Here is a 260428-nt window from a genome sequence, read left to right as displayed (position 1 = left end):
AGGAGAATTCATCCCAGAGCTGTGGCTCCCGTTGTGCTGAGTGACAGCCAACTGAAAGAGGCTGTGACACCTCCCTGGAGAATCCTATCAGTTCAGAGAGCTCTGTAGTTACCTTTCCCTGTGCTAGGGATTGAACTGGCCCCAGAAGCTGCTGAATGCAGGCCGTGCAAGCCACCTCTCCTCTGTCCCTGCTTGGGTGCTAGGGCCTGTCAGGAAAGAATGTGGTCCACAAAAGGATAGCTAGGTATAATAGGAGCCAGAGGCAATAGAGCAAAGGGAGTGTTCAGCTGAATATGAACAAATCCCTAAAGGGAGCTCTGCAAACACATCTTTAACAGAGTGTCCCATCCCCTGGGAGATTTAAAACCAGCCTGGTCTGATGCCGCACTGGTTGAGTTGAGAAGGACTAGATTCATGCTGTATAACTGCTACACCTTAACCCCCATGCTCCTCATTTTGGAGACATCTTGCAGGTTACAGACTTTCCCTTCACCCTCATGTGAATTGCAGTTAGGTTTGATACGTGTAGGTCACAAGCACTGAAATCTGACTGACAAGGGGAAGGATGCTGCGGGAAGCCAAGTAATTTCCAGTTTTCTCTTTATTCTGCTCATGTTCCTCTTTCGGGCCCTTGTTGAGCTCCTGTGTCCCCAAGTCAGGCCTGGGCTCTGTGAGAGCCTGAAAAGGGCCAATTCTGCCCTCTAGATTAGCTGGTGGGGCTCCATAGGAGAAACTGTGAAGACAAGATTTGGACCCAGGGAAGATTCTCCCTTTGGAAGGAGCAGGGGAGCACTTGCTTGCTCCCATTGTGCTGGCGTGGGCTGCTCGCCAGATTCTTTAAGAGCAACAGCCCTTCTCCTGGCATGGACTCCCAGCACCAGCAGCAGCTGTGCCCAGACTTGGTTGAAAGTGGCCCTCCACTGGCTGAGACCTGAGAGTATCTATCTTGAGGCAAGCTGGAGGTGTTCCCAATTCACACGTTGCCACAGAATCAGGTGAGGTGACAACGTCCTGGGATTGGTTCTCTTCTCTACAGCCCAGCGGGTAATTAGTCAGTAGCAGCGTTGCTGTCAGAGCTCCCTGTTCCAGATGGATTCCTTAAGATTCCTGCTGCTCCTAATGCACTGCAGAATTGCCACCACCGTGCAAGGTAACAGTCTGCTTGAGCTTTCTGTGGCTGCCTGATTTCTCTAGGACTGGGGGAAAGCGCTTCTTGCAAGGGCAGGTTTGCCATAACTTGATTTCTAAGATAAACGTGGCTTGCTAATGTCTCTAAACAAGTTGCAAGAACAAACCCATGATTTCTGGGGCAGCACATGGCTGGCTTTCCTGGCGTTCATGTGATCTGTTTCCATCTGGCCACTGATAGGAGCTTGTGTCGAGACCCGCCCTGTTTTGAGACGCAGCCAGGATGGCAGAGCGCTCAGCCCTGCCCTAGTTGCTGGAAAAATAACGTACAGAACTTAACGTGAACTTAGAGAAAAGGCACCCTTTGTATCTGCTATAGTCCCAGCAACCTACAAGATCCCCTAAGTGACAGAGCAATTAGAGGGCAAAGGCCTTCTTTGTCCCGTTTGTTCATGTCCATTTGGCAGCACAGTGGGGCTGGGGGATAAGGCAGCTGGTTCCCCCAGTGTGTACGTGTGTCAGTGGGCAACAGGAGGGAGAATGATATTAAAAAACCCAGGAAAATGGGATTGTAAAAAACCATTGGCAGGTTCCTTGGGGCCGGAGAGCCTGGTACCATCTATTAATTAGTCTGCAAGTGGGCAAGCGTTCCTTTAAGTGTGTTGGACTTAAGCACCTAGTGTCAGCATGACTCTGCCCCAGCTGATAACAGCCACGAACTCTGCCCTGAGGAATGTGCAGTGTAAGTGTAGTTCTAGCTCCAGAGAAGGGCTTGGGGCTGGGGAACGGAGGACGAGGAGGTATATATCTGTCTGTGGTCATGTGACTGCTTGAAATTGCCTTGGCCTCACTGAGTGCTTGTTTGGGGCTCGTAATTGTAGAGCTGTAGTACATACACCTGGCTGCTGGAGGTTCGAAGGAGGCAATGCCCCTGGTGCTGAAATCCTGCCCTGCCAAGTGTGAGGCACCCTCAGGGGAGGTGGAAGCTCTGTGGTTGCTGCGAAGCCAAGGGTCCCTGACCCATTCCATCTGCACACTCGGCACTGCAGCTCCAGTGAGGAGCAGTGTGTGCTTCTTCCCAACTTGCATCATGCATGGATGCAGACTCTGGGGCTGTATGCTGGACACGATGCATGGCTTGGTTTCTCAGCCAGGGCCTGCTCCTGGTGCTCAAGAAGCACTCTGCTTGTATCCTGCCCTGCTGCTGCACAAGTTCTCTGATGATCCGCCCTCCCCCCTGCAAATCTGAGCAAGACAGGCCAGAAGTTTGCCCTAAGTACTAGCACCCATGGCAGCCGCTGTGGGCAGCCTCTTTCCAGATGGTGTCAGTGTCCTCTCGCACTGAGGATACCCCTCTGAGGGCGGGGACCCCGGTTATTAGGAAGAGACAGGTATTGAGGATTTAATCATTAGAAATATAGATAATTGGGTTTTTGGTGCCCAGGAGAACTGCATGGTGACTCCCCTGCCAGATGCGAAGCTTGCAGATCTCTTGAGACACCTAGACAGACTCGTGTAGTTCTGGGGAGGAGCTCGTGGTCATGCTGCATGTAGACACCAGTGACATAGGGAAATGTAGGAGAGGGGTCCCAGAGGCCAAATTTAAGCTGCTAGGAAAGAGATTGAAGGTCAGGACCTCCATGGTAGCATTCTCTGAAATGCTTCTAGTTCCACATGCAGGGCCAGTTAGACAGGCAGAACTGCAGGGTCTCAATGTGTGGGTGAGATGAAGGTGTTTAGGTTTATTAGGACTGGGGAAGCTTTTGGGAAAGGAGGAGCCTATACAGGAAGGAGGGGCTCCACCTAAACCCAAACAGAACCAGATCATTGGCATGTAAAATTAAAAAGGTCATAGAAATGTTTTTGTTAGAAATAATCAAACAGGTTGTCCCTAGGGTGGACTGGGAAGACGGAACCATTTATTGCCTGCTCATTCCACCTTGACGCCGTGAGTGAGCAACGAGGGGGTTGCTTTACAATTCTTTTCTCCATAACAGTCTGTAAGTGTATACATTTCCAGCAACTCCCCATAGACCCTTATTTGGTTACACTGACACCTATAAAATGAAAATAAACTACATGATTAATACAATTATACCCGCCCCTGTTTGTTGTTTACAGGATTACCATACAGAGGGCAGACACATCACCTTAAAAACCTATTAATTTTACACTAACATTCTTTGAAGTAAAGGCATGCCGGGCAAAGAAAAAGATAAGGCTTTCTTCCCACCCTGGCCTTGTGCAGGAGTGGCGATAGTTATTTTGTTAGCCTCATCCCCTGCGGCAGATGGCCAGGAAGGGAGGAAAAGAAGAGAGATAACAGACTCTTAACTAGAATTCATACCAATTAGCAGAAACAAGGTTTGCCGTGCCATGACCCCATTCCCTGTAACTTAGGCCTGACCATGTGTCCAGCTTTTAACTCTTTACTTTCCTACATTTTTTAAACTAAGAGCTGGAGGAAAGCTGATGAGTGTGGAGAAGCACATGGTTCGGACAGACACATCCCTTAGGGGAGGGTCTATTAAAGGGGATACACTATATCTTATTAAAGAGAGTATAGAAGTTGATAAAGTACAGGTAGAAAATGAAGAGAAACAGTCAAATGAAAAAAGGTCTCATACAATTACATCACATAAAGGCAGACAATTAAAGATTGACACATTTTAATAAGTGCTTATATACAGATGCAAGAAGTTTAAATACTAAGGGCATGTCTACACTAAAAACTTAAGTCAACCTATGTTAGGTTTGACTTACAGTCACTGCAGTAGTTATTGTGGAAGATTCATGTCCTTCTGTCATTGCAGCTGCACCGCTGTAATGTCTCTAGTGTAGCTGTGCTCTATGACGAGTGCATTTGAGTGCCAGGTATTACATGAGGATATTGATATGTTGCATTACAGAAACTTGGTGGAATGATGATAATCAATGGGACACAGTAATACCAGGATACAATCTACAACAAAGTAGATTGTGGTGGGTGAGTGGCACTGTATGTGTGGGGAAAAAAGCATAAATATAGTTAAATATATAAATATAGTTAAATCTTAAATGCATCAAACTGTACAATAGAATCTTTATGGATAGAAATTCCATGCTTTAATAATAAGAGTACAGCAGTAGAAATATATTACCAACTACCTGACCAAAATGGTGACGACGACTGTGAAATGCTCAGAGACATTAGAGAGACTACAAACAAAGAAAACCCCAATAATAATGGGGGAAGTCAACTATCTCCATATTGACAGGGAGTATGTCTCCTCAGGATGGGAGCCAGAGAGAACATTTCTAGATATCATTAATAACTGTTTCTTGGAACAGCTAGTCCTAGAATCACAGAGGAGAGGCAATTCTTGATTTAGTCCTAAGTGGATCACAGGATCTGGACCAATTGGTGAATATAGCTGAACCACTCAGTAATGGTGAGCATAATGTCATGAAATGTAACATCCTTGTAGGGGCAAAATACCAAAGATACCCACCATGTTTCGAAGCATTTAACTTAAAAAGGGGGAGATACATAAAAATTAGGAGGAGGCTAGTTAAACAAAATAATAAAAGGAACAATCATGAGTGAAATGCCTACAAGCTGCATGGAAACTTTTTGAAAACACCATATCAGAAACTGGAAGCCTGTCGAACAATCAGTTGGGCCACTGGATGATTGAGGTGCTAAAGAAGCACTCAAGGAAGAGTAGGCTGTTGCAAATGAAGCTAAATGAATTCTTTGCATCAGTCTTCACTGCAGAGTGTGGGGGAAATTCCCATATCTGAGCCATTCTTTTTAGGTGACAGATCTGAGGAATTGTTCTAGATTGAGGTGTCAGTAGAGGTGGTTTTGGAACAAATTGATAAACAATAATAAATCACCAAGACAAGATGGTATTCACCCAAGAGTTCTGAAGGATATGAAATTACTACTATCTGTGGTATGTAACCTATTGCTTAAATCAGCCTGTATAGCAGATGACTGGACGATATGAAATTACTACTATCTGTGGTATGTAACCTATTGCTTAAATCAGCCTGTATAGCAGATGACTGGACGATAGCTAATGTAATGCTGATTTTTTAAAAGGATCCAGAGGCGATCCTGGAAATTACAGGCCAGTAAGCTTAACTTCTGACCTGGCAGATTGGTTGAAATTACAGTAAAGAACAGAATGATCAGACACACAGATGAACACAATTTGTTGCTGAAGAGTCAAAATGACTTTTACAAAGGGAAATCACACCTCACCAGTCTATTGGAATTCTTTGAGTTGGTCAGCAAATGGGGTGATCCAGTGGATATCGTGTATTTGGAATTTCAAAAAGCCTTTGATGATGTCCCTCACCAAAGACTCTTAAACAAAGTAAGGAGTCATAGGATAAGAGGGAAGGCCTGTTCATGGATTGTAACTGGTTAAAAGTCAGGGGGAAAACAGTAAGAATAAATAGTCAGTTTTCAAAGCAGAGAGAGGTAAATAGTGGTGTCCCCCAAGGATCTGCACTGGAACTAGTGCTGTTCAACATATTTATAAATGATCTGAGGAAAAAAAGGTAAATAGTGAAATAATGAAGTAGCAAAATTTGCAGATGATACAAAATTAGCTGAGTTTAGTTCTGTTTTGAGCAGGGGGTTGGACTAGATGAGCTCCTGAGGTCCCTTCCAACTCTATGATTCTACTCCAGATAGTTAAGTCCAAAGCAGACTGCAAAGAGCTCCAAAGGGATCTCATAAAACTGGGTGATTGGGCAACAAAATTGCATTTATCAACATTGAATTTCATTTGCCAAGTAGTAATGCAAATTGGAAAACATAATCCCAGTTATACATGCAAAATGATGGGGTTTAAATTAGCTGTTACCAAGAAAGGGATCTTGGAGTCATTGTGGATAGTTCTTTCACTTCGATCCAGTGAAATCGATCTGACAGCAGTGAATTTGCCGCCATCATTGAAGATGTAGCCTGAGACTGGTGTTTGTGTGGGTGCAAAGAGTAGACAAGGGCTCAGTTACTGTGTGAGCTCAGGGAAATGGTTCCCCACAGAGATATCAAGTCAGAATTGGTCACAGAAACTTTATTCTTCCCCTGAAATGCTACTCAGCAGAGAGCCAGGCTGTGCTAACGTTGTGTGAATGGCCAGGACTCCCTTTCACTGCCACAACCTAGAGGAGCAAAAACCAGAAGGGTGGACATGGAAGGGGGATCGCTGGCTCTCTGGCCTGCTTTTCCGTTCTCCCATTCCATTAAACTGCAGCTGCTCCTCTGTGGGAGCCCAGAATTTGGATTCCACTGGGGGAGGTGAGGCCTGGCAGAAGGAGGTGGGTGTGGCCGGGCGGGTCAAAAAGCATTGTGGGGCAAAGAGCCTCAGCCCAGAGATTGCTGGCTTCCCCAGAACCCCCATGTGCGGAGAACAGCCCTGCCTGTGACCACAGAAAAGAATTGCAGGAGTCACTGTCTTCTAACACTGAACAAGGAACTCAATTAGCATAAGTACAACAGTCATCTCCCTACAGCTGCCTGACATCTGTCTGTTCCTGCTTCAGCATGTAACTCCTGCATGAAAACTTCTTACCCCTGTCCTGCTGCAGATTTAAAGAAATAGTTCGCTCATCCTCATGGAACCCAGGCCAGCCCCTCCATGGGAAGGATCCAGCATAAACTCTGCCAGTCTGAGCCCTGTGCAGGAATGGCCACCCTGACTGTGTCTGCGCCAGCATGTTTAGGGATCTCCCACTCTTGTGCTGCCAGTGGGGCCGTGCCACCTGCACAGAGCAGTGGTGACTAACAGCACCTGAGCCCTGTCGGTGGCGGCTCCTCCCAAACACTGGGGCAGATGAGTTTGCCTTGTCTGCACTGCATGAGACGAAAGCGCTAAGGCACTGCACAGGAGTCTGCAGTTCAGCAAACCCAAAATCCTCTCTGCATCTTCCACTCACGGAGAGCTTGTCCCACCCACGCAGCTCAGCTCAGCAAAGCCTCTGCCATGGTCCCCTCCTGCAAACACCAAGTAACAATAGGGAGACGCACACAGGGCAGCTTTTCCGTCCCCAGTGCGCCTGGTGAGCAACCCCCAGCTCCTCCTCCACATTGCTCAGTTCAGGGAGGCTCCTTGCTTTGACTCTGACCCCAGCTGGGGTTGCTCCTTGGTTTGACCCCAGCAGGGCTTTAGCCACCCAGAATCCACATCCTGCTCTCGGCTCAGCAAGGGGTTCCAGGAGGGTAGGGTGGCTGCACGCTGGGGGTTGCTTTGGGAAACAGTCACATTGCTAATAATTCTTTGTCGTTTGCCTGACGCTGGTCTGGGGGCTTCATGTTTAACTGTCTGGTTGGGATTACCTAGGTCAGGGATTGTCCACTGACCCATTGCGGTCACACTGGCTTGTTAGCTCCTAACAGCCCCTCAGTCTCTGCAGCCTGCAGAGATTAAAGGACAACCCAGAGGTGTGTGCACTTTGCCTGAGTTGTTAGTTTGGATTGCGCTGCCCAGCAGTGCTTGTCTGGAGCGTGCTGTGTGGTGTCTTACATGGCCCCTATCACTGCAGTATCAATCTGAACACCTGACACTCTGTGCTGTATTTACCCCCTGCCACACAGGGCAGTATTGTTATTTCCTTGTTACAAATGAGAACTGAGGCTCCCAGAGATGAAGTGACTTGCCCAAGGTCACACAGGAAGCCTGTGGCAGAGGCAGGAATTGCAGCCATGTCTCCCAACTCCCAGGCCAGTGCCCTCATCACTGAGCCATACTCCCTCTCTACTGAGGGCTTAATAGTTATGTCCGTAAACTTGCCATATGGACCCTTTTGTTTTGGAACAACGGTGTCCATACAGGGCATTATTCCAGTAGAACTATAGCTGTATAATGCTCTCTGACCCCATGGCTTCCCAGCTGGCACAGTCACCTCAGGTGTTTGATTTCACTGCACTGCGGTGTTTGTTCTGTCTTTGGCAGGTCACTTTTGGCACATCACAGACCTCCATTTGGACCCAGAATACAAAGTGACAACAGACCCTCTCCAGGTGTGTCCGTCTGCTGGCTCCCAGCCAGTGCCCAGTGCAGGCAAATGGGGAAATTACCTGTGTGATTCTCCTTGGATTCTCATAAACTCCTCCATTTATGCTATGAAGGAGATCCTGCCTGATCCGGACTTCATCCTTTGGACTGGGTAAGGAGTCTGTGCACAGCAGTGAAAGCGAGGGCGTGATCACACGATATGCCCATGCATGTTGTGATTAGATGTCACATGCAGGAACACTTGGCGTTCTACTCAGTGGCATATGCACAACAGCTGCTGCTCTGCAATTAGCAATTGCAAACACAGGACAGGAAGAGACCTCCTGGTCATCAGGTCCAGTCCCCTGCTACCACAGGCAAACCCATCATATCATCCCCTTCATAGACTAATTAAGGTCCATTTTAAAACCAAGGAGGTTTCTTGCCCCCCAGTGCTTCTATTGGGAGGCGATTCCAGAGCCTCACTTCTCTAACCGTTGTTGGGCAGAGTAAAACCAGTACCTTACACATGAATCGTAACTGTCACAGGACTTTGAGACCCACACATCTCAGGCCAGGACTCCCATCCCGCTGCGGGCACTGTGATTGACAGCCCCTCGCGTGCACTCACTCTACTGGCCCTGTGCTGTCGGCATGGCCTGCATCCTCTCCAGCCACTGGAGCACAAAATTGTGCATTGTTAAAGGCACCAGAAGAAGGGTTTGGAAGACAGCTTTGTGTCCCTTTTAAGAGTCTGGAAGGCTTGTTTCTAAAAGGGGCTGTTTTACTTTTGGCATACGAGGAACGTGGAGCCTGCTGTGCGGGTTCTGCTGGAGGCCCTTCTTGGAGCACCCAGAGACGGGTCAGGAGCCCTTCGTGGAAGAGGTGGGAGTTTGCTTCCCTAACAAGTGAGCTTTTCTCCAGCTGCGCAGTCAGGCACTTGAGTTACAGACACACAGAAAGAAGGAGCTTTATTTCTCCTCAGTTAATCCGGCTTCTCTCTGTCGGTCTGTGTGATGTCAGAACCTCACTAGTCCTCCGGTCAGCCAGGGCATCTTCCAAAAACAACGGAGTAGAGCTAGACCCAAATTTCTAATGTAAAAAAGAAAAAGCTGAACAAAATGGAACAGGTTCTTTCCCTGAACAGTTCCCCAAATGTTCACCGAAACCACAGCCCACAGGCTAAGTGCGTAAGTTACCGAAGTGCTGCCTTTTCTTGTGTGTGTGCAGGTTCTTCCCTGAGACAAGTGGGTGAGGTAACATCTTTTATACCTCGCCCCCCCGTCTCTCTAATATCCTGGGACCCACGTGTACTCTGCCTACAAGCTCTTCCCTTTCAGACTGCTAGCTGCATGTGCTGTCTCTGCTGTTTTCCAGTGATGATACCCCTCACGTCCCCAACGAGAAACTCGGAGAAGAAGCGGTGCTGGAAATAATTGCCAATGTGACGGCTCTGATAAAACAGGTGTTTCCAGGTACGAGTCACCTGAGCTGACAAACCAAGAAGGTGGCGGTTTAGAGACTATCTGACCTAGCTCCCAGTGGGAGGAAAGAGCAGCTCAGCCAGAGAGAGCTGGCAAACCTAGAGATGGGGCAGCCATCGAAGAAGTCTAGCACATGGGAGGGTATGAGGGCTTATTTGTCCCCCCTCCTATGGTTTATAAATTCTATGCATGGGAGGCATGAACTGGGGGGTGGGGTCCAGCACCCCTTTATGGTCCCTGGTTAGTATCACTCTTGAATGGGAAGCACACCGCAAGGGGGACGTTTGGAAAAGCAGCAGCCTTTGAACTATTCATGGTGGAAAAAACCATTGGAAAACTCCTCTCCTGCTCGAACATCTCAGCCATGGAGAGAAGGGATTATCCCTACACTGGGGCCTGATCATCAGATCCGTTGGCCTAGCACTGACATGTCCAGCACAGCAAAGCACATCTGGCCCCTCTGTGGCCTGTGTCCCCAGTCGATGGAGAACCAAGCATGGGTCATTCCTCGGAGCAGCGCACGCGTGGCTCGCCACTAGTGCAAAAGGCCCGGTGGCCATCAGCAGCACAGGTGTCTTGTGACTACTGAATGGGCCAGTGCTCCTGCAGGGTCAGGGCCTGACTGCGTGGAGTCACTCAGCATTCCCCACTGCCCCAGACCCATCACTGACTGTCTGTTCGGACACGGTGCCATGCCACAGCTCTGGAAATCGACGGCTTCCGTTTTCCCGCAAGGGCTCACCCCCACCCTAAAGCACTCCCCGTCCCCTTGTGCTCGCTCTGTCACTCACTAGAAATGGCTCCCCAGGTGCTGATTTTAAGCAATTCCGCAAGTGCTCCCCTAAGCAGCTCCTCCCTAGGCCCTGCTTAAAGCCCTCGCACTAGCTCTCCGGGAGGACATGTTGGCTCTGCCCAGTGGGATTCGCTCCCTGTGTTTGCAACAGCTATTTCGGTGGCGCTGCATAAGTTCAGAACACCACGGTTTTCCTCCCGGCGCAAGCAGGAATTCACTCTCCAAAGCTGTCCAGTCCTGGCCTCAGGCTGGCACCAGGGGCCTGTTCGCGTCTCTTGATGGTGTTTGTTCCCCAGCCACTGGGCTGAGAGCACCACAGAGCCACTGGCTGGGAATGTCATCCAGCCGTTCCTGCCCTGCCCGGCCCCTGAGCCATTCTCTCCTCTCCAAAGCTGTAAGCGTCCCTCCACTCTCCAGAGCCCCAGAACAGGCCGTACGTTCCTTCCCGTTTTCTCTTGTTTCCCTACAGACACTAAAGTCTATCCTGCGATGGGCAACCATGACTTCCACCCCAAGAACCAGTTCCCGGCAGAGGCACACAGGATCTACAGCGCAGCCGCGGAAGTGTGGCGCTCATGGCTCAGCAGTGCCTCCATCCAGACGTTCAAAGCAGGCATGCCCAGCACGCCGGCCCGGCTCGCTCCCGCCGCCTGCATTGCTGGGGAGAAGGGAAGGGGGTCGGAGGAATCCCCAGTGTCCGTCCTGTGCAGCTGGCAGTGCCGCCCTCTCCAGACAGAGCAGTTTGGGGCACGGCTGCAGCTAGAGGAAGGGCCCGAACAATGAGCTGCCAACCTGGCACCGGCACCCGGAGAAAAGGAAAGAGGTTTCCTTGTGCTCGGTCGCTCCTGCTTTCTGCCAGCTGCACAGACGGGTGTCCCAGGGTGTCCCAGCCGGCACAGAAGATTTAGGGCTGAGCTGTAAAGAGTAGGAGGATCTTTTACTGAGGCCGCTGGACACAGACAGGCCCGTGGTTCTCTCTTGCACAGACTCAGGCCTCCCTTAATCCTGGGCTGACGTAAGCAGCCATGGGTGGAAGTGCTGGGTACACTCGAGCAGCGTCTCTCTGTTGCAGCCACTGTGGGCCACCAGGGGCTTTTCTGGCAGCCACAACCTCCTGGGCAGTGAGTGGTGGGGACTGAGGGGGCAAAGCAGCGGCCCCTCTCCCATGGCTGCCAGTGCCCCCCCGGAGCCACAAATGCCGGCGGAGCAGGCGGCTGATGTGGGTTCCCCACCTTCCTGGGACGCTGGGACTCAGGCTCCGGCTGTGCAGCATTGGGCTCCATCCCCTGGCCACGGGGCTTCAGGATCTGGCCCCGGGCTCTGCCCACCCTATCCCCCCTGGTCCCCACTGCCTCCTCCGGCCCCTGGCTGCGTGGTGGCAGGCACTGGGCCCTGGGATGGCTCCAGCCCCCAGCCATTCTGTGGTGGGTGCCAGCCTCAGGCTCATCCCCCATCCCCCCAACCCTCACTGTGTCCTCCAGCCCTGGGCTTTGGCTGTGCAGCTGCAGGGCTCCAGCCCCAGAGTCTGGCCCAGGCTCACCACCCCAGCCCCTGCTGCCTCCCTGACCGCCCCACACATTCATTGCCCCAGCCCCTCTGCTTCCCTACCCACCTCCCCATCCAGGGCTTAATTTGTTCCCCGAGGTGCCAGGGTGAGTAAGTCTGCTGTGAAAAGTGACGTGTGTATGTCTGTTAACAGCACTTTGCACTGCAGCAGACTTACTAGCTAGCAAGTCTGGGGGGAAAAAACCAAAAAAGCAAAGAAACAACAACAGAAAGACAAGAATATGCAAAGCCTCTTATTTGTGTTTCTAGTCTGTTTAGCTCCAGTAGAGAATAGAGACAACTGTACATTAGCTTTGTTACTGAATCTGGAAAAACCCCACATAAGTAAATGACAAAGATTTGGACGTGTATACGCGCATATTTCATATTTGTTTTTCCTAAAGTTAATTAAGTATTTGAGGAAAAATGTCAGCGCGACTACCAGCAAGAGTTGGTGGCCACCCTCTGAGCCCACCAAAGCATTTGTTGTGAGAATCCCTGCGCTGGAATCATAGATTCCAAGACCAGAAGGGGCCACTGTGATCCTCTAGTCTGACCGCCTACGTAGGACTGCTCTGAAATAATTCTACTGCCCGATGAGCTTGTCCTTGAACAGGAACCCAGGATGCATTTAGTTAGTGAGCAAAATAAACCCCAGGCATGCTGGAGAGCAGTGAGCTTCTTTACTTTGGCTTCTTTACAAAACATTTCCCATCAGGGCATGACCAGAACTTCAGCTGCATGGAGCTGAACCTGAAGTAGAAACAGGAGGGGAATTTGGGAAACAGAAGCCAGCAAATGTTCTGCCTTCAGGTCTTTCTCCTGCTGTTTGTGTTTTGCAGGTGCTTTCTACAGCGAGAAGCTGCTTGTTCCCAATACAAAAGGACAAATGATTATCCTCAACACCAATCTGTATTATGATAACAATAATCAGACATCTGGCATGGAGGACCCTGCGGGGCAGTTCCAGTGGCTGGAAGATGTACTGACTAGTGCATCAAAAGCAGGAGAAATGGTAAACCGGTTTTCTTCTTGACTTCTCCCACCCTGGAAAGTCCCTCCTGGAAGCACCTTCTGCCACTGAGCTCCTGCTTGGTTTATAAACCCTGGAGACCTTCTCCTCGGCTTGGAAGCATGCACTTGGTCTGTACTCAGCCCGGCTCTTTGCTGTTGTAGGTCTACATTGTGGGACACATCCCGCCTGGTTTCTTTGAGAAGAAGCGAGGCAAACCCTGGTTCCGGAAGCACTTTAACAAACGATACACAGAAATCGTGCAGAAGCACCATGGAGTGATAGCTGCCCAGTTCTTTGGGCACCATCACACGGACAGCTTTCGGATGTTTTACAATGATGGAGGTACCATTCCTTGGCGTGGTCCGATCTGCTCACCCACACTTTGGCTACACTAGGCGAATGTCCTATTACTGAACGTGATTCTCGGTGATGTTCCCCAAATGCTGCTGAAATTGGTTCACGTGCAAGGAAATATTTATTCTGCATCACCCATTCTGGAAGCACGGAAGGTGGTTTGGTGCGGTCTGTTCTAGCACACACTCTTGTCAGCACCAAACCGAGGGGCCCTTGGCTGAAAACCATTGTCACCATGACGTGGCAAGACCCCAGCCATGCCTCAGTCACTGTTGGGGGAGTCCTGCCTCCCAGCGCTGTGCGGTAGGACATCCCAGAGTGCACCGCTCCACGCGATGCTGGCGCCTGGACCCCAGGCACTCTGTCCCTGTGCTGGGACACAAAGGGGTAGTAGCCCAGATCTCTCCAGCCCGTGTCACTGACTGATCAGTGTCTGTCATGTGGCTCGCGGGCTGGGAGCCGCAGAGGGTGTGAGTCTTACAGCCCCCAGCGGCAGAGCCTGGTTTACCAGTTCCAACCTGGTGGCAGCCCAGCTAGTGGGAGATGTTGCTAGGTGTGGGTTCACTGACACACAGTTGAGGTAGGTGGGTCAGGCAGCAGCACCGCAGGCGAGTCTCCAGGCACAAGGGTTGTTGCTGGACTGGCCCTGACACATGCCAGGGTTTTACTCAGCTGTGGCTCATTTTGCCTTTCAGGTTCCCCGATCAACACCATGTTTGTAGCCCCAGGAGTGACTCCGTGGAAGACCACGCTGCCGGGCGTGCACAACGGTGCCAACAACCCTGGGATCCGCGTCTTTGACTATGACCGAGGCACCCTGCAAGTGAAGGTGGGAGATGTCCCCACACTGATTGTCTGTCCCCTTGGGGCATGACTGCCACAGCCCGGGGGCTGCTCACCCAGCACCTCCAAGTTGCTCTAACAAAGCCGAGCCAGAGGTAATCTAAGGCCAAAGGCAGGGGCCTCCTGGGAGAGAGGCAGGCCAACTACTCCCGGGTCGCAGTGCACGGGAGGGTTTGGCTGTACGTGGGAGGGAGATGTGGGCCTTGGCCAGCTGCTGGGATAAGCGCTCCCGGGCGGTGCAGGGTTGCTCCTCACAGTCTAGTCTCTGGTCACTCAGTCTACTTCTAAATATCCCAGGCAATGGGGCTTCCAGCACTTTCATTTGGGGACTGAAATCACAGCTGACTAGAGCTCACATTCAAGACTCTCGCTCCCATACAGAGCATGGTCTAAGTCTTATCTACACTATAAATAGGACCCGTACTGTAACCGGATCAGGGAGTAGCTGTGTTGTATCGATGCTACCTGCAAAGGGGAACACGTGCTTGTCTCCTTTGCTTCTTTACGATGAGGACAGAAGGCCTGAGAGCATCAGTTTTATAAACTCACCGGTTTGTGCCATTAGAAATGCAAGTTTAGCTGCCCTGGAAGACTCTGTGGAAGGCTGGAGAACCAGTGAAGGAGCCAAGAAAGGGAATGCTGGCAGACTCAGAGTAGAAGGGTTTTATAGCCAGACTGTGTAAACCTCGGCTTTCTCTTTGACTTATCACCTGGTAACTTGGCTGAGCCATTAGCACTGTGGAGAAAGGAACCTTTCCTAAAGATCCAGCCCCCTGCTGCTCCAGGAAAGGCTCCTGCTTACAGTAAACACCCCTTAGACCTCCCCGCATCCTCCTGCAAAGCCAGAGGAGGCCGGTTTCAACAATGCTGATATTTCTGTGGTGGAAAACAGCCCAAGTGCCCTGTCAGCCCTTCTCCAGCCAGTATAAGGAACCAAAATGGGGCACAAATCCAGTCCGGTCAAATTCCTTTGTAGGCGACCTTTAAAGCTGGCCCCTGCAGGTTCCTGGTGCCTGCAGTGTTCTCATGTCCAAGAGCCCTTTAACTTGGACCCCCATTAAAGCCCTTGGCACGTGTCCTGTTACTTGAGGGGATCAAGCCCCCAGCATGATGGCCAGGTCCCTAAGCAAGACCAACATCCAGCCAGACTGCCCCGCTGGAGTTGGCCGGCAGCCAGCCAGACACGCCTACGCTCCACTCACTGGGTGGCTGCTGACTCTGCACACCAGGGTTTGGAGGTGCAGGAAGTGCCCCACGCCAGCACTGGGGACAGCCCAGGCCCAGCACAACCCTGGCGGGATTTTTCATTCCAAGTGTTGTTTCTTTGCTCCTTTGCCCTAACACTCCCCTTGATCTCCTCTTTCTCCCTGCAGGACGTAGTGACGTACTATTTAAACCTCACCCAGGCTAACCTGGTGGCCCCACGATGGGAGAGAGAGTATCGGCTGACTGAAGCCTTCCAGGTCCCCGACGGGTCTGCACACTCCATGCACACGGTGCTGGAGAAGATATCGCAGGACAAGCACTACTTACAGCAGTACTACCAGTTTAACTCAGTCAAGTATGACCTTGCCGAGTGCGACGAGGGCTGCCAGGTGGATCACGTCTGTGCTATTAGCGCAGTCGATTTCATAAAATATGACGAGTGCCTTAAAAGCAGGAGCTTTGCATCTGTGTCTGCTCTTCCAGCAACGCCCCTTTTCTTCCTCTGCATCCTCAGCTGCCATGGGAGCCTCTGGCGCCTCTGAGTGGGTGCAGCCCTGAGAATGCTGCACATGACCCGATGGCAGCGAATGCCCTGCTGGGTGCAACTTCCTCAGGCTGACGATGAAATCGATTTTATGGCCAGGGTTTTGTGACCCGGCCTTGACCCTTTCGAATAAAGCTGGTTGGGTTTGGAAGGTTTGGTGTCATTGCTGGTGCTAGGCGCTCCACTCTCTAGCCGGTGACGCAGGCGAGGAAATTGCTGTCCACCCACCCTGGTGTGAGAGGGGCCCTCCCGAGTTGCATAGTCTTCGACTCGGCCTGCCAACGTGTGGGATCAACACCCGGCCCCAGCCCGCGGAGTTCAGCCCCCGGGCGGCAACTTGCATTAAGAACTCGCCTTTCCTTAGCTCAAGTGCCAAGCTGACCGAAGTGGCTGAGGGGGTGGCACGTGGGGCAGCAGGCGAGCCTGCCTTGGAGAAGCCAAGACAGCGGGTTCTGTTCCCTGTTCTGAGGCTCATTTACCGTGTGAACTTGAGCAAGTCTCTTAGGCCAAGATTTTCCAATGTCAGTGTCCAAAAGAAATGGCTGATTCCAAGTGGAGGGCACCCGGCAGTGCCCGCTGAGGTCAGCCCGCCAGTTCGCTCCCTTAGCGTAGACGTAGGGCCTGAATTTAGGCACCTATTCAGGAAAATCTTGTTCTTTCTGACTCAGGGCCCACCTGTAAAAGGCCGCGGCTTGGTGCCCCTACCCCACGGTGCCCGGAGACACATGGATGAGAGGGTGCAGTGGTGTTATCAATATCTACATGGAGCCACAGAGCAGCTTGCCAGGGCAGTAGGCCTGGATCGGATGGTTTCAGCTGCTAGGTTTGCCCTTGGCTGCCTTGTTTCCTCATCCAGGGGCAGGATCCCTGCTCTGTGTCGGAGGAGGAGTGAGGCATGGCTGTGTGACGCTAGAGCAGTTATTGTAATGTGCCCTCCACAGCCGCAAAGAGCAGCGTGCTGCACCTCTCCTAGGGCTTTTGCCGCCCACAAAGGGATGTAGAGCTTGGGATGCAGAAGCTGGGCAAGGGCTGCGGAGGTGGCGGGATGGCGGACACAAACATTTTCTGTGGCAAAGCGTCCCAATGGTATCCATGGCGTCCCCCCACCACCCCCTCCCCCCGGAGCAGATGGCTCCAGGCAGGGATTCTCACCATGGGTGATTCTATGGAGCACACACTAACACAGACATCATTTTGTGGCATCTCCCCTCCCATTCATGAGCATCCAGTCCCAGCACCCATTGCAGTCACCCTTGCAGAGATCACCTCCGCGCCCATTCATAACTGCCAGCCTCTCCGTCACACTCAGTAACTTCCCTGCAGGAGCTGCAGCAATTGCTGCTTTGGGAAGGGAAGATGCATTGAGTGTCTTTAATGCTGTGCATCAGCTGGAAACAAAGAGGCGGAGCCAGCACCATGTGCCCATGGACACCCAGCACTTGCTCCACAGCTCCCAGTTTGGAAACCATTGGCTTAGGGGGAAACAAACATCTATATTTACTGTCTCTGGGGCTCCCAGCTCGCCGCGTAGGCCCTCAGAGTCTGTGCAAAGCACAGCAGTGAGTTTATGATGGGAGCTGGGACAAACCACGGATTGGCTCCCCCCTAGCCTGCTAGCTACCCTGAGTTTAGTTTGTGGGTTTTTCAAACCAGGCTATGGTAATTAACTGTCTTTTGAGTGGGAGTGACCCTTAAAGAGCCCATGATGCAATTTATACAGTATAGGTTTTCCTTGGTGCCAGTGTAGCAAAGTTCATAGATGCCAAGACCGGAAGGGACCATTGTGATCATCCAGCCTGACCCCCTGTATAACACAGGCCAGAGACCGGCCCAAAATAATCCCCAGAGCAGAGCTTTTAGAAAAACACCCATCCTGGTTTAAAAATTGTCACTGATGGAGAATCCACCGTGACCCTTGGTAAATTGGTCCAATGGTTAATTACTCTCACTGTCAGAAATGTACTCCTTATTTTCAGTCTGTCTAGCTTCATCTTCCAGCCCATGGATTGCGTTATACCGCTCTCTGCTAGACGGACGAGCCCATTGTGACAGTCTGGTGGGGTTCAATTCAGATCAGTGAGGGGCTGTGTCACCACCTGCCCCGTAACCCTAGGTGCCTTACACTACGTTGCTGCTGGAACTCCCAGCTTGGGGCACTCACAACCAGCCTGCCGGACACACCCTGAGTGGCTGTGTGCTGAGGCAGCCCTGGCGTAGCAGCTCTTACCTAGTTGCCTGACTACAGCCCCAGTCTGGCTTCCACCAGCCCGGTGAGCCCAACACACGCCTAGGCCCGAATTTCCCCCAAGCCATGTGGTCTGCAATGGCCAGCTCGCGCCGGGACACTTCAGAGAAATGGTGTGGGTCTAAAGACACAAAAACACGTCACAACTTCTTAACCCTCCCATTTAAACACAGCACTGAGCTGGTTTATGGTAAGTATAAAACCAATTTATTAACAGCAGGACAAAGGTTAAATGATGCCAACTAAAGGAATAATGTTAGAAAGGGTTACAAATGCCCGGAAAGTGAAAATACACATCGAAAAGTCTAAAACTCAGTCTAGCAAGATATATCTTCATTCAAGATGGTTTCTCTAACCAGTCATGCCTTTGCCCAGTCCTGGCTGACTTCCCCTCAGTCAGGACCTTCCACAAAAGTACAAGCTGTTGGTTTCGTTTGTCTTTTTAAGCATAAGATCTTTGCCTCAGCAGGTTTCTGACCTATATTCTGTTCCAAAGACTTCAAACCCCCTTCACCTGAAGGACCCATATTGCTCAGCTTCCAAGAGCGCTGTTGCCTTGTGTCTGTCTAGTATATTTTCCAAAAGTTCAGGAAAAACAAGGTTACTTACCAGTAACTGCTGTTCTTCGAGATGAGCTGCTCATGTCCAGTCCATATAGGTGTGTGCACGCCTCCGTGCACGGTTCCCGGAACTTTTTTCCCCTTAGCAGACCCCGTAGGGCTGGCTCCGGTGACCCCTGGAGCCCCGTGCACATGCTGCGGTATATTAGGCGCTGCCGGCCCTAGGCCCCCTCAGTCCCTTCTTTCTGCCAACTCCGGCGGCGGGGACGGGGTGGGTTGTGGAATGGACATGAGCAACACATCTTGAAGAACATCAGTTACTGGTAAGTAACCTTGTTTTCTCCTTCGAGTGCTTGCTCATGTCCATTCCACTGTAGGTGACTAACAAGCAGTACCTTGGAGGTGGGTAGGAGTTACCGGTGAGCTGCCCCTGCACCGCTCTGCCGAATCCTGTGTCCTCTCTCGCCTGCTGGACGATGGCGTAGTGGGACGTGAAGGTAGCACCGACGACCAGGTGGCAGCTTTGCAGATGTCCTGCAGGGGCACTCTCTCCAGGAAGGCTGGAGACGAGGCTTGAGCTCTGGCTGAGTGCGCTGTGATGGTTCCCGGAAGTGGCACCCTCGCCTGCTCGTAGCAGAACTTGATGCACAATATAATCCACGAGGAGACGTGCTGGGTGGAGACAGGTGAGCCCTTCATCCGGTCTGTCACTGCGACAAGGAGCTGCATCGATTTCTGGAACGGTTTTGTACACTCGCTGTAGAAGGCCAGGGCTCATCTCACGTCCAGCGAATGCCATCTCCTCTCCTCCTCTGAACCGTGCGGTTTGGGAAAAAACATGGGGAGAAAAATATCTTGGTTACAATGAAATTGGGAAACCACCTTGGGCAGGAAGGCTGGATGCGGCCTCAACTGCACCTTATCCTTATAGAGCACAGTGTAAGGGGGCTCCGAGGTCAAGGCCCTAATCTCGGAGACCCTCCTGGCTGAGGTAATGGCCACCAGGAAGGCTACCTTCCATGATAGCATGAGCAGGGGGCATGAAGCCATGGGTTCAAAGGGGGGCTTGAGTCTCGAGAGGACCAGGTTGAGATCCCAGGGAGGCACCGGGTCACGGACCTGCGGATAAAGCCTCTCCATACCCTTGAGAAACCTGACCGACATGGGGTGGGAGAACAGGGATCTCCCCTCTAGCGGCTGATGGAAGGCTGAAATGGTGCCAAGTGAACCTTCATCGAGGCCAGCGCCAGACCCTGGAGCTTTAGCTGGAGCAGGTGCTCCAGGATCGCCTGCAGAGGCGAGAGGCTGGGCAGAACGCCCCGGGACTTTGCCCAAGAGGTAAACCGCCTCCACTTAGCCCGATACACGACCTGTGTGGAAGGGTTCCTGCTGCCCTGCAGGACTTGTTGGACCTGCACCGAGCAGGCTCTCTTTCCCTCCGTCAGCCACGGAGCCTCCAGGCCGTGGGGTGCAGGGAGTCCAGGTCCGGGTGCAACAGACGACCCTGGTCCTGGGATAGAAGGTCGTGCCGCCTCAGGAGCTCCAGGGGTGGGCGATCGAGAGGTCCAGCAGCATGCTGAACCAGGCTGGAGCAATGAATATAACGTCTGCCCTGCCCCTCTTTATTTTCAGCAGGACCTTGGGCAGGAGCGGAATGGGCGGGAACGTGTACATGTGGGTCCTTGTCCAGTCGATGAGGAACGCGTTGGAAATCGACCCGGTCTCGCGACCCCGGAGCTAACAGAACCTCGGGCACTTCGCGTTCCAGGCCGACGCAAATAGGTCCAGTCGGGGAACACCCCACTTCTGGAAGATGGTAACCACCACCTCCGGGTGCAACGACCAGTCGTGGCAGGGTAGAAATGACCTGCTGAGTTGATCCGCCTTGTCGTTCCTCACTCCCGGGAGGTGAGAGGCAGTCAGGTGGAAGTCGTGCCTCACGGCAAAGTCCCACAGATGGATGGCTTCCTCGCAGAGGGCTGAGGAGCGTGCCCCTCCCTGCCTGTTTATGTAGAACATGGCTGCGGTGTTGTCCGTCAGCACCTGCACCACTCTGCCTGTCCGGAATCGGAGGAACACCTTGCACGCTAGGCAAATGGCCCTCAGCTCCTTCACATTGATGTGCAGGTGCCTCTCCTCCCCTGACCAGAGCCCCTGGATGCCTAGCTTGGCGCTGATGTGGGCTCCACATCCGAGGGGTCAGAGATTAGAGTGACCGATGGGACCAGTTCCCTGAACGGAACGCCCTTCATCACTGCCCTGGGAGTCCGCCACCAGTCTAGGGAGGCTAAGACGAGCAGGGGAATTGTGACCACCCGGTCCAATGGGTGTCTGCTCGGCACATATACTGAGGCCAACCATGCCTGAAGTGGTCTGAGTCTCAGGCGAGCCTAGTCTCACTACGTACGTGCAGGCCGCCATGTGGCCTAACAGCTGTCGGCAGCGCCTGGCTGTTGTCGTGAGTCAAGCACCTGGGAGATGATGGAGACCATCGCCTCGAACTGTGGCTGAGGCAGGAAGGCTCTGGCCTGGGAAGCGTCCAGGGTGGCCTCAATGAATTCTATGCGTTGCACTGGGGTTAGTGTGGACTTCTGCTCGTTTATGAGCAGTCCCAGCCTGCTGCACGTGGAGCAAGTGGGGATCATGCTCTCCTGCACTTGGGACCTGGACCTGCCCCTGATCAGCCAATCATCCAGGTAAGGAAAGATTTGCACACCCTTTCACCTCAGGTGGGCCACCACTACCGCCATGTATTTGGTGAACACCCTGGGAGCCGAGATAGGCCAAAGGGCCGGGCTGTAAATTGGTAGTGGGAGCCAGCCACCGTGAAACGGAGGAAGCGCCTGTGGCTGGGGAGGATAGACACATGGAAGTATGCGTCCTCAAGATCGAGGGTGGCGTACCAGTCTCCTGGATCCAGGGAAGGGATTATGGAGGCTAGGGAGACCATGCGAAACCTGAGTCGTTTGACATATTTGTTTAGACGATGCAGGTCTAATATGGGTCTCAGCCCCCCTTTGCCTTGGGGATGAGGAAGTACCTCAAATAGAACCCCTGCCCCCTCCTGCCTTGAGGGACCATAACCACCGCTCCCAGGTTGAGGAGGGCGTCCACCTCCTGCAAGAGGAGTTGCTCGTGAGAGGGGTCCCTGAAGAGGGACGGGGGGGTGTTGTTAGGGGGGTAGAAGTAAACTGTATTTTGTAGCCCCCAGACACTATCCCAAGGACCCAACAGTCCGAAGTGATCTTTGCTCATTTGGGGTAGAAGGGTCTTAACCTGTTTAGGAAGGGGCAGATCCAGGAGAGCAGTCGGGGCGCCACCCTCAGGCGCACCATCAAAACTGCCTCCTACGATTGCCCGACCCCCTGGGGGGCCCCTGCTGTGGGGCTGAGGATGAGCTGGGGGACTGATTCCGTCTTCTAAACCCCCTATTTCTGTAGGGTTGAAAGGGCCTAGGCAGAGGCCTTGGTTGCTGCTGCGCCTGGGGCCGTGACTGACGCCTGGAAGCCTGGGGCGTGTGCAGGCCCAGGGAGTGAAGTGTGGCCCTGGAGTCCTTCAGACCGTGCAGCTTCGCATCGGTCTGGTCGGAGAATAGGGCCGATCTATCGAAGGGGAGGTCCTGGATCGATTGCTGCACTTCCTGGGACAGGCCTGAGGATTGCAGTCACGAGCACCTCCTCATGGAGATGGCAGAGGCTATGGCCCTGCCCGCCGAGTCAGCAGTGTCACTGGATGTCTGGAGCGCTGCCCTAGCCACCGTGATTCCTTCCTCCAGGATGGTGGTAAAGTCTGTGGCCTGGTCCTGGGGCAGGGCCTCAGCAAACCGCCTGAGGGAGTCCCACAGGTTAAAATTATATCTGCCCAGGAGGGCCTGATGGTTGGCAATCCTGAACTGCAGGCTGCTGTGGAATAAACCTTTCTCCCAAACAAATCCAGCTTTTTGTTGTCCTTGTTCTTGGGAGTGGAACCAGGCTGACTGTGCCTGTCCTGCTGGCTGGCTGCATCCACCACCAGGGTTCCCGGGGCCAGGTGAGTGAACAGATACTCGAACCCTTCGGCCGGGACATAATACTTTTTCTCAGCCACCTTTGACGTAGGGGCGACCGAGGAAGGGGTTTGCCACGGGGCCTTTACAATTTTGAGGACCCTATCATGGACTGGTACGGTCACTCTCGCTGGGACAGCTGCCACCAGCACATTGAAGAGGGAATCATCAGCCTCCACTAACTCCTTGACCTCCAGCCCCAAGTTAGAGGCCACCCTCTTGAGCAGCTCCTGGTGCGCCTTGAAATCCTCCAGTGGCGCAGAGTGATCTCAGGAGACTGCCTCGTCCAGGCAGGAGGAAGAGGACTGCCGAGGCGCGTCCTGCGGGTGCTCTCCTGCCTACCAAAGGGATGCACCCATAGAGGGTCCCTCCATGGGGTCCGACTCCTCGTCCGAGGAGCGGTGTCTATGGGCCTTCTCCTGTGCCAGGGGCACGGACTGAACCCCCACTGACAGAGTGGATTGGGGCCCCGGTCCCATCTCGATGCCCCATGGGGCCCAATAAGGCCATTGTTGCGGTTTTTGTCCCTGGGTCCAAACCGGGGCTGACTATGCCACCTGCTGTGATGCCGTGTGGGGGGGTCAGCTGTCCCGATGACTGTCCCCCCATGGGACCCCAAGCCATTAGACTGGCGGTGCCGTGGCCATCCTCAGTCCCGGGTGCTGTGTCATGCTGGGGACCATCCTCTCGACGCCTCTGACGTGGAGGACGACGAGGACCACCTCCATCGCCGTGAGTGGTGCCGACGGACGGACGAGCGCTCCGAAGAGCTCTTGGTACCGGAGCGCGTCTCGATACTGAGAACTTGCAGCGCCGCTTGCCCCTTGGTGACCGAGACTGGCGCCGCACCGAACTCTGTGGTGCCGAGCTGGACTCTGGTGACCGGGTTCCGCGTCGGGGACTGCGCAGTGTGGGGACTTCGTATGGCGACCGGGTTCCGTGCTGCCTCGGTGAGGGCAAACCTCCTCCGACGGTGACCGGGTTCTGTGCTGCTTTGGTGCGGGCGAACTCCTCGGTGTCGGGGATCTGGAGCAGGAGCTGTCTGAGCACCACCTGGCGGACCTCGACCGGTGCTGCCTCCTGGCCTGCGCTGCCTCCAGTGCTGGGGATCGAACCACATCCTGAGTTGAAGCAGGCTGGCTCAACGACGCCGACCTGGAGCGACTGCTGGGGGAGCATCCTCGCTCTACCCCTGGTGGCCGTCCGGCAAGAGATCTTCCTCCCTGTACTGGGGATCTCCACCACCCTTCAGGGGGACCCAACACAGGCTTGCCCCAGGACACCGGCCCCTTCTCCCTCAGTGGAGGGGGGGGTGGAGGTGGCCTAGGCAAGGCCAACAAGGCTCTTGTCGCCTGAAAAGCCTCCGGTGTCAATGGCATCGGCAGGGGCACTCTCCCACTCCCAGGAGTCAGGGGAGGCTCCCTGCATGGAGATGCAGGCACCGGAGAAGACTCAACGAGCTGGGTCCGGTGCATGTCTGCACTCGATCCTGCCTGTACCGATGGCGCAGGGGAGTGTCCGCGCTCCATGCGCTGTCTCTTCTTCTTCGGCCCCAGGGATGTTGCTCAGTGCCGAGTCGGGGCCGGTGCCGGCGGTGCACTGTGCACCGAGGTGACGCTTGGTGCCGAGGTGGAGCGGGATGGCTCGGACGCCGGGCGGAGTGCTGCCTCCATGAGCAGGGCTTTTAACCGGATCTCTCAGTCCTTCTGAGGCCGCGGTTTAAAAGCCCTGCAGATCTTACATTTCTCTTTTCTGTGCTCTTCCCCCAGGCACTTAAGGCATCAATCGTGGGGGTTGCTGAGCGTGAAAGCCTTCCTGCAGGAGGCACACGGCTTAAATCCAGGCGACCGGGGCATGGCCCGGCCTCTCTAAGTCCCTCCGGGACTTGCTTATCTAACTACACTTAAAAACTACTTAAAACTAACGGAAGTACTTTTAATAAAGAAGAGTTCAAAGAAGGGGAATAGAACTTGCTGAGAGCAAGGCTAGTTCCAGCATCCGTCATGGGTGGAAAGAAGGGAGCGAAGGGGCGTAGGGTTGGCAGTGCCTCATATACCACGGCATGTGCATGGGATTCCAGGGGACACTAGAGCTGGCCCTACGGGATCTACTAAGGGGAAAAAAGTTCCAGGAACCATGCATGGAGGTGTTCCATGCATGGAATGGATATGAGCAATCACTCGAAGAACTTCTTCTTTCCTTCCTGTGGCCCTCCCATTCCCCTTTATAATTTCTGTCAATGGGGCTTCCATTGTTTCTGATTCCATCACGCTTAATTTACATGAGACAGGTAAACAGGTGTGACATTTTCTCCTGCCTGTGCAGACAGTGCAGCCTAATAGGAGTGAGTATCTGTAATTCCTCCCACCGTGTTACTAGAGACATTTCACAATGATATTGATCAGTGTGTCAGTAGTTTTCAGAAAAGATGTAACTATATCCACTTTTCTAACACAGTGATAGTGTATACAATCACAGTTGATTCAATTGCCTCTCACTTGAGGTTCAGACCCCATCTTTACAGGCCAGTAACCCTTTGCAACAGGTTCTTTGAAAAATGAAACCCACACTAAGCATCTCTCTCCTGCTGGGTGTAGACACCAAATTTGTGTGACATTTGCTTCCACCCTTTCTTAAACCAATGGGTCTGTTTCCGTGCTATGTAAATATATTCTCATTGTCTTTCAAAGTACTTTGGAAGTAACTCCCAGGTGGGGAAAACACAGTCCTTTGTCTGGGGCAGACCTGTTTGCCAACCCCGGCATGCCTGTGGAAACACACTTTACTAATAATTCCAGCATATGTTACAGCTCTTAATACACATTGCACACATCCATTATGCAAGACAATTAATGATCAGTGAGTTGTTAGTTTTCAGATGATGCCTCACAAGGCATATTTTGTACAAAGATGATTACAGGAGGGTGTAGGGTGTGAATACAGGATTGCTTATTGTCACACCCATTATTCAATATTTGTTCCCTATGCAGATACTTATAATCAAGTCACCCCATAACCGTGTCTTTGCTAAGCTAAAGAGTGAGGCCTTTGAGTCTATCGCTGCAAAGCAGCTTTTCTAACCCATTGAACGTTCTCGCAACCCTCTGCACTTTATCAACACCCTTCTTGATTTATGGGCCCCAGAACCGGACACAGGATTCCAGCAGTCATTGCACCTGTGCCAAATATGGAGGTGAAAAAAATCTCTCTACTCTTAGTCGAGCGTCCCGTTTATGCACCCAGGATCACGTTGGCTCTTTTGGCCACAGCATTTAGGGAGCTTATGTGCAGCTGATTAGAAGTGCAATCTTTTTCCAGGTCCCTGCTGCCCACGACACAGACCCCCATCCTGTAAGTATGACCGACATGCTTTGAGCCTAGATACGTACATTTGCATCTAGCCATATTAAAACACAGATTGTTTGCTTGCTCTCAGTTTACCAAACAATTCAGCTCACTCTGAATAAGTGACCTGTCCTCTTCATTATTTACTCCCCCCGATTTTTTCTGTCATCTGCAAACTTTACAAGTGATGATTTTATATTTTCTTCCATGTTATTGATAAAAATGTTAAATAGCGTAGGGCCATGAACTAATCTCTGCAGGACCCCAGTGGAAACACATCCACTCAATACGATTCCGCGTTTACAATTACATTTTTAGACCTATCTGTTAGCCAGTTTTTGATCCATTTAATGTGGGCCATGTTGATTTTATATTGTTCTAGTTTTTTAATGAAAATTTTAATCAGCATTTCACTTTCCTCCCCCTGACGCTGTGCAGTGTTGGGTGCACTACGTGAATGCTGCCCTGCCCCTAGGGGCTGGGGCAGCTGGATGGTGTTCGGTATCTATAAAAGTGAAATATTATTACAGTAGATTCAGCTCTAGTTCTGCTATAATGGGATGTCTCCCACGACTCAGATAAGCTAATGCTAGTTCAAGGTAATAACCACTGTCCAGCTAGGACAGTACTGACATAAATTTAGCTAGTGCCGGGTAATCTAGTAATGATCAGCCAGGTGCTAGATTCTAAAATGAGATCCCTTAATATACAAATTACCAAAGAAAGATTAAGAGGGGTGTTTTCCTTCAAACTCGGGAAGCCTAGGTCAAGGGCATCTGACCTCTCTCCATATGGTTGTAAATTATGAAATGTATGGGCACGAGTCCATGGCAGCAGAGTTGCAAAGCACGGAACCTATCACACTATCTGGTGACTTTCCTTCCTCTTTCCTGGCCCTTTGTTCTTTAATAAGCAAACAAAACTGCTGGAAGGTCCCTACAGAAGTGTTCTAAGAGGATAAGGTTGTGTGTGTATAACTTTCTGCACCTCAAATGGGCGGCATGGTGTGGGCCTGCTCTGTGCACGGCAAGCAGCAATTTAACATACAAGTAATTGCTATGACAGCTACCCCATGCACCAGCCTTAGAAAACACGCTGCAGCGGAAGTATAAAAAAGTGTTCATGGAAAAAGATTAAAACTGAATTAGGACCCTAACTTGTTCCTGGCGACAGCTGGAGCAGTGTTGTTCATTAGGACATCTTAGCGTAATTTACTGTGACCCAGACTGAGAATACAAATGCATTTTGATGGCAGAGTAAGGAAAAATTCAGGTTTCACTTCACTTATCTATTTGGACACAGACACAGACGCGCGGGTGTGCAGACACGGACAGACAGACACAGATGCACACACGTGGGCGTGCAGACACAGACACAGTCGGACACAGACACACACACACGGGTGTGCAGACGGACAGACACACACACGCACTGAGCAGGGAGCCGCGTGTTTGTGGAGGGGCGAGTGTGACACGTGTCACCGCCTCAGGCCGCCCGCACCCCTCGGCCGCAGGGCAGGGCAGGGCAGGGCAGGGCGGGCGGGAGGCGGGCGCTGCCCTGTGCGGGGGCCCAGCCCTGGGAAGCCGAGAGGTGCCCCCGTTACGGCAAACAGGGCAGCGCGGTCACGGGTACCCCTCCCCCCCGGCCTCGGGCCACGCCCGAGCTAAACCCCGCCGCGTCCTGCCCCCCCCCCCCCTGGGCCCTTTGCCCCCTGCCAAAGAGCGGGCGGCGGCGGCGGCGGCTGTCACTGCGCATGCTCAGCGTTGCCTAGGCAGCCGAGTCCGAGCGGCAACGTAAGCCCGCCCCTGCCCCTGCCCGCGGGCCGCGCCTCACCCCAGGGCCCCACCCGCAGGAGGAGCCGCGCGGGCAGGACAGCCGGGACTCGGGCTCGGGCTCGGGCTCAGCGGGGGGTCCCGCGGGGGGCCGGGCCGGGCAGAGCCGAGCCGAGCCGAGCCGAGCCATGGCATGGTCAGGCCCCGGCCCCCCGCGGTACCGCCGCCAGGAGCTGCTCTTCGCCCTGCTGGGCACCGCGGCCTTCGTGGCCGACCTGGGCGCGGACCTGTGGCTGGCCGCCAGCTACGCGCGGGCCGGGCAGCGCCTGTGGGCCGCGCTGGTGCTGCTGCTGCTCGGCCTGTCCTCGCTGGCCGTGCAGGGCTTCAGCTGGGCCTGGTACCGGGCGGACCCCGCCGACCTGGAGCCGGACCTGCCCCGCGGCGGCTGCCTGGCGGCGCTGCACCTGCTGCAGCTGGGCTACCTCTACAGGTGAGGGCGGCCGCGACTCGCCGCGGGGTCCTGCCCCCGGCCCGGCCTGTGCCGTGCTGTGCCGTGCTGTGCTGTGCTGTGCCGGCGAGCAGCCGGCGGGTCCCGCAGACCGGGCGGGGACCGACAGTGACTGCCTCGGGCCCGGGCTGGGACAGGCTCCTGGGCTCCCCGCGCTCCCCAGCCAACGCTGCCGGCCGCGCATCCCGCCAGGCCTCGCCGCCCCCTTCCCTGCAGTGCCCGCCCGGAGCCGGCGGCCGGGTTTGTAGCCTTCCCCCGGGGGCCAGCACCTCTTTGGCCTGGCCTGGCCTAGCCTGGCCGTCGCTGCCACGGCCGGTGCCTTCTCCAGCCCGGCTGGCGGGGATCGCCCCCGCTGCTTCAGGAATAAAAGCGTCGCCGAGCCGGCGCTGAGGGGCGCGCAGAGCAGGAACCAAAGCGGGCAAGGCCCAGCCTGCCATGTGCCCAGCCAGCCCGCACAAACCCGGCACGGCGTGGGTTACCGTTCAACTTCGGAGAGAGCCAGAGAGCTGAGTATGGAAGTGCAGGGCTGGTTCGGACACCGTCTCTCTGCCGAGGCCCTGCAGTCATTCTTCCCGCCTGCAGGTTTGTGCTCCCGGGTGAAGCTGGTTTTGAAAGACAACATCGAGTTTTTTTCCCCGTTTTTCTCTCCTTGGTGTCCCTCCATCATCACAAGAGCACCCTGCTGCTCAGGGACGCGGGCTGGGCACGACTGCTGCAATAGCTGACACGTGAGGAAGTCGGAATTGTGCGACTCCCTGGTGTTAACACGTGCAAAACGTGCATGGCTTTTTCCACACCCAAGAGTGAGAGTTATATTGGCCCACCCCCAGTGAACCGAGCGCTGTGTCGATGGGAGATCATCTGTCGACACAGCTACTCCAGCTCTCGAAGGGGTGTAGGTAGTGTCCTCACTAAGTGCTACAGCTGCACGCTGCGCCAGTGCGGGAAGTGTAGACAAGACCTTACACTTCTGCTGACGTAGGAGTGTCAGTTGCGGGCGGGGATTTGTTTGCAATATTTCTATACTGACAAAAGCCCTCAGGCAGATATGGCTATACAGGCAGGAAAGTGCCTTAGCCAGTCAAGGTAACTTGGCTTGGGGAACTGGGATAAGCAGAAGTTACCCTCCCCATGAGGAGGGTTTGCTGGCATAGCTGCCCTGGCACAGTTATACCAGCAAATCTTTCCTGCTGTAGACTAGGCCTAAGCGTGAAACACACTCAGCCCCCTCAGGCCTTGTCTGCACTGCTGCAGGTATGGGGCGGGCTGCACCCTTACGTTCTGTGGCACCCACAGAGAGCAGTGGTTCAGCTAACCTGCAGGTTGAAACTGGGCTGTTTCTTGGTATGAGACCTAAGCTACCGCAGCTGCCTTGTCCCACCCCGTCAGTCCCAGCTATTTTCCCTAAAAAGTCCCACGTTGCTAGCTGGGGGAGGTAGCATTGGGAGTGCTAGGTTAGCCAGGACTCAGGCCACCATCCCATTGCCCAGACTTGTTTGGAGCAGGGTTACACGAGGCAGGGGTGTCCTGCTGGCAGCCCCCCTACGCTAGTTGTTACCGTCACCGGTGTTGCTGCAAACAGCCTCAATGTTGCACTGGGCTCCCGTGGGCCTGCCCCTCTCCAGGGCCGCCTCTGGCAGTGCCCCATGTTCTCCTCCTGCTGGAGTGTTTGATTCATTCTCCCCTCGGGCACTGAGGGCCTGTTCCCAGAAGCAAAGGGCTGAAGTTCCCAGGGTTTCCTGCACGTTGGGCCAGTGGTTCAGGCTGCCACTGTCAGGTCCAGCGTCGTGTGTTTGAAGCCAGTGCCATTTCCTGCAGTCTAACCTGGGGTTCTTAAACCGGAATGGCCTGGTAAAATCTTGCTTGCGTTTCACCATTTCGGCTGATTGCCAGGGGTGCGCTTGGCCCAGCTGGGGGGATTTCAGGTAGCTCTGTGCAGGAGCTCCATGCTGCAGCATTTGGGTTGCAAACACAGCAGGGGAATGTTTAAACCCAAACCAAAAGTTGTTTTCATTGGAACTGGGGAAGAAATCACCACCATCTCCCTGGATTTGTTTCCTGATAGTGGATTATTAATCTAGCCTAAACTCGGGGCGTGAAGGCACTTGACGAGTGAGTGAGCGCTCTCTTCCTGTCAGACGCGGCACAAAGCCCCCACAATGAGCGGCGTAACCTGCTGTAGGCCCCTGGCATTAGCACATGCTCTGTGGCCTCCGTGCCAGGAACGCTGACGTTCCTGCTGTAGAGATGTCAGTAATAGAAGTCCGGGAGAGGCTGGCACCTGGGCCTAAAATGAGATTTCCCTTGACATGAAGGGCATGCACGAGTGTCCCATTCACTTTGCCAACACAGTGACCTGCACAACTCGCCTGGGCAGGCTCAGGGGAAGGTGTGGCTTTAGATGCCGCCTTGAGGGCGGGCTGGCTCTGGACTCCCGCGCCTTACATGATTGACAGACAGAGACCTGTGCTGGTGCCATGGCAGTGCTGTCCTCTCATGGCAGGGCCGTGATGTCCGCGCAGGTGTTTCAGGGCTCTGAGAGTGGGCTGGCGAGTGTGCAGGGAAGAGAATGCACCGGAGGAAGAGCGAGGCCTCGCTGTCTTCCTGTCCCACGACATCAGCATGCTGCGCCTCTTTGAGACCTTCCTGGAGAGCACCCCCCAGCTCACGCTGGTGCTCACCATCATTCTGCACACAAACAAGGCAGAGCCTTTCCAAGGTGAGTGCGTGGTGGGGGGCAGGGCACTGGGGCATTCCTTGCACAAAGCCCCCTCGTGAGGAGTGGGCAAATGGGAAACGGGAACAATCCCTTGAGCGTCTTCAGCTCGATCTTACAAAGGGGACTTGGGAGCCCATCAGATCGGGGAGGCGCTGGCTCTCGCTGGGAATGGTGCTTGACACTGAGCGCCCACCCGCCTGCCCACAGTGTCATGTGGCCCCAGCCCTGGGGATTTATTGGCACTCAGAGCTGGGGTTGAGCACCGTGCAGGCCTGGGGTCCAGTTAGAGAACTGCCCAGAGCAGCGTAGCTGACTGCACCTGGGACGCCCCTCTGGCCAGACGCTGCAGGGCTGTGGGGAGGCTGGGATGTGCTGTGCTGGAAGGAAGGGGGGGTCTGGCTACGGGGAGACCGGACTGGTTCCTGGATCTGATTGCAGGGTTTCTGCTGGGTGCTGATGGGCCCGTCTCGGACGCAGCAGGAAGGCCAGGCACAGCCTGCAGAGAGGAGAGGGTGTGATTTCGGTGGGGAGCGATCCCCCTTTGGGAGGTGGGAGGGTAAAACACTCTGAACAAATTTTGCTGGAATAAAACGGGGCCAAAGCATGGCCCTATGTTGAGCCCAGACTTTGTTTGGGCAGGGGGGTGTTGGGCCCATGGACTGTGTGCTCAGCCGGCCGTGGATGGGGCATGTGGGTTTGGTGCCATGGCAGTGCCCTCGCAGACCCACTGGCTCTCAGAGCTTCCGTGTGGGACACATCTGGGCAAACTGTTCCCCAGGCCAGATCTGCTGAGGGCTGGATCCTGTTCCCTGCGCTCCAGGATTTTTCCCTTGGTGCTTGGCTGCAGGAGTGGCACAGACCAAGCTCATGGGAGGAGCTTGGCCCAGCCCCTCCCTCCAGGCTGGGCTCCCTCTGTCGGGCAGGGGAAGTGGTGGGGCTGTCTGCCCTTGGCCTCAGAGGCTTGTCCACCATCACCCGGGTCCTGTGGCTACACTCCACTGGGTCCTAACTGGAGACAGCCAAGTCACCCTCCCAGCCCCACGGTGCCCTCCCCCCAGGGCTGTTGGCATCCTGGCCAAGGAGGGCTTCTGTTGCGCCCTGCAGTTCTCTGGTGCTGCCTGGTGGGAGGGGACACTCCCAGTCCAGGCATCTCCCGCGCTGCTCCCTGTGTCTCAGGCAGTGACATGTTTCGGTGCAGGCTGGTGGGGCTGTGGGAACGTGAGAGCAGCTGTGCACACAGAGCCCCCATGCTGGGCGAGTGAGAGCCAGGCTGGCTGCAGTACTGCCTGGCTGGCAGAGGGGGGCTGTCTGGGGCTAAGCCAGCACCTCACTATGCTCCTCACTGGTGCCCAAAGCGTGAGCCACTGCCAGGTGCCTCACGCTGCTGCCCCGACTGCTTTTGCTCCCCTGTGACCCTCTCTCCCGCTGTCACCACAGGGCTCGGGATTTGCACCGCCTCCCTGTGCGTGGCGTGGTCGCTGCTGGATTATCACCAGTCCCTCCGCAGCTTCCTGGTGGACAAGCACACGCTGGGCCCGCTCTCCTCCGCCATCTACTTCCTGTGGAACTTCTTCCTCGTCTGCCCCCGCATCCTGGCCGTCGCGCTCTTCGCCACGATCTTCCCATGCTACGTCGCCCTGCACTTCCTGGCCGTCTGGGCTGCCATGCTGCTGTGGGCCTGGCTGCAGGGCACTACCTTCATGGAGTGCCCCCGCAGGGAATGGCTCTACAGGGCCACGGTGGCCGTGATTCTGTATTTCTGCTGGTTCAACGTGGCCGAGGGACAGACGCTGTACCGCAGCGTGATTTATCATGGCTTCATCCTGGTGGACAGCGTGCTGCTCGCTGGCTCCTCGCTCTGGTACAGTGCCCCTCTACGGGAGCGGTCCTACCTGCTACCTGTGCTTTCCACGGCGCTGCTCTGCTACGTGCTTGGGCTGCTATTGAGACTGGCCTACTACCAATGGTTCCACCCCAGCTTGCAGGCCCAGCGCCGGGAGGCCTGCGATGAAGTGGACGCTGCCGAAGGACTAGCTGAAGATGCTTCTGGTTTCCGAGCTGGCCCAGCGCCAGCCTGTGTGAACAGACGGATGTACCACCTGGCCCAGAAGCATTTCTCGGTCTCTTTGCAGGCCAGGCAAAACTGGGGGAACGGTGTCATGGAGAACACGCCTGTCTGAGTGCAGCCGTCCCTTCTCCTGGCAGAGGATTTACACCTCAGGGATCTGTGCTGCTTTCCAGGTCCAGACCTCGCCCCAGCCATCTCAGTGCCCTGCACTGCGTTCCAGGGGGCCTGGGCCCCACACTACACTTCTGGACGGGGCAGCTGGTGCAGGGAGAGGAGACTGGAGGGAGATGGGTGGGCCGAGAGCACTGGCATTTACAGTCCAACAGCTGGCATCCAGCATCCGGGCTGGCACTCCTCCAGCGGGAACCGCACTGCAGCCACGTATAGGAGAAACCGGCCATAAAAGTGCAGGATGGCGGTAGCATTGAGTGAGCTCAGCAGCGCTCCGTGTCCCTCCCCTGGGAGCGGCTCCCCTCCTGCTAGTCTCACTTCCCTTCCCTTCGATTGCTGTGCCAGCCCCAGCCCCCTTTCCGCATGCTGCCACACTCGCTTTGTTTCAGCAGAGTTAAAGCAGACACCACGGGTTCATCTCTGGGCAGGGCCTGCCAGCTTTTCTATTTGCAGCGGAGATTTTCCTGCACCTTTGTTGCTGATTTCAGAGTTTCTCCGGTCTCAGGGGGTGACCCTGGCACTGCTTTGAGGTCTCTCGGGCTGGCCTGGCTGCGAGGGGAGGCTCAGATTGTTAGTTTGTAAAGGGAAGGGGTGACTTGGTGGGGTTATAATAATGTGCCTTAGACAGAGCCCTGGTCTCTGGCTCGGCGCTTTCAGGAGGAAACTGCAGCATGTTTCTGTTGTAGAGCCTGGGGTAAGCGTGTGGAGAATTTGGGGCGGGGGGTGAATGGCATGGAGAATTGGGGGAGGGGTGGGGTGAATGCTCCAAGCTGAAAAAACCTTGTGCCTTTTTTCAAAACCAGATTAAAAGGTTGAAGTTTTTCAAATGTTGGGTCTGTCACAGAGATAATTGGCGTCCGCCTGCATGGATTCTGGCCCCCCAGCCGGCCCCAGTGCTCCTCTGTGGGGCAGCGAGGAACAGTCACTCTCCCAGCTACTAATGCTGTGGTTAGGAAATTGCTGCTGCATTAATGGCAGGCAAGGACTCGGTGTGGGAGGACGAAGTGGTGACGTCACCCTGGAGTCCTGCAGATCCCGCAGATCAGGGGGTGGGGCACCTGCTTGATGGCAGTTTCCAGTGTTGTGTAGCGAAGTTGCCTAGTTTCCAGTGTGGGAAGTGTCTGGGCCTGGCTCCTGCCTCGGTTTGCCTTTTGGGCACTTTCCAAGCCGATTGCTGGAGAAGTGTTTCCAGGGAACGGACACAAAGTGGCCCCAGCTGGGCCAGAGGAGGGTGAGTATCAGCTGTCTGCGAGGGGCCAGGTCAGCTCAGCAGGTCCTGTGGGCCTCAGTCCACCCACTCCCTTCCCCCCAGCACCAGGGCGAGAGGCTGGATGCACTCAGGCCTTGCCTAGGAGCAGGAGCTGCATTGATTTTAAACCCATTTGATTCGGTTTCCAAGCTGCTCCAGAAACCCTTCACAACTGGCGTCAATCGCTCCCTCCCCACTGATGCTAAACGGCTGTGAGCCAGGTAGGCCCTGGCATCAGAGCTTCCCTGCAGGGGTTGAACGGGGCTGCTGCAGGAAGCCACGGCCGACCTGGCAGAGAGAACAGCTCTTCAGCTGCGCAGGGGTGCGCGCCCAACGCCTGCCACACCGGCCCTTCCCTTCCGTTTCAGTAAGTGCTGAGAGCTCTTTAAGAGGGGAAGTGAGGGATGGGGCCTTGGCATGTCCCAGGGTTGACCAAGATCAAGAAAGCCCTGCCTCCAGCAATGAACCACAGAGCGTGTCTGTCAGCCGCTGGGCAAAGCCAGACTGCAGAGGCTCTGGATTACAAAACCCTGAACCCCGCAAGCAGCACTGCCATCAGCAGCAGAGCGAGAGCTGTGCTGCAACGTTTCCTTCCCTTCAGGCCCAAGCAGGGAGTGAGCCGGGGCTGCTGTTCCTGGGGGCAGAGCTCAAAGGCTAAACCAATGCTGCCGGCTGCCTGGCACGTGTCTCAAGCTCCAGTCGTTAGAATAACAACTCGCCAATACAACAGGCCCTGTCAGACTTGAGCCTGCCTCCACTAATGCTAGGGATCACCTCTTGTTCTGGTTGTACAGCACCAGGCACAACAGTAGCGTGTGATAAACAGGACTGAGCCCATAGCTTTGTGCTGCTCCCGAAGGACCCTGGAACACCAGCCGGGATCCCGTGGGGCAGACCCAGGACAGCTCCGTAACTGCAGACTGAGCTGAGGCGCTGTGGGAACCTGGCTTCCCCTGTGAGGCCATTCGCAAGTGAGCCATTGCACACTCAGGGGGAGGAGCCATTTGTCCATCACATCCCATGTGCTTGTCTCAGCTGGGTGCCAGCTTGGAGGCAGGGCCAGTCTGGGCTGAGCTCCAGCTTGAAACATCCTCCCCAGCGCCAAGGCACCACTGCCGCTCGAACAGGCTGTGTAGAGCAGCTCCCTGGGGGAGTAGATGCCTCAGAGACTTGGGCTCTGGAATGAGGGGTGAGCAGGCCCCTGGCTTCTCTCAGCAAGCAGGGAGGGGCCATGCCCCAAGCCTGGGGGGAAGGAGTGCGACAGCGGTGGAGAAGGCTGCAAATGGGGGATATTCGCACTCAGCAAGCTGGGATGGAGAACGCAGGCCCAGCAGTTTAGGGGCCTGGTGATGGGCCGAAAGGATCCGGCCTTGCGGGTGAGTGCGGACGGGGAGAGATGGCTCGGGAGGTAACAAAGGTGCTGAGGGCCGTGCCTCCCACAGTTGGGAAGCGGGTGAGCTTCGGCAAAGAGGATTTCAGCTGTGCCTGAGGATTAAAGTGGCTGTGGGGGGGGTGGGCCAGCTCTAAGAAAGAGACACCCAACACAGCACGGGTACAAGAGACCCTCCACTACATGCCATCACCCTTGGGCACCAGCCCTGGCAGTTGCCAGGGCAGCTCCAACTGGCCGAAAGGAGTCCCCAGCTCCTGGCCTGGCAGCACTAAAGTCAAACTCCTGCCCACCCGCTTTTCCTCTCAGCCACGCCTGCGCCCGGGCCAGGCCGTGCTAGGGCCTGACACCCAGCTGCAGAAAGGACACACTTGGGTGGTGGGGTCTGAGTGGGGCCCTGGCCCTCAACACCACAGATCACAGACCCTGTAACCCTGCTCTGCCTCATGCACCCCCTTTGGCCCTGGATGTTCTGGAGGACCTTCAGCAGCTATGATGGGCCCTGGGAGGCTCCCCTTTGGCAGGGCCCAGAGCTCATGAACAGCAGGCTCCATTTTGGGCAGAAGGACCCTTGCTTTGGCTCTGCAGCTGCACATTTGACAGGGGTCTGGGGGGGAGAGGGCCACAGCGGAGACAGGACCCTCCATCCTCCGGCAGAGTTTCTAGAGGGTTTTTAAAGCAGGACCAACCCCAACGAAATCATCTAGGCCAGGGCTTTGTCAAGCTGCACCTTAAAAACCTCTAAGGATGGAGATTCCACCATCGCCCCATGTAACCCATCCCAGTGCTTCACCACCCTCCTAGTGAAAAACTTTCCTAATATCCAAACTAGACCTGCCCCACTGCAACTTGAGACCATTGCTCCTTGTTCTGTCATCTGCCACCACTGAGAACAGCCTAGCTCCATCCTCCCTGGAACCCCCTTTCAGGTAATTAAAGGCCGCTATCAAATCCCCCCTCACTCTTCTCTTCTGCAGACTAAACAAGCCCAGTTCCCTCAGCCTCTCCTCATAAGTCTTGTGCTCCAGCCCCCTAATCATTTTTGTTGCCCTCTGCTGGACTCTCTCCAACTTGTCCACATCCTTTTTGTAGTGGGGGGCCCAAAACTGGATACATTACTGCAGCTGTGGCCTCACCCATGCCGAACAGAGGGAATAATCACTTCCCTCGATCTGCTGGCAATGCTCCTTCTAATGCAGCCCAATATGCTATTAGCCTTGGCAACCAGGGCACACTGCTGACTCATATCCAGCTTCTGGTTCACTGTTACCCCCAGCTCCTTTTCTGCAGAACTGCTGCCTAGCCCGTCGGTCCCCAGTCTGTAGCTGTGTATGGGATTCTTCTGTCCTAAGTGCAGGACTCTGCACTTGTCCTTGTTGAACCTCATCAGATTTCTTTTGGCCCAATCCTCCAGTTTGTCTATGTCACTCTCTATCTCCCTGCCCTCCAGCTTAGTGTCATCTGCAAACTTGCTGAGGGTGCAATCCACCCCATCCTCCAGATTATTAATGAAGATGTTGAATCAAACTAGCCCCAGGACCAACCCCTGGGGCACTCCACTTGTTACCAGCGTCCAAGCCATTGATTACCACCCACTGAGCCCAATGATCTAGCCAGCTTTCTATCCACTTTGTAGTCCATTCATCCAACCCATATTTCTTTAACTTGCTGATAAGAATACTGTGGGAGACCGTATCAAAAGCTTTGCTAAAGTCAAGGTATATCACGTCCACCACTTTCCCCACATCCACAGAGCCAGTCACCTCTTCATAGAAAGCAATCAGGTTGGTCAGACAAGACTTGTCCTTGGTGAATCCATGCGGCCTGTCCCTGATCACCTTCCTCTCTTCCAAGTGCCTTAAAATGGATTCTTTGAGGACCTGCTCCATGATTTTTTTCAGGGACTGAGGTCAGGCTGACTGGTCTGTAGATTCTCCTTCTTCCCTCTTTTGAAGAAGGGCGCTATATTTGCCTTTTTATAATCATCCAGGACCTCCTCCAATCGCCATGAGCTTTCAAAGATAATAGCCAGTGGCTCTGAAATCACACCAGCCAACTCCCTCAGCATCCTCGGGTGCATTGCATCTGGCCCCATGGACTTGTGCATGTCCCGCCTTCCTAAATAGTCCTGAACCTCTTCTTTGAGCACTGAGGGATGTTCACCTCCTGCCCATTCTGTGCTGCCCAGTGCAGTAGTCTGGGAGCTGACCTTGTCTGTGAAGACAGACGCAAAAAAGGCATTGAGTACCTCAGCTTTCTCCACATCCTCTGTCACTAGGTTGCCTCCCCCATTCAGTAAGGGGCCCACACTTTCCCTGACCTTGTTGTTGCTAACATACCCATAGAAACCCTTCTTGTTACCCTTCACATCCTTTGCTAGCTCCAGTTGTGCTTTGGCCTTCCTGCCTGCACCACTGCACGTTCGAGCAGTATTTTTATACTCCTCCCTAGTCATCCGATCAAACTTCCACTGCTTGTAAGCTTCCTTTTTGTGTTTAAGCTCACCAAAGATTTCTTGTTAAGCCAAGCTGGGCACCTGCCATATTTGCTATTCTTTCTGCACATCGGGATGGTTTGTTCCTGTGCTCTCAATAAGGTTTCTTTAAAATACAGCCAGCTCTCTTGGGTTCCTTTCCCCCCCATATTCGCCTCCCAGGGGATACTGCCCATCAGCTCCCTGAGGGAGTCAAAGTCCACTTTTCTGAAGTTCAGGGTCCGTATTCGTCCTTTTGTCAGGATCCTGAACTCCCATCTCCTAAAAGGCTGGACAGTGCAGAACACACGACTTGGGGGGGGAAATCTGGGAATGCGTCAGGGTCACCCTGCAAGTAGTAACCGAGGCTGCTGGAGGCCAGAGCGTGGCTGGTGTTTGCTGACAGGCTGCTGGGATCAGAGCTGCTGGAGCAGGCCTGTGGCTCTACCCTGACACTGAGGGGTCGTCACCTGCATGCATTTGTGAGGAGCCCAGGGTGGCAGCTACAGCAGCAAAGCATTGTGAGGCGCACTCTGTTGCAGGTAAGAGGTGACAGCCCCTCACTGGTCTGGACTGCAGCCTGGAATGTCAGTGTCTGATCCAGCAGCTTCTTCCCTGCCTGCAATTTAACTTGGTTGTTGGCTAGTTCTTTCTTCAATGTCTCTTGAAGTTCTTTCCAAATTGCAGCAGCACCAGCCAGACAGCAGGCATCTCTCTGCCGTTTGTCCGAGGCTATGGCAGTATCGTCAGCTGTAGTCTACCTCCTTTAATTCCCAGGTAGACGACTTTGGCTGTGCTAGTTCCTTAGGTTTTGTCATGATTTTCTTCACAAGTTGTAATGAGAATAGGTAAGGTGTTAATTCTAGCTCAGAAGAGTCAGCCACTGAATGCCAAGGACATCTCGGGGGAGACTGAGTTTGGATCCTCCTGCTCCCTTCAGTGAAGTTGAAGCGAAGTGGTAGTTCTAGAGGTATTTGCAATTTAACATTCTCTTTACTCCCGGAGTTGTACTGAAGACTTTGGCTAACAGATGCATCAGATGAGCCCTGCAGCCATATGTGGGAGGTTTCAGGCTCCCGTCATTCTCTTCTAGGTTTCTTCTCACCTTTGTCACATTTGCAGCATTGTCTGTAATGAAGCTACGTTCTTGAATTTTTGTTCACAGTTTCTTATAGCTTTTCCTGCTACTTTTAAGCATTCTGTTCTATGGCCATTTTCTGATGGACTGATTGTTTCGGTAAGACAGACAATCCCATCTTGGGGTGTCACACAAGTACATGTTACTGGATCATTGTAAATATTGCTCCATCCACCAGGATTCCCACTAATGAATTTTCCATCAGTTTTTTTTTTTTTTTTTGCAGACTCTTCCATTTTCTTCTCATATACACTATCCAGCAACCTTTCAGCAACATCTGCTCTGCTGGATGGAATGTAGCTGGTCATAATGATTGAACCATGTCAATTAAATGACAAAAGGGAGAATTTGTTGCATAACAGAACCGAGCAATCTTTTCCTCTGTGGTGTCTTTCTGGAATTTGCTTGTCCTGATTCAAAAACTCAGCCATAGTTTTACTGAATGATGAAGCCTTTTATATATGTGTGTGTGTATGTATGTGTGTATATATATATATATATATATGTATAGAGAGAGCGTGTGTGTGTTTACTTTCTGATGTGCATTTAGTTGCCCCAGTGCTGGTGGTACCAGCAGATGACTCTGAAGTTGTAGACGCCGCAGATGATGGATGTTTATAACCACTTGTGTCCAAGCTGGACTGGGGGGGGGGGGGGGGGGAAGTATATAAAGAGAGTCCCTCTTGCTCCCTGAGTATTGTTCAGTGCACTGCTGGAAAAAATGAGATTGTAAATGAAAGATTCCTCCAACTGCAGCTGTTGTACCACTGTTAAAGTGATTTCATTTATTCTAAACCGAGCAGTATAAGGAAACCACGGCAGTTTTCCCCCTCCAGTTCCGTGTTGAGATCAGCGCTAAGGCTGCCCTCCGAAGAACGTTTTTCCTTCTTCCCAGTGTCCTACTTTGCCTCCAGTGTTACTCCCTTCGGGTGCAGTCTGTGCCCCCTCCCCCGCCGAAAAACAAAAGACCTTACAGCAACCCAAGACTTCTGCTCATGTAACCCAGCTGCCTTTAGCACTGCAGGGTTGTATTTGTTTGGAGACAGAGAGGGAGGCAGTTGAGAAATTAGTGGATTTTGTGTGTGTACCTGTCTGTGTACACGCGCCAGGAACCTGAGCAAGTGCCCAGAACCATCCAGAAACAAGGGCTGGGAGTTACTGGCAGATCAGTGTTTTTGATGAGCTGGAGGGTAGGTTTCCATGGTGGGTGGAGTCATAAATATTCATAATTTGAACACTGAGCCAATCAGGGCTCAGGTAGGGACAAGCTATAAAACAGAAGTATGAGCCACTCCTCCTCCTCCCTCCCCGTGGATGATCCTGATGAGATATAGGACGGTGTCTCCCGGAGTCAGAGGCCGTGGCTGTGACGACTTTGCCAGTCTCCTGCACCCACTAGCACAACCCCTGGGTCCCCGCCCAGGATCAAGCCCTTAATACAGCACAGGACCTATTTATTTATATGTATATTTATAAAGTTTGACCTCAGAAGTTAGATGTTTTCCCCTGCAACCCAAAGGTTTGATAGAGGCTCATGGATTCAGCAGAGTTAGTTTTTATTGAAATGTTTCAGAGATTATAAGAAGTTTTGGCCTTAACATATTTTGTATTAAATTGAGATTTCATTGTAAACTGGTTTATTTTTAAAAAGAAAAACGTATAATTTAAACAACATCAAAGAACTAATCGCTAGTTATCCCCGCGGAGTGGCACAAGCACGCAGGTCTGCAGCCAGTCCACGCACGCAGCACGCACAGACTGCCCCGTGTTGGCAGCCACGGCACAGAGGCCAAAAGCTCAATTGAGCCATGAAAACCAAGCTCCTCATTTGGCCTGGGAGATGGTCCCTCCGGGGCAGGGCTGAGAATTTTCCCCTGCCCATAATGACCCTGTGCTGGGAACAGCAGCATCAGCTCCAGGACTGTCACACTGGGTTTTTAAGTCCGCTGGGTGACTTCAGTGCCATTTACACTCAACAGCCCAGGGCAGAACAAATTCCTTCGGGGCGGGGATGTTACAGCCAGGTTTGCAGAGAACAGACCATTGCAATTATTACAGAAAATAAAGACTTTATTTTTCCAGTTCACAGGACAGTTCCCATCACACAGAACATGAGTGGTCACAGAATGCACAGCCACATACATACACTGCAACCAACACCTACTTCTGTGTGTAAGGCATCTGGCGGGTCCAGGGGAACCACCTGCTTTCTAATATGCTCGAGTACAAAGGGTTAATGCAGCCCTGCCAGGGCATTGGGAAAGTCAGAGGGCTGCAGTGAAGCTGAGGACAGACGTGCTGACTCAGGCTGGAGGCTGCAGGAATGCTCAGAGGGGGCATCTTAAGGCTGTGCAGCTTTCCCAGCTTTTCCGCATTAGAATTTGACAAGTTGCTGGTTAAATTACAACCAAATCAAAAATAATCAGAAAGCAACAAAACCGCGCAGGAGGCAGAAATGGTTTTCTGAAGAGAAACCCACCCCTGCCAGTTCACTAGAGAAAGGACAAGTCTCAAACCAGCCAGCAGAGGAAAGAATAAAACAGCCAGGTTAACCTTTATTAATGTAACACAAACATGTACCATCAACCTCCTGTTAGAAAAGTATTTGACATACATTCGAGGAGACGTCGTATAAATAGCGCTATGAAATGTCACCGGCTGCAATAGTTTCACACACAGCCTAAATTTTGCTGAGGTCTTAAAGGTTCCTTAAAATAATCTGAAGTAAACAAACAAACAAGGCAAAGCCTGCCAGCTATCCGACTGCTCAGTACCTTGGATTCCAGCACTCGCTCGGAGTGTCTGGGGGAGCCCTCCCCCAAACGCAGAGCCCCCTTGCAGTTCTCCCTACAATGACTGAAGTGCCAGATGTAGGCGGTTAAGGCACAGGTTTCAAATCCCACATTCAGCTCACTGAAGTATGAGACCCGTGTTCCAAACAGGCTCAGTTTCACAGGGTGAAGTGTCTCAAGCTTATTTACAAGAGAGCTTCTGACCAGCTAGTGACCCTCACCAGTGAGAGCTGCTTATGGAAACCAGAACGGATTCTCCTTTGAGCATCCGAAGTAGAGGTGCCTCATCTTCAGATGCATAAAGCATCTATGTCTTCGGAAACGATGCATTTTCACGTGGCTAATTTCCTGCTGGCTCATCCCCACTCTCTCTGGTTAATGTAGTAGCTAGCCCTTCTATGGACTTTATTCTACACACTAGTGCTTTAAGGAGTTGAGAACAAGGCAACTCCAGTACTTCCTGCCACCCACGGCCACACCTGCCCAACCCCAGAGCACCTCCACATACAGCGTATGCCCTGCCTGCCCTAAGTCCTCCTCCCCCAGCACACGCCCATAGGGAGAACAGGTGCTTAACCTGCCAAGCAAGGGACAATGGGGTCTCCTCCCAACGCCAGTGTGTAAACCTCACTGGGCTGAATGGCAGCTACCCAAGGAAGAGGTGCCAGTGTGTCCAAAGGCCACAGAGCAGCAGTTACACAGACAGACACGTTTCCAGACATTAGGACAATTCCCATTTAATGAGCCAGAAAGTAACTACTCATGTTGAAATTGGCTCCATGGACTCCCTAACAGGGAAGATGCTGCCTAGACTGATTACATTGGTTTCTATGTACATAGCACGAACCAAAGTGGAAGAGGTTTCCTGGGGAGCCAGCTACAAATGCACCCAGCTCTGGAGTATATCTGCCTACGGTCAGAGTGCAAAGCCAGCACTAGCGAGCAGATAGTACCAGGCAGGCTCCTAGTTCCTGGGCTCCCATTGGCAGTTGGGAGGAGACACATTCCCTATTTGTTGTTTTATCGAGGAGATCACAGATATAAATATACCTGAAATCCAGAGGCCTTGGTGCTTTCCCTGTTTTCACCACTCAGGCTCTGCCTAGGTTAGCAACAGCTGCTAACCCATCCAGCTGTGCCAGGGGTGGGAGCCCTAGTGAAGGGGGCCACCTGCTTGCCACCCGGTTTTCAGTCACTGTTTCATCTGGTCCTGTCCAGAGCAGGCCGACCGGACAGTGCTTAGAGCAGGGGCAGGGGGCAGCCTGCGTGAAGGCTCCAGCACTGCCAACGCCCTGCAGCTGAGCGGGTGCTAGCCAGAATGCGAAGTTCTCGGAATGGGTCTCCAGCAGACTGCGCTCACTGTCAGGGCATCTCCTCAGAAATGAACACGCTTCTTGGGGCAGGGGAGTAGGTCAGACACTTCGGTCGCTATGGCCAGAACATGCAGCAGCTGCTCACTGGCCTCTCAGCGCGGAGCTCTTCGGAGTGAAGTGCTGAGCTTTCCAGATCATTCCTCTGCACGTTCCAGATCAGAGATCCAGGGCTGTCTACGGAGCTCATGATGTCTAAAGACGGGATCCTTTGGGTACTGTCAAACCTTTCGTATCCCAGCTGGGCACGAAGAGCAGAGAGGACATGCTGCTGCTGGGCATGAGAGGATCCCACAGTGTACGCCAGAACCAGAGGAGCTACAAGTTCAGGTGCTGAATGGCACATGCTTAGGGAAGGGGCAGAAGAATTTCACAGGAGACGGGGAGAGCTATGCAGAACAAAGCCCTGCCCTAGCACTGGAACTGGCCTCTGACAGGAAGTCCCTGGCTTGGGATAATGATGCACAAGGTCTAACACATGGCCAGTACTGAGCAGGGCAGTGCTAAGATACAAAGTCGTCTCACTGGGAGCTGCTGTCACTTGCACCCCAGCAGAAAGGTCTGTGTAGCTACAATCCCTGTGTCTGGGTGCAGTGGGGTCTCCTCTCATTGCTGGGGGTCTGGTTTTCCCAGAAAACAGAATCCCACTCACAAAGGGATTTCTGTTGGGCTTATCTAGCTCCGTAGTGTAATGGAAAGAGGAATCCAATCAAACTGAACCTGATTCTGCCAGCAGGAACTTACTGGACATGGATGGAACTGGGAGAAACAGCCCAGAAAGCCTATTGACATTTCCTTTCCTGATATAATCGTGAGGATAACTGTGCTTTAAATTACTGCTGGCCAAGTGAAGAATCTCCCGTCACGTCAGTGGCACTGAATGCAATACCGTACATGATTTCCACATGCAGTTTTGTTCCGATAGTGCCTATCACTCTGCAGTCCGGATCACTGGCCATTGCCTAGGCTAGAATGGGGTAATTGTTGTTTGGGAAACAGGGCCCGGGGAAAAGGGGTGTGTGGTGACTGAATAGACACTGAAAAGCCAACCTTTTACTATATGGGGAACTGCAAGTCCTGGATACATTTCCTTCTCCTTCCTTACTGTTCAGTGAAGCCACCTTGGAATGAAAACAATCTGAAGAAATGGCACTAAATGAACTGCTCTGAACAGACAGGGCGGGGTCGAGGGCTCGTTTTCACAGTGACACACAAGTATTTTTGACATTTTCATTGATATTTCCCATGAAAAATTAACAGCCTTTATGGTCTTGCAGGAAGGGGGAAAGTTCAACCCTGCCCCAGACACAGGACTCTTTTCTATAAAAATAACGTATATACATTCACTCTGGGGTCTCTAACTGGGTGGGTTAGAATGAGGGAGGGATCTTACAAACGTTTGCTGCTGTTATATTAGCACAAGGATGTGCACAGAGAATCTCTCGAGATGACCAGCTGGAGCTCCCTTAGCCCCAGCCATTCCCTTCTTTAGAAGCCAGAGAACAATGAGACACCCTCGCTGTACTGAGCCTGCTGCTTTCAGGGTCGAACCCTTTGTACCTGGCAGTACCCGTGCTCCTCAGGAAGTGGCCGGGTGTCACCTCCGACTGGACAGTTTGCATTAGCTACATTTCTTCAGCAAGGTGAAAAGGAAGCTCCCAAACAGACAAGCTTTCTGCCCCTCCTGTTAAATGGAGAGGGGCTTGAAAGGAGCTACACTTGCTCCTCTGCTCAGCTTCTTACAGGAAGTCTAGTTCGAGGGCCTGGTGAAGGGAAACAAGGTCTGCATGATTCGTGATCCTCCAGAAGGGCATGTTGTGCTGCAACAGACAGTTACAAAAGCATGGTTACAGAACAGCTTTCCATCCCCGCACGCAGAGTCCCAACAAAGCGCACAGGTTGGGTTTGACAACGCTGCCCCAGAGCTGACGGCTCCTAGCACACAACAGTCCCACAGGATCCCGCTGGCCTGCGCACACCCGTGCTTCCTACACTCTGTATTCAGGACACAGAAGGCTGCAGTCAGCTGAGATACAGAAGGTGCTCGCCTCAGCCTTCGGGCAAGCTGCTGCAGCTCTAAGAGGACGGTTTGCTGCGGGGTTTATGGGAGGAGCTGCTCAGGGCATGCATGAGTCAGGCTGCATGACGACTGAATGGACAGTGATTTAGTGCATTGGACAATGTCTCAGCTCCCGCAGGTAGCAGCTCTGGACTGAACAAGCCAGAACAGCTCCCTTAACCAAACTGTCAACACCCACTGTCAGTGTAAATTATAAACCTGACAGGGGTTAACCAGGAGTGACCCAAAGACTGTTAAGAACGGAGCCCTCGCTCTATTCACGGTTCAGAGAACTTGCACCTCACCGATCAGCGCAATACAGCCACATTCTGAGAGACTCTCTTATGAGGATGGTATTGTACTGGCTGGGTGTGAATGCATGGTAAACGCAACCAAAAAAGGAAGCACCCAGTGGAGACATTAGGGCTGAGAACTCAAGTCAGGTAAGCAAAGGGTCCCCACCATGTTAACTCTGCCATGCTGCACATCAGACCACGTGGACACCCACCATTAAACAGCAGCTCACTGTGGGTTTGCATGCAGTTCCGGTGCAAGACTGGGGTCTTTTGAATAGCAGCATCCATCAAGGCAGTGCGTGTGTCCTGTGCCGCCTTATGCTCCAGTACGAGTGCCTAGAGGGCAGGACGGCCATGACCCTCCTCTCTCAGTTCCCTCCCAACTCTATCCCATGTTAGCGGATTACTCCAAGAAGTGGGGATGGGAGGCAGGTCATGGGATCCACGCTGACAACACCTCCAGGAGCCATGGTTACTGCAGGTTCTTCCATGGTGTGTTTCACTGTGGATCCCACTGCAGCTGCCTGGCAAGCAGCATCCTCCCCACATGGTGGGATGAGTCAATCAGGGATTGAACTGAAATACTGCCCTTCCGAACATTTCACAACGGTCGGTGGCGCCATGTGGCTGCCTTGCAGAGATTGGTACAGTTCTGAAGCAGGCCAAAGATGCTGCCTGTGCCCTGCTGAAGCCTGCCTTGACGTTTGGAGGGACAGGCTCTCTAGCCGTCTGCTAGCAAGTGGAAATGCACTGTGTGATCTCCTCGGGGATTTGCTGGGACGAGCTGGCTTAGCCTTTCAACACACCACATATGGCCATGAAGCGGTAGAGCGGAGGTCTGAGGAGTCGGTCCTGTTCACATAACAATGCAGGGTCCTAGGAACATTCAGAGTATGAAGTTTCTTTTTTCCCTGTAGTGAGTGCAGCTTTGGGAAGAAGTCTGGGAACTTACTGGACTGGGTTTCAGGTGGAATTCTGAAAGCTCTTTAGGGATGAACTTCGGGTGGTTTCATCCTCACTTTGTCCCTTTGGAAGGATGGACATGGCAGTCCAACCAGGACAGCTTGTGCTTCACTTATTCTCTGTGCTGACATGGTGGACACGAGAAAGGCTGTCTTGATGGTGAGGTGGCATAATAAGCATTCTGCTAATTGCTGTCGGGGGCTCCATGAGAACCACATTACTCTCCCATGTGGGAGTAGGGTCTCTTTCTGGAGGCCAGGATGGAGAAGGCCCTTGATAAATCTTGTCACTGGATGGTTTGAAGAAACCGAGTGTGTCAGCACTGAAGCGTGGCACATTGATCTTGCTGCCAGATGGAATTTGAGAGCTAAAGCCTAACCCTGCCTGCTTCCAGCAGCAGTCTGTAGTCCAGAATCTCTGGTATCAGGGCTCAGCTCAGTATGTCCTTTGGAGTTGTCTATATGGAGAGTCTTTTCCCCTTCGAGGAGTAGGTAAACAGGAGGGCTTCTGACTGTGCAGAAGGACCCCCTGGGCCTGCAGGGTGCAGTCTCCATCAGTCCTGCTGAACCTGCCAACATCCAGATATCAGATGCAACAACCACAGGTCCTGGTGTAATATCGGTTCCTGGTTCTGCGGTAGCATGTCCAGGCAGGTGGAAAGGCGGATTGGGGGGGAGGGACGACAACGACGAACGGACGTCTGCAGGAGACCTGACCGCCAAACTTGCCTCAGCCAGCAAGGGATTATCATTATGACTGAGCTTGGGCCCATCTGGTCTTGGATATGATCCTGGGGACTGGTGGGGAGGGAATGGTCCTTGAGACCACGGAAGTACAAAGATGTCTGGAAGGGAGCTGGGACTCACCTCCCATGGAGCAGAAGTCCTGGTACTTGGCATTGTTCACCATGCAAACAGGTCTAGGGTGGGAACAGCCCTCCAGCAAAACAGAATCTAGGGTGGATTTCCACAGTGACTACTTGTGGTTGGTTACCACCTTCCTGCTCAGGAAGTCCGGCAGGTCGTTGCTGACCCGTGTTCAGTGTAAAGCTATTGGAGTCACTCTGTGTCAATGGCATCATTCCCAGAACTCAGTCACCTCCAGGCAGAAAGGAGATGATTGAGTTTATGTGGCGCATTACCAGAGCGTTATCCATAAGGATCTGCACCGTGGCAGAGCAGAGGACAAGTAAGAATGCTGGGCAAGCCAGCCTGATGGCTCTTAGTTCCAAGACATTCACATGGAGTTTTAGATCATCCTGAAGTCAGAAACCTTGCATCTGCAGGTGGTTCCGGTGGGCACTCCAGCCCGTGACCAATGTCATCACCAGGGAATGGCCTAGAAAGTACCCCATTTCTTACGTACAGTGGGTCTAGCCACCATTCGAGGTCCCGCAGGACATGGGGTGTGTCCAAGATGTGTTGGGTCGTAAGGTGTCTAAGGTGGGGAAAAGGCTGTCCTCTGCCAGTGTTGCAGGGGGCTCAGATGAAGTTTGGCGAGTGGCGCCACATGTGCGCACACGGACAAAGGGTCCCAGATATGCACACACTGTGGTTGTTGGTCTCGTCTGCGAGTCGCACACTGTCACTGTTGGGAGTGAAACCTGTCCTCTGTCAAGAAAGTTTTAGCCAAACTGGCGTTGAGCAGAGCTACTTTGAATGCTAACATCTATGCAGTACAAGAGATAATGTCTCGTGGTTCCCTTGGAGTCCCGCCTGGGAGAATGGGCTGAGGCTATGAGCTGCTTTGGTCTCCACTCAGGATCTGCCTCTGACCAGCCAGTTGCCTAGATACGGGGATACATGGATTCCTATTTCCTTAGCTCCTCCACCACCACGGATAGACACTTGCTGAACACTCTTCCTTCGTAGTGTCCCCAAAGGGCAGAAACCTGGACCAATAATGGTCAGGTCAGGCCCCAATGTGAACCCTCAATGCCTCCTGTGGCCTGAGTGGATGGCGATGTGGAAGTATGAAAGTCAAGAGCTGCAAACCAGTCGAGCTTGGAGCTGATGGAGGCAACACCATCCTGAACCTGAGATGGCATATGTATTTGTTGAGTCTTTCCAGGTCTAGGATAGGGGGAAGATCCCCCTTCTTCTTTGGGACAGGGAAACATCGGATTTAGAAGCCTCTTCCCTTGCCCTCCTGAGGTACCTCTTCTATGGCTCCCAGACAAAGCAACGAGGCCACTTCTGTGTGTTACAGGCTCTCGTTAGAATGGTCCCTGAAGGGGGCTGAGGTAGGGAACGGAACTAGACAGGTTAGCTGCTGGTGATGATCTCCAGCGCCACCTGTCTGTTGTTAGCACAGACCATGCCCGGTGCCATGGGATGAGGTGGCTTCCAAATGCTGTGCCAGGGGACTGGTTTCTATACGGCTCTTGACTATCCCATCAAAAGTGCTGATGGATCATCATGGGGCTGAGGTGCAGGAGGGTTGACAAGCCTTGCTGTTCCCAGTGCATTTTCTGGCCTGGTACTGGGTATGCTGTGGTAAGACAGAACCCACGATGGGCTCTGCTGGTGCAATGATGGAGGGCAGTATGCATTTCTATGAGGTAGGGGAGTGTAGATTCCCAGAAAGCATAGGTTGCTTTGGAATCAGTGAACGTAAGGGGCTCTCAGTCCAGTCACTGAACTGCTCCGAGGCCTCAAAGGGCAAGTTCTCAATCGTGGTCTGTACTTGTGAGGGACACCTGACCTTGGAGCCACAATGCTCGCCGCATGGTCACTTCACTGGCCATAGACTTGAGTCTGTCAGAGGCACCCATCGCTGCCTTGGCCACACACTGGCCTTCTTGCATGATGTCCTTCAGTTTCCTCTCTGCTCTTGTGAGGGAGCCTGGCCAGGAAGGGTGTCCCTTTGCCCCATCTTAAAAAGCTGAATTTGCCTGGCCATGGGTCCTCACCTGAAGCAAGGTGATGAGTATGTCTGTCTTCCAAGCACCTCTAAGCATCTGTGATCCTTGTCCTCGGTGGATCTCGACTTCCCCTGGACAGCTGAGACCACGGCCAGGGGTGGGCTGGGAATGAGAGTTTGCTCAGACCCCGAGGGGGATCCTGGTAGCATTTTTCTCAACACATCTGGCTGGCAGTGTTACAGTGGGCGACATATGCCACAAGGCTCTTGCTAGGTCCAAGTGGCCTTTATTTATGGAGAAGAAACAGCCTGGGAGATTTCTCAGAGATACTGAGACCGCAATCTCCATGTGATCCACACCGGGAGCTCTGAAAGGTTTGAAATTGTCCGGTGCTGGATCGGGGCCAAGGCCACCTCCTTGTCGGGACCGTAAGATGAGGTTTCTCTAGGCAGAGAGGCATCGTTCAGCCTCCAAATCTCACTCCTCTCTGTTCCAGTGCTCAGTGCAGCCGCAGGAGATGGGATGGACAGTGACCGTGGGGATCAGCTCCAAAAGGCCAGTGAGGGTGGGCCCCGATATGTGTACGTTTGAAGGACTGGTGGGTTGCTGGCCAGACCAGTGCCAATGCAAGTGTGCTGGAGGCTGAGGCCTGTAGAGACACTTTGGTCTATCAGTGGCACTGCACACAGACATCAGTGGTGATGGGTCTCTGCTGGACCCCAATAGAGAGGCATGTCCTGGGGATGGTGAGGAGGACAGCATCTCTTCCATAGGCAGCACTGATAGGTAAAGTGGCCTGGTGCTAGTGTGTATCTCTGTGCCATGTGTGGCTCTGGTGCACTCCCAGTCTGTACAGCCAGCACCAGAATCTACATCAAGATAGGTACTTCTGGTACCAGTACCGGTGGAGTCTGTTGTAGCACAGTCTGCTCCTTTCCACTCATCTTCGATGTCACGTGTGATTCGCTCGGCTTGTCTCCTGACATCTTCCTGGGACCCTTATTATGGTAGGACACCAAGCTCCTTCTGGTGCTCCTGCCTGATGCTCAGGGAGGCCCCTTTTGGAGTCCTGCTTCCAAGTCTGGGCTGTTGATGGCTTGGTGTCCGTGTCGACACTGCTGCCAGTGCCGTTCTGTCTGCAGAGTCTGTGCGTGGCCTATCTGCTGTGCTGGACGGTGCAGGCTTGATCATTAGAGGGGGTCTGAGCTTAGCTCATCTGCATCCAATGCCACTCTCATAGCTTGCTCCAGGAGATGGAGATTCAGCCTCACCCCCATTGACTTGTGGGTTCCTGCAGGGGCGAAGAGGCAGACTGAGGACTTGCTTGGGGTGCAGGCTCCTGCTGTGCCCGTTGTTCAGAGGAATCAGCCTTTTGCAGGAGGAGCAAGGCTAGGAGGCTGCGTGGCCTGAGTCCACCATTCAAAGCTCCTGTCTCTATGGGGGCGATGTACAGGAATCTGCAGGCAGCTTTTCGTTTGCCAAGCGCTAAAAACAAGAGCCGGGCAATCAAAGTCAAGAAGGAAGGTGGTTCTGAAGGATCCCAGAAGCTCTGAAGGAGTTTTTTGATAAGTTTAGCTGGAGCTGAAGACTAGTGGGTCGGACACCATCTAGGCGCCGTCTTGCTGCCATGGGTGTTTAAGAGGGAACTGAGGGCGGGTAGCAGCACCGTCCTTTCTGCCCTTGCATGGGAGCAGGAGGCGGCACCGGGCACATGCTTGGTCCTGCCAGGTGCTGCATTCAAATGAATCCAATCTCATGAGCACAAGGCGCATGCCCAGTGATGTACCGCCGCAGAACTCCCAGCAGTGCGCGAGCAGCGACGCCGGCCGGGGCTGACAGCTACAGAGGGAGCAGGGGACGAGCAGGGCAGTTTGCGTCACAGAAGGAGCTGGGGAGCAGCCAGGGAAGAAGAGCCACGCCCTGAAGCAGGGTCTGTGAAAAGAAGAGCAGTGGCAGCCCTGCCACCCAGGCGGCAGCCTGGACACTCACCTGCTTCGCCGCTACCTCTTCATCGCGCCCATCGCCAATCACCACGTACGTCACTTTCTTCCCAAAGCGTGACACAATCCTCTCGAAGCAGCTCTCTTTACCTGCCAAGACAGACCCCACTAGTGAACGCTTGTGGGAGCAGCACTACCCACCCCGCACGGGCTGGGCCCATCCTCCCCCGGCCAAGGGCAGACTCTGGTTTTGTTCCTTTCACAAGCTCCCATCTCCTGGGGAAGGGGAGAACACCTGGTTTGGACTCTACTGGAACAAGCTGTTCCCATTCACACGAGCTGGAGCAGAGCCATGCAGCAGGACTCCTCCTTTGCACACACTGACTTCCCACCGCAGGACAGAGACACAGCCATCGTCAAAGCACACAAGACAATGCTGGCTCTGACTCTGGCTGGGGAGCCAGTGTACCTGCCTTTTTCAAATCCAGGATCAGGCTGCCGAGGATGAGCTCCCAGCCACTGCCAACTAGGGGGACTGCCCTGCCACGCCCTCTCCAAGGACTGGCTGGAGACTCCAAGCAACTATAGATTTAGCTGTGGTGGCTAGAAGGTCCCATCTGCCATATCCAGCCCATTTAAGGGGTGCAGGCCAAGGGGTTCCCCAACAGGAATGCTAGCTGATTCAGACATCGGACAGCGGCTACGCCAGCCCCGAGAAGGTGCAGCATGCTCCCCCACCTCTTCACCCAGCTGGCTCTGCTGTCTGGTGCTGAGGAGCGTAAAGCCATGGCCCTGCTCTCATCCCTGACAGGCATCTAGCTCCCCTAGGCATGCCAGCAATGGGATCCTGGCCAGCACCAGGGCCCTCCCTTCTCCTTGCACTCCCAACACTGGGCCTGAGCAGATGTGGGCCTTGAAAGGGACAGTGAGACTCTGCTCTTTAAATCCTCTTTAAAGTCCCTATAGCAATGGCTCTCGTGGTCTGCTACAGGGGCTGGGTTCCTGTACTACACGCCAGGTGGCTGCAGACCATTGCTTTAGGAAACAAAGGGATTTTACTGAAGAGGCTTAAATCTCAGCTATCTACTGATAAGAATGCCCTCGACTCAACTCCTGTCACACACACAAGTTGGTTAGGTAAAAAACAGAGATTAAAAGAATGTCACAAAACTCCATTGAGAGAAAAACCTGTAGGATTTAAATTTTACAAAATGATTCCAGGGTTTGGGGGACAGAAGCACCTGCGTGCACACTGGGAACTCAAATGCAACAGCAGATGGGCAGCCTGACTAAACTGGCCAGCCTGGCGTCACTGGTGAGCTCATGGCAACAGACAACTAGAGTATTGGAAGGAAAGCAGCTTTGAAAAGTTCTCCCCGCTGACAGGCTCATCAGTAACCGGTCATATTTCAAATACTTTTAGCTCAGTGCATCCTCTTTAGCATGTGAAGGTTTGTTACTTGGAGTTCAGAATTGAAAGAGCAGTAAAAATACTTTAGCTATGGCCAGACAATTCTCCACCTCTCTCCAGAAGCAGAGAGCTAATACTCTGATAGCAATTCCCAGGAAACGTCGATCTGTGGCTGCTTATTGAGATTGCGGCAAATAAAAAATATCAAAAAATACCCCGGATAAGTATGCTTGATGCTTACTGCGTTACCATATTCTCTTCATTCTCTTTATTAGCTAGATCGATGATTTGACTCTACATTGCATAATAAGCACACACATGGAACCCATGCAGCTATCTGGCAGCGTACTAAATTCACAAGCCATACAATTTGTGTGTGATTTTCACCAAATGATAGAGCTGCATCCACAATTTGGCTTTACAGGTGTCAGGTTTTGTGCATGGTATTAAAACAATCTGAGTATTCCAGGAGCTGGGAAGCTGAACACCAGACTGCCACAACCCTGTGAGCTCAGAGGCCAGGAACACGTCCTCTCATTTTGGCTGGATGCATTCCAAGTTAATCGGTGTGTTACTCTGGAGAAGACTGCAACATGCTAGAACACGTTTCCAGTCCCTAGCAGCGTGCGAGGCATGGAGTCGAAGGGGGAGTGTTCAGTGCTTACGAGGGCACTCAGAGGAGAACTAGCTCACTCATGTAGGCAGGGCTGGGAATGCGATTGGTGCCCTTGGCTTTGCCTGAGCCCAGGCAGACTGACAGACCCACCAGGCCTGGCCAGAAGACAGCCACGTGACACCCGTACTGAAGCCATATTCTGTGCTGTCTGTGCAATGCACGAGAGCAAGGATGAGGGCAGAAGCCCTCAGATGGCAATCTTGGGCAGGGCTGTTCAAACTCAGCTGTATTACTGGGGACTTGTCTACATTAGGGTTTTTTGCACCAGGGCAGCTATCTGAGTGCTCTGTGCCAGAGTAAAGTGGGGCTCATCCCAGTATAAGCTGCGCAGGTACAAGCCCTGTGGGGGAGGAGAGGGTTAGCACCGGTGCTAAAATCTTCGACACAGATGAGGCCTGGCTCTCCCTCTAGAACCAGCACTCCCAAACAGGAACCCCAGCAACAACAAAGAGCTATCTGGAGCAATACCGTACCTATTTTTGTAGCACTATAAATATTTTCAATGGGGAACACTTCTCCCAAGCCGTACAAGAGAACTTTGGCGAGAGCTGGCACCAGCTGAGTCGTTGTGATCAGGACGTTCACACAAGTTTTTCTAAAGGTGAAAAGAAGAAACAATGACAAACCCAGCTGTGGCAGAGGGGCTGGGGTTGGCTCTGGACAGCTGGCTTAGGCACCCTAGCAGGGGCCATGTGCTTTGCTGGACACTGCTGCACTTTTCAGAGCAGACCATGATTTAGCTTCTCTCTCTTTTTGCCTGCTGTCTGCAGGAAAAAGATGCAAAAGTCTCCTCTTCCTTCCCCCCATCACTCTTTTACATGTAGCGGTTTTTGTACATCCTTTCTCTTCTTCAAACTGTCAGTGCCTTTAAGAGCAGCCTGGGCTCTGTCTCTTCCGACTGTTTTCTGTGTCAACTCATTGACCTGAGGACACAAGTCAGTCTGAGTCTGAGCTAAGAACACCGCAGCAGGCAAGACGTTGTTCTGCAGAAGCCCCTCACTCCACCAGGGTGGGGGAGGCAGCACATTTGGCCACTCACAGTTTCAGTTCTGAGCAAGTCGCTCTGACTGATGCTTACACAGTGAAACCAGGCCCAGCCCACTTCGGCCAACTGAGGGCTCTGTGTTACCAGGTCTCTGAGGGTGGAGGAAACAAAGAGTGGGAGGGAATGGAGAGAGCCCAGTGGATCACCTCCAAACCCTGCTGAGGACAGGCAGCGAGCAGAAAGCTGTGCCTGGGTCCTGGAACCACTAGCTCCTTGGAGGGGATGCTGATCACAAAGCCTTTGCTCTGCTTTTCTGACTTAATGCTGGGGGAGCACCCTGCCCCCCACAGTCTGCCGAGTGACACCCTGTTCTGACACAAGCATTGCCACTGCAGCAGGGCCTGGGAAGCTGCTCACGGACAGTTACTGTCTGAGCGACACAAACACAAACCTAGCCCCATCGCCATACCTGGACTGTATGAGAAGCAGGGATTTGAGTGCAGTTCCTAGCCAGGAATCTGTTAACACTTCTATGTCAGCCCGTAGACGCTGCAACGCTTCCCTCTTCTGTGGGCTGAGGAGGCCTATGGGAGGTGCAACAAACGAAAAGCTCATTAGAAAACACATTTCCCCAAGCAGAGTTACTGTCCAGTGCGGAGAACACCACCACTGGGATTTCAAGGCAGCAGCAGTGCTTTCTGGTAGGACTGACTGGGAAAGAAATTTTAGAAGGGTCGTTTCAAAACCTGGCTGAGATTAGGAAAACAACAGCTGGCAAATCTGTTTCCATGCACACAGCTGACGTGGTTTGGAAGGCTGGATTTTAATTGGTGTCTGAATTCTAAGGAGTGTGGGGAGAGGAAATAAGGCAGGTATTTCATGACACTTTCACATGATTGCTTAAAAGTAGCTCTTCGAACACTGACAGTACAATCTGTTTCATTTTGTTCCAAAGTGCACTGAGTAAGGCACGAGGAGCTAGTAACGCCTGGGTTCTATTCCCAGCTCTGACACTGACTTACTGTGTGGCCTTGAGTAAGTCTTTAACCTCTCTGTACCTCAACTTCCCCATCTGTAAGAAAGGACAAATACTGAGCTGCCATTCTGATACTGGGGTGGGGCACACTGAAGCAGTAAAGCACTAGATTTATAGATTCATAGGGCCAGAAGGGACAATTCTGATCATCCAGTCTGACCTCCTACATAAGCACAGGCCAGAGAATTCCACCCAGTAAACCCTATACCAAGCCCAGAACACATGTCTGAGAGCTAGAGTATAGATCTTACAGAAAGAGACTTCTAACCTTAATTAAAAGACTTAAATACAAGTTAGCAGTGCTGTCACCAGTATGTTTGCACGCCTTTGGGTGCGGGTCCTGGTTTGTAATCCCACTCCCACTCCCGGATTAGAGTGGACCATACAGAGTTTTGGAGTTGTTAGGGGAACACTTTTTGTGGGAAAAGGGAAAGAGAAGAAACTGGGTAAGGAATTCAAAGAACTTTGCCACAGATGCGGCCCAGCTGTCTGGACAGTGCATGCAGCACACTTCAAAACCTCACAGCAGCTCAGGATGAATCCAGTGAGCCACGGAGAAAGGGTAAGTTTCACACATTTGAGCCAGTCGCAGGCAGCCTGATGACGAGCAGCATTTCACACCCCTCACCAGCCAACACTGTGCCAATTCACCTAGGTACTGACCTCCAGCAACTCCTGCTAGTCTAGTCCAGCACCATACCAACACAAGCTAAGCCGGGCTAAAGCAAACAAGTGCAAACGTGCAGCAATCTCTGCTACTCCAGTCCTGCGACTCCATCGCACACCACAAACCAGTCTGAGTCTGCATTCTGTACTGCTCAACAACCCTCTGAATGTCTCCCTCTTTCACATGGGAAACTAATGAAGGTTTGTGAAAATACATGTTGTGAAGTGTAGAATGGTTTATTTGGAGCTATTCTAAGGTGAGCAATATACAGATGTTTGTATAAAAGCAGCATCAATGTGACATTTTATATTTAGCAGAAAGATTACAACTTGCTAAAGGCCCTGGAGACTGATCAAGGCGATCTACCAGATAACTAGCAAATTGCAACAGATTGCTTTTCAGGTCTGGAAAATGCATTTTCAAAAGAAGCAACATCTCACCTGGGGACTGGACACACCCCTGAAGCCAGGAAATGGAAACAATGAAGGGCTTGGGTTCTTTCAAAAGGCGGGTCCCTGATGGTGTGGCTTTTCTAATGCCCCAGCACCAGGAAAAGTAAAAGTTACTGTATGTGAAAAAGCTTCCAGTCAGAACCCCACTCTGTGCCTGGGCCCCAAACTCTGGCCTGTGGTGCAAGGTTGCAGGCAGCACCTGTGCACATATGCATGGCCTGCACTCACCTCCAACGTTGCTTTTGTGTTTGTCATAGGTCTCTCTCACTCTGCGGTAGCGGAAAGCCAGTTTTCTCATCCAGTCCACTCCACCCTGCACCCCCACTGCTGAGCTGTGATTTGCGTTGCTTCCTGAGCCACTGAAGCCGTCCGTGGAGAAATTGTAGTTACTAGACCAGAAAAACAAACCTGTTACACAAGCTGCAGCAGCACGCTGGCTGCCACCCTCCTTAGTGTGGGGTTTCTAATTTCACTCTCTGACCATGGATGATCAAGCCTCTGGGACTGCCAGTCCTTCTCCCACTGCAGGCAGAGCCTCCCTCCCCATAACTGACCTGGTCCTCTGCACCACTGAAGATAGGGACTCTGTGCTCACTGGGCTCTGTGAAACTATTGCATTTAAAATGTGAGATTATTCCTCTTTCACCCCTTCAACTGCAGAAACTGTCCTCTCCTCCCTCTGCTAACACCTCCCAGTTCTGTAGATCATCTCTCCTTTAGGCTACAGTAATTACATGTAATCACTCTTTTCATAGGTCTCATCCTTCTCAATCTTCTGTCCAGGGAAACAGGCAGCACCCAGCCCAGTCCCTGCAGCTCAAGAGAATGCAGTGTTATTACCCTCTTTGCTTCACTGGAAATACCTCTCTCTACACACACAAGGGCATTAGTTTCTGCACAAATGTTTCTAAATAAGCTACTTTCCCCTTTTAACTGCTAAGTGAGAACTGCCATGTTTCTTGGCGTTGAGACATTTGATTTTCTTTACAAATTCTAAGGAAGTTGTTTAAATTCCCAGAAATGTATCTAGAATCTAAACTACCTAAAAGCTATGTCTGAGAATTCTTCCCAGTTTCGGGCATCTGCACTCCAGATCATTACTGTACTGAGGCGCACAAGACTGGAGACTGCCTGTAGGATCCTTCCCTCATTTGGTGATTCCCCATTAAGACCTTGCTGCCTCTCCGCCAATGTTTTCAAAGTTTTCTTTGCATACAGCTGCTTTCTGAACTCCCTGCTTTCATGGGTTCTATATAAAAAGGTTTAACTGAAATCTAGTTAAATTACATTTACTGAGCTACCTGTCTCCCTCAAACTGTAGATTAGGCCAGCAGATTTGTCAATTGCAGTCTAGGTTTATTGAGAACATGCTGCTTACTCTACATAATTCTTTCCTTTAGGTATTTATACAATGTTTTCATTATTCGGGCTAAGATTGCCTGGTAGTGCAGTATAGTCAGACTAATGTGTCAGTAGGGTTGCAGGTCTTCTGTTAAATAGACTGGAACCAAATTTGCCTTTTGTATTGTCAGGAGATGGGGTAAACAGAACTAGACACGACATCCAAGATAAGGACATACCATTATAAACACTATCAGTGATATTCTCTAGCCTGTTTAATGACACTTGTTTGCTTTTTTGCACTGAGCCAATGTGGTCATAGACATGACCACAGCCCTAGTCTGGTCTCTTTTTCTGAACAGTTCGTTTGGAACACAAAGTAGTTCAAATGATTCCTTTCAGTGTGCTTTTTCCTGCACATGTCAATAATGCAGTTCATCTGCCAGCATGCTGCTCAGTCATGTATCTTTGTTGGGCTCCTCTGAAGTTCCTTGCAGTCTTCTGGGAGAGTTTTAACTTAATTCTATTGGCATCACTCATTCAATGGTCCAACAGTAGTTCAATCTCAGACCGACTCCTGTGTGTTACTTGAGCCCAGATCAAGAAAAGCCTCTCCTCTTGTGTGCTTAGAGCCAGCTACATCCAGCAGCAACTGTCTAAGGGTTCAAGAGGCTGCTCTGCTAAACTCTGTCCCAGCTGACCAGTGAGTAGCTGAAATCCCTCATTTAGCAGAGTTGTTCCCTTTGGTTTCTCCCACCACTATGCACTTACTCTCACGACCCTAATCTGGGTAAACTGGGAGCAAGGGGGGAAAAAACCACTTTCTGAACCCTCTGTGACTGTTCATCTCTTTGGGGTTCCGTTTCTTTGGTGTAAATTCAACCATGCCAATTTGCAAATAACATCAAATTTGGAGCGGTAGCAGACATACCAAAACCAGATTGCAGAATGGCCTGGTGAGAGCAGAGCTGCAGGCATGGAAGGGGGATTCAGGCCTAGCAAGTGTGAAGGACACACCACCAGGGAGAAGACATGAGATACCAAGGACCATCCCCACAGTGAAGAAACAGACACCATCCAGACAGCTGCACTCATCTTGTCTCTTCAGTACTGTCCTAATATTACTTTACTGTGAAATCAGGGTTTAGAGTTGCCCTAGATAAAGCGGGACGCTAAGATTGGGTGGTGGTTCCTATATGATAAAGTGTGAGAACCACACACAAGGAAGTAAGCCTGTGCTGACCAAGATACTATAGCAGGCCTTTTCTAGCTCCTATCACCAATTCACCCTGGGTCATAGCTGCATGCTACCACGTCAACGAGTCCGGCAGGACTTTCAGAGGGCAAGATTCAACAGTTTGAACCTGTTTGCTGAGCACAACTACAGCATTGGATACAGTACTACTAATGAATGCTAACGGATACCAGTTATCTCCAAAACCTAAACTGCTTTTGGCTTTTCACTCCAAGAGAAAGCAACTGGCAAGTTTATCCAGTTTCAGCCACCAGATATTACAATAGAGCACACAAGTGGTTATGCTGAATTGTTTGACTAAGTAGCTTCCCCTCTCCCCACAGCTTTCCTTGTAGTAAATCTCTCAAACAAACAAGCATTAAACCATTTGCGTGCTCCACACACTTCTTGAATATCCCACCTTAAGTCTTGTCCATTGTCATCTGATGCAACATCTTCTACATGCACCTGGTCACACTCCTGTTTAAGACAAAAGCCCCACAAATTGCTGCACTGAGGAATGCACTGATAGCACAGAAATCGGCAAATACAAAAATGCTGGTGGTATACGTACAAATCTTAGATTACCCAATGGGATCAACAAACTGGTTTAGATGGAAGATGAAATCTTCCATCCTGTCTCCCAAAACAAACCTTTTTGAAATTCAAAGAACTTCAGTTACCTTTGCCTCGCACATTTCATCTCTCAGGACCCTGCGAGGTGGGAGGGTTCCAGAGCTGGGGCTGCAGTCTGTGCCTGGAAATCTACACTGCAGTTAAATAACCCTGCAGCCTGAGTCAGCTGGCATGGACCAGGCACAGGTATCTAAATGCAGTGTAGACAAACCCCCAGAGCTCTCCTTCCGCTCTGGGAAAGGTACGCTGAGCACCACAGCTAAATGCAAGGTGGAACAGACTGTTTAGCGTAAGTAGTTAGTACATATCGGAAGGGACCATTCAAAATAGAGTGGCCCAGTAACACCTCTGCAGTCATAGGACAAAGGAGGGAATCAGTGGGTTATAGATTTTAGTAATAAGCCTTAAATCCGGTGTCTCTGTTCAGTTCCTGATTTTTAGTGTCTAGCAGAGTTATGCATTTAAGCTCCAGAGGTGTTAACAGGCCACTCTACCTTGAATGGTCCCTTAGAATATGTGTTACCTACTTATGCTAAACAATCTGTTCCACCGTGCATTTAGCTAGGACACTCGGAGTACCTTTCCCAAGCCTGCTGAAGAGCTCTGTGTGCCTCGAAAGCTTGTCCCTCTCACCAACAGAAGTTGGTCCAATAAAAGATAATACTTCCCCCAGTTTGTCTCTCTAATATCCTGGGACCGACACAGCTACAACTACACTGCATGAAACTCATTTGTCACTTTCACCTTCGTTACAAACCCAACACTGTATTTTATTGCACCTTGTGCAATGCTTAAATATTATCTGATTAATGATGATCCAAATACACAATTAATTCCATCCCAATAAACCAGCCAGGGAGATGTGCCACCTACCTGTAAAGTAGTGGCGGGACTGGAAACAGTGAACTGCTCAGTATAGCAAAGAGCCAGTGCAGAGTCATATCCCAAAATGCCTTTTGTCTTGAAAATTTCCCCTTGCTGCTACCATTGGAAGCTATGGTAAGACCACAAGTATCAAAAGCTCGCTAGCAGCTCTTGGCATTTTAACCCCATTGTGTAGACCTGCCCTGAGCATGTGAGGTGACGTGGCAGTTAAAACTAGAGCTCAGTGCAATTCTTTGGGCATATAATAAATTTGCCAATACATGTGGTTTTTGGGGCACCAAAACTATTTGCAAATTTGGGTTGATTTTGGTGAACAGTTTCAGCCAACCCACCCTCCCCATATATCCCAAACCTGCAAACAAATTTTGAATATACGTTATCAATACACGTTGATTTGACATTGTTTTAAGTCAACATTCTCAAATGAAATGTTGGTTGGACTCAACATCCAAAACATTTGTTTGACTTAAATTACATTTTTTCATGTTTTAATTTAGCTGAGAAAAAAGGAGAAAATTTAGTTTTGGTTTGGAACTAACTGTTTTTATGATGTTTCTGTTTGGCCACCAAGCTGACAAGCCAAGGATTTGCTCGGTTCTAGTTAAAACACTGGTGGCTGCCTGGAGCCAAGTCTAAGCTATTGATCCCAACAGTGCTTCCACCATTTGGACTGAACCAGTGGTAGCAAACATGAGGAACTGGAGGAAAAAGTCTAGTACAGACACCACCAAGGACTAGGGGAAACTCTGAATATATCGTAGGACACAAACTTTGGTACAGAGCTCTCATTGTTCATGGGAATTGTGACCCAGGGACTCCTGGTTGCCAACCGGCAGAGGGGACAGTGATTTTACAGGGATCCCGTGTCAGAGATTTGCATAATAATTCACCAGAGGGTGGCATGTGAGATCCAGTAGCCACAGGTCCTAATAAGCATAGTGAAATGTGTGTACAGATAATATTTAAGGCATTATGTACCTATGCTAAAAATTATGTTCTTCAGGTCTTGAAGTTAAGGCAGATCACCAGGACGTGACGTTCCTGTCACGCAGGAGGTAACAGACATCTATCTCCCATCTAGCCATTTGGGTACTGTAAGTGAGCTGTTTATTGTTTTTAAGATACGTTTTTTTCTGTAATACTTTTATTCTGAATAAATAATACTTTGTTTTATGAAGGCTGGCTAGTCAAACCTTGTCATTGTTCCTGAGAGACAGCAGAGCTGCAGGTTCTGATCTAAATTCAGAATAAATAATTCTTTGTTTTATGAAGGCTGGCTAGTCAAACCTTGTCATTGTTCCTGAGAGAGAGCAGAGCTGCAGGTGCTGATCTAAATTCAGACCTACTGGGATAACTACAGTGAACTGCAGGAGGAATTGCAGCCTAAATCCCCAGTCTAGAGGATAAGTCTCACAGGACTCTGCCCTAAGAAATGTCTCAGACCTTTAGCCATTACCTAAGTGGGATGTCAGCACAAAGCCTATGAAAGGATCAAAAGTGCAGTTACCTCGGAAACTGTGACAGGTGGCAATAGAGAGATTATAGTCAATTCAAAATCCTCGCTTCAATGCCTTTAATTAGCCAAAAGTGCATTTCCTACAGTACAGTAGTATCACCACAGAACATGTGTTTACACTTGTATCAAATTCATATTAATGCAGCCAAGATTAAGCACTCTCTTATAAATGTCAAGGCAAATCATTACATGGCTCCTTTTACCTTGGAACATGGAGCTGCCAACAAGCGACTGTATTTTGGGCTTTACCATCTCAGATTTTCCAAACTGCACTGTGCCGAGACCTGACAAGCATCAGGTGCTTTCTTTGTAAAGCCCAAAGCCAGAGCCAACAGAAAATTAACAAAAATTACACAATTTTTGAAAATGCTAATGAAAATTGTTTGCAGTTTTTCTAACAACTGCATTTTTAAAAGCAATTGTGGAATACACTATGATGCTTATACATGTAATAGTGCAGGGTTTCTGATCTACACCCAGCAGCTATAGTGTTATCTTTAAAACAAAACTGTATACTCAAGAGGCAATGTGGACTAGTGTTCACAGCAAGGGATTAGAAGTCAGTAGATCTGGTTTCTAGTCCCAACCATTTACCTGCAGCATCTGAAGTACTTCCACACCTCCTTAGGTAAGCTTATATATTATATAAAATATTCTAATTTATAATAAATTATTATGATTGGCTATGAAGTGAGGCCTTAACACAACTGTTTTTGTCAACTACAGCAGGCTGATTGCATTACACTTTGTATGATCTTGGCTCACATGCCATCTTTGTTCCTGTACTTTAGTTCAGGTAGATGCTATTAGATGTTAGTATTAAGTTCTGTTTCACACTCATGTTAGTCATTAGATATAGCACTCTCCACAGGAAGTTTCTGATGTTTAACTTCCTGAACAAACAGCTGGCACATACCTCTAAATCATTGAAAAATAAGTGTGTGTCGGCCACTTCAAAAATCATCTCTTCCATTGTCAGACCTGAGCCAATCACTAGAGTTGGATCCTGGAAAACAAGATCGGGAAAGAAAATGTTATCCTGGTTCTGTACTAAAGTAGAGATAAACCTCTTGCCAATGAAGTTCCACAGGATTCCTACTGGATCCCAAAGCTAGAATGTGCTGGCATGGTCTTTTTCTTTTTCATACCTTTTAATTGTATGGATTGTAATATCCCTAGAATACTGTGAGCAACTGAAGAAAAGTTGGATTCCACTAGAGTATCAAAACAAATCAAATTAAACTTCATGCTGTGTGGTTTGGACAGATATATTTCCAGCAGCGCAACAGAAAAATGATTTGTGATTGTTCAGTATATTTCTGAGAGGCTCTATTTATTTTCACTATATATTAGAAACTCACTGATTCACACTAATGATGGGGACACACTCTGAACTACTGGAGTTTCTAAATTTAGCAAGAAAGTGAACACAATAAAAAAGCAAGCTTAATGTGCTTTGCTCATTTATTTTGATAATTACATAGCAGCTGTAATATTGATGTAATTTTAAAATGTAAAACAAAGCAAATATTGTTATTTTTAGTTTACATTTAAGCACTTAAAATATTTGACAAATGAAACCTCCAAATGATTAAAGTTATGATATAATCTCAGCACTAAGGGGCTGAAATTATTCAGTGCATCTACATTTCAAAAGTATATCAGGTCATAGCCTTGTACTCAGTTAAAATGAACATGTTCGCAATCTTCACAACCTAGCCCTGTACATACTTGATTCAGTATTCTCTTCTTTGAAGTGTTTACCCCTTTAAAAAAGATCTGTGTTCAAATAAAAGGGGAGGTTACTCACCTGTAACTGGTGGTTCTTCAAGACATGTGTCCCTATCTGGATTCCACTGAGGGTAATGTGCATGTGTCTGAAGCTGGAGCTTTTCCAAACAGTAGCGTCCATCAGTCTGCACACGCGCCCATGCACTGCCTTGTGGTTTTGCCAAAGGCAATAAAGGGCCGGGTGGACCAACTGCATCTCTTCAGTTCCTTCTCCACCACAGATCTACCAGATCCGCAGCAGAAGGGAAAGACGGTGGGATTGGAACACAGACAGGGACCACACATCTCGAATAAGCTCCAGTTTTAGGTAAGTAACCTCCCCTTCTTCTTCGAGTGTTGGTCCCTACTGTATTCCACTGGGGGTTATTAACAAGCAGTACCTAGCTAGGAAGAGGGTGCGAGGAAGAGGAGGGAAGGACGCAGAAGCATGCAGGAATGAGAAGAAAAAGTGCGTACTGAACTCCATACGGCTGCCTCACCTCTCTGCAATAGGCACATCGTGGAGCACAGCGGTAGGTGATGCCTACACTCCCGCGGAACAGGCCCATATCCCACCTCGGGGGGACTGTCCTGACGCCACTCCGCCGATGGCAGAACATAGTGCACTCAGATTCTCTGGGTGCAGATGGCCTTTCCTTTAATTTTCTATGATGTGGCCACGAATAGTCTAGAAGACTTCCAGATGGGCTTCAGCCTCTGTAGGTAAAAGGCCAGGACCCTACGGACATCGAGGGAGTGAAGCTGCTGTTCCTCATTTGAAGCGTGTGCTTTGGGAAAGAAGGTTGGAAGATGTATGGGCTGGCTGAGGTGGGAGTGGGAAACCAGTCGTGGTAGAAATTTGGGATGCAAGCGCAGCAAAACTTTATCCTTATCAAAGGTGGTGAAAGGAGGGATTGCCAACCGGGCTCCCAGTTCCCCAACCCTCCTGGCAGGGTGATAACCACCAGGAAAGCAATTTCCATGGAGAGAAGAGAAAGAGAGGAGGAGGCCAGGGGTTCCAAGGGAGAGTTCATCAATGACATAAGGACTAGCTTGAGGTCCCTTGAGAAGCAATAAGATGAATAGGCGGGTATTTACATACAAGTACCTTCCTACCATCCAGAATCGGGCAATCAAAGGGTGGGTGAAAAACGAATGTCCTTCCATTGGAGGGTGGAAAGTGCTAACAGCCACTGCATGCACCCTGATAGAATTGAGAGCAAGTCCTGAGGCCTTCAGATAGAGGAAACAGTCTAACAGACAGTGGTTCTCAACCAGGGGTATCTGTACCTCTGGGGGTACATCGACTCATCTACAGATTTGCCTAGTTTTACAACAAGCTACATAAAAAGCATTAGAAAAGTCAGTACAAACTAAAATTTCATACTGACAATGACTTCTTTATATTGCTCTATATCAGTGTTTCTCAATTGGTGTTCTGTGGAACCCTGGGGTTCCGCGAGCAGCTGTTCTCCGCGCCGCCGAAAAAGGGAAGATGTCCCGGATTTTTCGTCGGAGGGTATTGAGTGTAAATGTAATTTAATTTATATCTAATAGAGAAACGCTGACTTAGTTGTTTGTATATAATTTGCTTATTTCGACATTTTTTTTGGCCCCATATGTAAAATACTGTTAAGAGTTTGGGGGGTTCTGCAATTATTTATCGAGTTCAAAAGGGTTCCGTGGCCAAATTTAATTGAGAAACACTGCTCTATATACTATACATTGAAATGTAAGTATAATATTTATATTCCAATCAATTTATTTTAAAATTATATGGTAAAAACGAAAAAGTAAGTCATTTTTCAGTAACAGGGTGCTGTGATGTTTTGTATTTTATGTCTGATTTTGTAAGCAAGTAGTTTTAAAGAGAGGTGAAAGTTGGGGTATGCAAGACAAATCAAATTCCTGAAAGGGGCACAGTAGTCTGGAAAGGTTGAGAACCACTAGTCTAAGAGCATTGGGATGCCAACAGCCTTGGGGCAAGACCTTTCTGTTGAGCCCAGGAAGTTAAATGTGCCCATTTAGCTTGGTAGGATAGTCTTATGGAGTCCTTCCTGCTGCTAGAGAGGACATCTTGTACTGCCGACAAACATTCTCATGCTAGCCAAGTTGTCTAGTGAAGCGTCCATGGATCGGGTGTCTGAGTCTGCCATTTGGTGTTTGAGCAGTTCTGGAAATGCTGAGAGCAGAAGTGAAGGATGTTTTGACATGTGGAGAAGCAGAGGAAACCAGAACTGGTGAGGCCAGAATAGCGCAATCAGGATATGTGCTCTCGATGAATGCTCTGATGAACTCCAGGGACCGTGGAGTGTGTAAAGTCGATTTTTCAACATTCACACTCACCCCTAGAGAGGAGTGGAATAGAAGGAGCTGGGACATTGATTCCCAAGCTTCTTTCTGGTTCGCATAGTCAGTTGTCTAGGTAAGGGAAGACAAGGACTCCTTGCCACTGGAGGTGAGCTGCTACCATGGAGAAAACTTTTGTGAAAACTCATGGCGCAGTGGTAAGTCCGAATGCTAGGACCCTGTACTGGAAGTGTCGCAGACCCACCGTGAACCTCAGGAGCCGTCTATGGGTCAAGTGGATGTCAACATGGAAGCAGGCATCCTGCATATCAAGAGCCATAAACCACATACCTTTTTCTAGCAAAGGAATGATGGCCTCGAATATGACCATGCAGAACTTTAGTTTGAGAATAGAACAGTTGAGGTGTCAGAGATCCAAGATTGGACTCCATCCCCCTTTTCTTCTTGGGCACCAGGAAATATTTGGAGTAGAGCCCTGTGCCTTGAAAGGCTGCAGGGACTGGTTCCTCTGCTCCTCTCTGCAGGAGGGAGTCCCCCTCTAGGTTAAGAATCCTATCATGAGAGCAATCCCTGAAATGGGATGAGGGCAAGGGATGTGGAGGAGGTAGTGTCAAACTCGATCGTATAGCTTTGTCAAATGACATCCAGGACCCACTTGTTTGTTGTTATTGTGTTCCATGCTGGTAGAGTTTGAGATGGCTCCTGAAGGAGATGGTTGGCAACAGCGGGAGTGCAAAGTGGTTGACAGCTCTCTAGACACACTCAGAAATATTGCTTACATGAAGACCGGGTCACTCGTGGACCAGGTGGACGAGATCTGTGGACCTTCAGGAGCTTCTGTGGAGGTTCGTAGGCTTGTTGGTGGTAGAACTGGGGAGTTCTATAGCATTGTGTAGGCAGCAGCAGTAAAATTTTCATTTTGGTGCTGGTGTATATATGCCTAGTGATGGCAGGGCGGCTCTAGTCTTTCAGTGAGAGTAAGGAATCATTCATTTTCTGGTTGAAGAGGTGTGATTCATCAAAAGGGAGGTCCTCAACTGTGCTCTGTACCTGTCTAGGGAAGCCTGAGTAGTATAACCAGGATTTCCTCCTCATGACAATTTCAGTTGCCATTGTACGCAAGCCTGTGTATGATCCTAGAGACCAACTTGCCCTCCCCCAAATAGCTTGGAAGTGGGCACGATCCTGCTGAGGTAGTTTATCTGCAAAATCCACCATCTGCCCATAGTTCAGAAAGTCATATTTGGCCATAAGGGCTATGTAGTTCGAGATACAGAGCTGGAGGCTGGTCAAGGAAAAGCCCTTTCTATCCATAAGATCTAACCTCTTGCCCTCCTTGTCAGAAGGGGTGGAGCATGGATGCTGTTGCTTGGCTTTTTCCACTGCAGCCTGGATCACCAGGGACTTAGGCGGAGGAATGGAGAATAGAATCTGTGACCTGGGGGGATGGGACATATTACCTCTTTTCTGACCCCTTCGGGGTGGGGACACACATGGTCGGGGTATACCACATAGTGTGTGCCAATTGGAGAATGGCGTTGTTGAACAATAGGGCCACTGTGGCCAGTACCAGTGCATGCAAGATGTCTAGTAGAAGGTGCTGACTTCCTGCACCTCCTCCAATGGGATCTGAAGAGCATTAGCTATTCTCCTGAGAAGCTCTTGAAATTGACTGTAGTCGTCCAGGGGAGAGGAGGGCATCAGTGACACAGTCGCATCTGGGGAAGATAAGGGGAACCTCTCTGGATCCATCAGTACTGTCAGAGCTGGGCTGACCAGTGCATAGGCATGCCTTCAGAACAGAAGCAGCGGACCATGCATAGTATCTGAATATTCAAACTCAGAGATACCTGAGTCCTGTATGAATTGGGTCGCCAACGAGGCCAACAGAACGGGGTGTGCTATAGGAACATGACCAGAGGGCGGCAAATCTGACGTAGCAGAGGGGGTCCTCTTAGCAGGCAACTGGACTGGAACACAAGGAGATCACTTCTATTCTAGGGCAAACAATTCATGAGGCCCCGAAGCACATCCAATTCTCCCCAGTCTCAACAGCACCTGGTCCACGGAAGGAATCAGAGCTGGTAAGGGAAACTGCCTTGGAACTGATGATTCACGTTACACTGGCACAGCCAATGCAGGAGGGGTGCCCAATGCAGGAACCGGGACTGGTGAATCCAGCAAACGATGCAACTTATTGTTCCTGTTGCAGGTCTTGGAACACGCTGCACATTCATGGCCAGAACTCATGGACAGTGCAACATCTTTCTTGGATATGGAGGAAGACTTACGGCCATGCTTATGCGCATACTTCCGTGTTTCATGGCTAGGCCCCGGTGCAGGGTCCATAGTGCTGGTACCGGCGAAACCAGATTGGGACTCTGTGGTAGGAGGCGCATTCCTGGACTGCTCAGGCCAATGTACGGGGGAGTGTGCCCCAGCCAGGATCCAACTGCAACCCCATAGCAAACTCCAGGAGGTGCTTCTTGAGATGTAGGGCTTGGCCTTACCAGATAAGTGCAGGGAAGAAGAGACAGATTCTGCACCTGCTTCCCCAAGCAGTACAGACAACGTTGGTGCTCATCACTGAGCGAAAATGAGCGAGGTCAGGAAGTGCAGACTTTGAATCCTGATGCCTTCGGCATAATCCAGTACTCAGATAGGTGCTGGGGCGGTGAGGCCTGGGGGTGGGGGAGTTGGTGGGAAACTGCCAAAGCAGCATCCTGAAGTCCATAATCCTATAAAAATTATTACCAACACTGAAACTACTATAAAAATCAGTAAAATCCTAACTATGTACAAGAATAAAAACAGTTTTTCTGGAAAGTGTGTCACCAAGGACAAGAGAAAGCAGAAGCTTTGACTCAGACCTTGTGGCGGTGGGAAGGAACTGAAGATGCGGTCAGTCTGCCCGCCCTTCCCTTTATCACCTTGGGCAAAACCACGAGGCAATGCAAGGGTGCATGCATGGACAGATGGACACTACTACTTTGAAAAGATCTGGCTCCAGATGCATCTACATAACCTTCGGTGGAATAAAACAGAGACCATAACTCGAAGTAGTAGTATGCATTTTCTACTTCTTTCACCTACAATTAACATATACTTACTGATAACATTTATGAATTTACCTTTGAGAATGAGGTAAGACAATATTACCTTTCCATATTTCTGGGCGTATGACCCTGTGAGAAGGGAATGAAAGATGATGATGGTCTCATCCAAGTCCCAAAGAAACACTCGCTGGGAAAGGAATTACAAAAGGAGGTTAATCTTGGGATATTCCAACTGCCATGCTGCAGTGAACAGTAGAATCATAGAATCACAGAGATGTAGGGCTCGAATGGACCTTGAGAGGTCATCAAGTTCAGCCCTCAGCACTGAGGCAGCCCCAAGAAAACCAAGATCATCCCTGACAGGTGTTTAGCCAATCTGTTGTTAAAAACCTCCAGTGATGGGGATACCACAACCTCCCCTGGAAATCTGCTAGTTAAGAAGTTTTTTCTAATATCTAACCTAAATCTCCCTTGCTACTGATTAAGCCCATTGCTTCTTGTCCTACCTTCAGTGGACACAGTGAGCAATTGGTCACCTTCCTCTTTATAACAGCTCTTAACAGATTTGAAGACTTATCAGTGCTCCCTCAGTCTTCTTTTCTCAAGACTAAATATGTTCAGATCTTTCCCCACCGTCAGGTTTTTCATCATTTTTGTTGCTCTCCTCTTGGACTCTCTCCAATTTATCCACATCTTCCTTAAAGTGTGGCACTCACAACTGGACACAGTACTCCAGCTGAGGCCTTGCCAGTGCCAAGGAGAGCAGGGCAATTACCTCTTGTGTCCGATGGTGTGTCTACGCTTAAAACACCACACAGCGCAGCTGCAGCTCTTCAGTGTAGATTAACTCCTTCACTGTAGTGAGTGTCTATCTCCCCAAGAGATTAGGTCAGCATAGCCACATCTCTCAGGCACGTGGATTTTTCACTCCCGTTAACACTCCCCAGAATGCTATGCAACTGCATCACATTGTTGACTCATATTCAATTTGTGATCCCCTATTACCCTCAGATCCTTTTCAGCAGTTATTCCCCATTTTGTAGTTGTGCATTTGCTTTGTAGTACTTAGCATTAGTCTTTATTGAATTTCATCTTGTGGATTTCAGACCAGTTCTCTAATTTGTCAATATTGTAATGAATTATAGTCCTTCCTCTAAAACTCTTGCAACCCCCTCCCAACTTGGTGTCATCTGCAAATTTTATAAGCATACTCTCCATTATCCAAGTCATTAATGAAAATATTGAATAGTACCATACCCAGGACTGACCCCTGCGGTACCTCACTAGATATACCCTTCCAGTCTGACAGTGAACCATTGATACCTACTCTTTGAGTAGAGTCTTTCAACCAGTTGTGCACCCACCTTATAGTAATTTCATCTAGATCATATTTTCCTTATTTGCTTATGAGAATGCCATGTGGGACTGTGTCAAAAGCCTTATTAAACTCACAATATATTATGTCTATTGCTTCCCCTCTAATCTTGAGACCTGTAACCCTATCAAAGATGGAAATTAGGTTGGTTTGGCATAATTCAGTTCTTGAAAAATCCATGCCAGCTATTCCTTATAACTTTATTATCCTCTATGTGCTCACAAAAGGATTGTTTAATAATTTGTTCCAATATTTCCCAGATATCAAAGTTAGGCTGACAGATCAGTAATTCCTCATGTCCTCTTTGTTTCCCTTTTTAAAGATACTAAGTTTGCCCTTCTCCAGTCCTTTGGAACCTCACCTTCCTCCAGGAGGTCTCAAAGATAATTGCTAACAGTTCCAAGATTGCTTCAGCTAGTTTTTTAAGTACCCTAGGGGAATTTCAACCAAGCGAAGCCTGCTCTGTCACCCCTTTGTGGTTAGGTAGTGTGTCCCCTATAGGAATGGCCTGCTGCTCTTTTATCGAGCTCCATAGACAGTGTCTTAGCTTTGTGGCCTTTGGTTAGAGGGCTGCTTTTTCTGGACTTCCAATGTTCCTGCTGTTTTTTACCCAATCATCCCAGGCCCCTCCCGCTGCCAGAAAGAGGAAGGAGACATGCTGGCCTGACTGTTCTTCCAAAATGACTGTTCAGGAAACCAGACTGTTCACTTACTTCCAGTTCACTGTCCTGAGGGGAGGAGGCATCTGCTTTCCTCTTGCCCCTGTTTTTCCCAGCCATGTTTTTCCTAGTCTGCTCATCTAACTCTTTACTTGCTGTTGCTCTTGATAAAGATGGACTTGTGGATGGATCTCCTAGAAGAAACACATACAATACTGTTCTCATCCCATGATCATAGAAAATGAGCACCCGGCCCCAGCACAGCTCTCCATATATATATATATATATATATATCAGAGTCAGGAAACCTGGGATGTTATTGTGCCTTGCTGAGGCACCAGAAATTGAACACTACATAGAACAAATGCAAGCTTTCTCCATTGTGTCTTGTCAATACGCACCTATCTCCCCAGTCAATTCAGCAGTAAGCCAGAAACAGGGGCACAGACAGAGGGTATGTCTACACTGCAGAAAAAAAAAAAAAAGAAAAGACTCACAGCATGAGCACAGCTGGCCCAGGTAAGGTGACTCAGGCTTGCGGGGGAAAAAATTGCAATGTCGATGCCTGGGCTCCGAGACCCTATGAGAAAGGAGGGAATGAGAGCCCGAGCTCCAGCAAGAGTCGGTGCTGTGATTTTTAACCCCGCAGCCTGAGTCCCACAAGCCCGAGTCAGATGACCTGGGCTCTGAGACTCGGTGCCGTAGGCTTTTTATTGTAGTGTAGACATATCCAGAAATGACTGCTGCAGGCAGGGTAAGGTACAAGATCAACAGCAGAATTCTTCCAGCCGCCTAAGAGCCATACAATAATACAGCCTCTCCTCTGTGCCACTGCTATTCGAGCCACTGCATTGGAAATTTCATTTAAAAATGGTGACTCTCAAGACTTTTGGAGGGTTCCTGCAACACCATGAACCCTGGGAAAGAGTTCTCCCGGAAAGGAGTCCAACCCATTTTAGAGTACACTTATTATGAAGTTAGTTCATCTAACGTGTCATCCCCCAGAGCCTGGCTGCCACTCAGCGGCAGTTTGTACCTTGTAACACTTACAGTGCAGTGTGATTAGGAAAGACTCAGCAGGGAGAATTAAAGCACCCATGTATAGTTAACTGTTGCTGGAGGGCCAACAGACCATTACCAACAAGGCAGCAGGTATAACAGGTGAGAGGAGTAATGGCAGACATGAATTTCCCTCTTTGACGTGGGAGCCCTACATCTAAAATCAGCCTTTTTAAAGCAGCAGCCAGTTAAACTCAGCCCCACAATTTTCTCAGGCTTTGCCAATCAGCCTCGCCAGGCTCTGGCCTAGCATTCCTCCCACAGCAGCACTTCAAAAGGGAAGCCTTTTGCCCCATAAATCCTACTGCGAGGAGCTCAGGAAGCAATAGATCTCTTCTCTATCAGCATCTGGGGGGGTGTGGGCTTTTTGGTGATGAGGTCCCAGTCGTGTGCTATCGTGAGTTGATGCATGACATGACATCAGCAGAAAAGGTCAGCCAACCAATAGGAAAACAGCTTTGGACCAACAGTTAAATCCTTCTCATTGGTTACATTTGCTGCATCTTTTAACTGAAACACCTGATATAAGCCAGGGAAATTTTTGAAGATGTACGTATTGTGTGGGTGCACACAACACATAGAGAGCTGCATATGCTGCCCACTGTGGTAAATAGGTTGAGACCTACTGCTCTTAACACATGGCAGGGGCTCCAGGTGTCCCCCATTTTCTCCTTTCTGGTTTTCCCAGGGTGCACAATGATACCTAGAACATTTGCTGACATTTGGAAACCACTGGACAGGTGTTCAGAAGTTATTACGTGACAGACAGACAGATGCCATCAAATTGAGCATAAGGCCTCAAGCTTGGCCAATAAACATAAGTGCAAAGCGAGTGTTTCTTTTTTCCTCAGGATCCCTCCTCACAGCCTTCCCAGACCCTAGCTTCCACCAGCTCCTACTGCCGTAGCCAGGTGAGGTGCTCGTCATGATGAAGCTGGGTCTATCAGAGTTAAAGAGAGGCAAAACATCTGCTAATTTAGAAAAGAAAATGTCAGCTCCTCTTCCTCTCCAGAGTCTGGTTTAACTTACATTTCCCTTCAATAAAGAACCATAGAAACAGCTGATATGATGGCTCTGGGTACCACTAAGAGCTAGATGAACTGCCTAGAGACTCAGCTCCCAGTGCATCAAGTTTCACTTTGCACATGTTGTTTTCCCTCACTAGAAGAAAGTTGCTTAAGAAGCACTGTGGATCCAACAGAAACAAAACGGATGTCACCATGGGGGAAATGGCAATGAGCAGAGCAGCTTTTATCAGTGCTGGTTAATATGACAAAGGGGATGGGAGGAAGGGAAGGGAAGAATTTCATGAGGAATGCCGGAAAAGAACTTGCTCTCATGCAAGTGAATTTCAGAGCTAAGGTATCCCAAAGAGCTTTGCGCAACAGTGACTTAGATACCAGCAGTGCAGTGACATGGCAGTACTAGCTTATACATGAGAGCATCACTCCGAAATATCTTTAACGTTTATTTGAAGTGTTCCAAGGGATCTTTACTTCTCATCTGACAGCAGTCACCAGAGACAGGCAGACGGATCTTTAGTTTAACAAAGACAGCACCTATCACCATACCACCCCCTGCCTTTGAACCTTTGCAGGTTGCAGAGTGGGTCTATGTAGCAAAGAAGTGCGACCTCCCTTGGAGATTGACAGAGAGGAAGGGCCAGCGTCCCCAGTGGGTGGAGCCCAGAAAGGCACGCCCACCATGCCAGAAGCAGAGGGGCGGGACAGATACAGGAAGTACAAAAGGCGGGCCCTGCAGCTCAGCTGGTGTGGAGCCATGGAGGAGGACTGACAGATCTCGCTGGCTCTGAGGAGCTTCTGGGGCTGCTGCCTGAGGACTGGCCTGTGCCACCAACTAACAGTGAACCAAAGGGGTTGCTGGGGCTGCCACTTGCAATGTACCCCGGGGAGATGGAGGACAACCCCAAGCTGCAGGCACACTACAAAGGGCTGCAGCCCAGGGGTAGCTGACTGCAGTCTGGCTCTACTCCCGCCCAAGCACTGATCAGTCAGTTTTGGCCAGAGCCCTGCTGATCCAGTGGGGGAGCACTCCACCACCCTTAGGGACCTTGTCTGGGATCTGGTGGGGTAGAGCGGGGTCGGATCCCCCTGCCATCCCAACCCTGGGGTGGCAGACCCCCTCCCCCCCAGGCCAGGAGGTCTGTGGTTGGTGCTCACACCTACCTAGGAGGCCTCAGACTGTGTGGGTGCTCACCCCTGCCTGGGAAGTCCTAGACTGTGTTGGTGCTCACCTCGGCCTGAGCCGCTTTGATTATTTGTTGCCCAGCCCTATCTGGGGGCTTGGGTTTACCAACTCACTACTGCTCTACCCTGCAGCAGGGTTGGAGCGCCTGAGATTGCTAACTTCCCCTGTTGACAGACTGTTGTTTTACCACTGTATAGCAAGAATGCGTGGCCTCCCTTGGAGACTGACAGTGAGGGAGGGCCCTGTACTCCTACACATCTACACACACTGCAGAATGCGGGCAATGCCTGCAGCCCTGCACCCAACGGGGACCGTGCTGTTTCCCAGCCTACCAGCTGCAGAGGCCATCATGGATTGGGACCTGCTGCTGGAACACTGGGTCAGGAACCTGCAGCAACAACAGGCCACTCAGATCCAGGAGCAGCAGCAGCTCCTGCAGCAACTGGGGGCGCAAGGCACATGGTACTATGGCTGATGAAGGACTTCCAGGCCTCAGGAAGCCTTGGTCATGATGACAGCCATGCCCATACCCATCAGCTCCTATGGCCAGGTTTGCACTGGAGAGATCCGTGCCTGTCGGCATAGTGGTCCCAAGATGACTATCCCTGTGGCCATTGGGAAGCTACACCTGCAAGCCCTAGTTGATTTGGGGAGCGAGCAGACATTAGTCCTCCAGCGACTGATCCCAACCAGTGACCAGACCCAAAGGCAAATTAGTCTTTGCTGCATCCATGGCAACGTGAGGACGTAACCCATGACCCACATCATGCTGACAGTGGCCAGTCTGACACAGATAATGCCTGTGGGTGTCACCTTGGGGTTCCTTACCCCATCATTCTTGGCTGACACGAGCCTGGGTTCGCTCAGGCTCTGCACTCAGTTGTCCTCCGAGAGAACCCAACCTGGACTGCCCTTGAGGAAGACAATCCCAACGACAAGGAGGCGGATATGTGGCCCCAGTTCAAATTCACCTGAGACCGGCTGTATCGAGTCGAATGGGACTCCTGTACCCAAGAATCCCAGTTCCAACTACTTGTCCCTTTTTGCCATCAGAAAGCTGTGCTATGCCTAGCTCATGACATCCCTGTCGCCGGTCATCTGGGTCTGGAAAAGACCCTAGCCTGGGTACTAGCCCAGGCGTACACCGGGACGTTAAAGATCACAGTGCCTCCTGCCCAGCGTGCCAGCTGGCAGTGCCTCCAGGGGTCCCACGAGCTCCCCTGGTCTACCTCCCAGTTGTGGAAACACCCTCTGAAAGTAGTGGTGGACTTGGTCGGGCCCCTCGCAAAGAGTGACGCAGGTTTCCGGTATATCCTCATAATGATGGATTATGCTACGCACTTCCCCGAGGCTATCCCCCTGAGAAGTGCTACTGCCCACACTGTAGTGGCAGAACTCCTGAAGATCTTCACCCAGGTGGGCCTGCCTGGAGAGATCCTAACAGATCAAGGAACAAATTTCACCTCCCGACTTCTTCAGTAAGTCTGTCTCCTTCTAGGGATCAAGAGGTTAAGGACCTTTACAGTATACCATCTCCAGATGGATGGTTTGGTTAAGAGATTCAACCAGACTCTCAGAAGTATGCTCTGGAAGTTTCCTCACAGAGAACCGGCTGGGACCAGCTCCTCCCACAACTGTTACCGGCAATTTGGGAGGTACCCCAGGCGTCCATAAAATTTTTCCCATTTGAGTTTATGGCTGCCAACCTCGAGGCTTGCTCGACCTCATGCAGGAGACGTGGGAAAAGACCCAGTCACAGACGACGGGGCTACTCCAATATGTCCTCTAGCAGCAAGAACGCCTAACAAGGCTGGAGTTCTTGCGAAGGAGGATCTTCAAACTCCCGAAGCAACCCAAGCACAAGGATATAACCCAGGGACCCATAACCAGACCTTTGAACTGGAGAATCAGGTCCTCATCCTATTCCCCTCTGCCAAATCCAAGCTGTTGGCCCACTGGCAGGGACCATAGGAGATAATCTGCCAGATAGGCCCTGTCAACTATGAGATCCACCAACCCGACCAATGGAAGCAGTGGCAGATTTATCATGTTAATCTGCTGAAAATCTGGCGCGAACGAGAAGGGATGATGATCTTCCCGTACCCCCCCGAACCAGAGCTGGGACCCCAAATGTCCAGAGGGACCCAAGGGATCCCTGCTCAGGGATACCCTCTCAGAGGAACAATTACATCAGGCAAGGTGTCTTGTTGCAGCCTTCTGCAGAAAGTTTACCGCTACCCCCAGCCAGACTTCCCAGATCCACCACACCATCTCCACCAACCCCGGAGAAGTTGTCCAGGGGACAACCCGGTCACTCCCACTCCACATGTGAGATGCGGTGGAGCAGGAGGTCCGAGCTATGCTGGAACTCAGGGTGACCAAGAGATCCTCAAGTGAATGGCAAAGCCCTATTGTGCTCGTCCCCAAGCCAGATGGGACCCAGTGGTTCTGTATCGATTTCGGCAGGTCAACGCAACATCCCAGTTTCAATCATACCCGATGCCCCAAGTAGTTGAGCTACTCGACTGTTTGGCGGAAGCCCAGTATATTTCCACCCTCGTTTTAACCAAGGGATATTGGCAGATCCTGCTGGACCCCGACTCGAAGGAAAAGACTGCCTTCGCCACCCCCAGTAGGCTCTACCATTTCACCCGAATGCCTTTTCGTCTTCATGGGGCCCTCGTGACCTTTCAGAGGGTGATGGACCGTCTCCTTCTACCCCACTTTGAGTATGCAGCTGTGTACTTGGATGACATGGTAATATATAGTTGACACTGTGAATATCACCTAAACCAGATAGCAGCCGTCTTGAGGACCGTCCGGGCGGCTGGTCTTACCACAAACCCCAGAAAGTGCCAGATCGGCTGGCAGGAAACAACTTATCTGGGGTACACCCTGGGGTAAGGCAGGCTGCGCCCCTTATCAGGAAAGTTCAGGCAATCCAAGACCACCCCGCCCTGCCAACTAAGACACAAGTCTGGAAATTCCTGGTACTGGTGGGCTATTATATGATCGTCGCTCCCGATAGGACTGCTCATGAAGGACCAACCCCTGCAAGTACAATGGACCCCCAACTGCGAGGTCGCCTTTCAGGAATTGAAGCGCCACCTATGCTACAAACCTGTGTTCTACAGCCTGGACTTTACACGTAGTTTCATGGTCCAAACTAATGTGTCCGCAGTGGGACTAGGGGCTGCCCTCTCACAAAGCATCAAGAGCGAAGAACACCCGATCCTGTATATTGGCCGAAAGCTGTGTGCAATTACTCGGTAATCGGAAATGAAGCCCTAGCGGTCAAGTGGGTCCTACAGGCCCTCCATTATTAACTCCTCAGGAAAGTGGCTGCAACAAATGAAGGACATCAACGCCTGGCTGATTCGCTGGTACCTGACTTTGCAACTCTTTGCCTTCACCAGGCAACATCGAACTGGTAAGGAGCATGCCAATGCAGACACGTCCTGACTGGGGGAAGTGGACTTCACCAGCCGCGGAGATCGGGACCCTGGCTTGGCTGGGGGCGAAGAGTGGGGGGTGTAGCAAAGAGACATGGTCTCCCTCAGAGATTGACAGCAAGGGAGAACTAGACACCACCCAGTGGGTGGAGCCCGGAAAGGCACACCCACCATGCCGGAAGCAGAGGGGCAGGACAGATACAGGAAGTACAAAAGGCGAGCCCTGCAGGTCAGTTGGTGTGGAGCCGCCAAGGAGGACTGATGGATCTCACTGGCTCTGAGAGCCAGAGGAGCTGCCGGGGCTGCCGCTTGCAGCGTACCCCGGGGAGACGGAAGACAACCCCAAGCTGCAGGTACACTACAAAGGGGGTGTAGGAAGTAACCCAGGAGCAGCCGACTACAGGCCACCTCTGCTCCTGCCTGAGCACTGATTGGCGTGAAGCCCTGCTGATTCAGTGGGGGAACGCTCCATCACTGTTAGGGCCCTTGGCTGGGAGCCGGTAGAGAGTAGGGTGGGGCCAGGTCCCTCTGCTACCCCAACCCTTGTGGCAGACTGCCTCCACTATGCTGGGAGGCCTGTGGTTGGTGCTCACACCTGCCTCGGAGGCCCTTTGATTGTTTAGTGCCCCACCCTACCTGAGGGCTTGGGTTTACCAGCTCACTACTGCTCTATCCTCCTGGCGGGTTGGAGCCTTGGAAATTGCTAACTTCCCCTGTTGACAAACTGTAGTTCTATGACTGTGTAGCAAAGGAGCCTGGCCTCCCTCGGAGATTGACAGTGACTACAAACCTACAGTCCGGAACCCATACACTTCAGGCCCAAAGGAAAAACAAAATGGCAAACACTCTTCCCTGAAGATGGATAGAATATGCACCGCACATCAGCACACAAGGATGCTCCTCATTCTGCTTCTGAATTGCACGTTCCCCCTGGCCTGCCCAGTGTATTGTAATCACAGAGATGTTTTGAAATCCATCCTATTAAAGCTGCAACACTTACCAGAAAAATGTCTCTGTGCTGTCCGCGTAGGCACCATGGCATTTGCTTTTTCAATTGGATACGTGGTTGTTGCTAACGTGGTACTCTCCATGCTGCTGTCTGCTGGCGCTATGACCCCAAAGCCAGAACTCGGGTAGCATGGCTGGTATTGGCTTTGGCCGAGAATTGTGTACGTAGGATATTCCTTTTAAGAGAAAATCAAATAAGGAAAACGGTGTTCCTCAGAAAACACTGAAAAACAAAAGGGCTACTGGGCAAGAATGCCTTCAGGACAGAGAAGTGCCAGCAAAAGCACAGGCTCCCTTGCTCACTGCCCTTTGCCCTGGCGCAGTGAGAGGGATCTACAGCAGGAAGAGCTGGTCCACAAGCAGGAAGGAGAAGAAAGAAGCATCCTAAGTGGACAGCACAGAATCACCCACCCCAGACTTATGGAGGAAGAAGCAACAGTGCTGTCTGCTAATGAAAGCTTTCTAAATTCCAGCTACATCAGAAAGTTTCTCTCTCTCTGCTCACCTGTTGTCAGACTATTTGAATGCACCCCTTCCCCTCTCCCTACTGAGGGAGGGCGAGAAAGATTTGAAAAGCTGTCTGACTATATTCTGTGCTACACTAGAAAGGTAGGTCAGCATAACTACGTCAATCAGACGTGTAAAAAACCCACACTCCTCAGCAGCATACTTAAGCTGACCCAAGTGCCTGTGTAAACAGAACTGGGTCGACAGAAGAATTCTCCCATGGACCTAGCTATCGCCTCTGGGGAGGTGGATTACTTGCACTGACAGGAGACCCCCTCCCGTCGGCGCAGGCAGTGTCTACGCTGAAGGACTCCAGTGGCACAGCTGTATTGTTGTAGCATTTTAAGTGTAGCTAATCAGAGTTATGCTTCTTATACCTCTGTAGTGCCTGCCACACCAGGATCTCAAATGGTTGTTGAAGCCTCTCTCCTCTCTAAACTGACAGGTAGGGAAACTGAGGTACAGGGAGGTGAAGTGACTTGCTCAAGGTCCCAAAGGAAAACTGTGGCAGTCAGGAGTAGACTAACTTTGGTGACTCCCAGTCCTATGCTTTAACTACAAGACCAATTCTCCACACACAGTGAACTTGCTCTCTCTAAATTCAGGGCCCAAACATTAGAATTTACTTCACACCCCCACCAGGTTTCCCCATTGGCAAGAAAATGCTGCAGTCAGCAAGTTCTGGGGACAGTTGAAAGTGATTACAAATATTTAGCCTTAAAACACTCAGGTACTTTCAAAAAATGAATGAACAGTTGCACTCCAGTTCCAATTACCATGACCTCAGAAAATTCTAAAACAAAAGCTATACGAGATGTGCCTTAGAGAAGAAAAGCTAGCAAGAAATGTTACCTGGTGCGAGATGCTGGCTACTGCTGGTGCTGAAATATTGACAACAGTCGAGGACGTGGAGACTGGGCTGGCATTGGTAGTTGCTGCAGTAAAAATCAAGAAATGACCATATGTTACTATATTAACATAAAAGGGAGAAGACGACCTGTCATAACTCTGAAGTAGTCGCATTTCTAGCCCCAACTATACTCTAAGAGCTTAAGCAGGGTTTGCCAGGATAATGGGGATGGAGTTTAACATTTTCAAACTATGCTTTCAAATTGTGTTGTAAAACACTTTTCAGAAAGCTTTGCCTCCTCCATTCCTGCCATGCAAACAGTAAATTAGTTTAGTGTGAAGTATTTTTATATTCATTTGTATTTCAAGTTTTGGGAAGACAAAGACCAGAACACAAGATGTTTTTGTATATATTTATGTTACAATAGATAAAAACACATAAATCAGTAACAGTAAGATCTGAATAGCATTTAAATCAGTTCTGATAAAAAATTTTATCCAACATTGTGGATGAGGCCTTAAAATATTTGATCCCACTGAATTCAACAACTTCAGGAAGTACTAAAAACCATTTGAATCATTACATAAAAAGCTACTTCATACTGAGAAACTGTGATATTTAACCTTTGAAATCTGTGTGAAATTACAAATTTTTTCTTAACAAGGTCCTGTGAGATAATTGTCAATAGCAGCTCTGTGAGACAGACAATGAACTTACAAAGACAGATTTACTGGCATGGCTGTTTTGAGATGCTTCAGATTCCTAAGGATTCCTCATAGCAACCAGGGTCGATAGAAGTGTTGCATTTTCAGTAAATATTAGTTCACCTGAATCCCTGGAGGCCCTCTTTGTACCTCCCTTTGGGGACAGATGTAAATCAGCCGCCTCTGTGGTTTTCAAGAAGCAAAACAGTCAGATTAGACTGCGTCCCCCTTTGGATCTCAGGGGGCCCCAAAAACTAATGAAGGAAAATGACAAGCCCAGTGAAATCTGAGTGTACATGCTAGGTGCAATCAGAGAATGCCATTATGCTTTCCCACGCTCCATCAAAACAAAGGTTCACTGTAGTATGGTCTGTAAAGAGATCTTTGTGGAAATTACACGGTATCACCCATCTTATTTCCTGCTATAAAAAAATCATTATTTTCTGCAGATACCACCTGTGGAGGAAACTCAGCAAGAGACTGAAAAACAACACAGACTTGTCAAGGGTTTGGTATTTTCCACCCTTGACGGTGGCAGCGGTAGGGGAGAGCTCACACCAGGTCCCTCCTAGTCATTGTGTGCCGCTCCCAGCTGAGTCCAGATGCTGCTCTTTTGAAGCGTCCGGACAGTTCTTTCAACTTAGCAGAAGGTGAAGCTCCCAGAAAGAAAAACTGATCTAAGATGTGCCTCAGAGAAAAATGAAAACCTGGGTGCAAGAGAAAAATACCCAAGAAGGGTAACCTTCCATCTGAGAGGTGAGTGAGAATCCTTCCCGATGGCATCTACAGAAAAGCACAACTACAGTGAAGTAAATTCTCTCTTCTCTAAAGACATCATTGGTGCAGGAGTCCCACCCAGAAGAGGAAACCCCAAAAGAAAAAGGCTTTGGGTACACAGAGGTCTGGTCTACACTGCCACTGGTGGTCAACGGGAGATACGCAAGCTACGTAATGTACCTCCTGTCAACATACTTACGCTGACATGCCATGGTGTCTTCATGCATCGATGGGAGATGCCCCCGTCAACCAGACTCACTCCTTTTGGGGAGGTGGATTACCGGTGTTGACCGGAGGGGGCCACCTGGGATTGACTGAGAGCAGGTCTACATGACTGTATCGATTGCCGCTGAGCATGCAGTGTAGACATACCCTTAGAGGAGGCCTTTCCTAGAACAGCTCACAATGTGCAGCTGTCTGGAAAACTCCTCACCAATCCAGAAGCAGAACTCTGCAGTGAAGCCGGAGGGAACGAATCCTCCAGAAGCCTCAAAGGGATTTCATCACTGTTCTTGGGGTTACTGTGCAGACAGAAGCCTTAACAAGGAAGAGAAGAGATGGGGAGCAACTGCAGACGGTGGCATGTTCTTGAAGAAATAGAACCTACTATTTATAAGTGAAGCCCACTCAGGTCGAATCTCTCAATGGCTGAGGACAATGATGGTTTGTCATGTCAGGGTTTCCTGGCATGACAGAAATGCATTTTGTATTAGTGCTAGCAAACCCGAGAAATAAGTGAGATGGGAAACACCTGTTAGATCACCTAGTGCCCTGCTCCCTCACTGGCAGTGCCAATGGCCCCATGCGGAATCCATTAAGACCTACAGAAACTCCTTCAAAAAGTCTGTGGGGAGGAAAATCAGAGACTGGGAGCAGGAATCCAAGTCTGGAACTGGGAGGAGCACGAGAGCCTGTGGAGTGGGGGAGCTGGTCAGGACGCCAGGCAAGCAGGACAGCTGTAGGATCCTCTGAGGAAACCCACAAAGCTTGAGCTCTGAAGGGCTACAGAAGTCACTAGAGCCGAGGTGAGGTGGAGTCCATTTGCCGGTGCTGGGGCTGCCTCCCCACTGTTCACGGGTACACAGTGTGGCACATGGTAAATCCCAAAGCATTGTCATCACGGTGAACCCTTCGGAACAGATTTGTAACATGGAGAGACCAGGATTCTCCATCTTTATCCTGAGTCCAATAACGTCCCCTTCACTGCCCCTTCTGAGATCAAAGAAGTGTCTCAGACTTGAGCAAGGAATTGTCCAATGGCTACAGGTCACACACATACTTTTTGAAGTTGAAATAAAGATTATTGAGGATTTAGAGGGGAGGCCAAGATCAGGCTTACAATGGACAGCAAATCTGAGCCTTAACCATAGACAGGAGGCTACTGCACCATTAAAATGGATCAAAGAAACTATAGAAAGAATAGCTCCTTGTAATGGCGCCCCTTCTATTTACACAGTACAATGTACCAGGTCCTGAACAGGGCTATACTCAGCTGTGTCAGCAATGCTCTTTCAGCAGCCACGTGCCACAGTAGCCTAATCCCTTACACAGCTTACCCTGAGGGCTAACAACTTTTCTGTGTGAAAGTGCCACAAATACAGCAACATCATTCTGCCACAGTGATGTGCCAAAAGAAACTATCCCAAGGTCCCATTTTAACGGAGTTGCAAACAGAGGTTTGTGTCTTGCTTTTGTCAGTGCCCCTCACCCCCAAACCGTTTTCTTTACTTCTCCTTCCTGTTTCCAGATTGCTTCTTCAGACCTTGTGTCTTCACTTCCCCCTAACTGTTCTGTTCACCCAGACTGCTCTGCTCCCACCATTCTCAAATGCCCTACCCTGCTCTGCTTCACATGCCAGTAACAGGCAGCAGAGCAGGGAAGTGAAATTGACAAATTCTGTTAAGTTGGCTCCTACATGGAGTGGAACAGTGGGGGAGCCAAGGAGCAGCTGTTCCTTCCACACCTGATCAGAGTGGTTCATGCTCCCTCCGGCATGATGATGGGAGCTGCAGGTTCCTAGGTTAGCTCTAAGGGATACACAATAGCAAAATTAGCGCAAAGAAAATCCTCCGCTTTTTAGCTTCAAGGGGAGCTTTTATGTTCATCTGAGTACACTACCCAAGTTTGCAAAGTCAGTTAAGTGCACTTGGGCGTTCAACAAAGTCTCTAGCCATGGTATTACTTGGGTAGAAGTCTGCAGACCTAAACATGCAAAACCTGGACTAAAATACATATCAACTGGGCCAATAATACAGCATATCTGCATATCACTGAATACATGTTTCCTGTGAGTTCAGTCTGGTTTTTAGGGTTTGTTTTAAAGAGCATTTATTTTAAATAATTATGCTTAAGTAACATCTAGACTGTAGCTGCCTCTGGTCTCCCTTAGCCCCTTGACTCTGAAGTCATGAAACAACTGATGTGCTTTCCTAGTCCTCCAACTCTGCCCTTGAGCTTTTCCAGCTTGGATTCTGCTCTTTCCACTACATTAACTGCCTCCCCAAGATCACTATTACCGGCTTTCTTATAGCTACATCTATGGGGATCTCCCTTACCCGTATCCTTGCTTTCTGTCATCTTTGACACAGCCCATCAAGCTGTCCTCCACTCTCATCTCTTCTGTGTGTCTGAGATCTCCCGGCTCTCCTCTTACCTCGCTAACTGCATCTTATTCTGCAGCACATCCTTTAATAGGGGAAAAGAAGCTCTTTCTTGGTGTCCCAGATGGTTCTCTTCTCAGTATCCACCTCTTCTCCTCTCTCAGTGACCGTAACTTCTTGAATACTTTCAACTACCACCTCTACGGTGTAGTTACCAAATCTACCACATTCACTCCAAAAACTAAACTGATCTTTCCTCCTAATCCCACCCCGCTCACCCCCCGTCCTTCTCCATCTACTCTACTTCTTCCTCCCTTTCTTCCAAGCTCATAATCTAAGGGCTCCCTCCTCCTCCCAGCATCCAGTGCCTTGCTAATGTCTATAGTTTTTCTTCCTAATATCCCCCAAACCCACCCTCCCTTCACCGTCCCCAAAGCAAAGACCCTTCTCATTTTTCCCTTTAACCTTCTCCTGCTGCTAAAACTGCACCTCCCCCACTCAGGCCACATCAGCCCTTTCTTTGAAACTGCATCTCATTCAGACTTTCTGTTCTCATCAACAAGTCCTACATAACCTTGTCCCTGGCTACATCTAGAGGGGCCACTCACACACCCCAAGAACACCAGACATTCTAGTACTTCCGGGCACGGTGTGGGCCCACCCCCACCAGCATGACCTTCCACGCACCATGCCACGACAGACGCCATTTTGAAAAGCACACTGCCCCATCCCCATTCGGCGCGACCTTGCATGTACTATTGTGGAAGGTCATGCCAGTGGGCAAGGGGCTCTTCAAAATGGCATCCTCCATCTGATCCTGGACAAAACCTCATCTCAGTTTGGTCTCAGTAACGGACAGGGACAAACCTTAGAAAAGCAAACTGTCTGGCTTAAAACCAAATGGACAGCCTGCCTAGCTACATCCCAACTCACTCCTCACTCCCTTCCGTCCTCTTGCCATCCTGTGTCTCCTTTTCCCCGCTCTGTCTCTGCACTGTTTTATCATGCTGCCCCAAATCCAGAACATTCTCCCTGTCCTCATTAAGCTCCTTCTGTATCTTCAACCTTACCTCTTAGTCTCCTCCTCCTCCCCCAGCTCCCTTCCCTCTCAGTCACCATGGATGACGTCACCATCCTTCCTGTCAGTCAGGCCTGTAGCTAGAGGTTATTTCCAACACAGCACTCTTTCTAGATACTCACAACCAGGATCTGTCTAAAGCCTGCCAATTTTTCCTGCATAATATCCTTTTCTCTCCATCCACCACTCTCCTCCAGATTCTCATCACCTCCTGTCTTGACTATCGGACCCTCCTCCTGGACAAATCCCATCTTGCCCCATTTGTATCCCTTCGAAGCACTGCTGCAGAGATCATTTTCCTAGCCCATGGCTTCGAGCATGTCAGCCCTTTCTTTGCATCCCTCCACTAGTTCCCCCTTCTCCACTGCATCAAAGAAAAAACTACTGTCTTCACTTTCAAGGCTCTTCAAGTCTTATCCCCACCCATCTATTCTCTCTCATGCGATGGTGACTCCCACCTTTGCTCTGCCCACAATGCCACCCTTCAGCGCCCACTTGTTAACCTTTTAAACACGCCTTTGTGTTGCCTCCCTGGCTGCCCCTCACGCTTGGGAGGAGCTCCTGTAACCTCCCACAAAGCCACCTCATTATCCTCCTTCAGATCCCTCCTGAAAACTCACCTTTGCTGTGATGCTGACACCACTGCCCGTCACAGTGAGCCGTACTGTCTGTTTCTTAGTGCTCCCCCATCTGTCTGTTCTATCCTCCCCTCATCTTCTCTGGGACTTCAATTGTAAGGTTTTGGGGGCAGAGACTGTCTTTTTGTTACACATGTACCATGCCTACCACAATGGGGTCATAGTCAGGGACTAAGGTGCCAAGATGCGACTGCAAAACAAATAAATAAATAAATAAATGCTCCTTCCTTCTCCTCACTATTAATCCCCACTTCTCTTCCTCTTGAATTGCTGTCCCATATCTTATCTTGTCTTTCTGTCTCGTGGGATAAGAGAGGGAGAGAGGAAAGGAACAGCTCTTTCTGAGCTTGCTGAACTCTCTCTGTAAAATGTCACTATTTTATGAGAGATAACAGTGACAATGTGAAAAAGCTGGACAATTCAACTAAAGGCTGAGGCATTCCAGAAAGCACAATTATGCTCTGAAAGGTGACTTTATTCACATGAAACATGGGGCTCCAGATTTATATTCTCACTTCAGATCATGTGTGTACAGTTTATAAGTGAAGAGCCTCAAACTCTTCCAAGGAGCTGGGTCAAGCTGGATTCCTTCTACCTCTCACATCACCTCTAGTGTTTCTGTATTTTGCAATTGCAGCTTAGCAGGCAATTCTAGTGATGGTGCATTAGGCAGAGCAGCATCCAGCAAACTCTTCTTATCTTATTTTAGTGGCAATTTCTAAAGGCGTGAAAATGTAATTTTGTCAGCAAAGGTACCCACAGAGCAGCTTCACTGAAAAGGTGCTATTTCTAGACAGCCACTTTGCCAATTTTAAATCACTATTATGGGAAATGAGTGAAGCATAAATGCATCCTTGGGCCTTTCGTGCTCACAATGGAGTGAGCTGCGAAAGCATCAGCCTTAATGATGCACTTCATCAGTTGTACAATTTAAGTCATGTCAAAGCCTAGTTATCACACTTAGTTGCACACGAGAGAAACACTAGCACTTCTTAAAATTCCTTTGTGAAAACACATTTCTGGGAGGTTCTCAAAAATCTGTGCATTTGTCAAAGGATGAATTTTCACCAAAAAAATACCCCAACACATTTTCAACAATAAAATGGCAAAAATCCAGCGTGAAACAAGTAATTTTGCACACATTTGCCGCAGGTGACCATTCATTACTTTTTCAGCTAAGCAGCACTTCTTTGGCCTCCGCAGCTTGCTTTCTGGAGTGGTGCAATGCAGTGAAAAATTCAGGATGAAATGCAGATTTTTACTTCCCAATATTAAAATGTGAGTCCTTGGCAGGCGGCATAGTTGTATCCAGTTCCAGGGTCTACAGCTTCACTTTCCAGCTGACCCACCAAGCCTCGTATAGCGAAGCAAGCCACACACACTGTTCCCCAGTGCAGACATCTCTGTTCCCTAGCTGGCCCACAGAAAAGAATACCCTTTGCCTCAAGAAGCAACACATGTATCTCAGTGTAACTCATGCCCAGCACTGCTGAGAAACAGCTGGAGTTGCGAGAGCATTCTGCGGACTGGCATGCAAGTGGCCAACATTCAGTCTCCCCTTTCCCACCCACCCCCCTTTGCTTGTTATCTTTTTAGGATTCATTAGCACAGCAGAAGCTGGCTGGGTGCAGGCAGAACTCTCTATACAGTGTACACACACACTCCCCCACTACAAGAGGAAAATATGGCTTGCAAGACAGAGAAACATGCACAAACCAAGAGCAAACATGCTGTCCTCTATGTGTGTGTCTGGACCCGATTAGGTGGAGAGAGATGTAGATAAAAACCATGCCAAGTTACCTTGAATAGGATAAGAATAATGTGCTGGGCAGGGCTGGCTTGTGGTTAACCCTGTAGTGCAGGTAAGAACATTGTGCTGACTTGGAGATGGAGTCTGAATTAAACCACTTTCGGGTTTCATACCTGGCCACAGTGCACCTGAATCAGATAAATTGGACCAGTTACAAACGAATATGTTGGGACCAAAGATCACGCTTGCTACGCGAGAGCAGCCTGATTGTCAGTCATTTGCTTCTGTAACAAGCAAAATCACTTATAAAAAACAATATCGCTTTTATTTTGCAACAGCCAATTCCTGATTCTCAGGCTGGATACAGATTTGAGTTGCTGAGCTAAAGCTGGCTGAAAAAAACCCAGAAAGACCAACAATAGAAGCTACCGCAATGCTGGCAGCCAGGAACCGCTCGCAACTCTCCAGGACTTGGGCTGCTACATAGCATTCTTGGTAGCCCAGACTGCTACACAGTGAGATAATGATCCAATGCCCATTTAGTCCATCCATGAGCTTCAATGGACATCGAGTAGCTCTTACAGCACTGAAAGGACATTCAACTTCCTATCTAGTACTTTAAAAAAAATGTTTTTTTTATTAAAAGTTACATCAGATCCTACCCCAGCCCCTGAATCTCCTGCCAATTCTTGTGGCTTTATATTTGACTATTTAAAAAAAAATTCTTTCCCCTGTTTCTGTGCAAAAAAACCACACAACGGGGGGAAATGACTGACTGCCTCCAAGGCAAACAGTGAAATGGCCTGTACAGGCAGGGCTCACAAACGTTCACAGTAAACAAACTGCAGACAGGAAAATAAGCTTTTCCTCAAACCTCTTACAATTCCAATGATCTTAAGCAGTGCCGGTAACAACAGGGGCGCACACACAGCAGTGTGACTTCTCAGTCAATGTGTCCCTTCACGACTGCCCACTGCACTCAGGTTGGAACTGAGTTAGCAAGAACAGCATCTCAACAAGGCAACGTTGTCTGGAGAAGGGTCTGCAGACCTCTTCAAACTCCTGAGTTTAGCTGTTTTCTGAACTAACTCCAGCATCACCAACTCCGGCAATGTCTCCACAATGAACGGGATTTCGCTGGGACTGGCACCCACCTGGCGATGATGGAAGAAGCTCCAACCTGCTAGTGAATTTTAGCCCTGCCTGGGAAGGGGAACTCTTTCTGATTGGCTGCCTTCCCCACCTGCCTGCCTCCTGGGGAAACACAGCCAATCAGAGCTCCTGCAGGAAGCAAGCAGGGCTCTGCCCTCCACCCCTCAGGAACTAACACCATTCTCACAGGAGGAGGGGAGGAGAAAGCAGAAAGAGCCCAGCAGCTCAGGGCAGTGTAGCCAAGGGCTAGCAGTCCAGCCAGAACATCTCCCCACCTGGACGGCAGTAACCAGCCAATTCCCCCTCCCAGGCCAGGGAAAGCAATGAGTACCTGGAGCTAGCAACCCTCCATCCAGGTCAGAAGAAGAACCTCAAGGAGCCACCAGTTAGCTGGACACCAGTCCAGGGAGATGCCAGACCAGCCAGGAGCACAGCAATTCCCAGGTTCCTAAAGCTCATTCCATACCATACCTTGATCAGACATAAGTTTTCTAATCAGGACCTTTGCTATCTTGTATGTAAATAAAGCAATGTATTGCCAAATATGCAAATTAGGCCATTATTCTATTTGCAAAAGATCTCCAGACTTTTGACTCTTCAGCCTTAACTTGTATGGTTCTGTATCACTGTTTATTTATAACCATTCATCCCTTTGTACGCTGGCCAGTGAACCCACACTAGTTTCCTGCTAGCAAGAACTTTGTTTAGACATGGTTTTGCTAACAAGGTACAGCTCAACATAAACAGTCTCTATGCTCAAGGGATGGTTTATATGTGGGTCTTGGAGCCTGGCACTTAACTATGCATCTAGACACTCTTACAAACATCTATTTAATCACTAGTTTGTTCCTTTAGAGCTATTACGGTTGGTTGCAGAACTCTGGATTTAAGTACCTTTCAAAAAGACTGATTAGAATCCTGAAACCACTTCTGAATCAGGTACCAAATATGTGACACCGATGAGCACAACATACACAAAACACACATGGGTTATGGCACACATACTCAAACACTTGCATGTAGCAAATGCATAATGGAAATTCACTTGCAACAGAGAAAGCTTTTGTAAAATTGTTTAAATATCTTGAATATTTTATGTCCTCAGACTATAAGTGACTGGACTAAACTGTGGACTAATTTTTGCTATATTCTTGTACTTATCTCCAAATCCCACAGTAGCCATATTTCAAAGTCAAAATAAAACTGCTGACTGCTGCCAGGTCAGATCTCAATGTACGTGCAAGTCTTACACATTGCTGACATTTATTTCAGTTGCGCCTCCAACTAGCTTGGTATTAGAAATTACAGGATGTGCTGTGACTGGATTTTATTCTTCCACGATGAATGACAATTGTAAAAAAAAGACAAGGTGAAGTCAAGCACAAAAACCACAGCTAAAAGACACGGTCAACCTGAAAAATCACATTCGCAGCTTAAAGCCTTATGCCTACTATTGTTATAATGCCTAGGGATCACTAAAATTGAAAGAGTAAAGAACAGTACATCTATTACTTGTTTGTATGCACTTGGCAGTACTTTGTGTACATAAGGTCAATTTTACTCTTGGTGGTGCATGTCATTCCTTATTCTCTGGAAGAGGGTATTTACCACTAGTAGTGGCAGCAAAGCTGAAACTGAAGAGGTAGCAGGAGTACACAGAGAGAGCAGAATGGGTGAAGGGTGTGACCCTTTCAAACACAGCAGGAGGACAGAAAACTTTTTTAAAGGAATTCTAAAAAAATCAAGATACACTTTTTAAAGGGTGCTCGATTAGATGTTTAACAATGTTATTATTGTAAAGTTAAAATCAGAGTAAGGAAATACAAAACTTCAGGTTCCTTCAGCAAAGTTAACCTAGCCACACTGTACATCCTGTGGCATATTAAATAGCAATATATTAAATTATATGTTAAATAAACACAGAGAACAGTAATACTGCACAAGGGCCAAGTGGCTGAGATAGAACTGCCAAAGAGATTCTTCATTTTCTGACAACCGCTTCCCCATTGTAACTGGGAAATCTTACAAGTGGGATTACTTTTGTTAGTTTGTTTGCCTTTAATTTCCAAGTTTTACTTAGAAGTAAAAGGAGGAGGACAACAGAGGAAAGCAAAAGAATCTCATTTGGCTGGCTCAAAGGCAGCAATCAACCTCTAGGCATTTCCTTTATTTTTTTTAAAACATCCTTCCTGTGTCAAAACTGGTGCACAGAGCAGAAACCAGCCTCTTCCATTCCTCTCTGTCATTTGCTGCTGCTTCCATTTGTTCTGTGGTGTTGAGATCAACTATTCTGTCCTCCCTGCTAAGGGTTCTTCTTGAGGTTTCTCTTTCACACCCTCATTTCCTCACAGCAGTTGACAGCTTCACGTGGCAATTTGTGTATTGGAGTATATGCCCAAAATAGGTCCAGCACTTCCTTCTGTTCTGGTGGAAACGAGCTGCTGGCTGTTGATTTCTCAGGTTTTTTAGCTGGCAATAAAGTCGTTCCAACCAGTGCCTAGAATCTGTCATAGGTATTTATTTTTGAAGGCGCCTAATTTTCTGTCTAATGTTTTAGTAGACCTCCACTTCTCACAGGCACATGTTAACACCAAGATTATGTTTGAATTGAAAACTCTCGGTTTTGTTCTGGAGATGTATATATTTGATTTCCATACGTCGCTGAGTTTAGTAAATGCTGTGGATGCCTTTCCTATCCTTGATGTTATCGCCTTCTTGAGGTCTCCATTGGTTAAAATGGTGCTGCCCAGGTAGATTAACTGATCTACTTTCTTGATATTTTTGCCTTCTAATGTGATATTAATGGATGATGTCTGGATTTCAAGGATGTTTGTTTTAGCAGAACTAATTTTGAGCCCCACTTGGTCTGCTATTCTTGCCAAGTTGTCTGTCTCTATTTGTAATTTTTTAGAGGTATTGTGCACAACATCATTGAAGTCCAGCTCTTCTAGGCATTCACCATCCACCCACGCTATACCGGTATTTGTGTTGCTTATACACTTCTTCATTATCCAGTCTATGGCGATGCCAAACAACAGTGGAGATAAAATGCAGCCCTATTTCACGCCACTGTCCACAATGAACCACTCTGTTGCCTGGTTGTTCACCTGTACAGACCACTTCAAATCTCTATATGTGGCCTCGATGAACTTCCTTAGTGTGGATGGAAATTGCACAGTGATGTGTGCATCCATGACAGAACCTTGACAGTTCATCTGGGTTTGAGTCATTACAGTGAAAGAAATTAGTTTTTAGAAGTAGGAAGTAGTGTATTTTTCCAATTTGATATAATTCGAAGATGACTGAACGCAACTGGCTCAAATTTGCCAAAGAAAAGCCTTCATTTTTGGGCTGAGACCAAACATGAAAAAAGGGATTGAGAAGGAAACTCTTTTTTCAGCCTTAACTACAGTGCTCACTAAGCACTACTGCTGCAAAAATACCTACCTATGTTAATGTGATATAACATATCATCTTACAAAGCCAGCCACATTATTGTTATAGACAGCAGAGCTAATGCCAAACAAACCATTGGGCTATTTTCCATACTGGGCATCTAACCTCAGATGGGATTTGTTTATTTATGAAAGTTTCAGCAAAAATGGTTTAGCTGTCCTTTAGGGGAAAATACATTGTTTTGCTCTCCTTAAAAAATGGTATAATCACTTCATTGAGAAGCTCTAGTGCCACCATGCTTTGGGGGTCAGAAATGCCTCCGAAAGCCTGCTCCAATTTAGCCAAGTTTGCACGTGTTCATTAGAGTTTTGCTAGCGTCTGGCAGTGTCATGCTCCAGTCATCTGCACTGAACATGCTCGGTCCCCTAGTTCCTACCTGTTGGCCAGACTCAGCATGTGCCATTCCCACAGAGTGACTGAGTATGCACTATCCTAGGGCTGCTATTTAATAATATGTTAATATAAAAACATCTTTCAATGCCTACCTCACATTTGGTTAAGAAGATTAAGAAATCAGGAACCTACCACGAGGCTCCTAAACCAACAGTCAGACAACTGGTCAGATTTTAAACGAAGCTGAGAATCCAGCAGCTCCTATTAAAGGCAATGGGGGCTGCAGGACTCTTAATACTTTGGGAAATCAGGCCACTTCTTCAGATGCCTAAATATAGATTTAGATTTAGTGTCTAAGTGCCATTGTTTAAAATCTTGGTCTAAACACTTTCACACAAAAATCCCACACTTTCAGGATAATCAACGAAACATGTGTAGGAAGACAAGAGAACATACAGAGCAATACAACTTCAGCACATATTCTCCATCTTCACAGTACAATGAATTCTCAGTGCACAGGTCATCTATGGTAGCAAGTGAAAGAACCTCTAAGCAAGTGCTCAGATTCACAGAAAACTCTATGTGAAGCTGAACCAACGTACCGAAATCACAGACCAGACACTGAGAGAGGCAGACACACATGCACTCATGACCATAGTATGGGAAGTCTGCAGAGGTAGGCATTCTTGTTTCATTAGTGAACAGCATGTTCATGAATAGCACATGCGAGTGAAGACTTAGCTATAAAGAGAGCAGCAGCACCGTTTCTCTGTGTTAACCCCCCTGCACATGGAAGGAAGCGCCCCTATAGGTGAAATGGGAATTCAGTCTCCAACACCTACACAGATCCCAGGATCTACCAAGATGGACACCAATGGGGCCAAATGCAATGTAAGTTCTTATCCACTAGTAACTATGCTGACATCACCAATTCAGTTGACCTCTTTCCATGAATGTCCCCAAAATGGTAATGAATCTTGGTCATTAATGACACAGACTGGGTTGGAAGGGCTGAAGCAGCAGGTCCTCAAAGTCACTCAATTCTCCCATTCTTCAAAGAGCCAGAATTTCTAACAGATGTCCCCCCACCCAACACACACACACTCTCTCTCAAAGACTCCTACTTCTATAGCTTTCATCCCGCTAGTGTCATGAGTCTGTCACAGGAGGTTTGTAAGAACAAGTTAGACACACACTTGTCAGGGATAGTCTAGGTAATACTTACTCCTGCCTGAGCATAGGGGGCTGGACTAGATGACCTATCTCAGGCCTGGTCTACATTGACAATGGAGGTCGACGGAATGTGGCTTATGTCGATCACCTAAAGTATGCATCTCCACTGGTATGTCAGTTCTGCTGATCTAAATTGCGGTAAAACTTGACTTAATAAAACCACCTCCGCGAGTGGCATAGCACTAAAGTCAAATTTTATGGGTTGAACGAGCATCAATGTAAGCAGAGCGCAACGTAAATCGACGTCATTGGCCTCCAGAAGGTATCCCATAATGCTCTGTTGTGACCACTCTGGATATTTGCACTCTGCTGCACTGTGGCCAAGTAAACAGGAAATAACTCCTCCCTGCAAGCCCCAGGAAATGTCTTTCTTTGGTCAGCGTGAAGAGAGCTTTGGAGCTGAATTGCTCATGGAGACTGCACACCCCAAACGCGCTCCAGCCTGGAGTTGACCTGAGGTCTTGGATCTCATCAGCCCATGGGGTAAAAAATCTGTTCTGGCTCAGCTCCGAGCCAGCAAAAGAAATTTAGATATCTACTAGACGATATCGTGTGGTATGGTGGAGAAGGGTCACAACAGGGACGGGCAGCAGTGCCGTGTTAAAATCAAAGAGCTGAGGCAGGCATTTCAGAAAACTAGGGAGGCGAACAGTTGTTCTGGCTCATCACCAAAGGCGTGCCACTTTTATGAGAAGCTGCAAGCGATTCTCGGCAGTGATACCTCTGAAGAATCACAGTATAAGATGAATGAGGAAGACTCTGTGGATGAGGAGGAGGATTATGAGGAGAACAGGAGGCAGGAGAGTGGGGTATCCATTCTCCCAGACAGCCAGGACCTGTTCATTACCCCAGAGCAGCACAGCTGGTAACAGGACAGTGTTGCAGACTGAGATGCTGGGGAAGGCACATCTGGTGAGCGTGTGTAGCAAATTGCATTTCTGTTGTCATGTCCCTAGTCCAGCTTCTTATTTGTGGGAAAAAAGAAGTTTGTGTTTTTGTGGGGATGAGCTTCCTGGGGGTTCAGCAGAGGGTTACCCCCTAAGCACACTATTTATGTGCATAGGGATGCTCCAAGAATCCTCCGTGGATATCGCCAGGAAACTTTCACATAGGTATTCTGCAATCCTTTACAGAAGGTTTCTGGGGAGGGCAGCCTTATTTTGTCTGCCACAGTAGGGCACTTTTCCCTTCTACTCTGCTATTAAATGAGCAGGCATCGTTGCGGAACACTGCATAGCAGCATATGGTCCAGGTCTGTACCCCAGTGCTTGCAGGAAATCTTCCCTTTCCTCCTGCATTACCCTCCGGAGACTGATATCACACATGGTCACCTAGGGAAGATGGCACAAGTTTACAGGACATAACCAATATAGTCACTGCATGTTATTCCCCTGCCGTGGACAGTGTCCCTGGGCCCCTGCACTGACAATTCCTAGCCATGAGATTGTTGGCATGGGCTTTATGGGTCTGGGAACTGGTGCCTCTTTTTTTTTTCTCCAGCGACACTTCACCCAAGCTCTCCTCCAATCCCTTTTTGACCACCTCCTTTCAAACTGGTCTTTGGGATGGTAAAGGGGAGCCCAATGATCCTTCTCCTTGGTTATGTGTGGATTGGGGAATTTAGTGCTATACAGACTTCCCTGTAATGGATGCAAAGGCCCCTTACTTACCATGTCTGAAATGCCACTCCAACCTGGGCGATAGGTACAAATTGATATGCGGATCTGGCTTTGCCTTGTGAATATGAAAGGGAGTTCTATTTACATTGTAACATTTCTTTTACTCCATGGGGTCAGCTAACAATGGCAACTTTGTGCTTTGCTTGCCTTACAGTGGACATTTCGGCATTCACCCCATTTTCTACTCCCACAGAGCATCTTTCCCAGATTAGGAAGCGGGGGGAAAAAAACTCTGGATGACATGTTCAATGAACTAATGAATGCCTCCACGGCTGCTGACACAGAGCTCAGAGCCTGGAGGATGTCACTGTCAAAAAACTAGACATGGAGCACAGAAAATCAGCACAGGAGCAGGAGTGTGCAATCCAACAGGAGATGTTGCATATTATAAGGAATCAGTCTGACATGAGGAGGAGTCTGGTAGAGCTCCAGGAAGAGCAGCGGCAGGACAGACTCCCTCTGCAGCCCTGCAAAATGCTCAGCCAACAAGCTGCTTCCCTGCCTCCACCCCCAAGCGCTCTAGGAGGAGGTTTAACAGGGTGCAATATGTGTGCACTCCACGCCGATGGAGACGAGCAGAAAGAGACGATGGCCCCTTTGAGAACTAGGAATGTGTGTGATTTGCTGTCTTCACAGTCACACTTTGCACTGGCTGCCCAAGCAGGCTTATGAGAATGTTAAATAATCTTCCTTTCCGCCCCCTCATAACTGATCACCAATAAAACTTTACTCCTTTAAAAAACATTTCTCCTTATTCATGGAGAGCTTAGGGATTGCTGGCAGGGAAAAAAGGGAGCGGGCCAATGATGCAAGGGTGGGGGATGGGAACAGAAGGCACAGCACAGAGATGTATATTACTGTGGTTCATTCCAAAAACGGGTTTTCAATGCATCCCTGAGGCGCAGCGCTCCATGGTTGGCTCTTAGCATAGCACTGGAATCTGGCTGCTCCAAATTAGCGGCCAGCCTATCAGCCTCCATGACCCAACCCTGGGAGAACTTTTCACACTTTGTTTCACAAACATTATGGAGCACACAGCAGGCAGAGATAAGAGTTGGAATGTTGCATTCACTGAGGTCTAACCTAGTGAGCAAGCTGCTCCATCTTGCCTTTAAGCAGCCAAATGCACATTCCACCACCATTCTGCACTTGTTGAGCCTATTATTGAAATCCTTCTTGCTGTCCAGGTGCCCAGTGTATGCTACATTAGTCAGGGCAGCAAGGGGTAGGCAGGATCCCCTAGGATCACTATTGGCATTTCAACATCACCAATATTTATTTTTTGGTCAAGGAAAAATGTGCCTGCCTGCATCTTTTTGAACAGATCTGAGTTCCTAAAGATGTGTGTCTCATGCACCTTTCCAGACCATCCCACACTGATGTCTGTGAAACATCTCCTGTAATCCACAAGGGCCTGCAACACCATTGAGAAGTATCCCTTCCGATTTATGTACTCTGTGGCAAGGTGGTCCGGTGCTAAGATAGGGATATGCGTGCCATCTATCTCTGCCCCACCCCCCCACACACTGTTTGGGAACCCCATTGTGGCAAACCTGTACACTATTTCCTGCACATTTCCCAAGGTCACTACCCTTCTTAGCAGAAGTCTATTAATGGCCAGCACACTTGCATCACAGCAGCTCCTACAATGGATTTACCAACTTCGAATTGATTCCCAACTGACTAGTAGCAGTCTGGGGTTGCTAGCTTCCACAGAGCGATGGCCAGTCACTTCTCCACTGTCAGAGCAGGTCTCAAGCAAGTATTCATACGCTTCAGGGATGGGGACAGCTCTGCGCAAAGTTCAATGAAAGTGGCCTTTCGCATATGAAAGTTCTGCAGCCACTGATCATCATCCCACACCTTCATAACAATACAGTCCCACCAGTCAATGCTTGTTTCCCTAGACCAGAACTGGCACTCAACCGACTGAAGATGTTGCATGACAGACTATGGCTTGTAACAGAGCGGCCTCAGTAACATCACAATTTTTCGCACTGCGATTCGTCTCAGCCTTGAAAGTACTGCAGGATAAGTTGTGAGGTGTTTGTGACACTCACAATGATAACGCAGAGCTGGGTGGGCTCCATCCCTCTCCAGCAATGGCGTCCGCGCGGCACAGACTGAAGGGTTTAGAAAAATGGTGTGAAAAAGTGTTTCTCCGTTTGATTGAGACAAGAAGGGAAGGGGAAGGAGCACATTGCATCATGGGAGGACGACAACCTTCCCAAAAGGCTCTGCGTCTAGTTGCACTGTGGGATAGCTACCCATGGTGCACTGCTTTGATTGTTGACCCAAGCATGGCTAGTGGGGACGCAATACCCTGACGCAATGAGCGTGGTGTGATCATGCCCCTGAAACTTCTAAAATTCAGTGAGTGAAAATTGATTTAAAATAAATCGACTTCACTCCACAGTGTAGACATACCCTCAGTCCCTTCCAGCCCTACACATCTATGATTCTATGAAAGGGCAAATTTCGGAACACTAGTGCAGTAAAGAAGATGGACTGGAGGATTCAGACACTCATCAAATAAGAGATTAGATGAGGAGTCCTTCCTACTAAGATCAGCTTTTTTTCTTTTTAACATGTATATTTTGATCCCAAGAAGAACCATCATTCTCTCATTTCACAAATGAGATAACACAGCTTGCACCATTTCACCAGGCAGAGCTGGTAACAGAACCCAGGACTCTAATAAAACTGAGTCAAGCCTCTTCTACTCTGCCACAGTCTTTCAGAAGTAACATGGCAAATTAGATATTTCTGTAACCCCCATGAAAACATGTGGCTTCATCACCCTTCAGCAACTGAACCATATAGTACTCTGCAGCTGTGTCCATTTGAAGAGATCTTTCTTTAGCTTAGGTGATAATGGCTCATGATTTTATATCCGAAGTCCAGGGATCAGTCCCCACAGATACCCCAAGAGACACATCATTATGTTTGGCTATTTAACCAAAAATCCTGATACCCAGCATCTCACAATGCTTGTGTAGTTCACTGAAATGTGTGTATTGTGTCTCCTTGTAAGGGCTGATCCACAGAGGATAACATGTTCTTTCTCTCACCAGAGCTCCTACAGTAAAGGCCAAAATTGCCCCTCTCACTGTAAATTTGAGAGAGTTGGCAATGCTGTATCTGCCACCCACATTCAGACTCACAGACTTTATGATCAGAAGGAATCATCAGGATCATCTAGTGTGACCTTCTGCACAACACAGGCCACAGAACCTCACCCACACTCTCCTGTAATAGACCCCAAACTTCTGGCTGAGTTTCTGACGTCTACAAATCATGGTTTAAAGACTTCAAATTACAGAGAATCCACCATTTACACTAGTTTAAACATGCAAGTGACCCGTGCCCCATGCTGCAGAGGAAGATGAAAAAACCCCTAGGGTCTCTGCCAATCTGACCTTGGGTGGAAATTCCTTCCCAACCCCAAATATGGTGATCAGTTAGATCGTGAGCACGTGGGCAAGACCCACCAAGCCAATGCCGGAGAAAGAAGGGGGAGTTAAAAAATCAGAGAACAGTGCAAAAGACAGGACTGATTTTGGTGTGTCTCATTATTTTGGGGGCAATCTTACAATTTCTTGTGGTCTGACTCATGATTTTTGATCTTTTGGGATTTGCAATATTAGAATGATAAAATCCAAAGGAAAATTCAGTGGCACAATCACTCGTGACAACCAGAAATGGCTAATACAGAACTTAAATGTCAGTGAAATATAACCATCTGTTTCAGTGACTTAATACATAACATTTAACTCCATGGCTTCTGTTATCATTAGCTGAGTAATCTCAGAGATAGTGTGATAGGCAATCTACATGCAGTGAAACGTGAGGTGAGGCAACAGGTATTTTAATACTGGCCAACAAGCCTGTACTACTGTAGCAGGAAAAAGGAAAAAAATATTATACCTAGTGCAGACATATTAGATAGGGCAACACTGGAGAGGTGCTTTATCCCATTCATCTGGTATATAAATCAGAACTAAAGCTAGAGTGACCAGGCTTCCAGATAAAAATCAGGGCTGTCCTGATATTTAACCCTTTGTCCTGTACAATCAGGACTCCATTTGTCCTGATATTAAGGTAAAAATCCAGTTCCTAGCTGCTGTGGGGAGTCCCAGAGCTCCCTGTAGCCACCAGCAGTGGGGAGCTCCGGGTTCCCCAACCCCTACCATCCATTCTCATGTGTCCCGATATTTTACTGTTGCAATCTGGTCACCCTAACTGAAGCAATCAAGCAATAATTTGAGAAAACTGTGATCCTCAAGTATCAAACATCTCTGCAGCCAGCTTGCCAACCCACCAGAATTAACTGTGAGTACATCAGATTTTTTACAAGACCTATTTAACATGAAATCCCCGCCACAGAGACAATGCACTTTAATCCTGAACAGCTGTCAATTAAACACACTATTCCCCCATTTCCAACTGTTCTATTATCAAAAACCAAGCATGTGCTCTTCTGTAAGTCCTCCCCTCTACCACACTCGGGAAGTTTGCTTAAAAAGCAAAGGGAATGGGAAGAACAATTATACACATTGTTTGAACAGACAATTTAAAACTTGACAGCTTTTCTGTTGACTCCTTCTTACCGAAAGGAGGTAGTCCGTAGGTCTGGGTTGTCTGAGGGTAGATGGCATAAGGCTGAGTCTGCTGTAGTGCTTGGTACTGAGTCTGACCAGGATAAGGGGTCATTGTTTCTGACACAGGTACAGAAAGGATATGTGCATATGGCCTGTAAAAAAGAATTAAAATGTTGACATTATGCAGCTCTCATCCTGAACAAGACAATGCCTGAAAAGGCACTTTAAAAACATGCGCTAATTACACACAGAGGCACGTACTATTCAGGGAATTCAAGTGGATATTACAGCAGTTGATAGAAGCTCCTGGGCCTGATTTTCAGCCATGCCAGCACCCATATCTCCAAATGAAGTCATTGCGGGCAGTGGGTACACAGCACCTCTGGAAATCAGGATGCTTAATCATAGCTTTTAGAATTTACAGAGGAATCTAAGTGAGTTAGGTGCCAAGCACCCATCGGTTTCAGTAGGATTTGGGCACACAACTCCCTTAGAAATCCTAGCCAGCATCATTAATAACAATTAATCAAAGGGATATACAGTTACAAAAGTTTAAGGGTTAAAAAAGTAAATCTAGTTGATGAAAGTCATCCCATCAGCTTGGTGACAAAGCAAGACCTTAGGGCCTGTCCATACTACAATCTGTAAGTGTTTTAACACATTAACACACACAAGTGCAGCTTGGAAGGAAATATGGAGAATTAAGAGATCTAGAAATTATTGTGCAATGGGAGGAAATACTAAAATCTACAAATACAGAAGAAGGCTGGAGATGAAACTCAAGGTGCTGATGCCAATTTGTAAAAAAATAAAAAAGATAAAGAACAAGCAGACAACAAAGGGGCTTTGTGAAGGGCAACTCAGGGAGTTTAAAAAACTGCATGGAAGTGAGAGAAGCAGGAGGTAACTGAACAAAACTGCACAATCAATAAAGACTGCCAGTAGCACACTGAAGGGCACAGAATACACGATAGAGAAAGATAAAGGCAGAATGAGCTAAAGGTGACTATTAAGCCTAACAATATGAGTGAGGTTATTATAAAAAGCATCAGGGAACAAATAAATTAGCATGAAAGTAAGCCCATTAATAAATTAGGAGGATGAAATAGCAGTAATACCCCTTAAATGGCATACTGGATGATTTTTTCAAATCTAGTTTCACCAAGAAAAATAAAGGTGAGGTTTGGACAATTAGGAAGTAATGAAGACCTTATATTGATAAGAAGCAGGCAAGGGAGTATTTAGGACTTCTGAGAAATCCATTTCTCTACTGTTCGGATGACATGCTTCCTATGTTGTTAAGCTTACTAAACCATTATTTATGAAAAGTCATGGAGTACTGGGGAGGTACCAGAGGATCGTTGGCAGGGTGGAGAAGGTAGTATCAATCTTCAAAAAAGACAAATGATCTTAGAGATGATCAACAGGAAACTCTACATTCAACCCCTAATCAATTGGAACATAATATGAAAAGTAAACATAAACATCTAGATTGAGGTTTTCAAAGGAGCCTAAAAGGACCCCTCAGTCCCAGTGACTAGATTTGGAACACCTGGCTCCCTTTTTCAAAAGTGTCATAAACAACAGATGAAGAGAACACAGGAGATGTAACATATTTGACTATTCTCATCTCCTTTACATTTGATGCTGACAGCTCCTCTTCCAGGTATGTGAGTGTTAGATGTCATCAGTGGCTAAATAAAGAGGAGACAGTTGAAGCTAAATATTGGTGAGACAGAAGGCATGATGATGTGAAGAGGGAAATATCTGTAGGAAGTAGCAAACACCATAACTTCTTCCATCAAGGGCATCTGTTCTCCAATCATCAAAATTATATGCAGCTTAACTAGAGCCCCTAAGTGAGTTCAGGGTCCATTGTGCGAGGTGCTGTACATGTATTCAGTAAGAAACAGTTGCTGCCTTGAAGAGCTTCCAATCTTAGACCTCTGTCTTACAAACTTTCATGCAAATAGTTAATTCGACATGTGAAAACCACTGATTTCAGCGAGATTTCTCACATGGCTGAAGTCAAACAAATATGTGTTTACAAGACAGGCATAAATGGACAAGACATATGACAAGTAGCAGAAAGGAAGTAGTATCCCCATTTTACAGATGAGAACTGAGGCAAAGAGAAATTGAGTGACTTGCTCAGGGTCACATAGGAAATCTGCGACAGAGTGAGGAACTGAATCCAGGTCTTCTGAGTCCCACAAGGGCCGTCCTAGACACCTCACTGCTACCAGATATCTAGGTAACCCCAGCTGGCAAAGGTATCTTCTTTCATCTGTGGCAAATTAGATGCTAAAGGACCTGGCACTGAGACCTGTGCACTCACAACCCTCAGGCTAGATACTACAATGTACTGCCACCTGGGAATAAAGGCTTGAGATCAAAATATTCACAATGCAACAGCTTGCCTGCCCATAAACTTAAACTGCCAGGAACATATCAGCCCTGTATTCCAGACACAGCATTGTGTCCCTAAACACCCATTCAAGCTCAGAGCCCCAGTCCTCTTGTTCAAAGCCCTTAACCAAGTGGGCCTCACCTACCTCATAGACTTTTTCTTCCTCCAGAGCCCTACCATGACAATTTCACTCCTGAGGGACAACGGAACTGTCAATAACTATGGGCAAGAATTATTCAGGGTACTAAAAAGAGTAGAACTAGAAGCTACAGAATAAAATGAAGAAAAAGAACAATGACACGGAACATGAGGAGACACAGACAATAACTGTTAGATTGTCAAACAGTCTCCAAAGGGAAGTGGGGGAAGCTCTTTCACTTGGAGTATTTACGACTAGAGCAAAAGAAGCACTGGAGACTAGAGGGAACCCTTCCACACTCATATATGTTAATTAGATCATGGCTAGAATTTTCAAAAGCACCCAAGTAACATGGAGCCTAAATCCCACTGACAGTCAATGGGGCATGGGCTCCTGAGTCAGTTAAACGCTTTTGGAAATGTTATGCCTTTCCTTTCTCTCTCCCCTATATGTCTGATTTTATGCACAAAGAAATTATTTCATTTTTACTCATGTCCAGTTTGTTTATTCACTGAATACCTGGGGAATACGCCTATAACGCCCCATGTTCTCAGTCACTGCCAAGGTGTCATGCCACTTGGTAATCACCAAAAGCCGAATCCATCTCCCCCTAAAGCAGTAGCAGTCTTTCCATTGGCTCCCGAGTGCTGGATTGGGTCCCATGTGCAGCAATACCAATTTGTCATCTATAAAAACCATTCTGCAGCATTCAAAGTTCTGCTAAATGCAGATGGAGATGGTACAAGGGGAAGGTTCACATAAGCCAAAGTGGATCAGACCAATGGTCAATCTAACCTGGTGTCCTGTCTTCTGATAATGGCCAATGCCAGGTGCTTCAGAGGGAATGAACAGAACAGGGCAATTTTTGAGTGATCCATCCCGTCATCCACTCCCAGCTCCTGGCAGTCAGAGGTTAGGGACACCCAGAGCATGGGATTGCATCCCTGACCATCCTGCCTAATAGCCATTGATGAAATATTCCTCCATGAACTCTCTCGTTCTTTTTCAAACCCAGTTATAGTTTTGGCCTTCACAACATTCACTGGCAACAAGTTCCACAGGTTGGCTACGTGTTGTGTGAAGAAATATTTCCTTTTGTTTGTTTTAAATCTGCTGCCTAGTAATTTCATTTGGTGACCCACAGATCTTGTGTTATGAGAAGGAGTAAATAACACTTCCTTATTTATTTTCTCCACACTAGTCATAATTTTATAGACCTCTATCATATCCCCCCTTAGTCATCTCTTTTCCAAGCTGAAAAGTCCCAGTCTTTTTAATCTCTCTTCATATAGAAGCTGTCCTATACCCCTAATCATTTTTGTTGCCCTTCTCTGTATCTTTTTTGAGATGGGACAACCAGAACTGCATGCGGTAGTCAAGGTGTGGGCATATCATGGATTTATATAGTGACATTAGAATATTTACTGTCTTATTATCTCTCTCTTTCCTACTGGTTCCTAATATTCTGTTAGCTTTTTTGACTGCTGCTGCACATTGAGCAGATGTTTCAGAGAACTATCCACAGTGACTCCAAGATTTCTTTCTTGAATGGTAACAGATAATTTAGATCCCATCATTTTGAATGTGTAGTTAGAATTGTTTTCCAATTTGCATTACTTTGTATTTATCCACACTGAATTTCAGCTGCCATTTTGTTGCACCATCACCCACTTTTCTGAGGTCCCTTTGTAACTTTTCACAGTCTGCTTTGGACTTAACTATCTAGAATAATTTCATATCAACAGACTTTGCCACCTCACTGTTTACCCCTTTTTCCAGATCATTTATGAATATATTGGTCCTAATACAGATTCCTGGGGGACACTGCTATTTACCTCTCTCCATGCTGAAAACTGACCATTTATTCCCACCTTTTGTTTCCTGTATTTTAACCAGTTACTGACCCATGAGAGGACCTTCCCTCTTAATCCAGGACTGTTTACTTGGCTTAAGAGCCTCTGGTGAGGGACCTTGTCAAAGGCATTCTATAAGTCCAAGTACACTATATCCACTTGATCACCCTTGTCCACGTTTGTTGACCCCCTCAAAGAATTCTAACAGATTGGTGAGGCATGATTTTCCTTTACAAAAACCATGTTGACTCTTCCTCTTACATGTTCATTTGTGTATCTGATCATTCTGTTCTTTACTATAGTTTCAATTAGTTTGCCTGGTACTGAGGTTAGTACTGGGCTGTGATTGCCTCTGGAGCCTTTGTAAAAACTGGTGTCATATTAGCTATCCTCCCATCATCTGGTACAGAAGCTGATTAAAGTGATAGGTTTCGTACCACAATTGATAGTTCTGTAATTTCATATTTGAATTCTTTCAGAACTAAACCAAAAGATTTAATAGTTTAGCGAAAAAATGCAGTTATAGGATTTGGAACCAATTGCTCAACTTACTTTGCAGAATATAGTTGTGAGGTATAGTCATTTGGTGACCTTGGGATGTAATCAGTGCATGTCAGAACTGAAAGAGAAACATTTATACAACAGAATTGTAAAGACAGGGTTTTTTTTTTAAATTACACAATTTCTAAGAGTAACAAAACGTAATGAATTGCAAGTGAAACATCAGCATGTCCCATGGTGTGTTCTAACCTGACAAACCACGTAGCCTGCGAAGTTTTTGGGGTTCTTTGGATATTTGGCTTAAAAGAGATTTACAAACACGTGCTGTTTAAACAGGATGAAAAATGTAACTTCCAGCCCCTGCAGATAAGTGCATCACTCACTATTACCTCTCTCTCTTCCATGTCGCAAGCTGTCCCTTCACAGGCTGATCACACCAGCCTCTGTGGCTTTCATTGTACACCTGGATTTTGGGAGCATGACAACCCGCCCGAACATTCTAATTTTCTTCACATGCATCTGGATCCGATGCCTCACTTCAGCATGCACTGCACTGAGAATGCCCTGGAACCCAGCTGTTACCGGAGCAACTATCATGGCTAAGGGAGAGAGGGATCGTAAGGCCAAGTTCAGCCAGGCTTTGCCGCCAGACTCTCCGCCCCCAAAGTACATGACCAGCAGCCAATCTTCTCCTTCTGGGGGCACCCTATTAGGCAGGATCCTGCCAACCCATCTCTTGGGACAGGTAGAGAAACAGCCCGGCTGCTGCCAGAACATCTATAGCAGCAAGGGGGAGAGCACCAACCTTTACAATCTGCCCTGGACCCAGCACATGGCTCTGACAGTCCATTTCCCTCTTGGGGACACCACATGAGACAAGAGTTCACCTGTCTTCTAGGGGCAGAGTGATGGGGTCAAACCGAAAACACATTCACTTAGCCACAAAGCCTGTCCAGAAGAGCCTGCCGCATCCTGTCCTTGGCTATCCTGTCTGTAAAAAGGGGGCTGCTCAGTCATTGTTTCTGTGGAGTATCCATCCTCCTCTAGTGGCTTGCTCACGTACAATGACACCTTTTGCTTCCAGCTAATGTAGTTAGTCCTGTAGCTCAAGTGTACATCTGAGCCGCAGGTCAAACACCGATGATGTGACGTTTATTACTGTTGTACATACCAATGTTTTTACTTTTTTCTGTTTAAAAAAAGCAAAAGGAAATTACATACCAAAAACTATGAAAAGAAAGTCATTCAGGTTGCAAAGGCAAGCACTCAAAAGTGCAGAAATGTCCGATTTAATGTCATCCATGCCTTCTGCGTGTAGCTTGTAATACACTCTTTCATTACATGATCACATGTTGTTTTTCTACAAGACCATGGCCTCATTCAGTGCACACGGTAGCTGGTGTTCAGGGAATGAATCTAGACTGCAGTAAATGTGCATTCTACTCTGCGGGCTTGCTGCCTCATTTGCTCTAGGAGTTGGGACGCACAAAGAGAATGAGGAAAGGAACTGCAGCAAGGGAAAGGATGGTCCTGGAGTGAAGGCCATTAAATGCCCTTTAGAACTGGCTTCTATCTTGGCTCTATCACACACTTCCTACGGGTGCGTGGCATGTCTCTTAAACCAATATTGTTGGCAGGTGGCCACTAACTGCATGCTTCTTACTTTCTGGGTGCCCAATGTGAAGACCCAGGGGCCTGATGCACAGACGTGCTGAGTGCGCAGAACTGTAAGTCAAGTCACTTGGAGCTGTGGATGCTCAGCACCTCTGGCAGCAAAGCAGTGAGATGTGGAGTTGTAGTACACAGGCACTGGCAGTCAGGAGGACCTAAGTTCTGATCCTGGCTCTCCCACTGATTCAACATGCATCCACAAGTCTCTTTCTTTGCCTTTGTCTCAGTTTTCACATTTATGAAATGGGGATGAGAAATGTTCTCCTACCTCACAGGGAAGGGGTGAATATAAATTCATTAGCGTCGGTGAGGCTTTCATGCTACATCGATAAGTACCAGAGAGGAGCCCATGAGGATATTACTAGTTTTGTATTCAGTGCAGGGTTTGGATGGTGTACGGTAAATAAGGCAAAGGCCAAACATTGAATGAAGAGCATAAGAACTGCCTCAATCCCTGAGCACTGTTTGCCCTATGCACTGAATGAAGCAGGGGTCTATGGAAACAGGGTGTGATTATATAATTAAAGAAGTGTATGTGCTAGAGGGCCAAACTGAGGTTGCACAGGCAACCTTCAATTGACATTTTGACTTCACAACCAAAATAACTTTCTTTTAACTTAGTGTTTTGGGAGGTAGTTTAGTTATATGACCTAATTCAACTTGATATTACAGTCTGAACCCTATAAAAGTTAATGATATAGCTCCCTCTGCTGTTTAGTATTATTAATAACTACTGAATGTTTATGTTGAAGGCTACTAATAGAGATGACAACAAAGAAAGTCTCAGGGCTTCTCTATACTAGGGATTAGTGTGTGGTAAACTGGGGTGTAAATCCATGGTGCACTGCCTTGCACACTAACAAGTCGTATGTACTCTGCTAAGTTCCCTAGCGTGCTATGATCTACTACCAAACAGCAGTAGGTCAAAGAGCACTAGAGAGTGGAGGTTACTTCCTTGTAACTGGAGGTTCTTTGAAATGTGTGGTCCCTTTTTGTATTCCACTGTAGGTTATTCTTACGCACCATGCTCCTGGAAGCGGATTTGAAAGTAGCATCTGTTGGTACGCACATGTCCTGACTCACCTCGTGCTTCCGTCCGAGGTGATAAAGGGCGGGACAGACTGACTTCATTTCCAGTTTCTTCTCCACTATGAATCAGACAGATCCAAAGCAGAGGGGAAGGAGAGCTGGTAGTGGGGACCCCACATCTCAAAAAACCTGCAGTTACAGGAAAGTAAAGTAATCTCTTTGAGTGATGGTCCCTATTATATTCCACCATGGGTGATTGACATGCAGTACCTAACTTGGAGGAGGGTGTGAGGATGAGGTGGAAGTGTTGTGCCAAAGGATGCATCTGCTGCTGAGTCCTGCACCAAAGCATAATGTGTTGCAAAGATGTGGACAGAACTCCACATGGCTGCTCTACATATGTCCATGACAGGCACGTCCTGAAGGGATGCCGGGGTCATAGCTTCAGCTCTAGTGGAGTGAGCCCATACCCCTGTGGGGTAAGTTTGACAGCTGGTAGCAGAGTTTAATGCAGCTAGAATCCATTTAGAGATTCTCTGGGGTGGAGACAGCCTGTCTCCTGAGTCTCTCTGCTACCACTATAAATAGATTTTCCAATTGGTTTCGTTCTCTGCAGGCAGAAGGCCAGAGCTTATTGGATGTTGAGGAAATGGAAGCAACCTTCTTCTGCAGATGCATGCGGTTTCAGGAAGAATACAGGCAAGTGAACAGATTGTTAATGTGAAATTGGGAGATCACCTTAGGTAAAAATTTCAGTGTAGGTATAAGGAAACCTTATCCTTTTGGAAGATTGTAAATGGTGTATCTGATCATCATAGCTCTGAGTTCTCCATACTCCTCACTGAAGTGATGGCAACAAGAAAGGCAACCTACATAGAGAAGAGAGACATGGAGCAAGATGCTATTGGCTTAAAGAGGGCTTCATTAATATTGACAGTACCAGATTCAGGTCCCAGTGAGGCGCAACGGTGCGAAGGTTCTGAGGAGGCCTTTCAAAAATCTAGCTCTTAGCAGGTGTGTAAAAATAGAGTAATCTTCCACAGGAGGATGGAATGTACTGATCATTGCTAGGTGGACTCTCCAAGTGTTGAGGGCAAGGCGCAATGTCTTTAAGGATAGAATGTAGTCCAGGATTAGAAGAATCTCAGATGCTTCTGGTAAAACTCCTTTATGTTGTACCCCAGACGAAAAATGCCTTTACTTAAGTCGGTAACATGTCTAATGGAATTTTTTCTACTGTTAGAGGGAATGACTTGTATGACCGAGGAACATGCCCATTCTATAGTTGATGCCAATTCAAATACCACACCATGAGGTGGAGTGATTATGAATTGGGGTGCTTGATTTCACAATTGCACTGTGTCAAAAGGTCAGGGAAGCATGGGATGCGGATCTGTGGGCAGCACAACATGAGCAGAAGATTGGGGAACCAGAACTGTCTGGGAAAGAAAGGGGTAATCACAATGACCATTGCCTTGTCTTGATGGTTTTTGTGGAGCACTTGAGGTAGGAACGGTACAGGAGGGAAGGCACAGTTGAACTGGTGTGATCAAGACACAAGAGGGCATTGTCCTGAGAGCGGTAACTGTGGGCTCCTTTAGAGCAGTATGTGGCACACTTCCTGTTTGTCCGAGAAGCTAATAGGTCCCTGGTTGGGATCCCCCATTGTGCAAAGATGTTATGTAGCACTGTGTCATGAAATTCCCATACATGAACGATCACAAATTGTCTGCTGAATGAGTCCACGAGCACATTGTGTCCCCCCTGGAAGACAGGCTACGGATAGGGTGATCTGACTTCGGATGCACCAATTCCAGAGTTTGACCACTTTTATGCATAGATTGGTGGATCTTGCTCCCCCTTGTTTGTTGATGTAAAAGACCGCAGTGGTGTTGTCCAACATGATCAAGACATGATGAGAGTGAATGAATGAAAGAAAGGATTTGCACACCCTTCTTACTTCTCAAAGTCCTAGGACATTGATGTGTATTTTGGATTCTTGAAGTGTCCACGTCCCTTGTGTGGTACGGTCATCCATACGAGCTCTCAAGTCAAATAGTAATGTCCTGGTGATAATAGTTCTGTCCAGGAACACCCACACACATGCGATGTGGGTCTATCCATCATAGGAGGGATGACAGTATCTTGGGTGGGACTGTCACCCTGAGGATCACAAAATGACAGTTTGGTGAGTACATGGACTGAAGCCATGTCTGCAGGCAGTGATGGTGAAGTCTAGCAAAGGGAGTCACGTAGATACATGAAGCCATGTGGTCATAGAGACTAGCACATCTTGGCTGGTACACAAGGGTTATTCATGATGTGAGATATGATGACATTCATCACTTGAAACCTGTCTGCACACAGGTATGCCCGAGCCGTGATAGAGTTTAGGGTAGCTCCAATGAAGTGCAGTGATTGTGTGGGGTTGAGGATTGACTTGATGCTGACTCCCATGAAGAAAGGAGGCTGAGTAACATGGAGGTCGATGAATGGGCTTCTTGGCAGAACCTGGTAGCTAGGAACCAGTCATCGAGGTATGGAAAAAACAAGGAGACCATAATGCCTGATGTGAGCCACTACCACGGAAAATACTTTGGTGAAGGTTCTGGGAGCGTTAGCTATCCCTAAGGTTAGTACTCTGTCTAGGAAATGGTCAGAGCCCTCCATAAATCTGAGAAAACATCTGTGGGGAGGGTGGTTGTCAACATGGAAATAAGCATTGTTCATATCGAGAGATATGAACCATATGCCTTTTTCTAAGGATGGAATTATTGTTGCCAATCTGACCATGCGAAACTTGAGTTTGCAAATGAAGCAACTGATGTGGCAGAGATCGAGGTTTGGTCTCCAACCACCCTTCTTCTCGGGTGTGAGGAACTAAGTCATGTAGAACCCCTGTTCCTTGATATTCTAGAGGAACGCGTTCTATTGCTTCTCATTGTAATGAGTTTATTTCTTGGGTAAGAATACTGTTGTGAGAGTGGTCCCCGAAGGGAGGGACTTGGTGGAGATAGCGTTATAAACTTGATTGTAAAGCCATTGAAGATGACATTCAGGATCCAGGTGTCTGTTGTTATTGCACTCAAAGCATGGAAAAAGAGTTCTAAATGACCCCCAAATGGAGTGGAAGGGTCATGAGGCAGTAGGCTCAGTGGTTGGTGGCTTTAAAGCTTGTCAAAAATACCTCATGGCTGGAGGTTGGGGGTTGAGACGTTGAAGCCTGTGAGAGTGGCCTGGATAATTGGGATCTCTGGACCTTCTGCTGCTTCTGTGGAGGTTCATATGGTCTCTGTGGGTAATACTGAGGAGACCCCGTACCTTTGGGTAGATGACAGGCAGTGAAATTTTTGTTCCAGGGCAGGAGTGTAGATGCTTAATGAATGAAGGGTGGCCCTGGAATCTTTTAGTGTATGCAAAGACTCATCTGTCTTCCAGTTGAAGAGATAGGATTCATGGAAAGGGAGGTCCTTGATGGTATTCAGGATCTCCCTCGGAAAACCAGAAGCATGGAGCCAAGACTTTCTATGAATCACAATAGCTGTAGCCATGGCCCTGGAGGAGGTATCAGCTGTGTCCACTGCATTCTGGAGAGGAGTTCTGGCTATGAGTTTACCTTCTTTGATGAGGATGTGAAAGCAGGTATAATCTTGTTGTGGGAGACTATTGGCGAATTCCTTGAATTTAGCATAATTCAGGAAGTGCCATTCTATAAAATGGGAAATAAGGACAAATGGAAGAATTACAGACCAGTCAGTTTAACTTCAGTACCCGGAAAGATAATGGAGCAAATAATTAAGCAATCAATTTGCAAACACCTAGAAGATAATACGTTGATAAGTAACAGTCAGCATGGATTTGTCAAGAACAAATCATGCCAAAACAACCCGATAGCTTTTTTTGGCAGGGTAACAAGCCTTATGGATGGGGGGAAGTGGTAGATGTGGTATATATTGACTTTACTTTTGATACTGTCTCGCATGACCTTCTCATAAACAAACTAGGCAAATACAATCTAGATGGAACTACTATAAGATGGATGCATAACCAGTTCCAATTCATTGGAAAAGGAAAAGGCAGACTACATTTCCAATGGCAGTACTGTCGGAGCCAATGGAATGGTGTGTAACACATGAGAAGAAGGCAAGAGACCCCGTACTGTAAGCATATCCCGTGGCATGGATATGAGTTCTCTGGAAATGGAGGAAGAGACTCTGGATCCAGCAAAGTGAAGACTTCTTGGGTTGCAGCCACGGATCCAGCTCTGCCTCGTGTAAGGGATATTCTCTCTTTCCTGGTTGCCGGTAATGGTACTGATATCCATCCTGGTGCAGGAGGTTCTCTCATCTTGTGGAGTGCTGGAGATGATGGCGCCAATGGTTCACCACCTGTAATCATTGGATCCCATTGTTTATGGGTCTTCTTCTCATGCCAGTGGGACTTAGAATGTGCTATGGCCCCTTGGGACAAGCTGGTGGAGGGAATGTCCAGTTCCTTAAACCTGGAGGAAGACTTAGTTCCATGTTTATTGGAATGCTTCCTAATCTCCCAACTACGCACTGCCATGGAATCTGTGAGGGTGGTTCTGCCGGCACCAGAGTCAGATGCCACAGCAAGAAGTGCACTCCTCCCTGAATCAGGCCAATGTCTGGGGAGGGTATTCTGGCATGGGTCCGACTGCAGTCTCATGGCCATCTCAATGAAATACTTGTGGAAATGAAGTGCACGGCCTTCTTGGGTACAGCTGGGGAAGGACTGGCAAATACTGCACCAAGCCACGATGTGAGCTTCTCCCATGCAGTAGAGGCAGTGTTGATGGCTGTCACTGACTGAGAAGGATCGCAGGCAAGGTGCACAGAGTTTGAAGCCCAGAGTCCTCGGCATGGTCAGGTACCTGAACAGGAGTATGAATGGGGGCAAAGTCTACACTAAACTAACTTAAAACTTTTAACTATTAAAACTAGAAACGAAATAAAACTAGTAAAAATGTATTAAAAACTAATAAAACTATTTACAGCCGTAATTAGAACCGCATCAGAGATGAGGACACTGAAAGTTCTGACCGGACCATGCCGCAATGAGAAGGAACTGGCGACACGGTAGGTCTGCCCCACCCCTTTATCACCTCGGATGGAAGCACAAGGCAAGTCAGGATACATGCACGGACCCACAGACACTACTTTCAAATTCTCTGATTCTGGGCACATGGTGCATATGCGTAACCACAGTGGAATACAACAGGGATCATCAGTTGAAAAATAATTTTTATTATGTAGTAGTAAGGTCCACAAAGCCACTTAGTGCATGGCAAGCGAGTGCACTGTAGATTTACACTCCACCTTGCCACACACTAATTCTCCATGTAGACAAACCCTCAGTGGATTGTAGACACTATGTCCCATGGAAGTCCCCAAGTGAGGACCCTCAGGGAGTTCTACTCTGTCACCTCCTGTTTAACTGTACTGAAGGCACTAGGGGACATTCTGAACTCCAGTGCTATCAGTATGCTAATGACGCTCCTCATCAAGTACGAAGGATGCATTCCAGTTCTCTCACTATGTGACCTTCTGTGAGTTGTTTATTCTGTGTCTCAGTTTCCCATCTGTAAAATTAAATTACTTAACTTCACAGATGTTTTGAGAAACTTTCTGTAAAGCTCAGAGCATCAAATTAACTGTGCTCTAGCAGTGCAAATTATTATAAGATTCCACTCAGGGTGTTTGTGTTGAGGTAATGACAATTTATGAAGAGACGGTTCCATTCATTTAATATATGTCATTACCAACCAACAGTCCCTGCTTCAAGGAAATTAAAGTCTAAGATTTAGACAATGCACAAAGGGAAATGAACAGGCAAACCACGGGGGGAGGGGGGGACAAGGTAATGACAGAGGCAGGGATGTTTACATTGGTAGTCACAGGTAGTCACCAGCCTAACCAATACCAGGCAGCAGTAATTTGTAGGCATTGCAGGAAAGGTAGGTGAGAGGGATTTAAGAGGCCGTGATAGTGGCTTCGTGAATTCTGACCAGGAGTTCCTCTCAAGCACAAGAGATGTGTGCAAGGAAGGTGTCTGTGAGAGAAACTGCCAGGAGGGAGCTAGAGATGGAGACTGGCATAATTAGTGGTGCAATAACAGGGGATGAGCTTCTGATAAGTAATTAGATTTGAAAGGTAAAACGGGGTAAATGGTGAAGGACCAAGAAGTTTGTGCTTGGTGCAGCGGACTCTGGGGAACCAATGGAGGGACACAAAGAAGTTTGTGCCTGGTGCAGCGGGCTCTGGGGAACCAATGGAGGGACACAAAGAAGGGAGTGAGGGGGGTCAGAACCACAAGCAGGAAGATCCTTACTTTCACTTGACATGGGAAGGTTTGGGCCAAGGCTTGAAGATTCAGGTTTCTGGTCACTGACTTCTGTGGTGCTCACTTGACTGAAAGGATAAAAGAACACATTAGCTACCAACATCACTGTGCACTAAACACCACCGGAAATTTTAAGCAATTGGTTTTGATCTTCCTAGCCAACAAAGACCACAGGGTGCTCAGGGAAACTCCCAGGGAAACACTGTAGAATCTGGAAGATATCCTTGCATCTCTTTGTACAAATATCAAATCCTCATCTCCTTCAGAGTGATAACTCACTAATTTTCTCAAAATAATAAACTTTTAATAAAACACAGAGGTTTCATACAACCTTTGCTGTAACATGTAAATGTGAAATATCCCAAAGGGACAAAAATAATCCATGTCACAACTGGATTGTGGGCAGCCAGATTTAGTAGCCAGAGCAAGAGTCCGCAGTCACAAGACAGGGTTTAGGAATCAGCTGGGTCAGGATACCAGGAGGTCAGGAGACAAACTGGGGATCAGAACCATGAATCAGGAACCAGAGTCAGGATTGATACCGGGAGATCAGAATCACGAATCAGACACCAGGAAATCAAGCAGCAGGACCAGGAAGCACAAGACATACAGTCCAAAACAGGGTGGAGCCCAGTTATTCAGACAGCTTCCTGCTCCTGCTGCAGGCTTAAGTAGGGCCAGCCAGTCAATCAGCTGCTCTGGAACTCCACCAATAGGAATGCAGGGGCAGAGCCTCACACTGGGGCTGGACGTCATTGGTCCTAGATAGGCAAGCATCAGCAGGCTTCAGGCACATGTTCGAGACCCATGTGTCATGACATCACCACCTCCCTTAGGGACACCTCTAAGTGATGTGGGTCCAGGTTTCTCAGGGTGACTCCTATGAAGGCCTGTACCAAGGTGGGAGCATGAACATTTTTCTCTGCTTACCAAATGGGTTCCTCTGGGCCATAACCTTCCCAATCGATCAGATACCATAATGTGCCCTGTTTGATCTTAGAGTTGAGGACGTCATGAATAATGCATTCCTCTTGAGACAGTACCTGTACCGATTCAAGTGCCGACTGGGCTTTATGCAGAATGTGTTCTCAGTTATGGTTTCAGAAGTGAGATGTGGAATACACAATGGACTCTAAGGGATCAAGGGAGCTGAAGCACGAAGGTGACCTGCAGTATGGGCCAAGGACCTGATAGTCTAGTTTCTGGGAGTATCTGTACATTTGGAGAAGTTCTGTTGAAAGCCATACCTTTCGTCCTATGCAGTAGGCGGGTCCCTATTATCTATGTTTGTTCGCATGTCTTTTGTAGTCCTCTGCTGTCTTTTCAAAGTGTCTGTTCACCTCCTCTTGGATGTATTCTACTAGATCTGAGGCAGATGGATCGGGGGAGGATGCGGGTAGTTGTGGGTGAAGTTATGGGTGGTAGCCATAGATGATTAAGAAGGGGCTGTGGCCTGTGGATGTGTGGTCTGCATTATTGTCTGAGAACTCTGCATATAAGTAACAATGAAGACCAGTCAGATGGTTGGTGTAGCACTGTAAGTGTTGTTCAAGGATCTGGTTGATTCTTTCCAGTTGGCCATTTGACTGCAGATGGTAAGTGGAGGACAGGTGCACATGGAGTCCTAATAAAGTAGGGTCTAGTGCCAGAAGCGGGCAGTAAACTATAGTCCCCAGTCAGAGGTGATATGATCTGGGAGGTCGTGAAGGTGAACTACATTGTCTAACCAGAGCTGGGTGGCTTCTTCCACAGAATAAAAGAAAAAAGGAATAAAGTGCAGGGAATAAAGTGAACCATGGTAGAAAGCAATCTACCACTGTTGGGATGGTTGTTCTACCACAAAGTCCAAGGAAATGGCTTCCCAAGGATGAGATGGGGTGTCCAGAGGCTGCAGGAAATCACAGGGTTTCTGATATTGATGCAGACACACAGTGTCAGGAAGCTATAACGGTTTTTATCATGGAGTGCATTCAGGGCCACCAAAAGAAAAAACGTTAATCGTTGCATTTTATATCACCTTAAGTGTCCTGCCGAGGAGGAGTCATGGCACAGTTGGAGAACTGCCAGCTTTGCGGATCTGGGGGGTGGGGAGGGAAGAGACATAGATGCAGTCCTTCACAAACATGACCCTCTCCCAGGTGTCGTGCAGTTCTTGATTGACAACTCATCAGATAGAATTCTGGAGGCAGAGGCAGAGCAGATGACTGCGAGCAGATCCTGGCAGCAGGCTGCATTAAGAAAGTCACAGGATTTGAAAATGTGAGCTAGATCCAGACTGGGGCCTCGTCGTCTGGGCCATATCTTTGGGACAAGGCATTAGCCTTGCTGTTCCTGATTCCAGGGCAGTAGGTCAAGGTAAAGTTGAACTGGAAGAAGAACAGGGCCCTGTTGTTGTTGGTTCAGGGCTTTGGCCTTGCAAAGGTACTCCAGGTTCTTGTGGTCTGTAAGCATTTGGACCAGATGACAAGCCCCTTCCAAGTAGTGCCACCACCTTCAAAGATAGTCTTAATTTCCAGGAGCTCCTTGTCCAGGATCTCATTGTTCTGCTCAGCAGGTGTGGTAGTAATAGGTAATAGGTAATTGGATGCAGTATTTGCTCAGGTCCATGCCTTTGGGATATGGCTGCCCCAATCATGGTGAGCACTGCCTTCCACAACAGAAGCTTGAGCCATGTCAGGGTGGGCCAGTACTGAAGCAGTGGTGAAGGCAAGCTTCAAATGCTCAAATGTGTGCTGGGCCTCATATGGCCACTGAAACATAGTGTTTTTCTCAGACTAGGGCAGTGAGAAGGCTCAGGTTTTTTGAAAAATTCGAAATGAACGTCTGGTAAAAGCTCATGAAACCTAAAAAATGTTGCAGGTCACACACATGGCAGGAGGCTCCCCAGTCTCAAACAGCCTGGACCTTGCATGGATCCATCTTGATGCCCTCTGGGAACAGAATGAAACCCAAGAACTCTGTTGAAGTATGATCAAATATGCACTTCCCTAGTTTAGTGCAGAGGCAGTGTTGTCAGAATCTCTCCAGGACTGTTTGGACGTGACTGTTGTGTTGGTCCACGCTGTCCAACAATATTAATATATCATCTAAATACACTAACATAAAGTAGTCCAGCACGTCTCGTAGCACATTATTAGTGGAATGCTGGAACTTTACTGGAGCATTACTCAGTCCAAATGGCATAACTAAATATTTGAAACGGCCATAGCAGGTCCGAAAGGTGGTCTTCCATTCGTCACCTTCTTGGACATGGATGAGATTGTAAACTCCCTGGAGTGCCAGTTTCGTGAATATGCAGGCAGCACCCACACAGTCCAACAACTCAGCTATCAAGTGTAGTGGGTATCTGATCGTTATGTGACTCAGGGCTCAGTAATACACACAGAGGTGGAGACTGCTATCATTTTTTTATGAAAAGAACCAGGCATGCCTGCTGGTGAAGTTGATTTGTGGATGAACTCCTAAGTTCAGGTTCTCAAGGAGATATTCTCATAGTGCTGTCAGTTCAGGCTCTGACATTGCATGTATCCATCCAAATGGTATCTTCGCCCCTGGCTGAAGTTCTATGGGCCACTGTGACACACTGTACTGCAAAGTAGTATTCTAGAACCCCCATATTCATCAGTGTGTTATGATTATGATATGTTTTGTGCAATATCCGCTTTGTGAGGTATCATTTGAAAAATCTTGATGTGCTGAACTTTAATATCCTCTTCGATTGTGTGTGATGTATGAAGTTTTGCTATGTTGTGATGTTAGGAACACCCACAACCAGCCTTTCAGTTACAACAAAGGAGGAGCCATCAGCACCTAGACCCATTCAAGGGAATCCACTCTCCTCACGGCCATCCCAGAGTCTTCTCAGAGAGAGCACGTAGGCAATGGAGACTGCCAGTCCAATGGGGGCTGCCTGATTCCCACATCACAGCAAGGATCTTTCCAGCAAACTAGAAGAAAGTATAAAAGAGGGGAAGTGACATCATCACTTGGCCTCTCTCCCCCATATCAACAGCTGAAAGATCGCCTGTAAGAAAAAAAGACTTGGAACTAGGGACATTGGTCCTAGGCTGGCAAAAGGACCAGTCCAGCCTGTGTACTGGGGAACTGTAACCTGTTTGTACCATCTGTCAGGGTGAGACACTGCTTGATTCAAATCCTGCTTAGTTTGTAGAATTTAGACTGCAAATTTATTTTTATTTCTTAAGTATCCAAATTTGATCTCTACGCTTGCTACTTATAATAATTAAAATCTATCTTTCTGTAATTAATAAATCTGCTTTGTTTTTACCTAAAATGGTGTTTTGGTTGAAGTGCTTGGGAAATCTCAGCTCAGTTTACAAAGGCTAGTGTGTGTGTGTCCATTGACACTGAGGAAGTGGCGAACTACTTAATGAACGTTCACTGACCAGGGGAGCACTGAGCTGTGTAAGACGGTACAGTCCTGATATGTAGGGCTGGAGCTACGGAGAACTGACTGGAGCCACTCTATTAATGAGTCGAGTATGGCCTTGCATAGCAGGGGGCTCTGTAGAGCCTGAGCTGTCGCTGCATCCATTAAATTGTCTAACATTCCAGAATCAATGAGGGCTTGTTGGAGGGGAATCTGTCAGGGGTCTCCCGGGACGCAGAACTGGAAGGCTGTAGATGGGATTCAGGCGCATTTCAGTAAGGACTAGGGTATGGGGAAGTTCTCTTCTTGCAAGGTCCAGGCCGGTTCTCCCCACCAGGCCTGGGTTGGCTGGTTTCCCCATGCTTTTCAGTGTTCATATTGGGCAGTCCAAGATGGCATGGCGAATTTCACCACAGTAGCAGCATAGGTGTTGCCAATGACAACATTCCTTTTCATCAGGTGTGAGTTGCTGGTGAGCCAGATTGGCATGCCTGGGTTTAGTCAGTGATACAGAAGCTAAGGTTATGAAACGTGATAAAGGAGGCTGCAGGCCTTTCTCCTCCCTTTGTTCTCGCAGATAATTATCTATATGGATGGAGAGATCCACAAAGGCATCTAGGCCTGCTGGCATCTCCGTAGCAGGCCAATTCATCTTTCATTTCTTCCTGCAAGTCCCATTGGAACTGGTACAGCTGCACTGCTTCATTCCACTCTGTATGTGCTGTGAGGCAGTGGAAGTGCGCTGCATAGGCAGCCACGTGCCTTGCCGGAGCCCCCTCGGGTCAGCCTTAGTTGTTCACACTTGGTGCAGGTCATTGAAGATGGTGGACATCAACTGGAGAAAAGCATCCCAGTCTGACAGCACCGGGGTATGGCCTTCCAGCATGGAGGAGGCTCAGTCTAATGCATCTCCTGTCAGCAGGCTGATTACCAGGGCTGCTTTGGCCTGGTCAGAGGCATGGATTTTGGGATGCATCAGAAATAGAAGGCAGCATTGGTTCATGAAGCCCCGGAACCACCGATGGTTCCTGTCAAACCATTAGGCAATGGTACTGCAGGCCCCTGTTCAGGGCAAAACACTGCATGCTGCGTTCATAGCACAGTATTCTCAGTGCTGAGCTGCCTCACTTGCTCCTGCAGCTGTTGGTTGTCTGAGATCAGCTGTGCAACATGGGTCTACAAATGGAGGGCCCATTTGGGTGAGATTGATGTTGCTAGTAGCTGCAGTGGTGCTGCTGGGTGCATCTTTCTCGCACCCTCGTCCCCTCTGGGTAACTGTGGTATGAACAAGCTGTTATGGCTGGGATGTGGGCACCCAAAGCTAGTATTCAGAGTCATAGTCCACGATCACAAGACAGGGTTTAGGAGTCAGCTGAATCAGGGCACCAGGGAGGCAGAAGCAGGAGACAAACTAGGGATCAGAACCACGAGTCAGATGCCAGTAGTCACACCAGGTCAGGATGCCAGGAAATCAAGCTGCAGGAGCAGGAGCACCTATTGAAGCTCAGACAGGGAAAGGGGGGGGATGGGATGGAAGTCCACCCACATTGAAGGGCCCTTCCCGCCAGCCTTAGAAGAGGAGTCACTGGACCAATGCATCAAAAGATTATGGGGAACAACAAATGAAAAACAGGGAGGGAAGTGAGGGTCACCGGTTCAAAATCAGAGACCCAGAGGGAGACACAGAGCAGAGAACCTTGGACAGTGCCCACTGCTCCTCGAAGGCGTCCAGGAAGCCAGCAGATATGGCCCAGATTAATTCTACCAGGAGATGGGACTTCCAAAGATATTGGAAGCGCAGGAGCAGGCAGCACAAGGCATGCAGTCTAGAATGGAGTGGAGCCCAGTTGTTCAGACAGCTTCCTGCTCCTGCTGCTGGCTTAAGTAGGGCTGGCCAGCCAGCCAGTCAGCTACTCTGAGACCGCCAATAGGACTGCAGGGGAGCACCTCACACTGGGGCTGGGCTTCACTGGTCCCAGGTACAGAAGCATCAGCAGACTGAAAGATGGAGGGCTGTAGCGTGGCTGCTCCTAGAAACCCTGCAAACCCAGGTTCAAGACCTATTGGTCATGACAATCCAATTAAAGACAGAAAAATAATCAGAAAAGACATAATGCTGTCCCACTCATTTTCTCACACACTGATTGGATATGCATAGTATGCGTCTCTCTAAATGTAGTAATAGTGATTAATCTTACTCCAAATACAGACATTTAAAAACAGCTACTAGGCAAAAACTACATAACGGTGAATTAAGTCTAAAATAAAAGATCCTATCAATCAGAGAATTCCTTATACAGTGAATGGTTGTCTCACCTGACTGCTCCATGGAATATATTAAATAAAGCATTGCAATGCAATATTAAAAGCAAGGTGTATGTTGATGCTGTTTAAATTCTATGCAGCTATTCACAGAAAATGCTTTTAGCTAGATTTAGCACTCTTCTAAAAGCTCATTATGTCTAAAAGAATAATTTTGTTTAAAACAGAAATTTCTCAGAATGATGTTACTTGGCCAAAGGAAGATAAATGATAAAAGTCCTAGCCTTGTGGAAAAGGCACACAGCAACATACTCCTGCTTTCTCAATTGAAGCGTACAATGAAAACAAGTAACTGACAATTGGTCAACACTAAAATCAAAATCAGTACTACACACCTTAAGCTTTGTTCTCCAGGTTCCTGCATCTTGGCCTTTTTCACCTGCAAAGATGAAAATGTTCAAAGGCACCATAACAGAGATCTGTCCTTGACAATCTCAGTACACAAGTGACAGCTGCAATTAGAAACTAATCATAGTTTGCAATACAGTTACTATGAGTATTTTTTTAAATTCAAGTAACCTTGTGTTTCAGTTCTGGAGTTAAATAGTGGAACTTGTATGCTTTCTGATGTAAACAGCTGCTGATACTGCAGAATTTGTTTGGATGGTTGCTTTTTTTCCTGTCTCTCTCCCCCTCCGCCCCCTCAATCCTTTTTTTAAAAAAAACAAAACAACACAAACTGGGATACTCAACTCCCAAGGTTTGATAGGGACCTATCTTTGTAATCCAAGGAACTCTAATTAATTCTAAAATAATCCTACTCTGAACACATCTAGCACTCAGACTGCACACAATGCTCAGCTGCCAGGAACTAGGATCCCTTACTCTCTCCGTATCAAAGTAATGCCTGAAGCCAGACATTTAAATCATTTCTCTGTTCACAACAGTAGCAAATCAGAAGTCCTGACTTGCATTTTAGAATAAGGGAGAGATTACACTAGTATTTAATTCTGCATTTGTGGATGGCTCAGTGGTCTAATGGTAGCATGATGTATTTGTAACAGCCGGGAGGTGTGGCCTCCCTCAGAGATAGAACGACCGGAAGTCCACCCCCACCTGACCAGAAGCAGAGAGCTGGGACAGCAAGGGGAAGTATAAAGGGCAGGCCTTCCAGCTCAGTTGGGAGAGGGTGGCTGAGGGAGAAGGACGTCTCTCCCTTGGTGTTGGGGCCTGAGTCTGACCACTGTCCTGAGGAGAGGCTGCCAGGGCTGCCAACCAGCCAGAGACCCGAGGAGCTGCCGGAGCTGCCTAAGCCCTGCAAACCAGAGGAGATCCCTGGGCTCTGCAACCTGGAGGAATTGCCAGAGCTATCTACCCTCCCGAGAAGCAGAGGAGATACCTGGGCCCTGCGACCTAGAGGAGCTGCCAGACCTGCCGCCAGTTCACCACACCGAGGGGCTGTGAAACCTACCACTAGCTGAATACCCCAGAGACTGAGGGTGACTCCGAGAGCCAGGTACTCCAGGGAAAGGGGGGAAGGAAGGAGCCCAGGGAAACCTGACGACAGTCCAGCTGCGCTGTGACCTGCAACCGAGTCAACGAGTTTCAGCTGGAGCCTTGGTGGGCCTGCATCCCCCTCCCCACTACCCACCCCAACCTCGGGGTGACTGCCCTGCCTGAGGCCCTGAGCCTGTTTGTTCGCCCTGCCTAGGGCTATAGACTAGCTACCTTGTCGGCCCTGCCCTGCCGGAGGGCCTGGGCATAAAGAGTGTTTGCTCGCCCTACCCAGGGCTAGGGACTGCTCCCCTTTGCCTGCCCGCCCTGCCTCAGGGCCAGGCCCATAGACTTGTTTTGCTTGCCCTGCATAGGGCTAGAGATTGGTCTCTTTGCTGGCATGGCCCTGCCTGAGGGCCTGGGCTATAGACTGTGTGCTCACACTGTCTTGGGCTAGAGCCTATTTACTTGGCCTGCCCAGCCCTAACCGAGGGTCCAGGCCACAGATTGTTGGATCGCACCGCCTGAGGGGTTCCCCCAGAGTGGGGCAGTCCCCAGTGGTCATCACAGAACTGAAGTAACAAGCGCCTATTCTGCTCTCCCGGTGGGTCTGACTACGGGAGCGCCTCTCCTCCCTTCCTTGCAATAAGCAGGTGGCCACTGGTGAGGTCACTGAGCAATGGCTGCCCATAGCAGAGGTTCTAGCCCTGCAGGTTACCTGCTGGGAAGGCTGTTATGAACAGTAAAGGAAGCTGCCAAGTAACAGATTTTCAGAAGTGATCAGCACGCAGCAATTCCTAATTTTGACACTTTGGGCTAGATTTTCAAGAACTTACAGCACCCAGCGTGCAGCCAATATGCTGAACGTGTTTGGGAATTTGGCCTATGCGATTAAGATTGAAGCATTCTACAATTATCCTTGGTAAACGAAATGGCTTTGTTACAGATGTCTGCGGTGTGCATTTCTGATCTTTTTCAGGGCACTGCTGCAGAGAACGAGTTACAGTAGCTGGATGTGTTGCATTTCCAGGATTTCTACTGTTTTAGATGGGGGATGGATTGTGGGTTTTTTTTGTAAATGCTAGAATATGCATTCAAACCACTGACAACTTAACTTTACCGGTTTCCTTTGTGGAGAAATGCCTTAGCTTTTTTATTTAGTCATATTGGGAGTGAAGGAACTGAGAGAATCTTTCCCTCCTTTGTCCAGACATCTTTAGATGTACAAGAGGGGAGCCAAACTATGGCACACCTCAGACATCCTTAAGTGGGGAGTTCATCGCTGCAGACAGGGACACCCACGGGAAGAACATTACCCCTAAGAGCAGGCTTTGAGGCTTGTCAGAGGTCACACAATCTGTAGAAACTGTAGGAGTTTATCAGCCCCCTCATCCCAGCTTCAAGCACTTAAATAAGTGTCCTGAGCATCCACAGCTCCTGCTGACATCAGCTGGGATTGTGGCTGGTCAGCATCCTCTGACAATCAGGCCACCTTTCTCGGTACCGAGCTATGGGCACTACATTTTAACATGCTGGCTGAAGGGTTTCAAAGACCAACGAGAGCGCACCACGCCACAAGGGGGGAAAAGATTAGTAGCTGTTGGGAGGCAAGACTAAGTTTTGCCTAGACTAAATCCCAACTTGCCAAATCCCACCTCTACTGCTAGTCAGCAGCCCCAACTTCAGGGCATGAATCCAAGGTATGAAGGCACTGTACATCTAGTGGGCTGGTTTCACAGCCTGCAACTGAGGTGGGATATGAGGTTAGGGAGGATAACATTGGAGGTGACAGATGTTCCTGTCCTCCAGGACAGCACTCTTTGACACGGTGCACTTCCAGGCTTCTGAACTGTAACGGGGAACTTGCCCTGTAAGTGCTGGAGGGCCAGGGGCTAACCAACCCTGATTACTGAAAGAGGGACACCCAGCAGGGAGCAGGTAAAGAGGAGCTGGAAACTAGAGGGAGGGGGGATGTTCAGAGACAGCAGAGGCTGCTACGAGTGGGCAGGCTCCAGCAGAGTCCTGGGATTTGGGACTAAGTCTCCAGCCAGGAAGGGTTGGGAGGAAACTGCAAAATAGGAGAGACCCTGAGCAAGAAGGGGGTGAAACAGAGTGCAAAAGCTCTCCAGACAGGGAGAGCTGGAAGAAATCCTAGGCCAGCAGTGGACAGACTGTAGAGTATTGCAGGCAGAAAGCCCTGGGAGCAGGAAGGGAAACATTAGTTTGCTGGACTTTTATTTGGGACTCCGAGTTTTATTTTGAGTTTATTTTCTATGAATAAACCCCGACCCCCGAAAGGGGTGTGTTGAATACAGAAAAAGTATGTGGAGTTTGTGCGGTCTCTGAAGAGGGGGAAACAGAGGCACAGTGCCGAAGAGTGACATCTGGCCACATGCAGGCACTCAAAAGGAGGCAGCCACTCCTGTTACATAAACTCACTGACACGATGGCGACCTGAGCCCAGATTCCTATTGGGAAGGTTTTGTAAAAGATTTATATTGCGCCTTGAAATTTATATTGCACCTTGAACTATGACAAGTAGATGTTTATCTTCTCACAAAACATGACATGTGACACATTTCTACAGCGCTTGTAACATGATCACTATAGAATCTAATTTTACTCCACACTTCTATGAGAGTCACGTGGGGAAGGAAAATATTTAGGATTACAAAACGTTTAAGTCTAGGCTACTGGGTCAGTAAATGGTGCGATACAATCTAACCTGTTTTAAATGAGAATACCTGCATAACAGGCTCACAAAAATCACGTTAGGTAGCAACTGAAAATGTTTTAAAGCAACTGTTTATAACCAAATATTTATTTTAATACACATGTATTACATGGAAGCAAGAATCTTCACCTATCAGGGGAAATGTAATAGATTCTATCAATGCCTTACACCCTTCATTCCTGCCTGTACATAGCTCAGGGATGAAGAATCGACCTTTCAGTGGAAGGTCACCTCCTAACAATGGCCTAAGATGAGATGCCCGTATCAGCATAGTTCGTTCTCCCAAACTGCCTGAGGCCCTTAGCCACGCAGCACCCTCCACTGGCCCACAGAACGCTGCCGGGTCGACTCCATGCCTGCCCTGCTGAGCACTCAGAGGTGGGGTCAGGGCAGCTAGTGCACTGCAGCACCTAAGAGCCTCCGCCATGGAGCAGGACCCCACGATGCTGGGCGCTGCACAAACAGAACCGAAAGCCAGGCCCTATCCCAAAGATCTCACTATCAAAGCATAAGACAAGAAACAACAGATGGAGACAGACAGGTAGGGGAGCATAAGGAATCAATGAGACCATATTGGTCAGCATGCCAGGCAGTAAGAAGCAATTGCTCTTACTTCAGATTGCTCATATAGGGAGTCCCACCTTCCCTCCGCTTCTGTCCCATGTGTGTATGCCTTCAATGGCAAGGTGGGAGTGGGATTTGTTTTAATAACAACTAGTGCAGAAAATCCTGATTCCCAGAGAGGCTGTGGCAAAAGGCATGAGTGCTGTCAAAGCTGCACTTCGTAGTTCTATGTATTCCTCCTTCATAGACAACCAGAAATCAGCAATACATTTGTGTTTCAGCCACCTTTAAATGTTATATCTGATACCCCACGTGCTTTACAAAAACTGTCTCGTGAATGACCACACATTGTTATGGGAACTAAAGCAAGGCATTTTCTAGCAGCTACATACATGGTAGGAGTTGTTCGCTGGAGCAATCTAAAGACAGGTCACCTGCCAGTTTAAATGCTACAGGAGTGCGGAGTCAGAATCAATGGGAGTTTTGGAATCAGATATAAAGATGTTGTGCATAGTTTGGGGAAGATTCTGCTTCTCCTCAGATTGCTTGACCAGTAGCCACATGGCTCCCTGCTTCCTGCTCTCCCCCGTTGAGGACAGTGAAAGCAAAGTGGTTTAAGGAATTTATCTGGGAAGCAGTTTCCTTCCCATACTGCTCCATCCCCCATGTATGTCTCAAGTCTCTCTCTTTTCCTACCTCACCCTACCCCTCATGATTGCTCAAGCCCATCCCTCCTCACCTCAAAAGCTCTGTGGGACTCCTTGCATATCACATCTCAAGCCATAGTGCCCATTGGTACTAGGGAAATTCAAGCTCTTTAACATCTGCATCAGAGCAATGCAAAATAAAAAGAACTCCACTTAGCTAATATTTTGGAGGCACTGGTCGTGGCTCCATAGTTAAAGTCAGGTAATGAATGCAGAAAGTGCTATAATTAAATAATTCCACCATCCAATCCCCTAAACAAATCAAAGACACCCATCACTCCAAACAGATTAAAACAGAAGTGGAGTTCTAAGTCAAGCCTCTGGAAGTATGGTGAGCCTGCAATTACAAAAACTGTCAAGAAGTAAGATTGCCTCATTTTTTGAGCCTTCATATTTCCCCCAAAAAAAGCTTTATCTAGTTTTCCTCAAACTTTTCAGAATAATCTTGACTCTAGCACAGGATCACACAAGCAATGTTTCAAACTAATTGGTTTAGTTTTGGAGAAAGAGGGGGTAACACGGTCAAAACAGTTTTTAAGTAGCAGCTGAACTTCAACATTAGCTTATCTCCATAGTTATCTCGATATTCCATACAAAAAAACCAAGTAGTTGGTTACAATTTTACAGCCAAGCACTCAAAGATTAAAAAATACCAGAATTAAAGACGCCCTTACAACCTTCACTACACTTCGATGTTTGTGTGTGAACTTCCTTTCCTTTTGAGTGCTAACATGGATTTTTTTTCATAGATTCCAAAACTAGAAAGATCCATTGTGATCATCTAGTCTGACCTCCTGTACAACACAGGCCATAAACCTTCCCCAAAATAATTCTTGTTTGAACTAGAGCATATCTTTTAAAAAAACATCCAGTCTTGATTGTAAAGTTGCAAGTGAATCCACCTCAACCCTAGGTAAATTGTTCCGGCAAGCAAATATCCTCACTGTTAAAAACGTATGCCTAACTTCCAGTCTGAATTTGTTTAGTTTCAACAGTCTGCCAGACTGAAGAGCCCATTCTCAAATATTTGTTCCCATGTAAGTACTTAGATTTCAATCAAGTCACGATTTAAACTTCTCTTTGTTAAGCTAAATAGACTGAGCTCGAATCCACCACTAGCAGGCAAGTTTTCTAATCCTTTAATCATTCTCGTGGCTCTTCTCTGAATGCTCTCCAATTCATTAACATCCTTCTTGAACTGCGGCCACCAGAACTGGACACAGGATTCCAGCAGTGGTCATACCAGTGCCAAACACAGAAGTAAAATAAGCTCTCCTCCTACTCAAGACTACTGATCATGCACACAAGAATCACATTTGCCCTTTTGGCCACAGCATCATGCTGGAAACTCATGTTCAGCATATTATCCACAAAGCCCCTGAAATCTTGCGGAGCATTTCCCCCACCCACACCCCCAATTCCTGCAGCATGCAGAGGTGGAGTATCATTAATTCACTCGTCCTAAGGAGGGGAATTAGATACCTGTGTACTTTATGAGCACACAAGGAGGTCTTTACATGGGCACATGTGCTATCCACCAGGTTAGCTTGTCAGACCTCCTCAAGATCTACCCCTTGCAATCTTTATATTTGTGGCACTCCTGCAAGCCATAGAAACTTGAGGCTATGTGGAGGATGGTGATGAGTGGGTACTCGGCGAATGGACATGGGTGGACTGCAAAGAGTGATGACGGCTAGCTGGAGGAGCTAGATGGGAGTACTGCAGAGAAAGGCTGAGCAGTAGTACTTTATTTCTATAGCTAGAGAATCTCCTGTGGAATCCTGCTGACATGCATTACACAGGAGATGTCTTCTCTTCCCGCTCCTGAGCGCTTCCTTACTACACACATCACTTTGCTCCTGGCAGTTCTGCCCTTGTCCCCAGCTAGAGACCCATCTCCTACAATGCACCACTACAGAAAATAGCTGATTCCTCACCAGAGAGCCAGAGATATAAGAGAACATACAGATCTAAGTGCAGAGAGCAGTTAGGAGAAGCTGGGGTGGCACAAAAGGAAAAAAGCAACCAGGAGAGAAGCTTTAAGCAGGGGGTTGGACTAGATGATCTTCTGAGGTCCCATCCAACCCTAATATTCTTTGATTCTATGACTCCCTGCCTTCTCCACTTAGCAAACCTGTGCTTCAGCAGGGAGTCCCACTGCTGTAAACCCCTGAAAGTCAGAAGGGTGAGTGGATGAAAACAGCACTTGCTGGCAGGAATGTCTGCAAGAGGGCAGAAGCCCAGTAAACCATAGCAAGCTCAACATCCTACCTATGCATGCCTTATCAGGCCCCCTACACACCTCCTCCCACAGAGGCCTCAGAAAGTCAGATGGGTCTCTACACCTACAACCAGCTCCCCCCATCACACGTGCTCCTTGGTGAGACTACTGGAGGAAGCTTCCTAATCAATGACCAGGCTCCCCAGTGACTAGGCAGTAGTTTGAGGTCTCCCTCTGCAAGTGAAATGGATAGTTTTTTTGGTTTTTTTAAAGATAAAAGTTGAGGTCCACCCCAACGTTCCAAATGAAAAAAATTAACAATTGAAGTGTGACATTATTTGATCAGACTCGTGAACTACATCACAGCTAATCTAGTGTCCAGGGAACCAAATTTCATCTTTTTCCTTTCTAGTTTTTATTTTATTTTGCTACCAACTGACAAAAACCAACAGTGATGAACAGCCCACCTCCTCGGGTTAGGGTTTCATAACTGAAAAATCCCTTGTCCAAAAGCTTCTAATTTTGTAGAAAAATTCTACCTCAGTCTAAGACTTAACCTACCAATTCTGAGAATGAGATTTTTAAACTGTATTTTGGAGGTAGTTAAAATCAGGATTATAAAATTTAATTTCAACTTTATAGAGCAACTGCCAGGTCTCCATAGTATTCTAATATGTTAGCCTGAACCATTTGCATGCTGTTTGTAACTTCAGCAATAGGGCTTCTAGTCATAGCAAAAGAATACAACTGAAGGACTTGCTGTGAATGTAACAACAATAAAATAGTGCCCCAATCTCAGCTGCCAAGATTGCCGAATCCCATCCAGCACTGAGGGCTCCTGCACAAGTGAAGAGCAATGCATTGTACTGCCCTCACTCTAGCCCAATGGTGGCCATTCCTCCTCTCTGCTCCAACAGCAGCAGTGGCTCTAGCTTTCTTTTTGCTGGTGTTTGTGGGAAGTCACTGTCATACTGCCACATACAATACATGTGAGATGCCCATGATGAGTATTCAAATACTGCTTTAAAACGGGCCATGCCCATGAGATTCCATTGATTCTGGAAATTTTTATTCAATTTTGCAAAACTGTCATGAACATTTACCAGCCCTGACACAAAATCTAATTGTCCACCTTTTGCCATGGAGGGTTTTAAAATAAGGTATTACAGTTACAGATCATTATATCACTTTGTTACAGATCACGGTAAGGGATTACTTTTGACAACTGCAATCCCAATGAGTAATACAAAGATTTTTATAACAAACAGTACCTTTGGATCACTTACCATCACTCTTGCCAAATACCTACTTCCCCATCTTTGTCTCCAGTTCTCAGTCCTCCTCCTGAGAATCCCAAACCACTGAGAGCAGGGGAATCCCAACCTAAAGTGGCAGCCCACACTATGCAGCAGGCAGCCCCCTCTCACTGTTGCAAAGCACTTGGAAAGAAAAGAGGGGACAGCAAAAAATGGGAACCAAATAGCTCTGCCTATCAAGATGTCAGGATGCAGGACACAGACTTTATGGTGGGATATCTTGGGATGGGTATCTACAAACCGTCTACAAAAAGCAATTCATGTAAACATTAAAAGGACATTACACTTATTCCACATTTGAGTAATAATGAATGAAATAAGAAATAATAAATTGTCTGGAATTACTCCTTTTTCCCATTCTTCCAAATATTTTGGTAAAAGTAATCCCACAAGTAATCAATAGGATATAACAGTATTGGTAATCAGTAGTTGGTAATAGATTACGTTTTCAAAGTAACAGTTGCCATGATTAATCAAAGCAGAAAAAAACTGGAAACCTGTAAAATATCAGTCCAAAGTGCTAACGAGCTAGTAGAATTTTGCAAGAATTTTCCTATTTTTAAATGGTTTCAACAATGTTCTCACTGTGAAAAATAATGTGGAACTACAGTCATTACTTCCCTCCTTTACTATGTACAGGTTATTTACAGGCAATACAAATGATCACATCAGTGCATTGGTCAATCTATTCCACTATTCCATCTCTGATAGTGGCTGGTAGGAGACCCTTTAGAAGAAATTGCAAGGAAATCCATAAAGGGTAGTTTTGGAATAATCTGTCCATCTAAGGCTGGTTTATGCCGTGAAGCATGAGGGTTACCTTATTTATGGATGTTTTCATTATACATATAAATGTCTGATCCTTTTTTTGAATCATACAGAGCTCAGAACCTCAATGGAATCTTCTTGTGACAGTTTTCCACTCTTGTGTGTAGTATAGGAGAGTATTTCTTTGATTAGTTTTAAATTTGCTTCCTTTCAGTTTCACTGAATGTCCCCATGTCAGTTTGTCTATTCTTGTGATACACAAAGAGTTACAAAACATTAACTAAATTTCTCAGATTAGTTAACTGGAGGAGATACAGTTCTTCAGTCTGAACATCCTCAAAATCTTTCCTATGCAAAGATTACAAAATCTATGTTCCTCCCAAAAATATCCCCCTATTTTCAAGTACATTTGATAACTTCTTTAGTATAAAAAGTAGCCACAGACTACAATCAAAATGAAATAATGTATTCTTGTTTTGTTTGCATCAAGCTGAATTGAATTCTAAATATAAAATTGTCCCTAATTTTTTGTTTGTAAAGTAATATGTTTAATTATTACACAGTTGCCCTTACTTTAAAGTTAGATGCAGGAATCTGTATGACTATTATCGTGCATTCATATTTACCCTTCCAGGACTGACAATAACAGTCCATATAACTAAGACATATATGCACTAACTTTTCAAATATCTTTAAGAACTTTGTTGACAAATTTTCTAACAAGAAGAGCATGGTCAGTGGCAAGAAGCACCTGTGAGGAATTTTAAACTATAAATATAAACAGTAAAAATTAAAATGTCTTGTTTTTGTTACAATATTTAAAATCAGTTATTCATCCTAAAATCTTTACTACCAGAACTTTGGTTTTAGGATTCAGCAAATAGGATTTAAAACATACTTCACTCCAACAGGACTTCTTACCTAAGTACACAGTTAAATTAAATTAAAGGTGGAAATACTGCTTTCCTGCAGTAGCTGCTCACAATGTACTAGGCAATAGGGATCTTCTCTAAGCTTTCCAGGGCACCATGAAAAATTAAAGAGCATACAATTTACAGTATCTATTTTACAAGTGGTATCTGAAATACTAATTTTTCATTTTCTATAAATGGTTTGAAACCATCTCTTTTCATTGTACAGATTCTGAACAAAGCAAAGATGTATTATCCATGATTATAAAATAAGATGTTACAAACTTCAAATGTGTTATCAATCTACTTATTTTATTACTGTAGTCTGTATAAACCCAGTAAGGCTAATACACAATCTGTTTTACCAACAGCAAGTATGATCCCCATTTCTAGAAAAACACAATAAATGTAAGGCATATTTCCTGTTACCCATCAGAATAATCATAACTTAAATTGTTTTAAACTACTGACTTATTTTTCCAGTAATTTATAATATTTTACAAATGTACTTACTGGTTGTTCTGGTAAGTCTTGTGTGTCTTCCATGAGTATCAATACTTTTAATATGCTTAAATGATTAGAATGTGTGTCTTCGTCTGCTGTCTTCAAAGCCTGTTAAAAAAGGTGTTCATAGCTTTATATACTTTGTGGGGTGCTTATCATTTAGGCTATCAGAGAATATTCATTTCTATATTTTCTGCTCTCAAGCTTTCTAAAGTCATGTTGCCATCTCCAAAATAAGAGACCAAACTCACATATGGAGGTTTTCTAAAACAAAGATTTACCATTAAGCCTCAAGACATAAACAATGGTGAGGGGGTTTTTTTTCACGCAGGTGGCACATTTCCACTGCATTTCACTTGTGACATACTCACTATGGAAGCTAATATATTAAACATTTCAATCATACACGTGCGCTGAGATTGTAAAAACACTTTAGGATTACCAGACTTAATTTAAGTGATCAACTCGAAGCTACTATGTCAGTAAACAGAATGATACAATCTAACCTGCTTTAATTTAGAACATTTACATAAGTGTCACACAAAAAATCAGGACAAGACTCACAACAACTAAATGTTTCTACAAGCAAGACTGCAATTACTGTTTAAATTGAACACTTCAGAATGAGTAGTCTGACCTTTTATTTTGAAAGAAAAAGTTAATTTCAAAGAAAGTAAAGTTGCTAGTACTAAACACTATCTGTAGTAAGTGTGTACTGTAACAAGCAAGAGTCAGTCCCACAGGAATTAATCATAGGAAAGTGAGAGTTCTGAAGGAGACTTTCAGAATCATTTTCCTGAATTCCTACAGTCTGCTATCCAAAAACAATGAAATAGAAACATTACTTCCCCAGTGGTTTTTTCCCTTGGCAAGCTTTTTGGCATTTAAAAAAAATAAAATCCACTAGACTTATACCAATAATCAGTACCAGCAAGATGCAAAATATAAAAGGGTAAATAGCGATACCCAACTCTGAATATGAACCATTATAGTTTAAAGTTTCATTGCTCCTTTATCACCCCCTTATCTCCAAACCACTGACATAAAAACCTTCAGCCAAATTCTTCTCACAACACTGAAATCAATGAGAGTTTCACAAGCTGATTTATCTTCAATATGCATTCAGTGGGTCAGAAACTTCTTCCACAATGTACACTGCGATGTAAACAATTTCACATCCTTCCCTATAAATCCATTTTACCTACAAAAGATACATGAAACTCCCAAAACTGGTACACAGACATTTTACAGCAACCACAAAAGCACAAAAAGGGATACATAAATAATAGCAATGTGCATAACTTATTGACTGTGTTAGACTCTGATCCTGTCCCTTTGCAATGGGCTTCAGTAGAAACAGGATTGGCCCTATATTCAGTATCATATAGCAGCTGTTCTCTCTGCATTTAGATTCTTATATTTTGCTCATCATTGTGGTATCTGAGCACCTTCCTAATGAAATCATCCCAATGAAAAATAAATAGGTCAAGAGGTATGACCATACACAATATACTCAAACGGTTAATACTTCCTTCTTTCTATTCTTGCTCAACTTCTGCCTAAACTCACAGTTCATATAACGAGAGCTGAGAAAATAATTGATTTTGTTTGGGAGCAGTGCGGCATGACACACAAACACACGCCTTTTTAATTAGCTAAACTTCAAAGCAAAACACCTATCAAAACAAAAAGACAAAATGTTTCATTTGGAAATGGTCAAAACAAACCATTTAGATTTTTTCAATTTTTTTCCACATTTTTGTTTCAGTAGCCCCCCAAAAATGAATTGTTCTATGATATTACTATTTGCTGAATATTTTTTGCCCAGATCCACTTATAAGCACTCTGGTCCTTAACTCCTGTTGATTCCTGAAAAGCATCACAGTCTTTGAGCACTGGCATGAGATCTTGTGTGGCATGCACAATTTCATATTGACATATGAGCAACACACATAAATGGTTTCTGTTCCCACATCAAATATAGTAGCTGTAAAAAGGATGATTCTTATACATTATGGCCAACATTTTCAAAAGGGCTTAAAAGTCTCATTTTCAAAAGTGACTTAGGCTCCTAAATGTCATTGTCTTTCACTGAGATTAAGACTCCTAAATCTTTTAGACACTTTGAAAAATTTACCCAGTGTATACAGCACACAGTACAGCAGATGAAGGCATGTATGGTAGTCTGAATTAGTAGTGTATCAATTTAAATTCTTAGCATCACCTTAAATATGAAAAGTTAATTTCCTTTTTAATTTATTTTTTGTAATTTACTCCTTTTAATAAATAAAGGCTAGAAAGGAAAATTGTGGAATTTAAAGATTCTTGAAATTTTTTCAGAACTACATTGTAAATTCTTTGAAAGTTGCGAAGTTGAAACAAAAAGGATTTGAATCAAAATCTGATTTATAAAGTCATATTCTTCTATCTGACATTTTGACCTAATGCTTTCATAAATGTTTTTTATTTAGTCTGGCTTTCCAGAAAGCAAGAGTGAAAACTATCCTAGTTTTATGTGGATTTTTAAATTTATTTTTTTCAAATAAATCAAAGGGCAAATTTGTTCTCACAAATACTGGAATTTGCTTTGAGCAACTTAAGTCAAACTCACATCTAGCTTATAAATAGGGTTACAATTACAATCAGAAGAGCCTCCTTTTCAAACAAATAGGACATCTTGTTACCCATGAATGCAGAAAGCTTCTCCAAATAAAACAATTTACTGCACAAAAATCAAAATAGAGAAACTTCTTGTCCAGGTGGCAACTGAACTTGACCCAAGGCTGTTTCTCTGAGGAAAAGAGAGTGTGAAACATTTGCTACAATGACCAGCCATTTATACCAAGGACATCCTATAAAGACGCAATCCAAGTTGTAGCTGGGGTTATAGAGAAGTAGCCAGCAGAAGAGAAAGCACGCATTACAGGGGTTAATGGGATAAGTGCACTACAGCTAGATAGAGGATTAGGAGTTCTCTAAGCAACATAGCTTTTTAGTTTCGAGTGTCTGTTTAATGTTTTATTCACCTTTGTCAGAACACAAGGTGGGTTGCCATATTATTTAGCAAGCACACACCTTTGCTGGCAGAAAGTTGGAAAAATTAAGTAAATGAATTCTAGTTTTCACCATTTTTACTACAAACTAATCTCAAAACCAGATTTTTTAAACTAATGAAAAATTAAGGCAACCGTGCTTTGATAAACTTATTTGCACAATTTCCAATGGACAACCTTTAAAAACCAGTACAATCAGAATTTACCAAAACCACCCTCAAGCATCTCCAGGTCCTCTATATAGTGTGAAATATTGTACTGTTTCATTTAAGTCCACATACTCGGGTCTTCAAAACTTCCAAATGATGGCTAACCCTAAGAGCAAGAAGTCATAGCTCAACAGATTCTTAAGAAATCAGACAGAATATTTTCAAGAGGAAAGTAACTGGTACTTATGAATATAAACCTTTAGACAAAACATGAATAATTCAAAAACCTACATCAAGCCACTCAATGAGCTGCTGAAGAAGAAAAATATTCAGACAGGAGGCAGACTGGAGTTTCAATCTCCTGAAAAAGACTTGTGAAACAGTAGATTTTTTTTTTAATTATGAAAAATAACATGTCCTTTAATAAAAATGGTTCAATATATAACTGCTGAACTGTCTTCAAGAAACAAGATTCTATTAAAAATAAATAGCAATACTGTTAGCTAGAAAATATAACGACGAATATATATGTAGTGAGACTCTGAAGTCTGAATCACATGAATACAGTTTTAGTGCTGATATTTTATTTAAACTTGATTTGTCATTTTAATAATTAATTTAAGCGACTTTATTATCGTTATGGGCAAGTATGTTTGCTAGAGCCAGTATTGCTCTGTGTTACATCAGTATTGCTGATGTTTTCTAGAGCCAGTATTATTAAAAAAAAAAAAAAAGAAGAAGATGCCCAAAAGATAGATGCTTTTACACCTCATTTTCTTTAGTTTGCTCAATTTACTGAAAAATCATTCTCCTACATTGCAAAGTCAGAGATATAAAAAGCAGAAGCATGGACTATAATATTTCATATATCAATTTCTCTGGCTTCTGTTCCTATAGCAAAATTCTGACACTGTATCTCCATGACAAACCTGTGTTAAAAGTGCTGACAGGTAAAAAGAGTCTTATTGCATTAAATTCTATTTTAAAAATCTTAAACAGGCAAATTTGGAAAGTGAAAACTCAGTGAGGATGGAAATAATTCCCTCAGCAACCCAGCCTGATATTAGAAACAAATAGCTATCTCCTTTGTGGGACCATCAGCTTTGACTTTGGGTCTTTAAAATGTCAGCTAGAACTTAGTACTTCTCTGAAATTGCAAATGACTAAAGTCAAAGATGCTGTGATATGAACACCAACAAATAATTAAAATATCGGTGAAAAGCACCGCAGATACTTTATATAATTATTAAAAAAACAGTCACTGCTTTTTTCTCAAACTGTATTTGCTTGAATGTGTACTTTTCAGATTTTACACAATTTTAAATAATGAAATTAAAGATACTAAATAGAAAACTTTAATAAAATTTTTCACTATCATACACATTGAGGTTTTTAAAATGAATAACATTTAACACAATTATTTCAATCCTGTATTCCCACAAGGGCCACTAGTATAGTGTTTTTGCATCTGATTGCAATTAATTCTGGAATGAAGGAGTTAAAATAATGCTAAAGTTCTGAGCTTCAATAGAAAAAAGAGACATTTCATGATAATCTGCCCCTTTACTCTATCCCATTGGCATACAGAATCAGACAAACAACAGACAGTTCTGTTAGGTCACCTAGTCCATCATCCAACCAATGCAGGATTATTCCTTTAAATATTCTTCAACACTGCAAAATTTACAGTACTGCAAAATGTTCAGAGACTGTGCAGTACCTAGGCACAATGAGATGTGGCAGATCCCGGAGGTGACTTTTCTGTATTTAGTTTCCGTATTTTATTTCCTCTAGGGTTCATGGAATTAAAAAAATACAGCAGAGGGAGGCAAGGACAGGAACACCAAATTAGTATTGTGTATTGTTACCATGTTGTCTTACACTAACATGGCAGAAAATCCAAAAAGTCAAAGCTAGTTTTACTGCTGTAACTGTTTGCAATGATTCTGTGCCATATTGTCACTGAGCATAGATACACTAATGCAATAGTCATAATATGGAATTAAAGTGTCAGTATAGGGACCACAAAACAAAAAAGAAAATGCAGTTATTTAAAATCAAGTCCAATTATGTTCCGTGGGCTTGTATAGAAAGTTTTAAATCAACACTGAAAAAAAGAAATTAATTGCAAAATGACTTATTTATAGTCGATGTCAAAAGCTGCTTCTGTGAGATAGATACTGCCCCTTAATTTTTTATTTGCAGCAAACCACACATTTTATGGATACTACACAAACTCCATTGATTTCATTATGATGCATCAGATCTGTTTTATTACTGTCACATTTGCTCTGGGTGTTTAATTTCCTTTTCTCTCCATACAATGATTATTGTACAATACATACAGTGCCTACTAGATAGCATGTCTATGAACAGTGATAATATAGCACAGAATCTCAGCAAATTATACAAGCATTAATGGTCTTTTGGACCATCTACAATGTTAATTCAAAAAATTCTGTTTAACTTCATTTTGTACTGTACTCAAAGGTCTATTAGAAATACTATTAATATATAAAAATTAAATATTCACACGTGTCTCTTTTAATACCATAAAACCTCAAAGGAAATAAAATACAGAAACGGAATACAGTGAAGGAACCTTAGGGGTCTGCCTTTAAAACAACCTAAAGCAAATAAATGTAGAGTGAAGGCTGCTGCTTCCTACAACATAGGCAATACTGGTGTGCAGTGGGCTGCAGATACCAGGCACAAACAGAAGCTGAAGCTGTTAAAATAAAAATTTCCCATGCTAATAGAGAGGGATAACATTTCCTATTAAAATACAGAGGGAAAAAAAATCCATATTTGCCAAATGGAAAAGGGCTCACTGGGGGAAAAATGCTGTAAAGATGAGAGACTACAATTAACCAGTAAAAACTTAAAAGAAACTGTAAAACACTGAAGCCTTTTAAGCCATTTCTTAGCAAACACTACCTCTGAAGTCCTGTTACAGTATTTGTACACATTATTATATAACAAATCTTTTCTTTGCAGAATGTATATACCCAGTTTTACAATGACAATGCTGACTACAGAAAAACTGCTGAGTGCGCCCTATGCTCTAGTTAACAGAACAAAAGTAAATAGAATTGAGCTGGTCTAGCCTAGTTGGCACTTTGAGCCAAAGGCCAAGGACGCTCAACTCCTTCTCTTCTCCTAGAACTGGCCCCTTCAGGCCAGGGTTGAGGCACATCATTTAGCGAGACAGCACTGTTACAGCCTCACTTGGAGACCCTCACCCTCCAGGATTGTCAATCTGGTACATTTTGTCAGGAGCAAATTCAGTTAAAAATTGCACTGTCATGATGAGAAAAGGGCTAACAACAGAATCTGTTCAAACAATGTCTATGCAAACTGTTTTCAATTTAGTTTGACACTAAAGGATGCAGTGGAGTAGGCTAGGCCCAAAAGTTCACCTCTGGACTAGTATATTTTTCAATTCACCACTCTCACACTGTAAAGCAAAGGTAAAAGTTTGAATAAGAGTGTCAGTCAGTTATTGCATCTATCCCAAGGAGGTAGGAACACACAGTTAAACCATTAAATTGCTCGATCCCAGAAGGTCGATGATTGCATTGAATCTATTGTACAAACACCAACAAGGAGCTTTACAGGCCTCCACCACAAGATATACTGTCCTGTCACTCTTTTGTAGAAACAGGAAGTAGAAGCACTTAAATAGGTAAGACGTTAGAGGTTTTCTGTATTTGCATTCCTAATTGCTTTACTAGTCTGAATTTAGAGCCAGAAGACTGTAACTTTTAATTTCCCACTGACCTCTGTAGAGAGAGAGGTCTCCTTCCTGATCCAAGAGTGGATTTCCTTGCGCCCTGAGGCCAGTTCAGATGGGTTCCTCAGGTTTTCCCCTCTACTTGACTAATCAGCTGGCAAAATGTTCCCATTTTTCATTCAACTCATTTCCCTTAGTGACACCCTATTCCCTATATCCAGGAGGTCAAATCCAAGTCCTCTTCTTCAAGAAGTTAGTGTTCTTCCTGGAAATCAGCCAACAAGGGACCTCAGCCTAGTTCCAAATTTGGAAATTTTTCCATTTTGTTTTCAGTTCAGATCTCTGTGAAATGAATTGGGGCCTCCCTCAGTCTAGTTCCTAATTTAGTCTACATCACCAAAAATCACCATCACAACCGGAACTCTTATGGGTAGAGCTGTCCAGGAGTCTGAGGACTAAACTTCACTTTTTCTTTTCTTGAAGGGATCACTGCAGGGCAGGGGTGTGGCAGGGTGTGCACCTGGGGAAGCTGGTGCCACCACAATAGTACAAACAGATAACTAAGTGAATAAAAAGAGTGCTCGAGTCTCTAGGATAGTCAATCTAGCAACTTTCAGTAACATAAAATTGACTTTAATCAGTGACCAAGATTAACTCCAGTGATACAGAAAAAAGGTCTTGGCTTTTAATAAAACGTATGTGACACTAAGAGATGATGGAATTTTAAAGTAAATAGTTCCCTTTCAAAAGTAAACCCTGAAGTAGCATTAAAGGATCAAGGGCAATATGGATCTCTTAGTTTTTGAAAATCATTTTAAAAAATGATATCCATGATACACATCCAAGATTTGACCACCTTCAGACACTCCCACCAGATGTGGGAGAAAGCCTCCCCCCCACACACACACACTTTGCCTGCATGCGCTAGATTTACATTTTAATATCCTTTTGATGTGAGATGTGGTAAAACTCATTGGGACAGCACCTTAGTGAGTCCCTTTAACAGAAACACTAATAGGGAAGTTAACAGCTCTGTTCCAAATCTGGGATCACTCTTCATGAGATTTCTCTTCTTTTCCCATTTTATCATTTAACCATATTTATCCTCCATATTAAATTGTATTAATTGCACATGAAAACTAGAAATTAAATCTTTATAGCCTGAGAACTAGAATTTTAGGGATTCCACTCTAGAAAAAGTTGGATTTTTTTAATGGAACCATAATTGCACAGGACTCCTTAAGAGTCGGAGAAAAATCTTTTAATTAAAATTAGTCTTTTTATATTAAATGAAGCAATCTCCAGCCTTTAAATTAACATTTTTAGATTTCATCAGATGAACTTTTCTTTGAATTATGTGCATTTTTTTCTGTTATTAAAACTTCAAAGTTACGGAATCTACGTTTTACTATTTCACATGAAATTTTAGTTCTTTTCTAGTATGATAAAATGATTTTATACCAAAAGCAAAATGTATTTACTGAGATCACTCAGTATGGCTGGAGTATTTCTAATCGTTTAGGAACATCTATAAAGATTCATGAGAGCCTGTACACTGCCAGGTAAATAGCCAAAGAAAAATGCTTATGGCTTTTCACTACTTTGTAGCAACGTATCCAGAACAGCTGAACTGCAGCTTCTCTGAGTCACTGATTTTTAATCAAGAAACCCCAGAAAATAAATAATCCAACTTCTCAAAGCACTTAAAATGCAACAGAATGTAGCTCCCCTTACACATTAAATATAAAAACAATACCTAACCTGAATTAAGTATTATTTTTAAATGGTTTGTGGAAGCAAGTTACAAACCATGAGGAGATATGGATGAGAGAGCAGACTTTTATAGCATTACTGGTAAGGGCAATCTTGTTTTCTTATGTTTACACATTATGTCAAGGAGGGAAACAATATCTACCTGCAGCATTATGGCACAAACAAGAATGATATTTTCTTTTAGGTCAAATTAGGATATAGGGTTAACCCAAAAGAGTAATGTGTCAATATGTAAACAGCCTGACAAACAGCAGTTATCACGGCAGCTTTAGTCTTTACATCCTAAATTTTATGCTAATACTAAGGCTTCCTACCTCCCGAAAAATGTGCCTGAGACACCACAAATCTAATAGCCTGCAGCTTTCCTATGAGAAGTGAGTTATTTGCCATTCTTCTTACTACAGCTCTTTTGTCTTAAATTTAAGCACATGAGAAATTCCTTAAATAGGTAGCCCAGCAATGCAGATTGAATTAAAGATCATGAAAAATGCTATTTGACAACCCAGACAATTATGAAGGACATGAAACGACCAGATCATAAAACAGCTCGAGGGCTAGCAAAGTTTGAGGGCATTAAATTACAGCATGTTATTTAATGTGCCTTCCTACAATTAAAAAGATGAGGTTTGTGTCAGGGAGGAATGTCTGATGGGAAAAATAAACCATTGGGAACCCAGCTGGGAGATAAATTTAACTCTTGTTTATAATGACTTAGTACAAACTGGAGAACCATAACATGTTAACATTAGTCAAATTAATATGTATTTTTAAAAACACAAAAGAACCAAGACATCAAGGCCAATAGACAGAGCTTTCTTGGGGGCTGTCCCATGACTGTCGAACAAACTCTCCCAGGAACTAATCATCATCATAAACCTTACCACCTTTCACTACAAGTGCCAGGCACATTTCTTTGACCCCATCTTCTCTAATTTCTAGTAATGAGTGTGTGTGTGTGTATGTATACGTCTATTAAAAAAATTCCAAAACAAAACACTCCACCGCACATGCTTCTCCCCCCGGGGAGAGAATAAAAGAATAACCATGTGACAGATATTAATAATATTAAGTAATGTGACTATTTATAATTTGTATTACCATAACACCTAGCACTACTGGAAGGCATTCAGATACTAGGGTGATGGGCATGGTATAAGAATCTATATAGAATAGACATCAGGCAGGAAATAAACCAAGGAACAAACAAACCAAAAAGCTCTGTCCACCAAGAATTTTTTTAAGTGGTGTAATTGACTATGTCAGTTCAGCGAAACCAGACACAGAATCTTTCATTTCTTCCTGCCCAGAACTACTCTGGAACAATGTTTCTGAGCCCCATTCATGAATAAATCTATTCAATTTGCTTTATTAAAAAATGTAATTCAAAAATTTTCACACACACAATTTCCCCTCATTAATTAACTAAAATCATAGCATAACAGTGACTTATCCTTCCAGCTGAGATCTAGCTAGCTCTCCACAATGGGTTACATACCCCTCGTAGGTTACACAAAGGGTGTTTTGATATCACATAAATTGAATGAAGCTAGGGCCTATATTGACTTTGCCTCATTAGCATTCCCAGATTGGGAACAAAACCCCAAGTCTGAGATGCAAACTCTGATCTCCTTAAGCGCTCCTCAGAACAGCAGCAGGGTTATCAATGCCGTCTATTTTATTTCTGAAAGGAAAATGATTTAGTGCCCCAAAGTCCAAACTGAAAACCCTATGGGGCTAAAATGGAATTATGGATTACACTTGTGGAAAAATGTAACGAAAGAAAGAAATCCTTTGTAGAATTTTTACTAGAAGAAAACTATTTAAATGCCAGGGTTCAAAACTTTACTGTTAGTTAACATATCCATCAAGTCCCAAGAATTAACTTCAGATGAAAGATATTACAATAGGAGTCTGAAAGCAGACAGAACAAGAGGGCAAGAATTCCTAATTATTAATCCCATCTGACACTACCTACCTCTGTTAGCAAGTCATATAACCTCTTTAACTCACTCAATCTGTTAAACGGGTGTAATATTTAGCTACCGCAAGGATGCTGTGAAAAGCAAAGTCATTTGAAGATGAAGAGCATTGTATGTATAATAAACTAGTCACATTGTCAAAAGATGGAATAATATATGTTGGATATTTTTGGCAGATAGTTTAGTACAAAGACACAAAGATTATGGAAGATATGTAAATGTAAGCAAAAACCAATCACTTTATTTGGAAACCTTAAAGAGCAGTTTGACATGTGGACACATTACCTGATAGCATCACATCAACAGAGGGTTTCATTAGGAGGACAAATTGAATCACAAGATCAGTTTTACCTCAGCCCCTCCACCTTCCCCTCCCCACACAACCTTGGAATTTGCACCCTAGTTGTGACACAAAACCCTGTTCTTAAACGTATTTATTAGCAGTAATTAGGAATCTAAACCAACACTAAACAAGTGAAAAAAATAAGGTTTTTTTCCCCCCAAATACCTTTATCATCATTTCAACTGGTCACAAAGCTGCAAGTCACAGAAAAGGATATGCAGTTACATGTACAAAAAAACCCAACAGGAACAGAAATGTGTCAGCCACCTTTGCACATGTGAAGGATGTGAACAATAATCTTCATAGAAAATATATTCCAGGCTTTGAGCTGTTGGCACAGCAGATAGCTTATACTGGGGGAAATTAAACTTGGAAGGCCTCCACTATAATAAAGGACAAAAGCAATCTAAGTGGAAAACAATTTTACAGAAAGACCAGTCCATTTCAGTTTTAAAAAGGAATGTTTACAAATCGTCCAGAAGGATGGACATTTGAATTTTAAAAATGTTCCACACACCAGTGAAATAATTAATTTGTTCTCTGGCTTTTCACCTACAGTTTCTTCTCAAACTCTGATTGGGCAAAGGGAAATATACATATGTAATAATTACAGTGCTGCTCGAATGTGTACCTGGACTCCTAGAAATCTAACAGGCAAGCTTTTAGATAGTAGTGAAGATAGTTTGAGTTATAACTTTCGAAGACCCTGTTACCTAATTTGTAGACTGGATACCTGTAGGTTTTTCCCTGCTCTTATTAAATAGTCTTATGCAGAGATTCCCAAACTGTAGTATGCGTACCACCAGTGGCACACAGGCCACCTCCCAATGGTACGCATCTAAGCTGCCCGATGCTCCAGCCGCCACAGTAGCTTAAGCAGAGAGTCAGCAGCAGCTTATCCCGAAATTCTGCTGCCGACACTCCGCTTAAGCTACCTTGGCAACTGGACCGCCGGGGTGCTTAGTTCCTCAGCCGGTCTTCCTGAACTTCCGCTTCTGGCCACGTGACTGGAATTGGTGGTAGTACTACCGGTGGTGGCATTTAATGTTGGTGGTACGCAACGTGGTAGAGTTTGGGAACCGCTGGTCTTATGTGATAAGAGCAATACATTATTAAAATGACTATGAATAATATTAGATTGACGATGCATGTTAGGTGATTCACCTGAAAGCATTCAAATTTTCATCTGCAATTATTTGTATTTTGATCTTTTGTCCCTGATGATTTAACTTAAATTATGTAACCAATATTATATTTTCTTGGAGAAGTCTGACTTTCTCTCTTTCAAGGGATACTGAGAACTAAGGCTGTACTTTTGTTATACACAGAAAAAAGTTCTATGGATTTTTGTTATATTTAATGATGCATTTTTTTTGCTCTTAATATTTTAGCCTTTGAAATTAGAAATAGAGTAAAAAGAAAAAAAGAGATCCAAGATTTTAACTTCGAAGTAAGAAATCTCAGAATAACTGGGATTCTAACACTACCAATTATCACACTCCTCATTCAAAAAGCCTACAAGAGATTGAAGAGGGCTTCCTCTTTGCAAAGTCCCATATTATTAATATAATCATGCACATTATATAATCCCTTATATCCAGGACTCTCTCCTATGTTCAGTTCCCCCCTGCTTGCAATTACAGTTCTCTAAAACTTTCTCATTTTATTAACAGCAACAAGTAGTCACTTTAAAAACATACAATAACCGGAATGAACATAAATTATGCCAAATTATCCAGGTTGTTTCATACTTTACTTAAAATCAGAAACTTAACAGCCGAACTACAGAAAAGGATACTGGAGCGTAAATCTTAACGATGAACTCTGCGTGCTTCTTCATGCCCTCCATTCCCTAACTGCCATACTCCGTGGTCCTTTCCTCCCCCTACACTAATCAGCGAAGGATGGGCTGATATACAACAACTGTTTTGTGCATCAGTGGAACATACTAGGACTCACTACCATAACGGAAGGTATGGACTGCCACAATCTGCAAGTATAAGTGAGTCTGAGAGGAGGGTCTAAAGAGTATGAGTTTGAATGGAATTTTTGGATCTCGAATGAAAAATAAAAGCCTCAGCTCTCTGTGAAAGTTATCATGGGCAAACTCTGAGCTTAAAAATAACAATGGTGGACTAAAACTATCTACTTTTGTGTTAACGCCTCCAGGACTGAAAAGTGATCATTTTAAAATTCCAATTAACTTATCACCATAAATGCTTTTCACCATACACTTAGCTGTAGCAAAGAGAATATATTGGTCAGTTTTATTATTTCTAGTTCTCTTCCACTCATACAATGTTCCAATGATTGGATTGCCACCACAGCTGGGGAACTTTTAAATGGAAAATCTTGTTTTCATTGGAATTTCAAAACCATAATTTTTTAAAGCAGTTCTATTTTCATCTTAAGTTATGTAAAATATTTTTTCTTTAAACAAAACCTTACATTTGAGCCTAAAACAACCCAAGTGTCCATTCAAACCAATCTAAATGAACAGACTTGGATCAGAAACATGAGATGATCTACCCTTACAACATTTTCATTTTTAGCTACCTCATAGAACATTCTTGGTCATGGAAACATAACATAATAAGCAACAGCAAGATTAATTATTTCCTGTTTTGGTAACAACTGAATTGATACTTTTACCAAGAATGTAGTTTCTAAATTCAGAATCCAGTTACAACAATGCTGAATAAATTGGATGTCCCAGAGTATAACTTGTTTTCAGTCAACATGCAATGAGGGGGTCCCTAAACACTGCCTTGTGAAAGAATATTATGTATGTGTGCTATACACATATCTATGCACGCAAGCAAGCTGTGTCCTGTAGCTAATCTCCTACCCAGACTGCAGTGCATGTTAAAACACTATAGGTAAGTAGCTTTCCAGAACACAGTTATCCACTGGGAAGAATTCAAGCCCTTTCAGAGCTCTTGCAGGTCAGCTCACACAACCACAGCATATTAATCACTAAGAGAGACCTGTATTTATTTACCTTAGGCTGCTCTCAATTTTATTTTCAACAAGAAGAGATAAATATTTTGCAAATGCATGTCCTCAATTCATATGTTGACTATTAAAGGCTGCCAGGATCCAGCACATTTGAAGATTAATCTCTAAATAGATCTTTCATCATTTCCCCAAATCTGTTTAAGTGCTCAGCAGTAAGCCACAACCATATTTAAAACGTTGTAACTATGGCAAACTTAGTGATTTCTCGTTATTATTTTGCTTTAGGAATGGCCATGATACTGATCATGACACAAGCAGGTCTAAGACATCTGTAGCAATTTGTGTCTTAGCAACCACAGGTTGCCAGAGTAACCACTCAAAAATTTAAAGAAAGGATGAAATCTTTGGTAGTTCAGTATTTTTGCTAAAAGAAAATTGTTTCAATGTCAAAGTTCAAAGCTTTACTGCTAGTAAACACATTCGTCATGTTCCCAAAATTTACTTCAGAAAAAAGATACTATGGAAGCAATGGCATGACCACAGGACTGGAAGGCAAGAAGTCCTCAGTACTACTGCCATCTGACACTACCTCCCTCTGTTAGCAAGTCGCTCAATCTTTCTACCTCACTAACTCATGGATTCAATCTGCTAAACAAACAGCTGTAATATTTAGCCACTTCACAAAGATGTTGCAAAACGCATACCATTTGAAGATTAAGTGCAAATTATGTGTAAATATAATTACAAAAAAAAAAGAAAATTAGTAAGGTCGCAAAGTTAAGCATGCCATAGTTAGGAAATTCCAGAATTATAATGACATGGTCTTTAATTATGTGATCACATACTATTTTTTCCACAGTGCCCCTCCCTCCTTCAGTACACAGGATGGATGCTACTCAGGGAACAACTCAATATTGTGTTGGGAAGGAGACTGTTGGACCATTGTCTCATTTGTTCCAGAAGCTGGAAGGAGTATGTGACAATTTATACTATTAGAGTCACCACTTTTACAAAGCTGAGATACATTTTGTACAAAGTATGCCTTGTGAGGTATCATTTGAAAAGTCATAATCTGCTGAATATCATTATCCTATTGGAATATGTGTAGCAACACTATAGAGAGGTAATAAGATTTTACTGACATACGCTGTAATTCTCGGTTACACCCACAAACCAGTTTTTCAAAGACAAAGACAACTGGCCCAGTCAGGTGCTAAAGAACTATCACCTGCTTAAGTGGCCATTCTTCAGCATGGAGGTGTAAACAAGAAATTTACATTTAATCAAGGCGACGGTCCAGACCTCATATCCACAAGAGACTGCTTATTGCCTGCACCTCAGCTGGGCGTAATCGTCAAAGAGGGGAGGGTGGCATAAGAATGAGAGACAATGGCCTCCAATTTTCCCCTCTCATCCATTTCTGCTCATGACATCGACGACTCTCAAAGAACTGAACTAAGGGGAAGAGATCCCAGGCTGAAAGGAGACCCAGCCTGTGAAATTTACTACAAAATATGGTGAGACAAAACCTCTGACTTTTAAGTTCATTTAGCTTGCTAAATTAGGTATTAGCTTGTGTTTTACCCTTTTATTTTCTTTTGTAACCAATCGTGACTTATGCATCACTTGTAATCACTTAAAATCTACCTTTCTGCAGTTAATCAACTTATCTTATTGTTTTATCTTAACCAATGTCTTTGAATTAGAGTGCGTGGGAAACTCCAGTTGGGATATCAAAACTGATGCATTATCATTTTCCTTTGGTGAAATGACGGGCCTTCTATGAGCCTGTATTGTTCAGAAGAGTACTGAGCAGCACAAGACACACATTTCTGGGTGACGTCACAGAGTGTAGTGAATGAGAGGTCTATGATGAAGGCGGCTGAATGCTGCCCTAGAGAACTGGACTATAGAATCATAGAAACATAGAATCATAGAGTTGGAAGGAACCTCAGAAAGTCATCTAGTCCAACCTCCTGCTCAAAGCAGGACAAACCTCAGCTAAAAACCGCAGCTTAAAAACCTCTAAAGATGGAGATTCCACCACCTCCCTAGGTAACCCATTCCAGTGCTTCACCACCCTCTTAGTGAAAAACTTTTTCCTAATGTCCAACCTAGACGTCCCCCACCGCAACTTGAGACCATTGCTCCTTGTTCTGTCATCTACTACCATTGAGAACAGCCTAGCTCCATCCTCCCTGGACCCCCTTTCAGATAGTTAAAGGCTGCTATCAAATCCCCCCTCATTCTTCTCTTCTGCAGACTAAACAAGCCTTGCTCTCTCAGTCTCTCCTCATAAATCTTGTGCTCCAGCCCTCTAATCATTTTTGTTGCCCTCCGCTGGACTCTCTCCAACTTCTCCACAACCTTAAGTAGTGGGGGGCTCAAAACTGGATACAATACTCCAAATGCGGCCTCACCAATGCCGAAGAGAAGGGAATAATCACTTCCCTCGATCTGCTGGCAGTGCTCCTACTAATGCAGCCCAATATGCTATTAGCCTTCTTGGCAACAAGGGCACACTGCTGACTCATATCCAGCTTCTTATCCACTGTAACCTCCAGGTCCTTTTCTGCAGAACTGCTGCCTAGCTCGTCGGTCCCCAGTCTATAGGAGAGCATAGGATTCTTCCTTCCTAAGTGGAGGATTCTGCACTTGTCCTTGTTGAACCTCATCAGATTTTTTTTGGCCCAATCCTCCAATTTGTCTAGGTCACTCTGTATCCTATCCCTATCTTCCAGGGTATCGACCATTCCCCCTAGCTTAGTGTCATCTGCAAACTTGCTGAGGGTGCAATCTACCCCATCCTCCAGATCATTAATGAAGATGTTGAACAAAACCGGCCCCAGGACCGACCTCTGGGGCACTCCGCTTGTGATCGGCTGCCAGCTAGACATGGAGCCATTGATCACTACCTGTTGAGCCCGATGATCTAGCCAGTTCTCTATCCATTTTATAGTCCATTCATCCAACCTATAATTTAACTTGCTGATACGAATACTGTGGGAGATTGTATCAAAAGCTTTGCTAAAGTCAAGGTATATCATGTCCACTTCTTTCCCCACATCCACAGAGCCAGTCGTTTCTTCATAGAAGGCAATCAGTTTGCTCAGGCATGACTTGCCCTTGGTGAATCCATGTTGACTGTTCCTGATCACCTTCCTCTCTTCCAAGTGCCTCAAAGTGGATTCCTTAAGAACCTGCTCCATGATTTTTCCCAGGGATTGATGTGATGCTGACTGGTCTGTAGTTCCCTGGATCCTCTTTCTTCCCTTTTTTGAAGATGGGCACTATATTTGCCTTTTTCCAGTCATCAGGGACCTCCCCCAATTGCCATGAGTTTTCAAAGATAACAGCCAGTGGCTCTGAAATCACATCAGCCAACTCCCTCAGCACCCTCGGATGCATTGCATCTGGCCCCATAGACTTGTGTATGTTCAATCTCTCTAAATAGTCCTGAGCCTGTTCTTTCACCACTGATGGTTGCCCACTTCCTCCCCATTCTGTGCTGCCCAGTGCAGGAGTCTGGGAGCTGACTTTGTCTGTGAAGACAGAGGCAAAAAAGCATTGAGTACCTCAGCTTTCTCCACATCCTCCGTCACTAGGTTACCTCCCCCATTCTGTAAAGGACCCACACTTTCCCTAATCTTCCTCTTGTTGGTAACATACCTGTAGAAACCCTTCTTGTTCCCTTTCACATCCCGTGCCAGCTGTAACTCCAATTGCGCTTTGGCCTTCCTGATTTCATTCCGGCATGCTCGAACAGTATTTTTATAATCCTCCCTAGTCATCTGACCAAGCTTCCACTTCTAATAAGCTTTTTTTGTGTGTGTGTTTAAACTCACCAAAGACTTCTTTGTTAAGCCAAGATGGGCGTCTACCATATTTGCTATTCTTTCTGTACATCGGGATGGTTTGTTCCTGAGCCCTCAATATGGTTTCTTTAAAATACAGCCAGCTCTCTTAGAATCCTTTCCCCCTCATATTAGCCTCCCAGGGGATCCTGCCCATCAGCTCCCTGAGGGAGTCAAAGTCTGCTTTTCTGAAATCCATGGTCCGTATCCTGCTGTTCTCCTTTCTTCCTTTTGAGTTGATCCTGAACTCGACCATCTCATGGTCACTGCTGCCTAGGTTCCCACCCACTTCTACTTCCTTTACCAAATCTTCCCTGTTTAGGAGCAGCAGGTCAAGAGAAGCACGGCCCCTAGTTGGTTGCTCCAGCACTTGCACCAGGAAGTTGTCCGCAATGCTCTCCAAAAACTTCCTGGATTGTTTGTGCTCTGCTGTATTGCTCTTCCAGCAGATTTCAGATTCTATGTGATGCTGGGCAAGTCACTTAAACCAAACTTTTCTCATCTTGATCATTAATTGTATGTTCCTCATATCGAAGACATAATTTGTTACTGCAGGCACAGCATGAGGAAGAATCAGAGAAGACAGTGCAGGGGAGACTGAAGAACGGGGAAGAAAATTGGCAGCATGTGACCTCCCAAGGAAAGAGAACCTACATGCCCACCATGCAGATAGAGGTAAGAAATCGTTTCCAGGATCTCTGCACAGGTACTACGGCAGACAACGATTTGAAAGACTCTTCTGGGGGAATGGATCAGAAGGAGACCCTGTTGATCAGAAGGCATGGGATGCATTGTCCTAGGGATGGGATTCCACAACCACCACTCCAAAGAGGAAGAGAAGGGTGATGGTGGTTGGGGACTCCCTACTAAGGGGGACGGAGTCATCCATCTGCCGTCCGGACCAAGAAACGAGAGAAGTGTGCTGCTTGCCTGGAGCTAGGATTCAGGATGTGACAGAGAGATGGCCGAGACTTATCAAGCCCTCAGACCGCTATCCCTTCCTACTTCTCCACGTGGGCACCAATGACACTGCCAAGAACGACCAGAGCCTGTCTGCTTCCCCATTTTCTGGGTGCCTCACTTGAGAACCGTGGTTTAGTTTGCAGAAGTAGTGAGCTGTACTATATAATTAAGGCTATAAGAAAATCACAGGCTGCAATTTTATTGCAGAAACTACAACTTTTATCATAGCAACATTTTATAGCTACTGCAAATTTGAATGGCGTTGTGACTCCATTTGCCAGTTTGCCACACCACTCACTCACAAGGTCACAACACTTTTCACTCAAATTTGGGTCAGCTGCCCTTCCACCAGAATGGATAGGCAACCAGGCCAAATTTGAGTGACTGGTATTGTGACCTGGTGTGCTCAAATTTGGTCTCACCCCAAAATCATAATTGTAACCAACTATGGCTACAACTTTTGAAACAAAAAAATTACAACTTTCTTACAGCCTGAGCTATCATAGTAACTACTCTGAAAAATCAGGGCATAATTTTCTCAAATTGGGTGCTAAAAATTAGAGGATTTTTTCAACCATAACCTCGCTATGCCTCAGGTCCCCATCTGCAAAATGGGGATTATAGCACCCTGTGATGGGGCCCACTCACCTCTCATGAGTGCCTCTTGTCAGCCAAGTGCAAACCTGCACGCTCTCTCTTTTTGCAGTGCCCCCTGTTGGCTGTTGCCCTCATCAGGCGAGTCTTCACTGGCTCAGCCTGCTGGCTAAGTCACGCAGTTAATATGCATGAACGAACAAACCCCTTCCAGGGTAACAAGTCCAACAAATGGTTGTCCCTCTCCAGGGTCTTCAGCCCCATCTCTGGGCCTGTTTAAACTCTACCCTCTTTCTCGGGATCCAAAATGAAACTTGTCCCCTTCTCTTGAGAAAAATAATATAAGTAGATATGTAACCTGACTTAAATGGTAGTCTGGCACTATTTGTGGTAGGAACTTAGGGTGTGACCTAAGGAATACCTTGTCAGAATGGAAAATAGTATAATGGAGGTCTGCCATAAAGAACCCTCTCTCTCTCATCCTCCTAGCTGATGAGACAGCCACAAGGAAGGAGGGCTTCACAGATCAGTGTATGAGAGAACATGATGCCATGGGCTTTAACGATGAACCCATGAGACATGCCAGAACAACATTAAGGTCTCACACATGGGGTTGGTGCCTTTATAATTGGAAAAAAACCTTCAATGGATCCATAAGGAATCTGGACACAGTGGGATGAGAAAAGACTGTATACCCCTCCAAAGGAGGGTGATTAAGCACTAATAGCTGTGAGGTGTCCTCTGAAAGAATTAATTGAAATCCTGAGTTTTGAAGAGAGAGAGTGAGAGCGTGTCTACACTGCTGTGATGGCAGGCATTGATGCAGTGGCATTGATTCAGCGGATCTGTGCAGACTCACTCAGTCGATGGGAGAGTGCTCTTCGGATGACTCAATTAGTACACCTTCCCAAAAGGTGGATGTGACGTTAGCCTCCAGGGGAGCCATGCTGAGATAGCTTAAACAGGGCAAACTGCAAAGAATGGGGCAGGCAAAGCCTAAATACTGGTGGTTTTTCTTCCATAAGATATACCAAGCCAGCAACAAATAGGTTCTGATGACCTCACTGATCATTCAGTAGACAAAATACAGATCCCTTAAAGCTATCCAGCCCTTTGGCTAGCACCCAGACAGCCAAGTCAAATATGATGGGGATTACTGAAAATCTTTATCTGTCATATGTAAAAAAGTTCTACCAATCCCAAAGGATCGGACACACAGAAATTTAGCACTTGCACCCTAGTTGGGCATAAAACCCAGTTCATAAAGTATTTACTAGCAGTAATTCAAAACCTAAATCAACATTAAACAAGTGAAAGAAAAAGTTTTTCTTTCTTTCCCACAATACCCTTTTCATTTCAACAGCCTGTAAACCTGCAAATCACAGAAAAGGATATGCAGTATGTGTCCAACAAAATGCAACAGGCCAGAAACACACCTCTGCATATGTCAAGCATGTAAAAATTAACTTCACAGAAAAAAAAAAATACTCCAAACCCAAGTCTCTGAGAGGTTAAAAGATGTGTGCTGGCATAACAGGTTGCTTATGAAGGGGATAATGAAAGTGGGATGCTCTCCACTATAATAAAAGGAGGAGAAAAGCAATCCAAGAAGAAAACAATTCCATTGAGATACCAGTCCATTTTTGCCAGGACTAATTCAGTTTTAAAAAGGAAATTGTAAAACCTTCCAGGAAGGATGGACTCTTGAATTTAAAAAATGTTCCACCCACAAATGAAAGAATTAATTTGCCCTGTGGCTTTTCAGCAGCAGTTTCCAGTTAAACTCTGATCAGGCAAAAGGAAATGCATTTATGTGATGGCTATGGTGCTGCTCAGGAGTGCACCTGGATTCCAAGAAATCTAAAAAGTAAGCTTTCAGATAGCAGAGCAATTGTCTCTGAGCTCAAACTTTCCAAGATTTTGTTACCTAATTTGGATGCCTGTAGGTTCCCCACTCCCTTACAAATAGTCTTATATCATAATAGAAATACATTATTAAAATTACTAATAATATCATATTTGATATGTTAGGAGACTCCCCTCAGAGCATTAGAATTATTACCACACTATTATGATAAAAGATTTAGAAAACTTCACCTGTAAGGAAAGGTTAAAAAACTGGGTATGTTTAGTCTTGAGAAAAAAAGATAGAGGAGGTATCTGATACTCTCTTCAAATATGTTAAGGGCTGTTCTAAAAAGGATGATCAATTGTCCACTGAAGGAAGGGACTTAATCTGCACCAAAGGAGATTTAGGATAAATATTAGGAAAAACTTTCTAATTGTAAAAGGATAATGAAGCACTGGAATTGGTTTCCAAGGGAGGTTGTGAAATCTCCATCACGGGAGGTTTCAGAACAGTGTAGACAAACACCTGTGAGGGTTGGTCTAGGTAAACTTGGTCCTGCCTCAGCATAGGGGGAATGGCCTAGATGACCTCTCAAGGTTCTTTCCAAACCTATATTTCTATGATTTTTGTCTGCAATTATTTAAATGTTGGTCTTTTGTCCCTGGAGATTTAATTTAAATTATGTAACCGATACTATAATATTTTCTTGGAGAAGTCTGACTCTCTCTTTTCAATGATCATGCGCCCTAAAGTAGTACTTTTGTTATAGACAGAAAAAAGTTTATGGAATATTGTTATATTTACTGACGCATGTTGTTTTTGTTTGTTATTTTAGCCTTTGAAATTAGAAATAGAGTAAGATGAAAAAGCAATCCAAGGTTTTAAATTTCAAATGAGGAGTCTCAAAACAATTAAAAGGGCTTCTTCTTTGCAAAGTCCCATATTAAAGTTATCATGTACACTATGTATAAATGTTGATAGGTGCAAAGTAATGTACAAATATATAAATGCACAAAATAATCCCAATTATACATACAAAATGACAGATTCTAAATTATCCGTTCTCACTCAAGAAACAGATTTTGAAATCCACGTGGATAGTTCTCTGAAAAGATCTGCTCATTGTGCAATGGCACTCAAAAAGCTAACAATGTTGGGAACCACTACGAAAGGGATGGATAATAAAACAGAAAATATCATAACGCCACTATACAAATCCAAGAGACACCCACTTCTTAACTGCTTTGCGCAGTTCTGGTCACCCCATCTGAAAAAAGATGCATTAGAATTAGAAAAAATACAGAGACAAAAATGATGTTGGGTATTGAACAGCTTCCATAGGAGGAGAGATTTAAAAGATTGGGACTATTCAGCTCAGAAAAGAAACAACTAAGGGTACATATGATAGAGGTCTATAAAATCATGAATGGTATGGTGAAAGCAAACAGGGAAGTCTTATTTATTCCTTCACATAACGCAAGAACCAAGAGGTCACCCAATGAAATTAATAGGCAGCAGGTACAAAACAAACAACACAGTCAACCTGTGGAACTCATTGCCATGAGATATCATGAAGACCAAAAGTATAAGTGGGTTCAAAAAGGAATTAGGTAAATTCATCAAGGATAGGTCCATCAATGGCTATTATTAACCAAGATGATCAAGGATGCAACCCAATGTTCTGGGATTCCTTAAACCTCTGACTGCCAGAAGTTGGGATTGGATGACAAGGGATGATCACTCAGTAAATTGACCTGTTATGTTTATTCCCTCTGAAGCATCTGGCACTGACTACTGTCAGAAGTCAGGATACTGGGCTAGATGAACGATTGTTCTGAATCTGTATGGCGATTCTTATGTTCTTAGTACCTTATATCCAGGACTCTGCTATGTTCAATTTCAATTTTGGCCAAACTATGAAAAAGGATACCAGAGTATAATTTCTTCCCCCTAGACTAAACTTGCAAAGGATCCAGGGCTGAGATACAACAACTTTTTAGCGCACTAGTGGAACATAATTGGACTCATCACTATTTCAGAAGGTATAGACTGCCATGCCAGCAAATATAAGTGAGTTTGTGTCTGAATGGAACTTTGGGAACTTAAGTAAAAAATAAAAGCCACAGCTCTCTGTGAAAGTTATCATGGACAAACTCTGAGCTTAAATGTAACAATGGTGGGCTAAAAATATCTACTTTTGTACATCATTTTATATGTTGATCCCTCCAGGTTTCAAATCTGATTGCTTTAAAATTCCAATTAATTGGTCATCATTAATGCTATTCATAGTACATTTAGGTTGAATAATGACAATATATGGGCCAATTTCATTGTTTCTAGTTCTATTCCACTCATACAGGGCTCCAATGTTTAGATTCCAAACACAGCTGGGGAATTTTTAATTGTAAACTTGTTTTCATTGGAATTTCAAAAACATATGTGAAAGCAATTCTATTTTTATCTAAAGTTATGTCAAAAATATTTTTAAATAAAACCTTAAGTTTTGAGCCTAAAACAACCCCATAAGTGTCCCTTCAAACCAATCTATCATGAACAGAATTAGAAACATAAGATAATATATCCTTACAACATTTTCATATTTTGCTACCTGATAAAACATTCTTGATCACAGAAACATAATTAGGACAGGAGATTAATTGTTTCCTCTTTTGGTAACAACTCAATTTATACTTTGAACAAAAACAGTTTCTAAATTCACAATCTAGTTACAACTATGCTGAATATAGAAATATATACACACACACACAAAAATCTATACATCTCCTATAATTGCACCTTCTGAGGGAAAATAAAGTTTGCAATAATCTTTTAAGTGCATTTAAAAAAAAAACAACCCACCATACTCTACAGGCCACTGCTAAACTTTTCTTGTAGCTAACCTCCTACACTGACTGCAGCGCATGTTAAAACACTATAGGTACACAGTTATCATCTGGGCAGACTCAAGCCTCTTCAGCACTCCAGCAGGTCAGCTTACACAACCACAGCATATCAATCACTAAGAGACACCTGTATTTATTTACTTCAGGCTGCTCTCAATTTTATTTTCAACAAGAAGAGATAAATATTTTGCAAATGCATGTGCTAACTTCATATGTTGACCATTAATGGTGCCAGGATCCAGCACATTTGAAGATTAATCTCTAAATAGATATTTCATTGTTTCCCAGAATCTGTTTCCGCACTCAGCAGTAAGCCATGACTATAATTAAAACGTATCTATGGCCAATTGATATCTTATTATTCTTTAAAAGTAGTCATGATATTTGTCATGGTGCAAGCAGTTTTAGGCATCTGTTGTGTCTCCGCAACAACAGGCTGCCAGAGTAACCTGTTCCAAAATCTAAAAAAAGAATGAAATTGAGTACTCTAAAAATGTTACTAAAACAGTTTTCTTCTGATGTCAGTGTCCAAAGCTTTACTGCTAGTTAACACATCCTCCCTGTTCCAAAAGTACTTATTAAATTTATTTGGTTCACATCTCACCATACATATATATATGTCAACACATGAACAATACAAGTTTAAGAAATGACTATTACAACTTTAACACATACGGTAAATTAATACTATGGTGATGATTCACCAGAAAGGAGAAAAAAAGCCTTCAGCAGGAGTTCAACAATCTTGAAGACTTACTACAAATACTAACTCCAGTTGGTTATTTGTTTTATTATTAGTTCTTTATTTTCTGAGCTTGTATTGCTCTCTCATGGTTTCTATCAGTCACATCATTTTAGAACAAAAATTTGCCAAAAAGGACAGTACCTCTTTTGAACAATGAATTTGCATGAATTTTCTGCTCTTTGTTACATGTCTGTTTACCAAAGTTATTCATGTTCTTAATATATATATTCCTTTAAGGATATATTTATTTTAATTTTTCACATTTGAAATTAGAAAGTAATACAATCAGATTTAACACGTTTTGAATTTAGTTTTTTAAGAGAGGTAACACTAAGTTAAATAGATTTAAATCAGAACTTTTATAAACCAGTTCCAGAGGAGTAGACATGTTAGTCTGTATACAGCAAAAACAATGAGAGTCCTGAAGGACCTTAAAGACTAACACATTTCTGCGGGCATAAGCTTTCGTGGGCTGCAACCCACTTCATCAGATGCATTTTTATTTTTTTTAATAATCCAGGGAATTAGAGAAATGTATGAATCATCATTACTTTCACTTGTCTTTCTAAAGACTTCTTGCAAGATGCATTAATTGCATACTAATGAAAACCCAAGTATAGCTCATTGCTGAGTATGACTCATTACGTTTACTTTTCAGTATTCAAAAATAGTTCAAATAATTTCAGAGGGTTATGCAACAAATCTTTTAACTATGAAAATAGGTTCATAGTAGAAAGGTAATAGCGGAAAAGATTGGAGACACTTTTCCCTCCATTCATCTGTGTCTGTCTATCAAGTAACTAAAAGTTTTGTCTTCTTGAGTCTTTTAGACAGAGAGCTCCAGCGTGTCTGCCGAGGCTCACTGCTACTGTTTGAAAATGCAGAATAAAATTAACATAACTCAGATCATTTTCACTGATGCTGCTCAGGAGCCTGTGGGCAGGATAAGCATCATGTCAGTTTATGCTGCTACTACTAGACAAAGCTATGAACAGCAGCGGAAACAGGACCTGAAGCTATTCACCACCCGCTCACTCCCCCCCACACACACAAAAAGACCAAGAGAGATCTCTCTTCCCAGAACCTATAACACTGGGGAAAAGGAAAAGCACATAGAAGAAATCCTCCTCTTCCTCTGCAGCGAGGGTGGAAAAGAATCAGAAAATGCCTCCCAGCAGCACCTGGGGTAGGGGAGTAGTTGAAAGTTTATACCCATTAGACACCATTTAGCCAAACTAATGCAAAAAGGGGGTGACAAGTTATACCCCATGTACACCCTTGTAGTGTGATTTGTGAATCATTCATGTTCACCCTTATAGTGTAACTGTGTATTGTTTAATGCAAAGTCTGTCATGTAAGGTGTTCTTGGAATGCTTATGGCATACTAAACATTATTGTTGTGGTAACATGTTTCCTGCAATGTCATACATATGTACAGATATGAAATCCTGCTATATCATATCCCAAATGTGTGTCTCACATGGCTTGAATAGATGCAGACAAACACAAGGCTGTGTTTCCACACCCAGCAGAGGTATGCATACAGGAACAATGGACTGGCCTAAGCACTTGTGAGTGGCGCAGTGGAAGAAATTATGCCCATTGCCTGACTGCAGGGGGTGTTGAGGAAACTTGTTAAAAGCTGAGGCGTCTTTGTCTCAGGGATCTCCCCTGGAATCTATCTTCCAAGTGACATAAGTACTGACACCTACCCACTGGGAAAGGGGGGCCTGGTTGCAAGAGTCATCACAACCAGCTGTGGGTAAGCTGACATCACAGAAGCTATTGAAATATCAAGTCTAGTTTAGCATGCAATTTATTACTTTAGTTAATTGTGGTCAAATCTCTTGATTAATATTTATCTGACTTATAATCACTTAAAATCTTGCTGTAGTCAAACTTATTTGTTTGCTATATCTAAAACAGTGCATGTGAATTAAGTGTGTATAGAGACTCCACTTGGAGTGACAGAGCTGGTGCATATCAATTTCTTTGATAAATTGATGGAGAAATGCAAATGAGCTTGCAGGGTGCAGTGTGCAGCATTGAACCCTGCAAGACAGCAGTTCCTGGGGTTGCATCTGGGACTGGGGGTGTTCGCTGGGTGTCTATCCCATGAGTGGCTGGCCCGAAGCGCTCCTTCACTAAGTCAGCGACCGATTACTTGTAGGAGGCTGGGCATGGGCTGACCCAGGAGTGGGTGGTTCACACAGCAAAGTGGGGTAAATTGGGGCCCAGGAGTGAGGAATTGGGGTGACACAGCTACACACCAGTTGAGATGAGAAGGGGAGGGGGGGTGGAAGAGGAGAGGGAACGTCACAGGTGGTGACTATAATCAGGGTCTGGTGACAGCATCCTCACACAATCCTGAGCTCCCTCATCCTTCTCAGCCACTGCTGGTAGGCCAACCCATGCTTGTCAACAGGACTTTAGAGATTCAGGCCCCCATCTTTTTTGTATCTTTCCTTCTGGCAAGTCGATGTTTTATATATTTTTCAAGTCTAAAAGGCTTGGAAGGGCTAAAGGGCTTGCCTAAAGGGCTTCTGGGTTCAGTGGGGAAGAGAAATAAACTTAAAACTCCTATTTTTCTCCATCTCTCTCTCCACAGCTAGTCCAGCTGCCTTCCTGGCAGGCAGCTGGGATTCTTTCAAGTATTAATCATAGTTAGGTATAGAAGGATTAGATTATCAGAAAATGTCGATAAACCATTCATAAAAACAATGAAAAAAACATTTCCATTGATAATAATTGAAATTTACAGATAGGCAAAGTAAGAAAAATGCGGCTTGAGAACTTATTAGAATGATTTAAGGCTATTTACTTTGTATATTTTGACATATGATGTTGACAAATTAGGTTTTAATGATTATAAAGCTTTAACTTTTTGAATCTCAGCATCTATTGTCATTAAATAATTATTGTCTGACCCCCTCCATGATTTCTCACAATTGTGAAAATTTAAATAAAAAATAAAAATAAAATGCTTAAAAATAAACTTATTTATTGTCCATTGAAATTATAAAAAAAATAAAAATTGAATTTTGCCAAGCCTAACCATCGTTAGCATGCAGTTATTGCTGACTGGCTCAGACGTAACCCAGAGATTTCTGAGTATAAAGTCCAGAGCAGATTTTAGTACCATTTTAACCAAACAGAAATACAGGGATATGCTTCCTTTATTAAGAGTGCATCTAGTTCACTTACTCTCCTGGTTAAGGTAATCCATATGAAAAAGGTTACCTCGAGAGACATAAAATAATGCAAGGCATCTACAAGGATTCAAAAGGTTTTGCAGCTATGGTAACCAGATTTTCACAGTGAAAACCAGACACCTATTTCTCCTTTCTCTCTTACCCCTTGTCCTTCAATCTACTCCCCCCCATTTCTTTTTCCCTGTCCTTCAGTTCTATTATTTATTTTAATTATTTAAGTGCCCAGCTGGTTACTTTATAAAACAAACAAGTTTTCATCAAGAGCCCTTTTAAAAAGCTTACATCACACTCAGTACATTCAATCCTATTCAGTCACTGCATGAACAATAGGCCACTGGAAAATTGCCGCCACCCCGTGAAGATCAAAAGGTGTGTAAAAGGCTGTCTCCTCCCAGATATAAAGGTAAAAATGGATGCAGCACTTCTGAATTTAGGGGCTATAATTCTGGTATCTATTCTGCAATCTGCAATCTATTCAAATAATTTGAGCAAGTGGACAAGGGTGATCCAGGGGACACTGTGTACTTGGATTTATAGAAAACCTTTGACAAGGTCCCTCACCAAAGGCTCTTAAGCAAAGTAAGCAATCATGGTATAAGAGGGAAGGTCTTCTCCTGGATCAGATAGGAAACAAATGGTCAAAATAAATGGCCAGTTTTCAGAATGAGGAGAGGCAAAGAGTGGTGTCCCCCAAGGGGACCAATGCTCTTCAAAACATTTGTAAATGATCTGGAAAAAGGGGGTAAACAGCGAGGTGGCAAAGTTTGCAGATGATTCAAAAATACTCAAGATAGTTAAATCCAAAGCAGACTGTGAGAAGTTACAAAGGGATCTCACAAAATTGGGTGACTAGGTAACAAAATGACAGATGAAATTCAGTGTTGATAAATGCAAAGTAATGCACATTGGAAAATATAATCCCAACTATACATAAAAAATGATGAAGTCTAAATTAGCTGTTACCACTCAAGAAAGAGATCTTGGCATCACTGGTGAATAGTTCTCTGAAAACATCTGCTCAATGTGCAGCAGCTGTCAAAAAAGCTAAAAGAATGTAAGGAGCCATTAGGAAAGGGACAAATAAGACTGAATATCATATAAATAAATATAAATTCATAGTACGCCCACATCTTGAATACTTTGTGCAGTTCTGGTTGCTCCTGTGACGCTGTCTGGGTTAGTAGGACCATTTATAATATTATGGATATCAATATTGCAAAATTACAATACTTCGTATGAAATATGTCATATCAGGTACCATTGGAAAGGTTATAATTTGCTAAGATAGATAAGCAGTTTTATATGCACGTGTCAATTTTGTATTATAAGTTCTAAATATGTATGGCATGTTTCTATTTCAAAGTGTGCTGTGTTTCTGGGTGACCCCCCTGATAGGATGGCAACAGCACCAAGCCCACTTAATGGCCCGTCAAGGAACTCACAGGTACAGTGAGTCCACTGAAAATATCCAGGGGCTAAATCTTATCACTCACCAGCACGTGAAAAAACAAGCTTATAGACAGGGAATTCTGAGGCTTTTCCATGCCATGTGGTGTGTTTGGGACAAGCCACATGACAAAGGAACATAAAAGGCAGCTGCACCATGCCCATATGCTCTTCATTCCTGCTTCCTATTTCTGGTTCAACTCATCTACAACTGAAGTGATGAAACTAGGGACTGAGGCCCATCCAGGTAGTGGATGTACACTAGATGAACTGTGCAAGCCTGCAAACTCCACAATTCTTAGACTCTCATATACTATGGACTTTAAACTCATTTGTATGTATCTATCTGATTGTTTTGAGCACTGCATAGAATCATAGAATATTAGGGTTGGTAGGGACCACAGGAAGTCATCTAGTCCAACTCCCTGCTCAAAGCAGGACCAACCCCAACTAAACCACCCCAGCCAGGGCTTTGTTAAGCTGGGTCTTCAAAATCTCCAAGGATGGAGATTCTACCACCTCCCTAGGTAATCCATTCCAGTGTATCACCGCTCTCCTAGTGAAAAAGCTTTTCCTAATATCCAAAACTAGACCTCCCTCACTGCAACTTGAGACCATTGCTCCTTGTTCTGTCATCTGCCACAACTGAAAACAGACTAACTCCATCCTCTTTGGAACCCCCGTCAAGTAGTTGAAGGCTGCTATCAAATCCCTCCACACTTTTCTCTTCTGCAGACTAAATAAGCCCCATTCCCTCAGCCTCTCCTCATAAGTCATGTGCCCCAGCCCCTAATCATTTTGGTTGCCCTCCGCTGGACTCTCTCCAATTTGCCCACATCCTTTCTGTAGTGGGGACCCAAAACTGGACATTAAACTCCAGATGTGGCCTCACCAATGCCAAATAGACAGGAATAATCAGTTCACTCCATCTGCTGGCAACACACCTACTAATACAGCCCAATATCCCATTAGCCTTCTTGGCAACAAGGGCACACTGTTGCACACTGTTGACTCATATCCAGCTTCTTGTCCACTGTAACCCCCAGCTCCTTTTCTGAGAACTGCTGCCTAGCCAGTCAATCCTCAGTCTGTAGCAGTGCATGGGATTCTTCCATCCTAAGTGCAGGACTCTGCACTTGTCCTTGTTGAACCTCATCAGATTTCTTTTGACCCAATCCTCCAATTTGTCTATGTCACTCTGTATCCTGTCTCTACCCTCCAGTGTATCTACAACTCACCCCATCTTAGCGTCATCTGCGAACTTGCTGAGGATGCAATCCACCCCATCCTCCAGATTATTAATGAAGATATTAACAAAACCGGCCCAAGGACCAACTCCTGGGGAAATCCACTTGATACCGGCTGCCAACTAGACATTGAGCCATTAATCATTACCCGTTGAACCCAATGATCCAGCCACCTTTCTATTCGCTTTATAGTCCACTCATCCAACCCATACTTCTGCAACTTGCTGGCGAGAATACTGTGGGAGACCGTATCAACAGCTTTGCTAAAGTCAAGGTATATCACATCTATCACTTTTTCCACATCCACAGAGCCAGTCATGCCATCATAGAAGGCAATCGTGTTGATCAGGCATGACTTGCCCTTGGTGAATCCATTCTGACTGTTCCTGATCACCTTCCTCTCTTCCAAGTGCTTCAAAATGGATTCCTTGAGGATCTATTCCATGATTTTTCCAGGGACTGAGGTGAGGCTGACTGGTCTTTAGTTCCCCGAATCTTCTTTCTTCCCTTTTTTGAAGATGGGCACTCTATTTGCCTTTTTCCAATCACCCGAGACCTCCCCCAATCACCACTAGTTTTCAAAGATAATGACCAATGGCTCTGCAATCACATCAGCCAACTCCCTTACATCCTCCGATGCACTGCATCCAGCCCCATTGTCTTGTGCATGTCTAGCTTTTCTAAATAGTCCTCAAACTGTTCTTTCACCACTGAGGGCTGCTCACCTCCTCCCCGTACTATGCTGCCCAGTGCAGTAGTCTGAGAGCTGACCTTGTCTGTAAAGACAAAGGCAAAAAAAGCATTGAGTACTTCAGCTTTTTCCACATCATCTGTCACTAGGTTACCTCCCCCATTCAGTAAGAGGCTCACACTTTCCCTGACTTTCTTCTTGTTTCTAACATACCTGTAGATGCCCTTCTTGTTACCCTTCACATCTCTTGCTAGCTGCAAATACAATTGTACTTTGGCCTTCCAATTTCATTCCTGCATGCCCAAGCGATATTGTTATACTTCTCCCTAGTCATCTGACCAAGCTTCCACATCTTGTAAACTTCCTTTTTGTGTTTAAGCTCACCGAAGATTTATCTGTTAAGCCAAACTGGTCATCTGCCATATTTGCTATTTTTTCTGCATATTGGGATAATTTTTTCCTGCACTCTCAATAACGTTTCTTTAAAATACAGCCAGCCCTCCTAGACTCTTTTCCCCCTCATATTAGCCTCCCAGGGAAACCTGCCCATCAGTTCCCTGAGGAAGTCAGTCTGCTTTTCTGAAGACCAGGGTTCATATCCTGCTGCTCTCCTTTCTTCCTTTTGTCAGGATCCTGAACTCGACCATCTCATGGTAACGGCTGCCCAGGCTGCCGTTGACTTCTCCTACCAATTCTTCCCTGTTTGTGAGCAGGTCAAGAAGACTACAGCCCTTAGTTGGTTCCTTCAGCATTTGCACCAGAAAATTGTCCCCAATACTCTCGAAAAACGTCCTGGATTGTCTGTACACTGCTGTATTGCTCTCCCAACAGATGTCAGGGTGATTGAAGTCCCCCATGAGAACCAGGGCCTGTGATATGGAAACTTCCGTTAGTTGCCTGAAGAAAGCCTCATCTACCTCATCCTCCTGGTCTGGTCGTCTATAGCAGACACCCACCACATCATCATCCTTGTTGCTCTCACCTCTAAACTTAACCCAGAGACTCTCAACAGGATTTTCTACAGTTTCATACTGGAGCTCTGAACAATCATATTGCTCTCTTACATACAGTGCAACTCCTCAACCTTTTCCCCCTACCTGTCCTTCCTGAACAGTTTATATCCATCCATGACAGTGCTCCAGTTATGTGAGTTACCGCACCAGGCCTCTGTTATTCCATTCATTTAACATCTCTCTTCCTGTTTGTTTGTTTCCTTTTATAATAAAACTTTAGTTTTAGTTATTAAAGGATTGGCTGGCAGCGTGGTGTTTTGGTTAAGATCCAAACTTATATTGGTCTGGCAATGTGGTTGACCCTTTGGGATCAGGAGAACATTTTGGTAAAGGGAATAGCGTTTTAAATAAATTATCTCTTTACTGGACCTAGTTTCTGACTGGGAGCCAGAGACTGAAATGCAGTAAAGGGGCTGTGTAATTTTATTTGTTTTAGCTTCTTGCTAACCAGTGTGGGGAATCAGAAGCTCTGTTTATGACTGAACTGGGGAATCTAACTGCAGTGTTAACCACTAGTTTGGGAGAATCTGCTCTCCCCTTTTGCAGCCTGCCCTCATCTTGACATTTTCATGTGGTCTACCCTAGGCACACATGGGTCACAGCTCCATTTCAAAAAAGATATATCTAGATTTTAGTAAGGGTTTTGAAACTCTCTCGCATGACCTTCTCATAAACAAACTAGGGAAATACAACCTAGATGGAGCTTCTATAAGGTGGGTACATAACTGGTTGGAAAACCATTCCCAGAGAGTAATTATCAGTGGTTCACAGTCAAGCTGGAATCAGTTCCAGATCCAGTTCTGTTCAATATCTTCATCAGTGATTTAGATAATGGCATAGAGCATACACTTACAAAGTTTGCGGATGATACCAAGCTAGGAGAGGTTGCAAGTGCTTTGGAGGATAGGATTAAAATTGAAAATTCTCTGGAAAAACTGCAGAAATGGTCAGAAGTAAATAAGATGAAATTCAATAAGGACAAATGCAAAATACTTCACTTAGGAAGGAACAATCAGCTGCATACATACAAAATGGGAAATGACTGCGTAGGAAGGAGTACTGCAGAAAGGGATTCGGGAATCATAGTGGATCATAAGCTAAATGTGTGTCAAGAGTGTCACACTGTTGCAAAAAAAGAAAACATCATTCTGGAATGTATTAGCACAGTGGTCCCCAAACTGTGGGGTGCATCCCCCTAGGGGGGTCTGGAAGAACATTCAAAGAGGCATGGCAGCCCCCATGGGAGGCGGGGAGGGAGTGCTGCCTCTCAGCACCGACCCGGCTCTAGCCCCGACCGCAGATCCTCTCCACTCCCAGCCTGGCTCCCGATTGCGGCTCCCAGGAAGGCACAGACCAAATAAGCAGGGGGGAGGGAGGGAAGGGAGGAGAAGAGAAGGAGGATGAAAAACATTTGTGGACCATTGTATTAACAGGAGTGTTGTAAGCAACAAACAACACTCTATTCCGTGCTGATTAGGCCTCAACTAGAGTAGTGTCCAGTTCTGTGCGCCACATTTCATGGAAGACATGGACAAATTGAAAAAGTCCAGAGAACAACAACAAAAATTATTAAAGGTTTAGAAAACATGACATTTGAGGGAAGATTGAAAAAATTGGATTTGTTTAGTCTGGAGAAGATTGAGGAGGGACAGAATAACAGTTTTCAAGTACATAAAAGGTTGTTACAAGGAGGAGGAGAAAAATTGTTCTCATTAACCTTTGAGGAAAGGACAAGAGGAAATGGGCTTAAATTGCAACAAGGGCAGTTTAGGTTGGATGTTAGGAAAAACTTCCTAATTTTCTGGGTAGTTAAGCACTGGAATAAATTGTCTAGGAAGGTTTTGGAATCTCCATCACTGGAGATTTTTAAGAGCAGGTTAGACAGACACCTGTCAGGGATGATCTAGATAATGCTTCATCATGCTTTGAGTGCAGGGAACTGGACTAGAACTCGAGGTCTCTTCCAGTGCTACAATTCTATGAAAATCTTGACTGCCATGAAGAAAGTGAATAAGGAAATGTTATTTACTTCTTCGCATAACAACTACTAGGGGTCACTCAATGAAATTAACAGGCAGCAGGTTTAAAACAAACAAAAGGAAGTACTTCTTCATTTAACGCATAGTCAACCTGTAGAACTCTTTGTCAGGGGATGTTGTGAAGGCCAAAAGCTCTGTCCCTGCAGAGAATCCAGTCTAACGGACACAGCAAGGATTTCTGGATCAATAGCTTGGTTTAAAACTGACTCATGGCCTTCTTTCTGATCCAGGAAACAGACAGTATTCCTAGTACATAGGCCCCAATCCTTAAGATAGGACTGGAAGGACTGGGTGCTTGTTCTGAGCTGAAGTTGTGATGAACTGGTAACCATAAGAAATCCCGTTGGGTGGTGTATTGAAGGACTGGTCCTGCCAGAATCTGTGTTAAGGTTAATTCTGATAAGCTTATTAGCATGTATGTAGGTTCTTTGATTGTTTTAATGTGTTTCCTCTCTAAAGCATTTTACCTTAAGAATAAACAGACTTGCACAGAAAGAATTGTGTGGCTGCCTCTAACTGTTGCAATTATATCTGTCTCTGAAGAGAAAGCAAGCAGGTGTCCTTGGACAACCTGTCTATTCTGGGAAATACACAGAGAAGGCAGGGAACTGTACAGCCTGGAAATACCTCAGTCAGGAGGGAGAGGGATGTCTCCACCCAAGAAAGGCAACAGATGTAGAGCCAGAAGCCTAATAATGGGTCCCTCTTCTAGTCCACTAAGGGGAAATATAAGTGCAGTTGCCCTGAAATGTGACAAGCACCAATTTCCAGTTGTGACCCATCTGAGCCTAGGGTAGCCACCGGAAAATTCCAAGGTCAGGGCAGGCTGTGAAAGGAGAGCAGATTCTCCCAGCATTGGTGGGGGAGACACTGAAGTCAGACTTCCCAACCAGCCACAAACAATCCTTCTGATTCCCCACACTGATGATCAAGAAGCTAAAACAAAATATACACAGCCCTCTTCACTGCATTTCAGTCTCTGGCTCCCAAATAGCCACTAGGTCCACTAAAGAAATCAGTTATTTAAAACTCTATGCTTCTTACCAAAAAGGTTCTCCTGACCCCAAAGGGTCAGCCACGTTACCAGATAAGTTTGGATATTACCCAAAATACCATGCTGCCAGCCAATCCTTTAGTGACTAAAACTAACGGTTTATTATAAAAGGAAATAATTGATAAGAGAAATGTTAAACGATTAAAGCAATCAGATACATACAAATGATTTAAGAATCCATATATATCAGGTTTCCAGTAGAATTGTGGAGTTTGCAGGCTTATATAGTCCCTTTGGTGTACATCCAGTACTTGGATGGGTCTCAGTCCTTTGTTTCACAGCTTCAGTTGTAGATGAGTTGATCCAGAGGTAGGTGAAGACTGAAGATTGACTGAAGAACCAGGATGGATAAAAATCAATGATTTAAAAAAAAAAAAAAAAATTAAAAAAATGGATTTTTTTTATTTAAATTGGATTTTTTTAATTTTTTTTTAAATCATCAATAAAATACTAAATTTCTCTATCATTTAAAAAAATAACAGTTACAATTAAATCTCATCACAAACATGCTAAACATACACTTACAGTCTCCTAAAAAAGAATTAATGGCTCTAGTCTGTCCAGCCTAACTACCAGCTTCTGCTTCTTGAAAGTTCTGGGCTTTCAGTTTCTGTTTCAGTTTCTCAGCAGACTAAAGTCACATGTGCAAAGAAAGACACAGTCTGGATAGGATTGTTGTTGTTCTGGGCTTATGTGGTGGTGGAGCTGGGCCAAGTTAGGCAGAGGAGTTAGTTAAGACACTGTATTAAAGACAGAGACACAAAGGATGGAGGCAGAGTAGAAAGGAACAGTGGAGTGGACTGAAAAGAAAAAGGGAAGACATTATTCAGGATACACACAGCTTCCTATATTCCCCCACACTTTTGCCACAGAAAAACTGTCATGACTTCTGGGTGTAAGAGACCCTATCCGGGAATATTTTGAAGAAATTATTTCCCTGGGTAAAAAAGGAAAATGTGTCAAGTAAGTAGTGCAATAAGATGACGCAGGGCCTAGTTGCAAGAATGAAACATCATAATGAAAACTGCTTATTAGGAAAAAATGATGTGATGAAGATGTGGATGTGTCTGAAGAATAATGTGGATCAGCTGGTTAGTAACTTACATAATTCACTTTGCAATGCATCATTCTTCAAGACTCTCTCTATGCCTTTCAGTATAAGTGTGATTTAACAAGTAAATTCCCAAGCTGTTTGCTATGTCGAATGTTGTTAGAAAAAAAAGTTTAGTTTAGCTAATCCTTATGGCTTGTTCAATTAGTTAACTAGGTTTAGAATCTATCACCCAATTATACAGTACAGAAAGCTGCAGTAAGAGAAATCTAGAGTTGCCAGTTGCCATTGATTGTCATTTTCTTATTTTATATTACATAATTCATGCCCCTCATTTTGGAACATCATGGCCACAGATAATAATGGTGATGCCATAAATCTATTCCCTATTTTACTTCAGCATAACTCAGCTTTCCCAAGGGAACATCATCCTATACTTATTTTCTCAAAAAACAGAAGTGCCAGTGAGTTCTATGGGGCTTACTCCAAAATAAAGTGCACTCTAAGTGCAGTCAGTCTTAGCTTTTTTGGTAATTTGGAATCGGATCTGCATCCTTGCTGAAAAAATGTAAATGATTAACTGAATAATAGAGTGAGAAAAACTGAGAAGAACGACTATTCAAAATCATTTTTGAATTTTGTTTCAGGATCCCAGTTAAGCACAAGAGACTTTGACAGTCACTATCTATCTGCAACAACTTCAGAGTCATCCATTGGTACTTTTAGCAGCAGTGCTGCAACTAAACGTATTTCAAACAACAAAGTACCAGTACCAAGCAAAAGATTTCAATCATCCAGTAAAAACACCACCATGGATGGGTTTGTAGTAAGGACCAGCAAAAACCAACAAGACCCCATAGATGAAAAGATTGCTCGGTTCATTTGTGCCACAAATTCTCCTTTTCACATTGTTAACAATAAACACTTCATTGACATGATTGAGTCCTTACGACCAGGCTACACTCCACCTGGTAGAGCAGACATTGGTGGAAGGTTGCTAGATACAGTGTATGAGAAGGAACTTGAACAGTGTGCAAGAAATACTGAGAGGAAATTTGCCAGTTTAAGCCTTGATGGGTGGAGCAATGTACACAATGATCCAGTAATACGTGCCTGTGTGACAACAGAAGATGGGGTTGCATGTCTTTCAGAAACAATAGATACATTGGGAAATGCCCACACAATAGAATATTTAAAAGAAGTGGCAGTGAAAGCTGTAATAAACTGTGAACACAAATTCAACTGTCACGTGCGCAGTTTTATCACAGGCAATGCTGCAAACGTGGCAAAGAAGAGAAGATACTTAGAAGAAGAAACGGAAGGATGCTCCCTAATAACATATGGCTGCAGTGCCCATTTAATGCATCTTTTAGCCAAAGACTTAAGCACGTCTTCTCCAGGAATTAAAAAAAAAAAATGTTGCTGAAGTCGCAAAATACTTCCATAACAACCATTTTGCTTCAGCTTCACTGAAGAGAGGAGGAGGATCCAAACTAATTCTCCCTCAAGATATTTGATGGAATTCTGTGGTTGATTGTTTTGAACAATTTATTAAGAATTGGCCTATTCTCATAAAACGTTGTGAAGAAAACCGTGATAAAATAGATGGATATATCTCATCCAAAGTATCTAACATCGGGTTAAAGAGGAATGTAGAGGATATGCTCAGCATACTGAATCCATAGTCTTAAGCAAACTTCAGAGAAATTGTTGCTGCATTACTGATGCTGTTGAAATTTGGAAGGCATTTCAAGAGACACTGAAGAAAGAAATACCTCACTAGAAAGTTAAACTGCAGGCAATAAAGAAGCGAATGGATCCAGCACTAACTCCACCTCATTTTCTTGCAAATATTCTCGACCCCAGATATAAAGGTAGATGCCTAACTTCTGAAGAAGATGCTGCTGCCATGGCATGGGCATATCAAAATGACTCCTCAGTTATGCCAGTCATAATAAATTTCAGGGCTGGAGCGGAACCATTTAAACAGTACATGTTTACTGATGATGTTTGGAACAAAGTCACTCCCCTGAATTGATGAAAATCATTAGCCGGGCACCTTGAAACAGAGTTCCTTCAGTTGCTAAGCAAACTTTTCACAGCAGTAGCTTCCTCTGCAGGCAGAGAGAGAATATTTTCATCATTTGGTATTATTCACTCAAAGCTAAGAAATCGACTGGGAGTTGAAAAAGCAGGAAAACTCGTATTTCTGTTTCAGTCTATGAATAAAAATGACAGTGGGAATGGAGAAGATGAGAGCTAGTTGTAGAAGTTTTAAGGACAGCATACATTTAGTGTTGTAATGACTTGTCTGTTAGAGTTAGTAAGATTTGAAAATTGAAAAAAAAAAAAGTATTTAAGGACAGCCATCAGCCAGCAACTCAAGAGACTGCTGCAACCGCAAACGTGAAACATTTATGTAACATTTAAGATTTAGTTTAATAAAATATAAGTGCTATTGTGTGCATGTGATTTAGTTCTTACCATTCCTAATGTACTGCTGCTGCATTTGCGGCTTGACATAGATAATGAGTATTATATACTATTTCCTAAATTAATAAAAATCATATTATCTAAAAAATTACATGAAGTATTTATTAATTTATAACTCAGTACAGCATTTTACAACATGTTTTAGTAATCAGATTTGCACCATTGTTTAAGAAATATGTGAAGAAGTATCAGTGGGAAACTTGAATTAAATCAATGATTTTCTCTTGGTGATTTAAATCATGATTTAAATCAATCCACCCTGGTGAAGACTGACGACTGAAGACAATATGGATGTGGTGCAGCTACCTTTTATGTCACTCAGCATTTGCCATGCTGCTTGTGGAAATTTACAGAAATAAGATGGAGTCCAGGATCACATGAGTAAGTCAACAGGTGTATAACCGGCTTCTCCCCTGGGCTGTAACTGTATCTGTGAGTTTCCTTAATGGGCCATTAAGCAGGCTAGTGCTGCAGCCATCCTGTCTGGGGTGTCGCCCAGACACACAGCAGAAGTTGAAATACAGACACATCAAACACATCCATAACTTTCAGTACAAATATGACACATGCACATAAACAATATCATCATACCTAGCAAACTATAACTTTACTAACGGTACCTGACATGGCCTACCTCATATGAATTATTGTAATTTTGTCATATGGATGTTAAATGATATTATAAATGGTCCGCCTAGTCCAGCCAGCGTCACACCAACAAAGAAGGAACTGCATGATTCCTGCCAAAAAGCCACGGAGGCCAACAGAAAACCTGGGGCTGCCATCCATGTCTGCCATTACTCTGAGGCACTGGATGCCATACTTGGCAAGGATCCCGTCACTGCCTGATGAGTGGCAGTGGACATCTCATGAGACCCAGAAGAAGGTACCTGTGACAGAGACCTCTTGACAAAGGGTCCTTTGTTTTTTAAAACAACTCTCACTTTATACCTGACAAATTCACTACAAACACGGGTTGCAGGATATTTGTCCATAAAGAGAAACATGTTGGGTATTTAAAGAAACTTCGTAATTTGTCAAGATTCATAATCTTTGTGAGATGTATGTTTGGGAAATAACTAAAAAATGATGTATTTATATTGAAAGTATGCTTTATAGACTCAGGGTAAAAGTGAGTCAGCAGTGGATAAAATGTCTCGGTGATGGCCCATTGCAGCAGGATGGAGTTGTCACCCTGCTCTGGTTAGGCAGTGATGTAATGCAAAGCTCAACAGTCTAGCCTTGCTCTATCGCAAGACTATCAATGGAAAACCCTCAGAGACAACTGCAAACAATCAAAACCACTGGGAGTTAAAAAAAGGAACTTTACAATAGACGGGATCGCCCTGTCTGAGAATAAAGATAAAAGACTGATTTAATGTAGGAGAGAGTGAAGAGAAAAACCCTGGATCCTTTTACTGAGAAGACATTTTGGGGAACAGGGGTATTCTCATGGAAAACTGAATCCTGGTTTCAATGAAGCCAGCCAGCTCTGCAACAGACTCAATTTTGGAGGGAGAAACCTACTTTATCAGATAGGAAAGGTAACCATTAATAAAGTATAGGTCCTAATTCACGTTTTATTATTTTGTTTTCTATTGCAGACATTTGTTTCCACCACTCTCTCTTGTTTCTAAAAAAGAATCTCTGTTCTCTCTCAAAGAAACCTTTTGTTTTATTATAAGTGCTGTGTGTTATATAGGAACAGTGGTTTAAGGTAAACTGATAAACTGGAGTACACTGCTCTTACAGGGGCAGAGGATCTGGGATTTCTGTGAGTAGCCTGTGTCAGGAGCTGGATATTACAGGGGAATGATTCAAAGGGACTCGGGGACTGGACTGCAACTATTGTTAACCTGCAAGGCGAAGACAGGGCTGGCATAGCCCAGAGGAGAGTGGTTGAGTGGCTGTCAGGATGATGTTGTCAGGGAACTAACACCGAGCCACTACGGGCAAGGCTCCCTCTTGCTAGAGGCCGGTGGTAACCGTGTAACTCACAGCCCTGGGCACCCCAAGAACCAACAGAAAACCGCAGCAGTGCACAGGGACAATGAGCTCATTGACGAGTGGACACAGATGAAGAGCCAGCAGTTCTTCAACATCCAGCCAGACCCAACTCAAACAAGCCCAGACACAGAATCCAGTCAGGAGGGGGAAGGTAGCACAGATTTGTGCATTAAAATATATCTTTTTTCGTTTTCATTTCTTCATGGGTACTGGAACACCCACCACCCTTCATCCCTCCTCCTCTGTCCCTTCTCCCTCCTTTCAAAATGGCAGCTGTCCACACACGGTCAAAGAATAAACTATTTGTCTTATGAAGTAGACAGTTTATTTTAAACACACATATTGGTAGCAAAATAAGAGAATACTGTAACATTTAGTAACCAGTAGCTTCTGGCACCCCAATAGAATCAATGCATTGCAAACATACATATATACTGAAACTGATACCCAAGCATTAAAATAAAGTGCATAGAAAATGACAGATAATCCTTGTAAGTAACCCAGTAACTGGTCAGACTATATGACTTTTAACAGTAAACAAAGCAAACATGCAGTGTAAACACTGCAAAAGGCGGTGCACTTTGGTTTTCCAGTCTGAAGGCCAAGTCCAAAACCAAATCACTCATGTTGTGCTTGGACTAAAAGAATAAGGGCCAAGACATGTACCAAGATATAATGCAGATCCTCAAGTAACAAATGCAGATACTGCAAACAAAACTCTCAAAGACTTCTATCCCAGCAGCCATGGCACTGCATGGAAAATTCCACTGTCCTGGGACCATACATTCTAACCCCCATACCTGCCAAGGTCCCAGCATATCCCTACTACTAGTCACCCCCCGTGCAAAATAAGGGGAACTGCTTTGATTATACATACACTGACCTATGATTCATGCAAGAGTAATCAGCACCTTACACTTGGCTTTCAAGTTATTTTAAATATTTTAAATAAGTTCTTTCATTGTTTATAGCCACTCAATAAAATTGTTTTTAGTAAAAATCATGATTTATTTACTGTATGTGTTACAAATCAGGTACGTGACTGTCTCATCTGCACGCCTTCCACCAGATTTATAACTAGCAATTCATATACAAGCAAAGTACAGTTTACACACCAAGTGTCACAATAGCAAAGCCACATTCTGCAATACTATGGCACAAAGTTAGAGTTTTTTGAAGGCCTCCCACACAACACCTGAGAACTGTTTGGCAGCATCGAAGCACTCTGATAGTTGCCCTTGCAGTTGGCTGTTGAAGATCAGCAGACACTCCTTTCCACCTCACCAATAACATTTCTCACTTTGCTTTACAAATATTATGTAAAACACAACATGCAACAACAACAATAGGAATATTTGTCTCACAGATACCCAGTCTAGTCATGAGACACCTCCAGCGTCCTTTCAATTTACCAAATGCACATTCAGCAGTCATCCTGCATCTGCTCACACAGTAGTTAGATCTTTCCTTGGTGCCACCAAGTCCCTGCTGTATGACTTCATGTGCCAGGAAAGCAAAGGTAGGTTGGGTCACTAAGAATCACTGTTGGCACTGCAACCCCACCAATGTTAATATGCCAATCAGAGAAAAACGTCCTTGCTTGTAGGTTTTCAAGATGTCCTGTACCTTGAAAGATGTGAGCACAATGCATCTTCCCTGACCACCCAATGTTCATGTCAGTGAAATGTTCCTGGTGATTCACCAAAGCTTGCATAACCATGGAAAAGTACCCCTTTTATTTATAGTCTCAGAAGCAGAGTGGGGGAGGTCAGAATGGGGATGGGTATCTTATCTATGACCCAAGCACAGTTTGGGAAACCTACTGCACTGAATCCCTCTATTATTTCCTGCACATTGCCCAGAGGGAGTCACAATCCTGTGCAGAAGGACATGCCGTTGCTATATGGTTTGGCACATCTAGATGACGACAGCCCGCACTGTAGATTTTTCAATACCAAACTGATCGACAGTCTGGACATGCAAGATTCCAGGGTGCGATCGCCACCCACTTTTTCACTGTAAAAAGTAGCTCTCTTTTTGATGTCTCTTCCCGAGAGGACTGGAGAAATCTCAAAATACAACTTCAGGAATGTGGCCTTCCACATCTGAAAAATCTGCATCCATGGCTGATCATCCCAGATTTGCATCACGATCTGATTCCACCATTCAGGGCTTATTTCACAAGTCCAGAAATATTGCTCCACCACACATACTTGGTTGGTGAATGCTTGCAGCAGCTGGCAGTTGTCAATCACTATCTGCATCATCCACTTCGTTCTTGGTGTTCTCATTTTCACTGCTGCACAGTTGGCCACTCTGGTAACTGTTGAAGTTCCACAAATACAGAAGAATTTGGCATCCAGTCTCTAAAACAGATGTGAAAACCCCATTGATTGGTTCAGCATCCATGCTTCCTTCTACCAGTGAGATGGCAAAGAGATTGAAAAGTAGCATGAGGAAGAACAGACTGGGAGGTGGTGGAATCTCCATCCTTAGAGGTTTTTAAGACCCAGCTTGACAAAGCCCTGACTGGGATGATTTAGTTGGGGTTGGCCCTGCTTTGAGCAGGGGGTTGGACTAGATAACCTCCTGAGGTTCCTTCCAACCCTAATATTCTATGATTATGGGATGTAAGAGAGGAAGTTTGGAAATGTTATAAATGGCACGAAAAGAGAAGATTAACATATCAAACAAAGGGAAATGTGGGAATTTAACCCCAAGTGCCCATCATTCCCTGAGAGGAGTGCTGGTATCCCACAATGCACTCCAAACACCTCCCACAATAGAGCACACTGGACAGTGGCATGGGAACACTGGAATCCCTACCCACAGTGCCCCCTTCCACCGTCTGATGATAGAACCATTCTCAGTGAGCACACGTGACACTGGCAAAGGCAATCAAGCAAGCACATGCTAGCAACAATGCAATGTAGGGAAGCGTATGTGGACAAAAATGCCACCGGTAAAGCTTTCTAGTGGAAACATGGACTCAGATCACAACTGGGAGAAGATCCTTGTGATGGGGTGTACTCCCCACATTGGCAAGAGTTGAATTAGACTCAGCAGGCCCAATCAGCCAGTTAAGCTGCAAATGGGGGAGCTTTTGGCCAGGGGTTCCCAAACTTTCTGCTGGCATGACCCTATTTTAATAAAGTCTTTCCTGACGGGATTCCAGACAGCATGGAGAATGACATTTTGAAGAGCAATATATCATCCTCCACACACCATGACTTTGTACGCACCCTACGTATGAGGTCACAACACATGAAGGATGCCATTTTGCTCAATAAAATGGTGTCCTCTGCACAGTGTGACCTCATATGCACGTGTGTGAGAGTTCCTGCTGTGCAGAGAATGCCAGTTAGTAGGGCAAAATGGTGGTCATGATGCATTGTGACCTCGTATGCATTGCACATTCGAGGTCATGCTCTGCAATCAAAATGATGTCCTCCACAAAGAAGGGATTTCCACCAGCCCATCTGCTGATAGTGTGACCCCATTTGGGGTCACTTTGGTAACTGCTGCTTTAGGCTGTATGAAGGGATCTAATTAAAAGGAATCTCACCTGTGAGGAAACAGGCCAGGCTTCTATACAGTCAGAAGGCTGGCAACAGCGGCAGCAGGGAGGAAGCTTGCAGTTGCTCTCCCTGACGTAAGGGAGAAGCATGGTAGGAAAGAGTGCAGGGGAGAGAACAGTAAGGGTGGTGTATATGCAGACCTTAACTGTTCGCTATAGGACCCTGGACTGGAACCCAGAAGAGGGTGGGCCTGGGTTCCCCTGCCAACCATTGCAGAATGGTCTTGCTAAGGGCAATGAACACGAAGGCTGCCAGAGTCACTGCGGGAGCGACACAGTCAGGGCGGCTAGCGTGAGGACTGCCTGACACTGCTTGCGGAGAGAAACCTTGAATGACTACCCCAGGAGGGGAAGCAGCTGAGTGACCTGACTGGAGGGCTGAATCACACAATGAAAGCTGCAGCTCCTGCAGTGAGAAGGGGCCACAGATGAGAAAGTGACAGAGTGCAACCACAGCAAGGGGTCTCAGCCTCGCAGAGCTAATCTCCAGAACCACCAGGAGGACGCATCATTCAGCAGTGAGTAGAGCACCCCATCACAATTGGTGAGAATGTGGGCATGACAATCATCCCTGGCAAAAGGAATCAATGACAAACTGTGCATGATGAGCACCCCAACGTGAGGGATTAGAGAAAGACTGGAAGGCAGTCAAACCTTGACAAAAGGGCCATAACCAAAAAAGATCCTCAAGGAAAGAGAAGATGGAGATTCCTATGGTACAAGCTTCTCTCTCTCTCCCCCCCCCTCCTCCCCCGAGGGAAGTTATCCCCTACCAGGGTGGATGCCAGAGTTACCGCTCCCAGAGAAGGGAGCTGATACGCAACAGGGATGGGTCCATGCTATATGGGGACAGATAAAATAAAATCAGCATAGACTGTGGAAGGCCTAAGTATACTTACAGGACTATTTGGTGACAGCAGCTGATCAACAGCAGCAGCTATATAAAATCCTACAAGAGGGAAGTAGGATAGGTCGTAAGAGCCAGGACTGGGACAAGGAGGCCAGAGGCCCAGCCCAGACGGCATTATGGCTGTATGTGCAGGGAACACTCGATACTTAGTGAACAATGCAGAAAATCATCTGCTTTGAGGTTTATCCCAATGCTGTAAAGAGCCAGCCAAACCAATTTGACTAGTCTCAAAGGGCAGAGATGACAAAGGACTTAGTTGGTTTTATAAATGGACACACTCCCTAAAAGAGGGAGACAGAGACTCTTGGGAAGCTAAGGCCCTGTCTACACTAGCACTTATTTCAGCAAAACTCTTGTCACTCAGAGGTGTGAAAAAAAATATCCCCGAGTGACACAAGTTTCACCGACATAAGTGCTAGTGTAGACAAGGCCTAAGTCAACCTCTGCTCCCACAGGCTGGGTGGCTGAGACAAGCTAGGCCTACCTAGACCCACAGGTAAGATGTGTATAGACTGTCTCTTGCATTAAAACCCTTCTCTCTCGCAATGCTTTGTTCCTGCTGTTGATATTAATTAATACCTGGTTTTAAAAAGGCTGTTTGGTGTCACTATATTAACCTACTGGTCACAGCTCCCAAAGGGAAGACTTGCAGATAGCTGGATCCAGTCCAGCCTCCTGAGTAATACTCGGCAGAGTATTGTGGCCTGGGGAACCCATCTAATGCTATATCTACACTAAAGCCTATGTCGGCAAAATGTATGTTGCCCAGGGCTGTGAATATTCCACCCCAAGCAACATTAAGTTACACCAACATAAGCAGTCAGATGCACAGCGCTATGTCAGCAGAAGACCTTCTCCCACCAACGTAGCTTCTCCTGCTCATGGAAGTGGTTTTATTATGCCAACAGGAGAGCTCTCTCCTGTCGGCACAGAGTGTCTTCACCACTGCAGCGCTGTATGTACAGACATGGCCTAAGAGTGGGAGAATCACAGGATCCCACTCTAGGACAGGTGAAGACAAGAAGCCTGACACCTGTGAGCGTGCATGCAGAAAGGCTGAAGGGTTAAAGGTGCAGCTAGCCCTGAGCTAGCATATACCCAGATATCATACACAAGAAATCTGAACACATTCATTGAGTAAACCCTCTCCCATAAGACCGCACAATCAGGACAGTGTCAGTTTATTTATTTTGAAATGTTACTCCATCCCAAGTTTTCAATATGCTGCAAGTTTTTGTATTAATGTATAGCTGTATTGTAGGTGGTGTCAGGGTACAGATGGATGATGAAAATTTACATTGGGATAAGGCCACTTTGACTACTGCAATTACCTCCTTGTGCATCTCTCTGCTTCTAGACTCTCCAAACCATCAAAATGCTACTGTTAAAAAAAAAGAAGAAGAAAAAAAGTACATTGCCTGATGCTTGGACCACATCTAGTATATCTAGCCCTGGCTTCCTCCTGCCTTTACATCTTTTAAATTTGAGCTCCTCATCTTTACCTTCAAAACTCATCACAATTCAGCACTTCCCATTCAACTGGTTTTACTCCCCCAAAGCACACAACAAGCCACCTCCTTGGCTGCATTTCCCAGTGTCACCTCCTGGCCTTTTTCCTTGCTGTCATTCACACCCAGCTCACCATGTCTCATTTTCTTTCTCAAAACTCTCCTTAAAACAAATTCCTTCTGTGAGGCCTATAAAACCTTATTCTTCCTCTTACAGTAGAAGTAGCCAAGTTACAAACCCCATGAGGTACATGTATGTATTACTAGCCAAAGTAGCTATTACTGTAATCTTTGTCCTCTTCCTTTCACCTCCTTACTGATCACTATACCACCTCATCACATTATGTAGTAACCTGGTTCCTGATAGTGCAAGCTGATCTGTAGTGATAGAACTTTATTCTCAGGTGGAACCCCACTGACCTCAGTGGGCATCAACATGAACACAGCAGTCTGCACTAATTAGCCTGTTAGGTCCTTGGACATGAATATTATCATTTGTCTCAAAAGTGCACTGCCCACAGTGGTACTGAATAAATAAAAAGCAGCAGACTCTGATGCTTATCCTAAAGTCGAGCTGTTTTTGGTCTTAGAAAAGTAAGGACAAGAAAATTCCCCTAAGCAGTCTCTCCCCACCATAAATATTTGTTATAGCAAAGCTTGACACTATCTCAAACCACCCCATGTATCTTTCACTTCCTAATATTGTAACCTTACACCCTGATTTGGCCTATTAAAGAGATAGTCAGCTTAAATATATTTTTACAAGTTTACAAACAGATTAAAACTCGAAGAATGTTAACAATGTAATTCACTTTACACCACTAATGTCATTTACTTTTTCCATTTCTCTCAGGTGGGGCAATGAAAATAGTTTTTAGTCAATTTCACATTCAAATTCTCTTGTACTGGCCTAGCACTGCAAATTATAGAAAAAAAAAACAAAAAAACTATTGGTATCAGGTTGAATTTTTCCAAATATTAATTTAGGGGCAATTCTGACCTGCCAATATCCCTTTAACATCGATGTATATTTCGAACACGCCTCTCATCAGCAAATTTTGGTGCCAGATACTACAAGCTTAATACCCAAGGAAAACAACATTTCAGGACCACTTTATCTTAATGACTAGATGTTTCAATCAAATGAAAAGCTTCCAATTTGCTTTACCCAGCCTTCCTGTCTGTCTTTGAATCCTGACCCAGATCCAGCTCAGCATAAATCCAGTAGTCATCAGCTGTTTGTGGGGCCCACTGTTTACAGCAACAAGCTCAGCCTGTAGCTATGCTTGTCCTTTGGCACATGAAAGATAGAAAAAGTTAGTCTATCCTGGGGATCCTTCATCAAATTCCATTCACACACACACACTGCAAAACAAGGATACTTTTTTATATACAGCCCAATTCAAAAGTTATCCTACAACTGGAGATTAAAAAGGTTAAAATGTTTACAATTGGTAAATGAATCAGGGTTGAGAATTATAGTCAGCCAGTACCTAGGATTTGCTACAGTCAGTGCTGCAAAATGCAAAACACACAATTCGAGGCTGATGGGCTAGTGACAGTTTCAAAGTCTGATTTCACATAAAGCTTAAATCATCAAAACCATAAATGAGCGCTCACTCCTGAAATTTTAAGTTATAAGAAACATTAAGGTCTAATTAATAAGTTGTAAATACTCTGTCAGCAATCAGAATCATACCCCAATTGAGGTGGGTAAAAAGAGCTCAGGGCTATTCAGAGTGACATGATTTTAAGGTTCTCAGGAAAAGCCATGGCGATATAACTTCGGTAGAACAGCAAACTTTTCCCCGATAGCCAAGACGAGTGTTCCTCTGCAGTTACAGAAAGAAGTCACCGCACGAGAAGAGTGAACTAAGCCCCCTCCAATCCTGCATGGCGTTACAGACGGCATGACCGGGCAGCAGTGTCCCGGGGAGGGTGTCACACTGATCTCTACAGGGCAATCTGCCTTCTCGTGCCTCATGCACCCCGGCACGCGGTGTCTTGTGTCTCCCTACGGCAGCGGCGCAGAGAAAAGGTCTTTCCGGCGTTGAAACAAGCTGCGGCCCGTATCCCGGAGCCGGGCACACATCACCCCGCGGTCAGCGCTCCGCGGGCGCTCGCGCTGCAGGAGCGGGGCTAGCCCCGGGTATAGAAAAGGAGTCCCTGGGCAGAGGCTACGGGGCCGCAGGGACATGAGTGACTGCGGGGGACCGGACCGGCCGGTCCCACAGAGGCTGCGCACTAAGAACGGGCAGAGGCAGGGGCCTGGCTCGCGCAGGGGCTGCTCCCAGCCGCCCGGGGGCAGGTCGGCGGCCCCGGCCCACGGTCTCCTAACGCCCTGCGGCGCCCCGGCCACGCTCCCAGCGCAGCGCGACCGAGCGCCTCGGAGAGGCCGCGGGACGCAGACGCCCCCGGGCGGGGGGGGCGGAGGGACCGCGCGGGTCCCGCGGTGCGAGTCCGGGCTGCGCATGGCCACGCGGGGGTAGCTCGCGCCCGGGGGGCCTCAGGGCCCAGCGGAGCAGCCTCTTACCGTGAGGCGGCGGCTCCGGAGCCGGCCCCGGCAGCGCGTCCCGCGGGGGACATGGCAGCGGTGCGGGAGCGGGTCGGTACCAGGCACGCTCGGCTCGGAGTCGGAGAGGGACGGGACGGACCCACAGGCAGGCAGGGCAACGCGCGCGACCCGGAAACGAAACTCGCGTGCGGCAGGAAGTGACGTCAGGCTGGCGACGAGTGGGGGGCTAGGAGCGGGCCCTGGGCGCGCCTCACGCGGGCGGGGGCCTGCCCGGGGCGGGGCTGCTCGGCTGTGTCGTGGCGGCCTGCCCCGGCCGGGCCTGGGAGCGCGGGGCAGCCGCTTGGTGCGGTAGGCAGCCGGCCCTGCCCGCGGTGGGGCCCCGCCTGCGGGTGTCAGCCGTGCTCGGCCCCTCGCCAGTCACGTCAGCCCGCCGGCGAACTGAGCCTCTGGCGCGGCCGGGCCGGGGCCGGGGCCGGGGCCGGGGCCGGAGTGAAAAGCGGCTGAGCAGCGCGGGGGGAAGCCTCTGTTCCTCGGCCGGGGTGACTCCCGTTTTGTAAAAGGCTCCAGAGGCGATGCCGGTGACTGCGGGAATCAGAAGGAAAGGGATAGATAATAAGAGAGAAAATATCGTATTGCCTCTTTATAAATCCTTGGTATGCCCACATCTTGAATACGGTGTGCAGATCTGGTCGCCCCATCTCAAAAAAGATATATTGGAATTGGAAAGGATACAGAAAAGGGCAACTAAAATGATTTGTGATATGGAAAAGCTTCCATCTGAGAAGAGATTAATAAAACAGACTTTTTAGTTTGGAAAAGAGACGACTAAGGGGGGATATGATAGAGATCTATAAAATCATGACGTGGAGAAAGTGAATAAGGAAGTGTTATTTACTTCTCATAACACAAAAATTAGGTGTCACCAAATGAAATTAATAGGCAGCATGTTTAAAACGAACAAAAGAACGTATTTCTTCACACAGTGCACAACCTGTGAAACGCTTTGCCAGAGGATGTTGTAAAGGCCAAGACTATAACAGGGTTCAGAAAAGTACTAGATAAGTTCATGGAGGCTAGGTTCATTAATGGCTATTAGCCAAGGTAGGCAGAGATTGCTGTTTGGTGGAAGCTGGGAATGGCCGATGGGATGGATCGCTTGATGATGATCTGTTCTGTTCATTCCCTTCGAAGCACCTAGCATTGGCCACTGTCAGAAGACATGATACTGGGCTATATGGACCATTGATCTGACCCAGTATGGCCGTTCTTATGTTCTTAACATCCTGTTTATAGCTGAGCACCCAAAAGCGCCCTAAGCATGTCATAGAAACAAGTCAAGATGTGAGCTACCCTTGGAAGGTGCAGTGCAAGGCCCTGATCCTGCAATGAGCTCAGCATGGACACGGGCTCTGCCTGGGCAGATCTCATTATAGGATTGGGGCCCAAATTCAGACAAGCTAGAGTAATAACAAGGAGTTTGCAGTGGTGTTGTCTCTATGCTTGTCCCAGGATATGAGAGAGACAAGGTGAGTGAATATCTGTCATTGGACCAGCTTCTATTGATAGAAGGGACAAACCTTCAAACCACATCGAACAACACTGACCTAAGGAAGAGCTCTGTGTAGCTTGTAAGTGTGCCCCTTCCACCAACAGACCTTGGTCCGAAAACAAGATATTACTTCACACACCTTGTCTCTAAAAAAAAAAAAAAAAAAAAAAGGGATAGAGGGAGAGAAGGGAAAAGCAGTAGGAAAATGTTTCAATAAGATCATATCGGTACTATGTGATATTTGACTTGTTTGTTTTTTAAACTTGTACTCTCAAGCCCAAGTGAATATTGGGAGGGACGCAAAAGAAAGGGAGAGAGGTGGCTTGGCAGTTAGGTTTGGAATTACATGTGTAATGAGCAGAATATAAGAATGTCTAGGGGAAGAGAAGGAGGAAATTAGATGAAAATGAGAAATTCTCCATTTATTTTTTCATATTCCTCCTGAATGCATTGTTATATTTTCAACTTTTGATTATCATCCAAAAACGTTCTGCATATAATTAAACTTTGTAAATAATTTTCTCTGCTCGATAAGCAAAACATATCTCAGAAATGTTGTGAGGCCTAATTCCTTGCTGTTTGTAAAGCGCTTTGAGAACTGTGGATGGAAAGCACCATAGACATGTAGAGTATTTATTTACTTTTCATGAAGTCTGGCATGCAGTTAGACTTTGTTAGAAATTAGGGGACATACTTAATAGCCTTAATACTTGTGTTTTTTATTTCACCTTACAATAATCACTGTGTTTATATTACTTTCAGGAATCCCTCTAACTTCATAATACCTGTACATTTCCTTTGACTTGACTATGTAACCTAGTAGCTGATATCTTGAGCATTCTAGATTTTGCAGAATGTTCAACTTTTAAGAAGATTCAGGTTGCCTGTTCTACTGAATGAGTATCCATACATCCTAAGGGAAGGTGCACTGAGCTGGGAACTATACAGACTGTTATTTGTATTTCTTTGCACTTCATAGCCCAGATTACAGAGCAGGACCACATGCCTCAGCCCTAGAAGGTAGCTGAGAGTTAGCTACCTTATTTTACAAATCACCAGAGAGGTTGTGGTTGGGAATAAAACCGAGGTGTGTAATACGATAGACCCTATTTTTATATACTGATCTACACTGCCCTTCAGACTAAGGCCTTGTCTACACTACAGAGTTTTGTCAATGCAAGTTATGTTGATGTACAACCCCTCTTGTAATTAAACTGCTGCTGCATGTTCACCCTATGCTCCTTGTGTCAGTGGAGCGCATTCACAATAGCAGCTCTTGCATTGACACAGAGAGCAGTGCACTGTGGGTAACTATCCCACTGTGCAACTGGCCGCAGGGTGCTTTGGGAAGAGTTTGCAATGCCTCATGGGGCAGGTACAGCATCAAATGATGAAGGTTTCTCAAACCCATCATTCCATGGGGATCCTAGTAGATTGCCAGCTGCTTTTCAATTGCCCTGATAACCTGCAACCCAGCCATTTCTGTCAGAATGCATGGACCCTGCACGGCTGATCAGTATTGTGCTTGCATTATGAACACAAGGCTATCAGAGGAGCCCAATGAGGGACTATTTGGCTGAGTGATACCTTGAAGGAGCATGTTAACACTGAGCTAAAACAATGTGTGTTGCTGTAGTATGCTGAGCCTGGCATTGTTTGTTTGCACCGTGCTATGAACCTTGTAATGATTGCTGTGTGACCAAACTGACATTGCTGAACTCTAACACAAGAAGCCCACATAAGGGGGGGAGGAATGTCTGACAGGGTATGTGTTTGTGTGTGTGTCTTTAGTTCAAACAGCAGTCAGAAGCAACCAATCCTGAGGCAGAAGCGGTGCACAGACAGCTGGTGTCCCCCTAACCTCTCACCCCAACTCAGCAGAGACTGGTACACCAGCAGTGGGAGGGGAACATCCCGACATCAGCCTCCGCCTCCCTCCCTGGCTCTGCACAGCACACCAGGAGTCTCTTTCCTCCTGCCTGCCTGCTGCTGTGGTCCTAGTGCTGGGGAGAGCAGGATTCCGTGTTAATGTTTTGATTTTGTGATTCCTTCCAAGTTCTCCCACAGCCTCTTCTCCCCACAGATCCAGTAGATCATAGAATCATGGGAGATTAGGGTTGGAAGGGATCTCAGGAGGTCTTCTAGTCCAATCCCCTGCTCAAAGCAGGACCAACCTCAGCTAAATCATCCCAGCCAGGGCTTTGTGAAGCCAGACCTTAGAAGTCTCCAAGGATGGAGATTCCACCACCTCCCTAGGTAACCCATTGCAGTGATTCACCACCTTCCTCATGAAAAAGTTTTTCCTAATATCCAAACTAGACCTCCCCCACTGCAACTTGAGACCATTGCTCCTAGTTCTGTCATCTGCCACCCTGAGAACAGCCTAGCTCCATCCTCTTTGGAACCCACCTTCAGGTAGATGAAGACTGCTATCAAATCCCCCCTCACTCTTTTCTTCTGCAAACTAAATAAGCCCCGTTCCCTCAGCCTCTCCTCATAAGTCCTGTGCTCCAGCCCCCTAATCATTTTCATTGCCCTCCACTGGACTCTCCAATTTGTCCATATCCTTCTTGTAGTGGGGGCCCAAAATTGGACACAGTACTCCAAATTGTAAGACAGTAAAGAGTGAAAAGCTGGACAAATGGTCAGGCCTAAATTACAGAGAATGGGATCAAGGGAAGGGCAAACCTTGTTTCTGTTAATTGGTGTGAATTTTAGTTAGAGTCTGTTATCTCTCTTCTCCTCCCTGCCTGGCCATCTGTGCAGGGGATGAGTCTATCGCTATTTCTGTGCAAGGCCTTTTGGTGGGAAGAAAGCATTATCTTCCTTCTCCCCCTGGCATGCCTTTACTTCAAAGAACGTTAGTGTAAAATGTACAGGTTTTGAGGTGATGTGCCTGACCTCTGTATGGTAATCATGTAAACAACAAACGGGCGGGTATAATTATATTCATTATGTAGTTGTTAATATTCATTTTATAGGTGTCAGTGTAACCAGATAAGGGTCTATGGGGAGTTGCTGGAAATGTACACAGTTACATATTGTTATGGATAAAAGAATTGTAAAGAAACCCCCTCGTTGCTCACTCGCGGTGTCGAGGTGGAACGAGCAGGCAATAAAGGGTTCTGTCTCCCCAATTCACCCCCAGGACAACCTGTTTGATTATTTCTAACATCTGGCGTCATGAACAGGATCCCAGGGTAGAGAAGTGCCTGATCACCACTCCTCGTCATGGATATGAGTATATTGGATGGGCCCTTTACGTTAACCACGGTTAGGAAATATATTAATAAGTTGGTGGAAAATGGTGGGGGACCATATGCAGGGGCCTCCAGGGGATGTCAGGACTGGCCAGCCATCCAGGGGTGGGTGGAAGCCTCCCTCACGTCCAGGTCTTCCCAGGATAAAAGAAAGGCTATTTTGCTGCAAGCCCTTTGTGAAGGTTTGTCCGGGTTATGGGAGGAAAATGCGAATCTTAGGAGCAAGGTTGAAACCTTGCAACAAATCACGGAGGATCAGCGCACAATTAATCATCATAGTGTACTTGCAGTTAGAATGGCTGAGAGCCACATGGAAGAGTTTAACTGCCTTAAATCAGAGAACCTGGCCCTGAAGGGTCAAGTGGATGCCTTAAAGCAAACTTCTGTTACCCCGTCCCCTGTCTATCCTCCCCTTCCATCTGGTCCCTTTGCCCCACCCAGCCTATGAGGATAAACTCAGTCCCAATGACCCTAACCCCGTTCGTCCTATTGTGACTCGGACAGTTGTCCGTGTTCCCAATGCCCCTTCTGACGTGGATCTTATCCATCGGTCTGGTATCCAAATTCCTGCTGGTCCCCACCAGGAAGGAGAAGAGGGCCCCACTGTCCGTCATGAAGTTACACTCACCTCCTTGACGGACAGTGACCGTGAAAGTTTCTATAGAGAACTGGCTCCCCCGCCATGGGAGTGGAATATATTTTTGCAATGGTTAGCACGGGTAGAGAGTCAGCTGATCCGTTATACTGGGCAAGATTTAGAGCTAGCCTGGGAAACCCTTTTAGGCCCCTGGCAGCAGCTGTGGGTTTCCAGGGCAAGAATTATCAAAATATCATCCTGGATATGGCTAGAATTGTATTTGGGGTGTACTCACAAGCGGCAGGTCTGGTGAAACTCGCCCCACTCCCCGGAGGGTATTCGCAAGCTGCTCTACAGCGTATTCAAGCACGGATCCGTGCCTGTGAGGATCCTCTCGCAGAGGGGAGGCGAATGCCTCCTGGTGTGGTTTTCAATACTTCTTTACTGGACTCTTGGCTTCAGTGCCCAAGTCACTGGTTCGCGACTGGCTTGAGCTACAGGCAGGACCCTTTTGTGCTGACAGCCGAGTTTTGCTGGTGGAAAAGGCTTCCCCCGATATGCACCAGCACAATAATGCTCAAAACACCCCCATTGAGTCTGATGGACCCTCCGGCAAGGGCACTGCTGCTCAAATCCGTCGGCTGGAGGAGCGCCTTGATGCCCTCCTTAGGGATCACGGGCCAAAGCCCCAGGGGTCTGGCCCTTCTACTTCGACACTCTAGCCAGTCTGGCCCTTCGACCTCCCTGCACCCCAAGGCTGGACCTGCATTAAACACAGGAGACTGGCCGTGCTCGGGATGCCAAGCTGATAATTTTCCCCGCAGGGGTGTGTGCTGTAAATGCGGACAGGTCCGGCTCCCAGGGGTGGCTGCTATTGACTAGGGAAGCCCTCAGGCAGGTCCATGAAGCTGGTCCCTGTCCATGGATCAGTTCAGCCACCCGGTAATCCGGGGGCGGGTGAACGGTGGGCCTGAGGGGGAATACCTTTTGGATTCTGGATCAAGTTTAAATTTGGTAAATGGCCCTGCCTCAAAACGGGGACAGCCAATCTCATTTGGGGGAGCTACGGGAGGTCAAAATCGGGAGTGGAACAAACTGGAGTATTCCACCCTGCCCAGGGAGAACCCTTTGATGCCGCCCCGTGGGTCATTGGACCCAATATCCAACTAAACATAATAGGGGTGCCAAGTTTAAACCATGTGATTATTGATTTGTGTAATTGCCAGCTGTGGTCTATTCCTAATGGACAGGGCCAAGTAATCCCCATGGGTCTGGTAAGCAGTGTAGCAAAAGGACCTAAGCAAGGGGTTTTTCCCTCTGGCTGGGAGGATTTAACTGCATGGGCAGCTGGCAGTCTGGATGCAGGGCAGCTTCAAACATCAGTGAGCATAGAAGCAGGATCACCTCCGGCAGTCAAGCAGTATCCCATTCCCTGAGCAGCAATCCCAGCCCTCTCTATTACAATAAAATCCTGGAACAGCGGGGACTCATTGAGCCCGTAGCCTCCTGTTCCAATGTCCCGGTATGGCCCGTACATAAGCCGGATGGGTCCTGGAGATTAACCATTGACTATCGGGAATTAAATCGGGTTACCCCCCTCCTTACCCCACTGGTAGCCTGCCTCCCTGAAGTGATTGCCCGGATCCAACCAGGGGCCTGGTGGTTTTCTGTACTAGATGTCTCGAATGGATTTTGGTCCATTCCCCTTGCCCAGGGTAGTCGTTGGAAAACTGCCTTTACCTGGCAGGGGCTCAATTCCAGTGGTGCGTCGTACCCCAGGGTTACTGGAATGCTCCCACCCTGTTTCACCGGGAGCTCAAGCGAGTTGTGGAGGCACTAGGACCTGTGAGAAGCAGTGTATTCAGTACGTAGATGATATTCTCATTCGGGGGGAGGGAGCGGGAAGAAGTTGCCTCAGCTACTTGGGAAATTGTTCAGGGTCTGGAGAAGGCAGGATTAAAACTAAATGGAAGGAAAGCTCAACTGGTTCAGACTTCAGTAACTATTGAACCAGGCAGGCGGTCCATTGACTCAAATCAATGGCAGCGATTGCCCAACTGCCCGGATCCACAGATGCAAAGGCTCTAGCCTCATTCATTGGGCTAACTGGGTTCTGCCGAGAATTCATCCCTCGCTGCAGTACCTTGCTGCGACCCTTACGAGCTGTGCTCCGAGCCCCAGACTGGGAGTGGACCCCTGAGTGCGAAAAAGCCTTCACGGCATTAAAACAGCACATTGCCTCTGCCCCCAGCTTGGCCAGCCCTGACCTCGAAAAATCTTTTATTCTGTACCCAGAAGTTTTGGGGGAAGTAATTGGGGTGGTGGCATGTCAGCAGTCAGGATCTAATCTGCGACCGGTGGCGTTTGCCTCTCGCTGCTCGTTGGCTGTGGAAAGCAAGTATGGTCCCTGTGAAAGAATGGTGTGAGCCTGCTACCGGGCTCTTCAAAAACTAAAATATGTAATCGGGGGAGGAAAAGTCATCCTGCGAACCTTTCACACTCCAGGGCAATTAATACGCTCTTGTGACCTACTAAGGCGGGGTGTAACTGGCACCCAGATTGGTCGGTGGGCTGTTGCTCTGGAAAACAGTCAAATTAAGCAGCAGCACTTAAAAAATCCAGAACATCAGGTTGCAGGATTATTGATCAGGGGAGTATCCCACATCTGTAAAATTCCAGAAACCCCAGAGGTTACCAGCTGGTTCCAAGCCCTGTACCCTGATCAGGTTAAAAGTGGGGATGAGCTCTGGTTCATTCATGGACCTCAGCCCTGCTGGAAAGCGTGTTACTGGAATAGGTATAGTCAGCCCTCGGCAAAGCTGGTTCGTATACCCTACAGGGCAGGAGTGTGCAGTGGGATGAGTTAAACGCTCTATAGGTCCTGCTCCATTTATGGGAGGATTTTCCTTTTGCAGGGCAGAGAGTGGCTGTTCCAGATAGTGACTATGTGTTTCGGGGAGCTACCCAATTGTTGGGGTGGTGGGCTTCCCATGACTGGCAGGATACTTCGGGAAGCCCCATATGTCACCATTACCTGTGGAGGGCAATCCAGGATAAAGCCCGTGGTCCAGGTCTAATGGTTAAGGTGAAAGCTCACCACAGGACTGGATTTGGAGCACTGGGAAATGCACAAGCAGATGCAGCTGCCAAAGCAGCAGAACAACCACGCCCGGTCCAGTACCCAGTGCCCGCTACGGATCCTTTAGTGGCAGCCGTTTGTACCCAAAAACAAATGGAGTGGGGCTGCTGCCTTTGAACGGGAGCAACGGGACTGGGAGAGCCCAACCCCCCTAGGTTTACGACAGGAAAAGAGTCTGTGGGTTAAAAAAAACAAGCAGGGCCTCCTCATTCCCTACATACCCTCCTGGTGGAGGGGTACCCTGCTGCGGTGGGTACACGGCTCTGAGGTGGGTGGGCACCCAAGGGAAGAGGAAATGAAGGGTACAGTGGGAAGTCTGGGTTGGTGGCCCGCATGGCAAGGGGATGTTAAGCAGTGGGTGAAGAGATGCCTGGAATGTGCCCAGCCTCAGCCTGCTCCGGCAGGCCACAAGGGAAAGCTTATGGAACAGCCTTTAACCGACCCCTGGGCAAGATACAAATAGATTATGTGGGCCCCTCCCCCGAACTAAGGCTGGGTATCGCTTCATGCTGGTTATAGTGGACGCATTTAGCAAGTGGGTGGAGGCATTCCTGACCCGGGATCAGACCGCCTAAACTACCGCCACACTGCTTGCTACCCAGGTCTTTACACGCTGGGGGGTTCCGCGAGTAATGGACTCAGATTGAAGGCCATCCTGCCATAGCTCCCTGTTGTGCCACCTCTGTAAACTACTCCACGTCTCCTACCACCCCCCGCTGGGCTGGTGCAACACATGAATCGCACCATCAAGGAGGAGCTACGAAAAAGTGCCAATCTGGGAGGCACCAACTGGGCCGAGCTCCTACCCTTTATTCTAATGCGAATTTGTGCCCCGCCTGCCAAGGCCACGGGTCTTAGTCCCCATGAGTTACTAGCAGGAAGGCCAATGGTCGGTGGGAAAATCTGCTTACCCCTCCACCAATGGAGCAGGTTGTAGAAGCTGATATGGAGGCTTGGATCCTCCAACTCCAGGAACGAATCCGAGTGCTGCTAATGGAGGCGCCCGCTCAGAAGGCAAGGCAAAAGCTGAAACCAAGGCTTGATATGACCCCCCCACCACCCCCTGGATCGAATTCAGACAGGAATGTTAATCATGTACCGGGCCCATGGCCCCCTCCCTCCCCACTGCCTCGATGGGAGGGCCCCTATTTGGTCGCTGACATGATCCGGCCATCTCTGGTCTGCTTATCCCATGAGGGCCAGCTGTGGTGGGCTCACATGTCTGAGGTGAAGCCTTACAGTTCTTCAGCCAAAGGCCAAAAGCAATGAAGTGATTTTGTTTTTCAGAACTGTGGATGTTCCTGTGGATACTCCCCCCGGCCACTTGGGTGGGGTATGACCCACCTCGCTAACCACCCCTCGATCCAGTTGACCTCAGAGAGCAGCAGGAACCAAAGCAGCAGCCAAAACCAGAACCAGAGCTGGAACCAAGGCCAGAGCGAAAGCAGGAACCAAAATACTACACCCCAGAGAAAGTCCGCCAGTGGCTTGGTACCAGAGGCGATCCATTCCCTGGTGGCAGGGAGGAACCTGTGGAACTACAGGCTGCGGCGTGGGATATTATCTGAGATTTATTCCCTATTCCCAGGGCTGTACATTTGGGAAGGCAGGGGGGTGTTCGCCCTTACCCGAACGGCCCGACCCTGAACCCAGGTTCCCGGAGCAGCAAAGTACCCCAGGCTCAGGGTTATCTGATAATGTCCTCTGCCAATCTGCATTCCCCTCTTCCTCTCGCAACCCACCATTTCCAGACCCAAAAATCCTCAAAAAATGGTGCCAAACCTATCTGTGGAGCAGGTGTGGCCTAACTAGTCAAATCACTGAATGGTTTAATAATGGCTCCTTAAAATGCATAATGTTTCTCATTCTACTTTAGCAAGCAAAGGAGCAAAATGGACAGTTCAAGTGGGGGGGCCAAATATTCACCCAGAGCATTTACCACAGACAGTCCAAGACCTCATTTATGCTGGAGAATGTGCCTTTCCCCCCGCTTTAACCAAACAAACAAATGACTCAATGGTCTGGGGTACTTGGGCATCTGACAGGAGTGTCACCCCCTTTGGATTCCATTAAACTCTTCGGGCAGGTACCAGCCTTTAATTCGATCTGTCATACTACCCACTCCCAGACTGAAAGAAGATGCACCATGATTGGCCCCCTCCCTCCCCCTGCCTCTCCCCCTCCTTCCAAAGTATCAATTACCAAACCGTCTCCCTGGTGGCCTACCCCACTCCAAACACCTATAGTCCTTAATACATCGGGACTGCAAATATCTATTACCTTGTTCCCCACTGATTGGTTTCTGAGTAACACCTTTGCTAATTGTTCCCAATTTACTGAAGTAGGAGAAAAAAATGCTGCTGTGGGCAATTACAAACACAGCAGGGGTTAATCTTCGAAAAGGACGGGATGTTGTTAGTTATTTGTGGGAAGGGTGGAACCCTTTACAAGAATCTGACTCAGCAGCTCAAGTCCAATGCCTGGAACATGCCCTGGGGCTGCTAGACAGAGGGAGGATATTGCAGGGATCTGCACTAAGCTCCACCAACCACCTGCTGGGAACGGTTATTTTAACCCTTGGAAACCTCACCAAAAGCTTTATACAGATTTGGTAAAAAGTGTCAAAACTATTTTATGGGAAGACGCTTGTGACCAGGTCCAGCAAACTCTAACGGATCATTTTGTAAACCTCTTACAAAAGTGCCTGTCTCGGAGTATGGCCTTCTGGACTAGAGGGTACCAATGTAGCAAAACAATTAAAAAACTATTGGCCTTTCAGAGCCACCTGGCGAATAACCCGTAGGGATTGTACTCTAGCTCAGTGCACTCTCAATAGCAAAGGAGCAGCTAGAGGGAGTTGGACCTCTGCCACCCTACTGCAAGCAGGTTTCGGAGGTGAGTTCAAATGGGGATGGTCCCGAGAGCCGGTGTGGCAGGTGCAAGTTGGAACCAACGACACACAGTCTCTGGTTGGGCCAGAGGTATACTATCCACGGATGGGACTAATTTGGGCAGGACAAGGTAACACTTGGGAGGGATGGTCACAAGAACCACCACCATTATGATGTATAGAACCGGTATCCCCTCAGCACTAGGTGGAACAGGGAAATAAAATCTGCTGGGAGGGATCAGCCGTGCTCAATGGTCAGGGGCTAAAGGATGGAAGGTGTGTGGAACGGGTGGGGTTTGGACCAGGAAACTTTTCCCTGCAACTAGGAAACTCCAGCTATCAAATTCGCATGCCAGCCATAAAACAGGTTAATATGACAGGACACCCATCAATTCCAATGAACTGGACTGAGGCTGTACCCGAGCCCTCCTGATCAACTGGGACCGCCTGACACAGCTTTTAAAACAACTCCACATCAAGCAACGCAGAACGCAGGTTTTGGAAGCCCAGGCGCTCTGAGGAACCAATGCGTTCCAACTAGCCATCGAACTGCCTGCTGACTGTGCTTGGACTGATGTAGCCTGTGCCCTTCGAACAGGCTTAACTGACTCTCATTCGCTCCTCGGTCGTATCACTCATGTTGTAGGAATATTAATCATATTAGTTGTTTTTTTAATTATGTTTATGGGAGGTTTAAAATTTTGCACCATCCTCGCCTCTCCCCGAAGGCCATACCTGTAATTTTAGGAATACTGTCCAGTCAGTAACCTGCCTCCCTCGTCTCCCCGTAGCATGACCGGTGGATCAAGGCATTGGGCCATTTAGAGCCAGGGCCTCCTGGATCAGTGCCCCACCGCCAGTGTGTGGGAAGGATGGACACCTGGGCCTTTCTTTAAAAGAGAGTGGGGGCGTGTAGGAGAGTAAAGAGTTAAAAGCTGGACAAGTGGTCAGACCTAAATTACAGGGAATGGGATCAAGGGAAGGGCAAACCTTGTTTCTGTGAATTGGTGTGAATTTTAGCTAGACTCTGTTATCTCTCTTCTTCTCCTCCCTGCCCGGCCATCTGCGCAGGGGATGAGTCTATCGCCATTTCTGTGCAAGGCCTTTTGGTGGGAAGAAAGTTTTATCTTCCTTCTCCCCCCGGCATGCCTTTACTTCAAAGAACGTTAGTGTAAAATGTATCAGTTTTGAGGTGATGTGCCTGCCCTCTGTATGGTAATCCTGTAAACAACAAACAGGGGCGGTATAATTATATTCTTATGTAGTTGTTAATATTCATTTTATAGGTGTCTATGTAACCAAATAAGGGTCTATGGGGAGTTGCTGGACATGTATTCACTTACAATAAAGGGTTCTGTCTCCCCAGTCCACACCCGGGACAGCCAGCTTCCTTATTTCTAACACAAATGTGGCCTCCTCAGTGCCGAATAGAGGGGAATAATCACTTCCCTTCATCTGCTGGCAATGTTCCTACTAATGCAGCCCAGTATGCTGTTAGCCTTCTTGGCAATAAGGGCACACGGCTGACTCATATGCAGCTTCTTGTCCACTGTAACCCGCAGCTCCTTCTCTGCAGAGCTGCTGCCTAGCCCGTCGGTCCCCAGTCTGTAGCAGTGCATGGGATTCTTCCCTCCTAAGTGCAGGACTCTGCACTTGTCCTTGATTCACCCCCACCCTCCGTAGTCCAGGCAGGCGTGCGTTTGCTGCCAGGATCCGGCATGCTCATCTGGGCAGTAGCCATGTGAGATCTCCAAGCTGAGCAATTTCAAAATTTCCTGGGGCTTTGAAAGTGGAAGAGCGCATACCTGTACAGCTGGATGCAGGGTAGCAGAGCTCAAAACGGTCAGCAGGTCATGATGGGCATTGTGGGATACCTGTTGGAGGCCAGTTACGGTGATGTAATGAATTCTGTGTCTACACTGATGCCACAAAAAGCTCTACGCCTCTCATCCAGGTGGTTTTATTTTGTCAGCAAAGCAGGCGAGTTTTGTCAGCGGTCGGAGCATTGTAATATATACATCTCCGCTGTTTTGTTGACAAAAGCTGACTTTTGTTGACAAAACTCTATACTGTAGACTGGGCCTTAATGTGCCAAAATGATACGTTTTGGTTATCCTATTGCTAACCACTAGACCACACTTCCTTCCCAGAGCCAGGGATGGACCTGCGGTTTCTAACTGCCAATATTTGGTCTAGCAGATAGGTGTGTCGATTAATCTCGGTATGCATCAAGACTCCCTCTAGAGCAGAGGTTCCCAAACTGGGGTGTGTGAGACATCTCTACGGGGTATGCAGGAGAAATTGTATAATGGTGGATGTTATTTATTAATTATTTTATTTATTGCATTTTCATAATAGGCTGCTCAGAGAAAGTTTTAAAACTATGGGAATTTGTTACATAAAATAAGGTCGATAATTTACTTCAAGATATACCGATGAGAACACAGATAACAGAGATGCCAATGTACAGAGCCCTCAGCTGCAGTCAGTGTATGGTGACGGTTCAGTTGCTCAGCAACTGTCCAGTCTAACTGAGCTCAGAACTTAGTTAGGGTTTTTTTCTCAGTTGTATATATCGCACTCTAACTATATGTAACAGTGAAATATGGACAAATGGCTAAAGACAGGTGGTGTTAAGAAGAACACACAAAGTCTCGGGTAAGAGTACATGGGCAGCTGGTAGATCTGGAAGGGGGTAAGCAATAAGAAAAGCTTGGGAACCTCTGCTCTAGAGGCTGCTCCACAGACAACGTAGAAATGTTTCTGTGGCTCAACTACTACAGATCTGTGCTAGGAATCTGAAGTTGCTGGGTCCTGGTGTCCTGTGGCAGGGGTCTTTATGATTGCATAGGAGAGGATTTGGTTTCTTTCGTTTTTTTTAAATGATATAATTCACACAATCAGAAAATATTTTTTAAAATGGGTTATAGTTAAACATTATAGTCTGTCAGTTATGGTTTTAGAGAGGAAGTTGGGTGAGATAATAGCTTTTATCGGACCAGCTTCTGTTGGTGAGAGAGACAAGCTTTCAAGTTTATGCAGAGCTCTTCGGGTGCGGGAAATGTACTCAGTATCACAGCTGAATACAACGTGGAACAGGTTGTTTAGCATAAGTAGTTAATTAATACATATTTCAAGGGACCAGTTAACGTGAAGTGGCCTGTTAACACCTCTCCAGTCATGGGTGGGGGTGGGGAACTGCATATGTGTGTGTGTGTGGAGGGAGATGGATTAGTTAGTTATAGATATTTGTAATAAGCCATAAATCCAGTATCTCTTCAGTCCATGATTTTTAGTGTCTAGCAAAGTTATGAATTTAAGTTCCTGGGCTCGCCTTTTGAAGGTGTTGTGCAGGTTTCCTTTGAGGATGAGGACTGAAAGGTCAGATATAGAGTGATCGCTTTGTGAAAAGTGTTCACCCACAGGTAATATGGTGTTTTATCATTTTTCTGTGTGAGTTAATTTAAGAGCATGATGATTGTCTTGTTTCACCCACATAGTTGTTATTGTGGCATTTAATGCACTGGATGACAGGCATACCACATGTTGTGATAGGCATGTGTAGGACCCATGAATCTGGAAAGTTGTGTTGTGGGGGTGGGATTGATCATTGTAGCCGTGGAGATATGTCTACAGGTTTGCATCTGTTGTCCTGGCAGGGTCTAGTGCTGCTTTGAGTTGGTGTGTTGTGGTCTATGGGGAGCTTGCATCTGATGATGACCTTGGAGAGGTTGGAGGGGTTGTTTGAAGGCCAGACAAGGGGGTTTGGGAAAGATTTCTTTCAGGATATGGTCCCCAACGAGTATGGGTTGTAATTGTTTGATGATATTCTGTATGGGTTCCAGTTTGGGGTGATAGGTTACAACTAGGGGTTTGTGGTCAGAGGGGGTTTTAATTCTGTAGTGAAGCAAGTTCCCTCGGAGTATTTGAATGACTCATTCCATGATATGATTTACTTCTCTGGTGGAGTGTCCTTGTTTGGTGAAGGCAGCTCTAAGTGTGTTAAGGTATATATGCCGGACTTTTTCCTCAGAGCATATTCTGTGGTATCTGAGTGCCTGGGTGTAGATAATAGATTTCCTGGTGTGTTTAAGTTGGTTACTGGATAAGGTAGGCATGGTAATCCAGGGGTTTCTTGTATATACTTTTCTGTAAGATTCTATTGTTGAAACTGATCATGATGTCCAGGAAGTTGATGCTGGTGTGGAAGTGTTCTAGAGAGAGTTTGATGGCTGGTTTGGTGGTGGTTAAAGTTGTGGTGGAAATCTGCAAAGGAGTTTAGGTCATCTGTCCAGAGAATGAAAATATCATGAATGTATCTCAGGTATATCATTGATTTTGTGGTGCATTTGTTCAGAAATTCTTTTTCAAGGTGGTCTATAAAGAGGTTGGAATATTGGGGAGCGATCCTAGCACCCATGCCTGATCCCATGGTTTGGACGTGTTTGTTGTTGAGTGTAAAATTGTTATGGGTGAGGATGAAATGGACAAGGTGTTTGGGGTGGATATCTGAGTATTGTTTATGATCTTGCAAATATTTGAGGCAGGCAATGATGCCATCATTGTGAAGGATGTTGATGTATAAGGAGGAGACATCCATGGATGCAAGGATAGTGTTCTGAGGGAGGTTGTTAATGTTGTGGAGTTTCTGGAGGAAGTGTAGCACATAAAGTTAGTCTTCCTTTATTATATTCACAGCCTTGCCCTCGTTATGTTCTGACTTTATTGTATTCAGCAGTAATGCAAGGAACCTACAGGCCTTTATCCTGTAAGACATTAGCTTCAGCAGTTAGCATAAGGCTTGAGGCAGATGAGCTTTTGGCACAAATAAATGGCCCATCGGAAAACCCCATGTATTGGGGAGCTGAAAATAGAGTGTTTAAGGGGAATTTCCAACCACAGGAACAAGAGTGTCATGGCAACGAATTGTTGTACATGATAATAACAATAACATAAGTTAAAACCGCAGATACCTAATCACAAGAGTGCTATGGCAACAAATTGATGATCTAATAATAAGCTGAGATCACTGATATACAAACCCTATGGGAGAAGAACACCCTAACATTAGTAGGGTGAGGAAATACAAATAAAAAAGAAGGGAGAAACCACTACTGAATATAGATAAGACATAGAGTCAGTGTAACATATTATAAAAGTTGCATCCCAGCCTGTGGGCAGAAGGAGAGAGAGAGATGTAGCCCTCAGAAGGTGCCATAATGATGGCCACTAGTGATGACGGGGAAGGTGATGGTGATGAAGAAGATGATGGCTAACATGTCAGGTTGTTCTGCAAGGATGGTGTGAGTATAGGGGTGTTCAGATGTACATTAAGTAGTATCTCTATCTACCTGACTGAGTTGGAGTGTTCATGACTGTGCTAAATGTATTAGTGAACTATTTGTAAATATAGAAGAGTTCCTATAGTGTGGGTGTTGCAGCTGTGCACATCGGAGTTCCCAACTGTATAATAATGTGAATAATACTGGGCCTGATCTTGGGGTAAGAATCTGTCTGATAACTGGAAATTCTTAAGTAATCTATATAAATAATACATAATCTATAGATCGTGCAACAGAAGTGGGCAGTGTCCTGGAGGAAGCTGGCCCTTGGTGTGGTGAGTAGTTTGCAGATGGTTTCTATGAGTCCTGATGTTCCTTCAGTAGAATGCCATGGCCAGATATGATGAGTCTGCCTGGGTTCCCTTGTCTGTGTATTTTAGGAAGCATTTAAAAGGTTCCTGGGGTAGGCTCTTGTGGGATGAGGTTGCAGAGTTTCTCTTGGAGTTGTTTGGAGAAGGATTGGATGATGTCCTTAAATTCCTGGGTAAATTGTAGTGTGGGGTCTTCTTTACATTCTTTATAGTTGATGATGTCAGAGATTTGTCAGTTGGCCTCATTAACATAGTCATCATGGTTGAGGACTATGATGGCACCTCTTTTGTCTGTGGATTTGATCACTATTTGGTGGTTTGATTTCAGGGACTATATTGCTGTTCTTTCAGTGGCAAAGAGATTGTGCTGATGTGATGTTAAAGATTTCACAATCAATTTTTTTCCTGAGGCAATCACTGTAATGATCAAGAGTGTGGTTTCATCCACTGTGGAGTGTCCAGTCAGATGATTCTTTTTTCTTCTGACTGCATGTGGGACATGGTAATTGGTGGTGGTGTAATCACTGTTGTGCAAGTATTCTTTGAGATGGAGTCTGTGAAAAAATTCTTCTACTTCTTCATGTTAGTAGGGTATCAGATTTGTGGTGTGGCAGAAGCTCAGTTCTTTGGTGAGTACAAACAATTCAGCTCCAGTTAGAGGGAGTTGTGACATTCCCCAAGGCACAATCTGGACTGCTCAATAGCTGTGTCCCCCTCAACTCTCCAATTGGGGTGCCTTTTACACTGCTTCACTGTGAGAACAACCACTCCTGTTCAGTTTACACACAGGATTTAGCATGCAAAATCACTCCCAGCTGAATTATATTGTAAAGTGACACCAGAAAATTCCCAGTCCCAGACTTGTCCCCAGAAATGTGCATCTTGTACTGCCCAGCTCTTGCCTTCCATGCAATACAAGCTCATAGAAAGTCCATCATTTCATTAATAGAAAATGATATGCTATCTCAAATGCAGGTTCCAGACACTTCAATCCAAACACACATTGGTTTAGATAAAACAAGTTTTTTAACTGCAGAAAGATAGATTTTAAGTGAATACAAGTAATGAAGCATAAAAGTCAGAATCGGTTACAAAGAAATACAAGGTAAAATGCAAACTAATATCTAATTTAACAAGCTAAGTGAACTTAAATCAAAAAGGTTTTTCTCAGCACATGATCACAGCAGTCTGGCTAGATTTTTCAGCCAGGGCCACTCCCCTAGTTCAATGATGTCCTTTTGTTTTTCAAATGTTATTGATGCCAAGCATTGAGATGAGGGGAGACAAGTGATTTGTGTCCTGTTTTCTCCCTTTTTATAGCATTTCTCTTCTTTGAGAATTATCTCCAGCTGGGGTTCAGGCAACAGCAAGTCTATTTGTCAAGATATAAATATCACACTCCTCTTTCCTGTCAAAAAATGGTCACTTAACCCAGTAATAGTCCACTTGATTATGCTGACACCTGACTGAGGTGCTGGCTAATCTTTTGTCTGTGAGGAACTTGTTTGGGCTGCTTTTCTAAACTTGGAACATGTCTCCGCAGTGTTATAAAGTAGAATCATAACTTTACATACAATGTTGCGACACATATTTTACCAGGACAATAATGTTCAGTAGATTATTAATTTTCAAATGATACCTCATAAAGCATACTTTGTACAAAATTTATCATAATTTTGTAAAAGTGTTAAACCTAGTGGTACAATCTGTCACAGTAGTATTGATAAATTGATGATGGTGGGGTGTCTTGTAGTGTCCATGTGGTGGATCCTGGTGCTACACATATAACACAGGTGTTCCACATTTGGGTCATTAGTCACACCTTTTGAATGATTGTATCACACACTGGCAGGTTTGAAGGTTGCGAAGTATGCCTGGTAAACCAATGTTTGCTTTATTTTTAAAACACATTGTTGTACTACTGTTACTACTTTTATTAACGTTTACCCCCATCAGTGTAATTATGGATTGCTTACCAAAAAACTGTTGAAAGAATGTTAAGCAAAATCAAGCACTCAGAAATTAGGAAATGCCAGAATTATTAATGCGCCCTTGTTCTTGATTGCTGATATCAGGGAGAAACTAGCATCTGGTTACTCAGATTGCTGATTTTGGGTTTTTTCCCCTAAGCAGCTTGCAATATCCCTACATCTTGAAGAAGTTTGTTCCCACTTCTGTCACTAACTTCCTGTGGGTAAGTACCTCTGTAAAACAGGGATAATAGTACTTCCTAACACAGAGGTGTGCTGTGAGACTTAATACATTCATGTTCAGAAAGTGCTTTGAGATTCCCCCATGGAATGTGCATAGTATTACTATCCATACTATCTGGTAATTTGAGTATCACAGTTACTGACCTGGCTGAGATCATAGGGTCACCTTTAGCAGAAATGGGCCCAAACTTGAGAACTAGAGTTTTGGTTCAGGTTCATCTTTAAAACTCTTTGCCAATAAAGAGGAGATGAACTTGAGTGTTCCTGACGTTAAGTCTCAACCGGTTCTCTGGGAATGGCCAGCAATACAGTAGTTTGAGTACAATGCAGTGGATCCTGTGAACAAAGATGTGTGGATGAACATACCCTTTAATTCCATCCTCCATATCCTCACAAGCAGCCCAAAGAGTAAATATAAGATAAGCTTTGCATATCTGGAACATCTTTTTGGCCACGTGTAGAATTCCTTGGTATTGGGAAACCAGCATGTCCCTAGCTAAATCCAGTTGGAGAAAGGATAAGAACATCCCAATCAGAATCCCTCTAGAAAAAGTCTGTTACTCAGCTGAGAAATGAAAACCATGTTGAATGATTGTGAAAGTCTTTTATTGAGAATTAGTTGGTTGTTAAGTGATGATACCATGTTCAGTGCAGTACAGACAGAAATAAAAAGAGAGTCCTGGCCCTCAGTAGTTTATAATCTGGCCCTCGGGCTGATATTCCAACTCACACTGATTAGCGCTTTACCCCACACATAATCCCATTGATTTCAGTAGGACTGCTCAGCGTGAATAGGGGTATCACAACTGGTCCTAAGAGAAAGAGTATTAATGCTCATGGAATACAGCTACCATCAGTCCTCTCAGAAGGCAGAGTGGTGAGTCGGGCTCAAATTCACGTACCAGAAATCACAATGGAAAACTTAATCTGAAAAAATATTGAAACCCTCTTCACAATACTGATTCTTTGTCTGACAGTTAAACAGTCACTTTACAGAGAACAAAGGGCTATGGAGAACCATACTGGCCATTATACGCACTTCATTATTACCTTTCTTCTCCCTGTTCAGTTCTGTTTATGAAAGTTTCTGAAAACAATTGGTTTTCTAGCATTTAAATCATTGTGGTTTGACTCTTCAAACCCAGCATATTTGATGCCCTCCTTTCTAAGCAAAGTACAAAGCTCTTCCCTTTCCCAGTCTTCTGGAAAGTGCTCCTTGTCTTTGGGCAGCTCAAGCCAATGTTTCAGAAATTGGTTTCCTCCCTAACTGGGTTAGATTGTGTTTTAACCTTTTATTTTGTCTTTCCAGACAGTCCATTCTTTGGTGGTTAAAAAAAAAAAAAGCATGCTGCCTGTGAACACCATGTGTTATCATGGCAACCTGGTTTTGTGCTGTTGGAGACCTTAATTGTAGTTTCCACTGTGTCAACGGAAATAAATGAAGGCTAAATACAATACCAGTTGCCTTTGAAGTCTACCCCAACATCTATTCATTGTTAAAGAAACACTCCTCTGGGGTTTTTTCACCTTCTGTTGCAGCATGGGCACCGGTCATTTGCTGGTTTAAACTAGAGCAAATGGTGGATTTTCTGTCTTTAAATCATTATTTGAGGACTTTAGTAACTCAGTGAGAGGTTATGGATCTATTACAGGAGGGATCTGGCCTGCAATTGCGCAGGAGGCCAGACTAGAAGATCATGATGGTCCATTCTGACCTTTAAGTCTGTGAGTCCTCATCCCCTGATTCTGTTCATCATTACAGATGTCATTCTTATAGCCCTGTTTACACTATCTTAAAAATGTATAACATGTTTAATCACAAGCATCCAGCTTGGCTTGACTTACATGAATTTCTACATTTCGGTCTGAGTTAGAAAATCTCCTCTCCCTCCATTCTCTACTCTTCCCCATTTATTGGCGCATGTAGAAAAAAATCTCAGAGGATTAAGCACTAGGGGGCAGTATTTTAAATGTATTTAAAACACTTCTGGAGGCTCCATTATGCTAAGTCAGGCCAGGTCATCCTTGACCTGAATGCAGTTTAACAGTTTCCCATTAGAATAATCCTGTTCCTCCTCTAAAATTGAAATGATCATCTCAGAAGCAGAAGTGAAAACCGCAGCAACATTTTTTTAAACGGATACATTTTAAATAATTTGGTTAAGTTTAAAAAAAAAGTCCGAGTGGAGTGCATTGTCTTTGTCCTGTGAAATTACCTTTGCCCTTTGATAATAAATGCAGACACCTAGTATTTGAGCACTTATTGCCATAGCAGCTAAGCACTGTGGAGCAAAACGTACTTGTACAAAGTTATCCACAGCAAGTAGCGTAAACTACAGTCTCTATTGCAAGATTTCCAGGAACAGACAGTACAAAACCAACACATGTAACAAACTCCCCCTTCCATTGTTCTCTGAAATTTGCAAAACTCAGATAGTGGAGGCCCACCAATGCGAGAGGTCTGCAAAACCAGAAGGTTCCACCACCACGCCTGGAGGGGGCCATGACATTGTCCAATACCAGGAGCTTCCCAGATATTCTTAACTGCCACAGTGGGGCATAACTGTGAGAGCAGGGTCTCCAGCAAGTAAGCCCACTAAGAGCGTGGAAGATCATCTCCATTGCCTTGGATTGCATCCCAAATTAACATGGATCTCAGGCAAGGCTTTGAGTATGAGTGTTAGGCACTCAGAATGGTGCCATTTCTGCTCTAGACGAAGCTGGGTAGTCTTCATGGGCAGCCCTAAGTAGAGAACATTGCAGTAGTCTAGCCTAGAGGAGGTAAAAGCACGTATAGTTCTAATCAGGTTCCTCTCCATGCCCAGCTCTGTAGTATCTGCTGGGTGACCATTGTGTGGTCCACAGCAGAAAGGACAGCTCTAACTTTTTGTTCAGTTCACAGATAAAAGGGTCAGTGGTTTGCCCGTGCTGTCTGGGGATCCAAGAGCTGGGAATTCTGTCAGTGAAACGTGGGCAAATATGATACCATTGTGGGTCCAATGATTGGAGAAGTTTGGAATTTGCCACATAAACTCTCCTTGCAGTGCTCTGGGTGGTATCACCAGGCTGCTGTTAACTGGTATAAATACCCTTTTCCAGTGTAAACATGGCAGATGAGTTTTTCCTATCACCAGCTGGGAAATTTTTCTAAAAGAGTTAAGGAACCAAAAACGCATGTAAAAACCAAACCAAGTTCCCTACCCTGTTCCACTTCCTGTGCTTGAAGGAAGTTCATTATTGAGCAACTCAGGGTTCGACAAGGATCCTTGAGTGTCTCATGATATGTAACCAAGCCTGGCTCCCTCAGGACAGACAGCTTTCTCTGGGCCTATGCTGACTGTAGCCAGCTCTCTTTGGAGCAGGCAGATTGAATGCCTGAGCTTAAAACCCTGGACTTTTTGCACTGGACTTAACACCACGGTAGCAGCTGAGTGACTTGGAGGGTGCCCTGGAGCGTGGTCACAAGCTGTTAGTTTATAAATCATAAAATACCAGAAAACAGTCTGCAAATAAGCAATCAGCTACATTTCTTTGTTTCCAGCAGCACAAGCTTGGGTACAATAGCCAGTCCCTCTTTATAATCCCATCTGTAATAAATAAAAGCAATGATAATGAAGCATTTAAAACCTATTCATTTGCTATCTGAACTCCTGCACTGGCAATCATCCTCCGTCACTTGGAGGCTTTCAGTTGAGGTGGGGTCTCTTTCTGAAAGATGTGTGCTAGCTCAACTTGAAGTTATTGGGCTGGATCCAAGAATAGGAAACATTCTCTGGCCTGTGATGTGCAGGAGATCAGACTAGATAATGGTCCCTCATCATCTTAAAATCTATGCATACGGATACCAGGGTTTGGGGAGATATGGCAGAGCTTCCCAGCGCATTACCAACCCCATTGACTTCCACAGGCTGACCTCCTCCCGCGGGCTGATTACTTGGATCAGATCCTACAGCATCTCTGCCATTCATAAAGGTGGACCTCTCCTTAAGGCAATCCCCATGCCCTCCCATGTTAAAATGCTGACAGATCACACAAGGAGATAGAAAGAGGAGGAAGGGCACAAGGTCAATGGCACTTTTTTTCACAGAAAAGAAAACAAACTGAGCTGTGTTCAGTGTCCCATGGAGCATCAGTATGTGTCAGAGGTTGTCCCTTTGCAGCCCCTGCTGGGTCCCTAGTCCTCTGCTTGCATTGGTGGGTAGGAGAGTTGAATGCTCATATTTCCTCTCCCTGATGGAAATACAGAGATCTGGCCCATTGACATGTCCCTCTCTGGCATGGCTTCGTGAGAGGAAGCTGATGACACAAGTGGCCCGGCCCTGCTCAGTAGGAGACAGTGTTGTATTTATTTCTCATGGGGTTGGTGGGGAGGTCATTGATGGGCACTATGCCCTCGATCACTGTTTCAGTGGTTTGCCTGGAACACTTGCGACTCCCTTTCATGCTTTTAAAATTCTCTGAGAGGTGCTTCCTGAACTTCTTGGTGAGGAAGCAGTAAATGACAGGGTCCAGCACGCAGTTGGTGCTCAGGAGGCAGAGGGTCACCTGATGGGCATCATTGATATGCTGGCGCAACAGACAGTTGTCCTTCTGCCACCGCTCTAGGACTGTCAGGGTCCAGGGCAGGTCAATGAGATGGTGCGGTACGAAGCAGATGATGAACACAGCCAGGACGGTGCACACCATCCAGAGTGCCCTCTGCTTGACATGGGTGCTCCTCTGCAGCTGCACGGGCTGGGTCAGCAGTGTCCTGATAATGAACAAGTTACACACCAGGATAAACAGAAAAATGAAGAGGAAAATAACGAAGATGAGAATGTGGATGGCAAGGATGGGCGCAGTGTTGTCAGAGGTGTTATAGCGCTCGAAGCACCGCAGGACAGTGCCCTCCTCACTGCTCTCCTTGTTAACGCCAGGGTCAATGAGGTAGTACAAGGCACTGCTCACTATCACCACCCAGATAGCTGCAGAAAGGAAGATGCCCCTTCTCCGTGTGGTGAACTGAGCAGCTGTGAGAGGCTTGGTCACTGCCTGGAATCGGTTGTATGTAATGACTGCCAAGAAGGCGATGGAGCAGTAGGTGTTAACAAAGAACAAGTAGCCGGCCACGTTACACAGAAATGGAGGCATAATCCAGTCTCCTCCGTGGTGATAATAGACGATCCACAGGGGCAGGGTGACCAGGAAGAGCAGGTCAGCCACTGTCAGGTTCACCATGAATATCTTGATTTCATTTAGTTTCCTCCAAGCATAAACCTGGCAGAAAATCCACAGCACGTAGCAATTGGCAATGAAGCCCAGAATGAAGATGAAGCTGTAGAAGATGGTGAAAAGGGTGTATCTGAATTCAGAGTCCACCTGGCATGAGGTGTTAGCAGGGGGCTGGATGGAAACGTTCAGGGGCGAAAGAGTGCTAGCTCCCCCCTTGGAGGACATTGTGTCGCTGACCCGACTCTTCCACGGCAGAATTTCCCGTCCTTGTCTTTGCTTCGTATTCTAAAAGCACAAAACAGATGAACTAGGATTACAGGGTGTAGGGCCGCCATCAAGCCCCGAAGCCGCCTGTCTCTTCCCAGTTCGTACCACCTCTGACTGCAGGAGTTCTCCCACACTCCCCCGTGCGTACTCCCCCCTCTAGCTCTCTTCTCACTCTCTGACCTCAGACAGGCATCCTGCTGCCTGCCCCCCTCCCCACTCTGCCCTTACTCTTATCAGGATTATGCCAGCTTCAGCGCCACCTACTTTCTATGCCCACTTGCTCTGTGGTCCACTCTCCCTCACTCCTCTAGTTCCATAGCCAACCCACCCATTCCACCACTTTCCTTATCCTGCCTTTCCAGGGACTCGAGGAAGCCATCTGTAAAGTATGGGGCAGAGCTTATCCTGAAATGACCCCTCCCCTTCAGTGTTTTACTCATGGCACCGAGCCCATGTTGGTGTCACAGTGCCTGAGCATTCCCTGGAAATCAGACGTTTCCTAGTGTCTCCTGTTAGGAGACTGGTCATAACACAGGGCAGTAGGCACCACATGGGCTTATGAGCTCATATCTGCCTCGCCGGCAGCTCCTCCAATCTCAGCCTCTTCCCCAGAGCTGTGGCATGAGGAAGTTGCTCTTTAATTGCTACTGGCCCATCTGCCTGGCAGTGTCACCCTCACACTGGTTACTTCCTCTCTTTTCTTCATGTTGACCAAGCAACAACCTATTGCCACATAAACACGGAGAAACCCGAATCGCTAGTTAGCCACGTGAAGTGACTGGGACAGCAGGCCCAGTGCGCTCTGTTTGCTCCACCCCTGAGCGGGAGGGATGTGTTTGTACAGGGACAGACCCTGAGTTTCTGGTAACATGACATCACTGTATAAATCTATCCCCAGCTCTCTGCGCTGAGCTACCGTTGCTGCTGGAGCAACCAAGGCATAGTCATAGCCCTGGTGGTGGTGCTCAGCCCCCCACGGCGCCGTGCTGCGTGAGCCCCAGGAAACAGATCCATTCCATTGCAGGCTTAGAAACAAGCGGCCCACGGCAGAGTCTCTCTGCAGCAGTGCTTAGAGTTTGGGCACAGATGCACCCAAGGCGTCTCCGCTGACCTATCAGTAGAAGAGAGCATCCAGGGAACTGGTCTGTTGCCGAACGCCTGGCCAAGCGCCATGTGGGAAACCCAAACACATTCCCAGACATCCAGGGTGAGGAAGGGTTTGTAGGCTGGGAGAGGGGGAGAGAGAAGCTGCATGGTGCCGGCTGTGGCTCACTCAGCGGCAGCACTGAAGCAGCCCTTATACTGGCTGCCTGAGAGCGCAGCGGGAAGATACTTCCACGGCTACACCATCCCCAGCAGCACCGGGCAGCACAGAGGGGAGTGTTGCTGGGGGTTTGCCCAGTCGGGACCCCTACTGCTGACAGAGAGCTAGAGGTTCACTCCAGATTCACCTGTAGCTACCTGAGGAGTCCATCAGCCGTGAGAGCCACACAGTGCTCCTGCCCTGGCGTGCAGAGGGCGATGCACTGTGCCTGTGGTGCGTCTGGTTCCTGTTCAGTGCTGGTTACCCTCTGAGCCTGCTCCTCTCCACCATCTTCAGTAAAGGGGCCTTTTTGTGGGGTTGTTCCAACCCGCCTGTCGGCTGCACCCTGTCTTTCACTCACGCTACTGCTGCCCTAGAGTAGCCTGGAGATGTCCAGGCAGAGTCGCCATGTGCTCATTTAGATCAGATGCGGGAATCATTCCTAGAAAGACCAAACCCTGCCTTCCTTCCAGTGCTGTGGGCGAGAGGTCACTATGCCGGCAAGGGGCAAGAGGAATCATCTGGAATACACAATGCGGGGAATACAACCACAGCTGTCTGCACCAACCTGAGACTCTCTGTCCATCCCGCTAATCTAGGGCTGGATTGTGGAGACTGAACTATGCTTTGCTCCCCATGGACGTGACCTCTCTGGGTCAGTGTGTGCATGAAGCTGCCTGTGCTGTGCTTGAGGGAGGAGATGGGCTCCTGGCTGTCAAACCAGCAACATCTTCCCAACATGACACAAAGCTGCCCCGGGGCACTGGAGGGTCTGGCCACATGAGGCTGTGTCCCAAATGGAACGGGAGTCTCCAGGTCTTCACATGCCAGTCTCCACTCAGTGTAACTTAGACTTGAACTGGGACCAGGGTGGGAGTGGGAACCTGGTTCTGTTCCCAGCTCTGCCCTTGGCTCACTATGTGACTCAGGAAAAGTCACTGCATCTCTCTGCGCCTCTGTTCCCTCTCTGTAAAGATGTTAAGGGCTACACATACCTATGTGTCCTGGAGAACTGTGCCTCTCACATCCCAGGCCTAGGAGAACCTGTCCTGATGGGACACGTCCCACACTATTATCCCAGCGACGGCAGGGCCAATAGATCTCAGCCTGGGTGTGTGTCCTGGCCCAATGGAGAGATGTCCCAGCACAGTGTGTCCAATGCATCCCAGCTGCATGCGCTTCTCTCAGCACATGTTCTGCACGCGCTGGTGGGTGCAATATGCTGAAAGTGACCCAGCTGATGTGCACAGGATACACTGAGTGTCTCCGGCCTGCTGAGCAGAGCTGGGAAGGGGTGATGGCCACTCCGGAGGCCAGAGGCCTTCCTCTGAGTGCACTATGGCTGAAGGTGGCGTTAGGGGCGCTGTTCTGCTGTGGGCCCTGATGCTGGAATGAGATGTGAAATGAAGCACTAATTGGTTGTGAGCATTGCAGAGCCCATGACACGTTTCAGTCCAGGTCTGAATTCCGGCGCTGTGACGAAGTAGAGAAGCTGCCAGCCAGCACAGGAGAGGTGACAAAGAGCCTTTGGGCCCCGCTAGCCCCGCTCAGCTCTACCTGCAGCCAGTGCCAGGCCTGGAGGGAAGAGAAAAGGAGGGAGCCTGGCCCAGTGCAGGGCGGACTGGTGAAGAGGCAGGAGCTAGCTGCCTCCCCACCTGAGGGCACGGTGCTCTAGCCTGCCAGCCAAGGCAGCCCCTGGGCGGGAGCACTGTCTCCACAGCCCAGGGAGACGGCATAGGAGGCCTAAGGACCCAGCTCCTCAGGTACCTGAGTGAGCGAAGCCCAGGGACAATGTGGGGCTCGCCCTCACTGATTTGTGGCTGCCCCGCCTGAAGGAGCCTGAGACCATGGCAAGACACCACCCAAGATGCAAGAGGAGACTCTACGGGAAGCAAACCACCCAGCAAACTGGACTAGAGCGGGCCACGCCCCAAACTGAACAGACTGGTCGGAAGTAGCCCAGGGGAGTCCCTGCTGGGAGCCACCCCCCCTTGCCTTCAGAGGTTGACATGCACAGGGCTGTGGGCTGAGACCTGGTGAAGAGGAAGGGCCGATGTCCCCCAACTACCTTGGCCTTAAAGACCGAGACGCCTCAACCAAGCCGGGGGCTGAGAGCCATGCACTCTAACCTCTAGGCCGCCCAGCCCTCCAAGCCACCTGCTACAGATGTCTTGGCTAGATTCCAACCTAGATAATCAGTTCTGTTTACCAAGAATTCCCCTGGCAGCTCCAGTGGGGAACATCGGTCTTTCTGCTCCTTCTTGTAAACTCTTACATAATGCTGCTGCTAAGAGCTCAGGCCAGAGGTGGCTGCATTTCAGCAACAGGGAAAGTGATTCCTGTGGATGTGGCCTGTAAAATGCTCTGGGATCAACTGGGATGAAAGGTGCTCTGTCAGGCTTCCCCAGCCCACTGGCTAACAGCATGGGAAGGGTCATCACTCAGCCATCAGTTATGTTATACTCTGGCATCAGAAAGAGTATGGCCAAGGCCAGGAACAAAGGCAGTATGCACTATGTCTCCAGGATAATGATATTTCATATTCATCCAATGATCTCCAAGCATTTGACAAAGGAAAGAGAGCATCATTAGTTCCATTTTACACTAAGGAAACTGAGGCACAGCGGGAAGTGACTTGCCCAAGGTCACCCAGCAGGCCAGTGGCAAAGCTGGGAAGAAAGCACTGGTATCCTGATTCCCAGTCCAGCACTCACTCCACTGGGCCATGTTGCCCCAATATAGGATAGACAGACAATATAGGATGGCAGCTGGGCACAGCAATCTCACCCATGTAAACCATGCTAAGACATGCAGGCTAGAATAAGAATTCCATGTGAACAGCACGAGTGAAAGCTAATCCCTGCTTACCAGAGTCGAATGGATTCACAGTGATCTCTCCAGCGCCAGCCTTCGAAGAGCAGCGGTGTGTGGTGTATTCCGTTTGCTGGGTCCGCTTCCACGTCGTATTCGTCCTCGTCTGTGGCTGCAGCCTCTCTGGGTGTACAGTTTTAGCGATCAGAATTGCAGAACTGAAAGGATTGCAAGAGCTTCCTGCAAAGTCATTAGAGAAGAGGAAATGTCATGTGACATTAGGGCGGCGGAAAAGAGAAATAAACTAAGGTATGAAGGAAAAGCAGCTGAACAGCAAGGGCTCGGAATCCCTGAAAAGCCATTAGCAGTAGCTTTTCATGAAAGGAACTCTACTTCTAATGGCTGTGTTCTTGACAGAGATGGAGACATCACAAGTCGCCTCTGGAGGCCAAGTAGGAATCCGGTCCCTTGTCTATGGTTAGGCCAGAAAGCAAGCAGCACTTGAACGGGGGCATCTTTCCCAGCGACAGGGCTGGCCTGTGCACAGAGTGCTGCTTCTTTACACATCCAAGAAAATGAAATGCAAGAAACCAGGTCACGCCACACAACGGCTGGGATTTCTGATGCACAAAGGCCACAGGAGCTGATTGTCCTGCAAATAGACTGCTCTGAATCTTTATGTCAACACTAAACAGACTTAAACCTGGGGACTCCAGCCACTCTAGGACTCCTCTTTTGCAAGGGGATTCTCAGGGGTTGCTGAGCCACCCTAGTGGTTCCTACACCACTCCCGCCAGCCACCAGTGTAGGGGGTAAGACTGGAGGGAAAAAGAGATGGCCTGGGGAATCATAGAATCATCGAAGATAAGGGTTGGAAGGGACCTCAGGAGGTATCTAGTCCAACCCCTGCTCAAAGCAGGACTAACCTCAGCTAAATCATCCCAACCAGGGCTTTGTCAAGCCTCAGCTTAAAAACCTCTAAGGATGGAGATTCCACCACCTCCCTAGGTAACCCATCCCAGTGCTTCACCACCCTCCAAGGGAAAAACCTCTTCCTAATGTCCAACCTAGACCTGCCCCACTGCAACTTGAGACCGTTGCTCCTTGTTCTGTCATCTGCCATCACTGAGAACAGCCTAGCTCCATCCTCCCTGGAACCTCCTTTCAGGTAGTTAAAGGCTGCTATCAAATCCCCCCTCATTCTTCTCTTCTGCAGACTAAACAAACCAAGTTCCCTCAGCCTCTCCTCATATGTCTTGTGCTCCAGCCCCCTAACAATTTTTGTTGCCCTCTGCTGGACTCTCTCCAACTTGTTCACATCCTTGTTGTAGAGGACAAGTTGAAGAGAGTCCAGCGGAGGGCAACAAAAATTATCCTTATGTATCCTTATGCCCAGCAATCCCCAGCTACCCAACCAGCCCTGGGGCCGTTGTCACCTGGTGCAATTTAAAGCAGCATGAAGTCCACTCATGGGCGGCAGGTATCACAGAAGCCTTCCCAAACCGCTAGGCGTGGCTCCACCCACCCTCCGCCCGAGGGTCCACCCCCTCCTCCTGAGTTCCGCTCTTCCCCCATGGCCCCAGCCCACGCAGGTGGATACTGCAGCAGCACTTCCTGGAGTTCCCGCCCTTGCTCAGCCTCTCCCCAAAGGGGACGGGCAGGGGCTGGGGCTAGGGTGGGCCAGCCATTGGTCCAGGACTCAGGGCAGCTGGGGCCAGTGCTTGGGCTGCCCAGAGCTCTCGGGCTGGGGCCACCCGGTGCTGAGACCACTCGACTGGCAGTCCGGGGCCCAGCGCTCCAGGGCTGGGGCCACACCCAGCCAGCACGCGGGATGAGGCCGGGGCACAAGAACAAATGGATATAAGCCAGCCGCCAACAAGTTTAAGCTTGAAATTAGATGGAGGTTTCTAACCAGCAGAGCAATGAAGTTCTGGATCAGCCTCCCAAAGGGAACAGTGGGGACAAAAAACCAAACTAGCTTCAAGACTGAGCTTGATAGAGTTCTGGAAGGAAGGTACAATGAGACAATCACGTGGCCCATCGGCAGCTGCTAGTAGCCAATATCTCCAGCAGTTAGTGGAAGAGCTGGGGTAGGACTGGAATGCCTGGGCTTTCGGCTTGCCCTTCATTGCCCCTTCCCCTTGGCCTCAGGGCCCTGTGTCTCACTCGCCTTCCCCCCCCGTGTGCAGCATTCGGAGTCTGCCGGTAGCAAGGGCCAAAATGACGCTATGATAAATTTGCACGAGTGAGTAAACAGTCGATCCTCTAGGCCAGGCAGCCTCTGCGTGTGATCCCAGGGCCCCAGATTAGTCGTGTTGTCTTGTCTCTTCTGTCTTTGGACGTGCCCACCCATCTTACATTCACTGAGCAGCAGAGCACACAGGATTCCAAGCTACCCCCTCCTGTGTCTCCCCCACTCCCTTGTCCCACCATTGCAGTGAAAAGCTCTGTGAAGCACCGTAATTGATGCTCCCATTAAATGTATACCCCACAGTAAAAACCATAGTGAGAGGGCCAAAGAAGTGCCACCACGGCTGGACAACAGAGCAGAAGAAGCAGTAGCGGCAAAAGGCACCATTTAAAAGGTGGAAGTCATCTCCTAGTGAGGAAAGTAGCATGAGCTCAGAGCAAGTGTAGTGTGCTCCCAAACCGGTGTTGTAGCATTTCACATCCATGTTCTTGCGTAGGGCCCACCCCACAGTGTCTGAGCACCTCCCAGCAGAAGATAATGACACCCAGGCCCTCTCTTGCTTCCTTCGCACTTCCCTGCTAGCCAGAGGCAGGCTCAGGCTGCTGTTGCTGCTAACTGCAGAGGAGCAGGACAGTGACGCTGGTGTGGGAACACCTGGCCACAGTGATGAGTTTTGCAGGAGATCTGAATGCAGCCAGGCTGGCCATCCCGGTTTGCTCTGCCAGCGAGCTCAACTGCGTAGTCTGGGTCTGGCTCCCGGGACGGCTCTGCAAACCTTGTCGCTAATCTGCTCTATCAGTTAGCAGCTGTGATGGGAGGTCATGGCCAGGGCCGGCCCAAGCCATTCTTGCACCCCGGGCAGACATTATAATTGCGTCCTGCCCATTTCGGAGAGGGATCGTGGGAGCCATTTTGCCACCCTGCCATGCAGCCGCCTCTGGGGCGGGGCGGCTGGTTATATGGGGATCCCTCGCCCGGCGCTGAGATGCAGCCACCTCTGGGGTGGATCATCCCCCTCCTGTTTCTGTCTTTCTCACCCCCTTCCCCTGGCTCTGCTGCTGCTGCGCGTCCCTGATAAGCCGGCCACCGAGCCCCGAGTCACTCCGGAGACAGCTACGGCCGGGTGTATTTCGGTCTCTTCCACCTCGGGCCGTGGAGATAGAGCCCCTGGGGGGGGCCCACAGACGGACCCGGCCTTCGGGGCATCACGGTGCCCGTCTGGATCCTTCTCCTTCTCCTCCTCCAGCTGCGACTCACCGCAGAGGAAGGTAAAAACTTACTGTTTATAGATCTATTCATCAGTCGTTTTGGCGCCCCACACAATCAGGCGCCCCCGGCTGTTGCCTGGTCAGACCGTAGCTTGGGCCGGCCCTGGTCATGGCCGAGGAGGAGGGAAGTCGATATCTCAGGTAGGTGGGCCTAGTGGCAGGCAGGGCTTTGAAACTGAGAGCAGGGACCTGAACTCTCTGTTCAGTGGGGAGCCGGAGCAACGCGCAAAGAACCAGGCAATGGGGTCTTGGGAAGCCGTGCGGCTGGGCAGCCGCTGCTACACTGTCACCCGAGTGGTGCGTTCTCAGCGCAGGGCCTCCACTTCCTGAAGACAGAGCGCTGCAGCAGTCGCATCAGGGCATTTACCATGTATCTCTGTGGCCAGCTCGGCCTCTGATAAGATCAAGTGTGACCGGGTGCCGGTGGGAGGGTGTTCCTGCTGGGTGTGTGCTCAGGGGCAGGGCAGAGTCCTGCTTCAGCTACAGGGGATTCCTAGCGGTGATGTGGGTATTTTGGTGCAGGTCTGTGTGGACGCTCTGACTCTGGAACAAACCTGGTTTAGGGTGGATTCAGCGACAGCTGGTAACAAACCAACTTTAGCTAACTCCGTTCTAGCCGTGTTGCTTCCAAGACAGGAGCAGCCTGGCACAGGAATACCCAGAACAGGAGACACCCAGGGCCAGGAACCCATCTAGCTGCTAGGGCCTGCGCTGGCAGAGAGCTCTCTGCAGCATTCCCCTCTCGCTGCCAGCATCAGCGTAGCTGCGTCTGAGAGCAGCTGCTGCCCCTCCTCTCACTGCCATGCTGCTGTTGGCCAGGCAGTGAGAGGCCTGTGAGATAAGGCAGGTCCTGTTGGCTATGAAGCCAGGAACAGCTGGGTGTGGTCTGTGCTCTGCTAGCCAGCTGGCTTCCTGCAGATGCTGCCTGGGGAGGGAAGCAGATGAGCCCCAGGAGATGGGAGTCCTGGAGGCTGAGGAGTAGCTGCCCACATTGACCCGTGGCAGTGGTCAGAGGTACAAGGCCAGAGTCATTTCAGGGCCTTGCTTGTCCTCCTCCTGCCTTCAGAGGCAGTAGCAAAGCATGGTGGCAAATGGTGCAGGGACCTGCAGCAGGAGCAGAGTGGCTGCGGCCCGTGTCTGTGGGCAGGAGCCCGTCACACAGAGCCTAAGTGCTGGAGCTTGGTGGGTAGGGGCAGGAGCTGCTGGCGAAGTGGGGAGCAGACGGTGGCAGGTGCAGCGCCGGATCCAGGCCTTAGTCATTGGGATTCACACTAACATTGGTTCGCCCCAGAGACCCTCGTCCAGTGCAGGGGGGTGAGCAACATCAGGCTGACTTTCCATGCCTGGGGGTGTGTTCACACTACACAGCCTTCAACCCTGGGCTGCGGGTGCTGGGGGGCAAGTGCAGGTCCCTTGTCCTGCAGCGTGGCACTTCTGGGCACTGGCTCACAAGAGAAGCCATTTCACCTAGAGGGAGGATGACGTCCCAAACTGTCCACGTGGCTTTTATATTGGAAAAATCCCACAGCAGGTGCTTTCCCCTCAAAAGCCAAACCAGGAGCCTCGCTGGGATGCAGCGGGACGCTGTGTCTGAGCGCTAGCGCTGGTCTGGCCTGGCGAGGCAGTGAGGTCCAGTGGGCAGAGCACTAGTGTGGGCTCTGTGCGCCCTAGGGTTAGAAAGGCGCTGTGGATTGCCATGGGGAGGAAGGCTCGGCTCAGTGTCTCAGCAGTATTATTCGACTGAACCCCAAAAATAGGAAGAAGCCATTTCTGCACAAGGCAAATTCCCTGAGAATCCCTCCCAGCTCCATGCTGCATCCTTCCCTCCCACCACCAAACAGGAAACACCAGCAATACCCCGGGAAAGATTTCCGTGGAACAAACGCTTGGAATCAGTGGGTCCCTGTGTCCTCCTGCTGGCTTGGGGGGATCACCAGTGCAAGGGGCATTCCCTGGACCCAGAGCTGAGACTGGAGAAGGCAACTGCTCCTCTTCCCTTCCCAGAATCCACGCTGCCCCCTCCCCCCTGACTCTTCAGGTAATATAACTCCGTCAGGTAGAGCTTTTCTTTTATGTATGTTGTGTCCTGCCTAGCTCGCCGTAGCTAACGGAGCTAGAGCATTATGGGATAGCATATACTAAATCGTGAGTCTGGAGTTTATTAAAAAAAAAGGAATGATCTGGTCTTAAGTACACCTGTGTCCATGTCTGCCAGTTTCTCTCTAAGTGCAAAAGCATTTCAATTATCAAAACGTAACAAAGTGGCAGCGAGGATGATGCACCTGTCCCTGTACTGCCACCGGCGAGGAGCAAGAGTAAAACAGAAGGAAAACTCTTTGCCGCTCTGTGTGGCTGCATTGTTCGCTCCAACGGTGGAAACCGATAGTAAAGCAGACAGAGGAAAGGGGGAGGAAGCATTGTGCTAGTAAAAGGAAATTACTAGTAATTGTGTGTGTGAAATGAGCCCCAACACACGTGAATAAAGACACTAAAATAAAAACAGCAATGGCTCTACTTACGGGGCCTCTGGAACGTTTTGATGAAACTGTTGAGCAATGGACCTCGTATGCTGAGCATTTTGAGTTTTTAGTTGTTGCAAATGGAACTGAAGATGATAAGAAGGTGGCAACTTTCTGAAGTGTTATGGGAGCTAAAACATTGAGTTTGCTGCGCAGCTTAGTGCAACCTGATAAATCAGGTACAAAATCTCAAGGTGACGTGAAAATCCTGGAGGCACATTTTCCCCCCAAACCACTGGTAATTGCAGAGAGATTTAGGTTCCACAAAAGGAATCAAGAAGAAGGTGAAACAATTGCCCAATTTGTAGCAATTCTTAAGAAGCTTGCTGAGCACTGTGCATTTAATGATGTGTTAAATGACACCCTACGTGATAGGTTAGTATGTGGTCTGCGCAGTGAAGCAATATAGAAGCGCCTATTGACAGAGGCCAAGCTCATCTGGCAGAAGGCCATTGAAATTGCAGTTTCCGTGGAACTATCAGCAAAGGAAGCACAACAACTAAGTGCATCAACCAGAGTGCATAAGCTGTCACAAGAATCTACCAGCCAGACAGTGGGGAGCCGGGAATGTAATTGCTGTGGAAAGCCTGGTCACATGTATGGGAATGCTGGTGTAAAGACCTAGTGTGTCAACAATGTGGCAGAAGGGGACACACTGAGCGTGCCTGCAAACATAAGAAAGACGAGTCAAACAGAACAGGCAAACAGAAGAAAAAGAAGCCTGGTGTCTGGCACACCAAGAAGAAAAATCTGCACGTGGTACAGCAGGCTCCGGAGGATCAAAGTGACACCCAGTCATAAGAAGAAGTGCACTCCATGTCTTGTCCATGGCAGTTGGCTCACATGAATACTGGTAACCCCGCTGTTGGAAGGTAAACCTGCATGCATGGAACTGGACACTGGCACAGCAGTTTTGCTGGTCTCAGACACTGTGTACAAGGAGGAGCTAAAGCATCTTCTGCTTAAGTCAACAAAAATTGTTCTGAAGACGTACACAGGAGAAGCTGTACCTATGTTGAGCACTACTGAAGTTAAGGTGGAGCTCAATGGACAGGCTGCTACATTGGCACTGTGTGTGGTGGAAGGCTATTACCCTGCCTTAGTGGGAAGGCCATGGCTTAAGAAGATCCAGCTGAATTGGGCAGATGTGCACATGATGGCTAAGGGAGAAACAGGTCTGACAGCTGTGTTAAAGAAACATGCTGCTGTTTTTGGAGAGGACCTGGGAAGTCTGAAAGGAATCACTGTGAAACTGAACACTAAGCCTGACAGCCGACCAAAATGTCTAAAAGCCAGAACTGTGCCATATGCCATAAGGCCAAAAGTTGAAGCTGACTTGGAACACCTGGTCAAGAATGGAGTCCTAGTACCTGTTACCCACAGCCAATGGGCAACGCCAGTCATTCCAGTATTGAAGAAAGATGGCTTCATTTGGATTTGTGGGGATTTTAAGGTCACTGTTAACCCATTGTTGTGTGCAGAGCAATACCTTCTTCCCCACATCGATGAACTCTTCACTGGCTTGGCTGGTGGACAAAAGTTCAGCAAGACTGATCTGTGTCAGCCATATTTACAGATGCACGTCAATGAGAAGTCCCAAGAATTGTTGACTATCGTGACAGATAAAGGGCTGTACTAATACTGTCACCTGCCCTTTGGAATAACATCAGCTCCAGCCTTGTTCCAGAGGGTTATGGACCAGATTTTGAGTGGCTTGCCAGTAGTCCAATGCTATCTTGACAACATCCTGGTCACTGGCAAAAATAAGGAGGATCACCTTAAGAACTTGGATGCTGCCCTGCAAAGACTGGAAGAGTATAGCCTACAAGTTCGCAAAGACAAATGTGAATTCTTCCAGCCCTCTTGAATATTTGGGACATGTTATTGATGCTACTGGCCTTTGTAAGGCTCCTTCAAAAGTCAAGGCTATTGTGGAAGCTCCACTTCCTCAAAACTTGAGCCAATTTCGCTCTTTTTTAGGGTTACTGAACTATTATGGAAAATTTATTCCACAGTTAGCAACACTACTAAAACCACTACATGAACTCTTCTGCCAAAACAAGGCCTGGAAGTGGACTGAAGCATGTGATGTTGCATTTATCAAGGCTAAATGCTCGTTGCTAAATTCAGAGGTTTTGACACATTCTGAGCCATCCTTACCTCTGCAACTGGCCTGTGATACCTCTCCTTATGGCTTGGGAGTGGTCATGTCACACATTATGCCTTCTGGAGAGGAGAGGCCCATTGCTTTTGCATCACGCATCTTAAGCAAGGCAGAAACTATGCCCAGTTCAAATGTGAAGCACTTGGAATCATTTTCGGAATTCAGAAATTTCACCAGTACCTGTTTGGATAGAAATTCACACTTCTCATCGATCATTGACCTCTAACATCAATTTTTGGATCACACACAGGCATTCCATCATTGGCTGCTAGTCATATGCAATGGTGGGCATTATTACAAACATATGAAATCAAATATCGGAGAACCATCCTGCACTGCAATGCAGATAGTCTCCCAAGACTGCCTTTACCAGGTAACCATCAAGATATTGGCCAGAAAGAAATCTACTTTGAACAGGTGGAGAAACACACCCACCACTGCTATGCATGTAAAAAAAGCACATCGACTCTGCACTATCCCAAGTTATGGACCTAGTGATGCAAGGAACATCTCTACGGGACTCTCAGGTCTCACCCTACCTTTGTCCCTACATGTCCAGGAGGATGGAGTTATCAATCCATTCTGGTTGCTTGTTGTGGGAGATGCACGTCATTATTCCACCACTACTGAGATTGCAGATGTTAGAACAGCTACATTCATGTCACTGTGGAATAGTGCGTATGAAGGAAATTGAACAAAGCTACTTTTGGTGGCTGGCCTGGTCAGTGCCATTGAAGAGAAGGCAAGAGCTTGTACTTCATGTCAGAGTATGAGGAACACACCTCAGCTGTCGCCCCTACACCCATGGGACTGGCCTGAAAATCCATGGCAGCATATTCATGTTGATGTGTTGTTGACACCCATTCCAAATAGCCAGAAATCTCTGTAATGAGGTCCACTACTGCCGAAAGCACTATCCAGAGACTGCATGCAATCTTTAGTCGTTTCGGTCTGCCAGAGCAACTTGTGAGCGACAACGGACCATAATTCGTTTCTCGGGAGTATGAAAACTTTATGAAAGCAAATGGGATACATCACATCACCTCAGCATCATACCATCCAACCACCAATGGATTAGTTGTAAGGTTTGTGCAGACAATGAAACAAGCTTTAAAATCTGCATGGGAACATTTGTTCATTTAAAAGCGTCTGGACACCTTCTTACTATCCTACAGAAATACACCTCATGCTATGACCAAAGCATCCCTGGCCTTTCTAATGATGGGACGACAGCTGCTCACTTGCTCTGATCTGCTGAAACCTGCCAAAGCACGACAAGTTGTGCAACGTCAACAGCAAAACCAAGTCATCAGACGTGCACAGAGAGCAACAGACCAAACCTTTAGTCCTGGACAGCCTGTCCTAGCTCAGAACCCTGCTACAGTCAGCGCCCAGCCAGGACCTGTTTCCTGCACTGTCCGGACTGCAGATGATCTCACCTGGCGGTGACATGTAGATCAGTTGTTTCCAGGTCATACATGTCCCAGGGACAGATCTCCAGTTGAACTGCCTGACCTCACCATTGCAGGCAAGATATCCTTGAGTCAAGAGTCACCCGCTCCTGACTCCCCTTCTCCACCCACCTCTGCAGCAGATACAGCCCCCTCCCATTCGAGCAGACACAACACCCCCACCTGTTTGAGCTACGAGTCCTGCGCCCATTGTTAGACCCGCACCAATAACACCTCCCTGTGTGAGAACATCAGACTTCCGCCGTAATCCACCCAGAGAGAGAAGGCCTCCTCAACAGTTGAATTTATGAGCTAGGGCAAACCCACGTTTACGGGACAGACTTATCCCTGGGAGTTAGCCGGGAAACGAGGCAATCTACCCTTGTTTATTTATTGTTTTGTTAAATGGACGTTTCCATTAAGGGGGAGGAAGATATTATGTATTTTGTGTCCTGCCTAGCTTGCCGTATCTAATAGCGCTAGAGCATTATGGGGGAGTATACACTATATCGTGAGTCTTGAGTTTATTTAAAAAAAAGAATGAACGATCTGGTCTTAAGTACACCTGTGTTCATGTCTGCTAGTTTCTAAGTGCAGAGGTATTTCAATTATCAAAACATGACACTTTCCTCTGGCTGGTTGCAGCCCTTGGCATCATCAGCCCGCCTGGCATTCCCTCTGCTGGTGATCACTGATTCCTCCATCTCTGCACTGTCAGCTCATCTGCCACCTGTTGTGTCTAGGGCTGACTGTGGGCGCTCTGCGGCAGGGACCCACGGGGGCCTTAGCTGCAGCAAAAATCAATAACTCCAGGCAGCATCCACTTACCCGCCATTTGCCAGACTCCCGACTCCTCTCCCAGCTACCCCCAGTCACACACAGCACCCGCTCACTCTGCGTGCTCAGCCTATGCGTGCAGCCAGTTCCCCAGCTCTCTGGACAGCCTCAGGGCTCTTGTCCTAGGTGGCGTTTAAACAAACTCAGAACTACTGACTGCAAGGGAGGGGGGCTGGGCCAGTGGCGCCTCTCACCACTCGGTCGTGGGTTCCAGTCCCACCAAGGGGAGCTGTGAATAAGACAGTCCCCCCTGAGGGCTGGGCAGCAAAGGACACATCCAATAAAAATGAGAGGCTGCAAATTTAAAACTGAGAAAATGAAATACTTTTTTTGGATAATGCACCATTAACCTGTGGAACTCACTGTCGCGAAGTATCACTGAAGCCAAGTGCATAGCCACATTCAGAAACAGCTTGGACGTTTGTATGGAGAACAAGAATGTGCAGAGATGTGATGGTAAAGATTATTATTAAACCTACAGTTTCTGAAGGGCCAAACCTGTTCCTGGTCCAGAAGCTGAACCAACCCTTACCTAAAGGGGTCTGGAGGCACCTTCCCCAGGGCAGGTCATCCTGTAACTGCTACTGCAGTGAATGCACTGAAGGCGACACGAAGGAAGTGGGGGTTCTGTGGAATCACTAGCTTTCTAATTGTAGTCAGACATGTGAAATCATTTCCTGTGCATGGACTGACTGGTTGGGTGTGGACCAGATTCAGACTGGATGCAAATGTCCCAGGGACCAGACAGCAGGCAATGGGTCCCAGGGTCCCATGGGCATCCCCGATCCTTGCCCTCCCTCCTGTCGCTAACCGGTGCAGACACCTCAGGCAGGCAGGGGCAGGAGTGGCAAGAGTTAGTGGTGGCTGTGGGGAGTTCAGGGGTTGTGAGTTGAGTCCTACCCTCTGGTCTGGTCCCTCTTAATCCAATCATTGCCTACCAAGAAGGGGGTTTTCCTGGCTCTCTGATGGCCCCTCCCCTCTGCAGTGCATGCAGATCTCTCACTTGGAAAGTCACGGCCCTGGAACGAGCACCAGCGGCTTCTAGTGAGCATGCAGCAGTACGGAGACCAGCTCCCTGCTGGAAGAGACAGCAACTGACCCTCCTGCGTGGAGAACAGTGGCTAGGCACTGGTCAGCTCTCCGCTTACGCCAGCCGGCAGCGTGAAACCTGCTCCGTGTGAAATGGCTCCAAACCTCTACTGGCCTGTGACTGTGACATCAGCTCCGGCTCTGAGCATCCTCGCCCCACGCCTCAAACACAGGAACCAACGACGCAGCAGCTAGCAGAAAACGGGAAATAGCTGCCCAGAAATAACCAGCCAATCCTGCCCCCCATGACACCGCAGCAAAGGGCCTGTGCTCCCCAAAGGCCTGGGCGCCTGGGGGTTACCACAGTGGGGCTCTTTAGCCCCAGGGCAGTAAATCCCACCGCTGCAGCCTCTCCTCGGGGGGTCCCTTTAGCCCAGGCGACTCCAGCACGAGCGCGTCTACTCCCCGCAGCCATGCAGCGAGGCACGGGGCGAGACGTCCCGCAGACAGGCTGTGCCCAGGCCGGTTCGGTGCAGCCAGAGCCCAAGAGGCAGCCAGTGCAGATCACGGAGCAGGGGCTGTCAGCACGGTGCACTGCTCACGACACAGGCACCCATACCCACTGCAAGCTGGCGCAAGGTGCAGCCCCGAGCACACACTGCACTCGCCTTGAAGGGACAGAGGCCCAGCTGAGGGGTGCTGAAAGGAAGAATGGTCCAGTGGGTCGGGTGCTAGCCTGGGTCCAGGGGTCAATTTCCGGCTCTGCCATGCACGGCCTGTGTGACCTTGGACAAGTCACCGCAGCTCTCTGCCTCAGTTTCCCATCTGCCAAATGGGAGAATAGCCCGCTGAGGACAAATACAGGATGGCATGCAGCTGCAAACACTACGGGGGGCGGGGAGGGGGCATGTAAGGACCACGGCAGCTGAACCCTAGCAGCTCCCCTACAGAAGGAGGAGGAAATGCTGCTCCCAGCTGCACTGAGCGTCAGCAGGAACTCTCCCTTTGCCGGTGCCTGCTAAGGCTGGAGGGATGGTCTAGAGAGAGCTCAGACACAGCCTGAGGAAGGTACCGCTGCCCCGTCTTCTCACTGCCCCACATACACCCAGAGCCAGAGTGGGGCACGGCACAAGCCTGCTGAGTCCATGACTGAGCGAACACTATGAGCTAGGGCCCTTGGGGTCCAGGGGATCTGTTGATATCCATTCATTCTCGCTGGCCCTTGGGGGCTCACGCAGCAAGCCAGAGGGAGCCCTTACTGCCCTGGGAACAGGTGCGAGGCAGAGCCCAGGGGCAGGGCAGGGCAGGGCAGGGCAGATAGGGATTCCCGGGGCAGTTTCTGTCCCAGGCAGATGGAGGAAGCAGAGGGGTTTGGAGGCAGCCTGCAGCACATTGACACAGCAGCCGAGGGATCAGCCCCGGGTTTGGGGTGGGAGATTTCCACCAGGAGAATGGCCAGGAAAGGATCTTACCTCGGGGAAGTGATGCAGCAGAGCGCTGGGACCTGGAGCCGCCAGGGACCTTTGCAAAGGCCAAGCGCTGAGGAATCCCTGAGAGTGGAGCATGTTTTCCTGTCTGCTCAGAAGCCTCTGCCCAGAGTAATGTGCAAGAGGAGGCGTGGCAGGGGCCGGGGAGAGGGGGCTGGCCAGGAGGCAGGTGCATGAATCAACTTCCTCTTGAAGGCTGCAATACTCCCCAAACCTGCTGCTGCTCTCGGGGCGCGGTCCGGGCCAGGGGCTGGGGCGTTCATCCATTGACTCACACAGCGTTTGGCAGCTGTTCTCACAACCACTCCTCCTTCCAGGAAAGAAGCCAGGAAGCTGCCGAGGAGCTGAAAGCTGAATCCCCTCCAGGGAGGGAACTGGGGGGCAGGAGGCCAGGAACTTGACTCACGCTGTTGGTGGGGTTCGATGGATTTCACTGGGGTGGCTGCAGGAACCTGGCCAAGGACCCCACCCTGAAGAGGAGCTGAGCGGGTTTTCCCTGGTGGGTGGATCCTAGCGGGGGCCAAGGGGGGGTCACAGCACAGTGCTGCGGGTCAGGAGCCCTGAATACTTGGCCCAGCATGGGATTGTGGGCAAGTCACCCCCTGGGCCTCAGCACCTCCCGCCCCCCAGGGCAGCAGTGAGACTTGAGTCGCGCTCTCCGGAGGCCTCAGCAAGGCAACGCATTGGGGCTAATGGAGCTTCGGAGCCGGCCTCCAGCAACGCAAGCGCCTCGTGGCTGGCCTGAGCCTCGGCCTTTTCCGGGGTTGTCGAGCCCCAGTGCAAGTGATGGCGTAAGCGCTGCCCCCCTCACTGTGCTGCTCAGGCCTTAGCCACTAAACAAGCTGTGACACCAGTGCCCTCACAGGGATCTGCTCCCCAGCGGCCGGCAGGCCTGCCTGCCCTGGGCACTGGCCCCGGCTGCTCTGGGAGCGCTGCGCTCCGTGCGGCCGGGACCCGTGTGGATTGTGGCTCTGCTGACTCATGGGACGAGCGTCCAGCTCTGAGTCGCTGCTGTTGTAACAGCCGCTCACGTGCGCACTCACTCACCGGCCTGCCCCAGCATAGGTGGGAAAAAGCACTGCAGGGGAATTTTTTCTTTTCTTTTTTTTTTTTACTATTTCGCAATGACACTGGTTTCAGAATGAGAGCACTACGCCAGGCTGTGAGAACAGAGGCAGGCCCAAACTTTCACAGACGTTAGATGCACAAACGTGTGCCCCAAGCGTGTGCATTGGTGCGTGCAATCCCTGCAGCTGGGTGAGGGACTGGGCCGTCAACCTATTGGAGTGCCCTGGCCCGGTCATTGAACATGCAGCATGGGCCCACGACTGCAGGCCTAACGTTATGGAAATCGGTTCCTCAATCTCCCAGGGGAGCAGCACTACAGATGCAGCACGACGGAGCCGGCTCTACACACAGAGCTGGTAGAGGTGAATTTTTAAATCAGGGTAGTTAAACCATCACAGCTGTGTGTGTGTGTGGACTTGAACATCCATTTAAACCTGCCTTACAGGAGGGCAGCTTGCCCTGCAATTTACAGATGCTAACTAAACCAAGCTGAGGCTGACACTGCTCCAGGAGTGTCCATGCAGGGGTCTGCACCTGTCTAACTACATTGCTTTTAAATGGCTTCCCGTGGCACTTGTGGCCATCGATGGAGGGCTGGCCACGCCAGACCTGTGTGATGCTGTGAGCCCATTGGGCTACTCACTCAAATTCCCCAGGTTTGGGGGCCCTTGGGCAAACCGCCCCCCCTTGGGGCAGCCCTGTGCAGGTGCTGGGTATGCAGCAGTTCCCCAGAAACCTCCCCTGTGGTTGAAAAGTCTTGGGGCTCCTTCGGCCAGGGACGGAGAATAAAGGCTGGTCTCCCCGGTTCGCTCCAGTGGGCAGCTGGATGGGCCGATGACGTTGCCGCTACCTGCCCAGCGGCACTGCTCCCCACACACCCTGTCCCTCGAACACAGAGCGAGTGGACGGCTGGGGGGGCTCCAGGGCCCAGGCCTGCTTGCACTGGGAGGGCACACGCTCCCCCCTGCAGGTCTGACACCCCTTCATCCAGCCGGAGGCTCCCCGCCAGTCTCCCCCTGCTCCCTGCAGGACAAGCACAGGCAGGGCAGGGGGGGGCGAGGGGGGGCTGGCATTGCCCAGGCCTGTGCTGGCCCTGCTCAAGGAGGGCTGGCGCTCTAGCGTTACTAGCGCTTGTGCAGCTGCGGCTCCCAACGGCACGGACCAGGCCATAGGCCCCGGCTCCTCTTCCCCAAAGCCCTGGCCCTGCTGACACAGCTCCTGCCTCAGGCCCACAGTGAAGCCACGCCAGGCTCGTTCTTCCTCCTGCTGCCTTGCCCTGTCTGTCTGTGGGCAGCGCTCAGACCGCCCAGCTGGGCCTGGCCTGGCCGGCTTAGCACAGCTGACCTGGGGCTGGGCCTTTCCAGCCCCTCCCCGCGGCTGCCGCCTTCACTTTTGTTACAAGCCATTCGATCTGGCACGAGCCACGCGGCTCAGGCTGCCGGTCGGCATCGGGAAGCTGAGCGGGCAGCTCTTCTCCCACCTCCTGCTGCAGCCGGCACCCTCCCCCTCCTGCCCATGAACACGGCCAGGCCTCAGCACCTGCGTGGGGTAAGGCCTGGGGCCTGGCCACATCCTCCCCATGCTGGCCCAACCTGTGCGGTTTTGTCCGTTGGCGCCAGCTCCTTGGGGCAGGTCTCAGGTCAGGTCTTGTGCTAAGCGCCCCAGGCTGTGGGTGCGGAACAAGCCCACTTACACTTGCTGGCCGGGCTGGCAGCGAAGGACGCAGGCGGGAGTAAATTTACACAAAGGGCTGCTGCCAACAGGGCTTTAGTTTAGGGCTGATTGACACTTTGAAGTTAATTCAGATTAAGGCAGGGTGAGAATTTAACATGCAGTAGCTATTCCTGTGTGGACAAGCCCTTAGGCCCACAACAACTGTATCTGAAAGCCCCTGATTTTCCCATTGGCTACAGTCACCTCAGACATGGTCCAAGGCCCTTTTGCTCCTAGGCCATTTTCCTTTCAGCCTAGCGCACGCTCGTGACCTTGTGCTGCCCGAGTTGATTGGGACCCACCGGACAGGGCTACGAAAGGAGCCGGGGGCCTTCCCTCACCTCCTTAGGTCCAACACGCTAGCTCCGAAGGAGGGGCCGGTAGGCAGGGAGCGCACGTGTGCAGCGTCTACCTCAGAGAGCTCCCGCTACAGGCAGGGAACCTTCATTTTTAACTCGAGAGGCCTCTGCACATTCCCACGCCTAGGAATCGGGCCATGAGTAATGCTCCCTCCGGCCACGGGGTTTGGCGAGCTAGTTGAATAGACCCTGCGCTGCCCTCTTCACAAACTGAGCATCTGAGCTAGGTGCCAGATCTCAGGAAATGTTTTGTGATGTACGGATTGAGCACCCCGTGCCAGCTCCACAGAGCTCTGCTCTAAGCCCTCGTGAAGGAGGAACACGGGTATGCAGATAACGCTTGCAGCGGAGTCTAATCCCCTGGGGCAGATGTTGGGATGGAATTGCCTGTGCTTTACTGCTCTCCCCAAAGCCAGCAGCCCTGGGGAGCTCCTGTGTTCCTTAGAGCTATTCCAAGAGAAGATGAATGCTCTCTCAGCAGCCAAGATGGGTAGTTCAGCTTCCTGGAGTCAGAGTGAGGCCTAGGGAAAAATGCTGGCAAGTGTATGGACTGGTTAAGGTGGGATTCTGTAACTGCCTTGGGGAGAAAATTTGGATATGGCCTCATCTTTGTAAGAGACTGTAAAAGGGCAGCAAGCCGGGAGAGCATGCAGCTGCTCACCCTTTAATGGGTGCCATAGCTGCAATAAAAGCTGTGGGAAACGAGAGATCGAACCGAGACCATTCTCTCCTGGGCTGAATGTAGGTTCAGGAGCTGAGGTCCCACACCGCTACAGGGCTGCTAACTGGAGGGCAGATTTCATTAATGCCTTCAAGTCTTTTTGCTACTTCATGGCGTAACACAGTCTGTTGTTAGTCTAAGCTGCGATGAGCAGCACTAGCTGTGAACTGTACCTTTACTGACCAGCTGGAGCACCCCAGGAGTTTGAGATGAACGAGGCACTCCAGGATGGATGGAACAGCAGCTGCAGCAGAGATTAGCTTATTGATGCTTGCCCACAAAGAGAACTGTTTCCACTTACGACCCTAACAGTGGCCATGCTGTCAAGTGGAGAGAGGCTGGTGCCAGACAGCAAATCCAACCTCTCTGCTGGCTCAGTAGGTCTGGAATTGCAGGGAAAACCAGCTAACTGGGTTGTGATCGTTGCAGTAGATCAGAGGAGTGGTTACTAACCTCTCCGTAACTGTTGTTCTTCCAGATGTGTTGCACGCGTCCATTCCACTGTAGGGGTGTGTGCTCTAGTGCACAGCTGCCAGAGAGTTTTTCCCATAGTGGTACTTGTTGGGGCGGCACCAGCACCCACTGCTGCCTCGCGCAGGCATATAGAGCGGGGCTGCCCCCGACACCCCTCATCAGTCCCTTCCTACCAGAAAGACCCGATTAGAGAGGGGAAGGAGGGTGGCTCGTGGACTGGAGACATGCAACACATCTTGAAGAACGACCGCTAGGGAAAGATTAGGAACCATTTTGCGTGACTGCATGCATCCCCTCCACTGTAGATGAGTCACAAGCAGCCCAAACTGGAGGTGGGGTTGGGGTCTATTTGAGCAGGGCTTGGAGGGCCATTCACCACATTTGGTAGCTCTCCAGACTGATGAGAGATTGCATAGTAGCGAGAGGCAAACACAGGATGTGACGACCAGCCCGCCACTTTGCAAATGTCTGCTATGGGGAAGTGAATCAAAAAGGCTGCAGATGCTGCTGCTGGGGACCCAGCAGAATGATTCCACAACCTATCCAGAGGCATCACATTAGCCAGCTGGTAAGATAACCGAATGCAGCCAGACCCACGATGAGCTCCTTTGAGTGGATACAGAACAACAAACGCGGTGGGCAGGTGTGTCAAAGACGTAAAAGTCTCAGGCCAGTCAGATAAAAAGCTAAAGCTCTTCTAGCGCCTAAAGCATGAAGCCTCTCCTCACCGTTATGAAGATCAGCAAGCGGATTGGTGGTTAATATGAAAAGTGGAAACCACCTTCATAGGAAACCTCAGGTGAGAAGAAAGGTAAATGTGTCCGTTTACAGAGGATCGAATACTAATTCCCTCAACACCCCCTCTCGGACCGATTAACAGCCACCAAAGCTGCCACCTTCCTAGAAAGGGGCAATAAGGAACAGATCACTAGAGGCTCAAAGGGGGAACCCCTCAGCTTGGCTAAGAGGAGATTCAGACTCCATGGGGCAAACAGGATCCTGCACCTGCAGAAGTGGCCTGTCCAGACCCTTTAAAAATCTTATGGACATTGGGCTGGAAAGAAGAGAACAGTTATCAGCCAGTGGGTGGAAGGCTGAGACAGCTGCTAGGTGCACTCTGATTGAACTAATTGCTGACCTTGATGCTCTAAGGAGAGAAGATAGTCCAGTACGTGTTGAATAGAGGCTTCTTTCAGCCTGGACCAGATAGAGAATCTCCTCCATTTAGCCAACTCCTAGTTGATGTTTTTCTACTATTTAGCAGCACTTCCTGAACTTCCCTAGAGCAGGAGCCCTCCGTAGACATCAGCCATGAACCCTCCAGGCCATCAGGTGAGGGTCTGTAGATTGGGATGATGAAGGCAGCTGTGATTCTGCAAAATCAAGTGCATCTATCAGCAATGACAGCGGGGAACTGATAGATAGGGCTAACAACTCCAAAAACCAGTGCTGACGGGGCCATGCTGGAACCATGAGTATGAGATGACCCTTGTCCTGCTTGATTTTGCACAGAACTTTAGGCAGGAGAAGAATGGGAGGGAAAGCATACAGGAGTCCATCTGACCATGGCTTGGAGCAAAACTGGTGACATTTTCTGTTGTCTTTTGTGGCAAATAGATCCACCTGGGAATTCCCCAGAGCTGGAAAATGGACCTTGTTATGTCTAGGGGTGATAGATAAACAGTGTCCTTAGGTGATCTGCCAACGTTTTCTGGATCTCTGGAAGATAAGCCTCTTTCAGAAGTATATAGGTGGCAATCCAAAAGTCCCAAAGTAGAATCACTTCCTGACACAGCAGTGAAGATCAGGCCTTTCCCTATTTGTTTACATAAAACATGGCCATTGTATTGTCAGTCAGATCCAACAAGCCCCTTCCCTTGATGTGTGGAAGAAATGCCATGCAAGCTAACCAGATAGCCCACAACTTGATGACATTTATATGCAATCTTAGATCTTGGGGAGACCAGAGATCTTGTCTCTATATGAGACGCATGTGACAAAGCTGTGACTAAGGTGAGAGGCTGTTGAGACTCCTTTGCAAATGTTGAAAAGTTCCACAAATCAAGGAAGGATCAGATTCGATTTGGTGTCTGAATTATCATGTCCATATAATGCTTCCTAGTGAATACACCTTGGCCAACCAGCCCTGTAGTTCTCTGAAACATAGCCTGGCATATTGGACTACTTAAGTGCATGCTGCCATATGCCCTAGCAGCCTCAAACAGCTTCTTACTGTGGTGAGGGGATGTCTTTAAGCCTAGAATGATGCCTTGTACCGTCTGAAAACCTTGCCGGTGGAAGGCAGGCTTTGGCTATCATGAAATCCAGGACAGTACCAATAAATACTATTTTTTGTGTGGAGACAGGATGAACTTCTCTGTATTGATCAGCAGGCTGAGCACACTGAACATGAACCAGGTAATGTTTACATTGGACAACACTTGTGACCTGGATCGACCTCTTACTAACCAGTTGTCCAACTAACGGAAGATGTGAACTTCTGATCTCCAGAAGAATGCTGCTACCACTGCCATACAATTTGCAAATACTCGAGGGACAGCTGACAGACAAAAAGGCAGCACTGTGAACTGATAGTGAGAACTATTGACTCTGGATTTAGAAACTTTCTGTGGTCCGGATGAATTGCCATGTGGAAAAGTCCTTTAAGTCGAGGGACGCATACCAGTCCCCTGGCTCCAGGGGAAGAATAACAGAAGCTAGAGTGATCATCCAGAATTTCAATTTCTTTAGGAACTTGTTTAACTCTCTCATATCTAAATAGGCCTGAGACCAGCTCCCTTTCCTCTGAGCAATGGAGGGCCCTCCTCTGTAGCACCAACAAGAAGCAGCAATTGTATCTATCACGTTAACATGGCTTCGAGAGAGAGGTCCCTGAAGGAGGGACAGGGAGGGAGGTGAGGGGAAATTGCAGGGTGTATCCCACTCCCACCATCAATCTGTGGTGATGTGGCCCAAGCACAATGGACATGGGACAGGCAGTCAGGGAAGGGAAAGATAGCACTTTTGTAACTGGTATACTGGCCTCGACCAACCCGCCAAAATGTGGTCTTAGAGGATGCAGCCTGCCTCGATGAATCTGCAGGGGCAGGAGCAAAGGGTCATGGTGGATGTCTCTGGTAACCTATACCCTTCCTCCTTGGCAGGTCATGGGCTCAAGGTGCAAACCCCAGAAATCACAGGGTCTGATGAGGGTGGAAGGACTTCCTCTTTGCCACTGAACTATAAATCCTCAGCGGCTTCAGAGTCACTCTGGAATCCTTGAGACGGTGCAGAGAGTCTTTCCTGAGAAGGGTGACAGCCCCTCAAAAGGGAGGTCATGGATTGTTTGTTGAACCTCTGGGCAGACCAGAGGGTTGCAACCAGTAAGACCATTGCATAGTGATGGTGAAGGCCACGCAAGCAGCAGAGTCAGCTGCATCTAGACCAGCCTGTAGAGCTGTTCTAGAAACTAACTTGCCCACCTCCACCATCGCCTCAAATTCTTGTTTTGTGTCGTCTGGGAGCTTGTCCTTAAAAACTGAAATTGTATCCCACAGGATAAAATTGTAGCTACCTGTACATCCGGTGTTGATTTCAAGTGAGAGTCTTGAATCACCAGGGAAGGCAGTACCGAGAGATTCAACAACACTTTTGTGTCCACAACACCTCAGGAGGGGATGGTACTGGGAAAGCATTCTGATTTTGTGGCACCAGTACCTGAGGCAACGACAATGAAGCTGGCACTTCGGGAGTCAGTCTCAAGATAGCAGTCAGCTGTGGACGTAACTAAGAGTTACAAAAGGATCTCACAAAACTGGGTGACTGGGCAACAAAATGGCAGATGAAATTCAATGTTGATAATTGCAAAGTAAAGCACATTGGAAACTGTAATCTCAATTTATATGTACAAAATAATGGGGTCCTAAATTAGCTGGTAACACTCAAGACAGAGATTGTGGCATCATCACCGATAGCTCTCGGAAAACATCCACTCAGTGTACAGCAGCAGTCCCAAGAGCTAAAAGAATTTTGGGAACCAGTAGGAAATGGATAGATAAGACAGAAAATATCATAACTCCACTGTATAAATCCATAGTATGCCCACATCTTGAATACTGCATGGAGGTCTGGTCATCCCATCTCAAAAAAAGATGTATTAGAATTGGGAAAGGTACAGAAAAGGGCAACTAAAATGAGTAGGGGGATGGAACAGCTTCCATATGAGAAGAGATTAAAAAGACTGGGACTGTTCACCTTTGAAAAGGGACAACTAAGGGGGATGGGATAGAGATCTATAAAATCATGACTGGTGTGTAGAAAGTGAATGGGGAAGTGTTATTTATCCCTTCACAATAGACAAGTACCATGAGTCAGCCAATGAAATTAAAAGGCAGCAGGTTTTAAACAAATATAAAGAAGTACTTCTTCGTACTATGCACAGTCAACCTGTGGAACTTGTTGCCAGCAGATATGGTGAAAGCCAAAAGTATAACGGGGTTCAAAAAAGAATGAGAAGTTCATGGAGGACAGGTCCAACAATGGCTATTAACTAAGATGGCCAAGGGTGCAGCTCCACACTCTGGGTGTCCCTAAACCTCCAATGGCCAGAAGCTGGGAGTGGATGGCGGGATGGATCACTCGACAATTGCCCTGCTCTGTTCATTCCCTCTGATGCATCTAGCATTGGCCACTGTCGGAAGACAGGACAGTGGGTTAGATGGACCATTGGTCTGACTCAGTTTGGCCATTCTTATGTTCTTAAAAGGGCTGAACTGGGCTCAAGTCAATGAACTCCCTTGTTTTAAGGCTTGTTCTGGGGAGTGCCTCCTTTCTGAGCACACCTCCAAGTCCTTGGCAGAGCACGACCTCTTCACCTCTGATTTTGGGGCGCCCGGTACCGAGTCTTTAGATTATGTGCAGTGTCCTTTTTTTGACACCTGTGAAATTGATCGATCTCTTGGTACAGCCAAGGCCAGAGGAGTATTGATGACAGATACAGAGGCGCTCAGACTGAGCGGGGAGGCTCTGATGGAAGACGGAGTGCTGATTCCAATAGCTGATACTTAAGTCTGGCTGTCCTGTCCTTTTTTGGATCAGGACTTAAACCCCTTACAGATACTACACCTGTCACTAATGTGAGCCTGCCCCAGCCCTGCAGGCAGTGGAGGGGAAGGTTGTTGACCAACATATTTGCCACAAGAATGGCAGGCTTGACTCCTGGACAAGGCATAACGCTGGTACTGGTGGTACCCAGGCAGGAGCTGGTGTCAAACAACTTTTTTTTTAAAACTATGTTGAGATAAACTAAACGACACCAACTGTTCTATAACGACAGTGGATACAATATCTACAATGAGTGACAGGCAAGAAGGGCAACTCCAACAACCATCATGGGTGGGAGAAAGGAACTGAAGGGACCGGGGGCAGCTCCACCCTTTATGTCTGCACAGTTTGCAAGGGAGCAGATGGGACTCATGCTGCCCTGATGGGTACCGCTAAGGCAAAAGCTGTCTGACAACTGCGTCCTGGAGTGCACATACATCTACAGTGGAACAGACGTGCAATCCCTCTAAGAACCACCGTTGTCTTGCCCATGCCAGGCCTATAAGGATATCCATGGCCCTGTCGTGTTTGATTTTCATGAGAGCTCCCTGAACCAGAGGAATTGGGAAAACATAAAGAGGAAACCTACTCCCCACTCTAGAAAAATCTTATCCAGATGGACGGGTTGTCTGCTCCCACTCTGGAGCACAATGACATTTTCAGTTGTGCCTTACTGCAAATAGATCTCCCTCTAGATAACCCCATAGAGAGAAGATGTTGCTTGCTTCTGAGTCCTTGAGTGACTGCTCATGCTGAGCACATAAGTCTCTGCTCAGCTGATTAGCCTGTATACTGTCCTTGCCTGCAAGGTGGGGAACTATCAAATCCATTCAGTGTACTATTCCAAGGCCAGGAGGCACCACTGCAACCATCTAATCTGACTTCCCATGTAACACAGTCCAGAGAACCTCCCCAAACCAATTCCTAGAGCAGAACTTTTAGAAAAACATCCAATCTTGATTTAAAATTGTCAGGGATGGAAAAATCCACCATGGCCCATGGTAAATTGCTCCAATGGTTACTTACTCTCACTGTCAAAAATGTACACCTTATTTCCAATCTGAATTTGTCTAGCTTCAACTTCTAGCCATTGGATCATGCTATGACTTTCTCTGCTAGACTGAACAGCCTGTTTTCAAATATTTGTTCCCCATGTAGGTACATGCAGACTATAATCAAGTCATCCCTTAAACCTTCTCTTTGATAAGTTAAATAGATTGACTGAAGGAGCTCAATCACTATAAAACTGTTTGCTAATCCTTTCATCAGTCTCATGGCTCTGAACCCTCTCAACATCCTTCTTGAATTGTGGGCACCAGAACCAGACACAGGATTCCAGCAGTGGTTGCACCACGGCCAAATACAGAGGTAAAATAACCTCTCTACTCCTACTCAAGATTCCCAATTATGCCTTCCAGGATCATATTAGCCCTTTTAGCCACAGCATCACACTGGGAGCTCATATTCCTCTAATTAGCCACCTCCCTCCCACCCCCCAATCTTTTTGAGTCACTGCTTCCCAGGATAGAGTTCCCCATCCTGTAGTTAGGGCCTAAAATATTTGCTCCTAGATGTATATTTTTATCTCACACATTTACATTTAGGCACCACTCCCACAGAGCTCTGGCCTCTTTGCCCAGCTGGCTGGAATATGCACACTCTGCTTGTTCACACAGAACTTTGCTGCAGTATTGCCGGAAACTACTCGAACCGCAGCCCTGTAGCTGGGAAAGAAAGGACGTGCGAGCCCTATGAATGCTCTTCATTCTAGAATGTTGCTATTGGGTTTTTCTCACAGAAATTCCAGTGACTATGCCTGGGCAGCGTCTTGTAATGAGCTCCCCAGCCTTGACTGGAAATACTGGAGGTGATTGTAGCTGACATTGCTGGGAGGGTTGAATACAACTCCATTGAGGACATTGCAAAGTTGAGTCCACCATGAAGGGTAGGGGCACATCCCTGGGTAGTGCCAATCTCACAAACATGCTGGCTGTGCTTCGTATATGGTATTTTACTAGTCAACGTTGTAGAGGCTTCATCTTTGGATGAGCGCACAGCGCTGGGTCTGCCCTGCAGTTATCAGGCCCTAAGCTTGGAGAAGGACATGACTGTTTGACATGAGTTCCAAAAGCGGGGAACAGTGAGGTTGAAAGGGTCTCGTGTTTCCTGCCAAACCTGAAAGAGAAAGGCTGGTGCAGAGGAAGATGATGTAGCAGATCTGCTATCTTGTGGTTTGTGGGGCTTGTATTTTTGCCATTACTGAGCAGGCAACTGTTGTTGGTGTTGCTTCCTTTGAAAAGAAAGGGAAGCAGCGGCTGGGTGTGATGTCTCTGATAATGAAACAATGGTTCTCTGAATCTCTTTCTGCGAGGGTTGAGAAATCCTCAGAGCCCTCGCAGGAGGAATGGTCTCTTCCAGTTTCTCTAGAACCTCATCTGTTCTGCAGCTAAACAGCCCTTCACCATCCAATGGGAAGTCTCCTCCAAGGGCTCTTGGCACTGGAGGCAGTTCCGGTGAACGTAGCCCTGAACGGTGCCTTGTGGAAACTGCAGATGCTCCAGTTCTAGGTGCCATATCAGCCGTGTAGGAGAGTAAAGGGTTAAAAGCTGGACAAGTGGTCAGGCCTAAATTACAAGGAGAGGGGTCACGGCAAGGGCAAACCTTGTTTCTGTTAATTGGTTGTTGTTAACTATTTGTGGGAATGGTGGAACTCTACAGGAATCTGACTCAGCAGCTCGAGTCCAATGCCTGGAACATGTCCTGGGGCTGCTAGACAGAGGGAGGATATTGCAGAGATCTGCACTAAGCTCCACCGACTACCTGCTGGAATTGGTTATTTTAACCCTTGAAACCTCACCAAAAGCCTTATAACAGATTTGGTAAAAGGTGTCAAAACTATTTTATGGGAAGACGCTTGTGACCAGGCCCAGCAAACTCTAACGGATCAATTTGTAAACCTCGTACAAAAGTGCCTGTCTCGGAGTATGGCCTTCTGGACTAGAGGGTACCAATGTAGCAAAGCAATTAAAAAGCTATTGGCCTCTCAGCGCCATCTGGCGAACAACCCTTAGGGATTGTACTCTAGCTCAGTGCACTCTCAATAGCAAAGGAGTAGCTAGAGGGAGTTGGACCTCTGCCACCCTACTGCAAGCAGGTTTCGGAGGTGGGTGCAAATGGGGATGGTCCTGAGAGCCGGTGTGGCAGGTGCAGGTTGGAACCAATGACACACAGTCTCTGGTTGGGCCAGAGGTATACTATCCACAGATGGGACTGATTTGGGCAGGACAAGGTAACACATTGCAGGGACGGTTACAAGAACCACCACCATTACGATGTATAGAACCGGTATCCCCTCAGCACTGGGCAGAACAGGGAAATAAAATCTGCTGGGAGGGATCAGCCGTGCTCAATGGTCAGGGGCTAAAGGATGGAAGGTATGTGGAACGGGTGGGGTTTGAACCAGGAAACTTTTCCCTGCAACTAGGAAACTTCACCTATCAAATCTGTATACTGGCCATAAAACAGCTTAACATAACAGGACACCCAATTCCTGGATCAATTGGGACCGCCTGACACAGCTTTTAAAACAACTCCACATCAAGCAACGCAGAACGCAGGTTTTGGAAGCCCAGGCGCTCTGAGGAACCAATGCGTTCCAACTAGCCATCGAACTGCCTGCTGACTGTGCTTGGACTGATGTAGCCTGTGCCCTTCGAACAGGCTTAACTGACTCTCATTCGCTCCTCGGTCGTATCACTCATGTTGTAGGAATATTAATCATATTAGTTGTTTTTTTAATTATGTTTATGGGAGGTTTAAAATTTTGCACCATCCTCGCCTCTCCCCGAAGGCCATACCTGTAATTTTAGGCATATTGTCCAGTCAGTAATCCGCCTCCCTCGTCTCCCCGTAGCATGACCGGTGGATCAAGGCATTGGGCCATTTAGAGCCAGTGCCTCCTGGATCAGTGCCCCACCGCCAGTGTGTGGGAAGGATGGACACCTGGGCCTTTCTTTGAAAGAAAGAGGGGAGTGTAGGAGAGTAAAGAGTTAAAAGCTGGACAAGTGGTCAGACCTAAATTACAGTGAATGGGTTCACGGCAAGGGCAAACCTTGTTTCTGTTAATTGGTGTGAATTTTAGTTAGAGTCTATTATCTCTCTTCTTCTCCTCCCTGCCCGGCCATCTGCGCAGGGCATGAGTCTATCGCCATTTCTGTGCAAGGCCTTTTGGTGGGAAGAAAGTTTTATCTTCCTTCTCCCCCTGGCATGCCTTTACTTCAAAGAACGTTAGTGTAAAATGTACAGGTTTTGAGGTGATGTGCCTGCCCCCTGGATGGCAATCCTGTAAACAAACAGGGGCGGGTATAATTGTATTCATCATGTAGTTGTTAATATTCATTTTACAGCTGTCAGTGTAACCAAATCAGGGTCTATGGGGAGTTGCTGGACATGTATTCACTTTCAGACTGTTATGGAGTAAAGAATTGTAAAGTAAGCCCTCGTTGCTCACTCGTGGCGTGGAGGTGGAACGAGCAGGCAATAAAGGGTTCTGTCTCCCCAGTCCACCCCCAGGACAACCTGTTTGGTTATGTCTAACAAGAAGCATTGACGGATGCTCTCAAGACATGCTTAAGGACCAGCTGACTGTCAGAAATTGGGGCTCTGGCCCACTTTCTCTGTTCTTCCAGCAGTGACTGGGCAAACAGTGCTATTTTCTCCCTAAGAGATATTGATATTGGGACATCAGTGCTGAATAGTTCACTGCACTAATGCCTAGGGTGGCAGAGCAGCATCTAGCTTCTTACCTTCACTATCTGCAGGGCTCGACCGCCTATAACTCTTTGGCTGGCAACCACCAGCACCAATGAATCTGAAGCTGGGAGAGGCAAGCAGCCCTCAGAAGGCAGCGAGTACGTCTCTGTATTTTTAGAAATTGCCTCCCAGAAGCTGGGTTTATTCAAGTGTTTATTGTTGGCTCCAATAGATCATCTAGGCCTGGCAAGATCATTGGACTCCGGGAGGGGGAGCCCAGCATACTCAAAGCTACGTGTGTCATTTCATCCAAGGTCACCAAAGGGATGTGTAAGGTAGCAGCCTCCTCCTATGCGCTCATGAAGTTATAGCATATCCTCTGGAGGAGAGACAGAGGATGTACCCCTGGTCATCTGGCCGAGTCTGAAAGTCCAGATCTGTACCTCTCTCTCAGTGGGAGGTCAATAAGACTTTTCATCTCATCTCTAGCCACCACACCCAGGATTAGTGAAGCAGGCAGTTTCTTCAGTATCAGCAAGAATAACAAATCCAGGGGGAGGTGAGAAACAGATCCAGTGCGGGACTTTCTCCTTGAGGCCTTATGTGAGAAGGCTCCTTCTGCAGCTGCCCTTACTCGCTGCTTTTGAATTCGGGGAAGCACCCGTGGGAAGGCTTCTATGGCCACATTGCCCATTGTGATACCACAGCCCCCCCACTACCCAGCAGGCAATTAATCCCTGGCTGAAGAAGGGCAGACTGAAGGGCTGGAGCCAAGAGCCTTAGCAATGCTCTCTAGGTTCCCTGATCTGTTCTCCAGGAGGGAAAGGATAAGGAAGGTGTCAAACCTGTCCTGGTCTCTTTCCATATACTGAGGTTTCCAAGGATGACAACAATGAGTTTAATAAATGCAAAGCTGAGAAGGGCGAGATATTGCCCTGGAAAACTAATAAGATTGCTAGGGGGCAGTTAGTGTGTTTCCAGGGAGGTTTGCATAACCAGGGAAACTAGCTTTGTCTTGTGCAATTTTCTTTTTCTTTCCTAGAGGAGGAACCATCTCTACCATCATACACTTTCCCCATTGTCTTTGTGCACTAAGGATAAAGTATCCAGTGCCACCCACAGGGCCCCATCCAAGGGTGGATCCTCACCAGGGAGTCCCAGGGGCTCAGTGAGATGAACCTGTGACACAATGGCCACTATGGATCCCGTAGGAACTGAGGGCTCTGCGCCAGCATCCAGCACCTTATCAGGCTTACAATGAGCATGAGACTGGAAGCATGGCCCTGGGCCCAGCACAGAGAGTGAGTACATATTACAGAATTGGCCCTCAGTACCAGTCTGTATCTTGGCCCTGGCTTTGGTGGCCAGAGCCTCGAGGGGGCTTTTACACATCAGAGAAAAGAACCAGAAGACCCACCTCTCAACCTATTTCTCAACCACTAGTTCTGACATTTGGCAACCGAGCCGCTCTGCACCGGGGTGCTGAGATCCTGGGTGAAAAGGCAACATGCATTTTTTAAAAAAGATTACAAATTGGCCAACTAAGCTGGCAGAAGTGGGAATGATCCGTTCCACGAGTCTGGGTCAGACTGGCCCTGGCAGGCTCCCAGGCCATCTCTTGCCATGTCTGGAAGGAACCAAGGTTGCTGGTGCACCATGCAGCCTGAGAGCCCCACCCACCCGCTGAATGTTCAGGGCCAGAGGAGGGGCCAGGGGTGCACGAGCTCCCCAAGAGGGGCTGCTGCTAGTGGGTTCCACCAGCCTAAGCTGCACCCAGCAGCAGGAATGGGCAGAGCCTCAAGAGGAGGCCAAGGGGTAACGATTATAGTCAACAGGTCTCAGCATGGGGAACAGCTATCTAATGATGGGCTCTTCAGTCTAGCAGAGGAAGATCCAGCCACTGGCTCATGTTGTAAGTTCAAATGAGACAAATTCAGACTGGAAATAAAACAAGTTTTTACCAGTGAGAGTGACTAGCTACTGGAGCAATTCACCAAGGGCCGTGGTGGATTTTCCATCTCTGATGATTGTAAAATCAAGATGGGATGTTTTCTAAGAGCTCGGCTCTAGGGATCGTGTTGGGGCTATTCTCAGGCCCGCGCTGTACAGGAGGGTCTGACTAGATAATCCCAGTGGTCACGTCTGGCCTTGGAATCTTTATAAAAACCACCTTGTTTTACAGACTGAACATGGGGCCAAACCAGCCCACCAGCATCCTAGCAAGGGGCAAGATGTTTGTCTAGCAATGGCAGTGTGCTTGGGCCTGTCCATGCCAAAGAGAGACAGCTCCAGCCCCCACGAGCATCCAGCCTCCGGGTCAGCCTAGACGGGACACAGGCAGGAGTCTGGAGGATGAAATAACTACAATTATGAATCTTGTACGGTCAGCACAGGAAGCAGCAGCGAGAGCCATTGCTAGATACTTTGAGCTTTCATGGCAAAGCCCAGCGGCCCTTTCCCCAAAGCCAATCAACAGATAGTTGCTCCAGTCCAGCTGCAATTTGCAAAATAATTCTGCTCTGGTACGAGCCTGCAGAAGCAATTCTGCAGCCAAGAAGAGCTTTATGGGAGGCGTGGCCTTATGGAAAGGAGATTCACCCTTAACAATGGAGCCATTGCTGTGACTCTGTAAATACGTATTGTGCCCAGGAGGCAGGCTGCCAGATTATCCCCCAACCAGGAAGCAGGGGCAATTTCTACCAACACTGGACCTGACAGCATTTACCAGCAATGAAGGGAATGAGCCTACATGGCAGATCATATGTCAAAGCTCCACCTGCATCTCCAGAACGAAACTGAGCAAGATGGATGGAAACTCCCCCAGCAAACACACCCTGGTCACGCTCCAGACAGCCACGAGCAGGGAGGCAGCCAGTTTGCAACAGCCAACTGATCCCGCCTCCAGAGAGAAACCAGCAACACACTTGTTGGCAGCCAGGTGCATACAGGCCTCCCAGCAACAGAAGTAAGGTCAGTCACCTCCCTGCAGGAGTCAGCAGCACTATACACCCCTCCGAGCACTCATGCCCTCAGATGGCTAGCAGAGGACAGATGGCTTTCCAGCATGAACAGGAAGTGCAGCCCCTGCAACTGGAGAGGATCCAATGAAGGTGGCGCATGGTCGGCAGCAAACTGCATTGGCTCAGCTCTTCACCAGTCTAACTCCGCACGCAGCACACGAATGCCCATTGCGTCTGCTTATGGAAGGAAGGGCCAAAGCAGGGACTGGGAAGGGATGTCCACTCTCCAGAGCCAAGTCATAGCAGTTTCTATAGTGACCATCTAATGACAGTTTGCGAGCAAGAGCCAGACCAGGGAAGTGTTTGCACCAGGCAAAGAAGTGCCAACTACCAGAGGCTGAAGTTCTCCCTCAACAGCTCAAATTTGCATCTCTGGAATAATTCAAAGCAAGAATCAAATAACCTGGGTAAAAATTTATTTTACAATACAGAAGATTGCTGCTGACTATTGAACAAGAGAAGAGTTTTCTTTACAGAAGGTGATTTGCAAGTCAGATTCACCGAGCGCCGAACTGGAGAGCCAGGAGTTTGCAGTTTAGGAGTCAGACACAGGGTGAGGCTTTCAGCACCATGCACTTTGGTGGGGAACTGAAGGAGGTTTAACTGCACAACTCCAAATTGGGCTCACCCCTCCTGCCCCCCTACATCAGGCTGGCAAACGACCCCACGGCTGGTCGAGATCTTTCCAAAATTTGACTCGCTGAGAAGGACGAGGCCCAGGAAGATGCTGGGCACCAGTTCAAGCATCTTGTTTAATTTGACTCTCACAAAACTATACATGAAGGTGGTGGAACAACACAATCTCTGTGAAGTACAAAACATTAAATTACAGGGCTGCAAACAAACAGGACAGCAACAACAGCGGGATCCTCCTAAGCCAGTTATTCTACGAGCAGCTGGTTCATGACTGATTTTATACCACAATCCTAATTCAAATGTACAGAGTACAAAAAATACTGTGACCAATATTCAGTTGTGTTGGAACCAAACAATCTACTACAAAGCAAGTATTAATCTAGGTGGCCAATAAGTCCTTAAAAAGCAGGGGGAGCAGAGGAGACTTGCTCAAGCATAGTTGCCGCTGGGCTCATTCACGCTGCTCCATTTTTACTTTGGGAGGTCTCAGGAAGGTCCTGTTTTTCTTTTCTTTCTTCCCTTTTGTATTTGCCTGGAAGTTTCTCCAGCTGTCCACACGGCCATCCCGACTCTCCTGAGCAGGACAAAGGAGGGGAAAGGTTAACAAGAGCCAGTGGGTCATCTCCTACCAGCTCTGGCAGATTGCTGGCATTTCCCTCTTCACCTCGAGGGCGCTCCCCAAGGAGACCCCCTAGCCAGAGCGCAGGTGACTGCAAGCAGCGGGAAGGGAGATGGACTCAGACAGGGACTGAGAAGATATGACCAAGGGGAGCTTCCGGATGGTTTCCAATCCCCAGCACAAGAGCAGGGTGTTGGTGTCTTGCTCTAGCAAAGGCCGGCCAGGGGCTGCAGAAGTAATGGGGCATCAAACTCTCAACAGCACAAAGCAAACAGGAAAACTCACTTCCCGTCTCTGCCTGAAGTCACTGATTCATCAGCCAACAACTATCAACTCCTCGGGCCCAGCTCTCAGCCTTTCCCCACCCTCCACCCCATATCCCAGTAAAGCAGAGGTCTTCAAAGTGTGGGGCATGCCCCCTGGGGGGGGTGTGGAGGAACGTTGTGCGGGGCATGGGAGCCCCTCCTGTCCCGGGGCTCCAAGCGGTGAAGCCCCAGGTCTGAGTGGGGAAGCCCTGCCGCCCTGCTGCAGCTCCCCACCCCTGACAGTGGGCCCCGCTCCCAGCCCCAGTTGGGGAAAGGAGGGAGGCCGCAGGGGGCACGGACAGGAGTAAGGGGGGGCTGTGGGGTAAAAACTTTGGGGACCACTGCAGTAGAGACTCTGTGCTACAGCGTTAACGCCCAACCAGCCGGTGCTCTTTCAGTCTCTCTCCCTGCCTCCTTCCTTCACACCACCCCCTTCCCAAGCCAGCCCCCAACAGAGGTGTGGCAGAGGAAGGGGTCTCAGCAACATGTTTGACTCCCTTCCTCTGCCAGCTCTCAGACATGACTGGAAGGGCCCTCCTGGGTCAGCAAGTCCAGGTCCCAAGAGGGGACAGGACAGCACCCCACAGACCTCGCTCCTATCAGGCCTGAAGGCCCCAGCAGTGGGACAGAACAAGGAGCGTACCAGGGATGGTGTGTTTCCTTCACAACATCTAAGCAGCATGTAGCGAGCAGAACAAGCAGAGTCTGCCCCAGCATGCTGACGACGGCCTCTGGCGCAGCCTGAATCAAGAGAAGTCTAGACACACATTTTGTACCAATTTCAATATTTCAGGTCGGGGATGATTTTTTAAACCACATCAGTTAAATCAGTGCACGCAGTTATCCAGGTATGAAGAGACTGGAGCCAATATAACTTATTTCCATACATTTAGGGGAATAGCTACAGAAGAGTAAGGCACCTTCAGACCTGGATAACTGCACCCACACTAGGGGAGTTGCACTGATTTAAACTAGACCAGTTTCTACACAGGTAGTTAAAATGTACAAAACCCATGCATAGACTAACACAAACATGTTGGGCCTCAGGCTGAAAAGCCTGTGCATCCTGACATTGCAGCTGCTCCAACTCCCTGCTAGGGGAAGGCTGCACAACGGTTTCCATTCTAGCCCCGATTCAAATACTCCCACTGGGTGAAACTTTCCAGGCTTGGAATCTGTGTCAACGAGAATTTTCAGAATGTGCATGAGCAGGATGGGATGTTCTAACCTGCCTGTTCTTCACAGCGGTAACTATAAATGGCTGAACTCTCACGCCTGGCCTGCCACACGGGCCAGCTTCAACAATAACTGTTTGTAAAATAAAGCTGTGAGCATTTGGAAGTGCAGGAGGAAGCACACAGCAGAAAGCCCCCTGGGTGGAAATAGACAATACAGCTGATCCAGACCAACTCAGACGACAAGCAGGAGCAGAGAGAGGGAGCAAAGTACCAGAGAAGAGACATTAAGGAAAGGGACACAAGTCCCACACGAGCAATTCTAAGGCCCCACCAGCCAGTCTAGGCGAGGGATAGTGACCTGCACCGACGCCGTGACTGTGCCTCTTGTCGCTAACATCCAAAAAGGGTTTGGAGCTTTTTAAAAGCATTTTTCCCCTCCTGCTTTTAGCCCTACAAACATCCAAATGTCTAGACATGTTTCTCTGTGTTTATTTGTGGACTCTTTGGAGACCCCAGCAGAGTGGAATGGGGTCTCCTGGCCCATAACTGACCAAGTGGAGAGAGCTGGATCGTTAGCAAAAAGCTTTTCTTACAAAGGTCTGTAGGGGGCCTGAATTCAATGGTTTAAAGAAAACCAGAGTTTTCCACAGTCTGAGGCCAGGTCTACACTTGCTGAATTTCAAAGTGGCAGTCGACGGGAGTTACTCAAGCTACTCTGCGTAGCGACTTCGTAACTCCTCTTCTACGTGGTGTCTTCACTGCGCTGCGCCGATGGGAAACGCGTTCCTGTCAACATAGCGCCACGCCACTTGAGGGGGTGGTTTTAATGTGTTGACTTCCGGATTGATTGAGCAGGTCTTCGCTGACCGCTCAATTGATCCAGATAGATTGATCTGACGGCAGCAAATTTGCTGCCGTCAGTGAAGACATACCCTCTATAACATTGGTTTTCAACCTTTGCAGACGACTTTCAAGAGGCTGATTTGTCTTGTGTATCCCAAGTTCCACCTCACTTAAAAACTACTAGCTTACAAAATCAGACATAAAAATACAAGTGTGTCACAGCGCCCTGTTACTGACCAATGGCGGACGTTATTTTTACCATGTAATTACAAAATAAATGGATTGGAATATAAATATTGTACTGACATTTCAGTGAGATACTTACTGTATAATAGTATATAGAGCAGTACAAATAAGCCACTGTCAGTATGTAATTTTAGTTTGTACTGACTTTGATCGTGCTTTTTATGTAGCCGGTTGTAAAACCAGGCAAATGCCTAGATGAGTTGATGTACCCTCTGGAAGAGCTCTGTGTACCCCCAGTTGTACTTGTATTCCTGGCTGACAACCACTGCTCTATAAAAATCCCTTCTTTCAATGATTCAGTTGCATTTCTGTTATACTGGCGATGTCATAACCCTCTCAGCTCTCCAGGGGCCCATAAAACAAAAGCCACATAACAGAATCTGAATTTCTGACATAAAAACAACGCAACAGGAAAAGTTAAGAGAACTTTCAGACCAGCCAAAGAGACAAGTTTCCAGGGCTCCTTGGAAGGTCACCTCAAAATGCCTCAGACAAACCCTGTAGGAAACCATCTCTCATTGTCCAAGGACAGACAAGACACTAACAGACCCTTTCCTTTCCAGAATTCTAGATAGACTCGCATTAGAGCACGGGGCAGCTGAGGAAAACAAGACGTATGAACATACACTAGTGAGTCAGATGGAGACACAGCAGGAGCATTCCTGGAAAAATGGATCCATTCTAAAATACAAACCTGGGTCCAGTTTACATATAAAGCGCAGTTACTATCTGGAATGCAATTGAATAAACATGGCTCTTCCTACTCCAGATGGCTCCCTGTGTGCAGCTCTCAGAGCTGCTGGCCTCAGTAACACAAAATAAGCTCTGGAGGGGGAGCTTGATTCTGCTCTGGCTCTCAGCTCAGAATCGCTAACTACATTCTGATTGCCAAGCCTTTGTTACAGGACAGAGCCTAGCGTGACCCACTAGCACACAGCACTGGCAGCCAGCCAGAACTTTGTACTTGTGAAATCAGCGGGTTTGAAAGGAGGCAAAGAAACATGGAACTCTAGGATGCTATTTTCAGAGTCACTTTCCAGGAGTGAATTTCATTTGAAGCAAAAACATTTGTCCTGCAACACTGAGAGCTCAGAGGAAACAGGAAACCTGAAACAATCTCAGCAAGAGTCTCCACTCCAACCATACACACGAGGTCTGACCAAGAATTCACATGCTCTTCTGTCTCTAAACCGTCCCTCATGGACAGAAGTGGGGGGTGGGTGTCAATCACTCCGGTTCCCATCACTAGCACACCTAGAGGGGAACTCCACCTCAGCACACATTTGGTCTTTGACACTCTGCACCTCTAGCAATCTCGGCAACGGAGAGGGCAATTTTTGTGATGTGAGCACCTGGCACCAGAAACTAGCCCGGGACCCACCTATTAATTCCACAGGGGTTGCTGAACAGCCATCGGAGGTTAACTGTTATTGGTCACCAGTGACCTGGGCTCAGAGGCAGCCCAGCTCCGGACTTGGGGTAGGTATCCACCAGTGACACTGGACTGCAATTCACCAGACACCTACTCTTGGAAGGGACAGGGATCACATCCATACCCCCCTGTACTCACGAGACACGCCAGAGTGCTGTTCTTGCCCATGAATGAGGCAGCAAACAGGTTCCTGTAGAATCCATCACTACAATGTGCCTACTTGGAGTGCCGAGTGCCTTCAGTGGATGGGATGTTCTTCATGTCCACACTCTGCAGCCTACCCCAGAGCTGATTTGATTCCCTAAATGCAGGTGGCAACTGAGTATGCTGCAGATTACCTCAAAGTTCTTCTGCCATTCTCGCTCTCGCTTGGCTTTCTCTTGGGCCTCGATTTCCTCCTCTCTCTGCCGCTTCCTGTACGAGAGGCCATAAAGCAGTAGTTATGGACCCACCAGCATTTACATTAAAGACACACAGAACCCCTCACCACAAAGACATCTGCCCTACCTGCAAGGGGGAGACTAACTGCTTATCATAACAGATGGATGAAATACTAACTCCAAGCATCTGGTATAAGAAAAGTGCAACCCAAGGCAGCATTATTGATACAAGACCTAGTTTCAACCCATACAGATGAAAAGGGGAGAGAACACACACACACACGCACGCCACCAGGACATGGATGTCATCAAATGACACCATCCAACACCAAAAAGATTTCAGGCATGTAATTAACATTAGGGAATTTAGTACTTTGCACACTACTTGCATACAAACATGGGCACCAATTTATTTAATTGTTCCTCTGGGAAATGCCAGCATCTTCAGTTTAAAAGAAGATTGTATTTAAGAACCAAGTCTCCACACCATACATTTACACACACAGTCATCTGCAGTCATGACACGGTTTCTTCTCAGTAAACTGGAAAAAAGATCCTCATTCACATAGAGGGAACTCCAGTGTTGCTCATACCTTTCATGCATCTCCTTAGCTTCTCTCTCTTTCCTTTTAATTTCCAGTTCAGCAAAGAGCTTCATCGTCTGTTTGTACACAGCTTGTTTGAACTGTAAGCAACAGAACTTTATTCTAACAACATAATGCATTGTAACGTGGTTACAGCAGCCTCCGTTTTACACCAATTCTACAGTGGTTGTTATGGACAAGAAGCTCCATATGAGACCCATAGTCAAGGGGTGTTAATCATAATGTGGTGTGGCACAAAAGCTCAACTCCTGGCATGGAAGTTAATGCATTTCCATTGACCTCTGCAGGAGCTGACAGGTCAGCAGGCCACTCCAGCCTTCTCTTGCTGGGGGAGAATTACCCTTGGCCTCAGGATCCCCATCGTCAGCAGCTGCGGAGCCCAAGGAACAGTACAATGCTGCAGAGAAACACTCTGCGCGCACAGCCTGCAGGCTGAGAAGGGCTGCAGTGAAGTGCTCTCCACATCAGTTCTGCAGGAGGCGGGAAGGGAAGGGGAAGCATGCAGGGCAGCGGGTGTTGTACCGGAAAGCCACTCTCCCAACATCCCTATCCAGCACCTCCTTCCGCAGCAAGAGTTACAAGGGTCACCCAAGCTGAGAATCATGCCCCTTCTGCAGGCCACGGGACTGATTTCAGTGCTCAGAAATGCAGGAGAGCCAGTCTTAACAGCAACCCAACCTAATGGGGGGCAGGGCTGAGCCATCTCCCACTATGGCCTGCATCAGAAAAGAGCTCTTTACTAGCCTGCCGTGTCTCGTTTCCATTTGCTATGACCAAAGCGGAGTCTGAATCAAAGCTCTCACTCTCAAGCCCTGCTACCCTTCTGTTGAGTCCTGCAATGTAGCTGGGACTGCTGCTGCGGAAAGGACACAAGGTCACTGCTCAGGTATCATGGGCTTCACCACAAGATCATTCTATACTAAAGATGTGCTGAAAAATGAGAAACCTGGCTTTATATAAACCAACATTTAATAAGCACCACAAACGCACAGAACTAGAGTGTTACTTCACTGAGGGCTCTCTACAGCTCTCAACAGAAAGTCCCTTTGCAAGAACAAAAGACTGAAACTAGCAGAACATCCTTTAATTTTCTAAATATCTATTGAAACAAACTGCTTTGAGAGATCACTGACTGAGCAACCCCCGTTACCCTGGGAGAGCCATGAACACACCTCTGGCTACCACACCGCAAAAATCCAGTTATGAAGAATGAATTTACAGCTGGAGTGTTCTGCTATCTTGTAGCATGATGGTGCATAGCAGCGATACTCTCGAGCCGCACATGGCTCCTTAATGTCTCCTGCAGCTCTTTGCAGCCCATGCTATTAAAACACCATGTGATTTAATTACTGACTAATCTAGTTGTTAACTAATCACGATGCTTTTACTAGGTCATTAACCAATTCAGTTATCAACTTGCACTAAGTTATTAACGTATTGCTGTGAGAATTATACACATATAAAAGATATTTCCCCATCATTCACACTAGTGTGGCTCTTTTGGGTAATGTCAATTGCTAATTTGGCTTCTGAATCACTGAGGTCTGAGTACCGCTGGTTTATAGCATCTGGGGACACATTTGATAGGGAAGAGGCTATCCAAACTACAGATTTATCATGTCATACAGTGTTAGTCCCCAAAGCTGTATACATTTCTTCTGACATCAAGGATGTCACTATTCTAGTCACAAAGTACACTGACACAGAGCTACTTGGTGCTAGAAACACAGTAAAATGAGATATTGGCCAAACAATAAAGGTCTTAATCAGTGAAGCACTCGGGCCTCTAACAGGGTATTAACTCTGAAGAGTAAAGAGACTAAAACTACACAATTAATTTAATTGCATTCCTTTTAGAGATGAGCTTCCATGCCCAGTTAGAGCCAGCATCGTTGTATAGCGTGCTCTCTCTGTCTCTCTCTAATGCTGGAATGCTATACACTCTTCCAAGTCAGAGACAAATTTGTCCGTATAATTGTAGAAATAAAAACTGCTTAATAGAGTCATAGATTCCAAGGTTAGAAGGGACCATTGTGATCACCTAGTTGACCTCTACTCTGGAGTTTTCATGGATAATTCTCTGAAAACATCCACTCAATGTGCAGCGGCAGTCAAAAAAGCTAACAGGATGTTAGGACAGGGATAGATAACAAGACAGAAAATATCCTAACACCACTACATAAATCTATGGTACGCTCACACCTTGAATACTGCATTGAGTTCTGGTAGTTCAATCTCAAAAAAAGAGAGATTAAAATTGGAAAAAGTACAGACACAAAAATGATTACAAAACCAGTTTCCATATGAGGAGAGATTAAAGAGCCTGGGACTGCTTAGCTTAGAAAAGAGATGATTAAGGAGGGATGTGACAGAGGTCTATAAAATCATGAATGTTGTGGAGAAAGTGAATGGGGAAGTGTTATTTACCCCTTCACATAACGCAGTGACATAACACTAGGGTCACCTGATAAAATTAATAACCAGCAGCTTTAAAACTAACAAAATGAAGTACTTCACACAACGCACAGCTGCCAGGGGATGTCGTGAAGGCCAAAATATCTAGTTCTTTTATTAAACCAGTTATAAGTTCATGGAGGATAGATCCATCAGTGGCTATTAGCCAAGATGTTCACGGATGCAACCCAATGCTCCAGGTGTCCTTAAACATCCAACTGCCAGAAACAGGGACCGGATCACTCAAAACTGCCCTCGTCAGTTCATTCCCTCAGAAGCATCTGGCACAGACCACTGTCAGAAGACAGGACACTTCTAGATGGACCATTGGTCTGACCCGGTATAGCCATTCTTATAGTCTATGTTCTTATCTCCTGAACTTACCCAAAGTAATTCCTAGAGCAGATCTTTTAGAAAACATCCAACCTTGATTTAAAAATTGTCAGGAACAGAGAATCCACCACAGCCCTTGTTAAATTGTTCCAATGGTTAATTACCCTCACCCTCAAAAATGTACCCCTTATTTCCAATCTGAATTTGTCTAGTTTCAGCTTCCAGCCATTAGATCCTGTTATACTTTTCTCTGCTACATTAAAGAGCCAATTATTAAATATTTGTTCCCCATTAGGCACTTGCAGACTGGAATCAAGTCACCCCTTAACAGTCTCTTTGTTAGATAAATAGATTGAGCTCTTTGAGTCCCTCACTGCAAGGCAGGTTTTCTAATCCTTTAATAATTTTTGTGGCTGTTCTCTGAGCCCTCTCTAATTTATCAACATCCTTCCTGAATTGTGGGCATCAGAACTGGACACAGGATTCCAGCAGTGGTCGCACCAGTGCTAAATAACCTCTGTAACTCCTACTCAACATTCCCATTTATGTATCCCAGGATCACATTAACTCTTTTGGCGACAGTATCACATTGGGAGCTCATGTTCAGCTGATTATCTACTACACATCTCCCAGATCTTTTCCAGGCTCACTGCTTCCCAGGATAGAGCCCCCATTCTGTAAGGATGGCCCACATTCTTTGTTCCGAGATCCATTTACATTTAGCCATATTGAACACACACATTTCCTTGTGCCCAATGGACCAAGTGAGCCAGTTTGCTCTGTATCAGTGATCTGTCCTCTCCATTATCATCACTCACCCAATTTTTGTGTCATAGAATCATAGAATATTAGAGTTGGAAGGGACCTCAGGAGATCATCTAGTCCAACCCCCTGCTCAAAACAGGACTCAAACCTCAGCAAGCTTTACTGATTTTATGACATTTAATGATTTTATGTTTTCTTCCAAATCATTGATAAAAACATTAAATAGTGTAGGGCCAAGAACTGATCCCTCTTTGGGCAGTTCTACACTGCTGGCAAAATTCGTAGCTTGCATAACTCCTGTTGACTTCGTAACTTCCCTTTAGCGCGCTGTCTCCACTGCCCTGCGCCAACAGGAAATGTGTTCCCATCGACGCAGCGCTACACCTTTTTTTGGAGATGGTTTTAGTAGACTGACTTCCAGATTGATTGAGCACGTCCTCACTGCCGCTCAATCGATCCGGAAAAATCAATCTGAGGGCGGCCAATTTGCCGCTGTCAGTGTGTACATAACCTTTGACTTCAACAGCCTTGAGATAAAATGTGTTACAATCCTCCAGTGTTAAAAACTCAGCCCCTTTAAACAGGACCAAGAATATTTTGCTTTCATGAAACTTACTACTTCTGGATCATCCTCCTCTACATCGGTTGGCTTTCCTTCCTTCTTTAACAGCTTCTTTTTTTCTTTCACCTAAAGAATACAACAGAACAAAACAAGCATTGTAGAATCATAGAATCATAGAATATTAGAGTTGGAAGGGACCTCAAGAGGTCATCTAGTCCAACCCCCTGCTCAAAGCAGGACTAACCTCAGCTATATCATCCCAGCCAGGGCTTTGTCAAGCCTCAGCTTAAAAACCTCTAAAGATGGAGATTCCACCACCTCTCTAGGTAACCCATTCCAGTGCTTCACCACCTTCCTAGTGAAAAACATTTTCCTAATGTCCAACCTAGACCTCCCGCCCTGCAACTTGAGACCGTTGCTCCTTGTTCTGTCATCTGCCACCACCGAGAACAGCCTAGCCCCATTCTCCCTGGAACCCCCTTTCAGGTAGTTAAAGGCCGCTATCAAATCCCCCCTCATTCCTCTCTTTTGCAGACTAAACAAGCCCAGTTCCCTCAGCCTCTCCTCATAAGTCCTGTGCTCCAGCCCCCTAATCATTTTTGTTGCCCTCCGCTGGACTCTCTCCAACTTGTCCACATCCTTTTGTATTGGGGGGCCCAAAACTGGACACTGTATAGGGGTTAGGTTAGTGGTGTCCAGCTAAATCTGCAGCTTCTGGCACATCCCTGTAACTAGGTGTTTTGCAGAGACACCTTAACCCGGATTTACATTACATTTTACATTACATCTGAAGCACTGTGGTTCTAGGTACAGGCGCACACTTATTTTGTTCCATTCTACTGAGAGGTTTGCCACAATAGCTAGAACAGATGAAGAGCTCCTCAGTTTAGGGAGCCCCCAGCTCCCCCTTAGCTGTCTGTTTCTCAAGCTTATTGCGCGTTGAATAAGCCAAGCTTTCGGCTCCCTCCCTCCCTCACTCTGCAGGGCTTCCTTCCAAAACCCATCAGCCCCACTACACATCCAGTGCTAACCACCCTCTTGCCTGTTCTGGATCATTCATTCTTAGAGTTTAAGGCCAGAAGGGACATTGTAGCCTGACCCCCAGTATGTTGCAGGCCATTATATTTCACCCCACCCGCCCTCAGTTACCCCTGTATTGAGCCCAATAACTTGTGTTTAGCTAAAGTTCATTCTTGCTCATGCAGCTGGAATGTAACTCCTTGGGGCACAGATCTGGTCTGGGTTTTGGATAGTTCATATGTTCTGTCTTTAGCTTACATTGTACTGTAAAACTAAAGGACAACAAATCTCTAAGCACCAAGGGCTGTCACACATGTAGTACTTACAGTATGTTCCACATATTCTTTCCCTGCCTGTATCACATCCAAGGCCCTCTTCTTTTGCTCCTGGTCCAATAGCAACTTGTATGCTTTGTCCACAGCTAACAAAAAACATTGCAGTTAACTGCATCTGCAAACACATTCATAGAACACTTCGAGTCTGTGCTACTAAGTGACTTTTGTACACTGTTTCCCTGGATCTCCTAGGTCAGTCACAGCCTGACTAGCTAGAAGAAATATCAGAACAGACTCCAATGGCAAAGAGCTTCCTTGGGCCACATTCAGGATTCATTAGACTTACAAGTGTCAGTCCCAGTAAGTGGTGGGGTTGTAGAGCATCCGGCAGTTAGTTTTATGCTGTAGGACTCCTACTGGCTGTACTATGCAACGCTGGTATTTGCTGCCCTACACACTGTTCACATGTTTTAATTCTCCAGTCAGAAAAGTCCCACTAGATCTATCAGCCGCTTGAGTTTCAACTGATCTATTATCAGATTACAACAAAGCAACTACTGCCACCTAGAGGAATTCTGCAGATGTAAGAGATAGTAATCGTCCAAATAATTGTATTTCTCTCTCCCCCCAAACAAGCCTGAACTCAAGATCCAGTTTGCAGTCCCACAGCAGCCAGGGAAGAGAACAGGCTCCCTCCTGACCTAATAAAACATCAAATCCAGCTAAGGAGAAACACCAGTACATCAGCACCACGTGACCTTGTCAGGGGGATTACCTTCAAAGGCCTTCTGGGCTCTTTCAGCATCATCTTGATTTTTGTCAGGATGTACCAATATGGATAACTACAAGGGATGAGAAAGTATTGAGAGATTAGAATCAGTTCTGCAGATAACAGATATTTCATAGATGCTTCCTTGGAAAAAATCCAGCCTTTCTGAGGTAAGCGACATCAGACAGGAGAAAAGCATCAGCTAAAGCCTGGTTAAGGCATCACACTGCTTATATAGCACAGGATTCTCTCCTCATGAAGAGAAAACTGACTCAAGACAAAAGGGCTCTGGAGGAGCTCCCACCACTCAGTGAAGCATCAGCAAAGGTTGAAGAGGACATTCTAACCAGTGGCAGCTTTAGGGCTAAGTTTTAGGTGGGCATTGTGACCCTGCAGATCCACAGGGGTCAATAAGAGCACTTCTGACAGAACCCTCAGTCCTTCGCTTGTACTCATCACAGTGTAGCACAAACACCCTTAAGTCCTGCTGCTCCAGAGTGCCCACCCTACTGGGCCTAGCTAAAAACTCTACTGCACACAGCTACCTCCTGCTGCTCAGGGAGGGCTATTTCCAGGGCAAAGGAGGCTTGAACACCCTCACTAGGCAAGGGATGCAAAGTGCAGAGAATTAAGGCCAGCCAGTCACAGACATTGGAAAATAACTCAGGGCCTCCTGACTGCCAACCCCCACGCCCATTTCCTCAGGCCACAGGAGGACCTGTGGGGACGCAATGCAACAGCTGGAGCAGAATCCCCATCCTGACCATCTGTTCTCCCACGATGCTGGGAAGTTCCCGGGCAGGATGAGAGCTGTTCTGCCAAAGTCTGGACTCCTTAGCTACACATTCCCATCTATCATTGGGGTAGGGGAAGGACTTTGAAACAGATACATGCACCAACACTTCAACACTCTCTTGGTCAAATCAAGACCAGTTTCTTCCAGGACCAGGCCACACGCTGTTCCTCAGCAAAGGCTATTTCGCTGCCAACATGCAGCTTTCACACCTTAGTCACTGCAGGTAGCGAAAGCTGCTCCCCAGAAGTGCAGGGGGTAGTTTCCAGTTGGCCCTCTCCTCATGCTCACACAGCTCACCCAGCTTTGCTCAAGTTCTCAAGATGCCTTCAGAGCAGTAGCCCCCAAACTTTTTAGGTCACACCCCCCTAATCCCTGTCTGCACCCCTCCCCCTCCCAGGTAGGGGCTGTGGCTGGAAGCAAGGCCACAGTGGCCTGGGACCGAGCCAGGAACAGCAGCTGGGGGCCAAGGTTGGGGGCTGAGGCTGCGGCCCCAGCTGGGCCACGGCGGCCAGGGGTCAGGCACTGCAGCCAGGTGCTGAGGCTGAGCACCAGGTGCTGAGGGCTGCAGCGGCCACGGGTCAATCTGGGGAACCATAGCTGGCAGCCAGGGCAGGGAGCTGGGGCTGGGAACTGAGGCTGGAGCCACAGCTGGAGGGGCGGCAGAGCAGAGCATGACAGCGCTACCTCTCTGCCCCCCACGGGGGCTGGCCTGGGCCCTGCCACACTGGCCTCCCAATGTTCCTCTGCCCCCAACGCGCCCCACAGATTGAAGACTTCTGCTCCAGAGACATTCAGCACTACTACAGATAGAGCACTACAACAGCCACGTACCTGCCGGAACCTCTTCTTTATTTCTTCATCTGTGACCTCAGGATCCATCTGTAGTACCTAGAAGTACCCACAGCAGAGAGTTTCATTACAGGCATCAATTGTTCAGGTTCCCTGCGGCCCAGCCCTGTAACACCTGTTTCACTGACATACAAGGACAAAATGTCAGTAAATCTGCCCCACAGAAAATATCTCAAGTGTCAGAGGGATTCCCTGGTGGTGTAGGGGTGTGCTGTGGAGGGGGTGGGGCTGGAGCACGTTGCAGTTCCATTCTCCAGCTGGCCCCAGTATCTCAGTGATGCAAAGACGGCACAAAGCCACCTTTAGCTGCATGCTCCACTTTCAGCCCTGCAGCAGAGCTCAACTTGTCTGGAACAGAGAGTTGGCGTTGGTAGTATTTAGTGAGACACTGGCAGATTAAATCATTTTTAACAACCTGTTTCCTGCCCAAAATGACCAAGCTCACTTTTGATTGTTGATCTGATCAAATATCTATGTCCGACTCTACCATTTTTGCTGTTTAACGTATGCATTTTTCTCATCTTGAAATGAAAACAGACTAGCGAGTATCACTGCCTGGTTCTTGACTGCCAGTCTAGTGGTCCAGAGTTTGGAAGTTTGCCAGAGGAAGTGCCCTTATGGATGCTTGTGAATTTGGGAAATCTCTTTTATGAACTGGTCAGCTGAATGAAAGAGCTGGGGAACTACTGTGTTAGCTCAACTCTTAAGGCACTGCAGCAGAATGTTAATTAAAGAAATTGGGCATTAACTTTAATTCCAGGGAGAAAACCCCTATGTAGCTGCTGGGTTTCACAAGGCTTTCTGAAAAAAACGTATCCACTTTTTAACCAAATCTCGGTCCTGTGCAGAGCAATTGGTCCCTTCTTTAGCTCAAACTCAGGAACATAAACAGCTGAGAGTATGTCTACACTAGAAACGTAAGTCAACCAAAACAGACACTGTGTCCCCCTAACTACATCAACATAAACCTTACGCCTCTCGTGGAGGTGGAATTATTATGTCGGTATAGTACGGCATTTACATCAGCAGGAGGAAGTCTGTAGTGTAGACACTGACATAATTAGGACAATGTAGTCAAGAGTCTATTGAGACCAGAAGCTGGTGAGACAGTCATGTTACACCCTCACCCAGAATATGCCAGCCATAAATTTGCCAAGTCTGTCAGTGATACAGCATACAAGTGAAACCTGCCAACAGGGGGTGCATGTACAGCTTGTGCCTCCTGTTGGCTGAATAGGGAGTGTGAGGACACATAGTCCATCTGGTGAACGTCTGCCATTGGGGACTACATCTGGATGTATTTTTCAATGGTAGGTATAGAAACACCTCTAAGTTGAAGTCAATGAGAAGGAGAGGGCTTAGACTTACTTCAAATGGATTCAGGTTGAAATAGGAGGATCCAGGTCGTGTCAATCTCTCAATCTGGTTTTTTGGCGTTAAAACAGAGTCACGCTTTTCGATCTGCTTCACCTGGAAAAGGCATTTTCATTAACTGAGTTATCACCACATAATTAGCTGAATTCTCATGTGACTGCCAGAGGGTTTCATTCAAAGGCAACCTACACAACATCCCACCCAGATTCAGGTCTGCAGTCATCAGCTCAGTGCAGATCTTTCCTTGTTCGGGTATTTGCTGGGCTCACTTTAGTCTTTTGCTGCATAATGCTATAAAACAGTGCCCTCATCCCCATCTCTACCCCTCTCAACAAACCACAACAGTCCAGACGCGGCTTTTCCTTTTCTGCACTAACCTGTTCAGCAGCTGTGTACCATCTGACTCCCGACAACCGAACAGTGCTTCTCAATTTCAGCCTTCACCATACTCTAAGCTACATAAGGTGCCCATTAAGGTCTTATCTACACACAGACCTTTACTGGTTAAAGTAGAGCTGTGTTTTTAAACTGATTTAATTAGGATGGCACAAATGTGTGTGCAGATTTATTTATTTATGATTGATTTAATTTTGGTTCAGCTTACTTTTTTTTCTTCTCCACAGGATTAAGCTAAAGTGAAATAAGATGCATATTCATACACACACACACACAGGTGCAAATGAATCTGTTTAAAAATCAATTTAAGTTAAACAAGCACAATGCTCGTATGTAGACAAGACTCGTGTTAAACAGGTGCAAGTTTATGTGCAGATAGAGTTTAACAGTGGGGGAAAGGAGAAGAAAACCTCTACACCTGACTGAGAGGGCAGATTGCCTATGGAGGGGCCAAGTGACGGGGTGGAACAGACTCAGCATGGGAGCAGCACTGGGGTGCACACACAACGGCCCTTTCAGTGCAGCTATTATGATAAAGGTCTGATGTGTACAGTCCCCACTGAGTTTGATCCTCAAAGTACAGCATACAACTAAAATGCTGCACATCCGGATCCCCTTCCCGGGTAGCGAGATGAGCCCTCTCCTGACAAGGAAGGAAAAGACCCCTCTCACCAACAGTTTTCATTAAGACTGAAAACTTCTTTTAAATCACCCTGAGAACGCGGAGGAGAGACTCAGCACCCTTCCTCTGTCCTCACCATTCACAGCGTGTCTCTCTGCTACTCTCTGCCCTGCGTTCGGCTAGGTTACCTCCTACCTTGGTACAGTGGCCAGCACACACTGGAATCTAGTATGTGCCTTAGACAGTGGCATGTTATTCGAACACAAGTAAGGTTATCGTTTCCTTTTCTTGGTAGCACAAGGACTTTAAAAACAAGCATTTCTCGTGCCAGAAGCAGGTAAGTGCTGCCTTGGGGTGCAGGCCGCTCTGGCCAGCTGAGGCACGGCAGGACAGGTGCTGGCTGGTGTTTGCGCCCATGGAACCAATGTTGCCTCTATCCGCTCCGTGTCTCCTCTATCGGCCGGGCTATCCTCGCCAGCACGGGCAGGAAGAGTCGCCCGGCGAGGCGGAGGCGGAGGCGGCTTCCCACCAGCACCAGCCGCGCTCCCGTCTCGACGGCAGGAGGCAGCCCGGGATGGTTAGGAGGCGGGCGCCTGAAGTGGGGCGCCCAGGCCTGCCCCGTGGCCGGGGATCCGGGCTGGTTTCCAGCCGGCAGCGGGAGCGGAAAGACACCCCCGAGCAGCGGCCCGGCGGCGGCAAACGGGCGATGTCCCTCCGCTGCTGCCGCCGCCGGGCGGCCCGACGGGGGCCGAGGAGCCCGGCTCGCTGCTCGCGGCCGCTGGCTGGGCTCGGCGGCGGCTCGTCCTGCGGGCAAGGCAGGCGCGGGCCGGGCGGAGCCCCACCGCCCAGACGCTACGAGGGGGGGGGCAGCCGCGGGCCCGGCCCGGCCCGGCCCAGCCCAACCCCGGGACCCCGCCGGTCGGCCGCGCGCGCCGGTACCTCGCTGTAGAAGGTGAGAAACGCCTCCTCGGCGGTGCCCCCCGCCCCGCGCTCCCCCGGAGCCGCCATCTCCGCGCCACGTGACCCGGTGACCCCACGTGACCCGGACGCCGTGCCCAACAGGGCCGGCAGGCACCCGTCACGTGATCGGAGCTCAGCGCCGCGGACTGGACGGGGCTGCTGGGGGCGGGGCGGGAGGTTCTTAAAGGCACAGAGCGCCCTCCCCCCCACAGATCTCTGGGCTGGGACCCCGCCCCCGCGGCGGCCAGGCCACGTGACTGGCTCTGTCATGCTCGGGGGAGCGACTCCGAGCCCGGGTGGGGCCGGAGCCGGCGTGAGAAGCAGGTTCGGGCCCCTCCCCCGCCGGCCGGCACCGTGCCACCCACTCAGCTCGGCTGGCAGGGCCTCAGCCCCCCACCGCCCCGCCCCCACACACCCGCCGGCGTGGGGCACGTGCTCCTGGCCCTGGCATAGCTGGCAGGGAACGGGGCGTTGGGGTGAAGAGTGCGTCTGTCGCCCCGTGTTCCCCAGCTGGGGCTGTGCCCGGCAGCTGGAGTGACTGGCAGCAGTAGTAGGTTGTTATCCTCCATGGCCAGTGGGTGTCACAGCTGTTTGCTGACAGCACAGGCAGGGCCAGACTCAGGCTCTAGCAGGGAGCGAGTCTAGTGACACCGGCCCTGCAGCCTCCTGCTCCCCTTCAGCCTGTCTGCTTCACCTCCGGCTCCTCATCCCAGTCCTCCTCTCGCTCCCTGTGGGGCTCTCACCCTGTGTGAGTCCCACTCACCTGCCCCCGCTCCCAGTCCTAATCGCCGCCTCTGATCTTTTTCTTTCCCTTCACCCCCCAGGTTTTCCTCCCCATCCCGGCAGTGGCACCCAGTCTCGGTACCCTGCCCTGTACTCCGCATCCAACCTCAGTCTCCCCCGCCTCCCTCCCCAAGTCCTTATCCCAACCTCCCCACTCCACTTCTCTTTGCCCAGCTAGTCTTAGTTATGCCTCTGGACACTGGCTCCTTGTCAGGTCTGTCTCCCCTCCTCCTCCCACCTCCCCACTTTCCAGTCACCTATTCTCTCACAGCTGTCAGTTCCAGCCAGTCCCTGCCCAAGCAGTCCTAGTCTCCCATAGCAATTCCTTGCCCAACCACTCCCAGTCTCCTCTCCTTGGCTAGCTTCCAGTCTCACCTCTTCTCTCCCCAGGGGCCTTGTCCCTATCTACTCACCCTTCTCAGCTCTGCTTCTTGACCCTTTTTCGTTCAAGTGAAGCTGTCTCCTTGTCCAGCAGGGGAAGCACTTAAGGTACACGGGAGACAGTCTCCTTACTCTTAGTTCTGGTGCCTGGCCCCAACCAGGCTGGTAACTAGTGTGGTTGCTGAGAGACGGCAGGTCTAAGCCCCTCCAAAGATAAAGGCCATTCCCCCAACCAAAGGGGAGGGACTATTGAACCCAGGCTCAAGTAGACACTGGGGACAAAAAATGAATAAACAGGATGGGTGTGAAGGTCAAAGGTTAATAATGAGGGATCCGGAGGGGTACACCGAGGAGAG

General features: G+C 47.3%; 5 protein-coding genes across 7 annotated transcripts; 2 read left to right on the top strand and 3 right to left on the bottom strand.

The window, feature by feature from the left end:
- Window positions 1-945: 945 nt before the first annotated feature.
- Window positions 946-16825, top strand: SMPDL3B (sphingomyelin phosphodiesterase acid like 3B). The gene is made up of 8 exons (XM_067530733.1): window positions 946-1150; window positions 8079-8292; window positions 9498-9595; window positions 10867-11010; window positions 12785-12957; window positions 13119-13299; window positions 14007-14140; window positions 15528-16825. Exons 1-8 carry the CDS (start codon window positions 1090-1092, stop codon window positions 15900-15902), a joined length of 1380 nt encoding a protein of 459 aa, XP_067386834.1. The 5' UTR covers window positions 946-1089; the 3' UTR covers window positions 15903-16825.
- An 11184-nt stretch (window positions 16826-28009) lies between these two features.
- XKR8 (XK related 8) lies at window positions 28010-36007 on the top strand. The gene is made up of 3 exons (XM_067530773.1): window positions 28010-28361; window positions 30902-31098; window positions 32536-36007. The coding sequence occupies exons 1-3, from the start codon at window positions 28060-28062 to the stop codon at window positions 33276-33278; spliced, it is 1242 nt and encodes a 413-aa protein (XP_067386874.1). The 5' UTR covers window positions 28010-28059; the 3' UTR covers window positions 33279-36007.
- A 6109-nt stretch (window positions 36008-42116) lies between these two features.
- On the bottom strand, window positions 42117-182935 carry EYA3 (EYA transcriptional coactivator and phosphatase 3). Of its 2 annotated transcripts, XM_067530834.1 has the most exons (18): window positions 182479-182935; window positions 132811-132909; window positions 121978-122021; window positions 114919-114998; window positions 105919-105985; window positions 100974-101116; window positions 88561-88698; window positions 80966-81048; window positions 79599-79782; window positions 71934-72073; window positions 69949-70032; window positions 63626-63715; window positions 60094-60152; window positions 57326-57486; window positions 55412-55526; window positions 54431-54552; window positions 51920-52020; window positions 42117-45569 (listed from the first exon to the last, which is right to left on the bottom strand). In XM_067530834.1, the coding sequence occupies exons 2-18, from the start codon at window positions 132841-132843 to the stop codon at window positions 45489-45491; spliced, it is 1725 nt and encodes a 574-aa protein (XP_067386935.1). In that variant the 5' UTR covers window positions 132844-132909; window positions 182479-182935; the 3' UTR covers window positions 42117-45488. The 2 variants fall into 2 exon arrangements, with proteins under 2 accessions (XP_067386935.1, XP_067386936.1); XM_067530835.1 differs by lacking the exon at window positions 88561-88698.
- A 23129-nt stretch (window positions 182936-206064) lies between these two features.
- PTAFR (platelet activating factor receptor) lies at window positions 206065-211419 on the bottom strand. The gene is made up of 2 exons (XM_067530753.1): window positions 211391-211419; window positions 206065-207237 (listed from the first exon to the last, which is right to left on the bottom strand). The coding sequence occupies exon 2, from the start codon at window positions 207175-207177 to the stop codon at window positions 206065-206067; it is 1113 nt and encodes a 370-aa protein (XP_067386854.1). The 5' UTR covers window positions 207178-207237; window positions 211391-211419.
- A 30887-nt stretch (window positions 211420-242306) lies between these two features.
- On the bottom strand, window positions 242307-259042 carry DNAJC8 (DnaJ heat shock protein family (Hsp40) member C8). Of its 2 annotated transcripts, none has more exons than XM_067530776.1 (9): window positions 258888-259042; window positions 256925-257026; window positions 255539-255595; window positions 253918-253984; window positions 253194-253288; window positions 251902-251973; window positions 247722-247813; window positions 247087-247162; window positions 242307-242699 (listed from the first exon to the last, which is right to left on the bottom strand). In XM_067530776.1, exons 1-9 carry the CDS (start codon window positions 258954-258956, stop codon window positions 242577-242579), a joined length of 753 nt encoding a protein of 250 aa, XP_067386877.1. In that variant the 5' UTR covers window positions 258957-259042; the 3' UTR covers window positions 242307-242576. The 2 variants fall into 2 exon arrangements, with proteins under 2 accessions (XP_067386877.1, XP_067386878.1); XM_067530777.1 differs by lacking the exon at window positions 258888-259042 and adding an exon at window positions 258085-258380.
- Window positions 259043-260428: the final 1386 nt, after the last annotated feature.

Source organism: Emydura macquarii, unplaced genomic scaffold (assembly GCF_026122565.2).
Source record: "Emydura macquarii macquarii isolate MOO-44397 ecotype Brisbane River unplaced genomic scaffold, CSIRO-AGI_Emac_v2 contig_3113, whole genome shotgun sequence".
NCBI lineage: Eukaryota > Metazoa > Chordata > Testudines > Chelidae > Emydura > Emydura macquarii.
The sequence above is the reverse complement of the archived record's forward strand: the minus strand, read 5'-3'. Positions and strand labels throughout refer to the sequence as shown.

Excerpts from the sequence above, each read along its gene's own strand:
- EYA3 (XM_067530834.1), bottom strand. The coding sequence starts at position 132,843 with ATGGAAGACACACAAGACTTACCAGAACAACCA. Across the intron at positions 88,699-100,973 it reads CTACGGACTACCTCCTTTCG|GTGCACTGTGGCCAGGTATG; the intron begins GTAAGAAGGAGT and ends TATCTGATTCAG. Across the intron at positions 54,553-55,411 it reads CTGCTTCTCATACAGTCCAG|AAAAACTTGTGTGAACGTCC; the intron begins GTATGGCGATGG and ends TTTCACCTTTAG.
- DNAJC8 (XM_067530776.1), bottom strand. The coding sequence starts at position 258,956 with ATGGCGGCTCCGGGGGAGCGCGGGGCGGGGGGCACCGCCGAGGAGGCG. Across the intron at positions 253,985-255,538 it reads TAAAGAAGAGGTTCCGGCAG|TTATCCATATTGGTACATCC; the intron begins GTACGTGGCTGT and ends CATCCCTTGTAG. Across the intron at positions 251,974-253,193 it reads AAGAATATGTGGAACATACT|GTGAAAGAAAAAAAGAAGCT; the intron begins GTAAGTACTACA and ends TGTATTCTTTAG.
- PTAFR (XM_067530753.1), bottom strand. The coding sequence starts at position 207,177 with ATGTCCTCCAAGGGGGGAGCTAGCACTCTTTCGCCCCTGAACGTTTCC.
- XKR8 (XM_067530773.1), top strand. The coding sequence starts at position 28,060 with ATGGCATGGTCAGGCCCCGGCCCCCCGCGGTACCGCCGCCAGGAGCTG. Across the intron at positions 28,362-30,901 it reads CAGCTGGGCTACCTCTACAG|GTGTTTCAGGGCTCTGAGAG; the intron begins GTGAGGGCGGCC and ends ATGTCCGCGCAG. Across the intron at positions 31,099-32,535 it reads CAAGGCAGAGCCTTTCCAAG|GGCTCGGGATTTGCACCGCC; the intron begins GTGAGTGCGTGG and ends CTGTCACCACAG.
- SMPDL3B (XM_067530733.1), top strand. The coding sequence starts at position 1,090 with ATGGATTCCTTAAGATTCCTGCTGCTCCTAATGCACTGCAGAATTGCC. Across the intron at positions 1,151-8,078 it reads AATTGCCACCACCGTGCAAG|GTCACTTTTGGCACATCACA; the intron begins GTAACAGTCTGC and ends TGTCTTTGGCAG. Across the intron at positions 12,958-13,118 it reads CATCAAAAGCAGGAGAAATG|GTCTACATTGTGGGACACAT; the intron begins GTAAACCGGTTT and ends TTGCTGTTGTAG.